The 288358-nt window shown below is 41.9% G+C and overlaps 1 protein-coding gene and 1 non-coding gene across 2 annotated transcripts; both read right to left on the bottom strand.

The window, feature by feature from the left end:
• Window positions 1–66822: 66822 nt before the first annotated feature.
• Window positions 66823–268633, bottom strand: LOC126252256 (uncharacterized). The gene is made up of 4 exons (XM_049953129.1): window positions 268536–268633; window positions 268107–268350; window positions 141388–141481; window positions 66823–67414 (listed from the first exon to the last, which is right to left on the bottom strand). The coding sequence occupies exons 1-4, from the start codon at window positions 268631–268633 to the stop codon at window positions 67377–67379; spliced, it is 474 nt and encodes a 157-aa protein (XP_049809086.1). The 3' UTR covers window positions 66823–67376.
• Trnat-ugu (transfer RNA threonine (anticodon UGU)) lies at window positions 201494–201568 on the bottom strand. Its single transcript has one exon. It is a non-coding gene; the product is annotated as a tRNA-Thr (tRNA).
• Window positions 268634–288358: the final 19725 nt, after the last annotated feature.

The following is a 288358-nucleotide window of genomic DNA, read 5'->3' as shown; positions in this document are numbered from 1 at the left end:
TCAAGAAAGAAATCCGGATAAGGAAGTGAACTGACTAATTGTTGTAGCAGTTTGGCAACGGCGAACGGTTTGGGCTTGACGTTGAGCACTCTGATTGGAGGAAACAAGCTCCAACGTGTGAAGTGTCAACTGCCAAGTAATTTTAATCGGACAATAGTGATGTACTGAGTGGAATTTTTTGTTTCCTGATAATGAACGACACTCTCCGCAGCATATAAGAGTAGTTTAACGGTTCGTCCACCGTGACACCATCGAATTTTCAGCTGCTAAAACAGACTCAGTAAGGACATTCACAGGTGCCATGGAGTCTGTAGACGTACCGAAATCGATCTTGATAGATATATCAAATCAGTTCCTTATGCGCCGGCACCTCTAGTTTGCTATAATACTGTGGACAGTGCGCGAGTTTTCAAGCTAGCGCCGGCCGCTGTGGCCGAGCGGTTCTAGGCGCTTCATCCCGAAACCGCACTGCTGCTGCGGCGGCAGGTTCGAATCCTGCGTCGGGCATAGATGTGTGTGATGTCCTTAGGTTAGTTAGGTTTAAGTAGTTCTACGTCTGGGGGACAGATGACCTCAGATGTCATAGTCCCGTAGTGCTTAGAGCCATTTGAACCGTTTCTAATTGGCAATGTCATATAGCTGCCAATAATGCTGCAATAATAACTTCGTGCGGCTGAGTGGCCGAGTGCATCTCTTTCAACTTTCACCTCGGCAACCCAACAGTTCAAAAAATGGTTCAAATGGCTCTGAGCACTATGGGACTTAACATCTGAGGTCATCAGTCCCCTAGAACTTAGAACTGGCATCCAGGCTCAAGCATGGGCACACAGGAACTTACGTCTGCCCAGCCTACCCCAGTAGTCCAATGGGGAAAAGGAGGCCTGCAGTTTAATGTGGAAACCGAACCATGTGTCGTTCCTGGAGACATCTCAAGTCTTTGAGAGGTGAAGACTTGACTAACGGCAGCCTGAAAACTTCCGTGACAGGAACGGGATTCGATCCTGCGGCCTCTTGGTTTCCAGGCGCGTGACTTCCTACTAGATGGCCAGGCCCACTAACAACGCGGCGTCATCACAGCTAGCCTGCTCGTTAACGTGCGCTGGCAGTCGTTCAAAGTAGTTACAAAATATAAAAATATTCTTCTACGTAGCGCTAACTGGAACTAATTTTTGTATAGAGGACACCCACTGCCGTTAGGATAAACTGTAAGTCAAAATACGAAACGTGTCGCGTTTAGAGAATTATGCTCGATTTAAGTAGAAAGCGGTTATTGAGGTATTGACTAGCGTAGACAGTGGATTTGCAGAACCATATAAATAAATAGAATATAAGGATTTGCTGGGAAATGGAGGTAACTACTATTTTCGAAGTATTTGGTGCACCAAAAAAGAGTTTTTAAAATCCAGGTGTATAAGTTCTTCGAAAATTTTGTTTTTGGTGATGTGCCGCAGTGGGTTCTAAATGTTAGGACAATATTTTCACTCAAAATATATATCTTCCACACCTCTAGGTGCATGTTCTATTTGTTGAAGTTACCACTTTCTTGCCACAGAACAAATGTATCTACTTTTAGGAGGCAAATTTTTAAAATAATGCATTCTACAGTCAGAGTATTGTATTTAATGAAAGCTTCAAGTGAAATACAGCATACATAGTGTCTTTACAGAAAGAATTACATTTTTCAGTCTTCACATTCCCCTCCCACTCCCTCCCCCCCCTTTCCTTCCCAGCCCTCCACCCCCCACCTACCTCATGTGGTGGAATGTCTGCGCGTTGCCCATAATAAAATCCAGGGCTTTGTAGTTCATGAATCATCTAGTTGAAATGAACTATTCTATGAAAGGAATTGTTCGGCGCGTTCTTTCTTTTAATGAACTATTGGCATTTATCTTCTCGCTTCCTCTACCTATCGGAATTTGGAATGCATGTGAACAAATTTCCCCTCTCTTGATACTGAGTACACAACACTCGCAGTATCTAAGCGTATGTCGTTTGGAACTCCTAATGGGGAACAATGTGAACAGCTTCGGATCGGATGACCGAAAACGTTCCATTAGTTCACTTAGTTCAGCTCAGGATCCATTTCAGAACTGTGCGAACTGTATCGGATCGGAAGATTGAAAGCGTTCAATTAGTTCACTTTGTTCAGTTCAGTCTCTAGTATCTATATCGAAATACAGGGTGTTCGGGAATTACCGTAACAGACTTCTAGGACTTGCAGAGGAGAGTGAGTAGATAATATTTGAACCATGTTCTGAAATTTACCGTTTCCGTGCAACAACCACTTGCAAACATGTTGATAATGGGACCATTTCTTCGAGTAATTGATTGTGCGTGACTCAGTACATCACTTCTTTTGCAGTTCCACCCATTGGCAGCCAAATAAATTGCTCTTGTACTCGCTGATGGGTTCTCTTCAATGTGATCTAGTACGGCCTTTCCAATTTGGGAGGATCGCGTCTCCTTGGAGCACCGTAGTCACGCCTGCTGACGGTGAAGGTACCCGTTCTCAAAGTCGTTGCGTAATTCTGGCGAAAAGGATATGCGATGGATATTGGGGACAACGATCTTGATAAAGGCGACGAGCAGCTCTTACTTTACGGTGAGCTTCACCATTTGGAAGGATCATGTCGGTGTACGAGTATTCTGCAACCTTATATTCAACCTCTTTGCTCTAACACTCACAGACACATGGATGAGGCTCGATACAGGTCAGAGGGGGAAGGTAGATGTCAAATGACACCAGCCAATCCTACATAACCACCCTGCTCCCTGACTACCCTGTTGCATACCTACACTATGTGATCAAAAGCATCCTGACACCCCTAAATACACACGATTTTCATATTAGGTGCATTGTGCTGCCACCTACTGCCAGGTACTCCATATCAGCGACCTTAGTAGTCATTAGACATCGTGAGAGAGCAAAATGGGGAGCTCAGTGGAATTCACGGACTTCGAACGTTGTCAGGTGATTGTGTGTCACTTGTGTCATACATCTGCACGCAAGATTTCCACACTCCTAAACATCCCTAGGTCCACTGTTTCCGTTCTGATAGTGAAGTGGAAACTCATACAGGCCGACCTCGTCTGTTGACTGACAGAGACCGCCGACACTTGAAAAGGGTCGTAATATGTTATAGACAGACCATTCCACAGGAATTCCAAACTGCATCAGCATACACTGCAAGTACTATGACAGTTAGGTGGGAGGAGAGAAAACTTGGATTTCATGGTCGAGCGGCTGCTCATGAGCCACACATCACAGCGGTAAATTCCAAACGACGCCTCATTTGGTGTAAGGAGCGAAAACAATGGACGATTAAACAGTGGAAAAACGTTGCGTGCAGTGACGAATCATGGTACGCAATATGGCGATCCGATTGCAGGGTGTAGGTATGGCGAATGCCCAGTGAACGTCATCTGCCAGCGTGTGTGGTGCCAACAGTAAAATTCAGAGGAGGTGGTGTTATGGTGTGTCGTGTTTTCCATTGAGGGGCTGCACCCCTTATTATTTTGCGTGGCATTATCACTACATTGATGTTTTATGCACCTTCCTGCTTCCCACTGTTGAAGAGCAATTCGGGGATGGTGATTGCATCTTTCAACACAATAGATCACCTGTTCATAATTCACGGCCTGTGGCGGAGTGATTACACGACAATAACATCCCTGTAATGGAGTGGCCTGCACAGAGTCGTGACCTGAATCCTACAGAACACCTTCGGGATGTTTTGAAGCGCCGACTTCGTGCCAGGCCTCACCGACCGACATCGATGCTTCTTATCAGTGCAGAACTCCGTGAAGAATGGGCTGCCATTCCCCAAGAAACCTTCCAGCACCTGATGCAACGTATACCAGCGATATTGGAAGCTGTCATCAAGGCGAAGGGTGGGCCAACTCCATTTTGAATTCCAGCATATCTGATGGAGTGCACCACGAACTTGTAAGTCATTTTCAGCTAGGTGTCCGGATACTTTTGATCACATAGTCTACCTAACAAACATGTTTTGAAACGGCTGTAGCACTGAAACGGTACAGTTCTGGACATGAGTTATTATTCAAAGTATGATGTACCCACTCCCCTCTATACGTCCTGGATGTTTGTAATGGGATTGTAACATCTTAAGAATTAATATTTGGGAGCTGCTAAATAGGAACAAGGTTTTCCTTTTTCCAGACCTTATTGTATAAGAAAAAAGAATTAGTAATCGGATTAACGATCTCGGTGAGAGTGAGAACACTTTAATCTCTAGTGTTTTCCAAATAAAGGCCTGGTTTAAAACAAAGCGCTCAGCACAATCTGACAAAAAGATTACATGTACAAAAAAAGTCTTAAAAATAGGCATATTGGTTTATTCCTAAAGGCCATTCAATTTTTGTTATCAATAAAGGTATAAATTTTGCATTCTAATTTATTAGTTAAATAATTTTTGTATGTGCACTTATTTATTTGTACTCTAATATTAAAAATGAACTGAATTAATTAAATAAGAAGAACTAGCTCAAAAGCAATAGTACCATAAAAAGAACTTTCCCCATCTGCAATGAAACCTGTAATCGTCTTACTTAAAGCGTCACTGGAATGCATGTGATTAACGTATCTTAAGAGTAATATATACTAATATGTACTAAAATGAAGACCAAGCTTCAAATTTTGTTATTCATATTTGGTCTAGTTCTTTGATGGATTACAAATTTGAAAATAATGTTGATAGAAAGTATAATTATCCTTCGCAAAAAAGTGTGAGATGTATTATTGAGCAACTTCTTCATCTTGAGCTTCCAAAATTTCTTAGTCAACAAACATTATATATTTGTAGCAGACTTCCAGCAAACTATGACCCATAACCAGTACAAGCACAAAATTACGTCAGTGCAATTATACTGTCCCAGTCATTCGCAATAACAACTGTTACGTTTATTAACATTTCTTTCGAAATAATTCTAGAACTTGACAACAGAAGGCATAAGCAATTAAGGGACAGGTTGGTAGACGTCTGTACATTGTTCTCATATGAAAATGGATTCAGTGTGTCTACACTCATCCTAAGTTACATACCATATCTTCTGTCCAATAAATGTAGCAATAGATGGTTCGCCCATCGAGAGGAACACTGCCCGACCAACGATCGTATACAGTCTTTTTAACATTAAGTTGTGGTTCGAGAATGCTCTCCGGGGAGCACCACCTAGACAAAGCACTGTCCGTGTGGGTAGAGTGGCTTGCGTATCCGCGGGAAGCTGAGGGCTATGCCGAAGGTAGAGGACCTACTGCCAGAAAGGCCTCAGTCGATGGGTCAGACTAAGAGTGTCCCACAACGCCCCATCTTCCCTATCCACTCCTAGTCCTACCCTATTCCCTGACCCAACCCAAGGTCTGATGCGATCCGTGCTGAGGGGTGCGTGGCACATGGGAAGATGTGTCGCAAATGGAGTCTCAGGGATACTGGGCAATTTCCCTGAGTAATTAGCCTTACACCACATGGGGTATTCGTGGTGTGGACCTTCTAGATCTCCAAATCTCGTGGGACCAATATGGACACGATTATAGAAAATAAAAAAGAACAAACTGAGGGGCAAATTGAGATCACAGATACCCAAACATTGGGGACAGAACCAATAGAAGACATTCCCAGTACTGAATCAGGATTTAGACCTGAGCCAGAAGTGGGAACTGTAACTGAGAAGCTAGACCAGATTAAGATCAAAGGCTTGCCTGGGGCCGAGAGGAGGAAGCTACTCAGGGAACAGAGGAAAAAGGAAGGGAAAGAAGGGGTTCCTAAAGTGGAGGGAATTAAAGGGACTGGAACCTAAGACCCTCAGGAAGAAACTGTCTAAGGTTGAAGGGGACTTTGCATACCCCCACAACGTCAAATGCAGGTAGTAAGCTGATAAGAGAGGAGTCAAAGACTCCCTCCTCCCTCGACAAGTGAGAAGAGAAAAGACCGAGGCAAGAAATAGGGAAACAGACCTATAGTACCGCAGTCTCGGTTTTTAGGATGGCAGTTATCCAGGAAGGTTATCCACTGGTGGCCATCACCACACAGCAGCAGGAACTGGTACAGATGGCCCTCTTTGAAAATTTGGGGGGGGGGGGGGGGGAGGGGACACTGGTCCAGAACCCAACTTCAGGAGGGTCTATCTAGATCGTGGTGCACTCATTTTTGTCTGTGAGGTGGTGCACACGATAGAATGGCTCAAGGACAAGGTGCCCATGATATCCCTGTGGAAAGATGCGGAGCTGCTGATTAAGACCGGCAGCGGAGCTTCTTAAAGCCGCAAAGATACCATTATGGGTACCTAAGATTCTTAATGAAGTCTCTCCCAAGACTCTGTTTGGAAAAATAGGGGCCCAGAACCCAACAGTCTCGACAGAAGACTGAGGACTGATTAACCAGAAGGTTGCTCCGGAAGGACGAACCCTGGTGGTGGAGGTCGGTGAGTAGTCCCTGAAGGCGATGCGGGAGGTGCTGCAGATTAATCTGCAGCACAGTAAAGGGGCCTCTGCTGCCCTGAGCCGCTGCTTGGGGAGACAGGAAGTGGGTGTGGCCCTGATACAAGAACAAAGGGGCGCTGTAGGTAAGCTTATCTATGCAAGGAATCTAAGAAACAGATAGGAGTGTTCCTTGGTTGATAACAAACTGGAAATGCAAAGAAAACAGGTACGGAGACTGTTTAATATTGCGAGACGTGAAGGACAATGGGCTAAATATCGTGAGGCCCCTGTCAATTACAATTTTGCAATGAGACAAGCAAAGGAGGCATCCTGGAAGGCACTCTGTGAGGAAGTGGAGGGCACAGCTGCACAAGCCAGACTTCACAAGATTCTAACTAGAGTACCAACCAATCCAGGAGGTACGTTGAGGAAGGAGGATGGGGAATATACAAAGATAGTACATGAATCGCTGGAATTGCTCCTCAAAACTCACTTTCCTTAATATGCTCTGCCGGACAACACAGACCAGTATGTGAGCCCAGAGAGACAACGGTTCTCAGTCACTCGAAGAGAGGACTGGGAATTGGCCAAGGAGTGTGTGAACTTCAACAAAATTCAGTGGTCGGTGGGAACATTCCAACTGTTCAAGCCGCCTGGTCCAGATGGAATTTTCATTCCAAAGCCAGGGTGAATTGATCGTACCAAGGCCAAGGATATGAGACCAATCAGTCTGTCCTTCTTCATTCTCAAAACACTGGAAAAACTGCTTAGTGTATATGTTGGGGAGAGGAGGCTAAGTAGGGTCCCTCTTCACCCGAACCAACACGCATACTAACCAGGTAAATCATGAGAGAGAACTCTCCACCAACTCGTTGGGAAGGTGGAAAAAGCACTTCACTTCCAAGAAATATCCCTCTCCATCTTCCCAGATATCGAGGGGGCCTTCAGTAACACGACCTTCGATTCTGTGGTAAGGGCAGCAGAGGTGCATGACCTGGGGACCATTATATGCAGGTGGACCAGGGCCATGCTTAGTGGAAGGAAGGTAGAGGCTACCATGATGAATGAAAAAATGGTAATTAAGACCACTAGAGGCTGCCCACAAGGAGGAGTTTCGTCTCCTCTATTGTGGAATCTAGTGGTGAACGAACTCATTGAGGAACTAAGCTCTAGATATGCTTCTACCAAGGATACGCAGATGAACTTGTCATAGTAATACTTAGCAAATTCACTGACACAGTCAGGAATATGGCACAAGGAGGATTGGACATTGTGTAAAAATGGTGCATTAAACAGGATCTGAGAGTTAATTCTAATAAGACTGTTGTGATGCCATTTATGAACATATTCAACACACAAGTTGGAATGTAAAGCTCTTTGATGAAAGAGGATAGTGAAATATTTTGGGGTAACCTTGGATAAGAAGCTAACCTGGACACCTCACATTGAGAGCATCTGCTCCAAGGCAAAAAGTACTCTATTGAGTACTAGGAGGACTTGTGGCAAAAACTGGGGCCTAAGCCCCAGGGGTATGCACTGGATATACACCACAGTGGTTAGACCTAGGATTTCCTATGGGGCCATAGTGTGCTGGAAGAAGGTAGAACACCAGGTTGCTGCTAAGGAGCTTGCTAAGGTGCAGAGTTGGCCTGCTTAGCCATAACGGGCGGAATTAGAAGCACACCAACCGCTGAAATGGAAACCACGCTTGACATGTCTCCACTTTACCTTTCGGTCAAGATGGAGGCGGCAGCTGGGGCACACAGACTTAAAACTGGCAAAAACTGGGTCTCATTCGGATATCCAGAATCACACACTAACATAGTGAGTGAGGTAAAGATAGGAATGGCTGGGGAAATGTCTGACGATTATATAATAACTCACAACTGCTTTGACAAGCCTTACAACATAATAATTGGAAGTAGGGAGCAGTGGTAAAAAACAGTTCGACACCATACGGGGGACATCCTTTGGTTCACCGATGGGTCGAAAATAGACCAAGGCGTTGGGGCAGTGGTGTACGGGGTTCAGCCAAGACTGGAGAGCATTATCACTCTAGGGAAACTGGCCTCTGTATTCCAAGCTGAAATTACTGCAATCAGGGAATGTGTGGAGGAGAATATGCGTAGGTGCTATAGTAACCGTAGCATCTACATCTATTTAGACAGCCAGGCACCCCTGAAATCATTGGCAGGTCTTGCAACAAGATCTAAGATTGTTGCAGATTGCCACAGGGCTCTGGTGGAGCTAGGGGGAAGCACTAGGGTAAACCTAGTGTGGGTCCCTGGCCACTCAGGGATCTGTGGCTTGAACAAGCCGATATATTGGCTAGGATGGGTGCAACAACTGCATTTATTGGACCGGAACCTGCCCTGACAATCACCAAGGCTATGATCAAATTAGAACTACGAAACTGGCTTAGGAAACAGCACGTAGGATATTGGACCAAGGTCCATAAACAAAAACGTAATAAGGCAATGATGCCTAAGCTATGTTTTAAAAGAAGCTCTGTAATCCTGGGATTGAACAAGAAAGAGATTAAACTCATGACTGGACTGATGACCGGCCATGGGAATTTCAAAAAACACCTACACACAATGGGTATAACGGAAGAGGACCCTAAATGTTGGACCTCTGATGAGGGTGAAGAAACTGCTTCGCACCTAATCTTCGAATGCATGGCATTGGAGAGTGAAAGATACAGAATCTTCGGGACAACTAGACTGAAGAAATTGTGTTTAACAAAAAACTGGTAGAGGGTTTCCTTGCATTATTTAAGGGCACTGGTTGGCTTTACTGGATAACGGGGAGCGAGACTACACAGTAAACCTAGTTTCGGTGAGGGAAGTAGCGGGTCTGACCTAAGCTGTTTTAGCTTCCATGTTAAAATTAATCAATCAATCAATCAATGCTCAGACTTGGTCAACAATGAGTTAATATAAGGGTGATATAAATATAGAAACAGTCATTTTTGGTAGTGGTCATAAATTATATTATCTAAAGTAAGTGGGCTAATACATGCGGTCATAATTTAGTGTTATAAGCTAATTGGGTTATGAATCATAGTAATTGTAATAATTCAGACAGTAAGATAAGCCCATCTGAACTTCCCACTAATGAGTAGGTGACAGATGGGGGAGGGGGAGGGGATGGGGGGGCTACAACTTGAAGTGGGACAGATGTCTGGGAGTTAAACAAACAAAAGGTAAGAGCACAAGTGTGTGGTTTGGTTATATTAGGGCAAGACTACGTGGTGTCATTATTTATGGTAGGGCCACAGCCGTGTCAGCGGACTATTTACATTACTGTCATAAATTACATTTGTTTAAGCATACCGGTGACGTCATTGTTTACATTAGGAAGAGCGCATTTGCATGTTTTGTTTATATAAGGGGCAAGACCAAGTGACATCATTTTTTACCTAAGGATGACAATGAACCCTTCGAGCCAGCTTGGCCACGAGCTCCATACCCTCACTAACTTAGAGCTGATGAAATTTTTGCGCTTGGGCAAACAGCGATTCACACTGTGCATAACTCTTTCTCACCACAGTGCCACACAAGATCTGTTTTAATGGTTTAAGTAAAGCAGTTGACTTATGAATGCTGAATAACAATATCGATATAAGAACAGTTTATCTAAATTCAACTTAAGTCATATGTTCTATATTGTGGTAAAGAAAAGTTATTTCGCTCTGTCCAAGACAATGTAGCTTCAGCCCTTAGTTCCCTTGATAAACAAGAGTTGGAACTGTGTGTGTAGTTAGTTTGTTTGCAAGGAAAAGATAGCTCCTGGAACTACCAGGGCCACTGCTTCATGTTATCTGATCGTGCGTTCTGAAACAATGTGACTAGAACATGGTTAGTAACTTGTAACGTACCCTCTCTCTGTGTTATTGTTTTTGTTTTTTTGTTATTGTTTTTTTGTTATTGTAGTTGTAGAGATATGAAATTATTGTAGCGGTTTGCTTAGTCAGCCGTACTTCGGAATTTTTTGACATTAAATGGAGCCTGAAACTTGCGTAATAAGTACTTCGCGTGAAGTGCGATTTGCGGCATAAACAAAAATTAACTGCGGGAAAGCCTTAGAACAATGCACACGACTGACTAGACACATTCAGAGGGTACGTACATTCGCGTACGAGTTGTTGCGATCTGATGAGAAAGATCTATCTTAATTTTTTTTTTGTGTAAAATAATTACGTCGTAACACACTCGGGGATTGCGAACGTACAATCAGGGTAGAGGCACGTGGCCTGGGTAAAAGAATTGCAATTATTTAAATTTAAGAATATTTCTTTTTCAATCGGACTCCTATTTTTTATACGAAAAGGAAGATTGCAGGTTCTGAATGTCTCGGCAAAAACACATCGAAATTAATCTTAGCGGCCACCAAAGGAAAATAGTGAGCACAATCACGTACCTCTATTGTTGAGCAGCGCCGTCTTAAAGATCGTCGCCTCCATCTAAAATACGCCTTCTCGAATTAACAGAATAATTTGTACTCCATTGGTATGGGATTTAGGCTTGATATTGACAGAAATTATAAAACACATTTTTCATCATTTAACACCTTCATTTAACACACACATAGACATGAAGCTATACAGTACGTCTTTACGCTAGCACATCAGAACAAAAAGGGTAGTTAATACTAGAAGTAATAAAAGAATCTCGAAATTAGTCCTTTGTCTCTCAATGACAAAAAAAGTTTTTTAGAGTATTCCTCTGGTACTACAGTCGAACAAATTTTCTTCTTGTATCTTTGAGATTAAATTACAACAGTTCTTAGTTCCTTTTCGAATTGTTGTTTATCTACCGACTTATTGCACTCTAGCATTATACGTAGAGATGACCAGTAAATTTTTTTTTGTAAGTGAAATTACTCGTGGCATGATTTTCAGATTCAGAAGGATGTAGGCTGCAGTAGGTACTGGGAGATTAAGAGGCTTGCACAGGATACAGTAGCATGGAGAGCTGTATCAAACCAGTCGCAGGACTGAAGACCACAACAACATGATTTTCAGTGCCACTGATGCATTAAAACTTTCTTCCCGAAAACTTCTTATGTAATTCACAGTGGTACCAAAAGGCAAAATTTTTCGAAACAAAATGTGGAGTTCTCATTTATAAAACTTGCCACATCAATGCAGAAAAATTTCTTTTGTAAAGTTTGATTACTCTGTGACAAAATATTCAACATCCAAAACATCATGTTACATGATTCCTAGGCCCGATATCCTTCGGAGTGGGCAGTCTCCAAAGCGATAATTATTATAATTTACAACCTAAAAACGATGTCATGGAGGCCCAACGGCCTTTTCTGCAGCGTATGACCACCTTCCATTTATATATTTACAGTTTTGGGGTGTCTGTTGCAATATGGTGGTTTTCTCTGGTACTTCAACATATGACCACCATCCATTTCAACATTGGTGCAGTTACTTACAGTTTTGTGGTAATTTGCTAAAGTATTTTGGCGATTTCTCCCCCTTCTGAGTTTTCAAGTATCCAATTTTGAAGATTGTCATCCAAACAGACACATAAATACAAGACTAAGCGATTTAACAATTGCCACTGTGCGCTATTTGAACAAAAACATTCCTGCTGCATATCAAGCCTACATTTCACTGGAAGGACCTAGCCCCTGAACTGTTAGTGTGTTAAAAAAACAATGTCCTGTCCACTATGACATCACTATCAGGCTGTCTTAGAGGAGTCGACACTAAGGGATTATAGTATATTTGCAAATAACATCTCTTTCTGTAGGTAGCTCATCCCGTACCACCTATTTTAACTTACCCTTAAAAACTGCATGCTATTATCATTAATAAGCCTCATTGCTTTGGATGAACCTGCCTAAGTCCTGTAAGGGTCTATATTGTTAGTTTCCATTACCCTTACATGAGAATCAGATAGACCAATCCATGTGTAATAATAGGTACACATTAATTGTTTCAGGCTGAACACTGTCTATAAAAATGTTATTATTCAGCGTCCTACTGGCTTGCTGCACAAATTGACAACTGAAAAAAGATTGAAAACCCAAATAATGATTCCAGTTCCTATCCGTTTCTCTGAAGAAATCTGCGCTGAAATCACCACAAACTACTACCTGTTTCTTCAAAGACAAAAGAAGTCGTTGCTCAGAATTTTAAACCGTCTGAGAAGCAAACTGCTAAGCTCAAGTGACTCCGAATGTACGTAGATGAGGTATCCAGCAGCTGCATCTCTCCAAAATGACTGCTGCCTTCTTCAGTAATAAAAGAAGGAGAGAAGTATTAGGATCTAGCATCCCTCGACGATGAGGTCATTAGAAATGGGGCACAAGTTCTGATGTCTTAGCACCTGTACTATGATCCTGTCCATTCGTCTTTTCAGTGTTTACCATATATTGCTTTTCTCTCCAATCTAGCGGATAACCTCCCAATTCCTTAACTTAATAGTCCACTTAATATTCAACATCTCCCTGTAATACATCTTCTGAAGTGCTCCGATTCTCTTCTCTCCCGCTTTTCCCATAGTCCATGTTTCAATACCGTACAATGCTGTGCTCCAAACGTCATTCTCTGACATTTCTCCTTCAAATTAAGGCCTATGTTTGATACTAGCAGACTTCTCTTGACCGGGAATGTCATATTTGCCGGGTGCTAGTCTGTTTTTTATATAAGATTTTTGAAATTTTTGAAAACATAGTCAGTGATCTTAAAAGTAGTTAAAATTAAAATTTAAAACAGTCTTGATGGCAATCTTGTTAAAATATTTTTTATTGAAGTGACCGGTTTCGACTCTATGAAAGAGTCATCTTCAGACTCCAGAGTGGTGGATGGACTCTGCTAGATGAGTTCCGTCGAAATGTTTTAACAAGATTGCGATCACGACTGTTTTAAATTTTAATTTTAACTGCTTTTTATATCCTCATTCTTCCGTCCATTATAGTAATGTCATCAGTGGATCTTATCATTGATATCCTTTCACCCTGAAATTTAATCCCACTCTTGAACATCTTTTTTACCTCCGTCATTGCTTCTTCGATATGTAGATTGAACAATAGGGGCGACAGAGTACATCCTTGTCTTAAACCCTTCTTAATCCATGCGCTTCGGTCTTGGTCTTCCGGTCTTATCGTTCCCTCTTGGTTCTTGTACAGTTTGCGTATTAATCGTCTTTTCCTATACCTCATCCCTATTTTGCTCAGAATTTCTAACACCTTGCACCATTTTCCATTGTCGAATGTGTCTTCCAGATCCACAAATCCAAAGCTTGATTTTTCTTCAGTCTGGCTTCCTTTATCAACCACAATATAAGAATTGTCTGTCCGGTGTTTTACATTTCCTAAAGTCAAACTGATCGTCATCTAACAAACCCTCAATTCACTTTTCCGTTCATCTGAACACCGAGGTGACAAAAGTCATGCAATAGCTAGATAGGCATATGCAGATGGCGGTAGTATCGCGAAAACAAGGTATAAAACGGCGCTGCAGTGGAGAAGCTATCATTTGTATTCAGGTGATTCTTGTGGAGACTTTTACGACGTAATTATAGCCGCACGGAGGGTCTTAACAGTCGTTGAAACCAGAATGGTAGTTGGAACTACACTATGTGATCAAAAGTATCCGGACACCTGGCTGAAAATGACTTACAAGATCGTGGCGCCCTGTCGGTAATGCTGGAATTCAATATGGTGTTGGCCCACCCTTAGCCTTGATGACAGCTTCCACTCTGGCAGACATACATTCAATCAAGTGCTGGAAGGTTTATTGGCAAATGGCAGCTCGTTGTTCACGGAGCGCTGCGCTGAGGAGAGGTATCGATGTCGGCCGCTGGGGCCTGGCACGAAGTCGGCGTTCCAAAACATCCCAAAGGTGTTCTATAGGATTGAGGTCGGGACTCTGTGCAGGTCAGTCCATTACAGGGATGTTGCTGTTGTGTAACCACTCTGCCACAGGCCGTGCATTATGAACAAGTGCTCGATCGTGTTGAAAGATGCATTCGCATCCCCGAATTCCTCTTCAACAGTGGCAAGCAACAAGGTGCTTAAAACATCAATGTAGGTCTGTGCTGTGATAGTGCCAATCAAAACAACAAGGGCTGCAAGCCCCCTCCATGAAAAACACGGCCACACCATAACAACACCGCCTCCGAAATTTATTGTTGGCACTACACATGCTGGCAGATGACGTTAACCGGGCATTCGCCACACCCACACGCTGCAATCGGATCGCCACATTGTGTACCGTGATTCGTCACTCCACACAACGTTTTTCCACTGTTCAATCGTCCAATATTTACGATTCTTACACTAAGCAAGGCGTCGTTTGGCATTTACCTGTGTGATGTGTGGCTCATGAGCAGCCGCTCGACCATGAAATCCAAGTTTTCCTCTTAACTGTCGTAGTGCTTACGTGGATGCAGTTTGGAATTCCTGTGTAATGGTATGGATAAATGGCTGCCTATTACACATTACGACCCTCTTCAACTGTCGGCGGTCTATGTCAGTCAACAGACGAGGTCGGCCTGTGTGCTTTAGTGCTGTACGTGTCCCTTCACGTTTCCACTTCACTATCACATCGGAAACAGACGACTTAGGGGTGTTTAGGAGTGTGGAAATCTCCCGTACAGACTTATGACACAAGTGGCACCCAATCACCTGACTACTTTCGAAGTCCGTGAGCTCTGCGGAGGGTCCCATTCTGCTCTCTCACGATGTCTAATGACTACTGAGGTCGCTGATATAGAGTACCTGGCAGCAGGTGGCAGTGCAATGCACCTAATATGAAAAACGTATGTTTTTGGGAGTGTCCGGATGCTTTTGATCACATAGTGTAGATGCTTGAGACATTCCAGTTTCGAAATCGTTAAGGAATTCTACACTCCTGGAAATTGAAATAAGAACACCGTGAATTCATTGTCCCAGGAAGGGGAAACTTTATTGACACATTCCTGGGGTCAGATACATCACATGATCACACTGACAGAACCACAGGCACATAGACACAGGCAACAGAGCATGCACAATGTCGGCACTAGTACAGTGTATATCCACCTTTCGCAGCAATGCAGGCTGCTATTCTCCCATGGAGACGATCGTACAGATGCTGGATGTAGTCCTGTGGAACGGCTTGCCATGCCATTTCCACCTGGCGCCTCAGTTGGACCAGCGTTCGTGCTGGACGTGCAGACCGCGTGAGACGACGCTTCATCCAGTCCCAAACATGCTCAATGGGGGACAGATCCGGAGATCTTGCTGGCCAGGGTAGTTGACTTACACCTTCTAGAGCACGTTGGGTGGCACGGGATACATGCGGACGTGCATTGTCCTGTTGCAACAGCAAGTTCCCTTGCCGGTCTAGGAATGGTAGAACGATGGGTTCGATGACGCTCTGGATGTACCGTGCACTATTCAGTGTCCCCTCGACGATCACCAGTGGTGTACGGCCAGTGTAGGAGATCGCTCCCCACACCATGATGGCGGGTGTTGGCCCTGTGTGCATCGGTCGTATGCAGTCCTGATTGTGGCGCTCACCTGCGCGCCAAACACGCATACGACCATCATTGGCACCAAGGCAGAAGCAACTCTCATCGCTGAAGACGACACGTCTCCATTCGTCCCTCCATTCACGCCTGTCGCGACACCACTGGAGGCGGGCTGCACGATGTTGGGGCGTGAGCGGAAGACGGCCTAACGGTGCGCGGGACCGTAGCCCAGCTTCATGGAGACGGTTGCGAATGGTCCTCGCCGATACCCCAGGAGCAACAGTGTCCCTAATTTGCTGGGAAGTGGCGGTGCGGTCCCCTACGGCACTGCGTAGGATCCTACGGTCTTGGCGTGCATCCGTGCGTCGCTGCGGTCCGGTCCCAGGTCGACGGGCACGTGCACCTTCCGCCGACCACTGGCGACAACATCGATGTACTGTGGAGACCTCACGCCCCACGTGTTGAGCAATTCGGCGGTATGTCCACCCGGCCTCCGCATGCCCACTATACGCCCTCGCTCAAAGTCCGTCAACTGCACATACGGTTCACGGCCACGCTGTCGCGGCATGCTACCAGTGTTAAAGACTGCGATGGAGCTCCGTATGCCACGGCAAACTGGCTGACACTGACGGCGGCGGTGCACAAATGCTGCGCAGCTAGCGCCATTCGACGGCCAACACCGCGGTTCCTGGTGTGTCCGCTGTGCCGTGCGTGTGATCATTGCTTGTACAGCCCTCTCGCAGTGTCCGGAGCAAGTATGGTGGGTCTGACACACCGGTGTCAATGTGTTCTTTTTTCCATTTCCAGGAGTGTATATCCCGAGATCCACAGTGTCAAGAGCGCGCCGAGAATAGCAAATCTCAGGTATTACCTCCCACTACTGAGAACACAGGGGCAACCTGCCGTTACCTGACGACCGAGAGCAGTGTCGTTTACGTAGAGTTTGTAACACCGTAAATACACATAAAATACGTTCTGCGCCATCCAAAATTTTTCGCCGTTTAATATCCGTTGATAACTTGTAATGTACTTCTGATTCTGAATATGTAAGCTTTATTAAACAAACAATACTATTTTATATACTGTTTAATAAGTAGTGGATGCAATAGTGTATTTACTTCAGACTGTATGTAATTGATTGTAATTATAATGTAAATGTCCGCCAGTGGTAGCTGACTGGTCAGCGCGACGGAATGTCATACCTAATGGGCCGGGTTCGATTCTCGGCTGGGTCGGTGATTTTCTCCGCTCATGGACTGGGAGTTGTGTTGTCCTTATCATCATCATTTCATCCCCATCGACACGCGAGTCGCCGAAGTGGCGTCAACTCGAAAGACTTGCGCCAGGCGAACGGTCTGCCCGACGGGAGGCCCTAGCCACATGGCATTTCCATAATGTAAATTGCTGGATTACAGCCAAGGGAACTTTATTTAAGTGTATCGATAGCAATGACGACATAGCAGGAGCTGTGCCTTTGTTTATCTTTGAGTAGGAGAGTCTCTGTTGCGCTGCGAGCAATGACGAGGCAGAGCAGCTTGAGCGATGAAAGAGTGCGGGAGTATTTGTTGGACTACTCCCGCAGACGCTGCGTGCAGCTACGATCGCCCCAGTGTACGCACAACAAATTCGTTAACCAGCGAGTACTAACGGCACGGTAGTACTGGACAGGTGGGGGAAGCTGCAATGATAACCATTGCCTGAGACTCTGAAGACGACTCGGCGTTCTCAACCAGCAGCAGCAGCAACAGTGGCAGCTTAGCACTGACCACGGCTACATTCTTCGTCACATGACTACGACATCGGAAGACCGTTAAGAGAAAAAAATATAATCTTGTAGAGGCAGTATTCAATGGGATTTCTTTCACAAAGTTGACTAACTTGAATAATAGCCTGCAATAGTTGAAACTTGTGGGGTACCTGTGTTGTGATTGTCCTCAGACATTATTACTTACCAGCGTCCCTTTCCTTTCCATGCAGCCAGCGAGTGTCGTAAAAACATGAAAATTGACCAACTATTTACGGCCAGTTTTGTTTGTTTGGTAATTACCAGTTTCAGACTAAATTTTCTGCCTCAGTAACTATCCATCCTTGTATTTCATAACAGAGGTTTAATTAATTTGCAATTTTGAGTATTAACTGCATTCACTTAAAGTAACTTAAAATTTCACTGGCAAAACTAATAACTATAGATGCAGAACAAATTAAGGATGCGCCATTTCATTTATTCTGTATTTAGCTTAGCGAATGACTTCTGTTGGCTTGGTATGTTTTTTATTGTTGTTATATTAAAAGTAAAATCAGTTGCTCATTTGCATTATGTAAATCCAATTCAGTCTTTCAATAATCAAACGCAAATTGCTTGCATTCTTCCCAATTTTGCTGAGGTTACTGAAAATCATTTTTTTACGAAACAAAGTTTAAGTAACGGCCTGCTTTTTATTTAACAAGTGACTTCATTTAACTTTACTTTCAAAATTAGTATTTCAGAACAAGTACTGCAAACTCTGTGCTTTCTGATTCAATTATTTTCTTGTGAACTTTTGCGTTGTGGAAAAACTTGCCAACCTACTGTTGCCACGCCAGTGATTATTTGCTTAATTTTCTTTACCATATTTATTGTCTTTGTAGGCTGGCGACGGTTTAATTGTCTTCTTTTTTGCAGATCAGCATTTCCTTTTTATTAAATATTACGTGATACCTGTTTCCCCCTGTGTGGTTCATGAGCTATTGGGACTGAGTTTCCACCCATTTCAAAATTGTGATCATAATTTAGATTAGGCTTAGAATAGATTCTCCCTTCATAAGGGTCTTTTGTACACTTTCCTCCTACTAACTGGTATTATTTTCCTTTGGTAACGATGGCCTTACTCACGGTAAAATTTCATTAGGCATTTGAGATCATTGTCGATTGTATCGCAGTCCAGTAGGCCCATTAGGAAGGGAGAGGTTACAAGTTGTCCGGCCATACAGACAATCAACACTGCGTGAAATAACCTCAGAAATCAATGTGGGACGGACGACGAATGTACTTGTTAGGACAATGAGGCGAAATTTGTCGTTAATGGGCTATTCAGCTGACGACCGCCTCGACATCGTCTGCAAGGCCTCTCTTGGGCTCGTGACGCCTGAAAACCGTTTCCTGGTCAGTTGAGTCCTGATTTCCGTTGGTCGAACCTAATGGTAGATTTATAGTGAGGACCTGGGTTGTCAACAAGGTACTGTGCAAGCTGGTAGTGGCTCCATAACGGTATGGGCTGTGTTTACATGGATTTGACTGTCCTCCTTTCCAGCTGATCCAATCATTGTCTGGAGACGGATATACAGAGTGAGTCACCTAACGTTAGCGCTGGATGTATTTCGTAAACCACATCAAATACTGACGAACCGATTCCACAGACCGAACGTGAGGAGAGGGGTTAGTGTAATTGTTTAATACAAACCATAAAAAATGCACGGAAGTATGTTTTTTTAACACAAACCTATGTTTTTTTAAATGGGACCACTTTAGTTTTGTTAGCACATCTGAACATATAAACAAATACGTAATCAGTGCCGTTTGTTGCATTGTAAAATGTTAATTACATCCGGAGATATTGTAACCTAAAGTTGACGCTTGAGTACCACTCCTCCGCTGTTCGTTGGTGTGTATCGGAGAGCACTGCAACATACATCGCGTTTCTACAGAATGATCTGCCAACGTTGCTCGAAAATGTCCCACTGGAAACGCGTCGACGTATGTGGTATCAGCATGATGGTGCACCTGCACATTCCGCAATTAACAGTAGGCTGACCCTAGGCAGGATGTTCGACGGGCGTTTCATAGGACGTGGAGGACGCATAAATTGGCCAGCCCGTTCTCCTGATCTTACACCTCTGGACTTCTTTCTGTGGGGTACGTTAAAGGAGAATGTGTACCGTGATGTGCCTACAACCCCAGAGGATATGAAACAACGTATTGTGGCAGCCTGCGGCGACATTACGCCAGATGTGCTGCGGCGTGTACGACATTCATTACGCCAGAGATTGCAATTGTGTGCAGCAAATGATGGCCACCACATTGAACATCTATTGGCCTGACATGTCGGGACACACTCTGTTCCACTCCGTAATTGAAAGCGGAAACCATGTGTGTACGTGTACCTCACCCCTCATGGTAATGTACATGTGCGTCAGTGAAAAAGACCAATAAAAAGGTGTTAGCATGTGGACGTTTTGTGCTGTTCCAGTCTCTTCTGTGCCTAACGTCCATCACCGTTCCCTTTGGATTCCTGCGTAATTCGGTGCTCTCCGATACACACGATCGAACAGCGGAGGAGTGGTACTCAAGCGTCAATTTTAGGTTACAATATCTCCGGATGTAATTAACATTTTACAATGCAACAAACGGCACTGATTACGTATTTGTTCATATGTTCAGATGTGCTAACAAAACTAACGGGGTTCCATTTAAAAAAACGTAGGTTTGTGTTAAAAAACATACTTCCGTGCATTTTTTTATGGTTTGTATTAACCAATTACACTAGCCCCTCTCCTCACGTACGGTCTGTGGAATCGGTTCGTCAGTATTTGATGTGGTTTACGAAATATATCCAGCGGTAACGTTAGGTGACTCACCCTGTATTCGGCTAGTTGGAGATCATTTGCAGCCAGTCATGGTCTTCTTGTTCCCAACAACGATGGAACTTTTATGGACGACAATACGCCATTAAGAACATTACCGACAATTCGGGCGAATGATTTGTCCACCCAGATCGCCTGACATTAATCCACACGAACATTTATGGTACATAATCAGAAGTCATTCCGTGCACAGAATCCTACATCGGCAACAGTTTCGCAGTTATAGACGGTTATAGAGGCAGTACAGCTCATTATTTCTGCAGGAGACCTCCAACGACTTGCTGAGTCCATGCCACATCGAGTTGATGCACTACGCCGAAGAAAAGGAGGTCCAACACGGTATTAGGAGGTATCCTATGACTTGTCAGCTCAGCGCACATTATTCTTGTCAGCAGCTTGGAAGAGAGGGATGGGGAATGGGTTTTGGATGTTCTCTTTCAAAGGAACCATCGCTGTATTCGGCTTAAACGATGTAGGGAAATCATGGAAAGCGAACATCTACTTGGTCAGACAGATATTTCAACAGCCATCCTCTCTAATACAAGCTCTGTGTCTTATCACTGCATCACGTCCTTAGGTTCTTCAATAAAGTCAGGAGGGCGGTCTACTCATAGTAAGGCGGAAAAGACATAATGTAGGAGGGTTATTCGGAAAGTAAGGAACGATCGGTTGCGAGATGAAAACGACAGTGAAAATCCGATGAAGTTTTGCACAGGTGTGTTCCGTAGTGTCTCTAGTATACACGTCGATCGCGTTACGTCGTTCTTTTCAGTTCTGACAATACAGGGCGCACATAAAGATACCTAGGACAATAGTGTCTCCCACCAAGTACGAGGGCCTGGTGAGAAATTTCGCCTGAAGCTATGCAGCCAACATTACACAACTGTCTTGCGTTTTCTTCTTCAAGACAATTCTCAGCCGCATTCTGCAGGGGCAGTGAAGATGTTCCTGCATCGTTTTCAATTGGAAATGTTTGATTACCCACAATACAGCCCGTAATTGTCTCCCTCTGAGTTTCATCTCTGCTCACATGAACCGCTCTCTATGTAGACAACATTTTGACACAGACAACGAGCTGTAGGCCAGCATAGAGAATTGGCGGAAAGCACTGGCGGCTGCCTTCTATAACGAGGGTATTGGAAAGTTGGTACAGTGCTACGACAAACGTCTAAGTCGGATCGGCGACTATGGAGATAAGTAGTTGGAAGTAGTAGCTAACTGTTGCAAATAAAACAGTTTTGATTTTCACTGTGGTTTCCATTTTGCGACCTATCGTTCCTTACTTTCCGAATAGCCGTCGTATATGTTCCGCAGTACGGTGTGTGATCCGTATGAGGAACAATTAAAGAGAAGCCAACTGTCACAAGGTAATCGAAAAAGAAATGAACGAATAAAGGGGCTTAACTTCTGGTCGATGGAGCCACAATAGACAAATGAATAAAAAGGACAAGAATGTGGGTGTTTGCTGAAATATCATGACATCCGAACAGAGATTGTCGCAGGTAAAAGCTATAAATTACGGCAGGAGCAAAGACAATCGTTCCCTGTTGTGACAGGAATTTCTAGGGTACTGCCTAATAAGCCAGCACTAAAGTGTTGTTTGTTGACTAACTGCAGGCAATGTCTGTCGCGCAATCTAACGCAGCTAATTCGTAGCGTGCGGTGTCCTGTCGATACAGCTCTAGATTTTATGACTGGAAGGGATTTCTCGCCTTTCTATTTTAGCACTTTACGAAGCTTCCAACAAGCGTGCTATCAATTCGTTCGGCAATTCGATTCAGCAAATTAGACGACGTTTCAACACCGCTATTTCACAGTCCATTAAAGCACTATTGCGCAGCTGGGTAGGGACTATTTATATTTACGAGTATGCAGTGGGTCAGTCTGCAGTGATCTCTGTCATCTCTGTACAACGCGCATTCGGCCACCGATAGCATCCTGCGTACAAGGCGTCCTTAGAGGCCGGTGCAGATTAGCTGAATTAACGCTACAAACATTTAGAAAACGTTTAATGTGAAATTCAGACTATCGTAAATAATGCTATTATTACGAAAGTTCCGTGTTCAGTAATGAGTGCTCAGATTATTATAAGAATTACTACAAAATTGTACTGGAGCAACAGCTGATTGGTAAAAAATAATCATAACATACCTACTACGAATAAATCTGACCATGTGTGTAGTGTAATGCATTATGTAAGGGTTGTTTAGTGCCTTCACAGAACACAAGCACCGAAATAAGCGTCTTTAAACAAGATATCTGTAACAGTACTGTATTGTATCAATGCAGTTTAACTGAAAAATAAGTGGCATCCAGTCGAAGAGCACAAATGCGGTTGCAAACCACTTTGTTATCGACGTATACATTACACTGCGTTTGCAAACTAGCATCGTGATCATACCTACGTTCTCCTTTAGGTAGACCACGATCATTTCTGGCCTACCATTCACCACTAAAACATACTTCAACAGAATTGAAACTACTGCTTGTATATAGAGAGAAATTAATCACCTGTATTTCTACTAATGTGATTTAAACTGAGATTTCTCACACTAATGTATACGTGCACATCATACACCGCTATCAACTACCAGAGCCGAACACACTTTTGCATGAAATTTACTTACTAACATTTCATTAGTACTTGTACGAAAAACAGTGACACTGGTATAACTCCGTTTTGTATCAGTGCTACTATGATGGAAACACAACTTACATGCGTAAATATGTTCAGTAAAACACAATGTATGAAATTAAAAAAAAACTGCATTATAATGTCTGAATAGTTTAAGAATAACGCTGTGTGTCTGGAATACAGGTTCCAAATTACGGCAATGCAATTACTATCCTTTCGGAGACTAAATTGATAAAAAAAGGTATTTAAGTGTTGATAGGTTGGAGCGACTTTGTGACAGTCTTTGAGGTCTTTTGATGATTTAGCAGCAATTGGCAAGACTAATATCAAGTATATATTTTTAGCTGACTTGTACGGTCTTCCTGTATCGGCGTATTAAGGGAATTATCGTTAAACGTTCAAATGTAAGCACTTTGAGAGGACTGTGACAGTATTTTTTTCCTGCAATATGTATTGTTTAAATAAGACTATATTGGACTAGAGCACAATCTCCTACTCCTTAGTGATAAACTTTCTTTATGAGGATGTTATAGGAAATCTTATCAAATGTTTTCCTTACATCCGACAGTGTCGCACAGATTATCTCTTTTTTTTCAGAACTATTTTACACCTCTGCTACCATGCCATCAACTGCTTTGATCGTAGAAACTTTGGACATGAATCCACATTCACAAGAACTAAGTGTATTATTCGATTCAAAATATTGGCTCGCATATTTGTGCTTGGAATTTTCTGCTAGTGATTGTGAAGTCTTTATATGGATCACCATCTTTAATCTACTCCAAATTGCTGCATCGTCAGATTTAAAGTGAAGTTGTTAATACTTGACTAGATCAATAATATGTTAGTAAGTTATCTGTCTTCTACATAGTTCTCTGAGCACCACTGTGTTAACTATCGGGCGCTTCAAAAGTTATGCGCCTTCGGGATAAAGTAATTCTACCATTCACTAAACATTTAACAATTAAATTGACATAATTTAGTAAATTCACTGAGCGTGTCTTTTTTTAAGTATTCACTGAAGTTCATGCAATGCTTTAAGATGATGATGAGCTGTAGGCTGCTGTCAGCCGGTGTTGGTATAGTCCATTAGTTCCACCACACAGGTCTCCCACACACATGTCTAGCTGACTCTAGATTCATGGTTCAATAATAAAACTCCCTTGTCCAACAAACAAAACACTACAGAAATATGGAGTAGAGGCTACTAAGGTGCGAGGCAACGTATTACGAGTTTACCTTCTATGTTCGCTCTCTGTGACTCTTCCTTTGTTATCTCGCTGTGTACATTCGTCGCAACATGTTTTAGCACCCCGAATCAACTGTGCTTTTGTTCCCAAGTATCAGAATTTTATTTGTGTTCCTGAATCACTTACATGTCGATATAAAACCAATTCTCTGAACATAACGACATGTAACATGTACAAATTAATTGTTGTTGTGTTCTTTAGCCCAGAGATTGGTTTGAAACAGGTCACCATGCTACTCTATCCTGTGCAAGCTTCTTCATCTCGGAGTAACTACTTCAAACTACATCCTTCTGAACCTACGTAGTGTATTCACAAATTAATTATGAATTAACAACTGTTCACAAACCGTAGGAAGTTTAAATAACGGTCTTACAATAAGAATAAATGTAAATAATCCTCCACAATTTTTAAAAAAATACAGAGCACTTGCCGTATTAAAAAAACAGGAAGTAGAAGAAGAAGAAAGTAGCACGTTTGCGTCCTGCGTTGGTAATGTTGTGCTTCAGTGCATACGGATGTGTCAACAAAACCTAAACGCTACCTTACTCGAAGAAGGAATTAGGAAAAAAATTGGTCGAAACCTTATAAAAGAAACTGTTCGCCTAGAGAGATTTACATAAGTCGAAAAAACACCTTAATAAGTACGTCTGCAGCCAAGGCTTGAACTTCACTATTTTTCAACACGAGCTCAGTGTTATATCTACTGATCCACCTCTCTTCGTTACTTCTGTGGCTTAAATATGTGAACATCTACTAACTGTGTGTTCGTCGAACCGAAAGCACACACAAAATTCCTTTTGGCAATGTGTAGAAACGGTGATTACTTTGAGTTATCTTTAAAATGTTCTTGGCATGTAAATTCGATTATCAGATTTGTCACTTGTGTAGAGTATTGTATTTTTTGTGCAAACTAATACAACATTTTAATAAAAAGTAACGATATCCACTAAGAAACTTTATTTGCACGTTCCTTACGAATATCGTACAACGCCAACATGTCAGGACATACGCGAGATCTGTTTGCTTATCTGATGTTATTGCTATATTCTCTTTTCTTTTACCGGAGTTATCTTAACTGGTACACGGCCTTGATTTCTTCCACTGTACAGTTTTGCTTCCATTTTTATTTTACCTTTGTGTTGTAAGTTTAAAATTTTCTCTGTTTGTTAAGAAGTTGAATATAGATGTATTATCGATAAATACATATTGATATTTTTCACTGCAAGAGAGATTCACGATACTATAGAGTATTTGTGTGTTAAATATACGTATTGCTGTAAAAAATGAAAAATGAGTTGCGTTGTGCACCTGTAACACTATTTTCACACATGGGTAACACTATTCACATCATCAGGTCTCAAGCGTTAACGGTGGCGAACTGTAGAACTGTCAGCATTATTCTCTTTTCCGTTGTAAAACTTATGTCTTTATGTTCACAAACTGTGTTACTAATTGTCCTTGTGCAGCAAAAACAGAGATACAGTCCGATATGATCTTCAGTGTGACAGGTGAAAAAAATCTTTTCGTTGCATTGTTAGATGTGCTCCCATTCAGCGTCCGTCTACCAACATAAATCTAAAATAATTTAGCAGGTTTATAACTAATCTAGTCCATATCAATGTAACATAACACAACCATTTTCTTATCAGAACAGTTACAAAATTGTGAAAATGTCTCTTTTTGTGTCCCTTCACCTTGTAAGTGATTTGTTGTTTTGAAATTTGATTTACTACTGTAAGTAAAACTCAACATACCCTGATTTGAAGAATCTATGCCCGATCATAGATAACGTTATGCTCTATGTATTTAATTAATGATGGTTATGCAACCAACGAAAATTAATGGAGTAGAACACACTTAAATCACGAACTGAAGAAAATCGTGGACACAATATCAATGAACTGAACATTACTGAATCTAAAAATCATGTCTAAGATTTCAGCATCAGTGAAATGTGTTTTAGCACATTGACGTGTAGTCAGTAGCCGTTATTTGGGAAATTTAAACCACGTTTGGTGATTATAAGAGTCAAATATGAAACAACGAAAATATGAACTTTTGCAGAATTATGTATATCGTCTTCACAACTCTCAGCAGCGACCGGACCTATCGTATATGCTGTAAAATGTATGCAGTAGAACTGGAGTATGTAATACTTAAAAGAGGGAATGGTATATGAAATGTTACACGAAATATGATACAATAAGCTAAACAAAGTGGAAGAGTGATTGAATTAACTCAGCTATTCTAAGGACTGAATAAATAAATTCAGATTCTGTAGCAAGACTCGTGACTACTGACATCCTAAGATAAGGTACTAGCAATGGCAGACCAAGCATAATTTCACGCAAGGTGTTCATATCAACTTCAACACGTACTAAAAATCATTGGAAATTTGACCATGAAATGTAAAATCCTTGCAAGTACTTACTAACTCGCTTTACAGAATGGCAATACTTGAAGGTAACCACAGTAACATAAGGACCTTACCAAACAGCTGAAACACCGATGTGCTCCATTGAGTTCAACACATGTCATCTGAAAAGCGAGAAACATACGACAGGCTTCATGTTCGTTGAAAATTTAACCCAGAGTTCATTGCTTGGCGGGTATCGCTTCGATTGGCCTGGTGAACCGGAATCGAACACAAGACAGCACGAGAGCTTCAAAGACTACACAAACTAACCAAACTGTTTGCAGTCGATTCTTGATGCAAAATAACATCTTTGCATCATTACTGCAGCAATAACTGGTTTGTGACATAAAGTAACAATATAGCTGAAAATTGAATGTGGCTATTTAACAGGCAACTTTGAAGTGCACCATAAACCAGGAGAAGGTAAATTACGTCTGCCTCTCTCTCTCCTTTTTCATTTATTTCAAGACAACTGAATACGAGACTTCAGCAAAGATCGAACTGTACACATGAGCGCCTAATAGATGATAAAAAGTACGTAATGAAAAAATAAGACAAAAACGTTACATAAAACCACGAAACTAAACGGAAAGATTTACGCCACAGCCAGGGGAGGTGTGATATACTACGAGAGAGAGGAGGGAGCGGAAGTTTAGACACTTACTGCCGTGACAAACATCTCTGTGTTTTAGTATGCTGTTTTCCTTTATTTAACAAAGATTGTCTTTTGCCTAAGGAAAAAAATTATTTTATAGACATCGTCAGTGGCGAGTGATTTTGTCCTTTTTCACAGTAGTGTTACCTTGAAGCAGTTTATTACTGTTTCTGTCTATGTTGCACCGTTGTACATACTACCAGCGCATCAGTCTCTCTAATTATCTGTGTCGCTCATAGGCCGATCTGTAACATGTAGCTGTGCAACGGACAGGTAATGGTAGATAAAACTTTGTTACCAACTACAGGAGAATCAACATGTTACATACAGCAGAGAACTGCAATTTAGACGAAAATATAAAAAATAAATTTTAAACGAACTATCCAGTTATTTGTTTACCAATTACCACCATCTCTGAGAGATATACCCATAGCAACTTTCTTCTCTATCTACAGGTTTATTTGTTTCAGGCACCCTTTTCCTGTGGCTTTTCCTTCTTTCCTATATTTTCTGAAAGTTCATCTACTGATATTGCTTGGAATGTTTTGTCTCATGTCTCATTACTTTTGTGTGATACAATAAAAACGTTGTTTACTTCAGTAACAAAATAGTTTTATTTCTCTGTAGTGTAAATCGTCATTAGCTGCAGAAAATAACTTTTTACTATCATTATGTAAGGAGAATAACGTTTTGCAGTGTTCTATCTGCGGCGCTGGTCATCATAATACCTTCAATTGGCAGTGGATTTAAATATTTTTTTCGTCTGTTTATTGCTCCGGAGAGATCAAAGTGTTAATTTATTTACAGGAAGTATTATACACAAATCAAAATCTTAGTCATTATAGAGTGACAGCACACTACACATTCTTAAATACTTCTAGTAATCACTTCTAAAGTCAGTCTTCAGAGTGCCTTGGAAAAGTTGGAAATTACACCTAGAGAGCCCCAGCGATGCCTACTAGTGTTTCTGTTCCAAGCACTTTCAAGTCAGTCACGTCGTCAGACCCCCGCGTTGCCACATATCGGATAATAACAAAAATGTTTGTGTAATTCAACGGGATTATACTATTTTACGTCTGTATATACTATTGAAATCTCATAACAATAATTTTACCTTTTTTCGTCATTTTTCACAAAATGTGAAAATCAAACTAAATTATTAGAATAATTTAGGTGTTGTAAGTAACGAAAGTAAGTCAAACAGAGAATAATATTAGTGAATATTTGCATAAGCTCCATTTCTATTTTCTTTACAGAAATTTTGTCATTAACTTTTTTATATAGAGTTCAAAAGAACCGACTGAGTTTACCAGGAGAGAAAAAGACAAAACAGGAACAACAACTTTAATGACACTTCTCTCGTTTTAAATATTCTATTTCTAGCAAGAGATGCAAAACTTAATGTACTGCAACGTATGGGTGGAATATCGGAAGTCTTCCTATAACATCGTAATGTCTTCTGGCCCACCGGTTCATCACTGGAGAGAATTGCAACAGTCCTGTGATATTGCTTGAGAAAGTAGTCCATTATTAACTTCAAAGACTCACACAGGTTGTGGAATGTCATGTAACAGACAAAAATCAAACAATAATTACTTATATATGTCAGTTGTTTTCTCAAGGTCTCTCTAGATGCGTGCTTTAGAGTCTTTAAAGAGTGCACCATAAATAAACGGATAAAAGCACATTAACAGTCAGTTCACAGCACCTCTATAAGAAACTGAAAAAGGCGTTTCACATAATTTAGAAATAAAGTCCCTGGTATGTTAAACTTGTTCGGCGGATCGGGAATCGAATTTGGGACCTCTGCATCGCAGGCGGTTGCTCTATGCTCTACCAGCCGAGCATTCTCCTTTTTTTTTTCTTTGGAAAACAGATGGGGGACTTCCAGCCTCCTCCTACAGCCCATTCTTCGCTCACCAAAATCTCCTACATCAGCATCATTTCTTCTGCCGTTCTAGACTCTTCATTGTTATTCCACATAGGTTATTGAAAAGCAGTACATCCGTCATCCACACGGATAGGTTTCCACCTCTGTCGACGGGAGTTGTTGTCGACGTCATGCGAGGTTGTTGAAATTAAAGGAATTTTCTCCTAACATGGAACAAAATATCACATATCTTAGTAAGTTGAATTCTCGAATATGCGTTGCACTCCACGTATCAAAAGCATTTTGAAACGGGACTCATCATAGCGCAGAACGCTAAAGTCATTAATCTTCTTTTGTAGTTTGTGGTAAGGGAGGTGGGGGATTGGTTTTGTATCCCGCCGGGAAAGCGGCGCGTGGGTCTGCTCCTGAAAACTGAAAGGTTGGCCGAATGAAGGAAGCGTGTAGGAGCAGATGAGGTAAAACACGTCGGTACTGCAAGTAGGTAAAAGTGGTTTACTGGTGCATCAATATATACAGAGGCATACATAACTTTGTACAGTTGAGCACGTAGGTGCGAAACCTTAGACCCGTCGTAAGTAGTGCAAAGTCTCTATATGATGCGAAACTGAAGCGAACTGTCCCGGCCGTCTGCTCTTGATCAAATGGGTAGAATCTGCAGAGGCACTCGTAGAGCTGAAAGCGCCTGCTAGAGGGTGCTGTGGTCGGTGTCGGTGTCGTAGTGCCATCCTATGAACTTGCACCTACGCCGTGGCATCGTAGCTATTGATACCACAATTGGGTATAGCGAAAGGGATGGAGATGTGTTTGGTAGTGGTTATGGTTTGGACATTATAATGCGTACGAGATTATGAAAGGTAGGTTTGTATTTCGTTCGCAGGCGCTCCATTAGATACCAGAGATGATATTCAAGATGTTCCCTGATGTTTACTAGATCTGTATAAGGAGTCTGTAGAACATAAGCGATCCAAGAGCAAGTCACAACCCGTCCTCACAGCTTTGCTTCCGCCATTACTTCTTCTCCTACCTTCCAAAGTTAACAGAAGTTCTCCTGTCTACTTCACTGAAACAGCAGAACTTCCGGAAGAAAGGATACTAAGGACACATGACATGGCCAAACTACGAAAATGTTTCCAGAATCAGTTTCCTTTCTGCAGTGGACCGGCGCACATCATTAATGTGCAAGGAAGATAGAAATGGTTCAAATGGCTCTGAGCACTATGGGATTTAACATCTGTGGTCATCAGTCCCCTAGAACTTAGAACTACTTAAACCTAACGAACCTAAGGACGTCACACACATCCATGCCCGAGGCAGGATTCGAACCTGCGACCGTAGCGGTCGCGCGGTTCCAGACCGAAGCGCCTAGAACAGCACGGCCACACCGGCCGGCGAAGATAGAAATAAGCGCATACTCCGCTGTAGAGCGAAAATTCATTTTCTACACTAGAAATAAGCTCATACTATCGCAGTCACATCTGTTACACTGGTTTTCCAAAGTAACAGTCACAATATGTTGTGATTCTTTCCAAGAAGACTCCAATCTTAGACGTAGCTGTATTATCACTTCATCCAACTACGTAGTATTTCATAAGTATCGGAGAAGAGCAGTTAACAGCTTACTGCTACGTGGAAAAAAGGTTATGGCTCTAGTAAATCTACGGTTGTTTTGATGAGCTAGATAATTTCATGCGACAGTGGAGCATCCATGTCTTCCTCCGACCAAATAACGTCTGCATCCGCGTTCTGAAAATCACTGTGAAATGCATGGCAGAGCGTCAGTCTCACTTTACCACGTATTACGCTTTCGTCCCGTTCCATTCACCTTCGGAGTGCGAGATGAATGACCCTTAAATGTCCCTGAACGCTCTTTAATTAGTCTGGTCTTCTCTTCGTCGTCGCAACAGAACTCATATGTGGGAGGTTATACTATTTAATAACTGCGGCATTTTTTTATATTCCTAGATTCACAAACAGCCCTTCTTATGAGGCAGCCTCAAAGATATAAGTCCATTTTGTAAAATGAAGAAACCGCAAAACAGTCTCTTAATCCACAACCGTTTATTATGCACTCGACCGGTTTCGTAATAGTTAAAGTTCCGTTACTTGGTGTAAACCGTAATACTGAAAATAAGGTTTTATCCGACAACGGGAGCGAATCCTCAAGTCTAAAGTGTCAGATAAGGAAGTATGCGACTAAAATTTCTAAAATTAATTAAAATACAGTGAAGAGCCAAAGAAACTGGTACATCTGCCCAATATCGTGTAAGGCTCCGGCGAGCACTCAGAAGTGCCGCAACACGGCGTGGCATGGACTCGACTAATCTCTGAAGTAGTGCTGGAGGGAATTGACACTGTGAATCCTGCACAGCTGTCCCATAAATTCATAAGAGTTCTAGGGGCTTCTTCTGAACAGCACGTTGCAACGTATCCCAGATATACTCAATGATGTTCATATGTGGGGAGTTTGGTGGCCAGCGCAAATATTTAAGCTCAGAGGAGTGTTTGTTGAGCCACCCTGTAGCAATTCTGGACGTGTGGGCTGTCGCATTGTCCTGCTGGAATTGCCCAAGTCTATCGGAATGCACAATGGACATGAATGGATGCAGGTGATCAGTCAGGAAGCTTAGGTACGTGTCACCAGTCAGAGTCGTATCTAGAGGCATCAGGGGTCCCATATCAATCCAACTGCACACGCCCCAGAGCATTGTAGAGCTTCCACCAGCTTGAACGGTACCCTGCTGACATGCAGGGTCCATGGATTCATGAGGTTGTCTCCATACCGGTACACGTCCATCCTCTCTATACGATTTGAAACGAGACTCGTCTGACCAGGCAACAGTTTACAGTCATCAACAGTCCAATGTCGGAATTGGTGGGCACAGGCGAGGCGTAAGGATTTGTTTTGTGCAGTCATCAAGAGTACACGAGTGGGCCTTCGGTTCCGAAAGCTCATATCGATGATGTTTCGTTGAATAGTTCGGATGCTGACTCAAGTCGATGGCCCAGCATTGAAATCTGCAGCAATTTGTGGAAGGGTTGCTCTTCTGTGACGCTCTTCAGTCGTCGTTGGTCACGTTTTTGTAGGATCTTTTTCAGGGCGTAGCGATGTCGGAGATTTGATGTTTTGACGGATTCCTGATATTCACAGTGCACACGTGAAATGGCCGTGCGGTAAAATCCCCACTTCATCGCTACCTCGGAGATGCTGTGTCCCATCGCTCGTGCGCCGACTACAACACCATGTTCAAACGCACTGAAATCTTGATAAGCTGGCATTGCAGCAGCACTAACCGTTCTAACAACCGCGACAGGCACTTGATGGGCGTTGACGACAGCAGTGCTGTATTCTGCCTGTTTACGTATTTCTGTATTTGAATCAGTAAGCCTATACCAGATTCTTTGGCGCTTCAGTGTAAACAGAGAGAAGAGGACGGTACTTACAAATAAAATAAGTTAATCATCTGAGGTCATGAAACTTCCAGGCAGATTAAAACTGTGTGCCGGATCGAGACTCGAGCTCGGGACTTTTGCCTTTCGCGGGCAAGTGCTCTACCAACTGAGCTACCCAAGCATGACTCACGCCCCCTCCTCACAGCTTTAATTCTGCCAATACCTCGTCTCCTACCTTCCAAACTTTACAGAAGCTCTCCTGCGAGACAAACAGTTTTAATCTGCCAGGAAGTTTCATATCAGCGCACACTCCGCTGTAGAGTGAAAATCTCATTCTGGAAACATCCCCAAGGCTGTGGCTAAGCCATGTCTCCGCAATATCCTTTCTTTCAGGAGTGCTAGTTCTGCCAGGTTCGCAGCAGAGCTTCTGTTAAGTTTGGAAGGTAGGAGACGAGGTACTGGCAGAAGTAAAGCTGTGAGGACGGGGCGTGAGTCGTGCTTGGGTAGCTCAGTTGGTAGAGCACTTGCCCGCGAAAGGCAAAGGTCCCGAGTTCGAGTCTCGGTCCGGCACACAGTTTTAATCTGCCAGGAAGTTTCATATCAGCGCACACTCCGCTGTAGAGTGAAAATCTCAATCTGAGGTCATACTCACCCCAATGTTTTCATGGAACCAAAGGCAATCAAAGGCAATCGATACCGGACACCAGAGGTCACCCGAGTCTAAAATATATGTAAAATGCAGTATAAAAGGGGGGGGGGAATAGGGGAAAGAAATCACATATTACGTCGAATTAACTACTGACCATTAAAACTGCTACACGACGAAGATGACGTACTACAGACGCGAAATTTAACCGACAGGAAGAAGATGCTGTGATATGCAAATGATTAGCTTTTCAGAGCATTCACCCAAGGTTGGCGCCGGTGGCGACACCTACAACGTGCTGACATGAGGAAAGTTTCCAACAGATTTCTCATACACAAACAGCAGTTGACCGGCGTTGCCTGGTGAAACGTTGTTGTGATGCCTCGTGTAAGGAGGAGAAATGCGTACCATCACGTTTCCGACTTTGACGAAGGTGTGATTGTAGCCTACCGCGATTGCAGTTTATCGTATCGCGACATTGCTGCTCGCGTTGGTCGAGATCCAATGAGTGTTAGCAGAATATGGAATCGGTGGGTTCAGGAGGGTAATACGGAACGCCGTGCTGGATCCCAACGGCCTCGTATCACTAGCAGTCGAGATGACAGGCATCTTATCCCCATGGCTGTAACGGATCGTGCAGCCACGTCTCGATCCCTGAGTCAACAGATGGGGACGTTTGCAAGACAACAACCATCTGCACGAACAGTTCAACGACGTTTGCAGCAGCATGGCCTATCAGCTCGGAGACCACGACCGCGGTTACTCTTGACGGTGCATCTCAGGCAGGAGCGCCTGCGATGGTGTACTCAACGACGAACCTGGGTGTACGAATGGCAAAACGTTATTTTTTCGGATGAATACAGGTTCTGTTTACAGCATCATGATGATCGCATCCGTGTTTGGCGACATCGCGGTGAACGCACATTGGAAGCGTGTATTCGTCATTGCCATACTGGCGTATCACCCGACGTCACAATACGCCAGTCACTACTCTTGATGAACTGTGGTATCGTGTTGAAGCTGCATGGGCAGCTGTACCTGTACACACCATTCAAGCTCTGTTTGACTCAATGCCCAGGCGTATCAAGGCCGTTATTACGGCCAGAGGTGGTTGTTCTGGGTACTGTTTTCTCAGGATCTATGGACCCAAATTGCGTGAAAATGTAATCACATGTCAGTTCTAGTATAATATATTTGTCCAATGAATACCCGTTTATCATCTGCATTTCTTCTTGGTGTAGCAATTTTAATGGCCAGTAGTGTACTTACATAATTCCGCAAAAACCGTTCGCCCGTGCTGTGCGACCGGTAACACAAACAGAAAAACAGTGTAGTAGTAAATACTAGCCGTGACTACTGAAGCCGCACACGTCCAGTTCTCTCTTTTAATTTAGTTTAATCCATTTATTCTAGCCGTAAGTTCCTTATCAGACTTTTCAGACCTGAGAATCCCCTCCCAGTGTCGTGTAGCACAATATTTTCACTATTACAGTTTAAATCAGGTGATGGAACTTTTAAGTGTTCCAAATCCAGTCATGTACAAATGGAGGGTTTTGTATTAAGCAACTGTTGTGCGGTTTCTTCATTTTACGAAATTCCTGGATTCCTCGGTAACATTCCTCGAGACTCTGTAATTAGGCTTTCGTGAGGTAGTTCGCCTTTGCCACTTCAACTTATTCAGCTTGTACGAGATACACTCCCATAGATCAAACAAACCTGTGACCATTGTTCAGTGTAAAATCCTCTGGTAGTCATTGTTGATATGTGTTCCATAACCTTGAGCAATGTTCTAGGATTGGCAGCACGACAGTTTTGTAAGCCATCTCCTTTGTACACTGATTGCACTGACCCAGTAACTAATTCTTTTTCTGATTCTAAAGTTCAAGCATTAAGCTTTTGCCTGTTACAAAACCCATATTTTCCTCGTTCTTTTCTGAGATCTTTACCTTGGAGTTTGTATCTCACGGTTTTTAGAGTTAATAGCTTGCTAATCATCCGGCTGCTATGCTGATTCCAATGTTTTGTGTTTTCATCAATTTTCCAGAATGAGATTTTCACTCTGCAACGGAGTGTGCGCTGATGTGAAACTTCCTGGCAGGTTAAAACTGTGTGCCCGACCGGGACTCGAACTCGGGACCTTTGCCTTTCGCGGGCAAGTGCTCTACCAGCAGGAGAGCTTCTGTAAAGTTTGGAAGGTAGGAGACGAGATACTGGCAGAAGTAAAGCTGTGAGTACCGGGCGTGAGTCGTGCTTCGGTAGCTCAGGTGGTAGAGCACTTGCCCGCGAAAGGCAAAGGTCCCGAGTTCGAGTCTCGGTTGGGCACACAGTTTTAATCTGCCAGGAAGTTTCTTCATCAATTTTATTTCTTAATCAATGGATGCTCAATGAATGACATTAAGCCGCGCTAGATGGATCAAATGGCTCTGAGCACTATGGGACTTAATTTCTGAGGTCATCACTCCCCTAGAACTTAGAACTACTTAAACCTAACTAACCTAAGTACAACACACACATCCATGGCCGAGGCAGGATTCGAACCTGCGACTGTAGCGGTGGCGCGGTTCCAGACTGTAGCGCCTAGAACCGCTCGGCCATCCCCCGGCGCCGTGCTAGGCTTTACCTATAACTGTCGTTCTAGAGTAACGTCTTTGGCTGGTTGCCCTGTAACTGCGACTCGGGCGTCAAGTTAGAGACAACGACGTAGTGCTTCGCGAGGATGAAAGCACGTGTATGTGCTACGACATGGAGCACTTCCCAAACGATGACCTGCTCAAGGCCACTGAGGCACCCACCCTTCTCGAGAAGTGCCGCCAGACTTCGCGTCTCTTCTACAGGAAGACAGTACAGCCCACAAACTCGCTCATGCCTGCACTTGGCACACGTACACAGCTGTTGCACAACACTTTTTGGCCACGTCTACTGCGCGACTGAGCTGCCGGTACTAGTAGACAACAAGACAAGCTGCAACCACCACCTACGACAGCTGGAATGTCAGGACAACCCATATACCACAGACTGTAGGCACAACTGTGAGAGTTTAAACCCCTCCGGCATTCGGAATATGAAGCAATCCCTTTGTGCAACACAGCAACGCCATAGTGGTTGCGTAAGCATCCAAAGCAGTAGTGCGACATCTGGGTGACGTTTTGCTGACTGCTCCGAGCAATGGCGAGGTACTGGCGTCGGCAGTTGGGTCCGCTTGGATTAACGAGGTGGCGGCAAGTCGAGGGTTGGAGTCCAAGTCCATGAATAGGCTGCCTTGCCTGCTGGATAGGGAGTTGTGAAGCTTTTTAATTTCACCCAGGAGCAAAGTGGAATCTATGGTGAGATTCTGGTTCAGAGCCATCGGTTGCCGGAGAGCAGAATTTTGGAAAATCCCTGTGTTCTGCCGTGAGGTTCCACCAGCCTGGTTCTTGGGACACATTGCACTTTAATATTGTGCAGCACGGAACCGTGTAGGCGCATTGGTTATGCTCTGTTCTTGTACTAAATAAGTGTGATACTTCATGTTAAATTATTATAAAGCGGTGCCTCACATTTGGCGGTGGATTGCCTTGTCAGTATACATCTAGTAGGCTGACGATAAGATATTATCCGTATCTGGTTTTGCATTGTACATAAAACTGCGTGAGGCCGGTGGCATTTGTCAGAAGTATTCCTCACGTTTATTACTACTTGGATATCGACTTGTTCTGTGGCACTTTGGCGTTAACTGGTATTTACTTTTTGATTCTTGTGGCCTCTCAGACTGGGGAAGTTCGGTGATGCCTCTCTGGTGTATTCTCTGGTTTTCTTTTTCTGTGTTTTGCTCTATTGTCTGAAATATAAATATTTGACCTGCTTCGTGTATTTTAAGTTAAAGTTTAATTCTGTCTGGTTATGGAAGTATATTAAAAGCTTAAAGACTTTTGATACTTTTCAGGCAGCCTCCTACAGTTAAGGGGCCTTGATGTAAGTAATTTAAAATCTTAAAAGACAGCCCTGTGGGCGGTCTTGTTTCCTAAACGTTTCTGTTCGATAGCTGTTTTCTAAGTTTTAGTAACTCATTTGAAGCGTACCTGAAGGGGAAATGTAAATCCAGATGTTCTCTGTCTTCGTATGTCAATGACTGAAATGGACGATTTGGGACGTCAGTTAGTATAATATATGTTAAAAAATGACGAAATTCCTCCAGCTGTATTAAGGTGTTGCTTTTATTGGCGACTAGTTTCGCTGTTGTTACAACATCATCTTCAGGCCCATACTTGTTGACAGCAACTGTATGTGTCTAACACTAGCAGTCAGTTGTGAGATAGGCGTGTTCCTCAAGTATGGGCCTGAAGATGATGTTGTAACAACATCGAAACTAGTCGCGAATAAAAGCAACACCTTAATACAGCTGGAGGAATTTCGTCATATTTTAACATAGATGTTCTCTGGGTTGGTAATTTAATCTGATAACTGTCACGGCTAATTCTACATCTACATCTACATCTACATCCATACTCCGCAAGCCACCTGACGGTGTGTGGTGGAGGGTACCTTGAGTACATCTATCGGTTCTCCCTTCTATTCCAGTCTCGTATTGTTCGTGCAAGGAAGGATTGTCGGTATGCCTCTGTGTGGGCTCCAATCTCTCTGATTTTATCCTCATGGTCTCTTCGCGAGATATACTTAGGAGGGAGCAATATACTGCTTGACTCCTCGGTGAAGGTATGTTCTCGAAATTTCAACAAAAGCCCGTACCGAGCTACTGAGCGTCTCTGTTGCAGAGTCTTCCACTGGAGTTTATCTGTCATCTCCGTAACGCTTTCGCGATTACTAAATGATCCTATAACGAAGCGCGCTGCTCTCCGTTGTATCTTCTCTATCTCTTCTATCAACCCTATCTGGTACGGATCCCACACTACTGAGCAGTATTCAAGCAGTGGGAGAACAAGCGTACTGTAACCTACTTCCTTTGTTTTCGGATTGCATTTCCTTAGGATTCTTCCAATGAATCTGTTTGGCATCTGCTTTACCGACGATCAACTTTATATGAGCATTCCATTTTAAATCACTCCTAATGCGTACTCCCAGATAATTTATGGAATTACCTGCTTCCAGTTGCTGACCTGCTATATTGTAGGTAAATGATAAGGGATCTTTCTTTCTATGTATTCGCAGCACATTACACTTGTCTACATTGAGATTCAATTGCCATTCGCTGCACCATGCATCAATTCGTTACAGATCCTCCTGCATTTCAGTACAATTTTCCATTGTTACAACCTCTCGATATACTACAGCATCATCCGCAAAAAGCCTAAGTGAATTTCCGATGTTATCCACAAGCTTATTTATATGTATTGTGAACAGCAGCGGTCCTACGACACTCCCCTGCGGCACACCTGAAGTCACTCTTACTTCGAAAGACTTCTCTTCATTGAGAATGACATGCTGCGTTCTGTTGTCTAGGAACTCTTCAATCCAATCACACAATTGCTCTGATAGTCCATATGCTCTTACTTTGTTCATTAAACGACTGTGGGGAACTGTATCGAACGCCTTGCGGAAGTCAAGAAACACGGCATCTACCTGGGAACCCGTGTCTATGGCCCTCTGAGTCTCGTGGACGAATATCGCGAGCTGGGTTTGACACGATCGTCTTTTTCGAAACCCATGCTGATTCCTACAGAGTAGATTTCTAGTCTACAAAAGAGTCATTATACTCGAACATAATACGAGTTCCACAATTCTACAACTGATCGACGTTAGAGATATAGGTCTATAGTTCTGCACATCTGTTCGACGTCCCTTCTTGAAAACGGGATGTCCTGTGCCCTTTTCCAATCCTTTGGAACGCTACACTCTTCTAGAGACCTACGATTTAATTTTGCTTATCTTAGGTTGCCGAATAAGGTGAGTTACTAATTTTCACTGTTTCTTTAAACACATTGGTGGTCGAGAATGCGCTTAGTTAATTACTGTGTCTCTTTATTTTATTGCCTTTTAGGCTGATAATAGCTGCGTTTGTTTTTATTATATTGGTGCTTGTGCTCTCGTTATTATGGGTGTTGGAGAGTCGGAAAGTTAATAGGATGTCAGTTGTTTTTCTAAGGTGTGCAGCTAGAACGTTACGAGAGCCAGAACCTCATGTTCATTTTTTTTAAGTCATCAGTATTCTTACTGGTTTCATTCGTCCAGCTACAAATTCCTGTCCTGTACCAACCTTTTCATATCAGAGAAGCAACTACAATCTGTGTCCTCAGTTATCTGCTTATCTACTTGACAGATCCTGCTCTCTGTCTTCCTCTACACATTTTACCCTCAACATCTCCCTCTAGTGCCACGAAAGCTATTCCGTGTTGTCTCAACAGATGTCCTACCATTCTGTTCTTTCTTCTTGTCAGTGTTTTCCATATATTCCATTTCACGCCGATTCTCCGGAGAATATCCTCATTCCTTATCAATCCAGCTAATTTTCGACATTCTTCTATAGCTTGAATAGTGACATATGAGGTAGTGGGGGCGACAAAATAATAGAAACTGATTAATAATTGATGCCCGAATAAATAAAAAATGATTGGAAGGAATAATTGAAAGAAATTGGAGGGTAGCTTATAAATCTGTACCCATATCCTGGGTGAATTTTAACTGGCATTAATATAAACAGACCTTCAATGTCAATACATTTAGGATCAATATTCAGATTTTGAGTCACGTACTGCTTCACATTAGTTCCATTGTGCGTAGTGTTGATTATGACTATGCAGATGCAGGATCTCCCATCCGCTGCTCGATCAAATTCCTCTTGTCTGTTTCGAACCTCCTGATGCAGGATTCTCGGCACGGGCGAAATGATGAAGAGACGGGTATCGTGGATGTAAATATATTAATAAAGTTGGCCTTCCTAATAAATTTTGTAGACTAACACTTTTTAATATACGGTTGGAATATAAATTTTTAAACAATAGTGGTACGAGGTAGTCATACGTCCGCCCGCTACAACTTATAGAAACAAACAGGTGAAGGTACTGGAATTAATCAGCTGAAGAGCGTATCTTTTCTCTTTTTGTATCAAAAAATATCTTTGCCACAAAATAACATGTTACTTTACCGTATAAAAAGAAAATAACGAAGAAAGAAAGAATAACGAAAACATGATTCATCATAAGCACCACATTTCAAATGCTTCGATTCTCTCCTACTCCGGTTTCCCACAGTTCGTGTCACATTACCATACAATGCTGTACTCCAAACGTACATTCTGACAAATTTCTTTCACAAATTAAGAGCTATGTTTGATACTAGCAGACATCACTTTGCCATGAGTGCCCTTTTTTTCCAGTTCTGGTCTGCATTTGATTTCCTCCTTGTTCCGTCCGTCATGGGTTATTTTGCTGCCTAGATAATAAAATGTCTTAACTTCATCCATATGTTAAGTTTCTCACTGCCGTAATTTCTGCTATTTCTCATTACTTTTGTCTTTCTTCGATTTACTTTCAACCCATATTCTATACTATCAGGTTGTTCATTCCATTTAGCAGATCCTGTAATTCTTCTTCACTTCCACTGAGGCTAGCAATGCCATCGGCGGATCTTATTTCCGATAATCTTTCACCTTTAATTTTAATTCCACTATTGAGTTTTTCTTTTATTTCTGTCATTGCGTCTTCGATGAATACGTTGAACAGTAGGGTTTAAAGACTACATTCCTTTCTTAAAACCTCTGTCTTCCGAGAACTTCGCTCTTGGTCTTCCACTCTTATTGTTACCTCATTGATCTCATACATATTGTGTGTTACCCCTCTTTCCCTATAGCTTACCCCTATTTTTCTCAGGACTTCGAACATTTTGCACTATTTTACATCGTCGAACGTTTTTTGCACCTCGACAAATCCAAAGAATATATCTCGATTTTTCTTCACCCTTGCTTCCATTATTAACTGGAACGTCAGGACTATTTCTCCGCTGCATCTCCGTTTCCTAAAGCCAAGCTGATCGTCATCTAACATCCTCATTTTTCTTTTCCATTCTTCTGTATATAATTCTTCTCAGAAACTTGGATGCATGAGCTGTTAGGCAGACTGTTCGATAATTCTTGCACTTGTCGGCTCTTGCTATCTTGGGAATTGCGTAGATGGCGTTTTTCTGAAGGTCTGGTGATGTATCGCCATTTTCAACATTCTACACAATGCCGTGAATAATTGTTTTGTTGCAACTTCTGCCAATGATTTTAGAAATTCCGATTGAATGTTATCTACCCCTTCTGCCTTATTTGATTTTAAGTCTTCCAGAGCTCTTTTAAATTCTGATTCTAATACTGGACCCCTTATCTCTCCCCTGCCGACTTCTGTTTCTTCTTCTATCACGTCATCAGAAAAGTCATCCCCCTCGTAGAGGCCTTCAGTATTCTCTCTCCACCTATTCACTCTCTCCTCTGCATTTAAAAGTGTAATTCGCATTGCAGTGTTACTGATACCGCCCTTGCTTTTAATTTCACCGTAGGTTGTTTTGACTTTACTATAGAGTGACTGAGTTCTTCCGAGTCATTTCTTTATCGATTTCTTCACATTTTTCATGCAGCCTTTTTGTCCTAGCTTCCCTGCATTTCTTATCTATTTTGTTCCTAAGTGACTTGTATTTCTGTATTCTTGAATTTCCCTGAACATTTTTGTACTTCCTTCTTTCGTCTTTTAGCTGAACTATTACTTCTGTTAATCATGGCTTCTTTATAATTGCCTTTCTTGCACATACGGTTTTTTTCTAATTTCTGTGAATGCCCTTTTCAGACTTGTTTATTCCCCTTCAACAAAACTGCCTACTGAGCTATTCGTTATCACAGTCTTTATAGCCTCAGAAAATTTCAAGCCTGTCTCTTCATTTCTTTGTATTTCCGTATCCCACTTCTTCTTGCATATTCTCTTAAACTTCAACCTGTTCTTCACCATTACTAAATTGTAATCTGAGTTTCGATACGTCTTAAAGTCTAATATCTGATTTCGGAATCTCTTCCTGACCTGGTGTAATCTAACTGAAATATTCCCGTATCTCCCGGCCTTTTCAAAGTATACCTCCTCCTCTTTTGATTCTTGAATAGAGTATTCGCTATTATTAATTGATATTTATTGCAGAACTCAGTCTTTCTCCACTCTCGTTCCTACTACTAGGTCCATACTCTTCCGTAACCCTTTCTTCCACTATCTTCCCTGAAATCGCATCCAGTCTCAACTGACTTTAATTTTCCTCTCCCTTTACGTACTGGATTACCCCCTTCAATATCCTCACATACTTTCCCTATCTCTTCATCCTCTGCTTACGATGTAGGCATGTATATTTCAATTATTGTTGTTGGTAATGGTTTGCTGTCGATCCTGATGAGAACACCCTCTCACTGAACTGTTCACACCAACTAAAGCTCTGCCCTACCTTTCTATTCCTACTTCCGTTCAGCATTTTCGGCAGCTTTTGAAATCGTATAGTCGCTTGATCAGAAATTCTTGTATTCTTTCCATTTCACTTAACTGACCACTGCTAGCCACTGTAATTCCATTTTCAGATTTTGTAGCATGCCTTCAAATTATTGACAATCCATGACCCAACTCGTAGATCGTTACCCCTTCGTTGGTTATTCAATCTTTTTATCACGATCTCCTCCGCCTTGGCAGCTCCCTCTCAGAGATCCGAAAGGGGGATTAGTCCGGAATATTTTACCAATGCATAGACCATCAAGAATTTTTTTTTCAATTACAGGCAACGCATCCTGTGGATACACATTACGTATCTTCAATGCAATGGTTTCCACTGCCTTCTGCATCCTCATTCCGTTGATCATTGGTGATTTCTCGCCTTTTAGAAGCACTTTCCACCCCATTGGCAAGAGAGTGGCCTGAACTTCCGTCCGGTCGTCCGCCCTCTTTGACAATGGCGTTAGCAGAACTAGGGTGACTTCTTATTCCTAAGTTCATCAGTCACCATCGTTGATAATTTTCATTCAAAAGTTAAGTACCAGCGAGGCTCGAACCCAAGACTGAGGACGTTTTCAATATTAATCAAAGACGCTCCCCCTTTGTTTTCCTTTTTCATTTTGTTCCTCATTTTTCTCGGCATTTGCCTGGGCGGATGTTACCTGACACCCGTTCATGGTAATTGCTGAATACTTCACTTAGATTTTTTATTACAGAGAGCTGTGAGTCCTTTGCCCGAACACACTGGGATTCCATGCAGGCTGTTCTTGGGCCATCGGTTCTCTCTATTACACAACTGATACTGTACAAATTTATTTGGTGCAGCACCTTACACTCCTTACCAACCTAGCTCCCTATCGTTGCACTTATAATTATTAATTCTGTCTAGCTTACATCATCCTGCTACCATTTGTGAAACTTCTGTACCTACTCTTGCACCTTAACTGTATTTATACGTACATAACCAGTCGAAAATCTACCAGATAACAATTCTTGAAAAGTATGTAAAGCACAATGTACATGTGTATGTCCGAGAACTCCTCCCGAACCCATGGATCGATTTCAACCAAATTTGGCTCATGAGCAGAAAACTTCATAATTATCAGCACTGTGGGATTTATACATTTCTAAATCGAATAGGAGAGGAAATAGGGAAACAACGTGTTTTTCAGCATGTGTTGTACAAGCTACCCTGCATGACCAGTGTATTTTGTGGTAGTTTAAATGAAAGGAGGGCTGGACATAGATATGGGTGCAGGATGGATTAAATAGCCTGTGGGTCACTGGGGAGGATGATTAGCGAGAGATGGGGAGGAGGAACTGGTTTGAGAGAGGGGGCCAGGAGAAGTGGTTTTGGGAGAGGTGGCGCAGGAAGAGATGGACAGAGAAATGGGGCAGGAGGATATGGACATGGAGATACGGAGCAGCAGGAGATGGGCAAAGACACAAAAGGAAAATGAGAAAATGGACAGAGAAAGGTAGAAGAGAGGATAGAGAGAGAAAGAGAGAGAGAGAGAGAGAGAGGAGGGGAGAGAGAAATATGGACAAGGGAGATGAGATATGTGCAATATCTGAGTCGAAAGTTCTGAGGAGAAGGCTAGTATGTCTATATAGAGCAGTATGTGTGTATGTATGTCCAGCACTTCCTCTTAAGTGCCTGGAAAGATCGCCCAAATTCGGCACAGAAACAGTGCACAAGCATTTGGTACACATGTCCCGAGTATCAGCACTGTGGGGATTAGACCCATCAGGAGGTTTTTTCCACACTTGTCATGTAGGCTGCCCTGCACAACAAGTGAGCTGTGTGGGAGTAATATCAGCCTGATTAATCGATCCACTATTTCAAGGACGTAAAACTATTTTCAAGCCCCCAACATGTAGACTGCCTTGCAAAACAAGTCACTGCCTTATCAATCTACTTTGGAGGGCAGACTGCATGGAATGGTATGGTGTGAAAGGTGTTCCACACCCTGATAGATAGGCTGCTCTGCATGAAAGGTGTGTTGTGATACTAGTATTGGCCTCCCTTATCAACCTGTTTTGCAGGAGCTACAGATGTAAATGGATACAGTTGGGAAACGTTAGAGCTAGAGAGAGTCAGAAATGAGAGGCAAGAGGGAATGGATTGAGAGAGATGATAGAGGGATTGATAGAGAGAAAAAGAGGGCTGGAGAGAGTGGATGGAGAGAGAAAGACAGATAGGGATGGACAGAAAGAAGGGGTAAGCAGGGGAGAGTGTGGGAGGAAGAGGTGGATAGAGAGAGGTTATAGGAAATGGATAGGAAGAGGGGGCAGGAGGAGATGGATTGGGAGAATGGGCAAGATGAGATGCATAGAGAGAGCTTTGGAGGAGGAGGTTGTTAGGGAGAAGGGAGAGGGGGTAGGAAAACATGGGAAGAGGAATGGGAGCAGGAAGAAATGGACAGTGAGGGAGTGGAAAGGAAGGGATAGACAGGGATGTGGTGAAGGTGCCAAAGAGGTGGAGATGGAGAGAGAGGAGTCAGAGAGAGATGGAGAGAATGAGGTGGACAGAGAGAGGGGACTGAGGAGAATGACAAAGGGAGGGCTGAGAAACAGACAGAGAGAGAGAGAGAGAGAGAGAGAGAGAGAGAGAGAGAGAGAGAGAGGGAGGGAGGAGGAGATGTTCAGAAATAGGGGGAGGAGGAGGTATTCAGAGAGAGGGGGAGGTAGGGATAGAGTGAGGGCTGGAGGAAGAATTCAAATGAAAGATCTGGAGGGCTCATGGACATGTGGAAACAGAAGAGAGAGGAGAAGAAGGTAAACTACAGGGGGAGGGGGTGCTGTACATAGACTGAGAGGGGGAGGAGAAGGAGGAGGAAGAGGAGAAGGAGACTGACAGACGTAGGAGGAGGAGAAGGTGGACAGAGAGGAGGGGTGGAATGGTGGACAGTGTGCAGGTAGGAGGAGCAGGAGATGGCAATAGACAGATGAATGGAGGAGATAAACAGAAGGGGAGATGAATATGGACAGACATGTGATAAACGTATTAAAGGTCAAATACGTAAGTGGGCGACGTCGCAATCCAAAAGGCACCTGGAAGGAAAGATTAACCACAGACTGGGTGATTGTTTCCACAACGAATTAGCGCTCTTCAGCGGACTATGTGGCGATTTGAAACTTCCTGGCAGATTAAAACTATGTGCTGGACCTGGTCGAACCTGAGAATGTTGTCCTTCACGGGTAAGCACTTTATAAAGATATCCAAGGACGACTCACGACCGAGCCTCATTGCTTACTTCTGCGAGTATCTCAGCTCATACCTTCCAAAGTTTAAAGAAGTTTTCCTGAATACCTTTAGAAAATAGTTCTCGTGGAAGAAACGTTATTGAGGAAACATGACTTAGTCAGAGCTTGGGGACTGTTTCCAGAAAGAGTTCTCATACAGCGGCATGGAGCACGAGATGAATGAATGCTTAAATGCCGCTGTATGCACTTTAATTAATACCATATGTGGAGATTTACGCTATCTATATTCACTTCCATACATGGCTACACTCCATACAAATACTTTCAGAAACGACTTCCTAACATTTAAATCTATACTCGATGTTAAGAAATTTCTCTTCTTCAGAAACGTTTTCCTTGCCATTGCCAGTCTACATTTTATATCCTCTCTACTTCGACCATCATCAGTTATTTTGCTCCCCAAACAGCAAAACTCCTTTACCACTTTAAGTGTCTCATTTCCTAATCTAATTCCCTCAGCATCACCCGACTTATAATTCGACTACATTCCATTATCCTTGTTTTGCTTTTGTTGATGTTCATCTTATACCCTCCTTTCAAGACACTGTCCATTGCATTCAACTGCTCTTCCAAGTCCTTTGCTGTCTCTGACAGAATTACAATGTCATCGACGAACCTCAACTTTTTATTTCTTCTCCATGGATTTTAATACCTACTCCGAATTTTTCTTTTGTTTCCTTCACTGCTTGCTCAATATACAGATTGAATAACATCGGGGACAGGCTACAACCCTGTCTCACTCCCTTCCCAACCACTGCTTCCCTTTCATGCCCCTCGACTCTTATAACAGTCACAGTATTATAAATTACACAATACACAGTACGAAAACAAAATTGCAAATACCTGCTGAAACACCAGAGAAAATGCGCCTGATGTCTTTTAAGAGCGACCCATAATTATATATATATATATATATATATATATATATATATATATATATATATTCTAACATGTGTAAGAGTGGTTGTGATCTGTCTTCCTACTACAGTTGCGCTAGGGCGCTCTGTGAGTGTTTGGCGAATTTGCTGTTGAACCTACGGCGTGCAAGGTAGGAAGATACCATTTCATGCATGCAGAGTTCAGCAGTACGGACAGTGATGTACTCAGACAATGATCTCAATGTAAGTCCCAGTACACTCCCTGTAAAGGAAACGTTATCTCTAACAGAAATTAGTGTACACGTTCAGGCATAACTATATGTTAGCAAAAATGAATATCTTAGATTTTCGTTATTAAGCTTTATTTTTACTCTAAGTATGACTTCATGACATAGCAACGTTAGCAACGTTACGTACAGGGTTGTAAAATATTGATACTGGTTGTTCATAACTGTGAAGCGAAATTCCTAACTATTATAAGATTCTTTAATGTTAAGATGGTTGATAACTATGTCTGGGGGTCGATAAAAATTGAAAAAAAAATAAACGCAATTGGGGCCAAGGATATCAATTACGCTAAAATGCACAATAAAAATACCAAAAATAGAATGGGAGTCGGTAAAGAGCAATAAAAAAGAAGTACACACTTAAAACAATTCCACAACTTAAGAGTATAAAGCATTCTATAGTGACTAATCAATTATTTTCATTAAATCAGATATCTCGCTTTTCTGCTACAATTAAGCCCAACAATCGTGAATATGAAATGATAATTAAATAGACACCCTACCTGCAAGCAGGCGTTGATACACTTCATTGGGGACATGTTGAAAATGTGTGCCCCGACCGGGACTCGAACCCGGGATCTCCTGCTTACATGGCAGACGCTCTATCCATCTGAGCCACCACGGGCACAGAGGATAGTGCGTCTGCAGCGACTTATCCCTTGCACGCTCCCCGTGAGATCCACATTCCCAACATGTCCACAACACTACATTCGTAGTGCGCCTAATACATGTTTGCCCATCATACTCATTACTCGTGGCAGATTAATCTACCAAGTCCCGTACGAGTTCGGGCATAGCGTGTGCGTTCGCACAAGAAGTTCAAAGGCCGCGAACGCACACGCTAATTCCCGAACTCGTACGGGACTTGGTAGATTAATCTGCCACGAGTAATGAGTATGATGGGCAAACATGTATTAGGCGCACTACGAATGTAGTGTTGTGGACATGTTGGGAATGTGGATCTCACGGGGAGCGTGCAAGGGATAAGTCCCTGCAGACGCACTATTCTCTGTGCCCGTGGTGGCTCAGATGGATAGAGCGTCTGCCATGTAAGCTGGAGATCCCGGGTTCGAGTCCCGGTCGGGGCACACATTTTCAACATGTCCCCAATGAAGTGTATCAACGCCTGCTTGCAGGTAGGGTGTCTATTTAATTATCATTTCATTTCTAGCAAAGCTGCATGGTCATCCACGGTAACCGTTCTTTCGGGAACAGATACTTCCGTCATATATAGTTAATCGTGAATATGTTTAACTGAAGGTCATAGTTGAATGTAAAAAAATGAGAAGAGACGGAGATGACCGCAGTTCTGAGTGTCAATCGAATATCACTTGTTGGCAAAGCGCAGACGCGAGTGTATACCTTCAGTCGGTGGCGGTAGTGGCTGTTGTCGGCGCGTGCTGTGAACCTGACAATCTGTTGTAAATCTCTCTCGACTGTTAAACACCAGTTTGATACATTTCCTATGTCTACAGTGAAGCCGAGACTTCTAGTTATTCCCTAGCTAGGTTAATTGGAGTGGTACAAGCTATTTGGCTGCAACAGTGCACATGTCTTTCTCCTCATATCGCTTGCAAGCGTTAACTGTCGGTGCTCGGTGCGATTCTCTGTACTAGGAGACCTTGGAGCTTAACTCCTTACGAGTTAAGATGCGTCCGTGAACAAGTTTTCACATAATGACTTTCGCAATCGTCTGAGCGCGGCACGAGTCGCCTTGCTCAAACACTCAACGATTTGCTGCAAGGGAAGAAGCGAATTACACTGTCTGCAATTTGCCTATATCAAAGCTGGTGGCCACGCTTTTTTTTTCTGGCCGATCACAGCATTCGTTATAACTCCACCCACTAGAGCTTTTGTGGCCTATCACAGGCCTCGTTTCTTTCACAGAGAGGAGTTTAACTTCTGCTATGTAATACTGAAATAAACAGCTTTTTCTTTCATGCAAGTTTTATCGCAGGTGGCTACAGTGAGTCACCAACGTTTTGTGTTGGGTTTCTCCGGACGTTTATATGGCGTCTCCCGCGGTGTTCCTGTAGAAGGGCCAACGTTAAAAGCAGGGGCAAGGGCTGCTTTTGCGGTGGCCTACTCAGTGGCTCTGGCATCTCATTGTGTGCGCTAGGTGTCCCATCCTGCTGTGAAAGTTTCACCTGAACGTGGAATGGGCATTCCGTTGTAAAAATTGTCCTTCCCTCGTAACCGTGTTTCGTATCTCGGCTCTGGGAAATTACTTACGTGCAATTACTAGTGTGAGTACTAGTGGTTTATATTCATGAAATGTCGGTTTGTTTATTCGCCTTGGCTATCACTAAAAGTCGTACATTTTCATGCAACTATGTTGTGTGACATTTCGAGTTAACTGGAATTGTTTCAGGAATTCAGTGTAAGGTGTGTTACTTGTCTGACACCTTACAATATATAGGCTATATTTCTACAGGCTTTGCGCCCATGGGGACCATCCCAACTACACCCGCTCTGCTCCTCTCTCCAATCCTGCCCCGTCTCTGAAGCTTTACCCATTTCTTGGAAACAGTGTTCAATCATAGAGTTTTTAAGCCAAAACACATATATTTAGATGGCCCCTAACATACTGAAGTATTTCACTATCTGAACATACTTTTCAAATCTTCTTTCATACATGCCTCCTTTCTTGGAAATAGGTGAAGTGGAGGGCTGCAGTAACATCATTCTCATCGTTCTCACCCAGTGAAGTCTGCAGTTACATAACGTTTCCATGGTGTCGGATATAGTGGCGCCATTGCCAGCGTTAGTTTCTGTACTGCAGGCTTCTAAAATGATGAGTGATTGTAGTATGAGCTGTTGTGAGAGGATATAATTGACTTACTTCGATAGAGTTTCTGTTTGTATTAGTTACTGTGAACTAAAAGTGTGTTGATTTTGGGTATTACAAATAACTGATAGCATAATTTTATTTTGTGTTTTTTAAATATTTTGAATTTAAAACCGTTTTCAGAACTGTTCTGGCTTAACCACAAGTGCTGGAATGAAGATGTGGTACGCAAGACCAGAGAAGGCGGCGAGGAAACGTCAGCCAAATGTGCATGGAATTGGACCGCATCGCACCAAGAAGCACCCCTGGAAAAAGTGAATATAAACGCCGCTCCTGCTAGTCTCAGCTGCTCAGAATGTCCAGTCTCCAACGGACATTCGTGCTACAGTATCAGATTTTCGTGATCCGTATCAAGTGCTTTCTTGCACTTCGTGTATAGCAAGAAATTTGTTTTCATGTTACCTCTCGCTAGCGACATTTGCTGTAATCAGAGTTAAATATTGTCAATTTGCTTTCTAGAAATAAAACTACTAATGTTATTTGTTTGAGTTATTGTATGGCATTCCGAGGATGCAACATCCTTTAAGCACCCTATGAGCAACGAGTGGGCAAGGTCCTACAACTGGCAACGAGGATGGGATTTCTTGTTGTCTCATACGAGTACAAGATTGTGTATCGTCCGACAACTCAACATGGTAATGCAGACGCGTTTTCACGTCTTCTGATTGGCCTTGATACAGACTTTGACGCTTCTGCTGTATCTTGTCGTCACATCGATGTTTAAGGTTCTGAATTCCTTCAGTCTTTTCCGCTGAACTATAAGAAAATTGTACAGGCCACGAAAGCTGATTCCGATTTGAACATTCTGCTTAATTATATTCGCAAATCTTGGCCTCATTCCTTCAATAGTGTAAAGGAGTCTGTAGTGCACGGATAATTTGCACATCGGCATAACCTCGCTGTACAGAAAGGTGTGGTTCTTGTTCAAAATGACAGTGGCCAGTCACGTGTGTCGACCCCTAAAGTTTTGCAAAAAGAAGTGTTGCAGTTAATTCAGCAATGGCAGTGGCGGATTGTTTGTACGTAACAGTAAGCGCGTCTACACTGTACTTGGCATGGTATTGATACCCACACAGAACAGGTGACATCACAGTGTCACACATGTGCGGAAAATCAGTCTGCTCCACCACAAAATTCTCTGCTTGGCCTAAGTCGTAATCGCCATGGCAACGTGTGTACATTGACTTTGCAGGACCTTTCATTGGTTAATGTGGTTGACTCATATAGCAAGTTTCCTTTTGCTGTGCCAGTGAACTCGACTACTCACGTAACACAGTTCAGCTGTTGTTATCGATCTTTTGCCTGAAAGGGTTACCTGAAATAATAGTGTCAGACAACGGCCGTCAGTTCACATGAATTTGAAACATTCTGTGAACGCAAAAGCATACAGCATCTAACTAGTGCACTATTCCATCCACAGTCAAACGACGGAGCGGAACGTTTTGTCTAAACATTCAAGCAGACGATGGCCAAACTTCGCTCCGCATGCACCAGGGTTTAAGCACTGCCTCGTATCGTTCGCATCCACGAGATGGACCATCGCCAGCGAAATTGCTTCAAGGCTGCCGCCATCGCACACTGCTCCATCTGCTCCACCCTCCTCAGCATCCGGCGCTGAAGGAAGGTCGCAAGTATCACTTCGCGCCGCATGGTATTGTCTTTTACAGGGTTTTTAGCGGCAGCACGAGGCGCGATCGTGCGTCGACTTGGCGCTTGCTCGTATCTTCTTTCAGGTCCAGATGGTTAGCAGCGCCGTCATCAAAATCAACTTCGCCTCTGTCACGTACACGATCAGAACGCAGCATCTCATTCTCACTGGAGAGAAGTCTTCCGAAGTAAGAGCGATTTCATGTGTGCCGCAGGGGAGTGTCGTAGGACCGTTGCTATTCACAGTATATACAAATGACCTTGTGGATATCATCGGAAGTTCATTGAGGCTACCGAGCGAGGTAGCGCAGTGGTTAGCACACTGGACTCGCATTCGGGAGGACGACGGTTCAATCCCGTCTCCAGCCATCCTGATTTAGGTTTTCCGTGATTTCCCTAAATCGCTTCAGGCAAATGCCGGGATGGTTCCTTTGAAAGGGCACGGCCGATTTCCTTCCCAATCCTTCCCTAACCCGAGCATGAGCTCCGTCTCTAATGACCTCGTTGTCGACGGGACGTTAAACACTAACCACCACCACCTCATTGAGGCTCTTTGCGGATGATGCTGTAGTACATCGAGAGGTTGTAGCAATGGAAAATTGTACTGAAATGCAGGAGGATCTGCAACAAATTGACGCATGGTGCAGGGAATGGCAATTGAACCTCAATGTAGACAAGTGTAATGTGCTGCGAATACATAGAAAGAGAGATCCTTTATGATTTAGCTACAATATAGCAGGTCAGGAACTAGAAGCAGTTAATTCCACAAATTATCTGGGCGTAGACATTAGGACTGATTTAAAATGGAATGACCATATAAAATTAATCGTCTGTAAAGCAGATGCCAGACGGAGATTCATTGGAAGAATCCTAAGGAAATGAAATCCGAAAACAAAGGAAGTAGGTTACAGTACACTTGTTTGCCCGCTGCTTGAATACTGCTCACCGGTGTGGGATCCGTACCTGATAGGGTTTATAGAAGAGATAGAGAAGATCCAACGGAGAGCAGCGCGCTTCGTTACAGGATCATTTAGTAATCGCGAGAGCGTTACGGAGATGACAGATAAACTCCAGTGGAAGACTCTGCAACAGAGACGCTCACTAGCTCGGTACGGGCTTTTGTTGAAGTTTCGAGAACATACTTTCACCCAGGAGTCAAGCAGTATATTGCTCCCTCCTACGTATATCTCGCGAAGAGACCATGAGGATAAAATCAGAGATTAGAGCCCACACAGAGGCATACCGACAATCTTTCTTTCCATGAACAATACGAGACTGGAATAGAAGGGAGGACCGATAGATACTCAAGGTACCATGCGCCACACACCTTCAGTGACTTGCGGAGTATGGATGTAGATGATCTTACAGTCTCTCTTCCCCCAGGTTCACGGGTCCAGAGGACAGAGCGGCCACAGCAGCTGCCAGAGGGTGTCATCACGACACCGTGAGTCGCCCCCATGGAGACGGAGCCTTCGTCTCCATCCACCTACTCTCGTCCTGCTAATGGAGCTGGACCCGCCCACACTACAGCAGTCGCCGCCTTCTTCATGTGGTGCATGGCAGCAGGAGGTGGACGCGTGCCTTTCTGGTCTTTTTCCGGGGGACGTTTCCGCCAGAGTGCAGGCAGCATGGTGGGGTACTGCCGGAAGCTTGACGTCCCCTCCAGCGACAGCTTCCAGCTCGTCGGGCGCCCACACTCCTGCACCCCCCCCCCCCCCCCCCCCTGTGTTGGCACTCCATACACGATGACGGTCCGTCGCTTTGGGAGGGGAGGAATGTTCTGGCCTAGACACAAGCGCCGGAACGAAGATGCGGAACGCAAGGCCAGAGAAGGCGGCGAGGAAACGTCGTCCAATGGTGCGCGGAATTGGACCGCGCCATGCCAAGAGAGACGCCTGGAAGAAGTGAATATGAGCGTCGCTTCTGCTAGCCTCAGCCGCTCAGATCAGCCAGTCTGCAACGGACATTCGTGCTACGCTAGCAGATTGTCGTGATCCGTATCAAGTGCTTACTTGGATTTTGTGTGTAGCAAGAACATTGTTGTTTTCATGTCGTCTCTCCGTAGCGACATTTGCTGTAATGAAAATTAGGTATTGTGAATTTGCTTTCTAGAAATAAAACTACTAATTTTATTTGTTTGAATTGTTGTATAGCATTCCGAGAACACAACATCCTTTAGGCACCCTATTAGTAACGAGTGGGCAAGATCCCACAAGACGGAAATCAATAACATGTTTTTGGTTGGCTACATTTGGCGGAAGTCAGTAACCTATTTTTGTCTGGCTACATTTGAAATTATCTAAGAGAAAAATTTATATAGGTTTGTTAATTTACCATACACTACAGTTTTGCGTTATTAAGTTGTTATACTTCAAATAAAACCCACTCCATTTTGGTGATAAAGTTGTCTGCATCTTCTGTTATTGCAAATAATGTTAAACCCTCTGTGGGAACAATAACTGAACTATCATTACTTGACATTTTTTTAGAAGTGAATGTTTCACTCCACTAGGTACTATTTTAGGGGGCTAGAAGAAACTCCATCATGTCCTACTCTACAAAAATATAGCTGACGTTATTGACTGGAAAGTAAAGATTTTTATTATTTTCGATCTCAGGCCTAGTTGAAGAAGAATAGCTGCATATGTTCACAATATTCACAATATTATTATTGGCTATCAAGCACTTCCATTGCAGACTTGCAACACTTACAAGAAGAGTTTCATCCTACTCTACAGGTCAAGAGAGAATTTGAAAATCAATAAAAAGTGTAATCAATGTTATTCCATCACAAATTATATTTATATAAAATTAAGTAGTGGTTCTCAAGCCACACACAAAGCTAATGTAGAAGCACAGAGATCTTGGTTGAATAACGAAAGGAACAGAAACAAAAAAATTCGTATTAAATACAATCACTTACTGTCTTGTTATTCACAACTCATGTAGGTAAGAAACAGGGCTGTCAACTTTCAAGTACTTTTCAGAAACCAATATTACTATGCATTCAGCTAATCACTTTCAACTACTTTTCAGTCAAAAGACATGTAAATTATTGTAAATAGGAGACTCTTTTACAATTTCTGATTGGAGTAGAAAATAAGAAAACAAATACATTCATATAAGCAAAACAATTCTTTCTTTATTTTTGGTTTTTGTTGTTTTAATAGAATCAATCTTAACTTGTAAATCAAATCTAAATCAAAATTATCTAATTCTTTCTCCAGCCAGTAACTCCACATAAACGAAGAAGTTACATTATGAAATACTATTACAAACCGTTAATGTATCCAATTTTTTCCTGTTAACTGTCTGCTCTCTCGTCTTATTAATTAGCTCCATCTCTACTTGCTGTTATTTATGCTGAGACCGTTCAGGGATTTATGGTAAATTTGCTTTTTATTTGCTGCATTGCGCTACTGCTAAAGCATTTTACAAACTTTTAGGAGTACATTGCTAAATCTTCTTCTCTAGCTTCTTGCAGGATTTGCACATAGAACTTTTCGTTTACCACTTTATCAAATGAATAGTCATTAAATCGTTATTAAATCAATTTCAAAATCTAAAGTTGGCTTCCCTATTCCTACATGTTCATTGTCAGTATCGACACAATCAGATACAAGGTAAACATGATTTTTTTAGCAGATCCAAATGGGAGTGTGGTTTAGAAACATATATCCTTTAATGTAGTAAATTTTCTCTGAAAGTACTCCAATGTAAGGCCACTTTCCATTGGTGTTTACATAAAAGCTGCTATCTTTTATTTGGCAGTGGTATCCAGATTCTTCCATATACTGTGTTTAAAGGAATTTCGAAGCATTTTTTGCACATCTGCATTGAATTTTTCAACTTTTCCTTTCTCGTAATTGTTTTAGTCAGATATTCCTTTTTGCAATTTTTGACTTAAACCTAATTCATTTCCAGTCTTCTTTTGCAGACACATAACACATTAAATGCACTTAAAGGAATAATTTCTCTTATGTGGAGTAGTTTAATTCTGATTGATACATTGTTTCTTTTTGTTAAGTTCAGTGGAATAATATGATTCATTACTACCAACCCTTATTAAGTAATGTCTATAATATTTATAATTGATTGTTGTGGACAACAGTGGTCTGGATAGAGAAAAATATGTTTCTCCATTTTTCATGTAACCCTTATGTCAAACACTTATGTCAGCTTTGTGGGAATATGTAACAAGTTCTTGGAGATATCTTGGTCGAAGACAAAGTTATTTATTGTGATGTCTTTCGATACACCATCTTCATAAAACAGTTGATCAAAAATGCTCACACTATCAAGCAATACAAGTAAAATAAAAACTCCTATGCGAGATGTACAAGTTCAGTGCAATTTCAAAAGCTGTTAACCATGTAAGTAGGCTGTTTATGTTTTCTTATTGGCAACATTACGTAGCGCTCTGTATGAAAATCACTGGCTGTTCTGTGTGCAGTCTGTGGCTAGTTTGCATTGTTGTCTGCCATTGTAGTGTTGGGCAGCTGGATGTGAACAGCGTGTAGCGTTGCGCAGTTGGAGGTGAGCCGCCAGCAGTGGTGGATGTGGGGAGAGAAATGGCGGAGTTTTGATATTTGTAGGAATGGATGTTATGAACTCTTACATATATTATGACTTTTGATGACTTAAGGTAAATACATTGTTTGTTCTCTATCAAAATCTTTCATTTGCTAACTATGCCTATCAGTAGTTAGTGCCTTCAGTAGTTTGAATCTTTTATTTAGCTGGCAGTAGTTGCGCTCGCTGTATTGCAGTAGTTCGAGTAACGAAGATTTTTGGTGAGGTAAGTGATCTGTGAAAGGTATAGGTTAATGTTAGTCAGGGCCATTCTTTTGTAGGGATTTTTGAAAGTCAGATTGCGTTGCGCTAAAAATAATGTGTGTCAGTTTAAGCACAGTCATGTATAATTGTTCAAAGGGGACGTTTCATATGGCGACCATGCCAGGATACCTCACTGGAATCTTCTGATTTTTTCTTGTAGTTTGTGAAATTAGTGTAGCTATTGTTTATTGCTAGTGCGTAATTATAGAAAGAATTTCCTTTGTAGTTGCAGTCTTTCATTGTTGTACAGTAAAACAGGTGTGGCACGCATGTAGATTTGCACCAAGTATTTCGCAGCTGCAATTAACTAGATATTATTTTCAGTGCTATGTTAATGTGTTCTCTTATTTTTGCTCTTCAAATTGTGCTTTTCTGTGTTGTCGTGTGAAATATTGTGACAATAATGGCGTGTGAAAAACGTAATACTAGGCTCCAAAGTTAACTGAGAAATGACAGTGAAGACGAAAGCAGTCTGTTAGTGCCACCATGTAATGAATTAACTAATATTCAAAGTAGTAATTTGGTAATTGTGCATAGGGAAATGGAGCGGGCGTCAAATAATGGTGTAGACAGTGAAACAGGTAGTGAACAGGGAAGCATTATCGATCGATCGGTCGGCAACAGCTCGCCTCAGGAATCGGGAATGACAGAACACAATATTGCAAATACTGTAGACTCAGGTTTTGGGTTCTCACCGTTTTCTCAAATGAGTCAAGACACATTTTCCGCTTGTCAAAATGTGAATGTTGCCGGTGCAAATTCACTGCCGAAAAGCACTGAGGAACATGTTTCAGACACCAGTGCATTGTTATTACAATTAATGCAACAAATGGGACAAAAGCTTCAAAAGTTAGACACAATGGAACAACACCAGAGACAAACACAGCAACAGTTAGACACAATGGAACAAAATCTTCAAAAGTTAGACACAATGGAACAAAATCTTCAAAAGTTAGACACAATGGAACAACACCAGAGACAAACACAGCAACAGTTAGACGCAATGGAACAAAATCTTCACACCACGCTTGAACAAACACGTGAATATTTAACTACTGAGTTACATAAAATCGAATCGAAATGTCAAAAAGTCTGTAACGACGTAAAAACACAAATTTGTGAGCATTTTCAACCTATTTTTTCGTGGCATGAAAATGCATTACAGAATCACGAAGCAGCCATAAAAGAACTGCAAATTATTGTTCATGAAAATCATGAGACCTTGCAAGCTAAAATTGACTCAGTTGCATCTACCGATTCGGTTACGCAACTTTCAAAAACTCAGGAAAACTTAAAGGACACAGTAGAAAGACACATGTAGGAAATTAGTTCATTATCAGAGAAAGTAGTTGAACTTTCGGATCAGCTAAATAATTTACCTACGAAGGTAGATGATAATCTGAATGACACAAAACCGGTAGTCTTTAATGACACAGGCGAGTGTGAACAAATTAGGAAATTCAAACAAAATCAGAATCAAATTAATACGCAACACCAAAGAGAAATCCGGGAAGTACAAGATCAGTTGACACAGGTAATACAGGAATTACATATTTTAGAGGACACTCGCGCTCCAATAGGGGAAGAGGGACATAGAAATACGGAACAGCCACAAAATAATAACACAGGGCACTTCGGAAATTATGAAAGAAATTGGCAAGGTACACCGAATTTTGAGATGGAACCGCCGAAACGACGTAACAATGACCGACATACGACTCGCCGACATGATGATTTTGACTATAAACCGTTCATTACTACACGTAAGTTCAAAACATTTAAGAATTCTGGCAACGACATTCATCCACAAGCGTGGCTTCATCAATTCTCTCATTGTTTTCCGCCCAACTGGTCATTAGAACTCAGATTAGAATTTATCTGTGGCTACTTAGAGAATGAACCAGCTGTAAGAATGCGATCGGTCATTCACGATTGCCACAGTGAAGGAGAATTTTTCCGTGCCTTCCTCTCAGCATATTGGTCTCAAGCTACACAAGACCGAGTAAAACATAGCATCATAATGATGAAACGTTTCGTACAATCTGAATTTTCCAGTCTTATGAAATATTTTGAAGACATGTTGCATAAGAATCAGTATCTTTCAAACCCATACAGCCCCTCAGAACTCATCCGCATTTGCTTAATCAAATTGCCTGAACATATAAGACATATTATTTTAGCAGGACGTTGCAAAGACGACATTGAAGCTTTTCAGGGACTGTTACAAGAACTGGAAATTGACACTGACAATCGCGGAACGCGAAAACAGGAGCACAACAATTACAGGTCACATCTGTCACAATTCCGCGATGACAGAAATAATACACGACAAGGCTATTCTTACAACGTAAATCGTGACCAAAGCAGACACCACCCGTATGACAACCACTGGCAGAGTAATAGTTACAGAGAAAGTTTGCATTTCCGTAGTAATGAATATGACAGAGACAATCATAGAAACAGACAATATGGTAACCAGAACTATTATTATCAAGGGAAACAGAATAATTTCAGACGTAACAGTTCAGCGCACAGTTACGATTCAGGGAGAAATTCTCCACCACGTGACCGACAAGAAAGAAACTGTGGAATCTACCGACATGACGACAGACGATATAATCATAACGACAGGCCTGAATTTTATCAGAACTGGCGGGATTCAAACAGAGCAGGGCACTCTCGACAAGCTGAATTTGTAGAAGTTAGGTCTCCTAATCCCAATAACGACGCATGCCAACAAAGAGACAGACAATGACTCGAACCGCAGGCAGCCACATGCGCCGGCTGCCTCAGAGAAAAATAACATAGACGCTAACCTTGAGAAAAATTCCAGCATTCTTTACCGACATATACAACATGATAATTACTTTGAAGTTGAAACTCTGCGTACTAGAAAGGGTAAAGGATTGCACCACATTTCACATGTAAAATCGTTTATTGAGAGATGATTTGCTTTTTAACTTAGTCTTTGCCATAAAATTTTTCACTTTACATTACTAGTATGCTTTGTTAGACTTAGAAACTGTTAACATGCAACAATGTTTGAAGTTAAATATCCAGTCAAGAACCAAGAGAACTTATTTAAACAGAAATTACGAATGCACTGTTATTGTGAACAGACGACACAGTGTTATTGTGTGTGTACATTCTTGCTTGTTAGTTGCACGATTACGTAACGACTATAAGGCTCACGTACTTAGAACATTTAGCAGTACTGCTAATGAGATTTTAATGCAACATTTTGGTTTACTTGAAAATACATTCTGGATTTAAAGTACTTTCTGTGAGATACCAGATGACACAGTGGTTAGTTTATGTGACAGCTACACGATTTTATCACGACGCTACTAATGTGTGACACAATTTACATTGTTGCTTTTGCGGTGTATCTGTTTTATATCTGCACAGTTTTTCTGAATTATTCTGGAAAGTAAAACATGTTTTAGTAGTAACTTTTGTGGTATAGCTACAATGAGACAGCCTTTTCCGTAGCACAACAATACGTTACAGTACAGTACTTTCTTCGTCACGGCAATAAACGTAATAAGTAAGGTATCTATACGCAAAGCATTTCACTTTTGTTTATCATGAGGTAAGTACATTGACTTCAGCAGAACTTTGCTTACAGAGGACGATAACTACGACAGTTCCACAGAATTATCTTACAGCAAGATGCACATTCAGTGCTACAGGAGACACATTTGATTGATTAATTTTGTACTTAAACCATTTATTTTTCAAGATTTTTGAATTACAATGAAAGTTTTCCGTGATACATTTCATTCCATTTCTGTAATCTGTAACACCTGAGAGTATAATTACATTAATCCTCAGGGGGGTACACACTTACTTAGTGTACCATGTGCTTGGCAAGCACAAGGAGCCCTAGCTAATATGGTATTTGCTTATACAACTTTACACATCGGTGCCATATTTCTATAACACACAAATTACACAGCTATCTGATCATTTAACTGAGAGATAAACATTTTTTTTACTACATCAGTGACATATGTTTACGCAATTACACAGTTGGGTAACTTCACATTTATCAAATTGTATTTTGTATGTACTTTGTGAACTCTTCATATTTTTTCAGAATCATTGTGATACTATGAGAGCTTTGAATGATGTATTTGGTATGGGACATGATATTTAAAGTATGTTTGAGCTGGATGACACTATTTAAATGAGCGGAGAATTTTTTTAGGTTTTGAAGTTATTGCAGAAAGCTACGACGTTTTTGAGATTTGACTGAGGTGTTTTGATGTTATTTTTACGACGACGATGTGTATTATGCTGCTGAGGTATGTTTATGGTCAATAAGCTGATGCTATATGAGGAATTTGATTATGCTATGTAGCTGTTATGATGAAATATTGAAGAAGTGTCGACGAATATTTATATGTGTAATAAGGTAAGGAGTAATGAATAGTGGGTAGGGACTCTGACTTGTGAAAAAGGATGTTGGAAACCAAGAATCGTACTTTAAGAGTTATGAAATGTGTGTAAATGCATGAATGTATCACAATGCCGGCGAAAATTTTTTGGACACTGTTATATTCATAAGATTTTGTATCTACACATTTGCAACGCAAATTCTCGACCTGTGAAATTTTTTATATGAGACTGCCACTGCAGTGGAAACTGCTGTCGTAAATATTTCCATAAGAAAGTTAAGTGACCACCTCCACATAATGCATCGTGGGCACCCAGCTGTGTCAGATGCCTGGAGAAAAAGCCATTGGTGTGTACCTTTTCAGAGGCACAGGTAGAAAAAAAAGGGAGGCCATTATCCTCGCTATTGACATTCCTTTGTAGAAAGCATCGAAAATACGACACGCTCAAACTTGAAAACATATGATTATACTGTGGAGCTCTTAATTTACGATATTTACTAAATTGCCTAATGAAACGATGAGAAACATTTCACGGATATTGTCTTTCTAGTTGAAAGTTTGCTCATTTTGTTTAATATCTAGTTTCTAGCTGCACTGCAGCATTGGTCAAAATAAAATTTTATTAATGTACTAATATAGATATTTTATGCCTACAGATCGAGTAAATAATAATTTTTTTCAAAAAAATGAGGGAGCACAAAAAGACATTTACCTTCATAGGAACTGCATTCATAATTTTCTTTTCAAGTACTTGGTAATTTATTTTGTAGAATAAGTTGTGGTGCACCACTTTAATGACATAGATATTAAGATGTGAATAGACATTTCCCTTATCTGCATTGTTGTCTTTACTGTAATATTTTTCGGCTTGAGCTTTGTCATGTTTAGATATAAGTTATTGCATTTGCTGCTGCTGTTTGCCAGGCATAATGTTACTGAATTTGACTTTGTATTACGCTGTTAAGCCAGTTTTACTACGGATTTATTTATCTTGTTTGCTGCACAGTGCCTTATATTAGTTGTAACATTGCAATTGCTTGGCCAATTTCCATTTTTTTTGTCATTGCTGTTTGTGTTAACTGTCTTGTGCTGCTGCATTGCCTCATCCCTTAGTTTAGCACCTTAGCTCAGTAGATTTAAGTTAGCTTAAGACGGAGTAGGCTATATAAGAGAACAAGTTGTGATGAATTGGAAGAAATGCATTGAGAAGCTATAAGAAAATGGTTTGGCCAAAAAAGTATTTTGAAAGAGGATATGAACCAAAAAAGTAGGGTTTAGGGACAACAGGTTTAGGTAGGATTTTCTTGGAAATAAATGATGAAGTAAGATAATGGAAAATAAATAATGAGGTAAGAAATATGTGAACATATATAACCCTGTCCTTTCCTTTTGTGTTATCCCACTATGTGTTTGTGTACCCTTGTGTATTTGTTTTCTTCCTGTCTCTGTGTAGTTTCATAGAATTTTTTCTTCTTCTAATACTAAGCTACATTCACTATGATGAGGAATACTGTTATCCTCAAATATAATTGGCATTAATAATATGTTATTTACCTTGTAAATATGCTTAGACATTATTTATTCTGTTTTGTTTTAATGCTTATGTGTAAAGTTGATGTTTCAAAAGTTATTCTGATCTTTTATGTATTTACTTATCTCATAATTCCTGTAACACTGATGTATATGTTTATTTCTATTATTTTGTAAAGCCTGTATTACTACAAATGTTATCTATATTATTATGTTTTTAATGATGTATTTTGTACCTTTGTTATTGTATTCTTATGTTATAAAATTGTAATTGACAGCAGTTCATCAAATTAAGTAACTTGTAAGTTCCATTTCACTGCACACGTTTCTGTTGGTCATACTATATGGACAATATGTGAGACGTAGGGACTGTTAGTGTTTGCACGTGTGTTAATAATACAGCAAGGGACTGGAGAACAGCATTGCTGGTTCTAAGGACAATTCCAAAAACTTTGTGAGTGCACAAGTGGTGGTTTATGGACTTGCTATATTGTCCGCAAGACTCTTTGATGGTGATTGTGCACCTGCACAGTTGCAACAGATGGCTGCTGGCCGTCTCTACAAGGACTACAGTGGGTCTGCACGTTTGATGGCCCACCAATAACGTAATCTCTACCAGGACTACAGTGGGTCTACTCTGTGATGACCTACCTACCAGTATTCTTCAAAACTTCGACTGACTCTGCGGTGGGTTTGCTCTGTTGTGACCCATTACCTGTCTGCATGTCAAGAGTCAGCACTGTCTATCTGTTGGAGGGACAACACTACTTCTTCAAGACTGCATGGAAATCCACTACTCCCGTGTGCATTTTCTTTTACTGCTCAGACTTTTAGAAAAACACTGCTATTTTACTGTGATGAATGAGCAGGACTGTCCTTAAGGACTGTGAGAAAATTGTAGCATTTGACCAACATTGTATCAATAAGTGTGTGCATTTGATATCTTTGTTATTGTAATTATGAAAAATTTTATCAAATCATTATTGACCACTGCCCAAAACAATTTGTAAAATTTTTGTGGGGAGAATGGGGGCTATGTAAGTAGGCTGTTTATGTTTTCTTATTGGCAACGTTACGTAGCGCTCTGTATGAAAATAACTGGCTGTTCTGTGTGCAGTCTGTGGCTAGTTTGCATTGTTGTCTGCCATTGTAGTGTTGGGCAGCTGGATGTGAACAGCGCGTAGCGTTGCGCAGTTGGAGGTGAGCCGCCAGCAGTGGTGGATGTGGGGAGAGAAATGGCGGAGTTTTGATATTTGTAAGAATGGATGTTATGAACTCTTACATATATTATGACTTTTGATGACTATTAAGGTAAATACATTGTTTGTTCTCTATCAAAATCTTTCATTTGCTAACTATGCCTATCAGTAGTTAGTGCCTTCAGTAGTTTGAATCTTTTATTTAGCTGGCAGTAGTGGCGCTCGCTGTATTGCAGTAGTTCGAGTAACGAAGATTTTTGGTGAGGTAAGTGATCTGTGAAAGGTATAGGTTAATGTTAGTCAGGGCCATTCTTTTGTAGGGATTTTTGAAAGTCAGATTGCGTTGCGCTAAAAATATTGTGTGTCAGTTTAAGCACAGTCATGTATAATTGTTCAAAGGGGACGTTTCAACCACGAGACGTTGAACAGCATGGATAATAGCAAGCGACGTCTCCTCGTTAGCAGCTTTTGATACTACAGAACAACTGCAGCTAACAAATGTTGTTATAGACACTAAGGATCCAAGATGGCGACACTCCCAGTCACATAACCATGACGTCACTTCTGGTCATACCTCCTAAATTTAGAAGGGTGGTATGTGCTCTGCCTGTCGAGTACGACTCCTAATCCCACATCGCATAATCTGAGGCACCACATGGCATAATCCGGATGCCATATGTACACTGGCCCAATAGGGCTTCCAGAGAAGTCAGGAATTCTGTTTTGCTTTCGTATGGGCTATACAAACGTGTTACGATCCTACTACCATGGCTCGGAGTTAATTCGATGTCTGCTATCATGATGACCTGAAATATGCCATCGACAACCGAAAGGCAACAATATTGACGCTACTGGACTTCAGCAAAACTTTTGACACTGTTAACTTTGACATATTGCTCAGAAAAATGCAACAGCTTAATTTCTCAGATAGAGCAATGAGATGGTTTGAAAGCTACTTAAAAGACAGACAGCAATGTGTTGTCTGCGTAAATGAAAAATCTTCCTGGAAACATGTTTCCTCGGGAGTGCCACAAGGATCAGTTTTAGGACCAATTTTGTTTTCTTTATATGTCAACGATATTTCGTCGATTCTGTCCTCCTGTAAACATCATTTCTATGCCGACGACCTCCAGCTCTACCTAATCGTCAGCCCTGAAGATATAAACACTGCAATCGCTCAGATGAATGATGATCTGTCTTCAGTAGCGACATGGGCGAAAAACCTGGGACTTAAACTAAATGCAAAAAAGACGCAAGTAATCTTAATAGCCCATCAGAAACTAAGAAGTTTAGATTTCCGCGAACGGCTACCTCCTATTCTGCTCTACGGTACTCCAATACCATATCAGAAAACAGTTAAGAACTTGGGTGTAACTTTGGATGAGCATCTCAACTGGGCGGAGAATACAGTACCAGTGTGCCGGAAGACGTCTGCTTGTCTCTATGCTCTCAAAAAGTTTCGGAACATATTTCCACAGGACTTGAAACGCCAGCTCGTGCAAGCACTCGTTCTGCCGAACCTCCACTATTGTGATGTGATTCAACAAGGCATGAGTAGTGAAAACAAAAGACGGCTAGAGCTAACCATGAATGCCTGTGTGCGTTACACCTGCAACATTCGCCGATATGATCATGTTAGTGCTTCATACTCCGAGCTAGGGTGGCTGCGGCCGGACAAATTGCGTGACTACCACACTCTATGTCTACTTCACCGACTCCTCGTCGCGCAAGCACCCCAGTACCTTGCTTCAGAGATTAAAAACCTGTCATGCCATCATAATCGAAACACGAGGTCACTCTTATTTGGTATCCTAACTGTTCCCACTCACAAAACAAAAACTTTTGCAAACTCCTTCTCAGTTGCCGATGTCCGCCTCTGGAACAAACTGCCTCTTACCTTGCGCAAAATTCAATCCCCTGCTGCTTTTAAGAAGAAGTTGAAGCATTTCCTACTATCGTTCTCATGTCGTTCTCCACAAAATTAATGTACAAGGCCAATCCTCTCATCTGTCAAATAGAAAAGCTAGCGTCTCCAATCTTGCTCCTGAGATGCCTTCCTCTTCATCTATCTGTATTAGCCATGCAATCTTCTTTTACTTTATATTTCCTTAATTATCTTTCATCATGTCTCTATTCTTCTCCTCCCTTCACCATCAGTCTCCCTCATACTCCCTGCTGCTAGCACTCCTATCAAACATCTATCTCTTCAATAATGTCTAATTATAACAGTACTTATGATCTACGAATATAAACTCTATATGTATGTATTTTTTCAAGGTGTGCCTTTGTAATCGTTTATTTCACTTTTTGTACTAGATGTAGTTTAAAATACCTACTAAAACATATGAATGTAAAATAATTAGAATGGCTGGTTAGATGTAAGAGAGGGCCTGATGACCTTAAACTTACCAAGTTAAATAAATAAATAACGACGCCAAAAACTGGGACAGTACTCTAGAATCGGTCACACTAGGATTTCACATGTGGTTTGCTTTACATATACGTGGCCAACTTCATTCCAGGCCGAAAGCGCCACGGGATTGTTGTGTACAGAAGGCAATGATAGTCGGTGCAGCTCAACCGTCTTTCTGTGAGCCGCCTAATAATGGTCCTCGTGGTCCCTGAAGCACCAGTTGCACGTCGGATCGATGATAATGGTGAATCCGGGGCTCTGAGCGCCTCTCTGACGATTACTGCGTCCTCTCATTCTGTTGTCTCTCTAGGTCGACCCCTTCCTTCTTTACGCTGTGTTCAATGATGGATCACCCATACCTGCCAACATTGTCGAATAGTGGCATCGCTCCTATTCAAATGTCGAGCGATTCGCCGAGTACTTCAATCGGCTTCTTTGAGCCCAACTACACGTTCTCTCTCAAATGCTGATGTAGCGTGCGTGATGTCTGGCGATTTTATAGGATAGGACGCGGAAGGACTGGACGAGTGGGGACTGAACATCATTAGTCAAGAGCTCGTAGACTGAACAGCATTTATTAAGAATGAAAACCAAGTTCAAAACAAATGCAAACAAGAAGCAACGCAGTTACTTTCTTTAAGTTTAGGGGAACAGCAAGTTCAACTGCAAACTGAATAGTGAATATTTAAATACCAAGTAACAAATTTCTTCCTTAAGAATGATCAGTTAAATTTTAAATAGAACAGATATTAGCTTTAAATTAATTGTGAAATACTAAATGGGAAAATTGCAGCACAATTTAAATTTCTAATAGGCTTTCAAACAGAAATGCAAGTAGTCGAATTTTAACAGAGTAGAAAGTACTTTAAGCATCCTGAATTAAAGAATAAACACCAAAAAACGTTAATAATGCATAACAGATTTCGCAAAATCAGCTACTAAAGCCTGAGGTTGACTGCGCAAAAAGTTGGTTCAAATGGCTCTGAGCACTATGGGACTTAACTTCTGAGGTCATCAGTCCCCTAGAACTTAGAACTACTTAAACCTAACTAATCTAAGGACATCACACACATCCATGCCCGAGGCAGGATTCGAACCTGCGACCGTAGCGGTCGCGCGGTTCCAGACTGAAGTGCCTAGAACCGCTCGGCCACTCCGGCAGGCGACTGCGCAACCAAGGAGAGTGAACAAGATTGGCGCTGACGTCACCGGAGACCGGAACACCTCACAGTAGTCTGGCCAAGACATCCAAATTAGCTCCTTCTAAAACAAAGAAAGTACAAATTTTAAATCAAAGAGCTGATACATATAATCATACTGCAGTAATATTCCGATCTCAGTGACCTACAGGCTAGGCTAAGTAATTTATTTTTCTTTCGACAGCTGAGAAGGAAAAACCAGTATGTATACTAAACACAATGTCCGCAGTTCAATCAACACTTTCACTCTTGAGCAAGAATTCAACAACCATGAGTGTATCCAAAATATACAACAGAAAGTGATGTTACTGGTCCATGAGCAACATAACGCCTCTCAAATAAGAAGCAAACAATAATCAATACACATATCCCACATGAGCGCTAAGAAGGAAGCAGTTAAATTTCAGCGCTAGCTGGTAAGATGTCCAATAACAAACATTAAACCTGTAAGGCAGCAAGATGTTATACACATACGTCAGGGGGAAAACAGTAAATGAATACTCAAGCGCACACTTACACAAACACAGTAGCGGAGACGAAAATGAGAATTCTGTAGCATGACAACCGCTCTAGGAAGTACTTCACTCGAGAAATGAAGGATCACTGGAAGACTGCTTCCGGCTGCAAGACGCTGGCCGCTATCATTCCTGGAACTGGAAGGCGACAGCAAAATTCGCCCCTCGGCTCGCAGCCGTCCGCCTGCTGCCAGCTGTCATCTCCTGGCTCCATACGATCTCGCTGTTCTAGTCCCCTAACTCGCAACTTTTCGCCTTCCGCCAAGACACGCCCTCCGTATCCGCCAGTCCAGCACAGCGACAAATTTAGGACTCCCGGAAAGGCCGGCACCACTCAGGTTACATTTGAGAGACCGGACACACCCGGCAGCTCGCTAACCACACTACTTCATTCCTGCTCGCCGGTTCATCTCCAAGAGAGAGAGGTGTGAGGTCGAATGATTTGAGCACGGGCGCAAGCTCGCAGTTCCCCGGTCGCTAGACGGTGCGCTTGGTACAGGCCAGCCCGTCGCTGGGGCGCCGTAAGGCACGGAATCTAGCACCAGGGAGTATCGCTTCTGGTTGGGCGTGCCCACGACAGGCCTCACATAGGGGACTGAGGCGCCACACATAGCCTTTCCTTCCCAAGTGGCTCTTTCCGCCTTACTGTGATGCCAGACGTTCAGCTCGCATTTCTCGGGCCCGCCCGGATGTTGACTTGTGTCAAAAGGGAGAGCTGAGACCCAACCCGAGGTGAAAGCTAAGGGTGAGTGGCACAGGGGGGGCAGTGTCCATGGACCGAAGATCTGTCCCTTGGAGGGTAGGGTTGGGCGAGGCTGCTAGGCTGCGGGGGGGGGGGGGGAGGGGGGAGGTGTTGCTCACTGTGTGTGTGACCCCTCTGTGCTGCTGCTCCTCTCCCCCTCTCAGAGTGGAGCACAGGCTAGCAAGTGCTCTGCATGCCGGCGACCTCGTTTGTCGGCGTGGGATCTCGGCGCGAGTTGGCAAGGGCGCTTCGCCAAGCCCGTGGGTAACCGGGGCATGTTCCGCCAAACCCAGGAGACGGTAACGTCGCTTGGGCCAGGTTAGCTGGGTCTAGACCGCTGAACGACTGAGTGACCGGCTCACCACCTGAGTAGGTTTGGGTCCTTGGTCGAGAGGTGGAAGCTCGGGCTAGTAGGCAGCGAAGGACGAGAGGTGCATCTGCTTCTCCGGAGTACAGGGTGTACTTGCCGAGGAGCGTCGACTGAGGTCATCAATGCTATCTGCCCCGATAGCTGAATGGTCAGCATGATGGACTGCAGTCCTAAGGGGCCCGGGTTCGATTCCCGGCTGGGTTGGGGATTTTCTCTGGTCAGGGACTGTGTGTTGTGTTGTCTTCATCATAATGTCATCCCCATCTGGTGTGCAGGTCGCTCAATATGGCGTCGAATGTAATAAGACCTGCACCAAGGCAGTCGGACCTGCCCCATAAGGGGCCTCCCAGCCAATGACTCCAAACGCTCATTTCCATAGCATTTTTTCATCGATGACGGGGCCACTGAGGAGGACCAGTACGTTGACGATGGCTTGCTGAACACGGCAGCTCAGGAGTGCCCTTGGCCTTGGGACAAGGTTGGTGGCTGGTGGGCGAGCTGCAGCAGCCCCCCCCCCCCCACCCCATTCCAGAGGAGTCAGTCTGGGGCAAAAGACAGGCTCCCATATTTTTCACTCGTCTACAATCATGGCTGAAAAAGAGGTGAGTGACTTGAGTGTGTTATTCAGGTGTTCGATGCTTACTCTTCCTAGCCCAGAAGAGGGCCTGGGACAGAACGTAGAAAATGTTACAGACTGGCACACTAAAATCAACCACTTACTAGATTCTAGAGTTAAGAATGGCAGGATAAGTAATAAAGCAGTCCTATCAATCAAAAAAGAGCTCGCTGCCAGGGCCATCTCTAGCGCGAAGCTCGAGGGGCGTTTGGAGGAATCAGAAAAGGAAAATTAGAGGCAACGAAAACAGCCAACCAAAACATGGGCTGATGTGTTCGCAAAGGGGCCACCAAATCAAAAACTACTAAGGAAATCTTCACAACAAATGTGAACCCTGCAAAAGATAAAATTAAAATGAATAAGGTCAAGGCGATTAAAAATGCCTCCACGGAGGAGAATATGTCGTACCTGTTGCAATAAATGAAAATGACATACATGAGACAATTAATCAACAAAACTTTGAGGAAAATGAATTTAGAAACCTTTAAAAATGAGTTTAAACTGTGTTTTAAAACAGGACTTCGGGAACGCGATGTCGTGCACCACGTTGCTGAAGTCTCGGGGAATATGTGGCGCAGGCTCACCGCTATGGGCAGAGTATAATGGGTTTCAATGCAATTAAGGTCAGGGACTATTTAGTAGTTCCCTGGTGCCACAACTGTGGCGACTTAGACCACGTACACAAACATTGTGAATGAAAGCCGGCTTGTTCCATGTGCAGAGCTGAAGACCATACAAGGGAAACCTGCGGCAAAACGGGGATATGTATCCCATGCACGCTGAGAGGTAAGAAAAGCTGCAACACCACAGGAAGAAACTGCCCTACCTACAGGATGCTAGAGCAAAGGTTCATTGCAAGACCTGACTGTGTCTGAAGCCACATCTGTACACAGGAAGCCTAAGAGAAAGTCCCCGAGCAAAAGGTGAGGTGAGCAGTACGAGTTCACCTACAGATCCATCTTTCCCGAAAGGTTTGGGAGTAGAACCCATAACGGCATACCAAAACCTAGAACATTCAATGCAATTAGCGCACCTGGAGGAGCTGGCTGTTCTCACTACATCTCTGAGACATGTGGTGCGTGTCGGTCATGAGTACGGTCGGGACGTCACCTTCTCGGCGATGCAGGCTGTGGACAGGATACAGCTCAAAACGATGAATCTCCCCACTGACTTCGGAGCCCTGCGACACTTAGTTAAAAAGATTTTCGAAAGACGGAATGCAAAATTTGATTTAGACGAGTTGTATAATCAACTGTCATCACAAATGGGAGACTAACGCATGACTGGAGCAAAAACTGGCCGGAATCCCACATCAGAACATATTTTCCACACGAACCTTTTAAACGTAGGACAGATCAACGTACATAATAGTAAACTAGTCATGCAGGAACTCCGAAGAGTGGTGGAGGAGAGAGGATTGGATGTGCTCTGTCTACAGGAGCCATACTCCCAAGCTGGACGAATCCCCTTCGCAGCAGCCAACTGGCAGGTAATCCACAGTGAAGTGGAACCAAGAGCTGCAGGTATGATCACCAACAGGGCGCTGAGAGCCACGGTTCTCGCACAGTTCTCTGATGGCCACTGCAACGTCATGGAAATACAATCACCTGTTGGAGTGTTGTACGTTATCAACATGTACTTCCAGTACAGTAGAGGAATCGAAGAATTCTTGGACAAATTAATTCAAGTGGCCACGGTGTTGCGGGGGCGTAGACTTGTCATTAGAGGAGATATAAATCCGAAGCCCCCCCTGTGGTTCAGCGGCACCCGAGACGACCGAGGAGAAAAAGCTGAAGAGTCCATAATGACACTATAACTAATGGTCACCAATAAGCAAGGGCACCCCCTACCTACACAGGTGGTGGGGGTGAAGGCACAAATATTGATGTTACCTTGGTGACGCCTAACCTCGTGACCAAGGTAACAGATTGGACAGTCTGGGATCAGATCAGGACCAGTGACCATAACCTAATTACATCATCACTTGGAGATAGAGTGTGCCGCTGAGACATGTGGTGGGAAATACAGTACAACTATAACAGTACTGATTGGGATTGCTTGGCGAGGGAGTGTGACATGCCGACATTGCCAGGAGGTGATGAAAATGTGGATGAATACGCCGAGGAGCTGGTGAAAGCAATCATCATGGCGGCAAAGTAGCTGTACCAACCAGGAGGAGAGCCGTTGCGACTTCCCCGTCACCATTGTCAGCCGAATTGGGACAGATGCGCCAGTCTGTAAGGAGGGTGAGGAGGTACTTCCAGCAAAGTGTCGTCTGGGAAGAAAAGCAAATATACAGGGAGGCAAAAGATCAATTTTAACAGGAGCTGAGGGCAGTCAGGCTGGGAAGCTGGGAAAAATATTTGCAAAGCAAATTGCCTACGGACCCACGGTGCATCCCGTACAAGTTAGTACGGCAAACGATACGATCACCTGTGGTGTTGTCTACCGTCAGGGACGGGGACCGGATGACGGAAACTTGGTAGGAGACTGCCGAGGTCCTTCTCCAGGTCCTGTTGCCTGACGATAGAGAGGAAGATGACTCAGAAGTACAACAACGAATTAGAAGGGAAGACCAACAGGACTACGAAAACAACAGTATAGTTTATCCCTTCTCTGAAGAGGAGGTGGGCGCCCAGATAAAGGCCCTTAAGAAGGGCAAAGGTCCTGGCCAAGACGGAATTACAGCGAAAGTGGTGCAATTCCTGGCCCCCCAGCTGCTGGAACCTCTCACTAAGTTATTCAATGACTGCCTACGCCTTAGAAAATTCCCCTCCATTTGGAAAAAGGCAAATGTAGTAATAATCAAGAATGGTTCAGATAAAGATCCAAAGGATGCCAAATCGTACAGTCCTGTCTGTTTACTGGACCTGCTGGAGAAACTTTTTGAGATGTTGCTGGCAGACAGACTGGCAGCACACCGCATGCTGTGTGGGATGAGTGACGGGCAGTTCGGTTTTCGGCGGGGGAGATCGGCGTCTGACGCCATCGCCCTGGCCGCGGAGGTCTGTGACTCAGCCCCACACAAATACATTGTTGGCATCATGGTGGACATCAATGGCGTCTTTGACGACCTGTGGTGGCCTGCACTCTTCTCCCACTTGAGGGAGAAGTAGTGTCCAGGGCCGCTATATGGCTGTCTTAGAAGCTATTGTGAGGAAAGGGAGGTCTGGCTATCGTCCCCTAGCTTGAGAATAAGTAAAAAGAGTACAAAGGGGTGTCCACAGGGCTCTGTCCTGGGGCCTCTCTTTTGGGACTAATATGGAACCTGTCTTGGATAACTTGCAGAACAGCGACGTTGTGCTAGAGGGCATAGCCTAACGTAGACGACCTCCTCCTGCTGGTTGGCGGTCGTAGCCTCGAGGATCTGGAACCGAAAATCGAAAGGGCAATATCCATCCTAACAACAAGGTGCCGTATAACCAAACTGACGATCTTACCTAGCAAGTGCACATACCTTCTACTGAAGGGGCAACTCTAAGGTATCCAACAGTGCGAATAGATGGCTCACCAGTTCTTCGGCGCAGTGAGGCCCGATATCCAGGTGTAGTCGTCGACGAGAGGTGGAACTATGCATCACACATTGACAATGTGACGCAAAGATCCCTAGAAACACTTAATAACCTAAATGGAGTTGGACATAAACGTTTCCACCTGCCACCAGATTTAATAAAACTTTACCATAATTGTATTCTGACATCAGTTGTAGGATACGGGTCAGGAGTCTGTGCTCATAGGCTCACTAGGGTCATGCCCGCTACGGCCGTAAGAAGAGGGCAGCGAAATATGCTCTTGCATCTGTAGGGGCATATAGGACAACTCCGGGGGGAGTATTATTTGTACTAATGGGACTCTGTCCTCTTGATATAAAAATCAGAGAACAGGTTGCATGGTACTGGGTAAAAAAGGAAAAGAGATAGTCGAACTAGTGGGGATTCACGTAGGGTATAAGTCTAAAATTAAACGAAGGGGGGAGGAACTTTGGCAGGAACAGTGGGATAACGACGAGACGGCTCGTAGAACACACGAACTGCTGCCCAAAATTATGGAGCGATTACAGCTCAAATACTTCAAACCATCGAAAGGACTGCTGCACTTCCTTTCTGGACATGGACGCTGCCCGGCATACCCATGCCGGTTTGGGAAGCGGGCAACACCAACATGCGACTGTGGGGCCATACAAGGCACCCCAGACCATGTGGTGTATGAGTGCCACCTTTTCGACAACTGCCAAATCACAACATGTGCCACCTGCACAGGCAAGAGGACCATTTTCAAACCCTAAACAAACTTGCCTATGAAATATCGAGCAAAGTTTTAAAAGATTTATTAAGGAACAATCAATAACGGGCTAAACCCGGTTTAGACTCCGTGCACCTGTCCTGTTCCGCCGCGGCGTGGACATGCTCAGCCGTTTCACGGCTGGGATCCGCCACGTCTGGAACTAGGGGTAGGGTGCACGTTTAAACTGATCAAGACACTCACCGGACATGGCAGTAGGAATAAGTAGGATAAGATAGAATAACCCCGTTAGCAGAGAACTGCAGCGATTCAAATATGTTGGGCCAGCACGATACCAGGGGCATGCCCACTGGGATTAACTCGGTGGGCACGGCCAAAACGTGGGTTTATAACACGCTGGCACACCTGTAACGCTGCAGGTAGAGTAGAGTAGTTACTAAATTAATAGATAAAGAATACTATCAACTCAAGAACGTAGCAATAAAAGAAATATGTCAAATAAGACACCAGTAGAACTTAGAAATGCCCATAGTGAAAATAGAAATAACAAATTTTCCTAGTTACTAATTAAGATGAGCTGTAGTATTGTAAATAAGAATATACAGGATGGTCCATTGATTGTGACCGGGCCAAATATCTTACGAAATGGTTCAAATGGCTCTGATTACTATGGGACTCAACTGCTGAGGTCATAAGTCCCCTAGAACTTAGAACTACTTAAACCTAACTAACCTAAGGACAACACACACATCCATGCCCGAGGCAGGATTCGAACCTGCGACCGTAGCGGTCGCGCGGTTCCAGACTGTAGCGCCAGAACCGCTCGGCCACCAGCGGCCGGCAAATATCTTACGAAATAAGCGTCAAACGAAAAAACTACAGAGAACGAAAGTTGTCTAGCTTGAAAAGGGAAACCAGATGGCACTATGGTTGGCCCGCTAGATGGCGCTGCCATAGGTCAAACGGATATCAACTGCGTTTTTTTAAACAGGAACTCCAATTTTTTATTACATATTCGTGTAGTAAGTAAAGAAATATGAATGTTTTAGTTGGACCACTTTTTTCGCTTTGTGAGAGGTGGCGCTGTAATAGTCGCAAACATATGGCTCACAATTTTAGGAGAACCGTTGGTAACAGGTAGGTTTTTTAAATTAAAATACAGAACGTAGGTACGTTTGAACATTTTATTTTGGTTGTTCCAATGTGACACATGTACTTTTGTGAACTTATCATTTCTGAGAACGCATGCTGTTACAGCGTGAATATATGTAAATACCACATTAATGCAATAAATGCTCAAAATGATGTCCGTCAACCTCAATGCATTTGACAATACGTGTAACGACATTCCTGTCAACAGCTAGTAGTTTGCATGTTCGCACATGCATTGACAATGCGCTGACGCATGTTGTCAGGCGTTGTCGGTGGATCACGAGGATCCTTCAACTTTCCCCACAGAAAGATATCCGGACACGTCAGATCCGGTGAACGTGCGGGCCATGGTATGGTGCTTCGACGACCAGTCCACCTGTCATGAAATATGCTATTCATTACCGCTTCTACCGCACGGGGGCTATGTGCCGGACGTCCATAACGTTGGAAGTACATCGTCGTTCTGTCATGCAGTGAAACATCTTGTAGTAACATCGATAGAACATTACGTATGAGATCAGCATACATTGCGCCATTTAGATTGCCATCACTAAAATTGGGGCCAATTATCCTTCCTCCCATAATGCCGCACCACACAGTAGACTAACCCGCCAAGGTCGCTGATGTTCCACTTGTCGCAGCCATCGTGGATTTTCCGTTGCCCAATAGTGAATATTATCATCATTTGTTGCAGGTCGTGGTTGACGTTTCACATGTGGCTGAACACTTCCAGTTTCCTTAAATAACGTAACTATCCGGTGAACGGTCCGGACACTTGGATGATGTCGTCCAGGATACCGAGCAGCATACACAGCACACGCCCGTTGGGCACTTTGATCACAATAGCCACACATCAACACGATATCAACATTTTTCGCAGTTGGTAAACGGTCCATTTTAACACGGGTAATGTATCACGAAGCAAATACCGTCGGCACTGGCGGAATGTTACGTGGTACCACGTACTTATACGTTTGTGACTATTACAGCGCCATCTATCACAAAGCGAAAAAAGTGGTCGAACTAAAACATTCATATTTCTTTACGTGCCACACGAATATGTAGTAAAAAACGCAGTTGATATCCGTTTGACCTATGGCAGCGCCAGCTAGCGGGCCAATCATAGAGCCATCTGGTTTCCCTCTGCAAGCTCGACAGGTTTCGTTCTTTGTAGTTTTTTCATTTGACGCTTAATTCGTGAGATATTTGGCCCGGTAACGATCAATGGACCACCCTGTATATTAGGACCCACTAATGTATTAGGTGGTGGGTTAACATGCATCACGTAGTTTGAAAAAGTACGATTTTTTTTAAAAAAAAAAAGAGAGAGCGAGAGAGGAAGAGAGAGAGAGAGAGAGGGGAGAGAGAGAGAGAGAGAGAGAGAGAGAGAGAGCGGCCGCCAGAGCGTCAGTCCCGTAGCCGCGCCCCTCTGGACAGACACCGTCCACCTGCAAGCCGGAAGCGACCTATTGATCGCGGCGCGGCTCAGCTGACATTTGACATTTCCGTATATTATTCACACACCTGTTTGCGAGGCGTAGTTACTGGCCAACTGAGTACACAGAATGAAATTCGCAAAGATTTTATGCCCTGGGATCGACATGTCCCCTGTTTACCATACTTGCCGGCTGTGCGATGAAATTACACTGCAGCGACACACATTCATTATTCGGCCGCGAAAGTTTACAACTTTGCATTTTCCGTCGATATCTGCGTGAATATCAGTTTGTGACCAATTTGCGTAGCTCCTTCGTGGTGCGTTTTTTATGCAGGGTGTACATAAAGTCTGGGAACACTTTCAATTACACTACTGGCCATTAAAATTGCTACACCACGAAGATGACGTGCTACAGACGCGAAATTTAACCGACAGGAAGAAGATGCTGTGGTATGCAAATGATTAGCTTTTCAGAGCATTCACACAACGTTGGCGCCGGTGGCGACACCTACAACGTGCTGTTTCCATCCGATTTCTCATACACAAACAGCAGTTAACCGGCGTTGCCTGGTGAAACGTTGTTGTGATGCCTCGTGTAAGGAGGAGAAATGCGTACCATCACGTTTCCGACTTTGATAAAGGTCGGATTGTAGCCTATCGCGATTGCGGTTTATCGTATCGCGACACTGCTGCTCGCGTTGGTCGAGATCCAATGACTGTTAGCAAAATATGGAATAGGTGGGTTCAGGAGGGTAATACGGAGCGCCGTGCTAGATCCCAACGGCCTCGTATCACTAGCAGTCGAGATGACAGGCATCTTATCCGCATGGCTGTAACGGATCGTGCAGCCACGTCTCGATCCCTGAGTCAACAGATGGGGACGTTTGCAAAACAACAACCATTGGCACGAACAGTTCGACGTTTGCAGCAGAATATACTATCAGCTAGGAGACCATGGCTGCAGTTACTCTTCACGATGCATCACAGACAGGAGCGCCTGCGATGGTGTAGTCAACGACGCACCTGGGTGCACGAATGGCAAAACGTCATTTTTTCGGATGAATCCAGGTTCTATTTACAGCATCATGATGATCGCATTGGTGTTTTGCGACATCACGGTGAACGCACATTGGAAGCGTGTATTCGTCATCTCCATACTGGCGTACCACCTGGCGTGACGGTATGGGATGCCATTGGTTACACGTCTCGGTCACCTCTTGTTGCATTGACGGCGCTTTGAACAGTGGACGTTACATTTAAGATGTGTTACGATCCGTGGCTCTACCCTTCATTCGATCCCTGCGGAACCCTATATTTCAGCAGGACAATGCACGACTCCTTGTTGCTGGTCCTGAACGGGCCTTTCTGGACACAGAAAAATGTTCGACTGCTGCCCTGGCCAGCACGTTCTCCAGATCTCTCACCAATTGAAAACGTCTGGTCAATGGTGGCCGAGCAACTGGCTTGTCACAATACGCCAGTCACTACTCTTGATGAACTTTGGTATCGTGTTGAAGCTGCATTGGCAGCTGTACCAGTACACGCCATCCAAGCTCTGTTTGACTTAATGCTCAGGCGTACCAAGGCCGTTATTATGGCCTGAGGTGGTTGTTCTGGATACTGATATCTCAGGATCTATGCACCCAAACTGCGTGAAAATGTAATCACATGTCAGTTCTAGTATAATATATTTGTCCAATGAATACCCGTTTATCATCTGCATTTCTTCTTGGTGCAGCAATTTTAATGGCCAGTAGTGCATTTATTGCACAAGAACTAAACATTGTACAGGTGTCATACATATTGTATTTTGAAGAGAAACTCTGAACGTTTTCTTTACAAACATTTGGTATGCGAACCATGAGTGACCCGGCAGACGTAAATACGGTAATCGAATTCTTGCTATAGCCGTCCCAGCATGGCATCGTCGACTGTGGCAGTCGCTTCCCCTATTCTCTTCCCGGAACTCTGCTACATCACTTGGTAGAGGCGGTACATACACTAGATCTTTAATGTCTCCCCACAGAAAAAAGTCACACGGAGTGAGATCGGGTGATGGGGGACGTCATTTCATGAAACAGTTGTCCCCTTCAGTAGCACGGCCGATCCATCGATGCGGCAGCTCGCTACGTTTGCGACTAGCGCTGACTATCGGCAAATTTCCAAACTACGTTGTGGCGGTACACGCGAAAAAAAAAAGCACGGTTTCTCTTCAAAATGACATATGTATGATATTTGTACAATGTTTGGTTCTTGTGCAATAAATTATTGAAAGTGTTCACGGACTTATTGTATTGTCTTAGGGTGTGCTTCGTACTGAAAACAGTCACGACTCAAAAGCGCACTTCCGCAGTTAACTCGTTCAGTGGAACTTTTTTGCTTCTATTATCGTGTACTTTCCTCCTGCTTAGATGAGTGGTAACGTGCTTACCTACCACGCAGCGAGCCCGGGTTCGATTCCCGACAGCTTTGGAGATTTTCTCCGCACGTGGACTAGGTGCTGTGCTGTCCTCATCATCATCATCAACGTGCAAGTTGCCCTATGTCGCGTCACACGAAATAAGAGTTGCAATACGGGAGCCAAACTTCCCCGGACAAGGCCTCCCGGTCAACAATGCCATACAATCATTTAATTTTTTTGTCGTATACTTTCACCCTTTTTAATTTTCGGTATTTATTATGGTACAAACTGTACAGATGTCTAGAAGGGAGCTATAGACACTCACTGAAGGTCTTTCATGTGTACTGAATGAGTAATGTTGACAGAATAAGCCTGATTCTTCTTTGTCTCTTGTGGTGTGCCACAAAGGTCTGACGTGTGTCCAGTTGTAATTGTAATCGTGGGAAAGTGGGGGAGGACGGGTGGTCTGGGTATCTACCTCTAGGTGTTCGGAAAGCTACAGAGAGCCCAGAGCTTTACATCTATTAACTATTTTTAAGACGTTTGAATGATAGAAAGGGGAGTTCAATGTACAGAAGCTTCACTTTATGACGAGATTAATATTATCTCCCCTCTTACAAGTGTGTGAGAGAGGGTAACACCATCTTTATTATGAATTACGGGTTTCCTTCATTTGTGATTAATTTCCTTTTCTGAGTATGTTTCTGTTGCATTGTAACAAGGGAAGGTGAGAAATGTCATTTTTTTCTGCATTGCGCACCTTATGTATTGCCGTCTTAAACATATTGTCGTGAAGTTGCCAATGAAACGTGTCCCTAGTGCTATAGCACATTAAAAAATGTAGTGTAGGATGTACATGTTCCATATCTTTCTAGTGTGTGCAAGAGCGCAACATGTTATGGACAAGGGAGGACAGCTTGCCCTCTCTCCTGCACCTTCTCCACCCTAAAAAGAAATGATTCATGCGAACCGAGCTCTCAGACTGCTGCGGCGCTCAGACAGAATTTATCAATTTATCATATATCCATAATATGCGTAACGGATATTGACCAGCTGCAAATGTACTCGAAGCCACTCGTAATGAATTCTCGAAACTATTTTGCCGTTCGCCACTATTTTCCTTGCAACTGAGAATGACAGACGGCACTCTGTTGTTGCAAATTGTTATTAGCGCAATACTCGCAATTTGCAAGATTTTTTGGTGTAACAAGTGTGAGTAAAAGCTAAAATCAATGAGATTATATAAAGTATTTGCACAAATGGCGATTTTTTCCATCATGTACAAACTCTAGGGATTGATCGATGAGAGGATACGGAACAAAAAAGGTCTATTGAACTTATGTCCGGAAACGCACGGTTTCCATGATAGAGACCCTTTATTCAGTCATACGTTGTTACAGAGACGGCGGTCTAATACGCGCTGTATCATGCACCCATAGTTACAAAAAAAAATGGTTCAAATGGCTCTGAGCACTATGGGACTCAACTGCTGAGGTCATTAGTCCCCTAGAACTTAGAACTAGTTAAACCTAACTAACCTAAGTACATCACAAACATCCATGCCCGAGGCAGGATTCGAACCTGCGACCGTAGCGGTCTTGCGGTTCCAGACTGCAGTGCCTTTAACCGCACGGCCACTTCGGCCGGCTACCACAGTTACAGTGTGCATGGTTTCCTAGAGGGTGGTACTGTTCTTCGTACATCATGCCCTAGCGCCCTCTGCTGCCAGAGTAATTGGCCATGTTCTCTTGCAGACTCACCTTGTAGTGGATGTTACACAGCGTTGTACATAATAGTTCAGTATTCGAATCGATATGGTGTTTATTTACGGAAAGGCAAATGGCAACGGGCGGCGGGCAGCGGGGTTGTATCAGGAGACCAATCGCCGCCGAGAACAATCGAGGCACTCAATGTTTGCAACAGTGTTTCGCCGTTTGTCTGATACAGAGTCGTTTCAGGAAGCAGGAAAAATGAAGAAGGGACCCAAATGTTCGGACACCAGATTTAGTGGAAAATGTGTTAACACTGTGCAAGTCGACCACCGTTTCAGTACCAGACAGTTGGCCCGCCAGTACAAGGTAAGCCAGACGACTGTGTGGAACATTCTCCATGGCAATTATTACTACCCTTATCGCTTAAAATGTGTGCAGGGCTTACTAGCGACAGACTATCCACATCGGGAGCAGTTTTGTCACTGGTTTTTCACCAGGCAACCACTATTTCGGGATTTGTCTCATCCATCCTACTCACAGATGAGGCCACCTTTACACAGAGTGGTATCCTCAACTTCCATAACAGTCATTTGTGGGATAGTATGCAGAACCCCCTTGATATGGTGACAGCGAATCATCAGCATAGGTGCATCCGGAATGTTTGGGCCGGGACAATTGGCGACTGTATTTTGGGACCAGTCTTCCTTCCACGTCGCCTAACAGGCCGGAACTATCGGCGTTTCTTGCGGGTGAATTCGCCTCACCTGCTGGAAGAAATGCCATTGATGATTCGAAGGGTTATGTGGCTGCTATATGATGGTGCAGCATCCCACTTCGCCGTTAGCGTCCGGACTCATCTCAATCGTGTCTTCCCAGGTCGATGGATCGACAGAGAGGTCTATCTAAATGTATCGTGTGTGCAGAGTCCATTCCAGATGTGGACACACGGGAGCAGCCTATTCATGCTGCCTTTGGCACTGTTCGGATGCAGCTTGACCGATGTGAACGTGTCAGACAGAACACACTACGGCGCGTATACGCATGGGTTGACGCCCGTGGAAATCATTTTCAACACATACTGGAACTATGGCTGCATGGTTCAGCGTGTATTAGACTCCAATCTCTGCAACAATGTATGATTGAATAAATGATCACTAGCACGGAAACCATGCATTTCCGGATATAAGTTCATTTGACGTTTATTGTTCCGTATCCCCTCATCGATCAGTCCCTAGAGTTTGTATACGGTGGAAAAAATCAAAATGTGCATCTGGACGTTACAGTACTGACACGAGCATAAAGTAGTAGCATCAGTATGTTTCGTTATTAATAATAACACAGTTTTTCAATAGTTTTCAATTTTATTTTGTACAAACTTTTCTTCGTTTATTGCACCACTTCCAGCAAACAGACATGAACTGCTCCTCATCCCCCCCCCCCACCTCCACTGCCTCGGATCATGGCTACATAGGTAGGAATGATCATCAAAATAAAATAAGAGAAATCAGAGCTCGAACAGAAAGGTTTAGGTGTTCGTATATACCGCGCGCTGTTCGGGAGTGGAATGGTAGAGAGATAGTATGATTGTGGTTCGATGAACCCTCTGCCAAGCACTTAAATGTGAGTTGTAGAGTAATCATGTAGATGTAGATGTAGAATGTGTGAGTTTCTTGCTGTATACATATCGACTATGTCGGTCGGACTCTACTACTTTCCCTTGTTCTTAGATCTTTTCAGGGCCACCGGACGTATATTTGAAGAGCAGAGTTGTGAATGTTCAAGCAAGCAGACCGCGGGAGTTATTTGCTGATGAAAGGTGTCGGTTGATCTAGATTCTCGTCTCGTTTCTTGTAATGGTTTCACTGAAGACTAATACAGTCGTCGTCTGCGTGTTACGTCTAGTTTGCGATGTTGCTGTCTTGGCGATTTACCTTCGCGTTGTATTTGTGTCGAAAAGTTGTCAATACTCAAACATCATCTTCTGTATATGAAAATGATTGTATCTTTGTTTATCCCGTAACAGTTCCTGTATCATTCATCGGACAGCGACGAAACTTGTGTGAGTTGGCGTACGTACACCTCTGAGGGTTTTTCAAGGTAACATAGAAGCATAACTCAAAGCCTGGACGCATTTCTACAAAATTTTGTATGTACGTTATTCATTTCACGTCCTACATGCATAATTAGTTGCAAAAAAAACTGCGGGCTGGTACATCTCTCCCACCCACATGGTTGGGAGTAGGGATTAGAAGCCCCGTGACCTGTAAAAATATACGATAACGACAGATATTAGTATCGGATGTATAGTTTTAAGGATTTCTAGGGTCATAGGCGACAGTCGCGATGACGTCCAAGCCCTTGAATCGTGGATGGTGGGGGCGGGGGCGGGGGCGGGGGGGGGCGGCGAGGGGGGGGGGTACAAAGATAGACGTACCAGCGTCCGTCTGTTAGGCGTGAGAAGAGCTTGGTATACGTTACACTTACGACATAGAAAAAATTACTACGACTGTAAGGTACCATTACGGCTTAGGGTGGACTGAAAAGGGATGAACACGTGAGCAATTTCAATTAAATTTTATATATACAAGATTTACTACTTGTATTAAAATGTTGTGGGGATAAGACAGCCTGGTAGACGCCGAGCTCGGGGAAGATCAGTTGGATTCCGTAGAAATGTTGGAACTCGTGAGGTAATACTGATCCTACGACTTATCTTAGAAAATACACTCCTGGAAATGGAAAAAAGAACACATTGACACCGGTGTGTCAGACCCACCATACTTGCTCCGGACACTGCGAGAGGGCTGTACAAGCAATGATCACACGCACGGCACAGCGGACACACCAGGACCCGCGGTGTTGGCCGTCGAATGGCGCTAGCTGCGCAGCATTTGTGCACCGCCGCCGTCAGTGTCAGCCAGTTTGCCGTGGCATACGGAGCTCCATCGCAGTCTTTAACACTGGTAGCATGCCGCGACAGCGTGGACGTGAACCGTATGTGCAGTTGACGGAATTTGAGCGAGGGCGTATAGTGGGCATGCGGGAGGCCGGGTGGACGTACCGCCGAATTGCTCAACACGTGGGGCGTGAGGTCTCCACAGTACATCGATGTTGTCGCCAGTGGTCGGCGGAAGGTGCACGTGCCCGTCGACCTGGGACCGGACCGCAGCGACGCACGGATGCACGCCAAGACCGTAGGATCCTACGCAGTGCCGTAGGGGACCGCACCGCCACTTCCCAGCAAATTAGGGACACTGTTGCTCCTGGGGTATCGGCGAGGACCATTCGCAACCGTCTCCATGAAGCTGGGCTACGGTCCCGCACACCGTTAGGCCGTCTTCCGCTCACGCCCCAACATCGTGCAGCCCGCCTCCAGTGGTGTCGCGACAGGCGTGAATGGAGGGACGAATGGAGACGTGTCGTCTTCAGCGATGAGAGTCGCTTCTGCCTTGGTGCCAATGATGGTCGTATGCGTGTTTGGCGCCGTGCAGGTGAGCGCCACAATCAGGACTGCATACGACCGAGGCACACAGCGCCAACACCCGGCATCATGGTGTGGGGAGCGATCTCCTACACTGGCCGTACACCACTGGTGATCGTCGAGGGGACACTGAATAGTGCACGGTACATCCAAACCGTCATCGAACCCATCGTTCTACCATTCCTAGACCGGCAAGGGAACTTGCTGTTCCAACAGGACAATGCACGTCCGCATGTATCCCGTGCCACCCAACGTGCTCTAGAAGGTGTAAGTCAACTACCCTGGCCAGCAAGATCTCCGGATCTGTCCCCCATTGAGCATGTTTGGGACTGGATGGAGCGTCGTCTCACGCGGTCTGCACGTCCAGCACGAACGCTGGTCCAACTGAGGCGCCAGGTGGAAATGACATGGCAAGCCGTTCCACAGGACTACACCCAGCATCTCTACGATCGTCTCCATGGGAGAATAGCAGCCTGCATTGCTGCGAAAGGTGGATATACACTGTACTAGTGCCGACATTGTGCATGCTCTGTTGCCTGTGTCTATGTGCCTGTGGTTCTGTCAGTGTGATCATGTGATGTATCTGACCCCAGGAATGTGTCAATAAAGTTTCCCCTTCCTGGGACAATGAATTCACGGTGTTCTTATTTCAATTTCCAGGAGTGTAGATTAAGGAAAGGCAAACCTACGTTTCTAGCATTTGTAGACTTAGAGAAAGCTTTTGACAACGTTGACTGGAATACTCTCTTTCAAATTCTGGTGGTGGCAGGGGTAAAATACAGAGAGCGAAAGGCTATTTACAATTTGTACAGAATCTAGATGGCAGTTATAAGAGTCGGAGGGCATGAAAGGGAAGCAGAGGTTGGGAAGGGAGTGGGACAGAGTTGTAGCCTATCCCCGATGTTATTCAATCTGTATATTGAGCAAGCAGTAAAGAAATCAAAAGAAAAATTCGGAGTAGGAATTAAAATCCATGGAGAAGAAATAAAAACTTTGAGGTTCACCGATGACATTGTAATTCTGCCAGAGACAGCAAAGGACCTGGAAGAACAGCTGAATGGATTGGACAGTGTCTTGAAAGGAGGATGTAAGATAAACATCAACAAAAGCAAAACGAGAATAATGGAATGTAGTCGAATTAAATCGGGTGACGCTGCGGGAATTAGATTAGGAAATGAGACGTTTAAAGTAGTAAATGAGTTTTGCTATTTTGGGAGAAAAATAACTAATGATGGTCGAAATAGGGAGGTTATAAAATGTAGACTGACAATGGCAAGGAAAGCGTTCTGAAGAAGAGAAATTTGTTAACATCGAGTATAGATTTAAGTGTCAAGAAGTCGTTTCTGAAAGTATTTGTATGGAGTGTAGCCATGTACGTAAGTGTAACGTGGACGATAGATAGTTTAGACAAGAAGAGAACAGGAGCTTTCGAAATGTGGCGCTACAGAAGAATGCTGAAAATTAGATAGGTAGATCACATAACTAATGAGGCGGTATTGAACAGAATTGGAGAGAAGAGATATTTGTGGCACAACTTGACTAGAAGAAGGGATCGGTTGGTAGGGAATATTCTGAGGCATCAAGGGATCACCAGTTTAGTATTGGAGGGCAGCGTGGAGGGTAAAAATCGTAGATGGAGACCAAGAGATGAATACACTAAAGAGATTCAGAAGGATGTATGTTGCAGTAGGTACTGGGAGATGAAGAAGCTTGCACAGGATAGAGTAGGACGGAGAGCTGCATCAAACCAGTCTCTGGACTGAAGACCACAACAACAACAAGACAGCATATTACCCTTAGGGATGCGGATGAGTAAGAGAAGGAGTGATACTTAAAAATGTTCGAAAAAGGCATATTGGTAGCTCAGTTCTGTATTTATTTGATTAGGAATATTTTTAAAGTGTGGAATGGGATCTGTTTTATTATTGCTGCGACGAGATCGCAGCGAGCCCAAAATTTTGCCAGCAGGATTCGGAGCCAAAGATAATCGGACACGACTGCATACCGAAGATACAATGAACGTCCTCTCTGCACTAACACCACAGTCTAACATAACAGTCGCGACACTTCGCCTCTATTTTGTTGCTACAGCGCCAGCAGCGCCCCAAGCGGCCGGTAAGTTGAACTGTGAATTCGGCGAGATCGTGAAAGCGAATAGTGATTGTTTATTTTGATTTATACAATGGTTTTTACCATCGGGAGCGTTTGTAGCGCAATAAATTGCAGCAACAACAGGAAGAAGACACCACAGCTGTCTTTTTTTAGGTTTCCTAAGGATCCTGGGAGGTATATACCATCATGTTACTAAACTGTATCGTCAGGATTCACTTGCAAACTATATGTGTATAAATGATGAATGTTTCGTTTTAGGAGCAGAAAATAGCTAGTTAATAGCAGACGAGAAGACCTTATGAAGAAAGACCCAGTTTACCTGTATAATAATATTAGCTTTTGTTCGCTACATTTCGAACAAAACCGGTTCATGAACGCAGACAATAACAAACTCGTTTGGAATGCAGTACCCACACTGTTTGACATTCCAAATAAACCCCTTCAACTGACGATGAAGAAGAAACTGCCACAAAGATTCGACAGTCAATCTAAAGCTGTAAAACAGTCCTGTGACACAGAAGCAGCCAATTCGACTTTCCATGTATCAGTGCCAGATTCGTGTGAATCATCAACACAGACCTGCTTTGACGATGAAGCGGTTAAATTAAGTGCAGCTGTTCGTGTCTTACAAAAGCGTGTGAAGTGTCATAATGTGCAGAAGCGAAACTATTACGGGAGAAGGAAAGTGCCTACAGACAGATTGTTTGAAAATTATTCAAATATTTGGTTCTTCGTGAAATGTAATGTAATCAGCTCATTATAGTGTTTTCAGCATATGTCTCCCACTATTTGGCAGTTGGTTGTCCCACTTAGAATAATATAAAGATGAAGGTCGTACTTGTGGCAACAGGCGACAATGACGAACACAGTAAGCCTGCAGAACGATAAATGAGCTGTCGTTCGCTTTTGCATGTAGAGGTATGTGTCTGTGCTTCTTACATGTGAATCTGTGTGTTTATATTCTTTTGATATCAACGTGGTAAGCTGCAATTCTGTCCAATGTCGCAAGTGTTTCTTCACGAATGTGTTGTAGCTTGCCACTTTATTCATGGTTTTTGTCCATACTTGCGCATTTTTTAGAATCATTTTTAGAAACGTATATGCCTTCTGATACTACACAAACTCTTGGAGGCAAGAAAATAACTCGAATAAATCGGAAATTACGTAGGAAATGGATGCAAACAAACATAATGCTTACGACTCGTCTGACGTTCACCTTACCCGCCGCTTGGAGCGCTAGTGTCGCTCCATCTGTCAAATGGCAACAACTTTTACAGCAGTGAGTGTCGCGACTGTTCTGTTAGACTGTGCTAACATCGTGTAAAACAACGGCGAATCACTTTCCTTGGGATTCACTGTAACTGCGGGGCGAAATTCGCTGTACATGCATATGAAATTTGTTGTAACATATCAAAAGTAATCGGGCAGCTATTAGTGGACATTAAAATGGATGTCTCCAACATTCTCCTTTATGTCGGCTTGAATTCTGCTGGAGATACGACGCGTCTGACTCTCTGGAGGAATGACAGCCAACTTTCTGAAGAAAAGAAACTTGAGAAGGTACTGATGCTGGACACTAGGATCTAGAGGAGAGTTGACGTTCTAACTCATTCCAAAGTTAGGTTATTTAATTGGGTTCAGATTAGGACTCTGAGCGGGCAATATTTCAGGAATGTTATTATCCCTATATTATTGCCTCAAAGATGCTGTTTTACTGCAGCATTTTATAGTTTGATGATATAATCGTCGCCTTCGGACCGTTCGTCTGTTGGACGCAGTACAAAATGCTGTAAAATCTGTTCATATTCTTCTTCATTTATCGTTTACTTAACCGCAATAAAGAAATCATACCGTAATCACGGAAGAAAAAATCCTTACCGTAACACCACCTCCTGCGTACTTCACTGTTGGCATAACACACGATGGCAGGTAACGCTCTCCAAGCATTCGCCAAACCCAAACCCTTCCATGGAACTGCTATAGTTTATAGCGTGATTCAGCGCTCCACATTAGTCATTTCCACCCGTCCACTGTCCAGCGGCTTTGCTCTTTACACCTCTTCCTGGTAGAAGCCGACCTCGGGGAAGATCAGTTTGGATTCCGTAGAAATGTTGGAACTCGTGAGGCAATATTGACCCTACGACTTATCTTAGAAAATAGATTAAGGAAAGGCAAACCCACGTTTCTAGCATTTGTAGACTTAGAGAAAGCTTTTGACAACGTTGACTGTTCGTCTGTTGGACGCAGTACATAATGCTGTAAAATCTGTTCACATTCTTCTTCATTTATCGATTACTCAAGCGCAATAAAGAAATCATACCCTAACCACGGAAGACTGCTGATAGCACTTTTGAACTCTCGAGTGCTTCCTTCAGCTGATTTCATGTGACTTCTTGCAACCGCCCTCCTCAATACTCGACGGTCTCTGGCTGTCAGTACATAAAATGGTTCAAATGGCTCTGAGCACTATGGGACTTAACAGCTGTTGTGGACTGACAAGAGCAGCCAGTCCACAATGAAGTAGCCGATAGGGCACGCGTCAACTCACGCCGTCTTGCGTTAAATCTGAAACAGGATATGTGGTAAAAGCTATAAGGAAAAGAACGGAGCTTCTCATATACTTATCTTTAATTTCTTCTTGTACATCTCTATGGTGAACACAAGTGAGACTCTCTCCAGATATGGATAACTGCGCCTTGCTAGGTCGTCCGTACTACTGGGGCCGAGTTCTAGTCAGTCTCTCGAGACCTGCCATGTGGTGGCGCTCGGCCTGCGATAACACAGTGGCGACACGCGGGTCCGACATGTACTAGAGGACCGCGGCCGATTTAAGCTACCACCTAGCAAGTGTGGTGTCTGACGGTGACACCACAACAGCTACGGTCATCAGTCCCCTAGAACTTAGAACTACTTAAACCTAACTAACCTAAGGAAATCACACAACACTCAGTCATCACGAGGCAGAGAAAATCCCTGACCCGCCGGAAATCGAACCCGGGAACCCGGGCGCGGGAAGCGAGAACGCTACCGCACCACCACGAGCTGCGGACTGTCAGTACATAAGATCTGCCTGGTATTAGCCTAGATGATGTTGTTCCTTCGAGTTTCCATTCCAAAACATCATCAACAGTCAACATGCGCAACTTTGTAAGGTTTGAAATGTCCCTGATGGATTTGTTACTCAGGTGACATCCAATGACCAGTCCACTTTCTAAGTCACTGAGCGTCCTTGACCGACCCATTCTGCTGTTATTGCTTTTTACTTACATGAAATACTCCCCATTTCCTTTTATATTGGAACATCAGCCTCTCGTGAGATCTAATGGTCGATTCCGCAACATGGAGGAGTGCCCGAGTACTTCTGATCAAATAATCTACGTATAGGGTGACTACAATTAAATTTTCAGTTTCAAAACGCTGTACAAAATTCGGTGCTCAGAATGATCTCAAATTTGAACGGTTAGAGAAGGGAAACGGTATGGCAAGAAGAAGAAATGGTTCAAATGGCTCTGAGCACTATGGGACTTAACATCTGTGATCATCAGTCCCCTAGAACTTAGAACTACTTAAACCTAACTAACCTAAGGACATCACACACATCCATGCCCGAGGCAGGATTCGAACCTGCGACCGTAGCAGTCACGCGTTTCCGGACTGAGCGCCTAGAACCGCTAGACCACCGCGGCCGGCAATAAGAAGAAATTAAACGAAAATGTTCAGTCTAGATGGCTCTGTAAACGTAATAGCGTGAATTGGTTCGGCTGCAAACGACAGACGAACAGGAATACTAATCTGTGGTGTAGACTGAAAATTAAACCAGGCGTACTGTGGAATGTGCATCACTGCACAAGTTCGTTTATCGACAGTTGTGCCACTGTCAGCTAGATAAGCGCACCCACACGTTTGGGCCATACGACATCGGATAGGAAAAATCGCTTTTAATTGTCCTGGAGTCGAAAACAGCATAAAAATCAAAATGACGACGGTTGACAATAGCCGTGAGACTGGCCCAAAGCATGTTCAATGTGCTGTCCACTGTTTTGTGCCACTAGCTATTCAAATGTTCAAATGGGTGTGAAATCTAATGGGACTTAATTGCTAAGGTCATCAGTCCCCAAGCTTACACACTACTTAACCTAAATTATCCTAAGGACAGACACACACACCCATGCCCGAGGGAGGACTCGAACCTCCGCCGGGACCAGCCACACAGTCCACGACTACAGCGCTTTGCCACAAACTGAAATCGAGAAACAGCATGCTCCGCAACAGATGGGAGTGTCTCGAGGTTGATGTTCAGAATGTGTTATGCAATGCGTGTTCTTAATTCAGCTATGATTGTAACTGGAGCACTGCACACAACATATTTCAACTAACCCCACAGCGGCAAGTCACGCGGTTTACGGTGAGCTGATCTGGACGGCCAGGCTGTTGAGAAATGACGGCTGATAATTGTAGCATTTCTGAAATACCTCTGCAACAGCTGCTTCACTGGTTGTGCAATTTGTGGAGGAGCAGCAGGTTGTAGAAAAATTATACTATCCTCACATCCATGCTGTTGAACAATTGGAATGACGTTGGTGCGCGTAAGACGGTATCGGTAACGAGACCCACAGGACCCGTCTCCTCGAAAACATCAGGCCGCATGATAAACGATGTCGTCAACTCGTACCAACCGGTCACGTTTGCGGAGCGAAATTGTGCCGGTTGATGAGTGTGCGGATTTTACGTTGCCCATATTCTGCAACTCTGTGTTTTTGGAGATGGAAATGGGCTACGTCAGTTCACAGAATGTTTCATAGGCGTTCATTGTCCACTTCCATACGAAGAAGAAATTCTAGAGCGAAAGTAGGCCTATATCTTTCTGGCAGGTCAGAATGAAGCTACTCATGAACATTAGTGATTTTGTATGGGCAGCAATGCAGGATGTTGCACAAAATTTTACGCACCGGGCTCAAACCCACGTCCAAAGTTCGAGCAATTCCCTTGCAATGGATGTTTGCGCACCACCGCTCGATCGCTCCAGGAATGCCGGGCCCCATCTTCTTTTAACGGCCGATTAATTATTTTCCTCCCTCTGCAGCATTGCACTTCATAAGAATATGTATTTTTGAATTACGGAATCATTTGTCCAGGCCATTAACAGACATGAGACGAATGTCTTTTTTCATACCCTTGAGTGTCTGGAACACCTGAAGAGTTTCACCAGCAGCACGCTATCCTGCATTGAGACAGTCATGCCCAGCGTCTCAGACGCAAAATCAGGAACAGCCGTGTACCCCGCTTTTTTAAATATATTTTGCATATTCTGCCGCTTACGAAATCGTCTACTGGTAAATTTTCGCTAATTTTTTTTATTAAAATAATTTTCCGTTCACACTTGACGTTCTGAGCAGTGGTACCCTTTTACAGGGTTTTGTAACTGGAACTTTAATTTTTAAATTGATGTATAAGTTCGTGGAATTTTTTTCCATATTGGTTCCGGTTGCCATGGGTTTATTTACCGAATGTTTCTTTCATTTGTAGTTCACTGTTAATATCTGAGTTTAGATATTGTCATTTTGTGATTTGGAGACAGAGTGCAGCTGTCGATGCTAGAAAATGGAGTGCCAAGTGGAGAAATCGAAACATTTCCGACATTTTCTGTTTGAGTTCAATAGAGGGGTAATAGCAGCGAAAGCAGCTTCAAACATTTGCACCATGTATGTGTATAAAGCCGTTCGCCACAACCCGGCAAAAAAAAAAAAAAAAATGGTTTTCTCGTTTTGGGGAGGATCGTTTTCACATTAGTGACTCTGCACATTCAGGAAGACCTTCGGGGTCTGATAAAGATCGTTTAAACGCATTAATCAACAATGATTCGCGTCAGTGTACTCAATAACTGACAATTGTGATGAACTTCGACCATTCCACCCCCGGGGTATGTGGATACCGTGGGTTCTAATGCAAAATCACAAAAATCTGCGGGTGGCTATATGTCCATCTCTGCTTGCTTTTCATGGGAGTGGTGTACTACAGATTGTTTCCCCGAGGTGTAACCCTCGCTGCTGACATTTATTCTCAGCAACTGAGACGTCTTAAAAACGCAGTCCAAGAACAGTGACCAGGAAGACTGGGTGAAGCTATGCAAGTCCACGATGACGCCCGCCCGTATTCTGCTAGACTGATAAAAAACACTGTACAGGGGTTGGGAAGTCATCACCTTTTCCGCTCTCTATCTAAGATCCTTCAAGGAACTTCCTTTCTGAATGAAAATACGCTCCGGACATGCCTCGACGAGCGCTTCACCTCAAAACCACGTGGTGTCTACAGTCACGGAATCGAAAAGTCACCTCAGCGTTGGCAGACTGTTGTAAGTAGTGAAGAAGAATACATTATTTATAACTAACGTGTCTGTTATGTGTATTTGTTGTGTTTATTAAACTTACAGGAAAACATATGAACCAACCTAAATTATTGAAATACAGGGTGATTCAAAAAGAATACCACAACTTTAGGAATTTAAAACTCTGCAACGACAAAAGGCAGAGCTAAGCACTATCTGTCGGCGAATTAAGGGAGTTATAAAGTTTCATTTAGTTGTACATTTGTTCGCTTGAGGCGCTGTTGACTAGGCGTCAGCGTCAGTTGATGCTAAGATGGCGACCGCTCAACAGAAAGCTTTTTGTGTTATTGAGTACGGCAGAAGTGAATCGACGACAGTTGTTCAGCGTGCATTTCGAACGAAGTATGGTGTTAAACCTCCTGATTGGTGGTGTATTAAACGTTGGTATAAACAGTTTACAGAGAATGGGTGTTTGTGCAAAGGGAAAAGTTCTGGATGGACGAGAACGAGTGATGAAAATGTAGCACGCATCCAGCAATCATTTGTTCGCAGCCCAGGAAAATCGACTCGCAGAGCTAGCAGAGAGCTGCAAATTCCACAATCAACTGTATGGAGAGTCCTACGAAAAGGGTTAGTTATGAAACCTGAACGTCAACTACCCGAGGCGATGGATCGGCCGCCAGGCAGCCTGTGACAGAGCACTTCATCACTGGCCTCCAAGAAGCCCTGATCTTACCCCCTGCGATTTTTTCTTATGGGGGTATGTTAAGGATATGGTGTTTCGGCTACCTCTCCCAGCCACCATTGATGATTTGAAACGAGAAATAACAGCAGCTATCCAAACTGTTACGCCTGATATGCTACAGAGAGTGTGGAACGTGTTGGAGTATCGGGTTGATATTGCTCGTGTGTCTGGAGGGGGCCATATTGAACATCTCTGAACTTGTTTTTGAGTGAAAAAAAACCTTTTTAAATACTCTTTGTAATGATGTATAACAGAAGGTTATATTATGTTTCTTTCATTAAATACACATTTTTAAAGTTGTGGTATTATTTTTGAATCACCCTGTATATACAAAAAAAGACGTAAATTAGTTACAAACTAAAGTGTGCACACACTTTATCAACATATAAACGTCATCACAGATATTCGAATTTAGGGTATGACATGTTCGATATGGCTGCCATCATTAGCGATGATGTGGCGAAGAGGATAGCGAAATTCTACATGACCCGCTGAAGTGTCGGGACATCGATACTGTCGATGGCGTCCTGAATGGCTGTTTTGGGGTAATTTCCGTACACCTTGTCTTTAACATAGCGTCTCAAAACGGAGTCGCTTCTGTTCAGATCCGAAGAATATGGCGGCCAATCAAGGCCCATGGCAGTGGCTTCTGGGTACTCCCCCCCACCCCCCCCCCCCCTCCGGAGCCAGAGTGTGGTCCCAAACGTGCTCCTCCAGGGCATCAAACACTCTCCTGCTTCGACGGGGTCGATCTCCGTCTTGCATGAACCACATCTCGTCGAAATCAGGGGCACTTTGGATAATGGGGATGAAATCATCTTCCGAAACTTTCACGTACCATTTGGCTGTCACCGTGCCATCAAGGAATATCGCACCGATTATTCTGTGACTGGACGTTGAACACCACGCATTCATTCGTTGAGGGTGAAGAGACTTCTTGATCGCGAAATGCCGGTTCTCAGTCCCTCAAATGCGCCAATTTTGCTTATTGACGAAATCATCCAAATGAAAATTGTCTTCGTCGCTAAACCAAACCATATTGACATCAAAATCCTGTTCATCAAGTCTGTGGACGATAGTGTTGGCGAAACACAACTACTGTTCCATGGCCCTGGGAGTTAATATCTGATGGATTTGAATTTTGTATGGGGAGAGATGGTGGTCTTCAACAACAGTCTGTCGGAGTGTCTCATGGTTGATTCCCACCTGTTGTGCAGCTCGTCTGATTGATTTCCTGGGGCTGGTTTGAAAGACAGCGCTTGTCTCCTCGATGTTTTCTGGCGTTTCCGCACTTTTTTGGATGTCCGACATTGTCAACACTACCGGTTCTTTCGAACTTGCAAATCAGGTTCTTCATTGTTAGCTCAGTTGGACCGGCTGTCTTCAGCTTGAACTCTGTTGCAAACTTCACTTGAGCCGCAGTTGGGCTGTTATTGCTCGCATAGTAGGCGTACAAAAACGCTATATGCTCAGTCACGCTGCCCCATGACATTTAACGTGCAATTGGCCAACAACAACAAGGCTCGAGCACATGCGCATACTAATTCCCATCATGCCCCGCGGCCAAGCATGCAGTTTCAACGTCCTAACGTAAACCGTCCAGAAGTTATGACTGTTTCATTTCATGTTGTTGTTGTTGTTGTTGTTGTTGTTGTTGTTGTTGTGGTCTTCAGTCCTGAGACTGGCTTGATGCAGCTCTCCATGCTACTCTATCCTGTGCAAGCTTCTTCATCTCCCAACTCCTACTACAGCCTACATCCTTCTGAATCTGCTTAGTGTATTCACCTCTTGGTCTCCCTCTACGATTTTTACCCTCCACGCTGCCCCCCAGTACTAAATTGGTGATCCCTTGATGCCTCAGAACATGTCCTACCAACCGGTCCCTTCTTCTAGTCAAGTTGTATCACAAACTCCTCTTCTCCCCAATTCTATTCAATACCTCCTCATTAGTTATGTGATCTACCCATCTAATCTTCAGCATTCTTCTGTAGCACCACATTTCGAAAGCTTCTGTTCTCTTCTTGTCTAAACTATTTATCGTCCATGTTTCATTTCTATACATGGCTACACTCCATACAAATACTTTCAGAAACGACTTCCAGACACTTAAATCAATACTTCATGTTAGCAAATTTCTCTTCTTCAGAAACGCTTTCCTTGCCATTGCCAGTGTACATTTTACATCCTCTCTACTTCAACCATCATCAGTTATTTTGCTCCCCAAATAGCAAAACTCCTTTACTACTTTAAGTGTCTCATTTCCTAATCTAATTCCCTCAGCATCACCCGACTCAATTCGACTACATTCCATTATCCTCGTTTTGCTTTTGTTGATGTTCATCCTATACCCTCCTTTCAAGACACTGTCCCTTCCGTTCAACTGCTCTTCCAAGTCCTTTGCTGTATCTGACAGAATTAGATTTCACATAGCCCGTGGTCTAGGGGTAGCGTCTTTGATTCATAATCAAAATGTCTTCGATCCGGGGTTCGATCCCCGCCACTGCCTAAATTTTGATAAATAATCAGCATTGGCGGCCGAAGACTTCCGGCATAAAAAGTCAGCCTCATTCTGCCAACGACCTTGTCAAAGAGGGCGGAGGAGCGGATAGAGGTTCAGGGCACTCTCTTGTCCTAGGGGTGGGAAATTGCCCCTAAAGGCGGAAGAATCAGCAATTATCAACGACATGAGGATGCAGAAGGCAATGGAAACCACTGCATTAAAGACACGTAACGTGTATCCACAGGACATGTGGCCTGTAATTGAAGAAGTGTCAAGATGATCTCTCGATTGGCAAAAGATTCCGGAATAGTCCCCCATTCGGATCTCCGGGAGGGGACTGCCAAGGGGGAGGTTACCATGAGAAAAAGATTGAATAATCAACGAAAGGATAACGTTCTACGAGTCGGGGCGCGGAATGTCAGAAGCTTGAACGTGGTAGGGAAACTAGAAAATCTGAAAAGGGAAATGCAAAGGCTCAATCTAGATATAGTAGGGGTCAGTGAAGTGAAGTGGAAGGAAGACAAGGATTTCTGGTCAGATGAGTATCGGGTAATATCAACAGCAGCAGAAAATGGTATAACAGGTGTAGGAAGGTAGGAAGGTAGGAAGGTAGGGCAGAGGGTGTGTTACTGTGAACAGTTCAGTGACCGGGTTGTTCTAATCACAATCGACAGCAGACCAACCCCGACAACGATAGTTCTGGTATACATGCCGACGTCGCAAGCTTAAGATGAACAGATAGAGAAAGTGTATGAGGATATTGAAAGGGTAATGCAGTATGTAAAGGGGGACGAAAATCTAATAGTCATGGGCGACTGGAATGCAGTTGTAGGGGAAGGAGTAGAAGAAAAGGTTACAGGAGAATATGGGCTTGGGACAAGGAATGAAAGAGGAGAAAGACTAATTGAGTTCTGTAACAAGTTCCAGCTAGTAATAGCGAATACCCTGTTCAAGAATCACAAGAGGAGGAGGTATACTTGGAAAAGGCCGGGAGATACGGGAAGATTTCAATTAGATTACATCATGGTCAGACAGAGATTCCGAAATCAGATACTGGACTGTAAGGCGTACCCAGGAGCAGATATAGATTCAGATCACAAAATAGTAGTGATGAAGAGTAGGCTGAAGTTCAAGACATTAGTCAGGAAGAATCAATACGCAAAGAAGTGGGATACGGAAGTACTAAGGAATGACGAGATTCGTTTGAAGTTCTCTAACGCTATAGATACAGCAATAAGGAATAGCGCAGTAGGCAGTACAGTTGAAGAGGAATGGACATCTCTAAAAAGGGCCATCACAGAAGTTGGGAAGGAAAACATAGGTACAAAGATGGTAGCTGCGAGGAAACCATGGGTAACAGAAGAAATACTTCAGTTGATTGATGAAAGGAGGAAGTACAAACATGTTCCGGGAAAATCAGGAATACAGAAATACAAGTCGCTGAGGAATGAAGTAAATAGGAAGTGCAGGGAAGCTAAGACGAAATGGCTGCAGGAAAAATGTGAAGACATCGAAAAAGATATGATTGTCGGAAGGACAGACTCAGCATACAGGAAAGTCAAAACAAGCTTTGGTGACATTAAAAGCAACGGTGGTAACATTAAGAGTGCAACGGGAATTCCACTGTTAAATGCAGAGGAGAGAGCAGATAGGTGGAAAGAATACATTGAAAGCCTCTATGAGGGTGAAGATTTGTCTGATGTGATAGAAGAAGAAAAAGGAGTCGATTTATAAGAGATAGGGGATCCAGTATTAGAATCGGAATTTAAAAGAGCTTTGGAGGACTTACGGTCAAATAAGGCAGAAGGGATAGATAACATTCCATCAGAATTTCTAAAATCATTGGGGGAAGTGACAACAAAACGACTATTCACGTTGGTGTGTAGAATATATGAGTCTGGCGAAATACCATCTGACTTTCGGAAAAGCATCATCCACACAATTCCAAAGACGGCAAGAGCTGACAAGTGCGAGAATTATCGCACAATCAGCTTAACAGCTCATGCATCGAAGCTGCTTACAAGAATAATATACAGAAGAATGGAATAGAAAATTGAGAATGCGCTAGGTGACGAACAGTTTGGCTTTAGGAAAAGTAAAGGGACGAGAGAGGCAATTCTGACGTTACGGCTAATAATGGAAGCAAGGCTACAGAAAAATCAGGACACTTTCATAGGATTTGTCGACCTGGAAAAAGCGTTCGATAATATAAAATGGTGCAAGCTGTTCGAGATTCTGAAAAAAAGTAGGGGTAAGCTATAGGGAGAGACGGGTCATATACAATATGTACAACAACCAAGAGGGAATAATAAGAGTGGACGATCAAGAACGAAGTGCTCGTATTAAGAAGGGTGTAAGACAGGGCTGTAGCCTTTCGCCCCTGCTCTTCAATCTGTACATCGAGGAAGCAATGATGGAAATAAAAGAAAGGTTCAGGAGTGGAATTAAAATACAAGGTGAAAGGATATCAATGATACGATTCGCTGATGACATTGCTATCCTGAGTGAATGTGAAGAAGAATTAAATGATCTGCTGAACGGAATGAACAGTCTAATGAGTACACAGTATGGTTTGAGAGTAAATCGGAGAAAGACGAAGGTAATGAGAAGTAGTAGAAATGAGAACAGCGAGAAACTTAACATCAGGATTGATGGTCACGAAGTCAATGAAGTTAAGGAATTCTGCTACCTACGCAGTAAAATAACCAATGACAGACGGAGCAAGGAGGACATCAAAAGCAGACTCGCTATGGCAAAAAAGGCATTTGTGGCCAAGAGAAGTCTACTAATATCAAATACCGGCCTTAATTTGAGGAAGAAATTTCTGAGGATGTACGTCTGGAGTACAGCATTGTATGGTAGTGAAACATGGACTGTGGGAAAACCGGAACAGAAGAGAATCGAAGCATTTGAGATGTGGTGCTATAGACGAATGTTGAAAATTAGGTGGACTGATAAGGTAAGGAATGAGGAGGTTCTACGCAGAATCGGAGAGGAAAGCAATATGTGGGAAACACTGATAAGGAGAAAGGACAGGATGATAGGACATCTGCTAAGACATCAGGGAATGACTTCCATGGTACTAGATGGTACTAGAGGGAGCTGTAGAGGGCAAAAACTGTAGAGGAAGACAGAGATTGGAATACGTCAAGCAAATAATTGAGCGCGTAGGTTGCAAGTGCTACTCTGAGATGAAGAGTTAACACAGAAAAGGAATTCGTGGCGGGCCGCATCAAACCAGTCAGTAGCCTGATGGCAAAAAAAAAAAAAAAAAAAAAAAAAAAAAAAATAGCTCATTGTCACCCTGTATGATGCACGTGAGGTACACGTAAGCGGGAGAAACCATCGGCAGAAAACTGGGTACGTAATAAATCAGAGCTTCTGTTGAGGAAATCGTTATTTCGTAGTTCACTTAAAAAATAACAAAAATTTCGAAAAAGCCACGGAGTCCTTCCTGCAGAGGGTCCGACGAGACCTATCGCAGAGCTTGTGCGTGGACCTGCCCCCAGTAAGGTGGGGTCGGAGATCGCCCTCTGCCGGTGCCGACAAGGAGTGCACTGCGCCTTCTGGGGAAGCAGCCAGCCGGCAGACGATGGAGGCGGAGGAGGCGGCGGTAATTTTAACCGTGATGCGGTTTGCGCCTAAGCCCGTCCGTCCCTCTCGCTCGCGCTGCTGCTGCAGCCTTGGTCGCTCTCCGCCCCCCCCCCCCCCCCCCCCCCGGCGATCCATGGGCACGGGCCCGCGCCGCACTCCGCGCTCCTCACGCGGCGCTATATTTGGCCGCCGGCTGCTCCCGTGACGTCACGGACGGGCGCACGCACTCGCGTCCGCCCACGCACTCGATACGGCTGCGGCCGCGGCTGGCCGGCTCGATCGCGGTCGGGGCGCCCCGGAACTGTGGCGCTGCCTGCTCCAGCGCTGACTCACTGGAGAGGACTTCCAGCATCAGCCTTGCCGCCGCTGCGCACGAGCGTGAATCACCGCATTCCAGGTCTCTGGGGGTCCTGTCCTTTCTGCGAACATAAATCGTCCGACGCTCCTCTTCTAGCTTTAACGCCCACAATGCGTCCGCAGTGAAAACATGAAATATTACGTCGTTTTATTACATTGTCTGTGGGAAACAAATAAGCGTCTAAGCACTTCTTCTTTGTAGTTTCATTTTTAATTCCAAGAGAGTTAAAACATTTAATAACTACAGACTCACTGTGATACAATCAGGGGCTGAACTTTTGATGCATTTCATCTGCTTCAAAAGCGATGAAGCTAATACCTTCATTGGTCTATCTTTTACGTCTTCGTTAGCATTGTTTTATTGCTTAATTTCTAACAGACGCGGAGCAGTATGTCGTCCTGAACGGGGTAACTTCAACAGAAACAAGATTAACTTCAAGTGTGCCCCAGGGCAGCGTAATAGGTCCTCTGCTTTTTACGATTTACATAAACGATCTGGTTGATGGTATTGACAGCGGCCTTAGACTGTTTGTCGCTGATGCTGTAGTCAACAGGAAAGTTGTATTGAAACGGTGCAATAGTTTACGCTCTATAAGCAGCAGGTTTCGCTGCTCGCTCGCACCGGCAAATAGAAACAAAGGCGGCTCCGCAGCCAATTTTATTACACGACGCGGGCGGCCGCGGGTGCAACTGAACCCATGTGGACGGGTGGAAAGAAATGTGTCAGGCTTCATAATACGTATTTATGTGTGTCGTGTATTATGCATTTCTTGTACGTGGATGTGAATCTGCACATGAACTTTCCTAATCCTCCTCACACCGTAAAGCGTGGCCAAATCTTTGATGGGAAGTAGTTCTGTAGTATAGTAGTGCCAACCTTACTCCTGGCTAGGGGATCAGAGAGACAGCACAGGCAGGTAAAAGTCAAAGGCTTTCCAGTGTCACAAGATTTAGGGTGGAGAGGTTGGTCACGGCCAAGTGGTTCGACCATCCCCTCCACCGGGGCCCAGTTAAGGCCTCCGGGTGCCCGCCATATTCTAGGAGTGTTACAGAAGACGGGTAAGTGAGCAGACGTGCCCTCAGTGCGTCTGTCTCAATGTTCACGCATGGAAGAGAGGTATTTGAATATTTATACTAATTCTTTCATTTGAAGCTTCGGATTGTGTAAGGTAATGAATATGCTCGTTTAATTACGGAAATTTGACCCCCTGTATTAAAGTATCTGGTCCCCAGTTTGCCCGTTATCTTCCTCACATAGTGAATGTCCTATGTAAAATATTGGGTGACTTTGGTGGTATAGATTTGGCCAAGGCAATTCCGTCTTACCCGTAGAAATGTGCGTGCAGATTAGTGTATAATACAACCGAGCTATAAGTTGTAAAATTGTAATATCTGTAAACTGAAACAATTGCTGCTATCGCTGTAAAGTCGAGTGCAAATGTTTAAAATAAATAGGAAATCAACTGTCATCAATATTTAGCATACCTTAAAAATCACATAGGAGTCCAGTTAAAGGAATTCATTTAAAAATAGAAGATATGGAATGCAGGGACCTACACATCAGCGTGTGAGCCCTCCAGCCCCTTGCCTAGTACACGCTCTCTAGGTAGCGCTCTCAAGCTCCCCTCCCCAGTTATCCGTTGCGCAATTTTGATTCAGGGCTTGACATCAACTTTCATCTGGCGTCCCTAGGCAAGGAGGTATGACGGTAAACTTTCAGTATCACACGAGAGTTGTGAACAAATCAATGAGGATTTGCAGAAAATAAATGCGTAGTGTAATGACTGGCGGTTATCTCTCAAAATTAGTAAGTGTAACCTACTGCGTTTAACAAGGCGAAAATCCCCATTAATGTATGAGTACAAAATAAATGATCGGTCTTTGGAAGCGGTAACATCAGTCAAGTATCTGGGTGTGACTATTGGAAATGATCTCACATGGAATGATCAGATTACACAAGTGACGGGTAAGGCGAACTATAGATTGCGGTTTATTGGTAGAATCCTGGAGCGATGCAAGCCTTCAACATAGGAAATAGCTTACAATATGTTATACGTTAGTTCGTTTCGTCCAATCTTAGAGTATTGTTCGTCTGTTTGGGCCCTTACCAGTTGGGTCTGATTCAAGAAATTGAGAAGGTCCAAAGAAGAGCGGCAAGATTCGTGACTGGTACATTTAACCATCGCGAGAGCGTTACAAATCTCATAGAAAGTTTGAAGTGGGACACACTTGCAGATAGACGGCGCGCTAAACAGAAGGGGCTGCTCACTAAATTCCAAAATCCAATCTTCACCGAGGATGTAGAGCATATATTTTTACCACCAACTTTGAGATCGCGTAATGATCATCATTCAAATATATGGGAAATAAGAGCTCGTACTGACAGACAGTCGTTTTTCCCTCGTGCGTTCTGCGAGTAGAACGGAGGGGGGCGGGATATGACTTTGGCGCGAATTGTGCCCTCCGCCACACACCGCTTGGTGGCTAGCGGAGTATAGATGTAGATGTAGAATGAATCTTGTATCTAGCTTATTGTTTATGAGTTCTTTCAACTGATAGTGTTTTTGTTGCGACCAGACGAAATTACTTTCGTCCAGCCACGTAGGTTCTTTGATTGTTCGCTGAGGCTGCATGTCAGACTAGAACACATGAAATATTAGTTCGCTTTATTAAATAAATGATAAAAAATTTACTTATTTTTGCCACAGTTCTTTGCCACAAGATTGCTTGACAATTTGTAAATGTTATTGAGTAGGAAAGCATCACGTGATGTGCAACGTAAAAAACTGTTCTCTTGAGGTACAATGTTGGACGTCTAAAAAGTACAAGTTCACATGAAGCTTTAACACCTCGTTGGCTGCTCCTAGACTATGATGCTGACTGCTGAAACTGAGTTCTGGAACTGGGATAGAGCTCTTGCATACTCGACACCGTACTGACCTTCAGTACGAGGCCACTGCTGCGCTGACAGGTGGACGCATACTCTACAGGTACACCTCTCATAAGTCATTGCAGATTCCAGCGAGACCTCGTTTACTAGGCCAGTAGTGTGAACCCAAAAAAGTAGACAAATCGGAAATGATTGCACAAAAGTTTTTGTTGTTTTAATGGTTTCATTTGTAGTCCGATGTGACTATCCTATGTTTTCCATCCCCTCCCCGATGGAGTTAAGATTAAGTGGAGGACGGTAAAAATGTAACCACAAAAGGGGTATTTTTGCGATTCTACAGTTACACTACTGGCCACTAAAATTGCTACACCACGAAGATGACGTGCCACAGACGCGAAATTTAACCGACAGGAAGAAGATGCTGTGATATGCAAATGATTAGCTTTTCTGAGCATCCACACAAGGTTGGCGCCGGTGGCGACACCTACAACGTGCTGACATGAGGAAAGTTTCCAACTGATTTCTCGTACACAAACAGCAGTTGACCGGCGTTGCCTGGTGAAACGTTGTTGTGATGCCTCGTGTAAGGAGGGGAAATGCATACCATCACCTTTCCGACTTTGGTAAAGGTCGGATTGTAGCCTATCGCGATTGCGGTTTATCGTATCGCGACACTGTTGCTCGCGTTGGTCGAGTTCCAATGACTGTTAGCAGAATATGGAATATGTGGGTCCAGGAGGGTAATACGGAACGCCGTGCTGGATCCCAACGGCCTCGTATCACTAGCAGTCGAGATGACAGGCATCTTATCCGCATGGCAGTAACGGATCGTGCAGCCACGTCTCGATCCCTGAGTCAACAGATGGGGACGTTTGCAAAACAACAACCACTGGCACGAACAGTTCGACGTTTGCAGCAGAATATACTATCAGCTAGGAGACCATGGCTGCAGTTACTCTTCACGATGCATCACAGACAGGAGCGCCTGCGATGGTGTACTCAACGACGAACCTGGGTGCACGAATGGCAGAACGTCATTTTTTCGGATGAATCCAGGTTCTTTTTGCAGCATCATGATGGTGGCATCCGTGTTTCGCAATATCGTGGTGAACGCACATTGGAAGCGTGTATTCGTTATCGCCATACTGGCGTATCACCCAGCGTGATGGTATGGGATGCCATTGGTTACACGTCTCGGTCACCTCTTGTTTGCATTGACGGCACTTTGAACAGTGGACGTTACATTTCAGATGTGTTTCGACCCGTGGCTCTAACCTTCATTCTATCCCTGTGGAACCCTACATTTCAGCAGGATAATGCACGACCGCGTGTTGCAGGTCCTGTACGGGCCTTTCTGGATACAGAAAATGCTCGACTGCTGCCCTGGCCAGCATATTCTCCAGATCTCTCACCAACTGAAAACGTCTGGTCAATGGTGGCCGAGCAACTGGCTCGTCACAATACGCCAGTCACTACCCTTGATGAACTGTGTTATCGTGTTGAAGCTGCATGAGCAGCTGTACCTGTACACGCCATCCAAGCTCTGTTTGACTCAATGCCCAGGCGTATCAAGGCCGTTATTAGAGCCAGAGGTGGTTGTTCTGGGTACTGATATGTCAGGATCTATGCACCCAAATTGCATGAAAATGTAATCAAAAATGGCTGTGAGCACTATGGGACTTAACATCTGATATCATCAGTCCCCTAGACTTAGAACTACTTAAACCTAACGAACCTAAGGACATAACACACATCCATGCCCGAGGCAGGATTCGAACATGCGATCGTAGCAGCAGCGCGGTTGCGGACTGAAGCGCCTAGAACCGCTCGGCCACCGCGGCCGGATGAAAATGTAATCACATGTCAGTTCCAGTATAATATATTTGTCCAATGAATACCCGTTTATCAACTGCATTTCTTCTAAGTGTAGCAATTTTAATGGCCAGTAGTGTATATTTCACAATATCGAAAGCATGATCGAATTAAAAGTTGTAGGGTATTAAGTGAATGGGATCAGATGCATATTTTTGGGTCACCCATTCGCATACTACATACATCAGAGTTTGACAAATTTTACAAATTTATGAAAAATTTTCGATTTAACTTCTGCTTTCTGATAATATAATCTAAAGTAGCCCATCTGTCAACAAAATGGTCCACACAATAATTATAGAGGAATTAACTCTGTGTTCGATGAGACCAAAAATGTGTTTTTCGAACCACACGTATCCGTATAGCTCCACCTTAAATTCTGACCGTTTCTCACGCTTCTTCAAGGTGCTGATCTCTCATTGTCACTCATTCTCGTGAAGATGACATGTGCGAGAGCCAAACTGCAAAGGATATGTACGTTGAGCCCTTGAATATGCACGACCAACCATTATCTTCTCTGTAAGCAAGGCAGAATAGCTCTTGCAACGCACTTCCACTCATAACGTAGCCTAAGGCTCCCAAAAATGACATGAGAAGATGAAACCGTCACATCCACGCTATGACCATGTCCAAATCGGAGTCTCGAGGGAAAGATGCCTCTATCTCACCTGCCTTAATATAGAGAGGCTGGTCAAATGGAACAAGAAAGACATTTTGTTTGATGCTTTTGCATTTGTTTGTTGGAGTGAGAAGTGAAATGTACGTAGTGGCTGGAAGGTGCACTGATGAACGGAAGGAACAGTGTCTTCGATGTCGAATACGGTTCAGAGCACGTTATTTGCTCCATGACATTTACCAAAATTCCAATTGAAATCAGTCAGTTTAACGTGCACTGTTGAACAATTTTCCGTCAAGTACTCAAACATGACGCTATTTAAAGGTATTCCAGTATGTTCAAATGTTGTTACTGTAATACACAGAATTCGTGCTGGATTTTAGAACAATATTCTTTCTAGGAATTACGTTACCACTTGAAGAGGCAGAAATTGCTGGCCTTACACGTTGGATATCAACCTTGGCATGGAAATTAAAAGGCCCATCAATTGTTTCAACATTGACATTTACATTGTCAACACCCTTAGAGAAAAATAATTTGGACCGTTAGAGTTCTGAGAATGGTTCATACGAGACACTTAAACATCCTGGCTTTGTCGTAGGAACAGCAGAAACCAAGTTGACTTGCTATTTGTTTAGCTCCCTTGAGCCATATTTCCTGTACAGGAGGGATCCAATCCCAACTAGGAGGGATGAACGAAAAGACCTAGCTCTGGTGGAAGATATTACTGCATAAGCAATAGAAATTGCTTTGGTTATGTCTTTCTGCCGTTGGCCTCGTTTGCCTCTCTGTATGATTGAATCAAGCAACGCCAGTAGGGATTGTGTAATATCCTCTTCACAGTTTTCCAGAAAGTGTTGGGGATATGGGTGCCTGTCAAGGCAATACACTTTCGAACGCTTATCTTCCCGAATCATGTCAACCGCTGCTCTAACAACTCTGATTCGTTCTTCCTCCTCATTTGCATGACTGGATTTAAACCACTGCTGAAACAAGATTTTTTAAGAGTATTGGGGAAGCAGAGTACTTACTGTCTTTCGGTGTTAACCAACTGATACGATGATGCCACTCCCATAATGGCCTTGCAACCTTTTATTCAGAGATTTATCACTTACTTTTGGGCCAAGGAAATCTTTTAGAACCTCTTTCAAACAAAACTAGCAGTCATCTTCCATGCCCTCAGTGTAATTGCGAACATACTATAAAGCAGTAGTGCTCTCTTCATCCTGGGGTCTACCTCTGGTATTTTTTGAATGTACAGGTAACAAAAATTTTGTCAAGCTTTTCTGATGACGTTTCCCCACGCCAGTAATCAAATCATTCCCCAATTGGGAGGAAACTTCTTCCACTCACTGCAGTTCCCAAACACTCTCTTCAAATTTTCTGCCGGCCTGGGTGGGCCTACTTTGCTTTCAAGGTTGGATTTTTATTTCACCCTGGATTGGTTATTCTTCAAAGGTCCCACTACTATCATATCTTGAGGAAAACCAGGGAAAACGCCAAAGGGAACCTTCAGCCTTGAGCTGTTGACTTTATACATTTGAACATTTCAATATCAGAACACATTTGAAAATAGAACACTTCCAGTGCTATGTTTTCAATATATTTTACAGAATGTTTTACTTAATTCGCATAACATAGAGATCATTGTTTGCTCCATATTATTTTTCGTATTAATATTGAATATGATTATACAGCTTTCTGCCATTCAGAAGAGTGGAGGAGGCGACTTTATTAATACAATGTTAACAATGGAAAATATTTTACTCTCCCTTGTAATGTTCTTTCTTTTACAATTTTATTATTTTGATTCTTCATGTGTGTGACATCAGAGTGATGTCTGCATGTGATGCTGGGTTTTCTTGTCTGTGGAGCTTTTCCAGTAAACATGCCTTGGCTGTGGTATTGGAATCAGCTAGGCTCCCCAGATGGATACAGCAAACTGGTCTTGAAATGCGCCATCCAGCTCAACCGATGTCAGGATTACATGCAACATTCGTACAACATCAAACAAAATCAAATAAAAACTTCCTGAAATTGAAACTACACTCCTGGAAATTGAAATAAGAACACCGTGAATTCATTGTCCCAGGAAGGGGAAACTTTATTGACACATTCCCGGGGTTAGATACATCACATGATCACACTGACAGAACCACAGGCACATAGACACAGGCAACAGAGCATGCACAATGTCGGCACTAGTACAGTGTACATCCACCTTTCGCAGCAATGCAGGCTGCTATTCTCCCATGGAGACGATCGTAGAGATGCTGGATGTAGTCCTGTGGAAAGGCTTGCCATGCCATTTCCACCTGGCGCCTCAGTTGGACCAGCGTTCGTGCTGGACGTGCAGACCGCGTGAGACGACGCTTCATCCAGTCCCAAACATGCTCAATGGGGGACAGATCCGGAGATCTTGCTGGCCAGGGTAGTTGACTTACACCTTCTAGAGCACGTTGGGTGGCACGGGATACATGCGGACGTGCATTGTCCTGTTGGAACAGCAAGTTCCCTTGCCGGTCTAGGAATGGTAGAACGATGGGTTCGATGACGGTTTGGATGTACCGTGCACTATTCAGTGTCCCCTCGACGATCACCAGTGGTGTACGGCCAGTGTAGGAGATCGCTCCCCACACCATGATGCCGGGTGTTGGCCCTGTGTGCCTCGGTTGTATGCAGTCCTGATTGTGGCGCTCACCTGCACGGCGCCAAACACGCATACGACCATCATTGGCACCAAGGCAGAAGCGACTCTCATCGCTGAAGACGACACGTCTCCATTCGTCCCTCCATTCGCGCCTGTCGCGACACCACTGGAGGCGGGCTGCACGATGTTGGGGCGTGAGCGGAAGACGGCCTAACGGTGTGCGGGACCGTAGCTCAGCTTCATGGAGACGGTTGCGAATGGTCCTCGCCGATACCCCAGGAGCAACAGTGTCCCTAATTTGCTGGGAAGTGGCGGTGCGGTCCCCTACGGCACTGCGTAGGATCCTACGGTCTTGGCGTGCATCCGTGCGTCGCTGCTGTCCGGTCCCAGGTCGCCGGGCACGTGCACCTTCCGCCGACCACTGGCGACAACATCGATGTACTGTGGAGACCTCACGCCCCACGTGTTGAGCAATTCGGCGGTACGTCCACCCGGCCTCCCGCATGCCCACTATACGCCCTCGCTCAAAGTCCGTCAACTGCACATACGGTTCACGTCCACGCTGTCGCGGCATGCTACCAGTGTTAAAGACTGCGATGGAGCTCCGTATGCCACGGCAAACTGGCTGACACTGACGGCGGCGGTGCACAAATGCTGCGCAGCTAGCGCCATTCGACGGCCAACACCGCGGTTCCTGGTGTGTCCGCTGTGCCGTGCGTGTGATCATTGCTTGTACAGCCCTCTCGCAGTGTCCGGAGCAAGTATGGTGGGTCTGACACACCGGTGTCAATGTGTTCTTTTTTCAATTTCCAGGAGTGTAGTTTAAAGCACATATTCATCCTAGCAAGCAGCAGAGATAAATATCCTTTACCGTCTTTTAAGTTAACTGCAGTTGCAATCGATAAAGTTTCGGGAGACAGCAGTCTCTGATACAAAAATTGTTATATTCTCTCTTACATCTATGATTCATTGTTTACAGCAGACGACAGTCTATCACAAATCAAGTCTCAGCGTCACAGTCCGGAAAAATTGTCTATACACCCACAAGCGCAGTCATTTAGCGCCTTTGTAGTGCACTCATTACAGCGTTTCATAGCACATGTTCCAATCAGTGTAAGGCACTTCCATAGCTACAGTACCAACAGTATTGTCTAGCAAGAAGCTATGATTGACGATTGACATTTTAATTGAGCACAGTGTCTAGCATATCCTTAGTGCATGTGCGTGGAACTTAATTTATGGTCCTTCATGACATTTCATTATTCAGCGTTCATGATTAACTGTCACACATGACACTGAAGATTCATGTGTTCATAACATCGTTCCAGAAGCACAAGTTAACAAAAAGAAAAACCTGAACTCCGCCTGAACAGGCAATGAAGGCCCAACGGTAACGTCCGGGTGTCGTGTCATCCCCAGCCCACAGGCGTCACTGGATGCGGATATGGATATAAATATGAGCAGCTGGATAGACTTACATCTTTTAATTGGTTCATTCAACTAACGGTTTGTCCACAACTGATTCACTTCACTACTGCACGAATGTAGCTAATATTCACGAATGAAAGTCAGCAAGCAGACTGTGCGGCTCATAGAAAATGAATATACCTAGCTCAATGTATCCTAGACAACCGCAGTCTTTCAAAATACAGACAACTTCTATTTGAGTTCTATACTATATGAGTGAGAATTTCTACATCTAATATTTAAATAACTACATACTGCTAATATTTTCAGTTTGCATACACACAAATAATATACTCAACTCATCTACAAATGCAGTTCATTGGCTCTTATGCAATATAAAAATTTCATATTACCACAAATAAAACCTACACCATTGTCTTTTAACCCTAACAATTTCTAACTAGATATTTAACCTACTGACGTACGTCACTTTTTAGAGTGAGTAAGATTGGTCAATTACTCATTCTATCCACACACTAAAAAAACAAACTTACTCATTTAGCCCACGAACACAACTGATAACTTACCAGACATCTTCACAAAAATGTTTCGATGTTCTCCTCTTTGAAGAAACATGTCATAAGTGGACATGTACTATTATTATCTTGATGCATTAAAGCAATACAACATACCCCAACTATCCATATTTTTGGGAATAGACGGCAGAACAAGGACATGCGTCTCATAGCATTTTCTTCCAGGTGCCACGTTGATGTTAGTATGTGCGTAATATGTAAATGTTGTAGAAAATTTGTAGAGCTGTAGCTAGTGAAGTTCGTGGCGTGTTGCCTGAGAGTAAAGTGAGTGGGTTTCCTACTTTTGTGGTACAGTCATCCACAAGTTTCCGGATTATAAGGGCACAAAAAGCATTTTTTATGGGATACTACTTAATAAATTTGACGAGAAAAAAATAATAGGCTACAACGTACCTTGAACACGAACATACTCTCAGAAGGGGGCCACAGATATCTAAAGTTATAGTTTGCAACGGTTTTACAGGCAAAATGGAGTGCAATTCACCTTTATGATACATGTTTGATGGTATGTCTTTTGCCACATAATACAGATTCTCAGAAACACATTCTCCAATACATATTCAGAAAGTGACAGGAAGTGTTAATATTCTTGGCACATTTTACGATATTAAAGTAGCTCCACACATAGTGTGTGTACCAAATTAATTCGTTTTCATAATTTGTGGGAATACAAAAGTACCACTGATCACATTGGGGGTCACTATTGTATAATAGTCCACAAGCTTCTGATTATAATTTTACTGCAGTTGTTGCCTACAATGATTCCACTCAGGATCTTCATTTTGCAGTCTAGCGTGATTCCTTCCCAAATTTAAATAATACTGCCTATGGACTTGACCTTTGACCATCAACCAAGATGGGCAAGTTATAGTTTGAAGATTAGTGGCTGGTGGTTGCAGTACACTTATATGTGTGTTCCAGCAATGTAATAGTGAAACTTACGGGAAATCCACATGACTGTGACTAACAATGTGGTTGAATAAGTGATGTCACATTTGGATTGGATCCTACTGACGAAAGCGATAGTAAAGAATGTAGGGATTCCACCTGTATTTCTGAATTGGCAGTGCCAAGCCCCCAAGCGTCAGTCATTGATCAGAAGACAGAGGATTAATCAAGATATTAAGGCATATTAGAATTAATAAAACAGAATGGAATAGAATAGAATTAAATTTATATGTCATCTATCATAAATTAGCATTTTCCTAAGGAAAAGTGAGCTTTGCACTCTTTTCCCTAAGGAATTCTATGCAGTCCACCACAAGACCAGCTACCACTAGGAACGCGTACCCTATCGTTACATTACTTAGCATTACATCGAGTTCGATCTTCACCTTAATATTTTTAGATCTGGTGTAAACAGCTCCAAGGATTCTACAGTCACTCACCGGTAAAGATGTAACTCTAATTTGTTCACAAATTCTTTTGTCTAATTGCACACTACATTCACAGCAGAGACTCTGTCTAATATTATCATGACAGGCAATTTTGCTATCCACTGACCTTTGTTCAAGCAAGATAGGTCACAGAGAAAAGTAAAATGTATTTTTTCTGAATTTTTTGAAGCTCCACCGATGAAGTTTACGACTGTGGCAATCCTCCTGTTATTGTTTTATGGTTTCGTCCTCCATAATATTTCCAATATGCGTAAAAGAAAAACATATACGTTGCACGTACAAGCTTACAATAATACAAAGGATACTTTTACAATGTAGAGCCGGCCTGGAGTGGCCGAGCGGTTCTAGGTACTACAGTCTGGAACCGCGCGACCGCTACGGTCGCAGGTTCGAATCCTGCCTCGGGCATGGATGTTTGTGATGTCCTTAGGTTAGTTAGGTTTAAGTAGTTCTAAGTTATAGGGGACTGATGACCACAGCAGTTAAGTCCCATAGTGCTCAGAGCCATATGAACCATTTGAACAATGTAGAATGGTCACAGACTGAACCATTTTATCCGCAGATTAATATTCTAATTCTTTTTTTGGGTTCTATTGTTTTAGACATATATTATATTCTTTTGTCTTTCCTTTGTGGTCGGCTATGTATCATGAGGTCTGAATCGCGTGTACAACTCTACCCAGCTGAAGTTTAGCGCTATTGTTTAATTTTTCCCGTAAATTGTATACCTCAGTAACTGTTCCGCAGCTTGCAGGCTCTATAATGTGCTTCACCATAAGTTTCCTAAACTACACTAGGACAAAAAAAAAGATAGAGAGAGAGAACGACGCACCACAAGGGACTTACGCAAACTGGTGACAAATTGATATTCATACTGGTATCGACGGAAAATGAAAAAAACTGTAAACTTTGGCGACTGATGATTGACACGGCAGCGCAATTTCATCATGCAGCTACCAAGGATAGTAAATAGGAGACACGTCGTTAGCAGTGCATAAAGTCTTTAGAATTTCATTCCATGTACTCAGTTGAACAGTAACCATACCTAACAGACAGGCGTGTGAACAATACACGCAGATATCAGCATTTGAAAGAGGACGTGTAGCTTGACTGAAACAAGACAGCTGGAGTAATCGGTGACTCATTCGACATTTGAATAGGAACGAAATGGTTCAAATGGCTCTGAGCACTATGGAACTCAACTGCTGAGGTCATAAGTCCCCTAAGAACTACTTAAACCTAACTAACCTAAGGACAACACACACATCCATGCCCGAGGCAGGATTCGAACCTGCGACCGTAGCGGTCGCGCGGTTCCAGACTGAAGCGCCAGAACCGCTCGGCCACCAGCGGCCGGCGAATAGGAACGATGCCAGTATTCGACCATGTTGGCAGGAATGGATGAACCTTGACTGAAACAGCTGAAGAAGCATGCGGTCGATCTAGAGAGATGAGAAAACGTGAGGACCGAGCAATCGTCAAAGAGGCACTCACAATCAGAGTACCGGATTCATCGTTATCATCCATCCAAAGTGCAATTGGTGCTTCAGTGACCACAAGGTGGCTCAGCCCATGGCGCCCCTTGCACCGACTACCATTGACTTTTGTACACTAACAGCTCTGTCTGCAATAATGTCGGGCACATTGGGCCTGGAATCTGTGACCAGTGAAGATGTGTCCAGAGATGCCCTGGACAGCGGTGGGTTACCAACCTGTCACACGCCATATGGTCGTACAACCGGGAATGATGGTCCGCGGTACCATTTCTTTTCATAGCAGTACCTCTTTGGTTTTCATCCATGGCACCCTTAAAGCACAGCGGAACGTGACGATATTCTACGCGCCGTTTTGTTGCCCTTTATTGCTGGGCTTACTTTTCAGCAAGATAATGCCCGCTCGCACACGGTGAGAGTTTCTACTGCTTATCTCCGTGCTATCCAAACGCTACCTTGGCCAGCAAGTTCGCCATATCTCTTCCCAATTGAGGACGTTTTGAGCATTATGGGGAGGGCCCTGCAACCAGCTCGGAATTTTAACGACCTAACGCACCAGCTGGACACGATTTGACACGATATCCCTCAGCAGGACATCCAACAACTCTTTTAGTCAATGCCAAGCCGAATAACTGCTTTCAGGAAAGCCAGAGATGTACGAACGCGTTATTGACTTGATCAATTTGTGAAGCTCTTTTGTAAGAGGTCCATGATTAAGGAATGTGTTGTTAGCGCATTCGAGCAGATGTAATTTCGTTATGTAAGAGGTCCATGATTAAGGAATTTCTTGTTAGCGCACTCGAGCAGATGTAATTTCGATGGATTGCTCACGCGCTGCCTGCGATATGTAACCTATAAGAGAATCTCAGACCAAAGAGCAGTGTTGACTGCAGTAGGAACTGTGTAACAGTAGGAGTAAGTTGCTAGCGAGCAGTCTGGTGTATCGTGTTGGCTGGGCCGGTCGTGGTGGAGCGATGGCGGAGCCTGAGCGTTGTAGTATAAGGTAAAAGCAGCGTCGCGCATATATAGTATTGTTATATCAAGTTGTAGGGAAGCAGCTTACTCACGCTGTAGTAAATTCACATCAGTCTTTCCATTGCGTGCCAGCCAGTCCGCTGTAACTAGCTCTGACGTCATAAATGTTGCACAATACTTTAAAAATCAAGCAAATAACCTAAAACTTTTCTAGCATGTCAGAAGTAATACTAAATTAATGTGTGTTAAATATCAGTTCGATAACTTTAGCCATTTTCGAAATTTGGACGTTTTTCTGCAAAAATCATTGGCGCAACAGAAAAGAGCTAGAGACTTCACAATTTATATTTAGATTCATCTTTTATAATGATTTAATAAAAACAGTACTTTGGATTTCACAAATTAAAATTTTAGTGAAAATTCATGATTTTCTGGTTTTCGTCTCTAAACTTAAGGAAGCAAGATAGATTAAGTAGGCTAATAAATAAGGCTAGGATGTTTAGATTTAAATAGGTTGGAGATCCGCTATAACTATGAAGATGTGAAAAGTTTCATTTGAATACCTATAAAATTATAGCGATAACGTATCTCCAAAGGGCCAGTTCACAGCTCGTCTACTGCGTACAGTGTAATTAAATTAATTCTCTCGCCCAAAATATTTAACTTAGCCACGTCAAAATTTTATTATCAATACTTACCTGCGTGCTGAATGCACATTTAAATTAAGAGTTTCATCGGCCATCAGCAAGAGAAGCTATGATTTATTCAATCACTTAAAGTGATGCATTACTAGCCCAGCGGCTATTGATTATAATTCCCGGACAATCTCCTAATTCCTCAGAGCTATAAGCTGCAGCTATAATTGTATTCTCAGATGAAGTGGGCACTAGGAATTCTAATTACAGGCTTCACGTTTTGTTAAATCACTTTCTGGTTGCTAAAGTGTAATTAGAGAGCCAGTGTTGAGAACGGCGAAAGACAGCATAAATAACATACTAAATAATAGGAACTGATTTTACATACATTCTTCAAACTTTTATACAGCAATCATTATTTTCTCAACATCCGCCGCCCCACATATGGTGCATCGGCCGGGAAATCCTGCTAAGTGAAAGTGATTTTTAACTATTCGGATTCGCGAGTGGAATGCGACACGCAGCTGAGTAATAGAACAGTGAAAGTGTTACGTGTGCATGTGGACGACGCAATTGGATTAACAATGCATCTGGATTGACGGAGCTGGCACTGAGTCTAGCGGTGCTGCCGGCATCGCGAGAAGCCAGTTTCGCCGCACTGCAGTCGTCCGCCGGAGCAGCCGGAACCGCGCCTGCAATTGCAGGCCACGCAAACACACAACAGCCGTCAGAGTGCCGTCTGCAGTTCAACGTGCCACGTCCCATCAGTAATCCTGGTACGCCGCGCCGGCAACGCCATACGTTGTGCAGAAGGAACTAAGTTAAGTGAAAAGCTGTTAAAAATTTTACTAACCTGCACTAAAAGACTGTCGGCGATGGAACCGCCAAAAGAAACTGAAGTTAAACTTAAATCAGAACCTGTGTCTGTTGAGGGAACTGTAAATCCAGACAACGGTTCAAGTGTAAACATGCTTGAAAGTAGTAATGTTAAAGTGAAATGTGAAGTATTGTCTCCTGACAGTAGTGTAAAAAGGGGCAATGATTCAGTAATAGAGACCCCTGTAGTAAAGCAGAAAGCAGAAATTGTTAATTTATTGGATGATAGTTTCTCTGTTGAATTAAAAATGAATCAGTCAACAGAGGTGGTAGAGTTTAAGAAGGAGAAGTTAGATATAACTGATCAATCTGAAGTTTTATTTAGTTTTGATGATTCTGGTATTGGAGCTAGTTTTTCGTCACCTGTGATAAAAAGCCAGCTAGTGAGCAACCCAAAGATGCTGGGGCTGTTTATTTAAATGTTATATTACAAGCAATAGCTGCCAGTAATGCAAAAATGTCAGCCAGTAATGCTAGAATGACAGCTGAATTAAAGTCTGAAATGGTGGCCAGTCAAACAAATTTTAATAAACGGTTTGAGGCAATGGGCAATAAATTAGAATCCAATAATGCTGAATTAAAATCTGAAATAACTGAGGTCAAAAGCAGTAATGCTGAATTAAAGTATGAGATTATGGCCAGCCAAACTAATTTTATTAACGATTGGAGGTAATGGACGATACCTTCAAGGCTGGTTGCAATAAGTTGAAAGAGGATCTAGACAGTTTGAATTATAAAATTGATTACAATCATGAGGATATTAAGAAAAAGGTTGCTCAACAGTTTTCTGAAATGTATAAAACAGTAAAATCCGAGGTTGCTGAGGTTCGCAAAGACTTCCAAATGGAAGATGCGAAGCTGGAGCACAAGTTAACAGAAAAGATCGAGGCGGAGTCTGAACTGTGCTCAGATAGGTTTAAAGATGTTAATATAAAAGTAAACATATGTCAAGCAGACGTAGATGCAATCAAAACTGATACTACTCATATTGTACAAAGAGTAGATAATGTTGAAATGAAAGTAGAAAATATCAGTTCTAACATTGCTAACATTGAGAGTAAAGTAGCTTCAGTAACTTCTGGTAATGGTAGTATACAACAAGTTGTAGCTGCAAACGCCGCTTTTATCGGGTGTCGGCAGTTCTTGCGGTTCGATCCAGATAAAAATATCCACCCGCTAGATTTCTGGAACGATTTTGAAGATGTGATTCCACCAACTTGGTCTGAACGAGAGAAAATCTCATTTATTAGAAGCCATTTAGCAGGTGACGCCATGCGTAGGTCAGCTGATGTTATGTTGAAATGTAAAACATTAGCAGAATTTAAAACAGCTTTCATTAATGAGTATTGGTCTAGTAATAAGCAAAATGAAGTGTTGAGAGAATTTTGGAGTGGAAAACGCTTCAATGCAGGCAAGGAATCAATTAAAGAGTTTGCTAGGTCATGGATCTCACGTTTATCACATTTGGCGGAAAAGGTAAAACCGGAAATGATTATACTAGGTCTTGAAGCCAAACTGCCATGGTATTGGCAAACTAGAATTATATCTGCCCCTAGAGACAATCTGGATCGTTTCATTGAGTATCTGGAACGTGTAGAACGTGTTGCTGCCAATGAGGAGCAAGCACGTAATAACAGAAATGCCAATAACAATAATAGTAATTTTAGGAAGGAGCAAAATGGCAATGTAAACATCAGAACAGTAGGTGTTTGCCATCCTAAGAGAGGTAGGAATTGGGGAAATAATTATCAGAACCAACAATGGCGTCCAAGGGATAATAATTTTGTTCCAAACAGAATTATGCAGGTAAACCACAGTACGGAAAGCAATGCTATGCCAGTTAACAATAATGAAAATAAAGGAAACAGTAGTAGGCCGAGGCAGGAAAACTAGTTCCCGTCTATGAGGACACTGGCGCTCACCAGGCGGTTACTTTTCCTAAGCCAGTAGTTAAGGGAATTGGTAAGACAGATCAGAATACTCAAACTGAACAGGTGGATGAAGAGTCGGTAGCATCTAAGGATACAACAGAAATATTAGATCACTCACAGTATTTGATAGATACCGTGTTAGAGACGCTTTCTAAGTGGGAAGAGAAAGAGAAGGCGCAGCAGTGTAACAGTAGGGAAGAGCTACAAAATACTGAATTGTCAGGTGAAGAAGCAGAAGAAATTAATGCTTATATTTACGATGAAGATGATGTGCTCTTATCTAAAGTGCCTGTGCAGGATGTTGATAATGTACTTATAGATTTAGGACAGGAGATAAGTGAGAATGTAGAGGGTAGGCTGTTGAGGGTCGATGAACCCAGTAGCTGTGACCAGTTGTCGCTTGAGAAGGAAACCGACGATAATGGTGAAAGTGGTTTAGCTGTAACTAGTGTTATGCCCGGTCTGGAGGCGCAGAATCGCCCATACTACAGTAATTTGGGTCATGTTTAGCAAACTAAAAGTAATGAAGTCGTGCGGTGTTTCGATTTAAAATTAATAGACCGACTGGAAAAGGCAGCTGAAAATGTAATTCAGGAAACCCCTACATACTGTGACCTAAATGTAATGAAGACAGATGTCGATCACTTTAGTTGGAGACAAATCCAAAAGGAACTATTAGATGAATTTGAGGAACCACCTGTACAACCTAGAATAAGCCACCCTATAATAATAGTGAATATGTTGGGTATCAATGTACGTTGTCTCTTAGACAGTGGAAGTGAGGTGAGTGCGATATCTCAGTCCTTCTTTGATGCATTACCTGGTAAAGACAAGCTTACAGTAATGAGGGTATCAGGACTAAGAATAATTGGTGCTACTGGCAGGGTGTCAAAAACGGTAAAGCAAGAAGCTTTGCTGCCCTTTAACATTAATGGTAATTTAATTGATCATCCATGTTTAATTGTAAACAATCTCAGTATCGAGGTTTTAATTGGCATAGATTTCTTGTCAAAATATCAGAGTGTTGTTGACTTTGAAAGAAGCCAGTTAAAAATGGTCTTGCCAATAACCGGAGGAATTATAGTACCTTTTAGTGATAAACATGTAGTAACTGATGATGAAACTTTGGAGCTGCCTATACGAGTTCTGAAAAATAGGAGGTATTGGGACGATGGTGTTAATCTTAGTAAGAATAAGCTGAACACAGAAGAAGAAGAAGCAATTATTTTGGACAAAATAGAAGCTAAATTGCAGGAAATCGATAAAATTTCAGCTAATCAGAAGGAAGAACTGAGACAAGTTTTAAAAAGGCATCATAAGGTATTTTCAGATCGACCTGGAGTGGTCAAAGGTTATGAATGTCAATTAAAGGTGAAACCTGGCCAAGTGTTTTTCAGGAAGCCATACCAAATACATGTAGCTAGGAAGGAGGCAGTTCGAAAGGAGATACAGAGAATGCTAGAGTGGGGTGTGATTGAAAAAGCGGTCAGTGAGTACAATAATCCTCTTGTTGTTGTACCAAAAAGAGACGGGAGTGTCAGACTGGTCTTGGACGCTCGTTGGTTGAATGAAATAGTGGTTAGGGAAAGTGATAGACCGCAGAACATGGACGAGTTATTGCAAAAGTTCCGGGGAGTAAAATTCTTAACTTCTATGGACATCACGTGTGGATATTGGAATTTGCCACTGGCCAAGGAAGTACACAGCTTTCTTGTACGAAGGAGTTTGTTACCAATACCGTGTGGTACCTTTCGGACTTAATATCTCTGTTTGTGCCTTCGTACGTGTGATGTGCCATGTTTTAGGACCAGCTTTAAGTAATAAAATAACAGTCTACGTAGATGATCTGTTAATAGCAACTCCTACCTGGGAAGAACACATAGCTTTATTAGAGGAAGTGTTAGAGGCTATTGAGAGAGGTGGCATGAAACTAAAGATTGAAAAGACAGAATGCGTTAAAGAGGAAATAGGTTTCTTGGGATGTAGGATAAGTGGAAAAGGTATTCTGCCTGACCCAGGCAAGCTAGCAGTCATTCAAAAATTTGAGGCTCCCAGAAACAAGAAGCAGTTGAGATCGATGTTCGGTCTGTTCGGCTTCTATAAACGTTTTGTTAGTGATCAGGCTTTTAATGCTCCCTGTCTTCACCTCCTGCTGAAAAAGAATACCCCTTGGGTTTGGACAGCAGAATGTCAACAGGCGTTTGAGGTGCTTAAACAATCTTTAATTAAAAGTCCAATTTTACATCATCCTGATTTTTAAAAACCATTCTGTATGTCTGTTGATGCTAGTGGCTATGGTATAGCTGTGGAGATATTCCAAGTAGAAATAGAGATCGAACAAGAAGTGCACAAGACTATAGCTTTCGCAAGTCGATCGTTACAGGCAGCAGAGAGAAATTATGGCATCTCAGAACTGGAAGCATTGGCAATTGTATTTGGGGTACAGAAGTTTGAGCAGTATCTATTAGGTCACAAGATAATTGTTTACAGTGACCATAAGGCATTGACCTTTTTAAAGACCTGTAAATTGAGGAATTCTCGTTTGGTAAGATGGTCATTGTATCTCCAGCAGTTTGACCTTGAGGTTAGATATATTCGAGGGAAAGACAATCTGGTAGCTGATGGGTTATCTAGAAGTGCGGAGCTCTGTGATGACGCGGGAATTACAGCAACAGACCTAAATGAAGTTCGAATGTTTGCATTGCACGAAGTAAAGCAAGAAAGTGCATTAAAGAGAGTGATTAAGAACTTGAGACGTGAGCAAAATGCAGATGACCATCTGAAATTAGTGAAGAGCTATTTAGGAAATGCGAACTATCCTAAGGTTTCGCAATACTATTGTCTGCATAAAGGTATTCTGTTTAGAAGGAAAAAGGTAGGTGTTTCTGAGTGGAAGCTGTGCTTTCCCTCACAACATGTAGAGTTACTAATCGACTACGTACACCTGAGGTATGGGCACTACGGTGCAAAGAAGTGCATCGCAAAATTAAAAGAGAGGGTTGTGTTTGACAACATGTACCGCCGTGTGGCCAAGCGTCTAGCATCTTGTGTAGTGTGCCAGAAAGTCCGTGCTGCTAACACCAGAATACAAGGAGATATGCATTCAGTAGAGCCAACTGAAACCCTAGAATTACTGGCTTGTGATTTGTTTGACCCTCTTCCTGTCTCGAGAGGTGGTTGCACCCATGTTTTTGTTATTGTGGATCGATTCAGTAAATATGTTAAGCTATACCCAATTAAAAGAGCAAATGCAAAAACATTGGTTGAAAAGTTGGAAAAAGATTTCTTCGTGAACGTTGGCGTTCCGAAGAATTTGCTGTCAGACAATGGGCCTCAATTTACTTCTGATAGATTTAAGGAATGTCTAGATAAGGCCGGCGTGAAACATCTGAAAATATCTGCGTATTTCCCCCAAGGAAATATGAGTGAACGTATTATGAGAGAATTGAATAGGCTTTGCAGAACTTATTGTGCTCGGAAACACTCAAGTTGGGCAGAGCACATTAAGTATTTTGAGAATGTAATTAACAACTTAAAACATGATGCAACTGGTTTTGCACCTTGCGAATTGATGTTTGGCCAAGAACCGCACAATGTGATTGCAGATATGGTAGAATTCCCTATTCTAACGCAAATATCCACAGACGAGAAGAAATTAAAGGCTAGGGCAAATATAAGAAAAAGAGCGTTGGAAAGGAAGAAGCGTCATGACGCAAAAGCTGTACCTACTAGTTTTGAAATAGGTCAGTTAGTCCTTGTCAAAACCAAGGAAAAATCAAAGAAAGTAAATGCAGAAACAAAGAAATTCATGTTCGTATACCAAGGACCTTTCAGGATCATAGGAAAACCACATACCAATGCATATAGGCTAGAGTACCCTAAAAGTAAGAAGCTATTAGGTCTCAGGAACGTGATCGACCTAAAGAAATTCATAGGTAGTGAATGAATGCTGTAGGGAGGAGGTTGTTCTATAACCTCTACACAGTGTGGCAGCTGTGCAGTCCCAGCTGTGTGAGATCTTCTTTCCTTTTCAGGTCTCACTCATTCTTCATCTTTCCTATCCACCAAAATTTCGGCGCTTACTCTCAAATACAAAAATTTTCCGTCATGGCTATCAAGCCATGAGTTCTGTAACTATTCTATCCACCGATTAGTGAAAGAAAAATACCTGATGTGACAAACCTAACAGTGACGTAAACAATAGAGAAGTATGACGTAATTAAGATACAAATGTATTTGAGTAACAATTATGTATAGTACCCTGGTAATATAGTAAGTACAAAGTATTGTTTTATTGGAAATGGTCCCACAACAGTAATTTAAAAGGATGTACAAATTCGTGTACAAACAGGATCTGAAGTGGCAGTGAAACCTATTGTATGCTGTAGAGCTAACTAATTAATAGTAAAAGAGATTGCTTAGTGTTATGAAAAATATGCAGACAAGTCGTAAGAATAAACTCATCTTGTGTAGCAAGGAATGGCAGTGTAATAGAATTGAAGAGTGTTTGTGGTTGAGACGTGAAGGACACGTCCCTGAAGTATTTATGAGGTTGGAGCTGGCCATTATTTGGTGTAGTGTGTGACAGGACACACCTACACGTATTGAGGTTATGAGTTGGAGGCGTGAATGCGACCATAGGTACCCTTATGTTAGATGAGACAGAGCAGCTCATGGTGTCCTATAGGTTTAAGGAATTTAGCATTACGCTCGTCCATAATTACTTGATGCATTGTAGTGGTAGGTCGAGAGAGACTACCTGTGGTTTCAGCGTCCAATCGAGTGGAAATGGATTGCCACGTGAGCAAACTGATCAGCTGCAATACACTATGGATATGAAATAAATTTGCTATCCTGTGCTTTAAATTTTAATAGAATGAGTATTACTTAAGTTCATACACTAGCAAAGTAAATAAGTAACATAATGACAGACGTGAAACATTATTTATAGCTCAGCATAAATACACTTCAATGAAGTAAGTACATAATTACAGATGTGGAACTGACACAACAGCAGAGGACCAATAAGTGGATTTAGTAGTCAACTAAACGTAGTGTGTTTTGAACACTCAGAACTGTACTATTACCAAAAGTTACTCACATGTACAAAGAAGCTGAGAAAACAACTACTAATCAAATATACTCATACTATCTCTAAGAATAAGGTAATCAAAGATGAGTCAGTTAAGTAAATAAAATACAGATTTGTCAGGAATGTACCAAGCATTGGTTCAGTATTCCGGCCCAGAAATGATAAATTGAAATTAAATAGGATTCATGATTGTATGCCTTGAGCATAAATTTTCTCTAGTACGTGACTAACGGCGTTTTGAGCCATTTATTTACCGATTTTATGACAATTAAGTAACCACGAGAGTAAAATTGAAAAAGTTCTGTTAACTTTGTTCCAGCAAAATATTGAAAGATAAAATGTATATATCCCCATTTCATTGTGTCCCACCCTTAGATGTTAAGTGAACAGAGTCTGAGGCACTCTTTTTGTTTGTTCTACAGGACAAACCAGATAATGGCAGCCTGGTAGCTGCGTGAAAGCGGGGAGTGACTTGGACACAACTCACAGTGACCCCTCCCCTTTCCCCATGTAATTTAGAGTGAACGTGAAGGACGCACACCATAGCAACTTCCCCTCCTCTACCCTTGTGAATGGAAATGTAGGACACCAGCCAAAGCGGCTACAACTACGTGTGTAAAAATTATTTGTGAAATTTTCTTTCAGGTTTTGAAAAGACTGCTAAGATTTAATCATGTGTTTATGTATTATGTTATTTTCTCTGAATTTGTGTATGTAAAAATGTATTTAATGGATTTAAGATTTTCATAATTTTACATATTTTTATGTGTTTGTTTGTCTAAGGCAATATGTATGCCAAAGTGTTTCACTGACTTTCCTTAAATTTTGAGTAATGATGTTGCTTAAAAGGCAGTGAACATGCCCACAATTTAAATAATTAATGTAGGTAATAAGTTTTCTTTTAATGTTTCTACATGTTTACATTTCAATTTTAAATTTTCATAGGAAGCTACGCTGTACTCTTGCTTCCCTTTTTGTAATTAAATTTTTTTTCATTCATTAACATTGAAAAACAAAAAATTTAAGTAGAGGGTGATGTAGGGAAGCAGCCTACTCACGCTGTAGTAAATTCACATCAGTCTTTCCATTGCGTGCCAGCCAGTCTGCTGTAACTAGCTCTGACGTCATAAATGTTGCACAATACTTTAAAAATCAAGCAAATAACCTAAAACTTTTCTAGCATGTCAGAAGTAATACTAAATTAATGTGTGTTAAATATCAGTTCGATAACTTTAGCCATTTTCGAAATTTGGACGTTTTTCTGCAAAAATCATTGGCGCAACACAAAAGAGCTAGAGACTTCACAATTTATATTTAGATTCATCTTTTATAATGATTTAATAAAAACAGTACTTTGGATTTCACAAATTAAAATTTTAGTGAAAATTCATGATTTTCTGGTTTTCGTCTCTAAACTTAAGGAAGCAAGATAGATTAAGTAGGCTAATAAATAAGGCTAGGATGTTTAGATTTAAATAGGTTGGAGATCCGCTATAACTATGAAGATGTGAAAAGTTTCATTTGAATACCTATAAAATTATAGCGATAACGTATCACCAAAGGGCCAGTTCAGAGCTCGTCTACTGCGTGCAGTGTAATTAAATTAATTCTCTCGCCCAAAATATTTAACTTAGCCACGTCAAAATTTTATTATCAATACTTACCTGCGTGCTGAATGCACATTTAAATTAAGAGTTTCATCGGCCATCAGCAAGAGAAGCTATGATTTATTCAATCACTTAAAGTGGTGCATTACTAGCCCAGCGGCTAGTCGGGAGAGCCGATTTGATCAGGCGTTCCCTTAGCCGTCCGCACCGCGGCTTTATATATAAGCGCGCTGCGCGAGGAAGGAAGGCCCCAGTTCTCTCCAGACGCTGAATAACACGCCATCTGTGTCGGGAGTCGCGTCGCGTCGGTATCACTGCTACAAACAGCCTCGGATGCCGTATTAAGTTACTCGTGTAACCAGGAAATCATTTTCAAGTGAAGTGTTAATTCTGGGATGATTTTCATTATCTAGCTTCAGTTTGCGCATTGTCGTATTTTCACGTGCCGTCGCGGGACAGACATTCTACCATTATTTAGCGTGGCGTTTGATGAAATATTTTCATCAAATTATGGCGAGCATTCATTTTAACATTTAATTCGGACATTTATAGTTGCATCAGCGCATTAGACTCTGAACTGCTCTGTTAGTTTGGTTGTATGGATACTTGTGTTTTTCATCAGTGACTTTCAGAATATACTCAACTATTTTGGAATATCGTTTTTGATTATAATTCCCGGACAATCTCCTAATTCCTCAGAGCTATAAGCTGCAGCTATAATTGTATTCTCAGATGAAGTGGGCACTAGGAATTCTAATTACAGGCTTCACGTTTTGTTAAATCACTTTCTGGTTGCTAAAGTGTAATTAGAGAGCCAGTGTTGAGAACAGCGAAAGACAGCATAAATAACATACTAAATAATAGGAACTGATTTTACATACATTCATCAAACTTTTATACAGCAATCATTATTTTCTCAACATCCGCCGCCCCACAAAGTCCCATGTAAATGTTTAAAAAAATCTGTTAATAATAATCTTTCTCATAAAAAGTAACTTTTGACATTCATCTCAATTTGAAGAATTCACTAATTTCTCCAATGCAAGGTCATCCCGATTATTGTAAAGAAAAATCAGTTGTTTCTTTTTATACATGACAAATCTATCGGCCAGCATTGCACTGGGCTGTGCCAGAAAAGTTTAGTTTCATATAGGAGCAAATATATATGCGTTATCCGGCGACTAGACTGAGGTAAGAATTTTCAATTTATTCAGTATGATCTTTTAGGGCCATGACGCAGCACTGCTGACGTCCAAAATTTACCAGGTTAAATTGACAGTCAGTTATTGAAAGGTTATAAGTGAGTCACATTTTTTATTATTGAGAGATTGGTCACATTTTATTTACGCAATTTTTCTGTTGGGAGTTTACACTAAATATGAATATTATTCATATTATTTTACTTTCTCTTCATTAAATTATCCATATTTTCTGGAACTGTAAGCATTTGTTTGTCTGTACATCACAGCTACCGATTTCCGCCCCATTCGCATAATTATTTCGAGTTTTTTTTGTCTTAGAGTGTATAACTATTTCACACGTATTAAATATTTCACAAGACATGCGTAATAAACTTCTGAGATGAAAAAGGTTTTATAACTATGTAAATGATATTATTTTTTTATGAACAATGACTGTAGTATGTTATTTTTATTGAATCTAATAAGGGTTTCATAAAATGGCGTATAAAACCCTGTACCCCTTTAGAAGAAGATCAAAGACAAGCTAACCCATGTGAGGCCAGCATCAAAATGGGTAATACTTATTACACCGCAAGGAACAGTGGAGCAATTGTACTTCGGCAGTGGTAAAATTACGCACTAACAGCTCTTATGACTGCTATCTACAGGCAATAAATGTCCTGAAAAATTTACTTGTAATGATTCACATTCCTTTGAGATACTATAGGGAGGAACTTAAGGCCCTAATCTGATCAGGAAAAAAATAAGCAATAAGTAGAAATGCTGGGGCTGTATCTTCAAAGAAGGGCAGATTTTAAGAAGTTACGACGTTAGAAGTGTGTTTCGTCCGCCGGCCAAAAATAAAGTCCTCCTTGGATCGGTTATAAATGATCACGGCCTTGCCGTTGTGAGAAAACGTATATTGACCAGACAATTCGCGCTGTTCACAACCGATGCGTTGAGCACCATCGCCACACATGATTGCTGCAACCTGAGAAATCTGCGGAAGCGTAGTATTGTCTAACCGATGAACGCAGAGTGATCTATGATAAGATACACATAGTTGCCTCTCGTCTCGCTGTTGGGACTGTGTGTTAAAGGAATCACCCGATACAGACTGGCAGATAATATTATAAATAGAGACAGGGGCTACCCATTAAATAAAGTGTAAAACCCTGTTTCATCTGACATTGAAAAATACGTCTTTGATTCTGGCCATAGAATACTCAGGTATGCAATAGCGGTTGATCGTTTTCGGTGGCTTTTATAATTTATGCGCCGCATTTTCACTTCGCAGTCGTTTCGGTCCAAGCGCTGTTGGTTTTCAGCGTTGTATAAAAGGGCCACCATTCACAATAGGAACCAAACAGCTGAGCCTTGGCTGGAGCGATGGCGTATTAAAGTAAACGTCGACAAGTGCGAAGCAGTTCTGTTCACACACAGACCGAAACTACTGCGCAAACACCAACACTGTAGACCGATAACACTACATACACGCCCAATACGTTTCCGAGAGAAAGTCAGATACCTTGGTGTCTGGCTGGACCGGAAACTTACATGGGGGGACCACATTGAATACGTTGCCAACCGAGCGCACGCGAGGCTCAAACACCTCTACCCAATGCTCAACAGGGAAAGCACACTGAATAGGAGGGTGTCGAGGTCCTTATACACGACACTGATTAGACCTCTGATGACGTACGCAGCTCCCGTCTGGGGATATGCAGCTCCCACACGACTGCGCCGCCTGCAGATCATACAGAACAAGGTGCTACGAATCATTAGCAATGCTCCACGCTACACACGCACCGTGGATCTTCACCGTGAATACCGCCTTGATACCCTCAAGGAAGTATTCAAGAAACACGCCACACGACTATACAGGAACTCGAGACACTCGAACAATCCGTTCATCCTCACTCTGGGAAACTACGATCACAACCACAGGTGGAAACACAAGCGGCCAAAGACACTGCTTGCTAGGGCATAACCACCTATGGTAAACTAACATACGCAAACAGCGACAAACGTCGGTAAGCCCCTGCATATCAGCAACACTGACTGGCAACTACCAGCTGCTATTAGAGCCGACCAACAGGCCACAGCAGGGACACCGACGAGCTCGCCCACAGACGCACGAACAATCTCCCAACACTCCCTCACACTGTGCCTCCGGTATATGACCATCGGACACAAGACCGATAACAATACTAACTGTTGCAGGTTGCAGGACGCTGAACGAGGACTCTGTACCAGCGCCAGCCGCCGAGCAGCACAAACGCACGACATCAAGGTATCGACATGCATGATACCCACTACTAACAAAGCCTATCCTTGTACAACCTATCGCAGGCAGCAAGACAACCGCTAATGCTCTTGCCGCCCGACCTAACTTTCGCAGAGGTTTTTTTCCCTTGGCTCTTGCCTTGGCACTTTTTTTCCTCTGCCCTTCAAACCGCTACCCTTCGTCAGATTTCGACCAATCTATCTCCAGATGAGCGCGTATTAATGGTTAATCCTAACCAGACGTACGCAAACATCGCAGTACCCACATCCTGCGACACCTCACTTTAGTGAATACTAACCCTTATGCAGAGATGGCAGTAGACCTTTTGTGTTGGCCATCATGCCGGTGTGGGCGTGGAGGGGCTCCACCTCTATTAAAAAAAAAAAATAGGAACCACTTCCAGCAACACTGCTAGTATTCTCACCTGAAGATGGCTGCCATATGGCCCGCTGAAATTTTGTTTCAAGAGATGACTGTTCTATCTGGCTGCAGACGTGGCCATATATAAGATGAACAGCAATGGTCCCAGTACACTGCCATGGAAGCGCCTTTAATTATTTCTATGTCCTTCTATAGCGACAAAATCGTCTTGAGAGATTCAGATAGTTCTCATTTATTGTTCCATTTCAGTTACACTGAGACCTGTATGCTGGACTGGGCAGTCATCTTATCAGCTAAGCAGTTTTCACGGTACAACTCAAAGCTTCCATAAACTAGAATTACTAATTTGTCTTCCATACATCGCAGTCAGTCTCCTTCATTCGTTGCCGGACTAATAACACTGGAAGAAAAATGCGATGGGGGCTGTCCGCAGAAATTTTTCGAAGGTGAAGCAAAGCACTCCGTCTTCAGGCCAAAAGTGGCCCATCGGGACCATCAGATCGCCGTGTCATCCTCAGTTAAGGATGCGGATAGGAGGGGCGTGTGGTCAGCAGACCGCTCTCCCGGTCGTTATGATGATTTTCTTTGACCGGAGCCGCTACTATTCGGTCGCGTAGCTCCTCAATTGGCATCACAAGGCTGAGTGCACCCCGAAAAATGGCAACAACGCATGGCAGCCCGGATGGTCTTCGAAGGTGAGGCGAGTTAAAAACTTGGCAAGTTTGATATATACATTGTGATCAACAGAATCCAGACATACGTTTTTCATATTACGTGCACTGTGCTGCCACCTACTGCCAGGTCCTCCACATCAGCGAACCTTCAGTTGAAGAAGGTCGTAATGTATAACAGGCAGACATCGATCCAGACCATCACACAGGAATTCCAAACTGCATCAGGATCCACTGCAAGTACTATGCGGGAGGTGAGAAAACTTGGTTTTTATGTTCGAGCAGCTTCTCATAAGCCACACATCACGCCGGTAACTGCCAAACGACGCCTCGCTTGGTGGAAGGAGCCAAAACATCGGACGATTGAACAGTGGAAAGACGTTGCCTGGAGTGACGAATCGCGGTACTCAATGTGGCGATCCGATGGCAGTGTGTGGGTATGGCAAATGCCCGGTGAACGTCATCTGCGAGCGTGTGTAGTGCCAATAGTAAAGTTCGGAGGCGGTGGTGTTAAGCTGTGGTCGTGTTTCTCATGGACGGGGCTTGTACCCCTTGTTGTTTTGCGTGATACTGTCACAGCACAGGCCTACAGTGATGTTTTAAGCATCTTCTTGCTTCCCACTGTTGAAGAGCAATTCAGGGATGGCGACTGCATCCTTCAACACGATCGAGCACCTGTTCATAATGCACGGCCTGTGGAAGAGTGGTTACACGACCATAACATCCCTGTAATGGACTGGCCTGCACAGAGTCCTGACCTGAAGGCTATAGAATACCTTTGGGATGCTTTGGAACGCCGACTTGGTGCCAGGCCTCACCGACCGACATCGATATCTGTCCTCAGTGCAACACTCCGTGAAGAATGGGTTTCCATTCCCCAAGAAACCTTCCAGCAACTGACTGAACGTACGCCTGCGAGAGTGGAAGCTGTCTTCAAGGCTAAGGGTGGTTCAAAAATGGCTCTGAGCACTATGGGACTTAACATCTATGGTCATCAGTCCCCTAGAACTTAGAACTACTTAAACCTAACTAACCTAAGGACAGCACACAACACCCAGTCATCACGAGCTAATGGTGGGCCAGCACCATATTGAATTCCACCAATTCCGATGGCGGGTGCCACGAACTTGTAAGTCATTTTCAGCAAGGCTTCCGGATACTTTTGATCACATAGTGTAAGTGTAAGTGGTGAAATCGTGTCGTACCCCAAGAATTAAATTTGACAAAAAGTGCGCAAATCCTATTGTATCTCAATAGATTAATAGTTATCTGCTTAGTACTATTGAGGGAGATTAATTTAATATCTAAATAGTAAAATTATTTCAATAGTACAGGCAAAGAACATTTATGTCTGTTATTATTATGAATGTGAATGCTAATGCTGATTAAACGATCTGAAATTACGGTCTCATGTGATCAAATTCAGTGTATCCAACGAGTTACGAAACAAAGCTAAAAAATTTCCATAAAAATAGCGTATTTATGCACCCATAACTTTACGCTTAAACGGAAAATTACATATCTGAAATAAGAAAAAAAGGTTAGAATTACTGAGAAAATCCTGCTAGACGTCAACAAAAAATGCAACGCAAATATGCCTCGAAGTGAAGAAACGGGGAGTGAAATTTTGAAAAATCTTATTCAAATCTAATGCCATCCATAACACTTTGTCTTCTTATAAAACTTCTCACCTCCTCACGTTAAGTTATTTATTGCATTACTTTCATGATTTATATATTTTAGAATCGATTGGAATAAACGAAGTTCAAAAAATGTGTTTTGAAAGCTGTATTTTTTTGGTTTGGTTAAGTAAGGTGTAGCCAGCGCCAGTATACTACTAGATGAATATGGGGAACCTCCAAAAACAATACTCGAGCTTGCAAATGAAGAACTTTTGGCAGCCTAGGACAGCCTCAGAGTAATTCGCGTCTCTCCAGTTTGTTACATGACTATGCAAAATGACAACTTGAATGCAGAATTCGTAGCATCGTGACTGCGTGTCCTGCAGTGTTGTATCAATGGAATTTGACAAGGTACCAGTTCTGGAGAGCACATCTTTTTCCAGCTTGAAATTTCATACTTTTTTCTTCCTCTTCTAGCGCAGAAGATGGCATTTTCCTTTTTCGACACATGTTTTAAGGATTAAGTATAGACGTAGACACCTACAATGTATGATGGCTATATTCTTTCGAAAACGCTACAATAACTCTGTCGTATAAAACCCAAAGCAGGATCAGCAAGCCAACACGGGTTTTATTTTTCCAGAGAAAAACGATAAACTACTACTGTGATTCCATTGTGCCTCAAGGGAAGGGGGCTTTCTTATGGGAATTGGAGAATCAGCTGTAACAGACGGCCACGAACAAACTATAATCGTGAAATGGTTTCTAACAAATCTGTGGCAATGAACTGTTGAAACTAACCCCTCTTCAAAGCATTAAGTAAATCATTAACAAAAGATGTTGCACTTGGTGTGCGTCATTCACCAAGTAATAAAGTAATGGACACAATTCTAAAAAAATCACTATATTCTCTACAGAAAATTCAAAATCCGATAAATTCATCGCTTTGTCCTTGTTGAATGATACATCCTTCTAGAAATTCCAGTGTCTGGCTTGCAAGGAATTACCTTGATTCACTCGTCCATGCCTGGAATCTGAAAAAGAATTGTTATTCATTGCAGAATTCTCATACATTTCGAGGAATGATTGTCGCTTGGTTAACCTGTTCTGATATTACGTTGTGGTTTTCTTTGACTAGGCAATGCTTTGGCATCCTGCTATAGTGTAGACGGATACGAACGTTTGTGGATCAGTGTCAAAGTAGAGGCCTTGTATAAATAAGGATGTCCTTGATAAATGAATATAGAGTGTGACCGAAATACTTTTTCGAACTGTTGGGTGTAGATTCTTCACACTAAAAGAAGAGAACAGACTATAATGATAGACTCACAAAAATCGTTTCTTTTTCAGATCAGAAAGTGATAGCAAATATCTAAAATATTCTCCTCTTGCATATAGACACACGTACACACGCATACACTAATCAGACCATGGACTGCCGCAAAATTTCAAACAATTCAGTATTGTGTCGAATGCCTCTAAAAGTTTTAATGACAGTTTTATGCAGTGTGCCAGCATTAGGGATGTCTGTTACACACACCATTTATGTAAGTGGCTCCAAAGAAAATAGTCCAAAGTACTGATGTCGGAGAACGTCAGAACCATGGAACTGGTCCTCTCCTACTTATTCTCACTCATCATCACAGATGTCCGCATCCCCAGCAGTGTGACTGAAATGTGCTCTTGCCTGGTCATGCATAAACCAGTTCCTTTTATTTTTGGGAGTTCATCCTGCAGCAAGTCTAGATTTATACTTTGACTACAGTACTACTAGACAGCACATGTTAAGCGTGGTAGGCGAATATATGGATCTACCAGACAATCACATACAATTCCAGTCCACTGCTGCTGTGTAGCCTGAATTATAACATGAGGATTATCATCCGTCCACGAATATCGTTTGTGAAAATTTGTTATTTCATATTTTCCAAATGGTATCTCACACGAAAACAGTTTGTGCAACAAACCAATAGCAAAAGTTCTCCGATGGTCAGGCGTAAGACCAAAAATGTCCTTTGTGAATATTTCATAACTTTTTTTTACATACTCGATTTAACCACATGAGAGTACTATTTCATATAAATAAGTTAGAAAAGTGACTTCAAAAATATTTTAATATAAAAAAATATGTTCTTAGAATATGTTAAAGACCCATGTGTACCATTTATGTACTGTAGTTTTCTACCTGCGAAAATACTCGATGGATAACTAAGAATCTAACAAATAATGTGTTATAATGAGTTTCGTGTATCTTCGGTTAAATTTAATTCTTTTGGGACATATAACGCCTTCACACCGTTTGACTCGTCTGCGTAGAAAGTGTCAGTCACAGAATCTTGCCCCCTTTTGATATATTTCTGTGAGTGCCATAACTATATGAAAGGTACTAAAATAACATCACGAGACATTACATCGTTTGCACAAAGCATTCTCACTCCAATAGTAGATGTTTACTTTGAGAACGTAAAAAAAATATTTTACTTAAATGAAACGAAGCTACATTCATTTCTGAAATTAATATTTTATAACATATAGTTTTTGTAAAAAGAAGAAAATAAAAACGAGCTTTTGCATTCTGTGTTGGTGCATAGGGTATAAAAAATCCATCTTTCGTATTTTACACTCTTATTTTGCAGCTTCATGATGAACTAATTATTATTTCAGTACCTCTTATACGGTACTTATTATTCATGGATCGAAATTAAATGACAAATTTAATAATTTTTACCCTTTAAAATGTGCTCGAAGGGCATTTTACTTTCGATGCACATTAGGTCGAACTACGCTGTTTATGAAATGTACTGAAGCTTGTGCTTGAAACTGATACATACCTCCTACTTTTTACAAGTAAACAGGTTTACTAACTGGTGATATTATTCTATGCTGTTTTAATTTAAGATGAATTTCATTTTTAAAGCAGCAAATCTTGCTGGACACCACATGCAGCCACACTCGACTCACGTAGTCTCGAAGAAATATTGTACGACTTCTGGCATTACTTTGATTGTTATAGAGGTGATTTGGATCTCATTTAGTAAACGAAGACATAAAAATCAAAAACGGATGTGGACCAGTCAGTAAACCTTTCTAGACACAATACTGAATCCAGAATGAGATTTTCACCCAGCAGCGGAGTGTGCGCTGATATGAAACTTCCTGACAGATTAAAACTGTGTGACGGACCAGACTCGAACTCGGGACCTTTGCCTTTCGCGGGCAATTGCTCTACCAACTGAGATACCCAAGCAAGACTCACGATCCGTCCCTCAGTTGGTGGAGCACTTGCCCGCGAAAGGCAAAGGTTCAGAGTTCGAGTCTTTGTCCGGCACACAGTTTTGATCTGTCAGGAAGTTTCACTATACTGATTGTCTCCCCACGCCTAAGCTAGTCTCACTCGTGCCGTATCCTTTGTTAATGTGGCCCTCCGTTTGCTGTTGATGAGATGCGACCCTGACTCTGGAAGGGGAATGACTGTAGTGCCATACCATTTTAGTTGCCGTAGTAGAAGCTCATGGCGAGATCATACAAAATGTTAACAACGTAATTTTTCTTGTTTAATTGTACCAGTACCGAGTTAGTGAGACCATATGACTTTCTCTGTAGGAAATGTTTTACGGAAACAAAACTGCGCTGTTGTTAAAAGTTTATTCTCAAAAAGGTGGTACAGTATTATGTTGTAAGTTATTTTCATTTGAGAACAAGAGAAAAGTATGGTGGGTACATAATTACAAATCAGTTGCTTATCACCAGTTCTAAAGATTGATGTAACTAGCACAAGCTTATCTTCAGTCTACCTTATTTACGATTTTATTCCGAGTTAAAAACATGGTACTAGTCGACCACAATCTTGTTGCACTTGAGAGTGAGGGCGATTCGATTGGCTTATCGTGAGTCAGCTCGCTATCGGGGTTGATGGTAAATGCGCAACTCACCTGAAAGCATTGATAGCGTGAAGCGGTTTCCACAGTCACCGCCGTGCATTTTATTGTAAATTCACTGTTTCCGATATCGACCAAGAGCAGTAATATCGGTATTGAGTAATGCATTAAAAATTCATTTTTATTTAAATAATAAGTTATACATATCTCTACTAAATTAAGCTCGTGATGGTTCACTGTTGCTTTTGAAAACCGTTGTCTGACGTTGCTGCTGGCTGTTTGTTTTGTCCTTAGCTACTGTTGTCATTTTCTCAGTAAAATTCCTATCAAATCAGTTGCCATCTGTATTAATACAATTACTGTAGTGTGGTAGATGTTCTGCCAAACTATAGGTTCAGTGACATACCAAGTGAATGCCTCATACACACATCAAAAAAAGTTTTGAGTCAGTTCGGTTCCCAGAATTCCGGAACCTGTACAGAAAATTGGAATACAGATCAACATAAACATCATTTCCGCCCTTTTTATTACTCATGAAAACCACGCATTTAATGTTGTACCACAATACAGCGGGACCCTCAGAGGTGGTGGTCCAGACTGCTGTACACACTGGTACCTCTAATACCCAGTAGCACGTCCTCTTGTATTGATGCATGCCTTTATTCGTCGTGGCATACTATCCACAAGTTCATCAAGGCACTGTTGGTCCAGATTGTCCCATTCCTCAACGGCGATTCGGCGCAGATCCCTCAGAGTGGTTGGTGGGGCTCGTCGTCCACAAACAGCCCTTTTCAATCTATCCCAGGCGTGTTCGATTGAGTTCATACCTGGAGAACATGCTGGCCACTCTATTCGAGCGGCGTCGTTATCCTGAAGGAAGTCATTCACAAGATGTGCACGATGGGGTCGCGAATTGTCGTCCATGAAGACGAGTGCCTCGCCAATATCGGTCTGAAGATGGCATTCACATATCGTACAGCCATTACGTCGCCTTCCATTACCACCAGTGGCGTATGTCGGCCCCACCTAATGCCATCCAAAAACAGCAGGGAACCTCCACCTTCCTGCACTCTCTGGACAGTGTGTCTAAGGCGTTCAGCTTGGCCGGGTTTACTCCAAACACGTCTCCGACAATTGTCTGGTTGAAGGAACATGCGAGACTCATCGGTGAAGAGAACGTGATGCCAATCCTGAGCGGTCCATTCGGCATGTTGTTGGGCCCATCTCTACCGCGCTGCATGGTGTAGTGGTTGCAAAGACGGACCTCGCCATGGACGTAGGGAAAGAAGCTGTGCAATATGCAGCCTATTGCTCACAGTTTGAGTCGTAGCACAACGTCCTGTGGCAGCACGAAAAGTAGTATTCAACATGGTGGCACTGCTGTCAGTGTTCCTCCGAGCCATGATCCGTAGGTAGCGGCCGTCCGCTGCAGTAGTAGCCCTTGGGCGGCCTGAACGAAGCATGTCATCGACAGTTCCTGTGTCTCTGTATCTCCTCCATGTCCAAACAACATCGCTTTGGTTCACTCCGAGACTCCTCGACGCTTCCCTTATTGAGAGCCCTTCCTGGCACCAAGTAATAATGCGGACGCGATCGAACCGTGGTATTGACTGCCTAGGCTTGGTTGAACTTCAGGCAACACGAGCCATGTACCTCCTTTCTGCTGGAACCACTGGAACTGATCGGCTGTCGGACCCCCTCCGTCTAATAGGCTCTGCTCATGCTTTGTTGTTTACATCTTTGGACGAGTTTAGTGATATATCTGACAAGAGAACCTCCCCATCGCACCCCCCTCAGATTTAGTTATACGTTGGCACAGTGGATAGGCCTTGAAAAACTGAACACAGATCAATCGAGAAAACAGGAAGAAGTTGTGTGGAACTATGAAAAAAAATTAGTAAAATATACAATCTGAGTAGTCCATGCGTAACATAGGCAACATCAAGGAGACTGTAAGCGCAGAAGCGCCGTGGGCCAGTGGTTAGAGTAAGTAACTGCGGGACCAGAGGACCTTGGTTCAAGTCTTTGCTCGACTGAAAATTTTACTTTCTTTATTTTCGCAAAGTTATGATCTGTCCGTTCGTTCATCGACGTCTCTGTTCACTGTAATAAATTTAGTGTCTGTGTTTTGCGACCGCACCGCAAAACCGTGCGATTAGTAGACGAAAGGACGTGCCTCTCCAATGGGAACCGAAAACATTTGATCGCATGGTCATAGGTCAACCGATTCCTCCACAGGAAAACACATCTGATATATTCTATACGACACTGGTGACGGCATGTGCGTCACATGACAGGAATATATTGTCGACCCAACTAACTTGTACACTTAGCGAATGGGTGAAAAGATTCTTCTACCCTGCCAGATTTAGGTTTTCTTGTGGATGTGATAAACACTCCCAAAAATGTGGTGAAAACATAAGAGTTTGTCACATAAACTGAAAATAAAAAATTAAAATTTTCAGTCGGAGGTAGACTTGAACCTAGGACCTCTCGTTCTGCAGCTGCTTTCGCTATCCACGGGACCACGCCGCTCCTAGACCCCCCTTGTCCTTGAAGTTGCCTGTCTTCGCATTGACTACTCAGTTTTAATATTTTACTAATTTTTTTCATAGTTCCACATAATTTCTTCCTGTTTTCTCGATTGATCTGTGTTCAGTTTTTCAAGGCCTATCCACTGTGCCAAATTATAACGAAATCTGAGGGGGGTGCGATGGGGAGGTTCCCTTGTGAGCAGTCAAAGGGATTATGTCTGTGGTACAATGTCCACGGTCAACGTCTATCTTCAGGAGTTCTGGGAACTGGGATGATTCAAAACTGTTTTTGATATGTGTATATTCTCGTTTCAGCGCTTGGGAAAGAGTTATTGGTGTTGGTGTCTGGGTGATCTGTAGGTGTTGAACAAACATAAAATTGGAGGAAATTTCTTTATTCATGCACATTGACATCTCTTCTTCTCGATGTATTAGTAATGCATTTGTGTATATGTTTTCAGTGTACAACTCTGAATCACATTAAAATTTATTTCAGCTGTTGTATTACTAGAGGCGAAGGAAGAACGAAAAACACGGAGCGAACACAGACTTTCCTTCCCCTTCAATATTTCAGTAACTGGATTCTTCAGTTTTCATGACCAAGAGTACCTCCCAATTTCCCTTCAGTTTCAATATGCGTAAGATATATGCTTCTCAAATCTAGTCACCATGTCTCTTGCGGATACGCCCAAGGTAGACCTTTCCCTGTGGATCCCTTTATCTTCTCTTCCTTTTAAAAAGGAAATTTAGTTTTGTATTTATACAAGGTGAGTTCAAGTATGGGAAACAACAGACCGATCCGAGCATTCACATACGCTCTTATAAAGAACTGGAGCAATTTAGTGAATGGATCCGTTAGGCATATTTTAAACGATTTTTCAAGTTGTGAAGCTCCCATGGGTAGATACGTAACTTTAACCCATTTTGTCGTCTAGAAGCCCCCACTTTATGGGCGTGAGACTTGGGGACACAGCTACAGTTTTAGGTCTTTGATCGCTGTTAGCAATAAAAAAGAACTCTAGCATTTCAGTTATGTATAATGATTACACACCTTTTTCCGTTATACGTTTGAAGCTTACCAATCTCGATAGTGTACCTAAACACAGTGTTCCCCCCATAAGCGTTGAATGTTTTCGCGTCTCCTGGTTGTGTGACATCGTTTAATGTAAAGTATTTTGTAACCTGTATCTGGACAGAAGACTGACATCTCCAGTATAATGATATATTTATTGTACGTTACTGCATCTGGCGTGCTCTTACTACAACAGATCTTAGATTCTTCCTCTTTCCAAGTTGTTCTATGTGTAGAAAGGCTGAATTCACAAAAAAACAAGCATTTCTATTTAACAACCGACAATCACAGCCTGTATGTCGATATGAAATGTCACGTTATCTTTCTTAATATTGAAAAAAACGTCGTTCAGTAAATTTTTTTTATGAACCTCGAATTTTTGTTTCTTATCAGATTTAAAATTAATTGCTTACTTATTTAATGTTGATTGATTTTCATGAAGTTGTCCAAAATGAAGCAAAATATCTGTTGCTATGCATGTGATGAAACAAATTAAAAACCTTGTTTCAGTTAAATGCCTACCAACCATACAACAGTAAGTCAGTGGCTATAGTAAATTTTTGTAATACATTACGGCTGAACTAAATGTACAGTGATATCAGGTGCATCGTTGGCCAAGCTGTCGAAAACCCTCATCAAGGCTTTTCGGTATCGCGGCACTCCAGGTACGGACCTCTTCATCTCTCCTCCACAGTCAAATCGACGGCCTTTTAATACGTATCTGAGAGGACCATACGAACAACAGTATTCCAACAGGGTGTAGGTGGAAAGATATGCATGCATGCTGTCATTTAAAAAAAGCATATAGCTGTACCGTATAAATCTACATATTTCTCTAGTTATGCGGGATGTTATCATTTCATGCTTTGGCATTTGATATATCGTTGAAGTCAAGAATCCATATTTCATCTCAAATAAGAAAAGTTTCAATAAGGGCTGACCGATACTCAATCCATTCTTCTTGTGTTCTACATTGCGTTGTTTTACATCTCATCTCGCACACACCATATTAAACTGAACATATTAAGTGTGATGCCATATCTAAAATAACGGATGATGTGCATATGGTTTGCCATTTTATCAATTGTTACTTTCCTATTATTTAGAATAAGGGAACGGAATTGGTCCAGGGTGAAATCAGTAGTGAATGTGTGTGAATGTGCTGCTATGTTTTCGTCCTCCACACTTGTTCTAACATAACTGGGAGTTGTGTGATGTCCTTAGGTTAGTTTGGTTTAAGTAGTTCTAAGTTCTAGGGAACTGATGATCATAGATGTTAAGTCCCATAGTGCTCAGAGCCATTTGAACCATTTGAACTTGTTCTAATGCTTGTTAAAACCGTTTTGAACTATTAATACCAGTGGTAAATATTACGTCATGACAAAATGCTGTTCTAGTATTGCAGTAAAAGTCTTGTTTAGATATCCACTAGTGGTACTCCTTCAGACCTTAAAAATGGGCTAATGAACACTGTTCTTGTCTGGTGTCGCAACCATATTTGCTTCCCGACAATGGAAACAATCTAATCTGATAAATGAGAAGTCTGCAACAAACGAAGAGAACAGAGCCTCTAGTGGCTGCGGAGTGCCCTATGTCATCACAACACTGGAGGTACATATTGTACCCAAAATTTTTGCCCCTGTTGAAGCTAGCGTTTGGAGGAGATATTATAAGATTGGACTTTTAACGACGGCATGACATCTACATACTCTGCAAATCACATTTAACTGCTTGGCAGAGGGTTCATCGAACCATCTTCACAATAGTTCTCTATTATTCCAATTTAGATAACATGCGGGAAAAGCGAACACTGCCCTGCTCCACCCTTTAGATACCTCTAACTCGTAGGAGATATACGGCACGGCAATACGTAGGTGAAAAGCAACGTCGGACAACGTAACTCGCTCTCGTAATACTACAGGAAGTTGTGCTGACAAGATCTTGCCTACAGTCAACGACGCAAATCGTGTGACTTGAAATAATCGTCTGTACTAACACGACGGTCCTTAAGATTTGATATTCAGCTTCTCGCGCTATATATCACACTACAGCTAGCTGCGATATCACTCTGTAGGAAAGGATGGACACAATAACACTTTTCGTGGCATAATGGGGTCAGTGGGAACATATCTGGATATTGATCGCATCCGACTGTCAGAGTTCACTACGTTCGAAAGATAAACTACTACCGAAGCTAGTATCAATCGCCGGAAAAATACTAAATGCGATATTCTACGGGGAGTAGGAATGATGTATTTACATTATCAATATAGTGAAGCTTACTCTGTGTACTCTGACAACACAACTAAACACTTTCTCAACAACGTAGGTACCAGAAGAGACAGCTTTCGTATATAACTGATGAATGTGTCTTATAGATCCGTTTCCTCTTGTAGTTTCTTCTCTTTTAAAGCTCCAACGAATAATAGTATATAAACTCAATCAGTGCGAACGTCATAAATTTTTACGTAAATTGGAGAATACGTTCACAAGGAAAGCATATAATTTAATATTGTTGATCTCTCGTTATCAATCAACGATAACGTCTATAAGTAGCGTCTTGCTACAACAATATCCTTGATTCTGGTGAAATTTTATCATAAACTATTTCGTTAGTCTCAGCCTTTCAGAATTATATGGAATAACTTTTCACTTATAATTAATCACTTTTCAATACAATGTAAACTTGCTTTTCCTATCTAAATAAAGATTAATTATCTTCCTTTAATTGCATGTTACTATCTGAAAAATACTGTATCTTCCTTCAATTTCTTTGAACTTTGCTTTTACCCGTATTTCAGTCATTTACTTCATTGGCCTTTGGATTTACTTTATTACGGAAAGATATATTCGAAATATTAGCCTGATTTGAAACAAGCCTTTGATTATTTTTTTGTAATAGTTTGAGGATAAAGGACAAGTCTGCTACTGACTTTTTCAGTTTAAAACCGTTAATTCTTTATTTGCTGCAATTAATTGTTAGCAGGTACAAGTCACCGTTTTACTTTACGAGTGCTGGTGCTCTATTCCAAACCACACTACGCGGAAATGTAATTAAAAAAATGAAACAATAAATCTAAATGTCACTTTTCAACTAGACGAATTTTAAATAATCACTCAATGCTCAGCCACTTCAGACGTTGACTTCCGCAACCCACTAATATGTAAAACCCAAAACCCAGCACTTGACGATCTCTTTTACGGAGAATTAGTGTGTTCTTTAATAGGTGCTTCTTGATTTGTCGTTTAGAGACAAGGGGAAAAGCTATCAGATTCTCAGTACACTTCCGAGTGTTTCTCGATAAATAAGTATTACGTAAGACGACCGTACTCTTTAACGTAGAATACACATTCAGTGCATTCAACAAGATTTCCGGAATTTACTATATTACGATGCTCACGCCGAAGTCACACAGTAAATCCTAATCAAATATCGCTAAGTCATTATTTCTCACTTCTTGCCTACATCTACAAAACCACAATTACACAATGCAACGCCACTATCCCTTAGTGCGTGCTTTAATCCTCAACCACAAAATTACACGACTTCGAATGAACACATCTCTTCACATATGCCATCCAACGGAAAATCTCTCAAAGAGATTGAAACACAGTTTGCCTTCAAACGCGTGGCTCTTAAGTAGCACAAAGCACCACTGATCGCACATAGGAGACACTAATCTCACCCCTCAACACATCGGAGCTTTTCCTATACCTGGCGAGTCTACACCCTACCAAAATCGGCAGAATAATCGTTTTCTACAAAAGCCGATTGTCCCCTTATAATTTCTTTCTAAACGACTTAGAACTGCTTTCAACACACTTGACTTCTATCCCCATTGCAGACTAATTCACGTATCGAACGTGTGAGCCAATCGCATCACACTCTTGAGATAACATCTCTCGAGGCTCATTACTAGAACAGCATTCGGACACTACTACAGAAATTCTGAAAGGACAAGCCAAGAACCATGCTCTGCAACAAACATATCACGCTAATTCTCTCCTTAACAATAAGTGTTTCTTCTTAGCAGCCGCCGGCTAACGTTCGTAGTGGCCAGCTGCATCGTACTTGTTATCTTTGCCGCACGCCGTGATTCAGCAGTCGGCTGGGCGTAGCAAACTTGTTGACTTGACAGGACACAGCTTTTCTCGACCATCAGGATCTAGAACATTTTAATACAAAAATAAAAGAAAACTATACAAACAACTTAACAAACTCTTCATTCTCGTAGCACATAAAATCGATGCTAAGTGGAGGCGATACAAACAAATGATACGCTTTTTTTTCGGGTTGAAGACGGTTTGGCGCATTACAGCGCCTCCTCCTGGCTTCAACTTATCATCCAACAATTAACAATAACTTTAGCATTAACATTAACATTATTTGAACTGGTATTTAAAGACATTCTCTTCTACTTGATCTGGACCGGGCCAAATATCTCACGAAATAAGCGTCAAACGAAAAAACTACAAAGAACGAAACTTGTCTAGCTTGTAGGGGGAAACCAAATGGCGCTATGGTTGGCTCACTAGATGGCGCTGCCATAGGTAAAGCGGATATCAACTGCGTTTTTTTAAAATAGGAACCCCCCTTTTTTATTACATACTAAAGAAATATGAATGTTTTATTTGGACCACGTTTTTCGCTTTGTGATAGATGACGCTGTAATAGTCACAAACATATAGCTCACAATTTTAGACGAACTGTTGCTAACAGGTAGGTTTTGAAATTAAAATACAGAACGTAATTACGTTTGACCATTTTATTTGGGTTGTTCCAATGTGATACATGTACCTTTATGAACTTATCATTTCTGAGAATGCATGCTGTTACAGCGTAATAACATGTAAATACCACATTAATGCAATAAATGCTCAAAATGATGTCCGTCAACCTCAATGCATTTGGCAATACTGTAACGACATTCCTCTCAACAGCTAGTAGTTCGCCTTCCGTAATGCTCGCACATGCATTGACAATACGCTGACGCATATTGTTAGGCTTTGTCGGTGGATCCTTCAAATTTCCTCACAGAAAAAAATTCGGGGACGTCAGATCAGGTGAACGTGCGGGGGCCATGGTATGGTGATTCGACGACCAATCCACCTGTCATGAAATATGCTATTCAATACCGCTTCAACAGCACGCGAGCTATGTGCCGGACATCCATCATGTTGGAAGTACATCGCCATTCTGTCATGCAGTGAAACATCTTGTAGTAAACATCGGTAGAACATTACGTAGGAAATCAGCATACATTGCACCATTCAGATTGCCATCGAAAAAATGAGGGCCAATTATCCTTCCTCCCATAATGCTGCACCATACATTTATCCGCCAAGGTTGCTGATGTTCCACTTGTCGCAGCCATCGTGGATTTTCCGTTGCCCAACAGTGCATATTATGCCGGTTTACGTTACCGCTGTTGGTGAATGACGCTTTGTCGCTAAATAGAACGTGTGCAAAAAATCTGTCATCGTCCCGTAATTTCTCTTGTGCCCAGTGGCAGAACTGTACACGGCGTTCAAAGTCGTCGCCATGTAATTCCTGGTGCATAGAAATATGGTACGGGTGCAATCGATGTTGATGTAGCATTCTCAACACCGACGTTTTTGAGTTTCCCGATTATCGCGCAATTTGTCTGCTACTGACTTGCGGATTAGCCGTGACAGCAGCTGAAACACCTACTTGGGCATCATCATTTGTTGCAGGTCGTGGTTGACGTTTCACATGTGGCTGAAAACTTCCAGTTTCCTTAAATAACGTAACTATCCGGCGAATGGTCCGGACAATTGGATGATGTCGTCCAGGATACCGGGCAGCATACATAGCACACGTCCGTTGGGCATTTTGGTCACAATAGCCATACATCAACACGGTATCGACCTTTTCCGCAATTGGTAAACGGTCCATTTTAACACGGGTGATGTATCACGAAACAAATACCGTCCGCACTGGCGGAATGTTACGTGATACCACGTACTTATACGTTTATGACTATTACAACGCCATCTATCACAAAGCGAAAAAAGTGGTCCAGCTAAAACATTCATATTTCTTTACGTACTACACGAATATGTAATAAAAATGGGGGTTCCAACTTAAAAAAAACGCAGTTGATTTCCGTTTGACCTACGGCAGCGCCATCTAGCGGGCCAACCATAGCGCCATCTGGTTTCCCCCTTCAAGCTAAACGAGTTTCGTCCTTTGTAGTTTTTTCGTTTGATGCTTATTTCGTGAGATATTTGGCCCGGTCACTATCTAATGGACCACTCTGTATATCTCTCTGGGATATTATGTGACTTTGGAATTATTCATTTTTCTATTTATAATGCTTGATATTTATTAGCTTAGTTCAGATGTTTAGTGCATTACGGAAGGCATCGATATGCTAACTTACTTATAAACATTGCTCCAAATTGAATCTATCCTTAGCATCGTATACTACACCAGTACTTCAACAACATTATTACTCAGCAGATTACTGGATTAAAATATTTGATGGTTCAACCATCTGCACAAACTTACTCAAAGTTTCATTCAATAGCCGTACAAATCAATGGTCTTCTGTGTATAACTGTGACAAATATTCAATCGATATGCCCACGGACAACTAATAATTCTAATTGAATTCTGAAACGAAATGTTCTTGAACGGAATAACATAATAACCTAACGCTAAACAATTAACTTAAATAACTCCTCATGTGTACAAAATTCATTACAGGGTGCCCTGTGGCATCGATACTAGTCTAACACGTATCAACCCACTCCCAGGCAACTCCTTCTGATGAGCTCGAGGCCTTCTTCTTTCAATTTCAAACTTTTTTGGTCGACGTTTTTCTATGTAGATTCATTGTGAACATCCTCTGTCTCCTCACGCTCCAAACACTCCTATACTTTCTATTCTTTCTTAGTCTTTCCTCTAGAATTCGTCAATTATTTTTTGGTAGAACTCACTTAAAGATATGGCGCTCTTCTTCGCTTATACTGTAGTTCCTTATCGACTATACAATCAGTTATTATGCTTTCAGATCTCTCTAGTGTACTATTGTAGATTTCCTTAACGCCTTTTGTTACATCATTCTTTCTTACAAGAGAAAAAAAACATCCTTTAAAGTTGTTTGATTTGATAAACCCCACATTTGAATCAAAAGCAAATCTTTCTGGCCTCAAGCCTGTTTAACTGAAATGCCTTACGTTTTACATAATATTTGGAATTAATTAGAACTAGTAAAGTCTGAGTCGGAAGGCGAGCGTCTGGGGAGAGAATGCGAGTCATTGGGCGAAAGGAAAAATTTAAGACTTTTGGGAGTTACCTATAAAGCTCGTCTTCCAGCAGTGAAATGTTACAAGAATTAGAGAGAGCCTTCCAATGGGATGAAATGGAGTTAAAAGTTTTTGTAATTTTTGTAGGGGTTCATTGTGGCTTAGGCAGTGCGTACATGATTTGAAGGTATTAGTAGCATTATTCGCTGGGTGGACTTTGTGTTTGATGGAACAGAAACTTGGAGTGTTTTTTATTTTGGTGTGACTCTGGAACTATATAGCTCTGAAATATTGAGAATATTACCCTAATAGGTATCATTTGAGTATTAATCGATTGTACAATAATGTCACATCTTTGCTCTCCAACTGTTACATGTGAGCGAGCTGCGATGGCAAACTTTTTTAAGATTGTTGTAAAAGTGTGACAATGCTGAGGATCCACCAGTAAATGATTGCTTGCTAATCAGCCTTGCACAACGCTTCTAGTGCTTGATTCCTGGCTGCGGACACATAATACTTGAGTATACCTAATGATTGTATTTGGAATACAAACGAGCCCTAATGAATATATTTCACAATAAAACTTAGTTATCAGTTCCTGAGAAACTGAGTAAAATCACCAACGAATATCCGTTACTGTAGCCCCAAATCCGCAACTTCCCAGATATACTTATCTTTCTCCAGACAGCTGCAGGTCTACGACATCTTGTAATATCTGAGGCTATATCACTATTTCGTTGTCAATAAAAATATGAATCAGAAAACTCATTGGTTCGAACTCCAAGATAGCTGACTTCGGTGTTGGCACTATAAAATTACGCTAGACAAAAACACTGCTCCAACTCGAGTGACACATCATGTGTGTTAATCACTCATTGACACTGTGGCACAGATTGTGTCCCTTCTCTGCTTCAGCTTAGACAACTCATTTTTAAATTATAGTTTGTGACGTCACTGCTATAGCTTCTTATCAACTCTCGTATTGACAACATGTGTTTGAGTAAAGTTTATATTTTAACCTAAATACAAGTTACCAATATGATAGAATCCCTTAGAGAGCACCAGTCCAGTTTACAGAAGAATAACTTTTATAGTAATATGTCAAATAAATCAGACTGATATGAGGATGGAAGGGCTTGTAACACTACCGTCTGCTACTACTATACCATAACCTCAAAGCTGAAGGCAGTTCGTATAATGAAATTATTCTTATTCAAGTAATTATAATATGAAGAAGCAGAGCAATGCTACCCTCTGAGAGGAATTTTGTTACGTTGACCGTGTTGTACCTAACGGAGGTGGCTTATCGGAAGTGAAAGTCAGAATTACGTAAATATTTAAACAGTAATAAACAATATTTTACCTATCTACACAGTTCAAGGAATAAAGAAAACGGTCGCCAGCCTGATTAGGCAAGAGAATGATTGACATTCTTGTTCAAGAAAATAAGTATGAGTAACTTCAACGGACAAACACAACCTATACTTTGCCACACGCGAGTGCAATGAACTCTGGTACCTGAATACAGTATGTTCACGTTAAGGTTGGAGCTGACAGAGTAGAACAAATTGTTTGCATAAATATAACAGATAACAATACACACTATTACTTTCAGGGCTTATTCAAACTGAATGGTCTTTATAACATTACTATTAATATACAGCGTAGAATCACAAATTGGACATAGGTTCAGTATTAATTTTCAAACATTTTCCTAGCTGACATAAAATTGTAAATGTAGTTCATTGAAAAATTTTGAACTGGTCACAGGTTAAGTCTGTCTCAGTTAAATACTTTTCTATTTAGAATGAAAGTTAAATGGAATTCACCAACAGGTTACTTCTCACTATCTTTTGAATAAAGAAATTATTGTTTTCATAGATAGTGATCTTATTATTAATCGTTATCGTTATCAACAGACTGTTGATCCTGTTACACCATTGATATGCACTTTTAATACACAAGAAGAGTCCAATATTGTACAGAAGTTTACTTGAATAGGAAGAGTAATTGAAACTTGCTATAATTAAGTAACTTTGTGCATTTGAACTACTTTCAGTGGAGAGGGGCCCTTAATCTTGACCACTGCAGCAGAGCATACTAAACACACTTTCAATACACTAAAGAAACAAGGTATTAGTTCTCAACTCTTACTACAGCAGAACACAACTTGACATATCTGTAAGAAACTGTCTCACCTTTTGCGATTTGCAACAAGCAGCAATGTGATCATTTACTAAGCAAAACTTTACCATCGTCAGTCTTAAAAACTTTTAATTTTGGAATTGGCAACAATATATTAATAAGCAGTTTTAATATAAAAATTATTTTCAGCAAGCACCATGTACTTTAGCTCACTCTCTTGCCACATTAACTTTCTTTCAATAAAGGACACTCGGTAAGCACTTTAGCGTGGGAGGGACCCTAAGTGGATATGTGACTGAGGATAAATCACGGTAGGTACAAACGTTCAGTTAAAAATTACCTTGTATTTGAGTACACTAAACATCCAATGACCTGATCCTTCACTGTACATTACTATAGTGTTCCATTACAGTGATTGCGCAATGTGGTGGCGATTGCATGTTGGTAGGTGGATTTGCAGGTAGAATTGCTGGACTCTGTCATTTCTTGGTGGCGATGATAGACATCAATTCCAGAATAATTCCAGCACTTCATCCATCCATCCGAGGGTTTGGAAAGCGTCAGGAAAAGCCTCTCTCGGAACCAGCACAATACACAACTTTTACGTGAGCAGTTGATAGTTTGGTAGGTCGTCCCCGACTGACTCTTGGTTCCACCTTTACTACGTAGGCCAACCACAATTTGCGCGCGCTACACAGTTCCGTTCCCGAGGGGAACCACAACACCTTTTACATATGAAATAACTAAGAACCCTAAGTGAAGGTCAGCAGTTTACATAACAGCAAACAAACATTTTAAATAAATCACAACATTTGCATATACTGGTAGTTCTACACAAAATTACTTAATTTTAAACATAACCAAAGAGATTATATGAGGGAGACAAAAGATCATTAGAGTATCGAATTAATCGTACGCTAATTACAGAAGCTCAACGATGGGTTGTTGAACAAAACAGAAAGCTAAATGAATCAACAAAAGGTATGTAATGTCTAAGCTATGGTGTTACAGGCTGAAAATTATAAACAACCAAAGTAAAAATTACAGAGAATGAATATTTACATTACATTAGAGCACTTGGTTTGGGGAGTACCTATCTCAGATAACTTTTTGTCAGAGCAATGAATTTTGAAACTTATTGTGTTACTCTTATCGATGTTTAATTATTCTAATAGGAATGTTGTACCGATTATTTTGACCAGTACCGACTGAGGTAGCTTGACACTTTCAGAAGGGGTTACACCAGGACAGGAAAACCCAATGAAACTTATTGTCTCACTGTCAATAAAAGGCAGTTCCTACTTCAAATAAACGTTATGAGAGGAAAGTTCAACAGATTTATGCTGAGCAGAAAGTCATATCTTGCCAGATGATTAAGTCAGGAAATGTCTCATTATTGATGTACATGTGTATATTTCACCAAATATATTAAATTCAAGAAAAGTTTGGTGTTGTATCAATTCACTGAACTACTCTTTAGTATAAATCTTCTATTCACACTACACTCAATAGAAGGGATTCAGATTTCTTATGGCGAATAATATTCTCCATTCCTTCCTGGAATGACAGAAAGGGAGAGTATGGCAGCTTGGAACACTTTTCAAACTTTCGTCTCTAGTCAGCTCTGTAACAAAAGTTTTATGTACATATTTTATTTTAAATGATCGCATTAACTTTTTGTGTGCTGCAATGTTTTTCTGAAATTATAAGAATAACTCTGCAAGAGTAATATTTTTCCAAATTAAAAAATTGTAACAAGGTACAACATGATCATTTACCTAGGAACATATATTCTATTGAAATTTAAAAGTGTCATATTCGAGAAAATCTTGACAGCACTGTACGGTCTACCTGTTACAGTATTACTCTGCTGCTCAACAATAATCAGTAAGTGCAGTCAAACTGGTATGTTATCAAACAACGGTTGCAAGTTAAAAACGTTTTGAAGTTGAGGCTATGGTAAACCTATAAACTTCCATATTCAAGACAGGTAATATTGTTAAGACAGTAAAGAGACTCAGTTATGTGCAAATATATATTATATTTGTCGATCCTACAGCTGTTGAAATATTTTTCGAAATATATTCGCTGGATTGCGAATTCCTTTATGACCAACTGTGTTGGCTGCAAATATCAAATGTTTCGCGGTAAAGAACAGCCCTCCGTTTCAATGTACAAGATGGTGCGTGACCGAAAAGGTATGGTTTAACCGTCGAAACGTTATATAACTACTTTTAGAAATTTAGAATTATTTCCAAAAGGGTAAAATGTTTTGTCAAATGAGTTGTCTAAATGTAATAAATAGAGTAACTTATACAAACATTTGACGCTCCTCACTTGCTGTACATGATCTTGAGTATAATTCAAAGCTTCCCCAAATATTTCTGTAATCTATTTCTGACCTTTTACACAAACCATTTCATAAAACATTTCGGTTGCTTACCATTTTTACCACGTTTTCACTAGGTCGCGTTCTTCTCTGTCTGACTGTTCAGTACAAATTTTGCAATTGATTTTAAACTAACTTCTTGATCAGCTACAGACTTGACATTTTAAACATATTTAAATTAAAAATAGTCTTGGTTGTAACTTATTCTTTTATTAAAACGCGTTTCGCCTTCGTGGGGCATCTTCAGATTGCCTAAAAGTTTTCTTTTTAGAACATTTTAAAAACCGTAAAATCTTGAAGCATGTGTCGAATTAGATGAAACCGAAAAGACACTTTCGTTTTACAACTTTTTAAAAACGTTTTATGGATGTCAAATATAGGCGACTATAGACAGAGTTAGTTAACTGCAATTTACGTAACTTTTCTCAATATGCTTTAGTATTTCCTCATTGCTCATTTATCTTATTGCAACCGCTTGTCTGAAGTACTTTTGTACTAAGAAAGAGTAATAATACATTTTCCTGACCTACGATCAGTGTAGGAAAATAGGTGAACAGACGACGAAAAAGTGTCAAAAGGATATTAGTCTGGTTCCTTATTTTTATGGGTTGCCGAGCAGCCAAACAATAGCTGGCCCTCGGCCTACCGAGTCATTAGCGCAGCTGGCAACCACAGATGCCGAGTGCACGCGGATCCAGCGGAGTTAGTGGACGTCCGTACCTTTCAGCAACAGGTGATAAATTAAACCCTGGCTCGAGTATAGAATCCGTTGTCTTCTGCCTCTAAATAATCTAGTACCGGAACTGGGACAAATAGCCAGTATTTGTAGCACATACGCTGTCTAACATCAACTTTCACAGCCATTTCTGTTGTTGTCTTCACTGATTTCAGCTGCTGCGATAGCCCACAGCGAGCAGCTGCACCAGGATGTGAATATCCGTGTTGATCTCGAAAGTGATTCATGGAATGAAGTGGTCATTGGTTAAGACACTGGACTCGTATATCGTAGAGCAGCTTTCTGATTCCTCCTTTTGCCATTCTTATTCAGGTCTTGCCTGTTTCGTCAAATGACTGCAAGGGAATTCTAAAGTTGGTTTCTCCATGAATCTACGACCGATTTGATCGATGCACCTTGTTCAGTACAGTCTGCTCTACGTCTCCAATGGCCTGCCCCAATCTGAGTGTTCGGGGATAAAACGCAAAAATTTTATTGGCACACTTTGTAATTTTCTTGTCATAACCTGGGTTTAAGGTCTTTTAATTAAGGGTGGGGCTGTCTAATGACATATTCTGTCATAAGACAACTCATCACAATGAATAAATTTTTATGCAAGATATCACTTCCTATAGCATGTAATGTAGTTCCTAGTGGTTTTAGTATTTCTACAGCGTAATATAATTTCATATCGATTTTTGAATAACCAAGTACGATTGAACTTGCACAGTGTTCCACGTTGTCTCATTGCAAAAAATCTGAATTATATGAAATAGGAAAACACTATCTAATGTTTTGTACAATTATATTTATTTGGTCACGAAGTGGCTTTCGGCTTCTCAGGCCATCTACAGGTTGAAAATTGAATTACGAAAACACAGATAAATATGATTTGAGACTGACACACAAATATTATTTGTATAGAAAATACAAAAATGAGAAAGTGTTTGCATAGTAAAATATTACAATAATTATACTAACTTAAAAGGGGGTAAGCAAAGGTTTTATGTGGAGATACACGAAATAAATGATGATAGATATAATAAGTTTACACTCTAAATCTAGTATTTGCAATGAAAACTTAATTTAACATGGGAGGAAATGGAAATTGAGTCTAATCATTTAATACTAGGTCGGCATTGTGTGGCATGTGTTTGTTGATTTCCATTATTTCCAGTAGGGTTATCTTCCTGATCTTTTTGACAGAATGTAAAAGTACACACATTCTACTTTATATGCTTTTCGCTTACTGCTTGCATGTGATTTTGTTTACGCCGCTCTGTGACAAGGGTTGCATTTTGTCTTTACTTCCGAATAAAAATTTTGATGTGTTATTGGGATTATAAAACGCAAGTCTGTAGTTTCAAGATTGTCTGAAATGTTGCCAAGACATGGAATTTTGCACCAGGCTTTGAAACTATAGAGTGACTACTGTTACCCAGCGTACAGAAGTGGTGTGATTTTATTCATTTCCTTTTTTCGTAGAATATCGTCAATCAAGGAAGAGCTGGAAGCTATTTGTTTGATGGTTTGTAGTCGTGGGTGAAAGGTTGATTTGGATAACGGAACAGATATGGGGCGATGCACCAGTGAATGGAAAGCAGCATATTTGTGGCTGTGTGAATGCTGGGAGCATGCAGGGATTACTGTAGCAGCAGTATGTTTTTTTCTGTAAATGATAATTACATAATTTCTATAGATGTGAGTTTAAATGCTGCAGTAACGTATCTCAGTGTGTAGTGGTATCGGTCCATAAACACAGCACGTCATCGACATATGTAACCACTCCTAGACGTTGGCTCGATAGTTTCAAAGCCTGGTGCAGAATTCCATACCTTGGCACATTTCAGACAGTCTTGCAAAAACGTTATTACAGTCTCGCAAGTACAGACCTGCATTTTATGACACCAATAACATATCAAAACCTTTATTCAATAGGAAAGACAAAATTCAGCCTTTGGCACAGAGTGATGTATATGACTTGCAAGCGGCGTGAAAAAGTGTATATTGATCAGTCAGACAGAGCTGTGGCAATTAGGCTAAGTGAACATGAGAGAAGCAGGCTATTAAAGGAGAAAGATTCGACGTTTACTGATCATCTTTTAGCAGAAACCATCCATATGATGTAGAATGTGAACGTTTTCATTCTGTCAAAAAAATCAGAAAGCTGACCCTACTGGAAATCATGGAAATATACAAACACGTGGCACAAATGATCAGACTTAATGTCAATTTTTCCCCTTGTTAAATTAATTTTTTAAGAAAAATTGTAGGATTTAGACTGTAAATTCGTTTTATTTCTCGTCATTTGTTGTATGTACCTTCACATGAGAACTTCGTTTAAGCAACATTTTTTAGTCAATATAATTACTGTAATATTTTCCTACTTAAAAACATCGTCACTTTTGTGTTTTCTGTACAGATAACATCTGTGTAAGTGGCACAATATCTTTATCTGTGTTTGCGACATTCACTTGCCAACTGAAGATGGCCTGAGAAGCCGAAGGCCGGCTCATGACCAAATAAATATAATTTGTTCAGAACATTGGGAAGTGTTTTCCTTTTAAGTATTATTATGTTCTGTCAAGCACCCACAGAAAATTCAGTGAATGTTAAATCACTCTGTTTCCGAACGATACGTTTAACATCAGTGTTTGACGATATCTGCAAACCTGGAACCTTGAACAAGACCTGAATAAAATGTACGAAAGAGAAAAATTATATTTGATCAATCATAGTTCTTGCCAAACATTGGCACTTGCTTGTTAACGCAGTCTTATTGAGAACAACAGCGACAGAAGTTGTTCACATATTACGTTCTTGCAATAGCTGATAGCATTCGAAATGAATAGCAGTATATATTTAGCATCATGAAGAAATTGATTGGAAGGTTTAGTTTTGACACTGGTCTGTTTCTTACTCGAGAATTCTATGTTGGTAATCCTAGAAAAGTTAAAATTTTCTGAATATGGTCAGTTTCCACGTTACACTTCGAAAAAGAATCGGCTCACGTTTATAGCTTTCGCTGTAATGTTGATACTTATTACGTAGTATCTATAACATGTAGTTAGTGCTTACATGATACGATCATTAGGTTTTACTTGATGTTCAATGGTTACAAGGAAGGTACAATCGATGGCAATATGTTTGAGACGTAAATCCATCTCCTAGCCCTAACAGGTTTAAAGTAGCCAACAATTTTTTCAGTCACTACTGGTGTTCATCGAGTGTGCATAAACGATATTCTTAAATAATTGCGATTTCATCACGATGGTGCACCAGCACATTTTTCAGTTCGTCTCAAAAGACCGTCCCTAATCTCAATCTTGTTTACAACTCTAGAGAGGTCAGGTCACTCCAGTGTACAAACCAGTCGTTCCAAACATGGGAGCAACTAACACCTTGAGGGGGGTGAGAGAGGAGAGAAATGTTTCGAGGTGTGAAAGCAAAATAAGGATTTCTTAAGATTCTAGAATTTGTGTTACTTAGGTAGTTTCGGGAGGATATCAGGAGGGTGAAGAACAGGAAATAGTCAATACACATACGGGTAGATGAGACAAAACAAAATGACCACTGACCACCTGGAGATTATGTGCCGCGTTGTGACTTTGCGGACACGTGACACAGTAAGAAAACTACGCAGGGTGCTCTGTAATTTCCCTTACAAACATCTAGGATTTGTAGAGGAAACTGAGTAGATAATATTTTGAATAGGAACCCATGTTCGAAAATGTACCGTGCGAGAAACACTTGAAAACATGACGGTAACACAACTTATATAACTGGTCCCGGCGGAGGTTCGAGTCCTCCCTTGGGCATGGGTGTGCGTGTTTGTCCGTAGGATAATTTAGGTTAAGTAGTGTGTAAGCTTAGGGACTGATGACCTTAGAAGTTAAGTCCCATAAGATTTCACACACATTTGAACATTTTTTATGTAACTGATTTGCTAGGCACGACCCAGTACATCACTTGTTTTAAAATTACACCCATCAGTAACAAAAGAAACATTCTTGTTTACATGTAAACCATTTTTGTTCTTCTCAAAGAAGGGTTAGCATTCCGATACACTACAAATAACGCTCGATTTGGCGACTACCAAGGTTGGTGCACACATTATACATGGTGCCTCTAGGGTCCTGCAGTGACCATAATCCGTGCCACCAGTTCTTCAGTCTTTACAGGAGTCTCATTAACCACTATCTTCATTCGACCTCAGTCGAGTGGAGCCAAATCCGGTGATAGTGGAGGCTGTGCGACTGGACCACGTCGGCCTATACATCTGTGTCCGAATGGTTCGTCCAGATGTTCCCGAAAATGACGTGAAAAGTGAGCTGACGCATCGTCATGCTAAAACCACATGCCTTGACTGACGTTCAATGGCACAGCAGCCAATAACATGCGGCGCAAAAACTGCGTACAGAACTCAACGCGTGGCTCAAAGTCGAATGGCGTTAGTGACTGTATCTTTGGAGGTGGTATAGATGTTGTTGGTCGTGCAGAACGTACCGCAAAGTGCTGGTAGCAATATCCATTGAACGCGCAATTGCTCGTGTATCTGTTGACGGGTTCTCTTCAGCGTGAAGCCGTTACGTAATGTGGCGAAAAGGAGTCGGACGCTGTGAATAATAATCTCGATAAGGGCCACGAGCAGTTCTTCCATTACCGCGAGCTCCGCCACGCAGATCATGACGGTGTGTTCTGCAAACGTGCATACAACCATGTTGCTCTAAAAAGCGCAGACACGTGAATAGGGCTCGAAGCAGGTCGGAGAGGTAGGTCAGAAATCAAATGACATCAACCGTTCCGACGTAAACACCTCGCACCATGACTACCCTGTTGCATACCTACTGTACACAGGTTCCAGTACAAAATACTCGGTCCCCTCTACAAGTTCTAGATATTTATTAGGGGCATTTTAGAGCACCCTGTACAAGCGATGCAGAAATGGATGACGAATCATCCTAGTGAAGATACGAGCCGCGAATCGAGTAATCTAATGACAAAATCCACTTCGTCAAAGGGCAGATTGTTGTGCCTTTGCGATTAACCTTGTTTGCTGCTGTCGTTAGAATCTATCGAAAGTGGTTTGAAGTAGGCATGAGTAGAAGACAAGGTGTTGGACGTCTACGCCTCTTCACAGAACAAGGATATCAGAGACATCTCGTGCAGTAAGGCAGGATAACTGGCGTTCTGTGGCAAATCTGACAGCAGCTTATAATACTGGCACACGCACAAATGTTTCGGCGCACGTTGTTGAACATAGGGCTCCGCAGCAGACTACTCTTCCGTATCTCTATGTTGACCCAAAGACCTCTTCAATTACGATTACAGTGGGCAAGAGATCATCGAGACTGAACCCTGGATAAATTGAAACCCGTCGCCTGGTCGTACGAATTATGCTTCTTCGATAACGCCCTCGTCCAGACGAACGGCTATCCGAAACATGCAAACATGCACCGCGCCACGGATCCAGGTCTGTGCCGGCAGTATTGTGCTGTGGGGAACAATCAGCTGGGCTTCCGTGGGACCTGTGTTAGTAATCGAAGGCCCTATAGCTGCTATGGACTACATGAACATTATTGAAAATCACCTGCTTCCATTCATGATTAATCTGTTCCCCCGGCGGCCATAGCGTCTTCCAGAACGATTGCAGTCCACGTCACGAGGCCAGAATCGTGCTGCAGTGCCTTGAGGAGCTTAATGATGATCTCAAGTTGACGAATTGGCCACCAAATCCGCCTGCTGCGAACCCGATGGTAGTCATCTGAGATGTATAAAAACTGCACCCAGTGAAATTTTCATCCAACCAGAAATCTGTGAAATTAGCAACCCATATACTGGAAACCACTTGCTAACTACGTCACAGCCTACTTGCAGACCAAGTCGTCGCTCATCCTCTTCGTACGTCCCCTGTGGGGTGCTGTGCGGCCCTTTTCGAGCCGCTTCGGTACCGCCTTACAAACGACCAAAGTAAACAAAATATCCTACAACCGGAAAAATCGAAAGAGTGTCATCAATTGTCGTCATAACTTTCTACTGTATTCCCCCGATGAACACTGCTTGTTTTATGGTTATTTCCTATTTTTCCTTCTTTTGCTATTCATATTTACATCTACACGGTAATTCTGCAACTCACACCTGAGTGCATGGTAGATGTTCAGCGAACCACTTTCACGCTATTTCTCTACCGCTCCAATCTCGAACAGCTCGTAGGAAAAATAAACACCTAAATTTTTCCGTGAGAACTATGATTTCTCTTATTTAACCATGGTGATCATTTCTCCGTATATACGTTGGGTTAACAAAACATTTTAGCGTGCGAGGGGGAAAGTTGGAGATTGAAATTTCGTAAAAGATCTCGCCGCAATGGCTTTGTTTTAAAGATTGCCTCCCCAACTCGCGTGTCATATCTGTGACACACTTTCCCTTAGTTATAATACAATATGGGCTACCCTTCTTTGAACCTGATCTCCGTCAGTGCTATCTGGTAATAACCCCATACTGCACAGAAATACTCTAACAGTGAATGGTTGAGCGCGATGTAGGCAGTCTCTTTAGTGAATCTGTTGCATCTCCTAAGTGTACTGCGAATACAACCCAGTCTTTGGTTCGCCTTCACCACGTCATTATACGTGGTCGTTTCAATTTAAATTGTTCGTATCTCTTATACCTATATATTTAGTTGAATTCGCAGCCTTCAGATTTGTATGATTTATCATGTAACCGAATTTAGTTGATTTATTTTAGTATTCATTTGGATGTCCTCATACTTTTCATTTTTTAAGATCATATTTACCGCTTTTCGCCCTATACAGACATCGTCGTCATCATTTTCTTCCTTTCAAGGATCAGGCTTTTGCCTGTTCTGAACATAAAAAAAAAAAAATCATTGCTATCTTTCTCGAGGTCTTCCGATATCTGTTTTCCCATTCCGCTTGTAGTTCAGGACCTTCTGAGAAATTCTCTGACCTGGCATTGTAATAAAGATTTGTCTCCAGTCTTCACAATACTTTTGAATTTTTTAATTCATTCTGTTCTAATATCTTATTTCTAAACATGTCTTTTCTTGTGCAGTCCTTCGTCTTCCTTAGGAACGGCACCTCTGCTGTTTGAATTTTTTATTTATATATTTGTGGCAACCCAACTTGCGCTTGTTTGCAGATGATGCTGTCATTTACTGTCTAGTAAATTCAATATAAGACCAAAACCAGTTTCAAAATGATTTAAACAAAATATCTGTGTGGTAAAGCTTTGTTACCATATAGATACACTGAAGAGCCAAAGAAAATGGTACACCTGGTTAAAGTCGTGTAGGGCTCCCGCGAGCATGCAGAGGTACCGCAACACGACGTGGCATGGACTCGACTAATGTCTGAGGTAGTGCTGGAGGAAACTGACACCATGAGGCGTACAGGGCTGCCCATAAAACCGTAAGAGTACGAAGGGGTGGAGATCTCTTGTGAACCGCAAGTCGCAAGGCATCCCAGATGTGCTCAATAATGTTCATGTCTGGAGAGTTGGTAGCAAGAAGGAGTGCTTAAACTCAGAAGAGTATTCCTGGCGCCATACTGCAGGTGTTATTGACGTATGGTGCGTCGCATTGTCCTGCTGGAATTGCTAAAGTCCGTCGGAGTGAACAGTGGACATGAATGGATGCAGGTGATCTGACAGGATGCTTACGGACGTGACACCTGTAAGAGTCGTATCTAGGCGTATCAGAGGTCCCGTATCACTCCAACTGCAAACGCCTCACACCATCACAGAGCCTCCACCAGCTTGAACAATCCTCCGCTGACATGCACGGACCATGTACTCATGAGGTTTTTCCATACCCGTACACGTCCATCGCTCGATACAATTTGAAACGAGATTCAGCCGACCAGACAACATGTTTCCAGTCATCAACAGTCCAATGTCGGTGTTGAGGGGCCCATTCCAGGCGTAAAGCTTTGTGTCGTGTAGTCATCGATGGTAATCGAGTGGGCCTTTGGCTCCGAAAGCCCACATCGATGATGTTTCATTGATGGCCGGGCATTGAAATCTGCAGAAATTTGCGTAAGGGTTGCACTTCTGTCACGTTGAACGATTCTCTTTGGTGGTCGTTGGTCCCGTTCTTGCAGGATCTTTTTCCAGCCGCAGCGCTGTCGGAGATATGATGTTTTACCGGATTCCTGACAATCACGGTACACTCGTGAAATGGTCGTACGGGAAAATCGCCACTTTATCGCTACCTCGGAGATGCTGTGTCCCCTGGCTCGTGCGGCGACTATAACTCCACGTTCAAACTCACTTAAACCTTTATAACCTGCCATTGTAGCAGCAGTAACCGATCTAACAACTGCGCTAGACACTTGTTGTCTTATATAGGCGTTGCCGACCGCAGCGCCGTCTTATGTCTTTTGACGTATTTCTGTATTTAATATGCGTGTCTATACCAGGTTCTTTGGCGCTTCAGTGTATTTTGTTTAAATCATTTTGCAACTAGTTTTGATGTTGAAATGGCCTTGGTACACGGTAAATGAAAGCATCATCTGAAAACAGTTTAGGATCGTTGCTCACCTTGTCTCCTAAATCCTTTGTATATATTAGGGATATCGGAGGGCCTACAACATTTCCTTGGGGGATGCGAGGTATCACTTTTGTTTTACTCGATAACTTTCCGCCAGTTACTACGAACTGTGACTTTCCTAATAGCAAATCACGCAAAGCTGAGACGATACTTCATAACACACAATTTGACTAACAGGCGCTTGTTAGGAACGGTATCAAAAGCCGTCTGAAAATATAGAAATATGGAAAGAATTTGAGAACCGCCGTCGATACCACTCATTACTTCACACGAATAAGGAGCTTGTTGTGTTTCACAAGAACGATTATTCTGCATGCATGGTTACTGCGAGTCAATAGATCGTCTTCATAGAGGCAATTCACAATGTTCGAACACAGTATGTATTCCAAAATCCTCCTGCAATCGACGTCAATGACATAGGTCTGCAGTTTAGTGGATTGTTGTTGTTGTTGTTGTGGTCTTCAGTCCAGAGACTGGTTTGTTGCAGCTCTCTAAGCTACTCTATCCTGTGCAAGCCTCTTCATCTCCCAGTACCTACTGCAGCCTACATCCTTCTGAATCTGCTTAGTGTATTCATCTCTTGGTCTCCCTCTACGATTTTTACCCTCCACGCTGACCTCCAGTATTAAATTGGTGATCCCTTGATGCCTCAGAACATGTCCTACCAACCGATCCCTTCTTCTAGTCAAGTTGTGCCACAAATATCTCTTCTCTCCAATTCTGTTCAATACCGCCTCATTAGTTATGTGATCTACCCATCTAATCTTCAGCATTCTTCTGTAGCACCACATTTCGAAACATTCTGTTCTCTTCTTGTCTAAACTATTTATCGTCCATGTTTCACTTCCATACATGGCTACATTCCATACAAATACTTTCAGAAACGACTTCCTGACACTTAAATCTATACTCGATGTTAACAAATTAGTAGTGGATTAGCTACTTCTATTTCCTTTCATGAGTAATGGTGTGACCCGTGCCAAATTCCAGTTATTAGGTATGGATTTTTCGTCGAGCGAGCGGTTACATATGATAGCTAGATATGGAGCTATTAAGTGAGCATACTCTGAAAGGAACCTAACCGGAATATGATCTGAACCCAAGGCTCACCTTTGTAATTCTGCTTTAGTGGCACTGTCATCGGTAAGATTACCATTATTATTATGTCCTAAAATTAAAAATCGTTAAGCTTTGTACCCTTAAAAAGTCATTTTTAAAAAGAAATAGTGAATTTACGCACGTTATGAAGAGTACGCTGTTCTTTTAAAGTGTATCGTACTTAATATACAATTTTAAAATGCTAATTTGTCTTCCATTTCGCAATAACGACAGTGACATGCTGAACTCTCCAGTAGTAATGCTCCTACCCAATTCTCGCACCACTGGAAGGAGAAGTAATGTAGAGATAACAGTGTCAGCGGTGTTCATGAATAGCTGAAATCGCTGAAATTCAACAAAGCTTCAGCACTCGATGGATTCCGTATCAAATTTTCGTCTGAATTAGCCCACCTTTTAACAATGATCTATCATAGATCCCTCGAACAGAAAACGGTGCATAGTGGATGGAAGAAGCACCTATGTGCAAGACACCTGTCAGAAGTGAACCACAGAAGTAACGTCCAAAATTTTTGTGATCCATTTGTCGTAAATCTTAGAACTAATTCTTTGTTGAAAATTAATACCAAACAGCATGGATTTCAAAAACATCGATCATGTGAAACTCAACTTGCGATTTTTTCACATGACATCCTGAAAGCCATGTGTCAAGGCAGTGACGTTGATGCAGTACTTCGCGATTTCCGAAAAGCATTTAACTCAGTGCCACATCTACGCTTACTATCAAAACTACCATCGTATAGGATATGAAGCGAAATTTGTGACTATATTGAGGAGTTTTTGGAAGAGAGGAAGTCATCTTGGATGCAGAGTGGAAATAACATCGAGTGTGCCCTGGGAAGTGCGTCGGGAGAGCTGTTGTTAATGTTGTACAGTAACGACCTTGCAGGTAATGTTTTAACAACCTGAACGTTTTCATAAACGACGTAATTGTGTATAATGAGTTACAGTCTGAAAAAATCTGCGCAAATATTCAGTTAGATCTGATAAATTTCAGAGTGGCCCAAAGATCGACAATTTGCTTTAAATGTTCAGAACTGTAAAACTGTGCACTTCACAAAACGAAAACAACGTGGTATCCTACGATCACAATGTCAACGAGTCACATCTGGAATCGGTAAACTCATACAGATACTTGGGAGTAACAAATTGTAGGGGTTGAGACAGAACGATAACATAGGCTCAGTCATAGGTAAAGCAGGGGCAAACTTCGGTTCGTTGGAAGGATACTAGAGAAATGAAATCACTGTACAAAAGTATGTAACAAAAGAGAACACCTGCAGCCGTCCTTACGACGTAATTTACTATATTGCTAGCAGTTTCAGTGCTTTAGTGCACCATGTTCAGGCCTTAGTTGACGCTGAGGGGGTTGATAGTTGGAAGGTGGTGAGACAACATCGCTGTTACACGTAGTCTCGGAAAACCAGTTATAGAGGTTGGCCAATGACTGATCGTGTATACGGATGGTGTTAACCCCTCCAGCGCCAGCTAAGGCCTCAAGATGGTGCACTAAAACACCGAAACTGCTAGCCGTATAGTAAATGACATCGTAAAGACTGCTGGATGTGTTTCTTTTTATTACGTAAGTGAACGGCCGAAGTCTCTCAGACCTCCAATCACAAGTATGTACATACAAAAGCATCGTGCGATCCTTCATAGAATATTGCTCAAGTGTGTGGAATCCGTGCCAGATAGGACGAAGAGGGGATATTCTACATAAAAGAGAAAGACAGCATTAATGGTCACAGGTTTGTTTGAACAGTGAGAGAGTGCCATGGAGATGCTGATGAAACTCAACTGGCAGTCGCTTGAAGAAATAAACTATTCCGAGGAAGCCTAGTTAGTAAGTTTCAAGAACCAGCTTTAAAATAATGATGAATCTAGGAATATACTACAACCCTCGCGACCGCTACGGTCGCAGTTTCGAATCCTGCCTCGGGCATGGATGTGTGTGATGTCCTTAGGTTAGTTAGGTTTAAGTAGTTCTAAGTTCTAGGGGACTGATGACCACAGCAGTTAAGGCCCATAGTGCTCAGAGCTATTTTAAACTACAACCCTCTCCGTATTGCTCCCGTACGGGTCGCGAGCGCAGGTTTAGACTAATTACAGCAACCACTGAGGCATTTACCGTAAGAAATAATTTTTCCCGCGTTCCATACGTGAATGGAATGTTAAGAACTATTAATAACTGGTACTATGCCACGCACTTCACAGTGATTCGCGCAGGATGTAGATTTAGAATTACTATTATAAAGAAAACTCTCTTCATGTTTATGATCCGTATATAGAGGACGTGCACACGAAGCGCTAGAACTGGGAGAAGAATATTCGTATAACTCTTGTCACCCATACATGATGAATCATTCTCCACAGAGCAAACGTCGGATGTTGCTCAGGGATGCTGTTTAAGTATTCTGGTATAAGGATCCGTGGTCTTCGGTGGCTCGCTACAAAGTAGTAATGTAATTATGACTAATTTGCCTTTGTGAGAAGAATTACCTTTGTTTCACAAAAGTACAAAAGCCTGTAATATCGAATCATAAAAAAGTAACAACATGAAAGGATACGGTTATTCGTGGGAGCCTATGAACAAACACAAAACTACTGTTTAGTGGCTGCCATCGCTACGGGTACAGTTGAGCATACTGTCGTTGTACTATTTTTCCATTGCATTCAGCGAACCGATAGACAAGATTCATATCGACCGTTTATTGGTCAGATGACCTATTCATACTGTTGTGTATTACGTACAACTAACGCTGTCGGAAAAACACAGCTGAGAATGGAACGAGCGGTGCTGAATGCGAAGCCGGCCGCGGTGGTCTCGCGGTTCTAGGCGCGCAGTCCGGAACCGTGCGACTGCTACGGTCGCAGGTTCGAATCCTGCCTCGGGCATGGATGTGTGTGATGTCCTTAGGTTAGTTAGGTTTAAGTAGTTCTAAGTTCTAGGGGACTGATGACCACAGCAGTTGAGTCCCATAGTGCTCAGAGCCATTTGAACCATTTTTTTTTTTCTTGCTGAATGCGAACTTGAGGACCCAGACGAATGTAAACCTTACTGTTCTCAACACCAAGTACTGTGAGTAACTGGATCAAGTTTGCTTCCAAACGAGACACACAGCGCACACTGTCATCATTTTAATTGTTGTGCAGATATTTTCACTGCAATACCGATGGAGAAAGGGTAGAAAATGAAACGAAATTCAATTACTCTGTGACGAACCAATGGAGACCACAGTTTCCTTAGACCAAAATATTCGAAAACTATCCACATACCACATCCCAAATTTTGTCGGTGGAGTTATGGTTCACCCTGTATACATGTATAACGGCCTTTTCGTTAGAAAGACAACGCACCTTATGTACATCACATGTACTACATGCTGATCCACGAGTGCAGACCATATGTTATTTTAAAGTATACTTCGTCGAGTAGGAGAGACACAACTTTCAAAATCCGTGTATGTAATTTAATATTTTATACTGTATTTCCTGCAGATCTGGTCGTAAGTAAAAAGCATTATTATTGGCTCTGACAGAAAAAAGAAAAAAATATAATTCGAGATAGGCATTACAGTCTTGTTCGAGCATATCCAGTCCTCAACAACAGCACAGCACGTAAGGGCAGTCTGGGACGAGCTCTCGCTTGTCTGAAACGTGCCAGGCACGTCGCGTGATTGGGAAGGGGAGCGGAGGCGAGATGGGATTAGTGAACCGTTCCTCGACCTTTTCTGGTTGCAACTTTCACTGGGTGAAAATTTCACTGGGTGCATTTTACAGCACACTGGGATGCCTCCCGGCGCCAGCTTCGCTCTCAAAAACCAGAGGCACGTAATTTACAGTGATTCTGTGGCCTGTGCTTAGACATCTGGTGCCACATACCTTCGGAAACCTACCAAGGATTTGTATAAACAATGTCATTCAGAATAGCTGCTGCATTGTGTTCCATTAATTGTGTGCTATTACTCTGTACAGTCTTGTCTTTCGTAGTTTTATTGGTTAATGTTCTCTGTATAGGGCTACAAACAATTTGAAACTCATTTAAGCTACTGGAGATGTCATTATCATATTCATGACTTACGCCACAACCTAATAGCTGAAAGTGAGATATCTGTTCAATCGATTTTCCATTTAGCATTATTTTGGAGCGTACTGGGTATTTTTGTTTAGAATCCATAATCTTGGTTTTATTTTTGATATTTCGAAGTTGTAGATTTTACTTATTGAGTCCTAGAAAACTGTAAATCATTCTCCGTCTTTGTAAATTTATTTGTTCATCAGCAAAAGTAGAGTATTTAATGTTAATTTTATTCCTAGGTTAACTTCTTGTTTCCATTATATATATATATATATATATATATATATATATATATATATATATATATATATATGTGTGTGTGTGTGTGTGTGTGTGTAATAAAAAGGATACTTTCTATTCACCAAACAGCGGAGATGCTGAGTTGTGGATAGGAACAGCAAAAAGATTGTCAAACAAAGATTTGAGCCAAACAGGCCTCCATCAGAATAGACAACATAAACACACTCAAGCAAACACAATTACACACGCATGACCACAGTCTCTGGGTGCCAAGGCCAAACTTGCCTTGGCAGCCGTATACTGTGGTTCAAATGGTTCAAATGGCTCTGAGCACTATGGGACTTAACATCTCAGGTCATCAGTCCCCTAGAACGTAGAACTACTTAAACCTAACTAACCTAAGGACATCACACACATCCATGCCCGAGGCAGGATTCGAACCTGCGACCGTAGCAGTCGCGCGGTTCCGGACTGAAGCGCCTAGAACCGCTCGGCCACCCAGGCCGGCCGTATACTCTGGTCATGTGTGTGTAGTTGTGTTTGCTTGAGCGTGTGTGTGTGTGTGCTGTCTATTCTGATGGAGGTCTGTTTGGCCGAAAGCTTTGTTTGACAGTATTTTTGTTCTGTCTGTCTATGACTCAGCATCTCTGCTATATGGTGAGTAGCAAGTATTGTTTTCATAATATTGTCGTTATTCCATCCTGGATTTTCTATTATATATAAGTCCTGCTTTCTCTTTGCCTGCATTAATGACAGTATGGTTATTTAAATAAAACCTTTTTATCACATATATTAAATTTTTAGGATAATCTTGTCTTTCCACTGCACTCCACAGAAAATACCTATTCACTCTATCGATGGTTTTTTCATAACCTACAAATGCAATATGAGTTTCCAGATAATGTTCTCATCTCTTTTCAATTATCTGCCGCACTGTTGTGATATTTTCGGTGCACGATCTTCCTTTTCTAAAACCATTTTGCCCCTCCAATAGGAAGGCGTCATCTGCTCTTCTCAGTCTCTTATTAGTTATTCGCGCATATAATTTATAGCCAGTGCTTAACAGATTAATTTCTCTATAGTCTGCACAAGCATTTCTAGTTCCCTCTTTATACAGTGAAATAACTTCCTCCACTCTCCCAAAAGTCAGGTGTCACCTTCCATTTTCAGAATTCATTTAATAAATACAATAGCCTCAGTTTTAACATTAAACGCCCTATTTAACGAGTTCTGCACTAATATATCGTGTCCTGCTCATTTTCTATTCTTAATCTGCTTTAATGTTTCTTGTAACTCTCCTAATGTCATGTTGTCTCCTTCACATATTTCATCATCTAGTTCTTTGTTGTGGTCTATTTTCATCAGTTCAACTTTATCAATGCTTTGTACCCATAAACCCCGACAGTGTTTTATCGAAGCTTCTTTGTCTATTACATGCAATCGTGAAGAATATATTTCCTGTTTGTTTAGTTCTTTCAGAAATTTATAAGCCATTTCTTGTGTATCATGCACATCATTTTCAATGTTTTATACCATTCTGCCCAGGATTCTTGATAAGCTTCTCTCACTATTTTATTAGCATAAATATGTTTTACTCACACTGCGCTTTCGCTGCTTCTGTGTTATTCTGTAGATGTATAACATGTAACCTATTCTTTCTCTGTAACAGAATTTACTATATTTTAATTCCATACATTGACATTGTTGCTCCACCTAAATTCCTTTTTCTTTCCTATGCCTCCGTCACCGCTTGGATCACGTATGATTTTTCGATTATGTATTTGCTGTAATGCATTTTATGTAAATTTATTTTTTAAGTAATGCATGAGTCGCTGCTGAAATAGACGTCTTACACTGTTTACTTGCGGTGGACAGGCTTTGAGAACATCGTCTTTGGGTTTACTCCTCGTAAAACATTTTTTCTTCTTTTTTCAAGTAATCAGGTTGACTTGGCAATCACCAGAAATGATCTGACTCTATGTCACTACCTCTATGTACTCTTACGTCTTGCACTAGTTCTCCGACATTCCTATTCTCTATGACATAGTCAACAATCGATCTAAAGCCCCTTGCAGTCAATGTGAATTTATGAATTTCCTTCTTTCTAACGAAACTATTGCTAATTCTCATTTCGTTATGTGTTATGAAGTGACGAAAATCGTGTCCATTGTCACTTATGACCTGCTCTCCAAATGTTCTGATTGTTCCAGATATCTGCAAATTTCCTACATGTACATTAACATATACAATTGCAATCAGATAACCTTTCTTGCTTGGTCTATTTGCTTTGAATGTCTTCATAGAATACTTCAATTCCTTCTCTTCTCCCTTGTTTAGGAACGTATACACCTATTATTGTGGGATAGTCTCTATTTTTAGCTTTACTGACACTATTCTTTCATTTATGAAGGTATAGCTCCGAATCTTGTTGGTCCATTTGCTGTCAATTAAGACGTACACTCCACAATTCGCTCTAGTTGTTGGAACCATTATATAATCACCCAGATCCTTTGTCTCTTTTAGTTTATTTTTCGTTTCAGGTATTGCTGTCATATTCATGTTTCTGGTCCTTAACTCCTTGTTTAGTTGTTCTTTTTGTTCCGGAGCTCATACATTCCAAGCTCCTATTTTTATCCTACCCGAGATTTCATACCATTTGTCCTTGTCATGGTTTGGTTGTTTCCTTTGAGATCCGTCCGGTTTTCTTTTGTGAAGATTGACGTTTGTTCTGTAACAGGATACTAGGCGTTGCTATGATCATCAGGTGGTGAGGCTGCCACCTTGAGGTCTCCTGTTCTGTTTTCTCTCGGGGTTTCCTCCAGCAGGCGAAGGTCATTGATTTCTAACCCTTATTATATATTCATAGTTGTCTTCATTATCGTCATTACCATCATCAGCAAGCATTTGACATTCACTATATTTTTCCATACGTTACAGCTTTCAGAGATACACATCCATGCTGTTCCTAGAGTATGTCCGTGTTCGACTTACCTTCAGTTAGGTTGTTGTTCGGTCGTTTCGAATTTATGAGGATCTACACACATCAAAAAAAGTTTTGCGTCACCCTCGTTCCCAGAACTCCTGAAGATAGACGTTGACTGTAGATATTGTATCACAGACACAGTCCCTTTGACTGTTCAGAGATGTCACTAAACCCGCCCAAAGATGTAAACAACCATGCATGAATGAGATTTTCACTCTGCAGCGGAGTGTGCGCTGATATGAAACTTCCTGGCAGATTAAAACTGTGTGCCCGAAGGTAGGAGACGAGATACTGGCAGAAGTAAAGCTGTGAGGGCCGGGCGTGAGTCGTGCTTCGGTAGCTCAGTTGGTAGAGCACTTGCCCGCGAAAGGCAAAAGGTCCTGAGTTCGAGTCTCGGTCGGGCACACAGTTTTAATCTGCCAGGAAGTTTCAACCATGCATGAGCAGCACCTATTAGACGGAGGGGTCCGACAGCAGATCAGTTCCAGTCACTCTACCAGGAAGGAGGTACACGGCTATTGTCCGTAGTTCACCATACCTCGATGGTCAACACCGTGGGTCTATTGCGTCCGTATAGTTACTTTGTGCCGGGAAGGGCTCTCATCAAGGGAAATATCCAGGCGTCTCTGAGTGAACCAAAGCGATGTTGTTCTGACGTAGAGGAGATACAGAGAGACTGGAACTGTCGATGACATACCTTGCTCAGGCCGCCCAAGGGCTACTACTATAGTGGATACCGCTACCTTTTGCTTATGGCTCGGAGGAACCCTGACAGCAATGCCACCATGTTGAATGATGCTTTTCGTGCAGCTACAGGACGTCGTGTTACGAAACAAACCGTGTGCAATAGGCTGCATCATGCGCAACTTCACCCCCGACGTCCATGGCGAGGTCCATCTTTGCAACCACGACAGCATGCAGCGCGGTACAGATGGACACAACAACATGCCGAATGGACCGCTAAGGATTAGCGTCACTTTCTCTTCATCGATGAGTGTCGCCTATGCCTTCAACCAGACAATCGTTGGAGATGTGTCTGGAGGCAACTCGGTCAGGCCGAACGCGTTAGACACACTCTCCAGCGACTGCGGCAAGGTGGGGGTTCCCCGCTGTTTTGGGGTGTCATTATGTTGGGCCGACGTAGGCAGCAGGTTGGTCATGGAAGACGCCGTAATGGCTGTACGATACGTGAATTCCATCCTCCGACAGATAGTGCAACTATAAAGGCAGCATATTGGCGAGGAATTCGTCTTGATGGACGACAGTTCGCGCCCACATCGTGCATATCTTGTGAGTGACTTCCTTCAGAACAACGACATCGCTGGACTAGAATGGCCAGCATGTTCTCCAGACATGAACCTTATAGAACATGCCTGGGATAGATTGAAAAGAGCTGTTTATGGACGAGACCCACCAACCACTCTGAGGGATCTACGCCGAATCGCCGTTGAGGAGTGGGACAATCTGGACCAGCAGTGCCTTGATGAACTCGTGGATAGTATGCCACGACGAATACATGCATACATCAGTGCAACAGGACGTGCTACTGGGTTTTAGAAGTAGTGGTGTCTACATCAATCTGGACCACCACCTCTGAAGATCTCGCTGTATGGTGGTACAAAATGCAAAGTGTGGTTTTCATGAGCAATAAAAAGGGCGGGGAAATGATGTTTATGTTGATCCCAATTCCAATTTTCGGTACAGGTTCCAGAACTCTCGGAACCGAGGTGCTGCAAAACTTTTTTAATGAGTGTAGTATAGCACTTTCTTTGCTCATGTACCATCAATTCGCCTAGCTATATGTCGTATGCATGTACGTCCACCTCCACTTCATTTTCACTGCAGCCATAAATAGGTCTACTCCAGCCGTTTGTAGTCGTGATGGAGCACTCTACTCTGGACCTTGTGATCATAAGTTCGGTGGCGGATAGGAGTGGAGACTTTTTCTTCGTTCCAGTCCCTGCAGGACTGCCCAAGATTCACACAACCTAATATTAAATGAGAGTCTTTGATCCTTCCTGGGGGTAAAAAAAATCGCGGCGATGTATCAGCCGCCCTGTCCCTCCTAGCGTCGAGGCGAAGAAAAGCTGCACTCCACCTGCAGCCAGGCCAACAGCCTGGTCACAGTTTTTCGCCACAGTCTTTACCTTTACCTTTAGCTCCACACGGTTTCTTACACAGATTTGTTTACCACAGACATTGCGGATCTTTCTTTGTTTTCCGTTGATTTACTTACCTATCCATCCAGTAACAGTAGTCACCACTAAAGATTAATAAATTCTACGAGCAGCTGTTCTCTTCAGTTGAAAAATTGCCAGCTAAATTCCTGTGTTCTAAGACTATTTTCTTGGACTTCGTGACTACAACACACTCAAAATAGAATTTTACAAAACAGAACTGGCAACATCTTGCCAAAAAAGTGGTTGCAAGGATCCATAACTCTCAGAAAAAACCCTATCAGCTCTATTATCAAGTGTGAACGAATATTTTCGGTTATAATGGCAACCATAACAAAAACAAGGAACGCAATGAAGTTGGAGCATCAATAACGACTACTGCATGCCAAGATCAAACCAAGTATAAAATCAGTATTAACATTCTTTCCAAGAGTTTTTTTTTATTTTTTTATTTGAGTCACCAATATTGCGATTGGTTTGAAGGGGCCTGCCACGAATTCCTCTCTTGTGCCAACCCCTTCATCTCAGAGCACCACTTGCAACATACGTCCTCAATTATGTTCAAGATATATTCCAATCTCTGTCTTCCACTACACTTTTTTCCTTCTACAGCACCCTCTACTAATATGGAAGTCATTCCCTGAGGTCTTAATAGTTGTGTTATCATTCTGTTCCTTCTCCTTACTAGGCGTTCCACATATTGCTTCCTTCGCCGATTCTCTAGATAACCTCCTTTTGCTTATCAGTCCACCTGATTTTTAACATTCATCTGTAGTATCATATCTGAATTGCTTCGATTCTCTTCTGTTCCAGTTGTCCCACAGTCCACGTCTCACAATCATACAACGCCGTGTTCCAAACGTACATTCTCAGAAAGTTATTCCTCAAATCAAGGCCTATGTTTGATACTAGTAGATGTCTCTTGGCAACGAATGCCCTTTTTGCCAGTGTTAGTCTGCTTTTGATATCTTCCTTGCTCCATCCGTCATTGGTTACTTTGCGTCCGAGGTGGCAGAATTCCTTAACTACTTCTGCTTCGTGACCAACAATCCTGATCTCGCTGTTCTCATTTATGCTACTTCTCATTACTACCGTCTTTTTTGGATTTCCTCACAATCCATATTCTGTACTCATTAGACTATTCAGTCCATTCAGTAGATCATGTAATTCGTCTTCACTTTCACTGAGGAAAGCAGTGCCATCAGCGAATCGTATCATTGCCTTTCAACCTTGAATTTTAATTACACTCCTGAACCTTTCTTTTATATAATTGCTTCTGCGATATACGGATTTAACAGCAGGGACGAAAGATTACATCCCTGTCTTAGATCATTTTTAGACCGTGCACTTAATTCTTCGTCTTCCAGCCTTATTATTCCTTCTTGGTTCTTGTACGTGTTGCGTATTAACCGTCTCTCCCTATAGCTTATCCCTATTTTCCTCAGAATTTCGAACATCTTGCACCATCTGACACTGTCGAGCACTTTTTTCAGGTCGATAATTCCTATCAACGTGTCTTGGTTTTTCTTTAGTCTTGCTTCCATTATCAACCGCAACATAAGAATTGCCTCGCTCGTAGCTTTACCTCTCCTAAAGCAAAACTGATCGTCATCTAAAACATCATTAATTATCTTTTAAAATATTCTGTATATTATTCTTGCCAGGAACTTGGATGCATGAGCTGTTAAGCTGATTGTGCGATAATTCTCGCACTTGTCGGCTATTGCTACCTTTGGAATTGTGTAGATTATGCTTCCCCGAAAGTCTATGGTATATCGTCAGTTTCATACATTCTGCACACCAACGTGAATAGTCGTTTTGATGACACTTCCGCCAATGATTTTTCAAATTTGGATGGAATGTTATCTACTCATCCTGCCTTATTTGATCATAAGTCTTCCAAAGCTCTTTTAAATTCTGATTCTATTACTGGATCCCCTATCTCTTCTAAATCGACTCCTGTTTCTTCTTTTATCACACGAGAAAAATCTTTTCCCTCATAGAGTCCACCAATGTACTCTGTCCACCTATCTCCTTTCTCCTCTGCATTTAACAGTGGAATTTCCACTGCCCTCTTAATGTTACCATCTTTGCCTTTAATTTCACCGAATGTTGTTTGGACATTTCTATAAGCTGAGACAGTCCTTCTGATAGTCATTTCTTTTTCGATTTCTTCACATTTTTCCTGCTGCCATTTCGTCTTAGCATCCCTGCAGTTCCTATTTATTTCATTCCTCAGTGACATGTATTTCTGTATTACCCTGAACATTTTTGGACTTCCTTCCCTCATCGATCAATCGAAATATTTCTTCTGTTACTCACAGTTTCCTTGCAGTTACCTTCTTTGCACCTCTGTTTTTTTTCCAAATTCTGCATCTTTTTGAAGATGTCTGTTCTTCTTCAACTGTACTGCCTACTGAGCTTTTTTTTATTGCAGTAGTTGCAATATATTGAAGGGTATCTCGTCATTCCTTGGTACTTCCATATCCGACTTCTTTGCGTACTGTTTGTTCGTCACTAATCTCTTAAACTCAGCTTATTCTTTATCACTGCTACATTATGATCTGAGTCTATATCTGCTCCTGGGTACGCCTTACAATGCAGTATTTGATTTCGGAATCTCTGTCTGACCATTATGTAATCTAACCGAAATCTTCTGTATCTTCCTGGCTTTTCACCTCCTCTTTTGATTCTTGAACAGAGTATTCGCTATTACTAGCTGAAGTTTATTGCAGAACAGTCTTTCCCTTCTCTCAGTATGATTACTATCGTTTAAAACTAAATATGTTTCAAGTAATCTTTTTAAGAATGACCAATATTTTGTCATCTGTTCTTTTTTGTCTGCCCATTGGCTCTTGCATAAGCTCTAGATGAATATAATATTAGTTTTCAATTACCTGCACGTCACTGTTTCGCATTTCATTGCGCACCGTCATCAAGTCAATTGCTGTATACAACAAGAAAGTTTATGTCAAATTAAATTCAAATTTGTGACAAGCAGTTAAATGAAAACTTATATTGTGTTCTGATCATAATAAATTTTAAACTCTGTTCCCGTTCTTGCAGAAAATAATGACATGAAGAGGATCTGCCTTCTTACAAGAACACAGTTTTTGTTTTGTTTGATTCCCAAATACGTTTCACCACACTTATAGCATCCTCAATGAGTTTTCTTCCTTCAATTGTTTATGATATAAATATTTACAACCAACAACAGCTGCTACAAAACGCACAACAGATCTAACCGTCCCACTGCACACAAGGCAGCCTCAAATACTCCTACATAGACTGAACAGAATTATATTCGCAAAAGATAGCTGCACACTGGAACTAAATATTATCGGACCGACAGCCTCAGAAAATGGTTACAAAGTAAACACTATAGACAAATTTAACCTAAAAAAAAAAACACAACTCACACGAAATGCACACAGCGTGTTAGAACACAAAACACAAGTGGAAGAAGGTGGGGTAAGTCTGTGCGATGGTAAGACTGCGCAACGCCTGTATGTCAGTTTAAATAATCCAGCAATTGTTATTCCGCGGGGCACGAAACACCTTCTGTGGCTGACACTTCGTTGCTGCAGTTTGGCTGTTGTCCTCGCGCTACACAACGTGGCAAGAACTGTTTTACGTAATTTTCATACAAAGTATTGTGCTGCAAAACTACGCTGTAACTCCAGCACTAACAAGGGAACCTCCCCATCGCACCCCCCTCAGATTTAGTTATAAGTTGGCACAGTGGATAGGCCTTGAAAAACTGAACACAGATCAATCGAGAAAACAGGAAGAAGTTGTGTGGAACTATGAAAAAAATTAGTAAAATATACAAACAGAGTAGTCCATGCGAAGATAGGCAACATCAAGGACAATGGGAATCAAGGAGCGCCGTGGTCACCTGGTTAGCGAGAGCAGCTACGGAACGAGAGGTCCTAGGTTCAAGTCTTCCCTCGAGTGAAAATTTTAATTTTTTATTTTCAGTTTATGTGACAAACTCTTATGTTTTCATCACTTTTTTGGGAGTTATTATCACATCCACAAGAAAACCTAAATCGGGCAAGGTAGAAGAATCTTTTTACCCATTCGCTAAGTGTACAAGTTAGGTGGGTCGACAACATATTCCTGTCATGTGACACACATGCCGTCACCCGTGTTGTATAGAATACATCAGACGTGTTTTGCTGTGGAGGAATCGGTTGACCTATGACCTTGTGATCAAATGTTTTCGGTTCCCATTGGAGAGGCACGTCCTTTCGTCCACTAATCGCACGGTTTTGCGGTTCAAATGGTTCAAATGGCTCTGAGCACTATGGGACTCAACTGCTGAGGTTATTAGTCCCATAGAACTTAGAACTAGTTAAACCTAACTAACCTAAGGACATCACAAACATCCATGCCCGAGGCAGGATTCGAACCTGCGACCGTAGCGGTCTTGCGGTTCCAGACTGCAGCGCCTTTAACCGCACGGCCACTTCGGCCGGCGCACAGTTTTGCGGTACGGTCGCAAAACACAGACAGTAAACTTATTACAGTGAACAGAGACGTCAATGAACGAACGGACAGATCATAACTTTGCGAAAATAAAGAAAGTAAAATTTTCAGTCGAGGGAAGACCTGAACCAAGCACCTCTCGTTCCGAAGCCACTCACGCTAACCACGGGACCACGGCGCTCCAGATTTCACATTCTCCTTGATGTTGCATATCTAGCGCATGGACTACTCAGTTTGTATATTTTACTAATTTTTTTCACAACTTCTTCCTGTTTTCTCGATTGATCTGTGTTCAGTTTTTCAAGCCCTATCCACTGTGCCAACTTATAACTAAATTTGAGGGGGGCGCGATGGGGAGGTTCCCTTGTAACAAGCTTATGAAGTTTAACTTTATACCATCGTGTACTACGATCTATTGTCAGTCGTAATATATTAACACATCGACATCCCTCCTTTTCCATGAGCAAATGAAAATTGCAGTCGCGTAATATGGGGCAAGTTTACACGTTTCTGACTATGTAAAACTGTGCACCTGGTAATCTTACCCCACGCGTTAAAATCATCCGCATTTTTTAAAATATGAAGCTAAAGATTTTTATGAACGTTACAGGTGGATACTACACGCTGATAACAGTATTCACAGATACCTTTTTTTCTATTTTATCAAATACAACAGGAAACTGAACGGAAGGCATGCACTCCAGATATGAAAGATGCTGTAAAAATGGGCCTGAAAGATGGAAAGTGTAAACGACAAGTAGCGAGGGAGTTTGGAATAAGTGAAGTTGACCTCAGAAATCGTCTTAAAGGGATAAGAGGCCATTCCAGGAGTACTTTCATGCATGTATAGGCCTATGTATAGCGGACTGTCGCCAGCGTAAAGACAAGGTTAAAATTGATACTTCTACCCCTACATTTTTCAGGCTTTGGGGATTGAACGAAATTGGAAGAGTCAGAAGAACTTCTAACTATGAGCAGAAACTCGTAGAACACTGTCGGTCTTTGGGCAGCTAATATTATGGTAAGATAACAAAAGATTTTAGAAGATTAGTTTGTGATTCCTCTAAGATGAATAAATAAAGACTAAATTTGACGAAAACACCAAGATGGCCAGAAAGGTTTGGGCTTATGAGTGCATGCAGAAACAAAAACCTCAGCCTTCTGATCCCGCAGAAAACTAGTCTTGAAAGAGGGATGGGATTCAGCAAACGAACATCGTCTTTGATAATCTTTCTATGACAGTGGAGAGCTATAAAGTTGAACCTTATCGCATATTTAACATAGGTGAGTCGGAGATTACAAGACTACCTAACAAAGTTTGGAAACTGATTGCAGCATGCGGCAAGGAACACACAGACAAGAATTACATCTGGAGAATGAAGTCAGTTGATGACGGTTGTATGTTATATGTAACTGGGAGAAATTTACGTTCCTGAAAAGGATAAAGGAGAGTTTGACAAATAGTGCCACTGCTGGGGTACTAATGACGTGTTCGAGCACTGGATACATCACGTCAGGTCTGCATCTCACTTGGTTACTTAATTTTAATAAACATACACAGCTAACACAAGAAAACCCAGTTTTATAAATATCGTGGCAATAATTTGAATTCCGTCATTTATTGTAGGAACCACAACGTTCATGAGCTTACCTTTCCTCCACAAAACAGCCACAAACTGCTGCCAGTGGATCGCTGCTTTTCACCCGTTGAAGAACTTTTCTCCACAAGAATACGACCAGTGGCTCATTAACCACCGTTGATATGTAATTACGCAAGATTTTTTTCCGAAGCATTAGGAACTGGTTATCAAAAGACGCCACAATGACATGGGCAACAAAGGCGTTCATGACAGGCATTTATCCAATCGATCGTCACATATTAACCGAGGAAGATTTACTGCCTTCGACTGTCACAGTTTAAGCTGGATCTCTCCAGAGCCATAATTCACAAGTATCTACAAATGGACCAAAACCAGGACCAAGTACCTACGTCTCGCCAAAAGAAATAATTCCTTTGTCAAGAAGAAAAGGTCGCCAAAATAGACAGAAAAAAGAGAAAAAGTGAGAAATGCTATCTGGGACCCTATTCAAGAAGCAACTGGAATCCCAACTAAGCGAAGAAGAAAGAAAGAAAACAAAGAGGGAACTGTTTGATTCCGATCAAGCAAGCAAAAAGACAGCAAAACAAAACTTAAATACGGCGATGGAAAAGCCGTAAACTTTCCACTGTACTGAAAAGTACAAAAGACTGGACGCAACTTCTGAAGTGCAAGGAGCTGTGGCATGAGTCCTGCTCTTGTTATCGAGGTTGTGGGCACACAATCTGTGATCTCTGTTAAACAGCATTTCCTTTGATTGAAATGTTTTCGCAAATTTTGATTCACGAGCTCTAGAATCATCCACTGAATCAAATCTTGTGTTAACAGTACCTATTAGGTGCTGAGATGCAAGGTACATTATGTATATGTATGCTGTAAATCAAATAAAGAAAATCAACTGAATGACACGTGTGTTGGTCTCATTTTAATACTAAACGCAGATTTACGCCACTACAAACGCTCTCCCACGCCGCAGTTGGGTAAGACTACTCATTTGCATTACTTTTTTTTTTTTATTAAGTCTGTATTACAGTTCAAACGTGAAATATTACTTTCGGACTCTGTTATATAATAGGGGAAAGACAGATGAAATTCAAATTGAAATATAATTACAATTTGTGAAGTAACTAGAGTAATTGTTCATTAAGTGCGCAATCTTGCCGCACCATACTTTAATGATCACACAGCAGAGAACACACAAAGGACACAAGTTGGAGAACCAGTAAACAACAGAAAATCACGGCACCCACTGACGATTGACAACAAAATAGCCCACAGAATAGGAAACATTGTGAGAAAACAGCGAACATACGTGGCATACAGAACAAACAATACACTGTAGAAAATGTTAAAAACTGCCAGCATCAAAGCAGGTGTATACCAGATAACCTGCCAAGATTTTTATTCAGTGTATGTTGGAGAGACAACTAGAAAATTCATAATAATTTGCCCTGAACATTCAAGAGCATTACAAAGCGACAGCACATACTCCGCATTTGCAGAACACCTCACTGAAAACAACCACAAACCTAGTGGCACAAAGGCAGACCCTCCAGTTATTAAAACACATTAATCGTCTGTACTACTTATTAACGATTGAAGAAAAGTACCACATCCTAAAAGCTATAACACGGGACTGAAATGCCATCAATGATTGAACACTACTCTGAAAAAAAACATCATTCAATACTTTGAATTAACTATCAAAGCCACACGCAGAAGAATGAAAACAAATCGGAACAAATCCAGGCTTTGCAGACGTCAATCGAAAACAAAACACAGGAACAAACGACTGTCAAAATCGTATCTGAAACGCAAACAGTGCAGTGAAAAGCGTTCTACACCACAGAATTATGATAATATTCGGAACGCACTAATGAATAGGAGAAAACGTAAATAAACACTGTTAAAAATACACGACGCAATCTATAAATAACAAACCACACCAAACAGTTTTCCAAGTCAAAGTTTTAAATATAAAAGTGACAACAAAAGTATATTTAGTAGGCAAACAAAAACCAAGTACAACTCAGCACAAATATAATACAGCAGCATAAGCGTCAGGAGGGGGCATATGTCACTATTTTACCCGAATGTAGACTTGAAAATTCGTATTCTAAACAAAAACTCAATTCAGAGTTGTCCTAACGTCCGTGTATTGTAAATGACTTGGTGTAATAATTTATACTTGTGACTAATTACTGTTGGCAGCCAGAAGGCACACATAATGAAAAAAAAAGTAAAGTAAATATACAATCTAAACAACAACAATATATGATGTCTACAGGCTCCTAAGAAACATAAAATTTTTGCGCGTATGTTTCAGAAAAGAAAAAGGAAAAAAAAAGTTACTGAGGATGCCACAACGCTCGTGAAACATGTTTGGGCATAAAACAAAACAAAGGTGTATTCTTGCAGGAAACCGGTTAGTTAGTACTTACAAAAGAGCAATTGGTGAAACAAGAAACCAATGATGTTGCCGAGTACGATAGGTGTCACAAGTTTAGTCGAAAAGAGTAAGAAACATTCAGTTGCGAAAGGAGGATAGCATTTATTTTTATCTGCATGATATAGATAATTGAAGTAACAACTGAGAAAGAATAGCTGCAAATACTAAAAATATAAAAAATATAATAAGAGATAAGACGTACCAAGAAGCCTCACTGACTCTTTATTACTTGATTTAACAAAAATAACTATAACAAAAATCGCGTGTTTTATTGTTTCACCATTAACTTAATTTTATCCTTCTTGTCTTAAAAAAGAGGAATATTATTGTTTGAATAATAATTTTAGTTCGGCTTTAAACTGCGTTGACTGACACGTGTTCCCTTTAAGCGGTAATGCCCAAGAAAGGTTGAGAGCCTTTGGGCTATACGCGTGCGTCTTAATCTTACAGGCACTCTTTCATCATGATAACTACATGCGGTCGAGCGTTATCAGCCAGAAGATGAGACCTTCGTTCTCCTGCACTACCAAAATGATTCACATACTGTGATCACAACCATCGCAGTACCACATGGAAACACATACAGTGAGTTGATTAATTCTGTTATATTGCCTTGTACGAGAATAGTGGGGTACGTGTGGTACTTGACACAGGATGAACCAATGCCCAGAACCAAGTTTCATGCTACTTCGGGACTCGTTGGGAGCAAGACATTTTCCGACTATTCCTGGGTCCCGTCACAGTTGGAAAGACACAATATTCGTCAAGCCGTTCGGTGCCTTTGTGTGAGAAGAATGTTTCTGGCAGGTCGCCCAGCATAGCGGAAAACCTCTCGAAGTCGATAATAAAAAGTGTTCTGGGAAATTTGTGACACGGTCGATGTCACGAGTTCTCCAGTCAGAGCAGGTACTGCAACAGTTCGGTACTTTCAGCCACTTCATACCGCTGCCAGTAGGTGGAGGCTCATGGTTACCTTCCCGTAAGGTCACTGAAAGGTTTCTCCTCCTTTAAATCTTCCCCATCAATGTGAAAGTGCGAGGCTCAATCTCGGGATGTTTTCACGCTGATTGTGGCTGGCTTCCAAACTGCCACTGATCTGGCTGTGCGTAACGTCATAGGAACGAGTTCGCTATGTCATATCTCTTCACTAAATCTAGGCATAACACTGGTGTGTAATAGAAGGGAAGACCGGAATTAGTTGGCATAGACTTTGGCTTTCGATTTTTCTATTGTTTTATGCAACGCTTTGAGAGATTCATTCATTAAATATGTGTTTAGGTTACCGCAAAAAAAAAAAAAAAACTTTTCCTAATAGCTTGTGACTATGTCAACTAACCCCAGTCGCTGTGTTAGTTGCACACTCCTAGGTGTGGGTTGGCATAAGCTAGTATGCAAAGGGATACTTAAGCAGAAGACAGCAATTTTCGTGGAAAATAAAATTATTGTATCAAAGCTACGGATAGCTTCCTTTTTGTAGCTTCCTTTTCGAAGAATAAATTGTTGAAAAAGTAAGTTCCTTGTGAAAAAATAATACCTGAACAAAAATAAGTCATCATTAAATGTATGAACACCACTATGACTTTATATGTGTGAACAAACAATGAATTTCCGGCTGCTGAGGCCGAGCGGTTCTAGTCGCTTCAGTCCGGAACCGCGCTGCTGTTACGGTCCCAGGTTCGAATCCTGCCTCGGGCATGGATGTGTGTGATGTCCTAAGGTCAGTTAGGTTTCAGTAGTTCGAAGTCTAGGGGACTGCTGACCTCAGATGTTAAGTCGCATAGTGCTCAGAGCCATTTGAACCAAACAATGAATTCTTCAAGAAAAATAAATTCTGCTTATTATTAAAGCTGCCTGTCATTCCTCAAATAGAATTAGCTCAATGGTTTAAATGTACCACAAATGTACTAGTTGGGCACTCGTTTATGAGAACAGGCGAGTTCAATTTCTCGTACAAATTTACTTTGGTCGTATCCAATTGAATCATCCTCGTCTCGGCAACTCTAGGTTTTCCTCTTTTTGACAACAGTGGGCACATACAAATCTCGTTGCCATCGGTTTTGACAATCTGCCCGGAGTACTGGCGGGCATGGAACTTCACCAAAACAGAGTCATTTGTTGCAACAACTACTCGAAAGTAACGTGCTCCTAAAATAGCGTGAACATCTCGAATTATTTTACAAGCATAACATGATGTCATAGGAGCAACAACGTATATACCATAATCTGCTGTTAAAAAAATACTTGAAACTGGCCAAAGGCCGAAATTGTACAATGCTGCAGAAATAAAGAGAATGGCAGCTGAAGGCTTTAAGAAATCTTTCAAAAAATTCATCGCAGCTGCGGACCCTATCGCATTTAAAATAATAAGATTAAATGAAGTTGCTGATCCGTTTCTCACAGCAATGTTGGAATTCCGCCTTCCCTTTCACCTTATTAGCGTTTATCAATTTTTGCGTTCTTATTTCGCAAAATGTTATCTTTAAAACTTCTTTAGCCTGTAATCGTTGTTGAATACTAGTAGATTTGTTAGCTAGGGGTTTTCTTCGCCCATGCTGTTTCTTTTGGTTCGCCCTTACTTGGATTTAGAGCAACTGAGGTTGCGCAGTCGTCAGCACACTGGAAGCGCATGCTGAAAGACGATGGTTCAAAGCCCGCCCCATCCAGATTTAGGTTTTCCGTGATTTCATAAATCGTTCTGCGCAGATGCTGGGATAGTTCCATTGAAAGAGCATAGCCAGTTTTCTTCCCCTTCCTTCACTAGTTCGAGTTTGTCCTTTGTCAGCAATGACCTCGTTGTCGATTGAATGTTAAAGGCTAATCTTCATTCCTTCACTTCTTTTACTTGCAATTTTGTGTTCTAAACTATATAATTCATTGCCACTACTCTCAGCTAAATGAATTACTACTCTTCTACTAGTCGTTTAATATATTAAATCATAAAAAAGGTTTGCCTTTGGTACAACTTGATCACTAACGGCGTAACAATCGGCTACTCATGCCAGGAATGTTTCTAGTTCGCTTTTTTTTTTTTTAAGCGTGTTGATTCTCCAGAAGTTAGATAAAATAGCTCCAGCGACTTTCCATCCTATTTATCATACGTAAGATGATTCTAGGTAAAACTGGTTAAAAAAAGTCTTTGCGACAGTGTCTGCTAGTATTTCACATTTAAAACATGCTATCCCTTGTTGGACAGCTTTCCTGTTGACACAAAGAGCAGGTTGTCGCAACCATCGGCGAGAGAGGAGAGAGATTATTTGTAGACATTATTTTTAAGTGAGTTATTTCGTGATGAAAATAAGGCGAGAGACGCGGTCCACGGTTACTAATAGTATTCATGAAACTTTTTTGTGCTCAAATATTAAGCTCAAAACGTCTGCCTTGTTCCGTATTATAAAGAAATGGTTTTCAATCATAATTCGCAGTTATACTATATTTATGTTAGATATTAACTAACCTGGAAGAATGGAACGTTTGATACCGTGAGATTTGTTCGATTGAGAGTTTTTTCCCTCAACCGCATGGAGAATGCCGCGATGAAGAAAAATTAAACAACGTCTTTCTCGCAACAACCAGTTTACATGCAATTAAAAATACTACAGGATTAAATTAGCACTCTACTATCCTAAACAAATGGTGTTACAACAAAACAAACTACAACTGCTGGCTGCAGAGGGCTGTGCTTTCCTAGGGCCTACCATCTCCTTAAAAGATGATAATAATAATAATAATAATAATAATAATAATAATAATAATAACAATAACCACATGGCAAGCACCCGTATCATCTAACACACCCACATATCGATCAAGGCGCATCCAACACATGGCTAAGAAAAGGCAGTATATACAGTGAGACGGAAGGATTCATTATTGCAATACAGGATCAAACAATAAACACCAGATATTACAGCAAGCATATTATTAAAGATTCCAATACGACAACAGATAAATGCAGACTTTGCAAACAACAAATAGAAACAGTTGATCACATCACAAGCGGATGTACAATACTAGCAAATACAGAATACACCAGAAGACATGACAATGTAGCAAAAATAATACATCGACAACTTGCCATACAACATAAACTAATAAAACAACACGTTCCCATATACAAGTATGCACCACATAATTTACTGGAGAATGAAGAATACAAATTATACTGGAACAGAACCATTATAACTGATAAAACAACACCACATAACAAACGTGACATCATACTCACCAATAAAAAGAAGAAATTAACACAACTAATCGAAATATCCATACCCAATACAACACATTTACAGAAGATAACAGGAGGAAAAATTGAAAAATACATCCAACTGGCTGAGGAAGTCAAGGACATGTGGCATCAGGATAAAGTTGACATTATACCAATTATACTATCAACTACAGGAGTCATATCACACAATATCCACCAGTACATCAACGCAATACAGCTACATCCAAACGTATATATACAACTACAGAAATCTGTAATTATTGATAAATGTTCAATTACCCGAAAGTTCCTAAATGCAATGTAACATATACCGTACAGTTAAAAGGAAGTCACGCTTGATCAAGGTCCATTTTTAACCAGACATAACGTCCAGAAAGAAAAGAAATAACAGTAATAATATCTGGGAGCTGACACTTTCAGTAAGACGTCAGGGTAAACAAATCTGGGGTTCAGTAAGCCAGAGGGTGAAATTAGATATGTATATCGGACATAATCTAGAGGTAAGTTACCTGCTACGAATTGATAATTCTTAATTCCATCTAATCAGTCATTAGATGAAATTGACTCAAAACTCATAAGATGCGATGAAACATTTCTATAATTCAGAATGCGCCGCCTCTATAACATCTGTTGGTGTACAGGTGAAATACAAGAAAATGAAGATGAGCTAAGGTTACTTTTCATTGCTTAAAAAGAATACGAAGTAAGACAACTAACTACAAAGGAATCAATCTCTTGAATTCTTCTTGTGAAACCTGCAGCAAAATAATGAATGAAAGCCTTCGAAACACTATTGATTCAATTTTATTAGAGCAGCTAGCAGCCTTCCGTAAAGGAATATCCTGTGCCGACGATGTATTCCTTCTGGAACAAATTCGATAGAAAATACGAAAATCCAATTTGAAAACGCACCTAGCATTTAACATCTATTAAAAAATCATTTGAAAATTTCCACGGAACAAAGCCATGGCCAGTAATGGAGAAAAGAGGTTTACCCAGAACCTTAAAAATATTCCAAGGTTTACAGAAAAACATCGCAATAAGAATAGATCACGGCAAAGAACTGACACCAGTAATTCAGGTAAACCAGGAGTAAGGAATGGCTGTAATACGTCACAAACACTGTTCATCATATACGTCGACGACCTGGTCCAAGAGTAGGTGACGGAAAGAATCCCTCTAGGTATAAGGATAGGCAAATTTCTTAATACGATGCTTTTGACGACGACCAGGTAATTACAAAAGGACAGTTAAGGCAAATTGCAAATAACAATGTACCGAGTAAACAATATAAGTCTAAATTATAACGTGAAAATATCAATAACAGAAACAAAAAGAAAGCAATCTTAAAGGAATACCTCGTAAAGTCTAAGATAATCATGGGTAACACAATAACAGGTGTCCCGTTTCCAGTGTCTAGAATGTGACATAATTTTTGAGGAATAGGAAGACTGAAATACGACAATTAACGCCTAACAACGTGTATGTTGCAAGATAAGAACAACATTAAAGGGTAAAGCGAGAAGAGTAAATAGTCGTGGCACTATCCACAGTACAGCATTGAGTACTAAGTTGGATTTTAAGATCAAAAGACCTAAGACAATTGAAAAATCAGAAATGAAGTTCCTTAGATCAATTAAGTGCAGCACAAGAGAAGACAAAACAAGAAATGCTGAAGAAAGGAAAGAACTGGGGGTGCATCCGTTAACTAAAACCAAAATGGGACTGGAAAGAGTGTGTATTGCCTATGTCATATGAGAGAATCCCACGACAAGCTGTGGAATATAATCCTGTTCGAAGTAGGAGTGTAGGAAGGCCAAAGAAGAAATGGTGAGGCCAGAACAGACCATAAGGCCTCATCTTGGGCTGGCACAAAAAGAAGAAGAAGTATCACAAATTTAATGTTAAAGGAGTAATACAATAATTAAGGGAAAAGGGAATACAGACATGTGTAAGTGACGTGGACAGAAAACGCAAAATTGCAAAATAGGAATGGCTACAGGAACGAAATTTTCAGACGTAAAAGTAACTCCATAAGTATCGCAATGTAAGTGTTACAGATTATTCACTGTTCTGGCGAATAAAGTAAAAAGTTCAGTGAGGTCATTCGGGAATTATGTTGTCGCATATATAGGGAAGTTGCAACACCGGAAGACCTGCTCAGGATTGACGTTTTGTGCAGCGATTGACAGTTGCCCCTCAACGTAAATAGATGTAACGTACTGTCTACAAATAAACGGAAAGACCCATTAGTGTCTCAGAACATGATTGACGAAGAACCACGGCAAACAGCAAAAACAGAAAAATATCTAACTGTTCCCATCCGGAGCGATTTAAAGAAAAACGAGGACATAAAACTCATTGTAGGAAAGGCAGATACCTAAAAGGTTGGATGAATTCTACCTAAATGTAATTCACCCAAGCCAGAATAGGTTATACTACTCTCGTTCTGCTAATTCTTGAGTATTTCTCTGAAGTCTGGTATCCGTGCGAGATAGCATGAATAAAGTAGGTTTGTGGCGTTCGTCAAGGGTTCGTTAGGAAAGCGTGGGGGTGTTACGAAGTTACTCATCAAACATACGCTGAGGTGACAAAAATCATGGGATACTTCTCTTGCCCGGTTTTGTGCAGCAACACGATGAGCCATGCTGCCTCTATAGCCGTCCATAATTGTGAGAATGTTGCCGATGCAGTATTTTGTGCACGAACTTCAAAAATGGTTCAAATGGCTCTGAGCACTATGGGACTTAACATCTGAGGTCATCAGTCCCCTAGAACTTAGAACTACTTAAACCTAACTAACCTAAGGACATCACACACATCCATGCCCGAGGCAGGATTTGAACCTGCGACCGTAGCAGTCGCGCGGTTCCGTACTGAAAGCACGATCTGAGCTCATAATTATGTCCCATCAATATTCGATGGGAGTCATGTCGGACTATTTGAGTGGCCAAATTATTTGCTCGAAATGTCCAGAATATTCTTCAAAGCAATTGCGACAATTGTGGCCCGGAGACAAGGTGAATTGTCGTCCATAAAATTTCCATCATTGTTTGAGAAATGAAGCCCACGAATGGCTGCAGATGGTCTCCAAGTAGCCGAACATAACGAATTGCAGTCAATGACCAGTTCAGTTGGACCACAGCGCCAAGCTCATTGCACGTAAACACACCCCACACCATTATGAAGCCACCGCCAGCATGCACAATGCCTTGATGACAACTCGTGTCCATGGCAACTTGTGTCATGGGCTCTGCGCCACACTCAGACCCTACCAGCAACTCAAACTGACTGAAATCGGGACTCATCTGACCATACCACGGTTTTCCAGTCGTCTTCTAGGGTAGAACAGATGTTGTCATGAGTCCAGGAGAGGCGCTGAAGGCGATGTCAGGTTGTTAGCAAAGGCACTCGTGTCTGTCGTCTGCTGCCACAGCCCTTTAACGCCAAATTTCGCCGCACCGTTCTGATGGATACGTTCGTCGTACGTCCCGCATTGATTTCTGTGATTATTCCACGCATTGTTGCTTGTCTGTTACCACTGATGATTCTACGCAAACGCCGCTGCTCTCGGTCGTTCAGTGAAGGCCATCGGCCACTGCGTTGTCTGTGGTGAGAGGTAATGCCTGAAATCTGGTATTCTTCACACGCTCTTGACATTGTTGACTTCGGAATATTGAATTTCTTAACATCCGAAATGAATGTCCCACGCGTCTAGCTCCAACTGCCATTCCGAGTTCAGAATCTGTTAATTCCCATCGTGTGACCATAATCACATGGAAAAACTTTTTACGTGAATCTCATGAGGACAACAGACTGCGCCCCCAATGAACTGCCCTTTTGTACCTTGTGCACGCGATGGTATCTCCATCTGTATATGTGTCACTGTCCTATGAGTTTCGTCGCCTCAGTGTTTGTCACAGAAACCTCAAAAGAGGCTGTGTGCAACAGATACAGGTTTACTATTGCAGTTCCGAGAGTGCATTCCAAGAAGATTCGGAAACATGTTACTTCCTCCAACACATATCTCGCAAAATCAGAGAAATATGATCGCAAACTGCGGTTTACTGAAGATCATTCATCCCACGCACCATTCACAGATAAAGAGATAGGGGGTGGCAACGTCAGTGGTGTCACAGATACCCTCTGTCACACAGCGTAACCTGACTTGTTGAGCGTAGACGTACACATGAATTAATGGAAAATTACTCCCGCGGTGGCAAACATATAGCAACAATATTGGAAGCACAGTGAGGTGGTGCTGTCTGATGCAATGATGTTGTGGCGCTGCTGGCTCTAAGGTGGCATGCAACGAACGTGAGGCTGGTGTAGAGTGTACTACAAGCATGGATGGAAATGAAGTTCCATGCTTTTTGACAGAGCATAGGGGAACGATGAGGGAGACCCGCACCGCTGTACTGGGCAAGGTCCTAATGGAGGTGGTTTGCCGCTGCCTTCCTTCGACCGTAATGGAGATGTATGATGATGATGAAGACGACACAACAACACCCAGTCATCGCGGGGCAGGTGAAAAACCCTGACCCCGCCCGGAATCGAACCTGGGACCCCGTGCTCGGGAAACGGGAACTCTACTGCGAGACCACGAAGTGCGGACACATGCATGGACAAGCAAAGAATTAACTCTTCACTGCAGTCACACGTCATCTAAAGTGACTTTCTATTCCAGAAATCGCATTTGAATGTTTGTTGTTTTTGAGAAGAGTGTTTTATGCCACATGTAACAAGGAGAAACCTCTACCAGCGCGTTCCGGAGTTCGAAAATGGAGCGATCATGGCGTACCGAAACATCAGCCTGTCGTTTAGCCCATGTTCGTCGCGTTCGTACGATTTTTATGCTAATACTGAATCAATGGATTCACGGGGTTCATGCCCAATGCCAAGCAGGACTAGCTCATGACTAGCACCCGAAAGGGCACACATTCTCATTTGTGCAGGATCCTACAGTAAAGCCACGTACTTTGAGTCAGGAAAGGGGTTGTTTGCAGTAAGACAAGAATGCACGCAAACAATGGGACGACTCTGGAGTTTCATCGACTGTCATAAAGTCAACCATCGTCGCGGCTTCTGTTGACACAACAGCGGATAGTGGCGCACCGGTATTGGTGTACTCATCGACAATACTGGATATAGTAATGGCACCACGATGTCTTTAAGACGAGTACCTGTTCGGCATCATAATGGATGTATGCATGTGAAGAAAGTGAACATTAAGAAGTAGATTGCATTCATAATCGTCATAGAGGCCCAGTATATGGCGTGATGGCAGGGGGCCGGCCACGGTGGCCGAGCGGTTCTAGGCGTTTCAGCCCGGAACCGCGTGACTGCTACGATCGCAGGTTCGAATACTGCCTCGGGCATGGATGATTGTGTTGTCCTTAGGTTAGTTAGCTTTAATTAGTTCCAAGTTCTAGGGGACTAATGCCCCAGACGTTAAGTCCCATAGTGCTCAGAGCCATTTGAACCATTTGATGGCAGGGGATGCCACTGGGTACACAAGACGATCATCTCTGGTTCTTGTGTCGGGACTTTGGACAGGAGGTGATAAATTTCAGGCGCTTTAAAGTCACTGCTTGTCTCCTAATTTTCGATGTTTCTGTGACGTTATCATTCTACATTGTTGCCACCGCTATCCTGGCCTACCTCGAAACAGGAAGTTTTCGACTATTTCCCGGACCAGAATGTTCTCCTCTTCAAAATAAATTGTCATGGGCTGCTGGGAGACTGATTCCTGCTCCCTAACCATGTACTTAGATCGACGATCTCTGGCAAAGAGTTGAAGCAGCACAGAATGAGGTACCTATAACCATCCAAGCTCACTTTACTGCCCAGCCTTTGACGCTGCCAGTGGTGTTAGCTCTGTAAGTGCCAAATATCACAACAACTGCATGTCCAAATTACCAACAAATTTCCTCATTTATTCTTCCAACAACACAGCATATATGCTATTTCAAAATTTCTTTATTCGTTAGTGATACAATTTCAATGGCCAGCGATATCCAACCACTTTAAATTCTTTTACATTAATGCCAATCACCACTTCAGTCTTACAGTTCTGCACTACATTTCTGGCAAATCGCCGAATAATTTTGATACGAATGACATATTGCCACATACTGTCTTCAGGAACTGGAACTGACTGTCGTCACTGCAGTTACGTTTTCATTTAAAGCGTAAACCCGCTTCTGATTGGGCATATAGAACATCATTTGGGTATTAAACTGGTCAGTCACATTAATGTGACCACCTGTCAATCACCTGTCGCTCAGGTGATCCTACAGTGGTGGATACAGGGCGGCGGTACGCTGTGTCGCTGGCCAGGCAACCGCTCAGTGTGGGGCAATCAGTCGTCAGAGCGTTGTTTACCCGAGCGGCGGGCCATTGTGCTCGCGTGTTCAGCAACGCTTGTGTTCCGTTGCCAACAGCAACACGTGACGCCGGCGTGCAGCTGTTCCGCTCAACTCCCTCTCAATTAAGCTGCCAGATTGTCCTGTCGCGGCTGCGACAGACGGCCCACGTCTGCATAGGGGACAGCGGTACTTCGTCGTTTGGCGCTGGTGACCCTGCCAGGAATACGGGCTATATGGTCCTAATGTGCGGTGCCTGGCCTCTGAACCTAGACATGAATCGGTGGACATTTCGTCTTAGCAAAAGTTTCCTCGTGTAGTCCTCTAGTACCGGTATCACGCGAGACGATTTTTACGAATAACAACATCATGTTTGATTGTATTGGAAAGAAAATGCAGATAAGTGCGGGTAGGACTCACGCTCGGAGGATTCTGTACAAACTTAATTATGCCTGCAGATAATAATAATTTCATGTGGGTCAGTGACCTGGTTCTAAGTTTTTTTATTGGAGGCCACTTCAGCGACTTTCATATCCCTTTCGCAGTGATCCAACTAAGGAAAAGGAGATTCTGTACAACATGTTGTTTCTGGCGACTCCACACATTGTTGAGAGTTGAAAACCAGGACGTTTAAACGAATACTGGAAAATCCGTAACTTGACCAGGATTCGATCCCTGACCTCACAGTTTCCCTGCTCGGACTTCAACGCTATACCAGGTACGACCTGTATACTGATACTATAGTTGACCTATAGCTTCTTTTGAGTGGGTTTGCGAGTATAAAAATATGTGACATGTATGGCCGTATCTTTTGACTGCATGCACGTAGGAACTTAAATTGCTTACACTGTCAAAGGACTGTAGACCTTGATATAAATTTCAATCTAATATTTATCTCTTCGTGAGAAAAAAGTGATCTTAACGGGCAGACAGGTAGCAAATGGGAAAAAATATAATTATAAATTAACAATTTTTAGATTTTTTTCCTTTACTTGTTCTGTTTACGTGTTTACGTGTTCCTAGGTCAACAGCAAGCAACTTACAGGTTTTCGTGAGTGAGTTTGCGAGTATCAAAATATTTGACTTATATGAGCGTATCTTTTCACTGCTCTGACGTAGAAGCTTAAATTATTCACACCACCAAGGGACAATAAAAGTTAGTGCATGACATAAATTGCATCTTGATACCTCTATCCGTTCCTGAGATAAAAGAGTTTTAACCGTCGGACAGATAGACAGACAGGCGGTCAACGAAATTCCAAACCTAATTCCAAACCTATAAAGGTACTGCTTTCACTGATTGGGGTACGGTATCCTGAAAAGGAGAGATGATTGTGCTTTTGGTTCGATGGATGGGAGTCTCTCCTAAGCCGTCTGCACACTGACATAGTACTAAGTACAGAGTTGCATGAGTTGTTTCGCAAACAAAGACACATTTCGAACTGATAATTACTTACTCTGAATCGTCATTCAAATACAAAGTTTTATGTTCTGATACAATTTTGCGATCCTTTACGAAATTCATATGGATTAAAAATGTTATCGCTGACGTTATACAAACCAAAATTGGCCAATATTACTTGAAACATAAAAAATGAAAATAAGGTTTAGCCAGTGAGGCTGGGAAGAGGAAACAAAAATATTGAAATAAACTTGAAGATACATTTTCCATATTTTCAGGCTATTTACAATTTGTACCGAAACCAGATGGCAGTTATAAGAGTCGACGGATATGAAAGGGACGCATTGGTTGGGAAGGGAGTGACATAGGGTTGTAGCCTCTCCCCGATGTTATTCAATCTGTATATTGAACAAGCAGTAAAGGGAACAAAAGAAAAATTCGGAGTAGGTATTAAAATCCATGGAAAAGAAATAAAAACTTTAAGGTTCGCCGATGACATTGTAATTCTGTCAGAGACAGCAAAGGACTTGGAAGAGCAATTGAACGGAATGGACAGTATCTTGAAAGGAGGATATACGAGTAAGATGAACATCAAGAAAAGCAAATCGAGGATAATGGAATGTAGTCGAATTAAGTCGGGTCATGCTAAGGGATTTAGATTAGGAAATGAGACACTTTAAGTGGTAAAGGAGTTTTGCTAGTTGGGGAGCAAAATAACTGATGATGGTCGAAGTAGAGAGGATATAAAATGTAGGCTGGCAATGGCAAGGAAAGCGTTTCTGAAGAAGAGAAATTTGTTAACATCGAGTATAGATTTAAGTGTCAGGAAGTCGTTTCTGTATGGAAGTGAAACATGGACGATAAATAGTTTGGATAAGAAGAGAGTAGGTGCTTTCGAAATGTGGTGCTACAGAAGAATGCTGAAGATAAGATGAGTAGATCACATAACTAATGAGCAGGTATTGAATAGAATTGGGAGGGAGTTTGTGGCACAGCTTGACTAGAAGAAGGGATCGGTTGGTAGGACATGTTCTGAGGCATCAAGGGATCAGCAATTTAGTATTGGAGGGCAGTGTGGAGGGTAAAAATCGTAGAGGGAGACCGAGAGATGAATACACTAAGCAGATTCAGAAGGATGTAGGTTGCAGTAGGTACTGGGAGATGAAGCAGCTTGCACAGGATAGAATAGCATGGAGAGCTGCATCAAACCAGCCTCAGGACTGAAGACCACAACAACAACAACATTTTCAGGAAATATGACATCTTCTGTAACACAAATTAATATTTTAGAACAGAGAGCCAGTAATAATAGCTTCAGAATTTACGCAAAAAATTAGCAAGTAATAAAAATTTCCAAAATTTCTGAAAGTAGATATCAGCCAAACAGAAATGTAAAAAATTTAAATATCTTTAGGAGATAATGCAAGAAAATTGTCAGATAATAGCTGCTACAGACGAAAGAATATAGAAAGTGGCAAAGGTATGTGGTATAAGTAAAGGTGTTTACGGTTAAAAAAAATGCCTGTCTACAAATAAAAGCGTTGCTGTAGAGGACTAAGTTCAGAATGTCTATATGCATGCGAAAATCTAGCATTAAACTACAATTCAGATAAATTACATATACTAGAAAGGCAAATCATTACGAAAATACACTAACAGAAAAAAATATAAGTACAGCTGGAAAGACGACGTCTATTTAGATCTGACGATGGCATATGCCACCCGAAGGATAGTGCATGTGCAGATAACACTTTCAATATTGTCCGCTAACAGATAGAGCAGTGGCGTAGCGAGCATAGAGCTATCTGTGTCTACCATTTAATAGCGAATGCTCGTAGCGAGAAGGTTCAGAGTGGTGTAAACGTGTGAAACAAGCAGGCAACCACGCCACAGAAATGCACTTGTGCTTCCTACAGTAAAATGCACATGTTTGAAACGAGTTAAATTGTAGCCTTCAGAGAGGTAAGATGGTCCTTTCGGATAACTGCCACACAAGTTGGAGATGCTGCGTCGGTTGTGGAACGATGATGGTATAAGCGGTTACGTAAACATCCTATGACCTGTAGATGAGGTTCCGGATGTCCACGTAGCACAGACGTGGTATTGTAACTGCAGCAGTGGCAGATCGTACAGCTACCACAGCACAGATAATAGGGCTTGTGAGCCCAGACGCTTCAACACGAACTGTTGCGTACCAGTTATTAGCAGTGGGACTGCAGGTACGCACGCCTCTAGCCTGTCTTCCACTAGCGCCACAGCAGCGACGTGCATGGCTCGACTGCTGCTGTCAGAGGATCACCTAGGAGATGGAACGGCGTCCTGTAGTCTTCAGCAATGAAAGCAGATTCTGCCTGTATGTAAGTAGTGATCGTTTGTGCGTACGACGTAGACCTGGTGAGCGCTGCCTCACAGAGTGCATTTGTCCAAGACACACTGCCCCCACCCCAGGTCTTACGGTCTGAGCTACGATAAGCTTCGAGTCTCATTCATCTTTGATGTTTCTGGAGGGTACGCTAACCAGCACTAGGTTCGTGCAGAATGTTGTTAGATCCGTCCTTTTTCCCATTCTTGCAACAGGAAGGTGTTGTGTTGTTCCAACAGGATAATGCTCGGCCACACACTGCCTGTGAAACTCAAAGTGCTCTGCAAGACGTACAGCAACTTCCCTCGCAAGCACTATCTGCTGACATTCGAGTACGTGTGAGATATGACGGGACGAGAAGTGACTCGTGCAACTCGTCAACCAACAAGTATTACAGAATTACGTGAACTGGTAGAGTAGGTGCGGTATAACATATCCCACGAGAGTATTCTCCATCTGTAGTATCTACTGGATGCCAGTCAGCCCTTGCGTTACCATCCGTGGAGACTACACCATGTACTAACATTGGTGTTTCTGCATGGGTCAATACCTGGTACCTCAGAATTGCTTGTGCCGTCGATCTGTAAATGTAAACATTTCATGTACTCCGCATACATTGTTGCAACCATGGATCTTGAATGAATTTTAAACGTCTAAAAGCGAGTACTAATTTTTTCTGCCGATGTGTTAAGCACACAGAAGGAAAGTTGTATGCTACAAAGTATTGGTAGAATTTATCGAGAGAAATAATTAGAAAAAGAAGTACTTTTTCGAAATTTATATATACTGCAAGACTGTAGGTTAACAATTTGGAAACAAGAAGTAAAAAATGACTTAGAAAAAGATTATATAAAAGCTGGAGAAACAACTGCTAGTGAAGTGTTACAGGGAAAAATTATTGGATATGGAAGAATTACAAGGTACGAAAATGAAGAAACGCTGGTCTCATATGGTCAGATAGGAAACACATAGCGTGTAAATGACAGAATAGTGTAAGGGAAAAAAAACGAATAATTATTTGAGGTGGCAACGAGGTCCGTAATTGGTCCACCCAAGGGGTAAAAAAGACATTGTTGTTGTTGTTGTTGTGGTCTTCAGTCCTGAGACTGGTTTGATGCAGCTCTCCATGCTACTCTATCCCGTGCAAGCTTCTTCATCTCCCAGTACTTACTGCAACCTACATCCTTCTGAATCTGCTTAGTGTATTCATCTCTTGGTCTCCCCCTACGATTTTTACCCTCCACGCTGCCCTCCAATACTAAATTGGTGATCCCTTGATGCCTCAGAACATGTCCTACCAACCGATCCCTTCTTCTGGTCAAGTTGTGCCACAAACTCCTCTTCTCCCCAATCCTATTCAGTACCTCCTCATTAGTTATGTGATCTACCCATCTAATCTTCAGCATTCTTCTGTAGCACCACATTTCGAAACCTTCTATTCTCTTCTTGTCCAAACTATTTACCGTCCATGTTTCACTTCCATACATGGCTACACTCCATACAAATACTTTCAGAAATGACTTCCTGACACTTAAATCTATATTCGATGTTAACAAATTTCTCTTCTTCAGGAACGCTTTCCTTGCCATTGCCAGTCTACATTTTATATCCTCTCTACTTCTACCATCATCAGTTATTTTGCTCCCCAAATAGCAAAACTCCTTTACTACTTTAAGTGTCTCATTTCCTAATCTAATACCCTCAACATCACCCGACTTAATTCGACTACATTCCATTATCCTCGTTTTGCTTTTGTTGATGTTCATCTTATATCCTCCCTTCAAGACACCATCCATTCCGTTCAACTGCTCTTACAAGTCCTTTGCTGTCTCTGACAGAATTACAATGTCATCGGCGAACCTCAAGCTTTTTATTTCTTCTCCCTGGATTTTAATACCTATTCCGAATTTTTCTTTTGTTTCCTTTACTGCTTGCTCAATATACAGATTGAATAACATCGGGGAGAGGCTACAACCCTGTCTTACTCCCTTCCCAACCACAGCTTCCCTTTCATGTCTCTCGACTCTTATAACTGCCATCTGGTTTCTGTACAAATTGTAAATAGCCTTTCGCTCCCTGTATTTTACCCCTGCCACCTTTAGAATTTGAAAGAGAGTATTCCAGTCAACATTGTCAAAAGCTTTCTCTAAATCTACAAATGCTAGAAACGTAGGTTTGCCTTTCCTTAATCTTTCTTCTAAGATAAGTCGTAAGGTCAGTATTGCCTCACGTGTTCCAGTATTTCTACGGAATCCAAACTGATCTTCCCCGAGGTCGGCTTCTACTAGTTTTTCCATTCGTCTGTAAAGAATTCGTGTTAGTATTTTGCAGCTGTGGCTTATTAAACTGATTGTTCGGTAATTCTCACATCTGTCAACACCTGCTTTCTTTGGGATTGGAATTATTATATTCTTTTTGAAGTCTGAGGGTATTTCGCCTGTTTCATACATCTTGCTTACCAGATGGTAGAGTTTTGTCAGGACTGGCTCTCCCAAGGCCATCAGTAGTTCCAATGGAATGTTGTCTACTCCGGGGGCCTTGTTTCGACTCAGGTCTTTCAGTGCTCTGTCAAACTCTTCACGCAGTATCGTATCTCCCATTTCATCTTCATCTACATCCTCTTCCATTTCCATAATATTGTCCTCAAGTGCATCGCCCTTGTATAGACCCTCTATATACTCCTTCCACCTTTCTGCTTTCCCTTCTTTGCTTAGAACTGGGTTTCCATCTGAGCTCTTGATGTTCATACAAGTGGTTCTCTTTTCTCCAAAGGACTCTTTAATTTTCCTGTAGGCAGTATCTATCTTACCCCTCGTGAGATAAGCCTCTACATCCTTACATTTGTCCTCTAGCCATCCCTGCTTAGCCATTTTGCACTTCCTGTCGATCTCATTTTTGAGACGTTTGTATTCCTTTTTGCCTGCTTCATTTACTGCATTTTTATATTTTCTCCTTTCATCAATTAAATTCAATATTTCTTCTGTTACCCAAGGATTTCTGCTAGCCCTCGTCTTTTTACCTACTTGATCCTCTGCTGCCTTCACTACTTCATCCCTCAAAGCTACCCATTCTTCTTCTGCTGTATTTCTTTCCCCATTCCTGTCAATTGTTCCGTTATGCTCTCCCTGAAACTCTGTACAACCTCTGGTTCTTTCAGTTTATCCAGGTCCCATCTCCTTAAATTCCCACCTTTTTGCAGTTTCTTCAGTTTTAATCTACAGGTCATAACCAATAGATTGTGGTCAGAGTCCACATCTGCCCCTGGAAATGTCTTACAATTTAAAACCTGGTTCCTAAATCTCTGTCTTACCATTATATAATCTATCTGATACCTTTTAGTATCTCCAGGGTTCTTCCATATTCACCTACTGCGTTTCCTTCTCTCCCTTTTCCTATACTCGAATTCCAGTCACCCATGACTATTAAATTTTCGTCTCCCTTCACTATCTGAATAATTTCTTTTATTTCATCATACATTTCTTCAATTTCTTCGTCATCTGCAGAGCTAGTTGGCATATAAACTTGTAGTACTGTAGTAGGCATGGGCTTCGTATCTATCTTGGCCACAATAATGCGTTCACTAAGCTGTTTGTAGTAGCTTACCCGCGTTCCTATTTTCCTATTCATTATTAAACCTACTCCTGCATTACCCCTATTTGACTTGGTGTTTATAACCCTGTAGTCACCTGACCAGAAGTCTTGTTCCTCCTGCCACCGAACTTCACTAATTCCCACTATATCTAACTTTAACCTATCCATTTCCCTTTTCAAATTTTCTAACCTACCTGCCCGATTAAGGGACCTGACATTCCACGCTCCGATCCGTAGAACGCCAGTTTTCTTTCTCCTGATAACGACATCCTCTTGAGTAGTCCCCGCCCGGAGATCCGGATGGGGGACTATTTTACCTCCGGAATATTTTACCCAAGAGGACGCCATCATCATTTAATCATACAGTAAAGCTGCATGCCCTCGGGAAAAATTACGGCCGTAGTTTCCCCTTGCTTTCAGCCGTTCGCAGTACCAGCACAGCAAGGCCGTTTTGGTTATTGTTACAAGGCCAGATCAGTCAATAATCCAGACCGTTGCCCTTGCAACTACTGAAAAGGCTGCTGCCCCTCTTCAGGAACCACACGTTTGTCTGGCCTCTCAACAGATACCCCTCCGTTGTGGTTGTACCTACGGTACGGCTATCTGTATCGCTGAGGCACGCAAGCCTCCCCACCAACGGCAAGGTCCATGGTTAATGGGGCGCACAATTATTAGTAGCTTACTGACAGCACCAACAAGGTATTTGATACATTGATTCTACATGAGATTACATTTTGTGCTGGATCGCGAGAACTAAAGAGCAGAGGTGGAAACCATTTCCATTATACTGACAACGAGCATTCGCATGGATTCTGCAATTAACATATTTCGTCAGTAACACGAGTGAAATAACCCATCACTAAAGCCAAGGACGGCGGCGGCAAACTGGACGGCAGCTTTTCGATTTGTCACGATTAAGAAATTTCATAACAATTATTTTACTGGCAAGAGAAAAATCAGGTGATAACATGAATTTTATGAAGTCCAGAACATGTTGAGTTAATTTACAAAGCTCTCTGCACCGCATTACAATGTGAGAATGTGTGGGGTTGAAGTACAGTTTTCTTTCATATCCGTAAACAATGTACGAAGATATATATCTAGGTGTTAGAATTTAGTACAAGAAATGGAAAATAAAATGTGCGTTCTATCAAAAAATCTTCATGCAAAGATAGATTATGGCATTTTTAAAAGTATGCTAAATAGTTGTTCCCATTTAACATATTTTGCGATGCAAACAGTTCATTATTAACTTAGGGAATTATTTCAGCTAGACCGAAATACGATATTTTTAAACCTCCTTCTAAAAGGATGAAAGAAGGGAGGAAGATAAATTATAACTTAGAATTGAGTCTCAAGTTCAGATAAGGAAAAAAAAAAGCGAGGAAGGAAATTGCCCATGTGCGTTTCAAAGGAATAATTCAAGTATTCATCTGGATCGATCTAGGAAAAAACTGAACACTTTAATCTGGGTGGCTAAATGAGGATTTGGACCCAACTTCTCCCAAATACAAGTACAGCGGGCTAGCCTTAGTACCAGTGTAATACTATCGACCTTTTGAGAGTTGAGAGACTTTGCACTAATGAAGCAAGGAATGTGATTTGTTCAGTATGTAGTGTATAAGAGTGTCTGCAGAAGATAATATTCTTTGACTATGTGAAGTTTAATGTTTATATGCAATTAACAAATGTTTATAATGTTATGTAAGTAACAATAATTATCTTTTATTTAACTATGTATAATTGTTTGTAAAGTGAAGTCAACACCAGCTTAGGGCTAAAGTTAAATATAGGTGAAAACCAATAGGGATCTACCGACGTTCTGGAAGGTCGGAAAAGGTGGATGTTTTTTGCTGCTAACACAAGCGTGTAGGAGAGAGGACAAACGGAGCGGGTGAGACAGGCGCAATACACTGTGGAGGTTGGTGACGAAAGCTAATGCGCGCTGTACTCCGCAGTATTGTTTAAACAGAAGCAAAAGTTTAACTGTTTAATAGAGGTGAGTGAAGAGGAAGTGCTAAGGTACATGTTTGCAACGCTTTAGAAGAGATATAAAATTACGTCTGCAACGACTGTTGGTTCCTGGATGGGAAAGGTCTAAGACATCCATTACTTAGACCGACGCAGTTCCCCAGGAAAGCCAAACTCATAATTGCACTGGTATAAGTCGCATAATTCGAAACCACGAAGACAAGTAATGCTCCCCGTCGCTACAAAACGGTACGTGCCTTCAAAGCACCTAAATCTCCAGCAACTGTGCTCACGACGACGATACTGAAATTAACCGTCCAAAGTTCTGTATACGAGCTGTGTTGACAAGTTTTTCTGCGTTTTATTCAATAATCATTTAATTGTTTCTTAAACGCAAAACGACTCATGTAACCTAAAGTGTTCCAAGTAGGGATCCTTTCCTATACTCAAGAGAAAGAAACCGAGAATCCATTGGTGTGAAACATTATTGCGCAACTGAGTGTTTTCTTTCAAAAAATGGCTCTGAGCACTACGGGACTTAACATCTGAGGTCATCAGTCCCCTAGAACGTAGAACTACTTAAACCTAACTAACCTAAGAACATCACACACATCCATGCCCGAGGAAGGATTCGAACCTGCGACCGTAGCGGTCGCGCGGTTCCACACTGAAGCGCCTAGAACTGCTCGGCCACAACGGAAAGCCTGTTTTCTTTCAAAGTAAATTTAAGTTATCAGTCAAGTGCAGCAATTAAAGTAAATGTTGAAAATTGTAGATTGCATAGGAAGTACGTAAAGTAAATAAAAATTCTACTTAGTGTGTGAACTTGGTTATTAGGACCTTCTGTCCCAGAAATTAAGTAAAGTAACTATTTCAATAAGACTGAGAAAAACCAAGTATAAAACCTTTTGGAATCATTCCGATACTTACAAAAGTATTGTAAAATATTTCTTGTGTATAAAAGAAGTTTTCAGAGGGAGTGTTGTTGATCTTACCTTCAGAAGCGTAAGTCGGTATTATTGTCGTTCCGGCGCTGTTTTCATGGACCAAAACTTTCTAAGTGTGTGCGTGTGACCTATTCTGAAAGCAGTCATTATTCAGCTGTCTACGTGCATTAGCCTGTTCCTTCAGTGATATAAATTATTAAAAGAGAAAATGTTTTAATAAGAACCAAAATATAGTAAACACCAAATATGGTGAATTTGTTGAATAACGTCAATCGATTCGTCGTTTTGGCTGGTGACCGTGTTTTTCAGTATTATTATCACTCGCAGGTAGTAGTTTGACGGAATAGAAAAGCCGCAATCGAGATAACTTCACATTGGATTGAGCTTTATCTATTACGCGGCATCTGAGGTCACTAGCGATTGTTAAGGAGGTAATTATGTTTAAGTGCTTCAGTTACCGAAGCTAGAATAACATCTGAAGTGCTGAACTTAATTGCAAGAGTAGAAACAGTGGGTGTTGTAAGCGGCCTTTAGAAGGTGACAGAACAGCACTTACATCGCCATACTACCGTTATACCAAGACATTAGATATAAAGCCCTTCACAAGAAAAGTAATGAGAATAACATCAGTAATTACTGACATACTCTTAGTCACTGCCTATACTGAGAAAGTGATGCGCTCTAGATTACTGTCCTAACTTAGCTATAATAACAGACTATAATAATAGACTTAGGATACAATAGTTATGTCAAGTACAAACTCACACATCAAATTTTACAAGCATTAAAATAATAAAGCAGCATCAGATGATACTTACATAAACTACTGAAGACATCCGAGTGTTTAGTGATAAAATTAGTTTTCCAATTAAAACTGTTGTTGAGAAAGGTGTCATGATGAAATTATTATTATTATTATTATTATTTTTTTTTTGGTGAGAGTCCAGTAAAGTTCAATGTTCAGTCTTAGGTTCACCAATTTTCATCTTGTGAATGAACCCTCATTTAATCGGTAACAACGAAATTTATTTTGTTGCTTATCACAACCATTATAATCAATCACAAAAAGACATACAAAACACAAGAAATTGTATTTAAAATCTTCAAGCGAATTAACGAATGGTTCTCACAAATAGTCCCTTTCAGTTTAAGATCACAAAAGCTATACCTTTAGTTCTAAATATGGAAGAGAGCAATAACAATGACAAATTTAGCACACATCATAGAGTTAATAACTTTGGAAACATCTTCAGTCAGTTTGTGTGCACTGTGGAGCTGAGGTTCTCCGTACACAATTCGTTTCAAGCAATTATTCATTCATTAGTAGCAGTATTGGAAAGAAAACCTGGTAGGTTGACAAATTTTGTTTCATTTAGTTTGTTACTTTATTGTTCAATGATATATTGTCTGGGCATTCTTGTTTAAGGGAGCATGCCTTAGTTGCACAGAACCACGCAGTAACAATAATACACATGTATTGTTTGTGGGTGAGACCTCTAACGACTTCATTTAACCCATGACTTCATGGCCTGAAGAGTCTGTCACGAAATCTGTTGTAAATAATCTGTTGAATTTCAACTGGAATAATAATGTCCATAATTATAAAACTAGAAAAAATCACTTTAATTACTTACATTTGCTTCAGATAAGGAAGCCGGACGAGGTGGCGTTGTGGTTAACAGTTTGACTCGTAGGAGTAGGGCTCTAAGTTTCCATGATTTCCCTAAATTGTTGAAGATGAAATGGGATGATTGCTTTGAAAATATTATGCCCGATTCGCATTCCATCCTTGCCATGTTCGTCTCTGAAGACCTCGTCGTCGACAGGGCGTTAAACCGCGATCTACCTTTGGTACGACTCTGTCAAAAACAACACGATATTGCGAATTACGATATAATTTCAGGGGGCCACATAAATGCAGCTCAGCGCTTATGTAAGCCCCTGAACTCTCTTACATCATGTCTCACCAAGCAACGCTACACGAACCTAATGTCTGCCATCCTACGTAACCCTGCATGCGACCTGTCAAGAAAATGCACTGTCGTTTAAGTCCAAAATTGTGTCAGAATGATTTAAGCAAAACATTATATACATGGCGCTGCTTGTGTGGTCAGTCGGGTACTCTGACCTCTATCATTGAGCTCATCTGGACGGCGTCAACGCTATGGGTAAGAATTGGCTCTCTATGCTTTCAGCGTCTCGTAGATCCCACACCATGATGCATCGCTGCCATCGGCAGGACTACATTTCATAGTCGATGTTTTACGTTTATTCATATGCACCTGATAATTTCTTCTCGAGACTAACTATTCCATTCAACTCACACAAGTTCCTTGTCGTCACTGACAGAATTACAGTTTCATCGGCGAACCTCAAAGGTTTATTTCTGCTTCCTGAACTTTTATTCCATTACCGAATTGCTCCTTGGTTCCCTCTTCTCAACTACTTATTCTCTTTCATGTCCTTCGACTTTAATAACTGCAGTCTGGTTCCTGTACAAATTATAGATAGCCTTTCGCTCGGTTAATTTTGTCCATGCTAACTTCTGAATTTCAAAGAGTGTATTCCAGTGAATATTGTCAGATGCTTTCTCTAAATCTACAAACGGTATAAACGTGGGTTTTTCCTCCTTCAGTCTACTTCTAAGGTAAGTCGTAAGGTCCGTGTTGCCTCGGGTGTTCCTACATTCCGCTGTCGCATCTGCCAGTGCTCCAATTCGTCTGTAAATTACTGGCTGCTGGACATCAACATCAGACTAAATGCAAAATTAAAAAAAAAAACAACTGATTTAGATCAAAACCTAAATCTAAACGCCATCGGCTACCACTTCAAAAACGCGTTTAAATGCAACGACCATTGAGAGAGGCTGTAGAAGGCTTGGCAGATGGCATGTGAGTTTTGTCTCAGCCCTCTACTGAGACTACAGGGTACGTGCCATTAAGCTTTCACACAGCATTGTGAGTGTTGTCTACGCCAACAGCAACAATATGGATTCCAATCGTATTCTTGTGATTAAATGAAATGATAATTAAATAGACACCCTAGCTGCAAACAGGCGTTGATATACTTCACTGGGGACATGTTGAAAATGTGTGCCCCGACCGGGACTCGAACCCGGGATCTCCTGCTTACATGGCAGACGCTCTAACCATCTGAGCCACCGAGGGCACAGAGGATAGTGCGTCTGCAGGGACTTTTCCCTTGCACGCTCCCGGTGAGATCCACATTCCCAACATGTCCACACCACTACATTCGTAGTGCGCCTAATAGATGTTTGCCCATCATACTCATTACTCGTGGCAGATTAATCTACCAAGTCCCGTACGAGTTCGGGCATAGCGTGTGATTAAACCTGTCAATTGTGCCTTCAGTTTATCGTTTTTAGTTTTATTTTTTGATAGTATATTGTAAGAAAAGTGTAACTAAACAGTACACGAGCAAAAAGAGAAAAAAGTACGATGAACCACTTCGGGATGGAAAGTTACATCGTAGAAGTGAGGGTTACAGCATAAAAATGTGTTGGCGGGAGGTCAGGTTGACCCTAAAAAAGAGATATGTACAAAATATCTATTTCTAATACACATTGTTGTTACTTATTATTGTATGATTTGATGGAATTTTCTTATAAAGTAATGATTTATAAATTGCTGACCTAATCTGTATGATCACACTATCGAAGTCTTGCTTTGTTTCAGTTAAGTTGCAGGAGTGAACTACTGTGTGTTTGCTTCCCGTCTGAAGAAAGTCTTCCATGTCCTCTAAGACAATGTGTGGCAAAACCCCTTTTTGATATTTTGGAAGCTCACTATCGCTGTAAAACGAAAGTTCCGTGATCAGTATCATGATGCAAAGGACAGCAGACGATAATCTACCCTTTAATATTCATTGCCATGTGAAAAGTGTGGCGTTGTACAGGTCTGTAGGAACACTTCCACGCTTGTCTTTGTAATAACCAAAAGCAGAACCGGAATCATTCGCGACAGCCAAAAAAGAACGTGGAGATAGTGTTCACTGAAAAGTGGAGTAATAAGGACCAAAATAGTAATGGGTTACGTCTAATATCATTAAGAATTTGGTTGCACCGTAACAACTATGTAAAATAGGAATTATTCCATTATTATTGAAATGTGAGAGAATTTTCCGTGTCTAACATGTCTTGCAGTCAGTGGAATAGTTCTGTAGTGGTATGTTCTATCAAACGTCTAAATTATTGTGAGCGAATTCGTCAACTACAGGTACATTGTTTAGAGTTAGGTCTTTAAGTGTTTTGTTTTTGTGGGAGTGTCATATCTCCTTTCTCATTTTTATCCATTTTCTTTTCTCTTTCCATACAATTGTCTATACTATGGGCAATATAATACAACTTGATAATATACATAGATTGTAGTCAGTATCTCATAGATGAAATTAACTGAAAGAGATGGATGGTATTCGTTTGGTAGATAATGAAGAGTCCTAAACTCTAAGCAGAGTTGCTACAAGAGAGAAGCAAAAATAATCCGTCCTACTACAATCTGCCGAACTATAAAATAATAGCATGACATATTTCAGTTCCGACATTGTTTGGTCTTTGATGACGTCAGAGCACTACTGCTCTGTAGGAGTACGATATTCACAAAATCACTGCAGTCCACCTTAGTTTCGCTGAATGAATGATTTGTTCCTCTGTAACTGGTTTTTGGTGTAAACCTCTTACCAGATGGCCGCATACAGTTCCCTTGAACATTTGAAATGATTTTTGCGAGGAAAATACGAAATTTATTTAAGATCATATAGAAACGTCTCTTCATAAAAACGTTTAAAATATGCCGCCGTATGACGGTGTCCTTTGATCCTAAGCTAGTGCGGAGAAATAAATCATACACGCAACAAATCTGTAGCTGCGTTTTCACGTTTCCTAAAAGCATTCTAGCATGTTATGACTAGTGAGAAAGATAACGGGTAAAACAGGTGCATTACCACTCACAAATTACTCGTTTGTATTGTTGTCACGACAAATTTTACCCTGAAAACTATGGATTCGGCACTAACGTCGGTTATTTTCTATTATTTTTACACATCGTCATCAAAGCTCCTTTGTGAAATATATCTGGGGTAGTCAAATTTCCTTTTCTGTGATAGTCGCTACAAATGATCAGTAAAGTATTCGATACGAACTAACATTTGAATTACGCGCTACAGGTGATCACATGAAAGTAGTTATCTTGTTCACTATGATTTATAACCAATAGAAGCATTTCTTTCGGATTATAGTCGAGTACAATACGTATGTCGAATAGATAGCAACAAAGGTTCGTCGTCTCATCAGTTATTTTGGAACTGAGACGATAACTAAGAACAAAAGGAAGGGGCTACCTATTCAGTGTACACTTTATTTTCCGGTTACGCAGTGCGTTGAATACGTAATGTGTGATCTTCAACTTCCAGAAATGGTTAACATATTATTCAAGGTGTTTCGCATTGAAGTTTATTATTCGGTTTTTATTTATGTCTCCAGAGGGTAAAAATATTGCACGTCTTGTTAACAATATTTTATGTAAAGGAAAATTACGATCCGTACATAACATTTTTACACACAGAAAAGTTAATTGTATTACAATCGACATAGCTCATCTGAAATGTCGTCTTTTAAATTGGAAAATCCCTTCCCAAAATAATTGTTTAGTTGACTAAAGAAAATTTCGAATTCAAGAGCATTTTCTTGAAAATTTGAGAACGATTTTCATAACCAGTGTTATGTTCCCGAAAATCTAAATTTCTAGTTTCCCTAAGTTTACAATTCTGTCGCAATTAACGTCGTAATTGCAAAATTATAAAAGCGGGAAAAGCAACGCAATAAATATGGATGATGCACTACATTGTGCGCTCTGTGATTCTGAGCCTGTCTTTTGTCCTTAACGTGTAAACATGAGCACGGTGTGATTTTGACTTGTAAAAACGTGTATCATAAGTCTGATTAAAATTTCTCCAGATGTTCCAGATATAATCAGGAACACAAACATTCACACGAAATCATATTTCGTATTATCAAGATATCCTAAGAGAATGAGTATATTTGAAAAATAAATTTTTGTACTTCTACTGTCTAACAACCCTACCACAAAAAAGGTCAAAAATTAATTATGATTGTAGTTTGCTCACGCTGCTAAATATTGCATTTTCGGGCAACAACAAAGTTATATTATGTGGCAGGTGTCATTAGAGCACAGTTAATACAGTCATTTCTTGAAATAATGGCTAAACTAGGCACTCATCTTTTCGTGTTTCCCACGCTGGTCTCGTTGTGAACTCATGGCTCAATTGTCGAAAATCTGGGTGGTGATGATTCCAAGCTCGGATGCAAAGAGGCCTAGGTGTTATTCTGCGATATTCAAAAGTTTTGTAGATGTGTTTCATAAACCATTCTTGAAGATTAAACTTTTGCAAGTTAGGACAATGGTGATGTAAAAAAGTAATCAGCGCTCCGAATTTAAGTTACACTGCTTTTTTATTACTTTTGTTGCAATATCACGTAACTCGTTCCAAAACATCACTTCACAATGTAAAACATACTTGAAAATATCTTCCTCACTGTAAAAGTTCACATTTCATAAACTGACTACAATTTGCGTCTTTTTAACATGAAGACCAAAGCTTGACTCTCTAATAACCGCTTACGCACCCAAAAATCAGAGTTACAAGTACGTAAAAGATCATAGTGAAAAGAAAGAATACACATAAAAATAATATCATTGCAAGATATATATATCGATGTATCGAAGTACCTCTACATTAATGAAATCAAATCTGAATGTTGTCACAGTAATATGATAACTATTTTACAGAAACACAGTAGAATATTGCTGGTATCGAGAGGTTGAAGTGAGGTGCCGTAATGGTTACGTAATTCAAGTACCGTTACAACTGGAAATAATTACTAAGAACATAAACATGTTGTACAAGCACATATGGCCGAATGTTACCGATGGTCACTGTACACGCAGAGCTTCAAAGTTGAAAGCTAGTAGTCCTCTCCAACAGGCTTCCTATGACGTCGTAGCTCTCAGATTTCTCTAATCGTTGTAGAAAGCAGTCGGCGCAGCTGAAGAAAATTACGGAAGGCACTCAGAAATACGAGGGGCCGTCTGCGAGCTGTATTGTCTCTGAAGTAAGCATAACGAGATCAAACGGGAGGAGACGCGGGCCGTCAACACGTCGACGTGATTAACGAGGGCGGGAAAGTCTCGCACGTGCCGCCCGCTTTGCTAATAATACAAACGTCACCGATTTCTCACTGTGCCAGTAATCTTCGGTTTCTCCGTGTTTATATCCCCGCAACATGAGCCCTACTCTGGATCCTATACACTGTAGCGTTTTAAGTTAACTAGAGAAAAAACTCAGAGCAAAAAAATGAAGATCTATTCTGGACTCATCTGGACACAGTTAGTTGGCACCAGCTTCCCAAGCGCTGCCAAGAAGTCAGTTGGGTTGCGACTGAAATTATGCATCCTGCGAGATGAATAAAGCTAGTGCGAGATGAGGAGGAGGCCTTCTAGGTACGTAAATAGACGACTGAGCACGTGCGCTGAAGTGTAGGGCTGCTCTCATAAGCAACACAGTCTCTGACGAGCACGTCAGCCTCGAGATGTGATGCCCTAACCTTTCTGACCTTCCTTTCTATTTACAGGCGTTAAAGCGAACAGTTTCTCCGGTTAAATTCATGGATTAGACATCCTGGCTGCCGTTATTCTACACATGTAGTACTTTCAACAGTCCACATTCGTAAATTAAACCACCACGAGAAACGTTGCCAAGGTATATCTGTCTAGCAAAATACTTGCTATGATTCATTTAGATTTAAGACTGGAATCAATAATTAGCAGAGAAATTAAAGGTGGAGTTTTCTCCACTGAAAGTTCATTTTTAGTGTTTCGTACCTCAATCGGAATCTTTACAGCACCATTTTCTTGTCTGGCTGTCTATCTGTCTGTCCTAGTGTTAAAAACCCAATTTCTCAAGTACGAATTGATGTATCAAGTTAAAACATATGTCACATACTAAGATCTACTGTTCCTTGGTGGTATAAAACATTTAGGCTTCTAAGTCAATGCAGTCAAAAGATACGGCCGTGTATGTTACATATTTTCAAACGTGCAAACTCACTCGTTAGAATCTACAGGGTACTTCTCGTTGGCCTAGAATCATGAAATTTGGTAAGAAAAAAAGTTTCGCAGTGCAAGTCAAGGAAAAAATCAAAATTTTGTTAATTTGCAATTAAATAATTCGGAAAAGTATTCTTTTGTTATTTGTTATTGGCGGCCGCTGTGTCTGAGCGGTTCTAGGCGCTTCAATCCGGAACCGCGCTGCTGCTACAGTCGCAGGTTTCAATCCTGCCTCGGGCATGGATGTGTGTGATGTCCTAAGGTTAGTTAAGTTTAAGTAGTTCTAAGTCTAGGAGACTGATGACCTCAGATGTTAAGTCCCATAGTGCTAAGAACCATTTTCTTATTTGTTATCCGACTTCATACTTGAAATTAAAACCATCTTGAAAGTCTAAGAATCCATAGGACCTTTATCTTGCAAGTATCACTGTGATTCTTGATTACCGAAATGGATTAACTGTCTATATAAATAATTAATTTTTCATAATAGTTATGCCCACTGAAATATATAGAGCGATCCAAAGGCAACAGAAAAACTGAAAATCAATAGAAAATTTTGCAATACCATGATGATTTTTTCGTAACGTAGGCACAAATATAACAAAAAAAATGCTGGAGAAGTTAGAATTTTCATCGATAGCTGGTACTATACCCAGCAATTCGCTCGGTCTTGTATCATAATATCTACTCGTGTACACGTGCACTCACATTAAGCGAAGTTAGTTCACAGGACATTCTACATGCAGGTCAATATTATTTTGCAGTTTTAGAAACCATAAAGTTAGTTTAAATAATGACGAGCTGTAAGTCCAGAATTCTTGCACAGGTAATTGTCAGTACAAAATGTAAGTTTCAGGCAATGATCTTTTTCGCATTAAAAATATACTGTCCTCTACATACTCCTCCACAGGCAATTCGTTTTTGTTTCAATGGTTTTCAGTCTTTTTATTACATCTGAATCATTCAGCACGTCAATATTTCTGTTTTTCAGTATAAAGAATCGAACGATAAAATACGGCGCTGTCGCATATCTCACCTGTTAGGGAGTATAGCATTTTGTACGAGAACCTTGCTCCGGTGTTTGAGACATGGGAATCGCGTTCCGTAGTAAAAGGATTAAATTATGCTTCCTGAGGTCCGATTTACGTTTTCTGTAGTTATCCTACATTATTTTGACCAGTTCTCGAGACTGTCCCCTGCACAATTCATCGATCGACTATGTTTCTGACCCCGTCCTACTGAACTACAGCGCACCTATGTTGTTGTTGTTGTTGTTGTGGTCTTCAGTCCTCAGACTGGTTTGATGCAGCTCTCCATGCTACTCTATCCTGTGCAAGCTTCTTCATCTCCCAGTACCTACTGCAACCTACGTCCTTCTGAATCTACTTAGTGTATTCATCTCTTGGTCTCCCTCTACGATTTTTACCCTTCACGCTGCCCTCTAATACTAAATTGGTGATCCCTTGATGCCTCAGAACATGTCCTACCAACCGATCCCTTCTTCTTGTCAAGTTGTGCCACAAACTTCTCTTCTCCACAATCCTATTCAATACCTCCTCATTAGGTATGTGATCTACCCATCTAATCTTCAGCATTCTTCTGTAGCACCACATTTCGAAAGCTTCTATTCTCTTCTTGTCCAAACTATTTATCGTCCATGTTTCACTTCCATACATGGCTACATTCCATACAAATACTTTCAGAAATGACTTCCTGACACTTAAATCTATATTCGATGTTAACAAATTTCTCTTCTTCAAAAACGTTTTCCTTGCCATTGCCAGTCTACATTTTATATCCTCTCTACTTCGACCATCATCAGTTATTTTGCTCCCCAAATAGCAAAACTCTTTACTACTTTAAGTGTCTCATTTCCTAATCTAATTCCCTCAGCATCACCCGACTTAATTCGACTACATTCCATTATCCTCGTTTTGCCTTTGTTGATGTTCATCTTATATCCTCCTTTCAAGACACTGTCCATTCCATTCAACTGCTCTTCCAAGTCCTTTGCTGTCTCTGACAGAATTACAATGTCATCGGCGAACCTCAAAGTTTTTATTTCTTCTCTATGGATTTTAATACCTACTCCGAATTTTTCTTTTGTTTCCTTTACTGCTTGCTCAATATACAGATTGAATAACATCGGGGAGAGGCTACAACCATGTATCACTCCCTTCCCAACCACTGCTTCCCTTTCATGTCCCTCGACTCTTATAACTGCCATCTGGTTTCTGAACAAATTGTAAATAGCCTTTCGCTCTCTGTATTTTACCCCTGCCACCTTTAGAATTTGAAACAGAGTATTCCAGTCAACATTGTCAAAAGCTTTCTCTAATTCTACAAATGCTAGAAACGTAGGTTTGCCTTTCCTTAATCTTTCTTCTAAGATAAGTCGTAAGGTCAGTATTGCCTCACGTGTTCCAACATTTCTACGGAATCCAAACTGATCTTCCCCGAGGTCCGATTCTACTAGTTTTTCCATTCGTCTGTAAAGAATTCGTGTTAGTATTTTGCAGCTGTGGCTTATTAAACTGATTGTTCGGTAATTTTCACATCTGTCAACACCTGATTTCTTTGGGATTGGAATTATTATATTCTTCTTGAAGTCTGAGGGTATTTCGCCTGTTTCATACATCTTGCTCACCAGATGGTAGAGTTTTGTCAGGACTGGCTCTCCCAAGGCCGTCAGTAGTTCCAATGGTATGTTGTCTACTCCGGGGGCTTGTTTCGACTCTGGTCTTTCAGTGCTCTGTCAAACTCTTCACGCAGTATCGCATCTCCCATTTCATCTTCATCTACATCCTCTTCCATTTCCATAATATTGTCCTCAAGTACATCGCCCTTGTATAGACCTTCTATATACTCCTTCCACCTTTCTGCCTTCCCTTCTTTGCTTAGAATTGGGTTTCCATCTGAGCTCTTGATGTTCATACAAGTGGTTCTCTTATCTCCAAAGGTCTCTCTAATTTTCCTGTAGGCAGTATCTATCTTACCCCTAGTGAGATAAGCCTCTACATCCTTACATTTGTCCTCTAGCAATCCCTGCTTAGCCATTTTGCGCTTCCTGTCGATCTCATTTTTGAGACGTTTGTATTCCTTTTTGCCTGCTTCATTTACTGCATTTTTATATTTTCTCCTTTCATCAATTAAATTCAATATTTCTTCTGTTACCCATGGATTTCTACTAGCCCTCGTCTTTTTCCCTACTTGATCCTCTGTGCCTTCACTACTGCATCTCTCAAAGCTACCCATTCTTCTTCTACTGTATTTCTTTCCCCCATTCCTGTCAATTGTTCCCTAATGCTCTCCCTGAAACTCTGTACAACCTCTGGTTCTTTCAGTTTATCCAGGTCCCATCTCCTTAAATTCCCACCTTTTGCAGTTTCTTCAGTTTTAATCTACAGGTCATAACCAATAGATTGTGGTCAGAGTCCACATCTGCCTCTGGAAATGTCTTACAATTTACAACCTGGTTCCTAAATCTCTGTCTTACCATTATATAATCTATCTGATACCTTTTTAGTATCTCCAGGGTTCTTCCATGTATACAACCTTCTTTCATGATTCTTAAACCAAGTGTTAGCTATGATTATGTTGTCCTCTGTGCAAAATTCTACCAGGCGGCTTCCTCTTTCATTTCTTAGCCCCAATCCATATTCACCTACTACGTTTCCTTCTCTCCCTTTTTCTACACTCGAATTCCAGTCACCCATGACTATTAAATTTTCGTCTCCCTTCACTATCTGAATAATTTCTTTTATTTCATCAAACATTTCATCAATTTCTTCGTCATCTGCGGAGGTAGTTGGCATATAAACTTGTACTACTGTAGTAGGTGTGGGCTTCGTATCTATCTTGGCCACAATAATGCGTTCACTATGTTGTTTGTATTAGCTTACCCGCATTTCTATTTTCCTATTCATTATTAAACCTACTCCTGCATTACCCCTATTTGATTTTGTATTTATAACCCTGTAGTCACCTGACCAGAAGTCTTGTTCCTCCTGCCACCGAACTTCACTAATTCCCACTATATCTAACTTTAACCTATCAATTTCCCTTTCTAAATTTTCTAACCTACCTGCCCGATTAAGGGATCTGACATTCCACGCTCCGATCCGTAGAACGCCAGTTTTCTTTCTCCTGATAACGACATCCTCTTGAGTAGTCCCCGCCCGGAGATCCGAATGGGGGACTATTTTACCTCCGGAATATTTTACCCAAGAGGACGCCATCATCATTTAATCATACAGTAAAGCTGCATGCCCTCGGGAAAAATTACGGCTATAGTTTCCCCTTGCTTTCAGCCGTTTGCAGTACCAGCACAGCAATGCCGTTTTGGTTATTGTTACATGGCCACATCAGTCAATCATCCAGACGTTTGTCTGGCCTCTCAACAGATACCCCTCCGTTGTGGTTGCACCAACGGTACGGCTCTCTGTATCGCTGAGGCACGCAAGCCTCCCCACCAACGGCAAGGTCCGTGGTTCATGTGCGGGGGGGGGGGGGGGGGGGGGGGGGGGGGGAGCGCACCTAACAACGCTGATATTAACGAGACATTAATTTGTAACCTTTTTCCATGTTTTCTGAGGTGGGTTGTAAGGATACCACCTAAGGAATGAGTGTGTAAAATTAATTAATAATCCCTTGCCAGACTCTTAATGTAATGAATTTGTATGCTAAGATCCAAAGGCCGTGTGGCTAATAGTCCAGTCAACGAAGACCAAAAAGGTCGAATAGGGGAAAAATTCGTGTAGTCGCTAATTTTTGAACACTGGTAGGAGGGATTGCCATGAACAACGTACTAAAAATCATGACCAGTGTGGAGGTTTCTGGGCGTGAGGGTGCGAAGTTGTTTAAAAATCACTTCTCATGTTTTTCTTGAATAACTCGAAACCGCAACTTCTAGCGCAAATGTTTCCTGTACAAAGTAGAAAGGCATTATATTTCTTACAAAAAACGTCCCATTCATTTCTATCTTTGACTAATACTTTCCGTGTTGTAGGGATGTTGAAATCGGAGATTGTTTAGAATAGTGTTTCAATGATATAAAATTAATGTTTACTGTTAACTAAGTGGGTTAAGACCAACTATTACTTGTGTATGCCACATTAAGTGATACATTTTGATTTTTGAGTGTAACAGTGTGGTGGTGAAGGGCTGTAGACAGGTTGGGATGGGGGGGGAGGGGCCGTGAGGAAGGTGCCAGATTGTAGTATTATGTGCTCGACTGGAGACAGATCTGTTAATGGAGCAGGCAAAGGCAGCATGTCCACATTCTGTAGAGCGTGTTGGGTTACAACATCAGTATGTGAACGAGCGTAATCCTGCTGGAAAGACCTTCTGGAATGGTGTTCACGAATAACAACAAAACAGGTCGAATAACCAGACTGACGTACAAATTTGCAGTCAGGGTGCGTGGAGTAACATCCAGAGTGCTCTTGCTGTCATAGCAAATAGCACGCCAGATCAGAACTCCAGCTGTAGGTCCAGTGTGTGTAGCAGGTAGGCAGGTCAGTTTCAGGCCATCACCTGGCCGTCTTTTAACCAACACATGGCCATCACAGGTACCGAGGCAGAACCAGTTTTCATCATGAAACACAACAGACCTCCGGACTTATTTGTACTTGAATGTGGCCTAAGGCCGAAATGTGGATAAAATAAAAATTATTACAGTCAAATGATGGCAGCCTCATTCAAAAATTCAAAAATTTACCATGAATATTGTTCCAGCCAAAACAAAAATTATCTGTCTTACTGCTGCTGTATGACAGTATATTAAGGAAGGTTTCATCAACGAACTGGAGATGGCGTCCAGGTAAATTGCGCGAATTGATTAATTCCTTTTGCACAGGATTTTAATTGACCTGAAATGCTCAGCTAATGGTACAATCTGTATGTGGACCGTTCGGATTTTACACCCATAAACAGTCACCCCCGTTCGGATTTTACGTGCAAAAAAAGTTTTTTGTGAGGGTTTTTTATGCGCATCACTCCTATATTTCAAACTTGCCTGAAAAGTGTTAAAATTTTGTAAGAAGGTAGACAAATACATGTAATTGGTGGTGGTCGTGTCCCTATGTGAAAGCTTTAGCGGTTGCCACGATATAAACAACATGGTTCGAAAGAGAGTAAAGAAACTTATACCAGGTCAGTGTTGCCCGGGTCAACAAAAATCTGCAGCGGTTGCAAAGCTATGTTGGTCTAATGTCAAAATTACAATAGAATAACAACTGAGAATAAGAATGAAACATGCTCTTATCATAGCATAAGAAAAGGCGAATATCTCCTAGGCAGAGTTCAGGACGTAAAAGGAGGGAACTAACTTTTCGACTTATGTAGCAGATTCAAAGTAGTTTTAATCGAAGTGTCTTTACATATCCTCGCTTCTTTACGAGTTTACACCACTTCCCTAGCGTAGTGAGCTCTTATTTGCAATTTATATAATACAGCCCCTGATTCTGCTTCCAAAATGCAGAAGATTCGCCAGCCATATTAAACAATAAACAGGATGAAGCGAAATTGGCGCACTCGGGCTTCGCAGCGCGACTCGTTGCATGCCAGCGATAAAAAAGATGTCTCTCACAAAATTTCGTCCGGCGAGTACATTCGGCAGAATAGGGACGTTAAAGAGTGTCAATCTGGCAACAATGTAACAACATGAATGGTAACTACCTCTGAGTGCACGTACTAAACTTGTTGTGCAGTTGGTGCAGTCTATAGAGAATTTGGGTTAGCATGCTGGAGTCAAACATATGTTTTTTTATTTTATAAATGTAGTCCAGGTGGTATGGTATCTGGCATCTTAATCGTCAACGACGATTGCAGCGGGTCCTCTGCATAACATTTGCACTTACATACGACAGTCGTAGAAATTGAAGAGTGGTCAGCTTTGAAAGAAGCCTTTTCCACGCCGTGGGCTCCAATTTATCCGCACCACTTCATTTACTAGATGCGAAACCTGTTTTCTTTGTACCCTCCTCTAATTGTCACATAGATTAGTACCAACTATTATTCTTGCCTCATTCAGATCCATTACATTTCGTTATGGCCTTTCGTTACCAGTAGGACTAGCAACGTGCTTTGCGAATAATATCCAAACTCGGTTACTATTTGAATGTATTATCACCATGGTCCCATTAATTGTTTCAACAGTCTATTTCTTATTTATCTAACCACGTATTTCTTGTGTTCAGCATTACAAAATGTTGTAAATTTAGGATACATGTGACATAAGAAACAATGACATTAGCAAATAAAAAAAAGAAAAAATGCGCCCCATCCCTGGATTGAACACTCGACCTCCTGCAGGCTAACTCAGAACTCTATCCACTGCACAAACTGTACAGCACGAACATGTGGTGTCACATGTAGTTACGGTACGTATTGTTACAGTGTTGCCAGATTGCCAGTCTTGAACGTCCATTTTCCGCCGGATGTACTCGCCAGACGAAATTTTGTGAGAGACATTTTTTTATCGCTGGCATGTGACGAGTCGCGCTGCGTTGTCCGAGTGCGCGAATTTCGCTTCACCCCGTATAATATCATACAGCTGAAGAGCATACATGTAATAGCTACAAACATTTTGCTTGGGGGGATAAGATAATTGAGCATCGGTTTGTTCCTGGGGTGGTGGTGGGGGGGGGGATGCTAAAACAAATTTTTGTTTAAATGTATGATGCGAGGTGTAAGAACAGATAGACACAAACGTATGTGCTTCTAGAGAGTGGGATGCATCCACAACTATCTGAGAGTGGGGGTGCATTTATAATAAGAGTATCGCAGAGTCTGTATGGATGCATCCCAAGCATTAATGACTTGTGTCACATCCCACCATATGACAAATGGCATATTCGACGATATGATGGCACGTGTCATGTTATATGATGTGACATCATGTATCATATTACTTTAATTGACACAGTGCATTATGTTGTATGACATAATACTAAAAAGTGAAAATGTGTGAATATGTCAAGATGTTTTGATTTAAATGCCTTTAAAGCTGAAGTCGAAAAGCTAGTTCTGTCCAGTACACATTCGTCGTTTTTGTGTTATGATGGAGCATTTTTCTTTCTGGTATATGCTCAATTTTTTTGGTTACAGAGGTGCAGCTGGTTTCAGAGATAAGTTGTTGTACTGCCATACTGTTCGTTTTTTTACCAATTTTAACCCTTGTTTTGAAGTTAATTTTGCCAAGTTGTGCTTGAGGCTAGATAATATCAGGTTTCAACTGTGATTATGATTATCATTTGTTGGCCTTTTCTACTGTATCGCTTAAGCATGCTGCACGTCCATGGTGACCATTACAAAACTAGATGAAGTAAAATTGGCATAATTTCTGAACGGTTTGCGTTAGGACGTTCACACTGTACTGTTGGCCGCGGGGCTTGATGAGAACTAGTATTCGTAAGCGCACGCACCTTGTCGTTATCGGCCATTTGCACGTGAAATTGTCACGGTACAGCGTGCCTGAGCGTTTAGGGCTCTTGAATGCCTACCATGCAAGCAATAACAGCTCAACTGCGGCTCAGAGGAAGTTTGAGACTGAGTTCAAGCTGAAGACAACCGGTCCAAGTGTGCTAACAATCAAGAATTTTATTCGCGAGTTTGAGAGAACAGGTAGTGTTCGTGATGGCGGTGTTGGCAGTGATGGTTGTCCAAAAAGGGTGAAAACGCCTGGAAACATCGAGAAGACACGCGCTGTCTTTCAAACCAGTCCCAAGAAGTCGACCAGACGTACTGTACAAGAGGTAGGAATCGACCGGGAGACAATGCGGCAAATTGTTGTTGAAGACCTGCACCTCTTCCCATACAAAATTCAAACCCATCAGCCATTAAGTACCAGGGGCAAGGAACAGCAGTTGTGTTTCGCCAACACTATTGATGAACAAGACAATTGATGTGAATATGATTTGGTTTAGCGACGAAGCCCACTTTCATTGGAATAGGTTCGTCAATAAGAAAAACTGGGCATTTGGGGGACTGAGAATCCGTATTTCGTGATCGGGAATTCTCTTCACCCTCAACGGATGAATGTGTGGTGTGCAATGACCATTCACGGAATAATCGGTGCGATATTTCATGACGGCACGGTGACTACCGAACGGTACGTAGAAAGCGACTTCATCCCCATTATCAAAAGTGACCCTGATTTCGACAAGATGTGGTTCATGCAAGACGATCAAAATGTGTGTGAAATCTTATGGGACTTAACTGCTAAGGTCATCAGTCCCTAAGCTTACACACTACTTAACAAAAATTATCCAAAGGACAAACACACACACACCCATACCCGGGATCAGCCGCACAGTCCATGACTGCAGCGCATTAGACCGCTCGACTAATCATGCAAGACGGAGCTCGCGCTCGTCGAAGCAGGAGTGTGTTTAATGTCCTGGAGGAGCACTTTGGGGACCGCATTCTGGCTCTGGGGTACCCAGAGGCCACTGGCATGGGCCTTGATTGGTCGCCACATTCTCCGGACCTGAACAGATGAGACTCCTTTTTGTGAGGCTGTGTTAAAGACAAGGTGTACGGCAGTGACATCAAAACCATTGATGAGCTAAAAACAGACACTGAGGAGGTCATCGACAACGGTTCATGCAGAATTTCGCTATTCGTCTCTGCCACATCATCGCCAATGATGGCAGCCATATCGAACATGTCATAACCTAAATTCGAATATCTGTAGTGACGTTTACATGTTGAATAAAGTGTGTGCACCCCCATAGTGTGTAACTAATTTACGTTTTTTTGTCATATAGTTCAACAATAATCAAGAGTGAGATTTTCACTCTGCAGCGGAGTGTGCGCTGAAATGAAACTTCCTGGCATATTAAAACTGTGTGCCCGACCGAGACTCGAACTCGGGACCTTTGCCTTTCGCGGGAAGTTTCATTTCAGCGCACACTCCGCTGCAGAGCGAAAATCTCATTCTGGAAACATCCCCCAGGCTCTGGCTAAGCCATGTCTGCGCTGTATCCTTTCTTTCAGGAGTGCTAGTTCTGCAAGGTTCGCAGGAGAGCTTCTGTAAAGTTTGGAAGGTAGGAGACGAGATACTGGCAGAAGTAAAGCTGTGAGTACCGGGCGTGAGTCGTGCTTCGGTAGCTCAGTTGGTAGAGCACTTGCCCGCGAAAGGCAAAGGTTCCGAGTTCGAGTCTCGGTCGGGCACACAGTTTTAATCTGCCAGGAAGTTTCAATAATCAAGAGTGTTCATGCGAGTCTTCAGTTAACTGATACTGGTTCAGTGCCCAGCGGTCATACTTCATCTGAACTTGAAAATGAAAAGAGATGTGAATGAAGTAGAGGACAGTACTCAGTTAGTAGACCGCAGCACATACAACATACACATACAACATACAAGAATACAGTGGACATTTAGTATGCATGACCTATCATTATTCTTTACAGCGGATTCAATACCTTCTAGAAGAATATGAAAGTAGACGACTGGAGTTTTGTTTCTGGCTAAGTGCACATCGCTGAGTGGTTCCGTTCATTCTGCTTACTTCAGTTTCGTACGTGGCGATGTCAGTAACACTCCAAACTCACATGGGTGGTGCGAGGAAAATCCGTGCGTATTTGTACACACACAAGTTCAAGAAAGATTCTCTGTAAGAATCAGTCTTATAATCGTCTCGCAGAACTCTGTTACGCAGACTTCCTTAACAACGAGCTATCTTTATTCGAGTAGGTTCCATCGGCTATTATTCCAGCATGACGGGCATCTTGTACGATCTAGTCGTCGGGTAACATATTGTGTAAACTTAAGGTGGATAAGCAGGAATAGTCAAGTTTCTTGGTCACCAAGATCCCGAAACCTTACCCCTTTAGATTTTTGCCTGTGGGGTTGGTTGAAAAGTGAAGTTTACAAACAAAAACAAAGGAGACTATTTGACGGTTCGGATTATGAATTATGCTGCTCTCATAAAAGAAAGTTAAAATGACCTCAGAAAAGCTACATATGGTGTTGTCAAGAAAATTATAAAGTGCGTTGGAGTTAGAGGTGAAATTTATGAAAACAATCTTTGAATTTGCTAATTTGCCTTTACAAAATGTGTAAAAGTGATAGAGCATGTCCTGAGGGAGAACATTTGTTAGAGACCAAATGTTCGATGATGCTCCCCGAGGACGCTACGTGTCAATCTGTACTGTTTATGCTCGTGGGAGGTGGCAGCACGTAGCCACACTGTGGCGTGGATACGCATTGTGTATTGCAGATCCGTAAAAAACGGGGTTGGATAAGCAAAATGAAATGTCCTAATTCATTTCCAAAACATCTTTCTTCACTTAGAGACACTCATTCTTAAAGTTTTCTTGTTGAAAATCACTGTATCAGTTTACTGGGGCCGAGAGTATGCGCCGCAACTAGTCAGGAGACTCTAGTAGTTTGGTGAAACCTCTTCCTCCCAGGGCGGGCAAATGTTGACGACTAGCGTCTCTGACAAAAGTTGTTCCCCATGATGTGATCTGCCACCCAGAGACGGCATGCTTTATTCCCGCCTACCTCTGTTAGTTCCCGACGTGCCCGCTAGGTGACATGTGCTAATGAGTTATTCCAACAGTCAATATGGAGTCGTATAACGATGCAGAGTGTGTGCAGTACTGTACATGGATTCATGAAACCAAATCTGCTACTAGCTCAAAGCCAATTCAAGACTAAATATCGCTGATCACCGCCTCAAAGACAAACTTATTAATTGGTACAATAGTGTCATTGAAACCTGCTGTGTATCACATAAGACGCTGGGTCCTGGTCGGAAGCAGTATCTAAAGCACCAGTTGACAAGTTTGGCAGTCCTACATTTGTGGTCTGGGTAAATCAACAAAAGTGCCAGTTTAGAATTGAATATGTCAAGTGTTACAGTTTGTAGGGTATTACGAAAGCGCTTGTCATTCAAAAGCTGCAAAATGGAACTGTTGCGGGCTTTAAGAGAAAGCGAAGAAGATAAACGAGCCAAGCTTTGTAAATAAATGTTTAACAAAATGGAGACGGAATATGTTTTTATTAATAATGTGTGTTCAGTGGCGACAGAGGCGAAGACACCGTCCATACCTACGGTAAAGTGAATCGCCATGATGCTCGGATATGGGGTGGACAGAAATCACGTCACGTAATCGAACATATACAGGGCTTGCCTAAGGTAAACGTTTCTCGTACACTAGGCTGTAAGAGGATTTAGGTCCATTCTTTTTTACCGAGTCAACTGCAACTGCCATATCGTACCTCCACATACCTTATCACTAATGTCTCAGTTACAATAGGATATGGGCACCGAATTTATTTTCCAGCTAGATGGCGTGCCACCACATTATCATCAAGGTGTCGTGTATATCTGTAGGGAAGGGCCGACGGGGACTGGACGTGGTGGAACAATATCCTGGCTACCACCTTCCCCTTATTTAACGCCAATGGATTTCTCTCTCTCTGTGTGTGTGTGTGTGTGTGTGTGTGTGTGTGTGTGTGTGTGTGTGCTTACATTAAAGACAGAGTGTTTGTTCCTCCGTTGACAGAAAACGTCGACGAGCTGTGACAACGGATAACACAAGCAGTTGCCATCACACAGCGAGACTTTCTTCATAGAACTTGTAAAGAAACTGATTACCGGTGGAATGTTTCGCATGTTACAAAGGTACTCCCACTGAACGTTTATAGATAAAACTTGAAGATATGCTGCACTCGGTGCTGTCTCAGACATCTGTGTAAGTTATTTACATTTTCCACAATTAGTTTAGTTTTCTGTAACAAATTTATAAACACAGCTGTGGTTTCTTTGTAACAGTCGATGCAGATAGAGTACGTGGTAAAGACTATTTTGGTAGACAACTGATAACAGAATTCGACGTATCTCAATATTGACTTATAGAGAAAAAGTAATAAGAGCCATATAGCGCCTATTTTAAGACTAATCAACCTTACTTGTTTGATGATGTTAGGAATAAGCTCATGTGGGTTTTTGGTTCAAAAAATGGTTCAAATGTCTGTGAGCACTATGGAACTTAACATCTGAGGTCATCAGTCTCATAGAACTTAGAACTACTTAAACCTAATTAACCTAAGGACATCACACACATCCATGCCCGAGGCAGGATTCGAACCTGCGACCGTAGCAGTCGCGCGGTTCCGGACTGAAGCGCCTAGAACCGCTCGGTCACCACGGCCGGTGGGTTTTTGGTGCTATAACAGGAACATCCGTTGTACAGACATGCTTATAGTAGGAAAACATGTTTTATGTATATATGACAAACTTTGATTGTCTTCTGTTTACCAATTGCAAGGAAACTTCATTATGGTTTACTGATAATTTTTACTTCTGTACCGTCTAACTACAACTGCATGAAGTAATTCATTCAGTTGTAGTTAGACGGTCCAAATCAAAAATGTTCAAATGTGTCTGAAATCTTATGGGACTTAACTGCTAAGGTCATGAGTCCCTAAGCTTACACACTACTTAACCTAAATTATCCTAAGGACAAACACACACACACACACACCCAATCCCGAGGGAGGACTCGAACCTCCGCCGGGACCAGCCGCACAGTCCATGATTGAAGCCCCTTAGACCGCTTGGCTAATCCCGCGCGGCTTAGGCGGTCCGAAAGTAAAAATTATCAGTATACAGCAATATTACACACAGCTGAGGAAGATAGGACAACAAAAGTTGAAAAAGTTGAAAAAGTTCATTGTCTTTCAGTGCTCGACTAGGGCGTATTTCCATACAGTTTTATCATTAATGCACCGAAAACATATGAGGCAACAAATCCTTCGCAAAATATTTCGTAGTTTGTCATTATTGTTTCATTCACACCTACAATTCAAATAACGACTGTTCCAGAAATCTACGATATATCCGCACTGCATAATGTTCTTCGGTGCACACAGTTATTGGGATTTCCACGTGCCGCCGTCGGCTCTAGTCGTCGCTCCTCCGCAGACACACTTGCCCGTGAATCGGCCTCTTCCACTTTGCTGGCGTTCTGGAGATACACACGCGGCAGCAAAGCGGAAAAAGACACACCCACAGGAAGAACAGCCGCCGCCCCCGCCGTCGCTGTCGCCGCAACTGCTGCCACGCCTCGAAGACTTATGCGGCTCTTGCACTCCAGAAGGAAGGCACGCACGGCGAGAACAAACTTTGGTTTGAAGGTTACGCTCATACAAGGTTCCACGGTGAGAATTGTGCCGTCAGGAGAGCGAATGGACTGGAGCACTGGTGCCTGGACCCAGCTGCGCCCGCTATGCTTACGTTATGGCGGAAACATATCTGGGTTCGCGACCACAGCACAACAGATCTTACTAAACGAGAACATAATCGATACAGAGCTCACTGAAGCTTACAGATAGGTATGGACACTCCAATTCCAACATGCGGTCATTTTTCAATTAAACTACACCACTCAGTCCTGCATTTTGTTTCTATAAGTTCAATAAATTTACCATAGTTACTTTTCAAACTTTTTAAATCATTCAAGACCTCACAGCGAAGTTACGTATGTTGATATCACCATCTAAATTAGCACAGTGTTCTTGTCAGTCGGCTAGGAAATTCCGGGACTTATTTTGACTTCATTTATTCTATCCATTTATGAAAGTAAAATGAGATCGATGACTGCATTTTAAATGCTGGAAAACACTGTTAAGTTCTACCTCAGTCGTTTTTCATTCTTCTGTTACAGGCTGTAAACTTTTTCCATTTACTTGCTGCTGCAGGCCAATTTCGATTATAAAGTCATTATCAAGCACCTAAAGGAAACATACCAACCACATAAGAGTAAAATATGTAAATTGTATGACAAATCCAAAACCTTTTAAAACACGATAATTGGCAGATTCGTGGACGTGATATACAGTACCGGCTACCATTTACTATTATCTTTATGCAACATTTCATTGGGGACCTGGCATGTAAATTAATCTATCAGTCCACATGTGGAACCACATATCAACATTAATATGACCTGTGTAGAATATGTGCATAAAAATTGTAAAACATGTGGCAGAACCACGTACAATGAAGCTTTAAGGACGAAATTGCCATACATTCACTGAAGAAACTCAATTTATTCTCTCATAACACCTATATACAGACTCAAGTCTAATCAGCTGTTCTGACATATACCAAAGATACAATCCAAGATATTACATATGTATTTCGATTCTGTGTACCTACGCAAGACACATAGTTCACTAGTGTACAATAGGGTGATAATGTTACATATCCAAAATATAGTACAATATATGTAAATTTAGTTACAACATCAAAGAACTTAAACCTATGGACAGGAATGTGAATTACATCCATGTATAGTGAGTAGACTACAGTGTACATATAAATCTCTTTACCATCATCGATATTGAAGAATACATGAATAGCATATGTATTCAGCGCAGATCACTGACACAAACTATTTGTTCACATTACTTTAGGGAGGAGATGGAAAAGAAGAAAGCACTGGATATTTTCAAAGCTACATATTTAAATTATAACACACTTAATATTGTTTAGAAAATCGGATCACAGTAGTCTTAATAACACGAACATCAGCTGTGTCTTAAATACAACAAGGAAATAATAAGCTCTAAAGGTAATTTTTCATAGTCAGAGAAGTAGATGAGTATGAGTTACACATACAACTGAAGGTAGTGTTACGTTCATCCCAGTGTTACAATCCCAGAATCTACTGATTCAGCTCGGAACGGAGAATTTAGGAGCAAGAAATGAGTGAACGTTGTCACAGATGCATTCTCGAGTTATGTGCATGTCAAAGTGGTTTTAAACTTTTAACTAAATTAGCTAATAACATGAATGACAGTTGTGTGTTACATAAAGGCTATGAAATCCACATGTAAACTTCATTTTCAACATCAATGTTTTACAAGATGAAAGTACTCTGTCTGGCTGAGGAAGGAATTAAGAAGTAGAAAAACGAGCGACTGTTACTACAAATAAAACAAGAGACTTACGCTCATCTCAGTGCATATAAGTGGGGTTTATGTATAATATGAAATGAACATACAACAAGAGAAGAGTGAACATGATCAGAGATGCATTCTCTAATTACAGTACATGTAACACTGGTTGTAAGCATAATGCAGCTAAAATATAATTAATAACAAATTATTATGTACTAACCCTGGCCTATGTTGTGAACAAAACAAAAGAATCGACTTATCACTGGAGTTTTATAGGAGACAGAGGAGAGAAGGTAAAGATGTGATTACTCACATACATAAAATGCTTAATCATATATCCAAAACATATCAGACCAGATCCAATATAATAAAAAGATGCTATGGCCCTTCTTTTATCTTGTTATGAGTCATTTAGTTCACAATTATAACAATTTTTAGTGAAAATATAACAACAATTAAAACCATTTACATGACTCGTTTTTCTGTCAATTTTAATCTATATCTAAACTAAATATCTGTATCTATTTAGATATATCCATTGAGTTAAAGACATCAAACAAAACAGTTTTTCAGCTTGTATTTAAAACTGTTGTCACTTTTACCATCTGTCAATAACATTCTTTAACAATTCAAACAGTTAAATACATTTATTGCTGAATACTTTGTTACTTTCAGCCAAAAAGGTTACATTGTGTAAGCTAATTTCCTTGCATTAAATTTAAGAATGTTACATCTGCATTCAAATTTTTATTGGTCCTAAAAAGAAATATAGTAAGTGAGTAAATACATAGTGCATCTGCTGTTAATAAGCTCATGGCGTTAAATGCTTAATTATATGTAGTTTGAGAATGAAGATAAGATATTATCATTACACCACAATGAAGATATCACCTCTAAGTATGGAATCCCTCTGTAAATGAAAATATATTAATCAATGTAAATATGTCTAGTAAGCTAACTGTCTGAAATTTTAGTCAAAATCAGCATCACATGCACAACAAATGTTAGTATATGAGAAAATTTGTGATATGGGATTTCCAGTTAAATTTGTTACCAGTATGCACATACAGTGAGTCGGAATATTTAGTTATGTATGTTTGTATTATGAAGTCCTGTGTTGTTACTGGGTATTTTTAAATGGGACTACCAACAAAAATAACTTTTTTGGATTTGTTAAATCGTGTTGGGGGATCATTTATATATAGAAATTGTCGCAAAATTGTGTTTTAGGGGACACAGTCACTCATATGGGCCTAGTCAGAAGACAGTAAGACTGAAAACTACCTGCTCTAAGCATGATGTTCTCTGCTTCTTGTTAGTTAGACATAAAGCCAACCAAATATTGAAAGAAGTATGAGTGTGTTATGAAGGTGACTTTTGTGTAATTAGTTGCCTCAGACAGGTAGAAAAATTCGCAGTAGGTGAAGTTATTATTTCAAATATCTTAGAATATGATCGTTCAGTTGATAAATGGAATACTCAGTGGAAATATCTTTATAGAAAGTACACTTTGATTGATTCAGATATCAGTATTTTTGGATGTACTTAACCAAATACATTGCCTGTCAAAAACGTTTTATAAGGACATTGCTAATAAAATAAATCAAGAGTCATTAATATCCTTTCTAACATCATTTACAAAAAGTTATCTAACAATGACAGTTTTTCTTAAAGGATGTATTACAGGTATAACTACTAGTTAAGTTGTCAAAAGATTGATTGAACATTGTAGTACATGCTTTACAAGATGTGGCCCTATTCGAGGTGATATGCCCTTGCTCTCCTCTGTATTTCAGATTGACATACGCACTCAGTTGCAGAGGAACTTACAGTGTAGTGTGGACTCTGAACCATTTGGATGCTTATTTCGTTTTTTATGTAAACAGATTACTGTCAGAGGTGAAAGAAGCAATATGCAACAGAAGAAATCAATACATCAACTGGGGCTAGGACCCTGGACCACTAATGCAGTAATGTAGTATAGAGCTGCCAAGTATGACAGATATATAAGGAAAATTTACTATTTCACGAATCCAAAACGAATTTTTTCATTCAAGATAAAAATTACTTTCTTGATTTACCAAAAAATCGGAGTTGCATGATAGTAATTGAATGAGAGATTGTATTGGGTTTCTCTGTTTTGTATAGGACATAATTATTAAAGAGGCTTATTGCTGAATCTCTCATGAACAATTCTTTCATTTATCTTGGAGTTTGATAGATGTACAGTTTTCCTTCTGACTGGTATACTTCTGTTTTGATGTTACTTTGAACAGTAGCAATTTCCTATAACATGAAAGCATTCTGATGTTTTGATAACTTCCTCAGTGAAGAACAACACCTGCTATAATGTGAAAACAGTTCCACATCTGTTCTTGTCCATTTTAATTTCTTGCTGTAAGACAGTTTAATGATTTTTGCTACCCATTCTTTCTACATAACATTTGCATTGCCATTTCACAATTTTCGTAGGGAAACAAGTGTTGCATGTGAAAAGAACTTCATTTAGAAATTAGCTGAATTAGAGTTTACAGCCCCAGTTTTTCTAATATTGCCTAGGTTTCTTGTTAAGCTATCTGTGATAACATGGTCACAGTACACATCTGAAACTGATATTTGATTGTTTTGGTCTGACGTTTGGCACAAGTGTTTAAACTTTTTGTAACAGCTTCTGTAAATTTCTTTATGGGACCTTTGATGTATTGTAATTGTGTGTGCAATTAGGCAGTAACTCTTCACATCCACATGCTTGCATGTATTGAGATATACACCAACTACGTTTTTGATCTTTCAGTTATTTTTCATATACACATACTTCATTAACTATGTTGTTTTTTGCTATAGAAAGCTGCAAATTTATAGCTCTTAACACTTAACATTTCTACTCCTTTAATTAAATGCTTTTAGACGGTCATAGCATATCGACAAGATTTTAATTTTCAAATCATTTAAGCAAGCTATAAGATTACTAAATTTTTAAAGTTCCTAAAATTTTAGATAATGGTATTAAATCCAATCTCCAACTAGTTTTTATTTATATCATTCAGGGCCTCTACTATAATTTCTCTCAGTGCTCCCACACTAATAACCACAAACTTTTCCCTGTGTATGTCTGGGAAACACATACTTTTCTCAGTTGACCAATCTGCCAAACCATCTGCACCAAATGGCATGTGTTTTCTCTGAATTAAGTTGTAGATCATTCCATAGCTAGTTATCTCACTGCACAGTTTAAACTGAGACTGGTGTTGCCGAACCAAGAGATGGTGTTTGTGAGTACTGTTTTAGTTTCTCGACATGTACGCAACGTCAGACTCGATATTATACTGAAAAGAATAGCTACTGATTTAGACCATAAACTTTTTTATTCACATTTTGTATTCGATACGAACATCAGAAAGTTAATCTTGAAGTAAACTACCGCAATCACTTTCCTTAACGTCAGCAAGTCCCTTATGTACCAAAGTTTTGATTGATGTAACACTTAAAACTATGTGATCGTGTGTGATGTTGCGTTACCAATGATGTAATAGTCAGATGCAAGAACTGTATGGTAAATTTTCTCTAGGCATTCTGAAGGGGAATAGAAACCGGTGTAAAAATGTAAAGGCGAGGATATATTGAAAAGATTTTCTCACATGATTACGTATGGCCTCAATACTTTACCTCAAGTTTAGAAATTAAAATGAGTGGTCTCTTTGAACAAATAATTCTAACATCTGTAGACTACAGTGCTACATACATATTTACTAAATAGGGTGGTGTAAAACTGTAGGTGGTTTATTCCGCACTAATGACGATCATAAGTTTATCCAGAAGTTTCAAATCTCGAAAAAGGTAGGTGATTGCTCTAAGCCAAACATTTAAAGAGCCTTAAAAGTCGATAATATGCTAACAAGGAAACAGTGTCTCAACCCAGAGTATACAGTGATATACTACATACCACAGCTTGCAATAATGTGCTACTTGAAATGCTGAATCTGTTATATAAGGTTGTATTATCTGACGTGTTACTTCTCATTGATGGATAAATATTACACTTCAAATGCTAGGATTTTTTACAGTTTTAATGCCGTTCACTACGCTTACCTGAAAATACTAACAGAATGACTTACGACTCAGAGTAAGGTATCCCAAATCTTGTCCTTTAGCGGAACTGCATTATAGCATACTTCCAATGGGACGTTCGGAATGATACCCTATCATAATACAGGGTCGGCTGAACCAGGCCAGTGCTGTACTGGCCTCCACGATCATCTTATTGAATACCCAGCGATTGTGCCTTACGTTAAGAACACACAGTGATTGTTGACCCTTTGCAATAGCCAGAAGATTTTAAAAGTCACATTAGGCTCGGATTATCGAAATAGTTTGGAACGCATTCAGGGGAAAGTTGATTTTAGTCCAGATACAGTGTCCAGTCACATTAATGTGACCACCTGTCAAAAGCCTGAGTAATCACCTTTTGCAGCGCAGACGTGCAAGAAGAGAATCTATGAGTTTCTGGAATATACCGACAGGGGTGTTGAGGCATGTCGACTCAAGTACCGTGGTCAGCTGCACTAGGTTTCTCAATTGAGAATTCATGTTGCAAACAACCCAATCGAGGTGGTCCAATATATTCGCGACTGGGATTAAATCCAGAGTGTTTCGTTTGTCAGTGGAGTGCGGAAAACTCGTCCTGGTGCTCTTCAAACCACGCGCGTACGCTGCGAGCTGTGACATATTGCGTTGTCCTGCTGGTAGATGCCATCGTGGCGAGGCAAAAACGGACCGCATGTACGGGCGGACATGGTTCCCAAGGTCAGATGCATGTTTGTGTTGATTCATTGTGCCTTTCACAATGACGAGATGACCCAGGGAATAATGCGAAACCATTTCCCAGATCAGGACGCACCCTCCTTCGGCCTGGACACTTCCGACGATCGTTGCAGGGTTGTACACGCCAACGACCATTTGTCTGATGGAGGATGCAACGTGATAGATCTGAAGAGACCACTTGTGGCCACTCAGTGGATGTCTAGTTGCGGTACTGGCGTGCAAATTCCAGCGTTTATCGCCGATAAACAACAGTCAGGATGGGTGCATGAACCAGGCGTCTATTATGGAGTCCCAAACGCAGAAAAGTTCGCCGAGAGTCGTTGAGGAGACACTGCTGGTAGCCCCTTGTTCATCTGGGCGGTCAGCTGCTCGACAGTTGCACGCCTATTCACCCGCACAAATCTCAGCAGTCGTCGTTCACCCCTGCCACCTACGGCCCATGGTGCACGGAAGTTTTGCCCACGCCGGTTTTGGATAGCGCCGTTTTGCCATGCACAGCATCCTTCAACTACGGTTGCACGCACTATGCGGCTGATGCCGGTGGAGGTTCGAGACCTCCCTCGGGCATGGGTGTGTGTATCTGTCCTTAGGATAATTTAGGTTAAGTAGTGTGTAAGCTTATAGACTGATGACCTTAGCAGTTAAGTCCCATAAGATTTCACACACGTTTTTTGAACGGTTGCACGCGAATAGTTTATAAAATTAGCCGTATTGGAAATGCTTTCACCCTTGGCACGTACAACATATCACCGACGGTGCTCCTATGTATCATTTGTAATATAAAAGAACAACAAGCTCTGTGGAAAGAAAGAACGTATGCTACCTACATAGTGCTGCAGTCATGGCGTGCGCGGCTGGTCCCAGCGGAGGTTCGAGTCATCCCTCGGGCATGGGTGTGTGTGTTTGTCCTTAGGATAATTTAGGTTAAGTAGTGTGTAAACTTAGGGACTGATGACTTTAGGAGTTAAGTCCCATAAGGTTTCACACACATTTGAACATTTGAATTGAATATTTTGCTATATATATATATATATATATATATATATATATATATATATATATATATATATATATATATACACTCCTGGAAATGGAAAAAAGAACACATTGACACCGGTGTGTCAGACCCACCATACTTGCTCCGGACACTGCGAGAGGGCTGTACAAGCAATGATCACACGCACGGCACAGCGGACACACCAGGAACCGCGGTGTTGGCCGTCGAATGGCGCTAGCTGCGCAGCATTTGTGCACCGCCGCCGTCAGTGTCAGCCAGTTTGCCGTGGCATACGGAGCTCCATCGCAGTCTTTAACACTGGTAGCATGCCGCGACAGCGTGGACGTGAACCGTATGTGCAGTTGACGGACTTTGAGCGGGGGCGTATAGTGGGCATGCGGGAGACCGGGTGGACGTACCGCCGAATTGCTCAACACGTGGGGCGTGAGGTCTCCACAGTACATCGATGTTGTCGCCAGTGGTCGGCGGAAGGTGCACGTGCCCGTCGACCTGGGACCGGACCGCAGCGACGCACGGATGCACGCCAAGACCGTAGGATCCTACGCAGTGCCGTAGGGGACCGCACCGCCACTTCCCAGCAAATTAGGGACACTGTTGCTCCTGGGGTATCGGCAAGGACCATTCGCAACCGTCTCCATGAAGCTGGGCTACGGTCCCGCACACCGTTAGGCCGTCTTCCGCTCACGCCCCAACATCGTGCAGCCCGCCTCCAGTGGTGTCGCGACAGGCGTGAATGGAGGGACGAATGGAGACGTGTCGTCTTCAGCGATGAGAGTCGCTTCTGCCTTGGTGCCAATGATGGTCGTATGCGTGTTTGGCGCCGTGCAGGTGAGCGCCACAGTCAGGACTGCATACGACCGAGGCACACAGGGCCAACACCCGGTATCATGGTGTGGGGAGCGATCTCCTACACTGGCCGTATACCACTGGTGATCGTCGAGGGGACACTGAATAGTGCACGGTACATCCAAACCGTCATAGAACCCATCGTTCTACCGTTCCTAGACCGGCAAGGGAACTTGCTGTTCCAACAGGACAATGCACGTCCGCATGTATCCCGTGCCACCCAACGTGCTCTAGAAGGTGTAAGTCAACTATCCTGGCCAGCAAGATCTCCGGATCTGTCCCCCATTGAGCATGTTTGGGACTGGATGAAGCGTCGTCTCACGCGGTCTGCACGTCCAGCACGAACGCTGGTCCAACTGAGGCGCCAGGTGGAAATGGCATGGCAAGCCGTTCCACAGGACTACATCCAGCATCTCTACGATCGTCTCCATGGGAGAATAGCAGCCTGCATTGCTGCGAAAGGTGGATATACACTGTACTAGTGGCGACATTGTGCATGCTCTGTTGCCTGTGTCTATGTGCCTGTGGTTCTGTCAGTGTGATCATGTGATGTATCTGACCCCAGGAATGTGTCAATAAAGTTTCCCCTTCCTGGGACAATGAATTCACGGTGTTCTTATTTCAATTTCCAGGAGTATATATATATATATATATATATATATAACTTACGGTCAAGAAACTTACGAATTTCGTCTGTCAATGCAGACCACTGTGGATACTGAATGCCGTCGCAATAGACAATACAATTAATGTTAAAATATACGTTCCACCACCCTTCATAATGCCAAAATCATTAAAATTGATCCTTTTCAAGAAACAAGTCATCATCAGATTTACTCTACTAAACTCTTATACAGGCGATCAAGATAAAAACATCAAGAAAAAAGTCAAACGTTTGTGGTCATTCCCCTTGTAGCCGTGCCTCCCCAAAACACGCATCATCATCAACAGTAGTCCTGCCGGTAAGATAAAGTAAAATGAATCAGCGCATACAATCCGTGAATATAGGTAGTGTCACATATGTAGCGCAACTGAGCACTTTGGTTGCATTATCAAGGAAACAGACACACTTTCAACAGTGATCAAAGACGATGTACACCGCTACGGAGATGACTGAAACACCTTAATTTTATTGATTTAGCTTTGAGTAAGGTATCTGAGCCTACATTTTAAGACAGATTTCAACAACCACGTCATCGTATTCTTCATGGACAACATCAAACAATAGAAAAGTTTCGCCTTTCCACTACCGTGTATATGCAGTCTATCGTGGGCGCATAGTAATCAGGAGAAGCTATACACTTAGGATGAGTTATGCAAGCGAAAGCGAAGGACTACATTAGGCAGATGTAGAAATGGCATCACTGAACACGTATAATTTTGCAAAGAAACGTCCAGCAACGTGTGGAACATTTTAGGATATTATTAAGAAAGTCTTTTCGCTAAGATGGTGGAGATATTCTCGTCTGATAGCAATTTAAATGCTCAACGAGAATTAAGACGAGATTCTTCGCTACATTTGTAAGGAGAAAACGGGGTGCCTTCAGATAATCTGGGAGGAAATGTTTCACAAAAATGTTCTAAACGGGCGTTTGGTGAGATGTGAGGATCACCCTGACTTCTTACCGTAACTGATGTCACAAACTTTATTCTTATAAATTTCCGTAACTGGGCTTAAGTAGCTCAACGTAATTCGCCAAGAAAGAAACATTTATATGCAGTAGAATAAGGGTTGTATGCCGTCATATGGTGGCATATATAAATACCAAAATATTGAGATAGCGCCCAAGCCTTTCAACACACTTCCCTTGTCTGAAACGACGAGACAGGATTGAGTACAGCTTCAAGAAGTATTGTAAACAGATTATGATAATGTTTGTATCAGTGCCGTCACTTTAATAATGTATCTCAATAAATATCCACAGAGCGCGCTCTACATCACAGTGAAGTAGCGCTGTGTAAGCGCGAGTCGACATTGAAGAACTGTAAGATGCGAAGATTCGAAGTGATTGTGCTTCGGTGGTCGAAGATTTATATTAACGCTGTGACGTCAGCAACTCCGTCCATATGACAGCGATGATCTCAAGCTGTCTGAAGAGGGAGATACACTATGTGATCAAAAGTACCCGGGGCGCATATAACTGGACGTTAATATGCGTTGTGTGCACCCATCGCTTTTATGTCGGCTTGAACATAAAGCATCAAGTTGGAAGCTGTATCAAGAAAAACCCATTTAGCCCAACTTGATCTGGAGGCTGTCTGCTACTAATCAAAGACAACAGCTGTATCATTGTGTTATCGACGAGGTTTGCTGTGTACAACCTAACTGTATGTAATATAGCTTCAAGAAAGGCTGGGTGCTACATATGGAGCTAAAGAACAGCCAACGTGAATCTGAAGAAATTGACACATCTTGTTTAATTTTCTAGAAACAAATGCAGATGGTAAAGACTGGAATTTATTTTCCAATAAATTTTGAGGACAAAATAAAAATGAAAACATACCTGTTGTATTCCTGTATGCTGTTGAGCATTTTGAGATCCTGTATTAAGCCATGTGTTCTTTGAGGCAGCTCATGACTTAATAGACAAAAATACAAAATTTGCATGATACATTTGACCCATCAGGATGGTTCACTGCATCGGAATGACAAAAATACCATGTTACTGAAGTTCAACAGAAGAATGTACTGGACTTCCCAGAACTGAGACATTACAAACTAAAGAGAAAATGGATACTGATGGAAATAATGAATTTCAACTGGCTCAACATATTATTGTTTCAGTAACGAAAAAAAGTAGAACACCTTTATTTTAAAAGCAGCAACAATATATCTGAAGAATTTAAGAGAATGGAAACATCCCCTGGAGCTCAAATGAGGTCGCTAGAGTATTTCACACTTCCGCCTTTGTGTTCTTCTCCAATTACTAGCACAGAAAGAAAATCTTAAGGATCTTCTAGATCTTTGAACACGGGGATTATACAAAAGGAGTATCATTAAGCGTGCAAATCATTAATGGCAGATACAACAACTGATGGAGAAACATATTCAGCTCTCAGTAAGTCTTTTTTTGCAGTTTTATTGATATCTTTACATATAAATACAATAACTATGTTGTGTTGCTCATATATTTTGTCATGTCCTCATCTCATGGTTATTATTGTTTATCTTGCTTAAAGTCATAACTTTAAAGTCATAACTTTAAAGTCATAACTTTAAAGTCATAACTTTAAAGTCATAACTTTAAAGTCATAACTTTAAAGTCATAACTTTAAAGTCATAACTTTAAAGTCATAACTTTAAAGTCATAACTTTAAAGTCATAACTTTAAAGTCATAACTTTAAAGTCATAACTTTAAAGTCATAACTTTAAAGTCATAACTTTAAAGTCAGAACTTTAAAGTCAGAACTTTAAAGTCAGAACTTTAAAGTCAGAACTTTAAAGTCAGAACTTTAAATCCAGAACTTTAAAGTCAGAACTTTAAATCCAGAACTTTAAATCCAGAACTTTAAAGTCAGAACTTTAAAGTCAGAACTTTAAAGTCAGAACTTTAAAGTCAGAACTTTAAAGTCAGAACTTTAAAGTCAGAACTTTAAAGTCAGAACTTTAAAGTCAGAATTTGAAAAATTGTTGAATGAGTGTAAACACACACTAAGAAAAATGAGGTATCGTGACTATCAGCGTCGTGAACTTAGGTGTTAACGACGATAGTGTTTCTACTGTTGTAGAACCTCTTCTGACTTTATTTACAGATACATACGTCGTTATGACTCTAAATTCCCTACTTTGCGATCACGCCACACAACGGTCGACTTGAGCAGCTTTAGAAAGTTGTTTTAGATTAGCTTAGATTAGATTTACTTTCATTCCAATTGATCCGTAGTGAGGAGGTCCTCCAGGATGTGGAACATGTCAGAAAAACAACAATACATGACAAATATTTACAATTAAAACAAATAAGTGTCCCTGATGGCTCTGTTACTCAAGTGACATCCAGTGACTAATCGACGGCTTCTCTGTTGACAACATAGATCTCCCCTTCTCCATTTACAGTGTCAGGTCCACCTCTCGTGACATCTAGTGACCAATTCCGCGTTATTTACTGGTGTGCTCATACTTTTGATCAGACAGTGTATAGCAGTTTCCCTCTGCGCATAAAGAAGTGCAGATGTTAGTAAGTTCAAAAATGGCTCTGAGCACTATGGGACTCAACTGCTGTGGTCATCAGTCACCTAGAACTTAGAACTACTTCAACCTAACTAACCTAAGGACATCACACACATCCATGCTCGAGGCAGGATTCGAACCTGCGACCGTAGCAGTCGCACGGTTCCGGGCTGCGCGCCTAGAACCGCGAGACCACCGCGGCCGGCTGTTAGTAAGTCCGACGGTGTCACGTACTGTTGGTATGACTCTCCATAGCGATCACTAATGCTTGCTTCTGCGATGGCACCCTATTTGGAGGTAAGCTGTTAGAATCCTTGTGGTGAAGTTAAATTCAACGTCAGTCTTTGGACGATAAGGACAGAAGAGATGGTGAAGTACAGTTACTAAACCCACACGCTGCCCCGAAGTCGAAACCTCTCTGTAGTGTCTTAGGGGGTGAGAAGTAGAGTACACTAACGGAAAAATTCGCAACACCAAGAAGGAGTAGTGCGACATAAACGAAAGCGTGTTTCTACACAAAGATGATGTTTTGTATATTCAGATTTCCCCGAGTCGCATAATAGTGGCGTTTGTAGTGGCACTATGGGGAAGCATGTTATGTTTGCTTTAAATATACGGTGTAACGGTCGTGAGATTGGACTGTGAGTTGATGACTGTTAAAAATGCCTTTAAGCCAACAAAAGCACTGACCTTATTGAGTTTGAACGAGGTCATGTAACAGGGCTATAAGAAGCTGCATGTTTCTTCTGCAATACTCCAGAAAGATTTGGCGTAGATGTACATGATTACTGGCAGCGGTGGTCACGAGAATGTGGGGTCGCAATAACAAAAGGCTCCGGACGGCCACGTGGCACTACTGAGAGAGAAGACCACAGTGGTCGGCGTGTGACTCTGCCGCATCGTACTGCGCCTGCAGCGGCAATCTGAGTATCAGTTGGCACCACAGTGACACAACTAACTGTTATAAACAGGTTACTTCAAGGACAGCTGCGAACCAGACGCCCTGTAGCGTGCTTTCCACTCATCCCAAGCCATTTGCGACTTCAGTGGTGTCAAGATAGAGCTCATCGTATGATGATACTTAAGGCCGGGGGGGGGGGGGGGGCAGAGCCCATTGTAGGTAGGCCAGTGACGGGCATGTGTTGGTTAGGAGGAGGCCATTTACTAGCCAGCAACCAGACTCTTAGCGTGCTTGAAACACTTGACCTAGACTGGAGTTCTAGTGTGGGGTGACAATTCGTACAACAGTAGGAGCACTCTCGTGGCTATTACACTCACCTTGACTGCAAATCTGTACGTCAGTCCACTGATTCGATCTGTTGTGCTGCCACACATTAATAGCGCCGTGAGCTTAGGTGTTAACGATGACAGTGTTTCCGCTGTTGTAGAACTACTTATGTCTTTATTTCAAAACACACATTTTGTAGATACGTCATATGTCTCTAAATCCTCGACTTTGCAGTCACATCAACAACAGTCGACTTGGGCAGCTTTAGAAAGTTGGAAATGTAAATGATGTGTTACTCACGTGACATCCATTGTCTTTTTCCAAGAGGTTAAAGCACGCCGACATGCCGCTGTTGTAATAGAACGTGCTCTACAGTGTATCGACATGTTTCTGGCTGCTCGCATACCAGATCTGTCTCCAATCGAGAAAATATGGGACATCACTGGACGGTAACTCCAGCGTAATCCACAAGCAGAATTAACTGTCGCTGTATTGACCGATCCGTTGCAGCTGGGATGGAACTCCATCCCACAAACTGACATCCGGCACCTGTACAACATAATACATGCAATTTTTCATCCAACATCCTTTCGGTGATGCTGAGTGGCTTAGATCAGGAAATGAGACACTTAAAGTAGTAAAGGAGTTTTGCTATTTAGGGAGTAAAATAACTGATGATGGTCGAAGTAGAGAGGATATAAAATGTAGACTGGCAATGGCAAGGAAATCGTTTCTGAAGAAGAGAAATTTGTTAACATCGAGTATAGATTTAAGTGTCAGGAAGTCGTTTCTGAAAGTATTTGTATGGAGTGTAGCCATGTATGGAAGTGAAACATGGACGATAACCAGTTTGGACAAGAAGAGAATAGAAGCTTTCGAAATGTGGTGCTACAGAAGAATGCTGAAGATAAGGTGGGTAGATCACGTAACTAATGAGGAGGTATTGAATAGGATTGGGGAGAAGAGAAGTTTGTGGCACAACTTGACTAGAAGAAGGGATCGGTTGGTAGGACATGTTTTGAGGCATCAAGGGATCACAAATTTAGCATTGGAGGGCAGCGTGGAGGGTAAAAATCGTAGAGGGAGACCAAGAGATCAATACACTAAGCAGATTCAGAAGAATGTAGGTTGCAGTAGGTACTGGGAGATGAAGAAGCTTGCACAGGATAGAGTAGCATGGAGAGCTGCATCAAACCAGTCTCAGGACTGAAGACCACAACAACATCCTTTCGGTTACACCGATTATTAATCACTTCATATTTCCATTAAGCTTTTGACAATGTTGACTGGAATACTCTCTTTCAAATTCTGAAGGTGGCAGGGGTAAAATACAGGGACCGAAAGGCTATTTACAATTTGTACAGAAACCAGATGGCAGTTATAAAGTGGAGGCTCTGAGCACTATGGGACTTAACATCTTAGGTCATCAGTCCCCTAGAACTTAGAACTAGTTAAACCTAACTAACCTAAGGACATCACACACATCCATGCCCGAGGCAGGATTCGAACCTGCGACCGTAGCAGTCCCGCGGTTCCGGACTGCATCTCCTAGAACCGCACGGACTAAGAGTCGAGGAACATGAAAGGGAGGCAATGGTTGGGAAGGGAGTGAGACAGGGTTGTAGCCTCTCCCCGATGTTATTCAATCTGTATATTGAGGAAGCAGTGAAGGAAACTAAAGAGAATTCGGAGTAGGTATTAAAATACATGCAGAAGAAATAAAAACTTTAAGGTTCGCCGATGACATTGTAATTCTGTCAGAGACAGCAAAGGACCTGAAGGAGCAGCTGAACGGAATGGATAGTGTCTTGAAAGGAGGATATAAGATGAACATCAAAAAACGCAAAACGAGGATAATGGAATGTAGTCGAATTAAGTCGGGTGACGCTGAGGGAATTAGATTAGGAAATGAGACACTTAAAGTAGTAAAGGAGTTTTGCTATTTGGGGAGCAAAGTAACTGATGATGGTCGAAGTAGAGAGGATATAAAATGTAGACTGGCAATGGCAAGGAAAGCGTTTCTGAAGAAGAGAAATTTGTTAACATCGAATATAGATTTAAGTGTCAGGAAGTCGTTTCTGAAAGTATTTGTATGGAGTGTAGCCATGAATGGAAGTGAAACATGGACGATAAATGGTTTGGACAAGAAGAGAATAGAAGGTTTTGAAATGTGGTGCTACAGAAGAATGCTGAAGATTAGATGGGTATATCACATAACTAATAAGGAGGTATTGAACAGAATTGAGGAGAAGAGGAGTTTGTGGCACAACTTGACAAGAAGAAGGGACCGGCTGGTAGGATATGTTCTGAGGCATCAGGGGAGCACAAATTTAGTATTGGAGGGCAGCGTGGAGGGTGAAAATCGTAGAGGGAGACCAAGAGATGAATACACTAAGCAGATTCAGAGGGATGTAGGTTGCAGTAGGTGTAGGGAGATGAAGAACCTTGCACAGTATAGAGTAGCATGGAGAGCTGCATCAAACCAGTCTCAGGACTGAAGACCACAACAACAACAGCATATTTCCATTAGCTTATGTCGCTCTTACATTAACCTGTGATCTTGCAATGTTAAGTACTTAAATATATTACCTGCACAAACGTATTCCTGAAATGTCATTATTATACATTGTATTGTATTGTATGTTATCCGGGGGCCTAGAAACGACGGAGAGGCTCCGTCCCCGCCGCAGCCGCAGCCGCAGCGGTCCACAACTCCACAACGACTACGACAGTCCACTTCACCCCTCCGCCTCCCCACACCGAACCACTCTTTCAGGATTAATGTGCGGTTCGGCCGCCGTGGAGCCCCCAGGAAACGTCTCACACCAGAGGAGTGTAACCCCTATGTTTGCGTTGTAGAGTAACAGTGGTGTACGCGTACATAGAGAACTTGTTTGCGCAGCAATCGCCGACATAGTGTAGCTCAGGAGGAATAAGGGGAACCAGCCCGCATTCGCCGAGGCAGATGGAAAACCGCTTAAAAACCACCCACAGATTGGCCGGCTCACCGGACCTCGTCAAAAGTCCGCCGGGCGGATTCGTGCCGGGACCAGGCGCTCCTTCCCACTCCGGAAAGACACTATCTCCCCTATTTCGCGATAATACAAAACGAGCTGCCCTTCTTTGTACTTTTTCGATGTCATCCGTCACTCCCACCTGATGCGGATCCCACACCGCACAGCAATACTCCAGAACAGGGCGGACAAACCTAGTGTAAGTAGTCTCTTTGGTAGACCTGTTGCACCTTCTAAGTGTCCTGCCAGTGAATCGCCGTCTTTGGTTTGCTCTACCCAAAGACGTGCGGTCTAACGCACGGCCAACCGGGCGGGCCTACCCTACATTAATTATTTTTTGGTGTTGCGATTTTTTATTTTGCCAATGTACGTGCTGACAATGGAGTTCACCCTCCCCTTCTATCAATGATGCCATCGTCACAACGACCGTTACATGAAATAACACCACACTATACGAGCAGTTATGACACAAGACGGTTACATGTAGGACACTAGACATGCAAGGTTCTCTAGGAAAATGCATGCACCAGGCCGTCGGCCAGGCGACTTCATCAGGGAGAGTCGCTTTAAAATGTCTCGTCGCTGGCGGGCCTTTGTGGAAGCTGCCAGCGCGTCGCTGTCACGTCGTTAGCGGCCATTCAGCGGGCCTGCGCTGTGGAGAGACGTGCGCGCGTCACATCACAGACTCCGCCTCAAACACGTACACTCCACGAACCTCAGTTCACTACACGGCGGAGTGTTCTTTGACTGGAGAATACACTCGTCCACTATCGCGCACAAACTATCTTACACGTCTCGCTTTTGTTTCAAAAATAGTCATCCGATTCCACAAGACTGTCCCTTCTACACGACTGAAAACAGACACACGTAGGATTACAAACATCGATTTGTAAAAGAACCATCCGATTACTTAGAGTTTGTCGTATTATGCAGACACATGTCATTTTGGGGTAGTTTTTACAGTTACGTTTAAGATTTCATTTACCTTTCACAAACGTTTAACGTGTCCTCCACTGGATGCATGACGGAGATTCCTGTCATGGATGGCTGCAAAGAATGAAAATTACAAACACCTGCAGCAATCATTTTTGCATTTAATTTATTTTCATAAACAGTTTCGGTGTTTGTCAACACCATCTTCAGGCTTCTTGATCAACGTAGATTGGGAGGAATTCAGTCTCGTGTGCAGTCATAACAGGAGCCAATATTGTATAACTGCTGTCCGTAGATCCCTTGTGTACACGACACTACACCTTCCTTCATCAACTGATGTCCGAGTCGTCGGTTGATGAACGAAGGAGTAGTGTCATGCACATTAGAGATCTGTGGACACCAGTTATGCCGGCCGCTGTGGCCGAGCGGTTCTAGGCGCCTCAGTCCGGAACCGCGCTGCTGCTACGGTAATCCTGCTTCGGGCATGGATGTGTGTGATGTCCTTAGGTTAGTTAGGTTTAAGTAGTTCTAAGTTCTAGGGGACTGATGACCTCAGATGTTAAGTCCCGTAGTGCTCAGAGCCATTTGAACCATTTGAACACCAGTCATACAAGCTGATTCGGCTGTCCCTACCGCTGTATTTTGCGCAGGCTGCAAAGCCTTCAAAATGCCTTGTACAAGATTTTCATATTCTCTCGCCCCCTACGTGCAAATTATTAGTGCTACAGAAGAAGTCAGCATAACCTTTTTGTAGGAATCTTAGTGCAGTTGAGTTTTGTACTGGGATACGTTTTCACTAGAGGTCATAGTTTTCGAATTATTCAAGAACACTCAAAAGTGACCTTCAAATGCGTTTCCTCGAATAACTCCAATACTGTGGCCTCCTTGGAAAACATATCTCTGTACAAAATTTAAATACATTAAATTTCGTACAAAAAGGTTCTGTTCATTTTTTCTATAGGACTAATAGTTTGCACATATCGAGAGAGAGAAGATGTAAATTTTTCATATGGTATTTGAAGGAATCGTGGGCTGCATAAAACCTACAGGTACAGGCAGCTGAAATGACTCTGTATAATATTGGCTCATGTTATGACGGCAGACGAGATTGGATTCCTCCCAGTTTACGCTGCTCAAGGGGTCTGAAGACGTTGTAATGGAAGACCGATACTGGTTGCATAAATAAATGCGAAAGTGACGGCTGCATGTGTTTAAATTTTCATTTGATAATCAAATTCGTCATAAGCTTTTGCGAACATGTCCAGATTTTCTGCACTCACTTGGCAGATCCCTAACGTGAACCAGCAGTTTCCAACCGGCGCCGTGTATACATTTTTAGTTTCGATGAGCAAAATACGCCCCGAGTTTCTGTCTTGTGTAGTCTTGTATATCGGATGAATCCTTTCAAAACACTGTATATTTGAGATCGTGAATGTTGCACAAATCTCTCTGAAATATTTAGTCTACAAATTTACCGAATAGTATGAATTCATGATTCTACAAAGGATTAAATAAGTTTCCTGGTAGATAGAAACAAACTGCAAGAACTGTGTTCGGACCCAGTCAGCAGCACGCTTACCTACCATCTGAACGGGTGTCACAACTTGGCTCAAAACTTTAACATCCCACTCCACCTGTTGGGTGTTCCATTTGGCAGAATCCAGAGGAAACCGTAATTTAGCACCAGAGTAAACTATCACTATAGCCGTCTCTCACATATACCAGTCTGCAGATCACTCTCTTCAATCCCCCCTCCCCTACAACTTTTCCTTCCTCCGTGTTGGCAGACTCTTTTATTTAAATTACGTTTTTTTTCCAAACAACCGCTGTCATTTTTATCTCTTCCGCTACTATAATACAAGACATATTCAAATGTTTTGTACTAACCTATATCATGCTTAATGCCTTTTAATATTATTATCGTTATTAGTATTAGTATCAGTTATTATTTTCATTATTATTATTATTGTCAATTATTAGTCTGTTATCATTATTAGTGTATATTATTATTATTGTAAATTTTTTTGTAATATCTTTGATATGTGTTGTTCCTGGTCAGATATAAGAAAGGATCTTAAGCATCTAATCAGCTCAGGTTAAATTAGCAATAAATAAATAAGTCAATAAAAATGTTTTCATTCAGAAGTGTTTCCTTTATCTTTGTTCCAGATACAGCATATCATATTGCAATAGAATGTAGGAGATTATAAAATAAAATGTACGTCTCCAAATCATTTGCTGCAGTCATGCCTAATAAGTTCACCAAAACGGTGGAATTATGATGTAATTATTACTTGCAACAGCATTATTGCATCAGATATTCTGTAACCTTTGGCTCGTGTACACAAGAATTCTATCAGACAGTAAGGTGGAAAGCTCAAAATTATGTGTTCGTGTTAGTTAATTACATTTTCCGTATACAATTTACAGGTTTTCTATCGAAATGATGTGGAGTGACAACTTGCATCTCATTAAAATACTTCTGGATGTAATGCAGCGTCAGTGTGTAAAATTCCGAAATAATCTGGCCTTCGGTCGTTTTGCAGCGGCGTTCCTCAGGACGTAGCCTAATTAGCTGGGGAGAGGGTGCTTTAATATATCACTTTCCTTGCGGTTTCACTAGGCCACCGACGTAACATTTATTAGATTTTATTGGCCCTAAAATAAGATTAATATGAATATTCGTAGTTGGCTACCAATTTCCAGCAAGACGTGTAGCCCAGAAATATTCTGACACATATCCCCTCCCTCTCCCCTAATAGCCACCAGTTTTATTTTAAGCCCAATAAAATCTAATAAACGTCACGTCGGCGGTATAGTGACACCATTAGAGAAGCGATATGTTGAACCACCCACTGCCCAGTAATTTGTCTCTGCTCTGCGGAATGTAGTTGCAACATGACTGAAAAATCGGTTATTTGGACATTTTCAAGTATTTTGCAACATGGCGTGGCGTACACCCAGAAGATTTTATTGAGACTGACACTTGCTTTGGAAGCGTACGTGCGCTATCTGATGAAAAGCAGCTGGATAGCTTAAAAAGTACTCGTCTGTATTATGGTGGAACTGAGTGCGGTGGTCGTTGTTTTTACAGAATGAAATAATTAATAACCTTCCGTCTAATCTGGCCAATGTGCACAAAGGACAACGCCGACACAGTAAAGAATAACTTGTTAGTATTCTAGGTTATATTTATATTTTAATGGGTTGCCCAACTAGCAAAGTTGAAGAAAAATTATGGATCTTGGAGTTAATGTCATGTCTAGCTTTAGTAGAATTTTACTTACCCTCATGTTTCTAAACGGTTAACCGAAAGTTATCTAAGTTAATGAATAATTCAGTTACGAATTACGTTAACAAAAAGTAACGTTAGAACTGTTGAAGTACGAAATGAAAGGATGACTGCCTGGAGAATGAAGTAACACGATATCCTGATCTGTGCAGCTCGTGGATACAAGATAAAGAAACAAATTAAATCAGACAACTCAGGTCGCGTACCCGAAACATCTGAGGAGCGAGCTGCTGAGACTACGGATTGCACTATTGCAGCTTGCGAAAACTTACATCTCCCTCAGATCAGCAAAGTCTGTCAGGCATTCCTAGACGACAGTCAGTTTCCAGTTCCTCTGACAGTCCATTTCCGAAAACCCAAAAAATTACTTTATCTTCCCCAACCTCCAACTTTCCCAAAACTCATCGGGGAGGAAACAACTCGAAGCTATTGCCAATATGACGGAGTAGAAATATAAGAAAATTTACGAAAACTTTGGGAAAGGACAGCAAACCTTTTGCATGCAAGACGTGCACCTTATCGTCAGGAGTTTGTCACTGGGCTAAGGTAGTGTTACACCGATTGGTCGGCCATGTGCACCATGCGTATGTAATATCACTGGAGAAATCATGATTGGTAAGCACGTGTGTGCCATGTGCTTAGTGGTTCGACGCAATCTCATTGGAAAAAAATCAAATATTTGGGGTGAAACGGAACTTACGTTCCCACGCTAGCCGAGTGGCACCCCAGCGTCTGAGCCTTTGAGTTATCGGAGAGAGAGAAAAAATGCTATGCTGAAATTGTACCTAGGGGATGACAAGGTGGGCACCGCATTCATTGTCCAGCACATCGGCAATCGTTGACTGTGTTCACACAAAAGCAGTGGAGCTGACTACCGCCTAGAGTTCGCGAATATTGCTCAAGATCACGGGGAGGTTTGCATTGAGATTCACAGACTGCTCTCTGCTGACAAACGAGATCTAAGACCGTTCCGGGGTCCACCTGAACCAGTAGCAGGGTGGGAAGCTTCCTCTCCAAGTATAGCGGCAAAATAGTGGCCGAAAAAGGAACTGATATCACTTAGCGATATGTGGCAGTACTGTCGCATTACCCTGAAAATGAACAAAAAACTTCCCATTCATCACATTGGTTTGGTATCTCAAAAATTAACCGAGTAGCGCAAGCACCGAAACCATAAAACGACTCCTAAAAGTCTTCCTTCAACATCAGTGGCACGGCAGAACGTAATACTGCCTGACTGATTCTTAATTAATAAACATAATATGAGGATGAACATGTACCTTAATACGTGTATGGATTTTGTGTGTTAGCAAAAATGATGACTTCATAGTAGGAATTTGTGTTCCACATAAATGACTCCAAAATTCACTTCTCTTTGTAATAAAACCTAGGTAAGTGCATGGTTCTTGCAATGAGCACGGTCTTAATGCGCCTCGACAGCTGCGCAGTCAGCGCGTGGGATTGCTAAGCGAAGTGGTCCAAGTTCGATTCCTGACTGGAATGGCGATTTTTTTACTACTTGGACTGGGTGGTGCGTTGTCCTTAAACTCGTAACGTTATAACTGGCATTCCACTATTGAGATGGCTGAATGGGCAAGTCCAGAAAGAAAAAAGACACACGGTCTTGATTAAATTAACTAAACAAAATCTTCTGTTTCATCAAACTAAATTTATGTGCACGGAAGAAGTACATTTACGAGAACTTGATACATCAACAGCCTACATTTGTTTATCAGACTAAAGAATATCTTTTCCAACAATACGGTTCTTAAGCACAGCAACAATTTTTCATTAAGCTAACAAAACGGGTTCGTTCATTAATCTGATTGAAAAGGACACGAAGTTAATTCAAATGGATTCTAGCAACTAGGATGTACTGAGTATTAAGTCACTGAAGATGGTTGTGATCAACTTATTAAACAAAATATCATGTTTCACTGAACGAAATATGCGTGCATGTTATGCAAAAAAATTGGACAAATATGAAAAGGATTTATTGAGAATTCCGTTCAGACTCAAGGATGTACGTACATACAGGGGAGTCCAGAAAAATGTAGAAACTCATTGATAGTCAACAGTAATGGAACAAAATGTCATACCGATACGATTCTTGCACGAGGGTAATGTCGAAGCCGCTGAACTGCAAACCTAAGTAGGCTGTCAGTGTTGCTGGCGTGATAGCCGCACAGGACGCCTCGATTGTTTTTCGTAGCTCGCTCCATATAGCTTGCTTCTGTTGATAAACTTCATTTTTCAAGGTCCCCCAGAGTTTGAAGTCAAGAGGCGTAAGGTCTGGAGACCCTGTTGGGTACTCAACACCTCCTCTCCGACCTATACGTCGTACAGGTAGGTTTCCATCCAAGTAGGCCCTGACATTTCTGTGACAGTGAGGCGAAGCGCCGTCTTGTTATAGATGCTTTGCAGATGATTCTGTCATTTACCGTCTTGTAAAGTCATCAGATGATCAAACCGACTTTCAAAATGATTTAGATAAGATATCTGTATGGTGCGAAAAGTGGCAATTGACCATGAGTAAAGAAAAATGTGAAGTTATTCACATGAGTACTAAAAGAAATCCGCTAAATTTCGATTACGCGATAAGTCACACAAATCTGAGGGCTGTAAATTCAACTAAATACTTAGGGATTACAATTACAAATAACATAAATTGGAACGATCACATAGATAATATTTTGGGTAGAGCAAACCAAAGACGGCGATTCACTGGCAGGACACTTAGAAGGTGCAACAGGTCTACCAAAGAGACTACTTACACTACGCTTGTCCGCCCTGTTCTGCCCACTTTTCTCCTCCGATTGCGAAAACATTCTGTTGGCACCCACCTAAATAGGGAGAAATAATATTCAGGATAAAATAAGAGAAATCAGGGCTCGCACAGAAAAATTTAAGTGCTCGTTTTTCCCGCGTGCCGTTCGAGAGTGGAACGGTAGAGAGACAGCATGAAGGTGGTTCAGTGAACTCTCTGCCAGGCACTTTATTGTGAATAGCAGAGTAATCACGTAGATCTAGAGGTAAAAATCTTTCATTTCCGAACACCTCTCGGACGGTAGGCAAGATCAATGGTTGTAGCATATGAAGTTCCACCTCACCAGTTATGGTACGTTCAAAGAATACGGGCCAATAAAACCACGCGATGACAGACCATACCACACATTAACATGTTTGTCGACGCGAATGTGAGGATTTTCGTTCATTTTGAATTGCGCCTCGTCAGATCAGATAACCATCCCTGCAAACCATCCATACTCGTGAAGCATGCGTTCAAACCACTCGCAGTACTCCATCCTTCGATCCGGGTCGTCCTCGTTCACAGCGCTCAGCGATCTTGGAATGCACACTTTCCTCTTTGGAGCCTTCAGAATTCGTCGTACGATTGATGGGTTTACTCCGCTTTCACGTGCAACCTGCTTAAAAGATTTTTTAGGTGTCCCAGTAAAACGTTGCAACATAGCAACGCTGGAAGCTGGACTTGTTGATGTTTCTGATCAGCCAGACCTTTCCTTATGCACATCCTGAACAGTACTGTCCACTTCAATACGGCCTTGTGTTGCTCAGATCACAATCTTAGTACATTCATTGCTGTTCCGTCATCTGCGAGAAAACGCGCTTCCAGGTCTGTTAAGAAAACAATGGATTACGCTGCCATGCAAAATTGTAACGATATGTCATTTTGTTCCAAAGATATTAACTATTAAAGAGTGTCTGCATTTTATAGACCCTTCAATACATACTTCAGCCATACCGGCAATCGAGAATCTTGACAATATTTTCCTGTTATCAACATCGATACTAGTAAAATATCGGTTCTGGGAATTACAAGCGCGTATCAAAATATCTACGGTAGTTACTGCGACTAGAACGAACATACAAAAAGAAGCGAGCAAGGGACTTCTGTTAATATCTGTAGAGAGATAAGATTTAATAAAATATTTTTATTTACTTACTAAAACATGACTGCAACTTACGTTTTCTGTTTCTCTCCAATAAGACTTTTTTTAATTATGTATTTATTGATGATCGATGCACTGTAAGATCTAACGGCAAAAAGATATTTTTATGTGATCTAATTACACTTAAACAATTTTGTAATTTTTCCTTTACTTACACTGTGAAACCTTGCTTCTTGCGAAATTTCATGCTGCTGTGTCGACGGCAAGTACCCTAAATGTTTTGATGAATGAGTTTGCAAGTATCAAAGTAAGTGACATGGTCATCGTATCTAATAATTACATTGATTTAGAAGCTTACATTTCTTACACCATGGAAGGACCGTAGACCTTAGTATGTGACATAAATTTCAACTTGATACATCTACCTGTTTTGGGGAAAAGGGGTCTTGAGAGACAGACAGGTATATAAAAAACAAAATCACAGTTTCTTTGCTTCTTGCTAAATTTCATGATTCTAGATCAACGGGAAGTACCCTACAGGTGTTGACGAGTGGGTTTGAACGTATCACACATGTGACGTAAATGGACGTAAGTTTTGACTACATTGACTCAGAAGATTAAATGTTTTTCACCGCCGAGGAACCGTAGACTTTAGTAAATGACATAAATTTGAGCTTGATACGTCTACTCGTTCCTGATAAAAAGCCCTCGTAACAGTCGCACAGGCAGGCAGAGAGACAGACAGACAAAGTTATCCGATACGGGTTCTGGTTTCACCGACGGGGGTACGGAACCCTAAAAACAACTACTTCTGCTTATGAGAACGAAAAATAATATTTTCCCACACCGTGATGTCTCGATTCAGTTACTTAAATAAAATAGTGTGTTTCATTACACACATTAGTGTTGAATACAATGAAAATACAAGAGAACTCTACCTAGCGACTACTTTTCTTTAACAATATGATAAATAATGTGTTCCCACATCTGGATGTCTTGGCAATATCAACAACTGTTTCTTAAACTAGCGAAGCTGTAATACCTTAATTTCGTCGCAAAAAAAAAAACCACCAAACTAAATTAATTTTTGAAAAATGTAATATAGTGACTACATAGTGGTGAGTCTCATGTTAGATGGTGGCGACTGTCACGAGTTTTTGTAAGCAAATCTAAGCTTATAATGTATTTTCAGGATTGCACTGTGTCCGTTGACAACGGGAGGTTTCTTTGTCTCCGAGGGATGACTCGGTAACATTTAGTTCTCGCATACAGCTATCCTTTATCGACGCGTTTCACACTAGAGTGGCGTAGCTTTGTCGATTGACCGCCGTGCCTGATGATACCTGCGAGGCGCCAGGCTATCCGATGGGTCCAGCTGGCTTGAGCAGCCGCCCCTGTGTTACTCAGCACGTCCACCGAAACCTGGGCCTCGCAGTCCTCAGTGAACTCCATAATAGACGGGGTAAACGCTAGGCCGAGGACGGAGAATGATGAGTAAAGAGCCATATCGAGAAGGAAAGAACTTTGTAGCACAACTAGACCAGATCTGTTCATAGCACACATCTTGAGCTATCAATTAATAGGCAGTTTGGTAATGAAAGAAAGTTTGGTGGATGAAAACTGTTCAAGAAGACCAAAGCTTGACAATAACAGTGGGTTCAGGTGAATGCAGATTGTAATAGCTATGCATAAATAACATAACTGCACGTGATAGATTATCGTGAACAGCGGCATCAAATTTCTCTTCGTATTACAGTGATGTTGCATGTGATAGATTACATTAACGGCCACATCAAACCTGTCTTCGGACAGAAGACCACAAGGCCAACAGTATTATTATTTTGTAAGTAGGCAAAACTAAGAAATATCTTTCACTATGGGATGAATGGGATGTTCTGGAAACGATATCTTTTGAGCTATATTTGGCTGGCAAAACTACTGTTTCTGTCTGGCCCACTGCCAAATTTCTGGTATATCACAGAACAATTGGTGTTATTGTGTAGTGCCTTCCAAGCTACAAACAGTAAACTTCAGTGAGATGGTCTGTTACTTCTCGTAGTTTACTTTTTGGCATAGCGTATATGCCCAATTTAAGAGTAATCTTTCGGCAATAACCCTACCTCTGCGATAATTTGCTCAGTCTGCTTTCCGACTTGTCAACATTTGCGCATTTTATCTTCCAGTTCGTCCAGTAATGTTCGGTTTAAATTTCGCTGTTTTATATTGTTGTGATCCATTGTATAGTTGTTACATTCTGTGCTACGGTTTTCACGTTGGCGAGTTGTAAACCCCCTTTGTCACAGCGGATGTGTAATATTGTGAACGGAACTGTAAGTATTTGTGACGACGTTCTACAAAAGGAATGCCAAAGTGTCGAAGATGAGAGTTGATATGAGCCACATCAACTGGTGGTTCTTTCCTTTGTGCTTCTTTAAACAGATATTCTTCAAACTTATCGGCAGTGTGTGGCGATGTTTCATATGGTTATAACTGTGTATTTTGCTTTCATGCCTGCTACTTCAATACCTCCATTGTCATAGATAATGTGTAGTACCTTTTGCACCACTATTTCGCCGCTGTGCACAAACTGCCTTTTCCCTCCTACATGCTGTGAGTGTTGAAAATGTAAACATACCATCGGAAAACAAATCGCAACACCAAGAAGTAGGTGTGCGACATAATAGAAAGTTGGTTGACGTATTTCTACATCTGAAAGATGATGTCTGTTCATGTTTCATCCAGTCGCATTAGAATAGTGCTCTATGAGAATACAAATCAAGTTCGCTTTAAATATACGCTGTAATGGTCGTGAGCGTTCGTTAACTTTGGGGTTGGACGAGGTGTCAACACCTTACTTTAGTTTGAACGAGGTCGTGTAACAGGGCTATGAAAGGCTGGATGTTCCTTCTGCGATACTGGAAAAAGACTTGGCAGGGATCTAGTACACGATTACTGCCAGCGGTGGTCTCGACAATGAACGGTCGTAAGAAGAACAAGTTGCGGATGGCCTTTGGCACTACTGAGAGCGAGGACTATAGTGCTCAACGGATCGTACTGTGTCTGTCGCAGCAATTTCAGCAGCAGTTGGCATCCCAGTGACACAAATAGCTGTTATACATCGGTTACTTGAAGGACAGCTTCGAACCGGGCGCCCTGTAGCGTACAATACACTGACACCAAGCCACCGCCATTTGTAACTTCAGTAGCGTCAAGCTAGAGCTCTTTAGAAGGCTGGGTGGAGGTCTGTTGTGTTTTCTGATGAAAGCTGGATCTGCCTCGGTGCCAGTGATGGCTGTGTGTTGGTCAGGAGGTCAGCTGAGGGCCTGCACCCAACCAGTCTGCCTGTTAGACAAACAGGACCTACACCTGGAGTTACGGTCTGGTGTGCAATTTCATACAACAGGAGCACTCTCACCGTAATTCTACGCACGTTGAGTGCAAATTTGAACGTCAGTCTGGTGATTCGACCTGAAGAGCTGCCATGCATGAGCAGCGTTACAGCTGGTGTTGTCCAGCAGGGTAAGGCTCGTCCACATACGGCTGTTGTAACCCAACATTGTCTACATAGTATCGACACGTTGCCTTGGCCTGCTCGATCACCAGCTCTGTCTCCAGTCGAGTACAAGTGGGACATCATCGGACGAAAACTCGAGCGTCATTCACAAGCAGCATTAACCGTCCCTATATTGATCAGCCAAGTGCAACAGGCATGGAACTCCATCCCACAAACTGACAGCCAACACCTGTACAACACAATGCACGTACATTTGTATGCTTGCATTCAAAATTCTGGCAGTTACGACGTTTACTAATGTACCAACATTTCGCATTTGCAATAGCTCATCTCACGCTTACATTGACCCACGATCTTGCAACATTAATCACTTAAATATGTTACCTAGATAAATGTCTTCCCGAAATTTCATTACTCTACATTAATTATTTTTTAGCGGTACGATTTTATCCGTCAGTGTATGTTCGGTAAATTCCACCTTCATTTTTTTCTGCTAACTTCTAAAATCGCTGAGTTATGTATGCGTTGAACTGTCTGAATGAACATGTTTGCAAACGCCCCCTCAGGAAAAATTTCTGTTCCCCATTTTACTCCTTCTACAGGTACTTTGTCAAATAATCGAGCAATTCAAAAGTACGAGAGGCTTTTGTCCAGTCTGGAACGATGCCAGTTTCTTAATTCAGTATGCTCATTTAATTTTAATTTCCCTTGGTTTATTTACGCACTGGATGTTTTGCAGCTGCCAGATCCTTTAAGACAAATGCAATGTTGGTATCTATCAAGTTAGCTCAGCGGTGAAGGCCCTGGATCTGTATTTGGGAGGAGCGGGTTTCAAAAACCAGTCAAGCTATGGAGATTTGGGTTTTCTGGGGTTTCTCTGAATTAATTAGTGCCTCACCTCTAATGGTTCCTTTCGAAAGAACGAAGCACATTTCCTTCCCCTCCCTTGTAGTATCGGACTCAACTCTAATGACTCTGTCGTCGACAGGGCTTTGAATCTTAGTTTCCTATTTTGATTCATTTCCATCAGAGGTTATACTGCTCCACTAATTAAATGGGTGGTTATTGCGTCACCATTGTGTCAATGCTAATACAAGAAATTGTTTATAGGAGCAAACTAGAGTCCGGAATACCATCCATCATTAATCAGTAGTTAACAGAAACTAAAGAATTTCCTGTGAAAACGAAGGAGGAATACGTGTTTAGGCAACATATCTGAACCACCTTCGATTTGCTGATGACATGCACTGTACTGTTTCCGTCTTGTGCGGATAAACTAGAACAACGAATAGAAGCGTTTAATAGATGAAATTTAGAAATATGAGTGAAAATTAATTACAACGAGTTTCACATACTGTACAATCAACAAATTAACAACGAAATTATAGAACGAGTTCGTGAATTTCTGTACTTAGGGTAACTGAAGGCAATGACCGAAGGAAATCAACACAAGAGTAAAAATTGTGTTGAGTGATCTAAACTAAATGGAATTTTCAAAACCAAGCTTCCAATATGGTTAAAATAATCATTTGAAATGAGTATCTATAGCTAGTTTTGATTTACGTCAGTGAGATATGTAGTTTTGATTTGAGAACAATTCAGTGACTAAAGGTTTCTCATCGAACAATGGCTATATGTAGGGAATTACTACGAAAACAAGCAATGTATCAGGGAACGCACTGAGATGAACGTAATTATGACTAATGAAAAAATTAGAAGTGTGTGGGAATAGTAACCAAGCTAATGTATGGAAGATGGGTCACAGAAGTTCTTTGTTCAGTTCCAGAACATAAGGAAAGATCGAGACGGTGACTCGTTATAGGTAGACAGATGAAACTAGCAAATATGGAGATGCTGGGTTGTTCCCCATAGCTGATAATCGTAACGCGTGGGACTCGCATTCTGGAAGACAATGTTTCAAATCCACATTTAGAATTTCCGTAATTTCACAAAATCGCTCCAGGCAAATTGCTGGATGGTTCCTTAACGAATGCGAGCTTGTGCTCCATCTCTAATGACCTCGTTGTTGACGGGACGTTAAATCCCAATCTTCCTACGTTCTTTTTCGAAACACACGGAAAAGTTTAGAGATATTTTTTTATCCAGCAGCGTGTCTTAAATGAGTGACATGGTGATGATGAAAATGATAATGTTCTGTGACTGCCATCTATGCCATTTGTACACCACTTCCGGTGAATACGAGTTATGTCCACAAAGTAAGTTTCGTTTGCTTATATAAAACAAACGTTTACGGATGCAGAAAAAATACTTATTGTACAAAAATCTACAACTGTTAAACTACTTTTCTACATAGTTTCCTAAATTTTGTAGGCAGAACTTGTCATAGCGAGGCACAACATTTTGTATGCCTTCTTCACAGAAGGTTGCCGCCTGTGTATTCAACCATGTGGTAACATGTTCCTTCTGTTCGTCACCATCGTTGAAGTGTTGACCACCAAGGACAGATTTTAGGTGTAAGAATAGATTAAAGTCGCTAGGAGTGAGGTCCGGTCTGTACGGAGTATGATCGAACGCATTCCAGTGAAATTCCAGTAAGAGTTGTTTGGTCACATTCACCGTGTGAGGTATGGCATTATCGTGGATAAAAACAACACCTTTTGACAGTAATCCTCGGCGCTTGTTCTGTATTGCGCGGTGCAATTTCTTAATGGTCTCGCAGTAACCATGTGGGTTGATTGTTTGGCCTCGTGGTAAGAAATCAATAAGCAAAATGCCTTTTCTGTCCCAAAAAACGGTGCACATTACTTTTCGAGGTGTCAAGATTTGCTTAGGCTGAACCTTCGTTGGGGATGAAATGGGCCTCCATTCCACTGACTGCCGTTTTGTTTGTTAAAAAAAGAATGGTTCAAATGGCTCTGAGCACTATGGGACTTAACAGCTATGGTCATCAGTCCCCTAGAACTTAGAACTACTTAAACCTAACTAACCTAAGGACATCACACAACACCCAGCCATCACGAGGCAGAGAAAATCCCTGACCCCGCCGGGAATCGAACCCGGGAACCCGGGCGTGGGAAGCCAGAACGCTACCGCACGACCACGAGATGCGGGCGTTTGTTCAAATGTGTGTAAAATCTTATGGGACTTAACTGCTAAGGTCATCAGTCCCTAAGCTTACACACTACTTAACCTGAATTATCCTAAGGACAAACACACACACTCATGCCCGAGGGAGGACTCGAACCTCCGCCAGGAACAGCAGCACAGTCCATGACTGCAGCGCCCGAGACCGCTCGGCTAATCCCGCGCGGCGCCGTTTCGTTTTAGGGGTGTCGTACGATACCCAAGATTCATCTCCCGTGGCTATCCGAGAAAGAAAACCATCGACTACTTCATTGTAGCGCGTCAAAAACTGAAGTGCAGTGCCCAGCCATTGTTTTTTGTGGTGTTCAGTAAGAATTTTGGGTACCCAACGTGAGCAAATTTTTCGAAGTATCAGTTTTTCAGTAAGAATTTCATGAACTTCCATAGCAAGTACACTAAGAGTAAACTTACAGTTGTGCTTAATCTTCTCTTCAATTGTGTGAAACAGTTCATCAGTAACCACAGACGGGCGTCTACTTCGTTCTTCATCGTGCAGTTGATTACGTCCTTCATTGAACAGTCTGACCAATCTTCTAGCCATTGAATCACTCATAGCATTTCCTCAGTAAACCTCGCAGATTTGCCGATGAATTTCGTTTGGTTTAACTTTCTTACCATTTAGAAAACCAATCACAGATCCGATTTCACACGCGGAGGCATTTTCAATTACGGCTGACATTATAAAGAAGCACTACAAAGCACACATCGGCAGCAGCGATCTGAAAATGGCGTACGTGTCTTCTCCTTCAGTCAGAGTAACTGCTGCGCATGCTCGGAACTGCGATCGTAGCGCTGCCGCGGATAAAAATAGAACTTACTTTGTGGACGACCCTCGTATATCTGCTACGCATATCAATATTTATACTAGTTTTAGTTACGAGGGATTTCAGTGATAACGGTGCGCATTAATTTTTACTCTCGACGGTGTACTATGAATCTGCATGTTCCACACTGCCATTGCTGAATCTGTATCGCGAGCATCACTGAAAGACGCATGTCGGAAACTATATTTCTAAAGGCAATAGCTTCCTTTTATGGCACTTACAAATCTACGAAGCATACTGTGCATCTGAAGGAACACTCTGTTCCAAAAACATGAATGTAACTGATACCATAAATAAAATCATCGGTAAGTTTTAGCTGCTCGAAAAACCATTCGCTTGCCTAGTTGGTGTGATAAAAAAAAATGGTTCAAATGGCTCTGAACACTATGGGACTTAACATCTTAGGTCATCAGTCCCCTAGAACTTAGAACTAGTTAAACCTAACCAACCTAAGGACATCACACACAACCATGCCCGAGGCAGGATTCGAACCTGCGACCGTAGCAGTCGCGCGGTTCCGGACTGCGCGCCTAGAACCGCGAGACCACCTCTGCCGGCTGGTGTGATAAATTGCACATTGCTCTCAATGTTGGAAAAATGTACGTTAAGGCAGATGAGTCTGAAAAACAATCTCACTTGACACAGAAACCTCGATTAAGTATGCAGGCGTAACGTTTCAGGGCGATATGAAATTGTACAGGCACGTAAAACTGACAGTAGTGAACGCGAATTGTTGACTTCGATTTATTGAGAGACTTTTATAAAAGCGAGCTCATCTACAAATAGGATCGCGATTAGAACACTAATGCAACCTATTCTTGAGTAGTGCTCGAGTGTTTGGGATCCCCATCAGGTCTGCTCAAAGGAAGACATCGAAGCAAATCGAAGTAATTCAGAGGCGAAGCGGTAGATTTGTTATCGGTAGTTTCGGTCAACACGCAAGCACCACGCAGATGCTTCGTGAACTCATATGGGAATCCCTGGAGGAAAGACACATTCCGTTCGCTAAATGCTACTGAAAAAATTTAGAGAGTGGGCATCTCAAGCTGAAGGCAGAGCGATTCAACTGCCGGCAACGTACATTTCGCCTAAGGGACACAAAGCTAAGATAATTTAGGGTTCGTACAGAAACATAGAGCACTGACTAGTAGTGGTACAAGGTAGCCTTCACCATGCACCATACGCTGGCTTGCGGAGAATGTATACAGATATAGATGTTACTGGAAAACGGTGGAAGCCTGACAGAATTTCTAAGAAAATTTAACGGTATATTCTCTTTTCAACTGTATATTAACAATTTTTATGACTTAAATTTTCCTTAAAAATCTACAGAACTTGTCACCGCATAATGTAATGCCTCCGATAGGTGAAGTTGTATTGTCATTTCCTCTACGTTCCAGTTCAAACGTGTTCTCGGCCCTCTTGCAACGTAACGGAAGTTTGAGCCAACCGAGAAATTCTGCATGGACTCCATTAGTGGCAAATTGCTCACGGGGAGAAGTGTCTTCGGGAAAATGTTTGTTATGGAGAGTTGGTATATCCACAGCTTCGGTGTTGCTGTGCAAATGGATTTATTTTATTCTTTCCGAAGTATACGGTGTGTTGGGTATGTGGAATAAGTTAAAAGTTAAATTTTGGTGTTAAGAGGTTCCTGATCGAACATAGTTTTAAAATCGTCACAAAAACAGAAAGTAATTTCGCTGATATATCAAAAATAATTGTTTCATACAGAAACGTATTGCGAATCATTGTCTCCAGTTATCATTCAATATTTTATCGGAAAACCATATAATGCGCAGTTTTTCTTCTTTTAGTAACTATTACAGCCGGCCAGTGTGGCCGTGCGGTTCTAGGCGCTACAGTCTGGAACCGCGCTACCGCTACGGTCGCAGGTTCGAATCCTGCCGCGGGCATGGATGTATGTGATGTCCTTAGGTTAGTTAGGTTTAAGTAGTTCTAAGTTCTAGGGGACTGATGACCTCAGATGTTAAGTCCCATAGTGCTCAAAACCATTTGAACCATTTGAAATATTACAAAATCATATCTCTGTAGAGATGATACGTTATACAATATTATCCACGATACAAAAGTGAGCACATACATCGAAGCAGCAATGTACGAGAAAGTTTCGGTCAGCCGTAACTTCCACAAAAACGATAGTTATGGAACAGCGTTACGATGTTAGGAGCAAAGTCTGAATGGTAATAGATGGAATACTGAGATGATCCAAAATCTCGGAAATATATCCTGGAAAAAGGGACCTTAATAATCGGATACGAAACTTCGTGTTTCACTGAGGTGGCGAAATTGGCATGGTAAATTAAGACGTATGTAGCAACACGCTTAATTTTGTCCCTCAGAGAGTTGGAACGAACCAGCTTCGAATAAAATAAAAGCATTTATAAGTACTGGCAGTTTTAGATGTACGGCATTAAAGACAAAATGATCCCAGATTTATAACACTGACGGTCAGTTTGGAACAGACGTTATGATTGTGTATACTGAATATCTGAAGAATAATATGTGAAGTTGTCTTGAAGATGCAAGCCGAACTGTTTGTGTAAGTAGGCAAGAAATTCTGTGTAGCAAGTCTTGTTAAAATACCCAATGTGATAAAAAGTATCCGGCCACTCCCAAAAACACGTTTTTCATATTAGGTCCATTGTGCTGCCACCTACTGTCGGGTACTCCATATTAGTAACCTCAGTAGCCCTTAGACATCATGAGAGAGCAGAATGGGGCGCTCTGCGGAACTCATGGACTTCGAACGTGTTCAGGTGACTGGATGTCACTTGTGTCATGCGTCTGTACGCGAGATTTCCACACCCCTACACATCCCTAGGTCCACTGTTTCCAATGTGACAGTGAACTGGAAACGTGAAACAACACGTACAGTACAAAAGCGTACAGGCCGACCTCGTCTGTTGACTTACAGAGACGGTCGACCGTTGGAGGGGGTCGTAATGTGTAATAGGCAGACATCTATCCAGACCATCACACAGGAACTCCAAATTGCACCAGGATGTCCTATGACAGGCAGGAGGTGAGAAAACTTGGATTCATGGTCGAGCGGCTGCTCATAAGCCACACATCACGCCGGTAAATGCCAAACGACGCCTCTCTTGGTGTAAGGAGCGTACAAATTGAACGACTGAACAGCGGAAAAACGTTGTGTGAAGTAACGAATCACGGTACACAATGTGGCGATCCGATGGCAGGGTGTAGGTATGGCGAATACCCGGTGAACATCATCTGTCAGCGTGTGTCGTGCCAACAGAAAAATTCGGAGGCGGTGGTGTTATGGTGTGGTCGTGTTTTTCATGGAGGGGGCATGCAACCCTTGTTGTTTTGCGTGGCACTATCACAGCACAGGCCTACACTGATTTTGTTTAAAGCATTTTCTTGCTTCCCACTGTTGAAGAGCAATTCGGGGATGGCAATTGCATCTCTCAACACGATCGAGCACCTGTTCATAATGCACGGCCTGTGGCGGAGTGGTTACACGACAATAACATCCCTGTGATGGACTCGCCTGCACAGAGTCCGCACCTGAATCCTACAGAACACCTTTGGGATGTTTTGGAACACCGGCTTCGTGCCAGGCCTCACCAACCGACACCGATACCTCTCCTCAGTGCAGTACTCTTTGAGGAATGGGCTGCCATTTCCCAAGCACCCGAGTGAACGTGTGCCTGCGAGAGCGGAAGCTGTCGTCAAGGGTAAGGGCTGGGCCAACACCGTATTGATTTCCAGCATAACCGATGGAGGGTGTCACGAACTTTTAAATCATTTTCAGCCAGGTGTCCGGATACTTTTGATCACATAGTGTATGAGTTTGTTGTTAGTAGGAAGCGTTGATGTACAGGACGCTTCGTCGTTTGGACGAAGATTGCTATTTACATAATGTTAAAAGCTGAAGAAATGAATTAAAATTTGTGCCGCAAGTGGGCATGGTCTACATTATTCGATCTCACACAGAAATTTCATCGCTATTTCCGATATATGTGTAGTAACGTAAATAAAAAATCAATTTGATATGTGAAACACACTTGCTTAGCCGATATCGGTAATGCACACCTTTGCGTTGGCGCTGGACATGCCACCAGTATTTGGCCGACAAGGGGTGGCGAGACTCAGACGTAAAGTTGCTGAACACCAGGATCTGCTCCAATAACTTATAATAAGTGTCAAACGTCTTCGCAGTGTTTCATGGAGTGACGACATGTGACACTGTCGATGGAGATTTCTCTCTCGGATCGGAGACGATAAGCTCGGCTGCGCACTGTGTGCTATTCGAGAAGAGTAGGAAATAAACCAGCACGGGGTTTCAGCCACCCACTCCCTTACCTCATCATCATAATACGCAGACATGACGCCACGTTAAACACACATTCACGACAGTCAGCTACACTCAACAGATACACTTACGACGCAGCTGTCACATACCAGCAGGAAAGGGAAAATGTGCGCAAATGGAGATAACCTTCATCGATTAGGCTGCTGGAGCGATTGGACCGTTTCGCATATAATTCATTTGCTACGAATCGTCGGTTTGCTTCTACGGACGAGACGCCAGGAACGAATTGGCAGTGCGTGAAAGCTGGTGGCATTTCATAAAGAAGGCGACTTTGTTAGCTGGAAAGGCTGGGTTGCAAAAGGATGCTTGTTATCGACTGACACAAAAAGACTAAAACAGTCACTAATAAACACTACGCAAGTCACCTGCTCAACTTATATAACAGGAACTTATAGGAAGAGGGATGGTTTTCAAAAGAAAAAGGTCACCTTCGCCAAGAAATGTGTTTTGACAACTTGAAAACGGAGAGAGGAAGTATGTTGGAACATGTACCTTTTTCAACTGCTTTTGAACCGTATCACTTCCAGCTATAAGCACATGTAAAGACATTTGTGGCTGGGGAAAATATGTCCAATAAAGATGTTATGGTATGCGAAGATAATTATTCAGACTCCACAGAACGTCATTTCTGTTCGTCTGATTGCATACTTCTTTCCAGTTACCTTCTGCACTATGCTGTAGCAGTTTTTTCTACGTATGGTCCAAGTTTCATCGAGCTATGTTACTTGGCAGTGACACGTCATGCGAAAGTTACTATCGTCCTAAGTTTGGCATGCCAGTGTATGAAAGATGTAACTGTGTACACCTTTTTTTGACATACAGATGAAACATAACATTCCACAGTAGCCAAGTATGCAAGTCCTTGAGCCGTAGGCATTCTACAAAAAAATACGTCGGGACGGATAGCGACACTCTGACAAAAATGGGTATTTGTGTTTCAGAATAGGACAGGGTGGTATCTTACGAAAGATACAACGGTTAAGGAACTGAACGCACTCGGGAGAAGTACTATAGTGTGAGTTTTATACGGACTCCGTATGTCACATCATGCGAGGTGCTGCAGTGGAAAGACACTAGACGCGTATTAGGGTGGACGACGGTCCAAATACAGCGACCTTCAACTTGATTTAGGTTTTCTGCTACTTTCCTAAATCCAATAACGCAAATGTCGGGATGGTTCTCTTAAAATGAACCCTGCCGATTTCCTTCCCTATCCTTTCCCTGGCCGAATTTGTGCTCTGTCACTACTGACCACGTCGTCAACGGGACGTGAAGCCCTAAATTTCCTTCCTTACGCACGTTATTTCAAGTAATTTCTAAGACGATTCTTCAAACAAAAAACAACGTATTTTGTTTTTGTTTTCGGCGAACTGGGCTTTATTCAACTAACAATAACCGGCAAGGGCAACAAACATAGAGAGGAGGCGACACAGAACGTTAGATCATCAGATTGCGCAGTAACGTTCTACAAGTAGCTGGGCTTCCAACGTCGGTGACGGGCATGTGGAAGTGGTAGGTTTAGATCGAAGGCAATTTTACACTAATTTTCGTCAGCGTGCGACTCTTGCCGCCCAAGTACCTCTTAAGAATACACTGATACACACAACCACCAACTCCTCCAATACACACAAACACCAACTCCTCCACCCGTCCACCAATACCAGTAACCTCTATGCATTACAGAAATATATAATTTACACATGTTGTTGCGGCGATATAATCTGTAATTTATAATTATAGAAGCCAAGATCGCTTGATGTCAAAAAGTTTATTTCATGACCAGTTTCGACAATAACTAGCTGTCATTCTGAAATTCCCAGATCTTCCATAAATACAGTTACACATCAGTCTCGTCGACATACTGAGGTCATGCTCCAGTTATAATAATACAGCTCCATACTGGTTTGTGAAACATATAAAACTTGAAATCATTTAACACGGGCTTTAAAGCGCATCGGTTAAGTCTTCCTGGGCTGTCATCGACTCATTATCTTTACTGATGTACCAAATGGTTCAAATGGCTCTGAGCACTATGGGACTCAACTGCTGTGGTCATAAGTCCCCTAGAACTTAGAACTACTTAAACCTAACTAACCTAAGGACAGCACACAACACCCAGCCATCACGAGGCAGAGAAAATCCCTGACCCCGCCGGGAATCGAACCCGGGAACCCGGGCGTGGACTGATGTACCAGTTTCTGCTTCTATGCTATGGAGATTTTATTTAGCAAGTTTTATACATTTGCCAAACTAGTGTGGAGTTGTGTTATTGTAACTGAAGTGTGTTCTCAGTGTGTCGACGAGACTGACACATAATTATATTTCTTGGAGGTATATAATTTTTATTATACAGATAACACGATTTCTTGTGTATAATTGTTGCAGATTACTACATTAACGTTATTTTATTTGTACATTGTAGATTTGAGACTATGAAGATGACAGCTAGTTACTGTCGAAACTGGTCATGAAATAAACACTATTTCACATCTAGCCATCTTGGCTTCTAATACTATAAATTTACTGAGAAAGTTGATCAAGTGGTTTAGGTATTGAACATGTATTTGACATGAGTGCAGTTCGAATTCCCCTCCATCAAATCTGTTTTCAGTTTCCTCTGGTTAGCTTAAAATACTCTTGATAGACGACCACGATTTCCTCCGGCATTATTCTTCAATTGAGTTGATGCTCCGTCTCAAACTAGCCTTGCTGAATGTATGTTACACTTCATCCTTAATTATTTATTCATACCTGATACAGCTTTACAAAATGCAACATGTCTCAAATAGGAAATAATGCGATGTTATACCTTCTTCTGGCAAACAATATTCAATTTTCAGTTAATTCGTTTCTATGGCACTCTGCAGCGTCTTATGGCTAGGGGAACCGAATATCTGGTAAACTTTATATATTTATAGACTCTAGTAATCAATGTGAGAATATCAGACTTCACGTCGTCCTTACTTTTGTTGTAAGTGACTGTGATAAAGATAATTGCTATACAAAGCTATAAAATTAATAAAAGATTTTTTTTTTCAGTCAGCTATATTTCAAGCGGTTAGAAGTAGCCCCAATTTTCTTTCTTTGTTTTTTGATACCTTAGTCTCTGCATGTATGCTGTAACCAAAAATATCCAATTTTCAGTGCTGCGTATGTTAAATGTTTTCAACTGGAATTTTCGCAGTAAATATGTTCGAAATTATTTTCATTGATACTGTATATTTACTTGTGTGATTCTTCAGTGGACAGTTAATTTGCTTCCATCTTTTACAGTTGAGTTTTAATTGAGTTTTTAGGCTATAGATTTTCGCCTTTGTCCGTGTTAGGCATCTCCAATGTTCTAACCACGCTATTGTTTTCTTTGTTAGACCGACGTGATGGATTCTTTGAGCACGTAAGTGAACCTTGTTCAGCTTTCACTACACCATACATTTTTAATCATTATTCAAATTTAACGGCTGGCTCCTGTGACCGAGCGGTTCTAGGCGCTTCAGTCCGGAACCACGTGGATGCTACGGCCGCAGGTTCGAATCCTGCCTCGGGAATAGATGTGTGTGATGTCCTTGGTTAGTAAGGTTTAAGTAGTTCTAAGTCTAGGGGACTGATGACATCAGATGTTAAGTCCCATAGAGCTTAGAGCCATTTGAACCATTTTTTTTTTCAAATTTAACATCCGTCAATTCATACATCTAATTTTTACCACTCTTCTGTAAAATAGTTAACCACGTGAGCTTAATTTGTTCTGTCCCGATTTATCTAATATCCACATTTAGCAAAACGTGATTTCGTACTAAGAGCTATAGAAGATTACTGATCCAAGAAGAACCAGTTAAATAACAAAAAAGAGAAAATAGAGATGGTTAGGACGCACACTAAATACTGTTAGGATGGCCGTGCCGAATTCGAGCATGAGAGCACAGAAGCCCAAGAAATACCTGGAAACGCCGCAATTAAGAGGACTTAGAGGAATTACGAAAGGAAATGATGTGGCTAACGACACTCACAATTGGAGGTTTTTTCGTGGCTGTTTGCGATAAATCAGAAGCTATGTGAATGAGAAGTTACAGTATGTGCGGTGTGGCCCACGACCTGGTGGAAAACTACAATCTACTTCCGTGCCTCGGATGTCAAACGGCTTCTAATTTGCCCTCCCAAGAATGAGTTAGCCTCATTACAGATATTGTAAATTTTTTTTAAAAATGGAAAATGGCTGTGACTTTCTGGTACTAGCTGTAAGTGTACGAGGAGTAAATGTAAATTCGTCCGCAACTCATGGGAGTGTGATAGGATCATTACTGTTTACAGAATATGTAACCGACCTATTCGATAACATCGTAAGCTACATGAGGCTGTCTGTGGATCAGGCAATTGTACTTGTGTACAATAAAGTCCAAACGCTAGGATGTGGCAGCAAAATGTAGAATGACCTGCAGAGGATGGACGTCTGGTGCAGAGATTGGCAGTTGACCCTCAACATAAGACATATGCTATATATTGCGCATAAGTTGTCAGAAAGACTCCTTACTTTATAATTACACGCCTGCCGAACAATCACTGAAGTAGTCGCAGCCATTAAATATCTGTGAGCGAGCGTACAGAGTGATTTAAAGTGAAATGAACACATTAAAAGAAGTGTAACGAAGGCAGATGCCATGCTGAAAATTCCTCAGAAGAACCCTCAGGAAGTGTGGCTAATAAACGAAGGAGATAGCTCACAAAGCCCTCGTTCGACCGATACTTGAAAATTATTCACCAGTCTGGAACCCTGATGAGATAGAACTGATTGAGGAAACAGAGAAGGTCAAAAGAAGAGCATCGCGCTTCGTCACAGGTTCGTTTAGTAAGCGCGAAAGCATCACGGAGATGTGCAGCCAACACGGACGCTGCGAGACAGATATTATAAGTACGGATTGGTGTTTTCCCGATATCATCCCGAGAGCGCACGTCAACCGATATATCGCTTACTCCTATGTAACAGGTGATCAAAAAGTCAGTATAAATTTGAAAACTTAATAAACCACGGAACAATGTAGATAGAGAGGTAAAAATTGACACGCATGCTTGGAATGACATGGGGTTTTATTAGAACAAAAAAAAAAGTTCACAAAATGTCAGACAGATCTCTTCTGCGCGTCGTTTGGTGATGATTGTGTGCTCAGCCGCCACTTCCGTCATGCTTGGCCTCCCGCGTCCCCAGACCTCAGTCCGTGCGATTATTGGCTTTGTGGTTACTTGAAGTCGCAAGTGTATCGTCATCGACCGACATTTCTAGGGATGCTGAAAGACAACATCCGACGCCAATGCCTCACCATAACTCCGAACATGCTTTACAGTGTTGTTAGCAACATTATTCCTCGATTACAGCTATTGTTGAGGAATGGTGGTGGACATATTGAGCATTTCCTGTAAAGAACATGATCTTTGCTTTGTCTTACTTTGTTATGCTAATTATTGCTATTCTGATCAGATGAAGCGCCATCTGTCGGACACATTTTTTGAACTTTTGTATTTTTTTGGTCATGTCATTCCAAGCATGTGTGTCAATTTGTACCTCACTATCTACATTATTCCGTGATTTATTCAGTTTTCAAATTTATACTGACTGTTTGATCACCCGGTATATCTCGCCAAAAGGCGAAGAAGAGGAAATGAGAGATTTGGACTCCCCGAGACTCCTACCAACAATACTTTTTCCGCTCAAAATTCGTGGCGGGAACAAGAAAACGGAGAAGTAATAGTAGTACAAAAGTACCTTTGGTCACACACAATAACGAACCTTACAGAGTGTAGATGTAGACGTAGATGTTCCCACATGGTCATGAAGATGCTAACGGTGACATCTGGTTATCACTCATTGCCTTCCTTTAAGGGTTCAAGTCTAAGAATTTCCTTCGTAATAATTCGTCCCTGACGTCAGCATATTTTCTACAGAAAGAATTACTGCAGTCTCATCTACTTCTAGGTAAACATATTCCGTAAACTACTGTACAGTGCATGGTGGTGGATATATCTGCCAATATTATGGATCTTATTTCCTGTTCCATTCTTGAAGTGAGCGAGAGAGACATGATTATCTAGACGTCTCTGTACCCACATAATCACTCTCATCGTATTTCCCCGATCCCTAAGTGAGATATACAATTGTGTCAGCATAATGGTAGCACAGTCTTCTTGGAATACAGGCTTTCTGTATTTACCCTACACGGTTGCGCGAACGTTGTGCTTATTCCAAGGATTCCTATGTACGTTTGCGAACATTTCTGTTACACTTCCGTATGCCATATATTTATCTTTTTACGATAGTACAGCGTTTCGCTGAATTCGTTCCTATGACTGCTCGACAAGAACTCAAAACGCTCGAACAATATTCTAGAATTGGTCGCACCAGTGTCTCGTATGTGATATCATTTGGCGACACATTACACCTACCCAGAACCCTTCTAACACAAACAGATCTAAATTTTCCATGCCACTTTTGTAATAATGATTTTACCTGATCGTTCATTTCAGATCAATTTTTGGTAATACATCCAGATACTCATCCCATGTGACGTACTCAAGAAATTCATCAATAACCTTGTATTTAGATACTATCAGAAGCTGAAATGTAGGCGAAACCACACTCAGTGCATAAGCACTAATTTAACAAGATTCGAAGACACATGCGTTCAAGATCAGAATCAACTTCAAACAAGAGACAGTACTTGAAAAACAATTACAGACTTTCATCCATGAAAATATTCACAGCAGTCGCACTATTCTGTAAAGGCAGGAATTTAATGGATGTTTCCCTTGCAATCATATCCTCTTCTTAAAACGTAGCACATCAGTATATGTACTTCATCAAAAATAAATCAGAATATGCTGAACGTAAACATTGGTTGCGACCCACGTTTAGAAATACGTGTGTGTCTTTCGTGGCGCATACATATATTTCTTTATATATTTTTATCTTTTATACCTTTGTAGAATAATGACACTACTGTGGAGTCTTTGAAAAGATAGTAGTTTGTAATTGCTACCCATGCAATGAAGATTCTTGTGTGTTGATATTAGTGGTGGTAAAAGCATGTACGTTGGAGACGCATTAAATTAGTGCTTTTGGCTTCCAAGCTGAGAATAGGCACGACCTCACGTCCAGTCGTGGATTAATTCACAGACAATATTGGATTTTCTGTCTACGTTACAGGCATTTGCTTACTGTTGCGCATATTTAAAGACGTTTCCCATTCATTACACCAAGTGGACATGTTATACAGTAAAAAACATAAACAATATTGACCGCAAGAAATCTTTATTTTTGTGGTTACCGGTTTCGGCCAGTTACTGACCATCTTCAGACTTCATACCATATTGGTAGCGGTGGCGGTGAACGGAAGAGGTGTTAAAAACTACATGAACGTCATCTGCTCTGTCACACTGCAGTTGACGTTCTTGGAGTTTTTAACGCCTCCTCCGTTCACCGCCACCGCTGCCAACAAGGTATGAAGTCTGAAGATTGTCAGTAACAGACCAAAACCAGTAACCACAAAAATAAAGGTTTGATGCGGTCGAGATTGTTTGCGTTCATTTTAAAGGAGTAAGGGAAACCGCTAGTTTCCACGAGAAACGTTCTAAAAAATTACTAATTTTATACAAATCTTTCTGCATTTCCTTACGATCGTCCGATAATGGTACTTCCCTATACATAAGAGCATCGTCAAAGAATAAACCGAATGAGGTGGCGCAGTGGTTAGTACACTTGACTCGCATTCGGGAGGACGACGTTTCAAACTCGCGTCCGGCCATCCTGATTTAGGATTTCCGTGGTTTCCCTAAATCGCTTCAGCAAAAGCCGGGATAGTTCGTTTGAAAGGGCACGGTCGATTTCTTTCCCCTTGCTTCCCTAATTCGAGTTTGTGTTCGTTTCCGATAACTTCGATGTCGGCGGGACGTTAAACAGTAATATCCTCGTCCACCTCCTCAAAGAACAATCTTACAGCGCTGCTGATCCTATCTCATAAATCGTTTGTCTTTACAGAGAACGTTCTAAGCCCAATTACGCAGCCCTGGGGGCACCCGAAGTTTCTGTCGTAATGTTAACTACCACACCGACATCATCTTCACGTATACATTCAAATTCACCATTCAATGTCATGCACTGGTTGTTATAGTTTAATATTCCTCTAGCCAGTCACACATCTGCAAAGACATTCCGTATGATCGTATCTTGGTTGATGCCGTGGGACAGTGTTAAACGCGTTTCGGAAAGGAGACTGGTCGGGGCTGCGTCCAAGTCATGCTCACACATTTACACCTTTAAAAACAGCGTCCGTGGAAATTTTGCCCAAGTCTTACAGCTCTACACAACAGCACCGTTAGCGAACAATCTGATAAGGCAAGGAAGTGTTATGGGAGCATTACTGGATAACGTCGGAAATTACACGAGGCTTTACACGGATGATTCAGTTGTATACAAGGAAGGCGCATCACTAGACAACTGTAGCGAAATACAGGAAGGCCGGCAGAGTATCGACGTTTGGTGCAGGGCCTGTAAGTTGACCCTCAACATATACAAATATAATATATGGTGCATAAATGGGCAGAAAGACCTGTTACTGTATGATCACAGAATTTCAAGATGACCACTGGAAACATTCACATCCATAAAATATCTAGGAGTATGCGTGTAGTATGATTTAAAGTGTGTGTTGTCCTTAGCGTACGTTAGTTTAAGATAGATTAAGTAGTTTATAAGTCTAGGGACCGATGACCTCAGCAGTTTGGTCCAATAGGAACTTACCACAAAACTGATTTAAAGTGGAACAAATGCAAAACTAATCGCAGTGAAGGTAGATACCAGACTGACATTCACTGAAAGAATTCTCAAGAAATGTAATCCACTCAGAAAGGAGGTAGCTTACGTTACCCTCGTTCGGCCAGTGTCTGTATATTTACTCGTCAGTCTGGGATCTGTACCACACAGGATTCATAGAGGAAGTAGAGAAGATACAAAGAAGAGCAGCGCGTTTAGTTACATTTAGTAGGCAGATGCACAGCCTGCTGCAGTGCAAGAGAGGCGTTCTACATCACGCTGTAATTTACTGTTGAAGTTTCTAGAGCGTTCGTTCCTAGATGAGTTAACCAATATATTGCTTCCTCCTATGTACCGGGTGATCAAAAAGTCAGTATAAATTTGAAAACTGAATAAACCACGGAATAACGTAGATAGAGAGGTACAAATTGACACACATGCTTGGAATGACATGGGGTTTTATTAGAACCAAAATAATACAAAAGTTCAAAAAATGTCCGACAGATGGCGCTTCATCTGATCAGAATAGCAATAATTAGTATAACAAAGTAAGACAAAGCAAAGATGAGGTTCTTTACAGGAAATGCTCAATATGTCCACCATAATTCCTCAACAATAGCTGTAGTCGATGAATAATGTTGTGAACAGCACTGTAAAGCATGTCCGGAGTCATGGTGAGGCATTGGCGTCGGATGTTGTCTTTCAGCATCCCTAGAAATGTCGGTCGATCACGATACACTTGCGACTTCAGGTAACCCCAAAGCCAATAATCGCACGGACTGAGGTCTGGGGACCTGGGAGGCCAAGCATGACGAAAGTGAGGCTGAGCACACGATCATCACCAAACGACGCGCGCAAGAGATCTTTCACGCGTCTAGCAATATGGGATGCTTCGAATAAAACCCCATGTCATTCCAAGCATGTGTGTCAATTTTTACCTCTCCATCTACATTATTCCGTGGTTTATTAGGTTTTCAAATTTATACTGACTTTTTGATCACCCGGTATATCTCGAGGGAAGGTCATGAAGGTAAAATTAGAGAGATACGAGCTCAGGCAGAGTCTTACCAACGATCGTTTTTCCCGTGATGCTATTGCGACTGGAACAGGGAAAGGGGGAAATGACAATGCCACAGAAAGTACGGTATGCCACACATCTAAAGGTGTCTTGCGAAGTATAGATAAAGAAGTAGATGTAGATACAATGTTACTGATCATATCTGATAAGTTGTTCAGTGTGTTGAGAAAATAAGACGACCTTTCACGCTTCCCTGAGGCGCGCCTACTATTGTTTCCGTTTCTGTAGAACAAACGGTTCAAAATGGTTCAAATGGCTCTGAGCACTATGGGAGTTATCTTCTGAGGCCATCAGTCCCCTAGAACTTAGAACTACTTAAACCTAACTAACCTAAGGACATCACACACATCCATGCTCGAGGCAGGATTCGAACCTGCGACAGTAGTGGTCGCGTGGTTCCAGACTGTAGCGCCTAGAACCACTCGGAGAACAAACGTCATCCAGTATAGTGTACCGGGATCTTTTAGGCAAATATTTCTCGAGCCAGTAACATATCTGCGAATATATTCCATACGATCGTCTCTTGATTGATACTCAACGCAGTGGAGGAATATCATAACGTTAACCACTGTACTTAAAATTCTTCACACGTGTTTTCACTCTCAATGCATCGGATGAAACAACAGCCACCTGAGGAAATCATACGTTCACTGCTGCCATTAAATCGAAACCTTACCCCTTTGAACGGTCACCTACCACGAAATAACCGAGAGTGAGGTGGTAATGTTTGAAGCATACGTACCGGTTGGCGGAGAGAGCCTTTATCACTTCGGTTGAAGCCTTCAGCAGAAGTCGCGCTGGGCTTCGCCCACTGCTGCGGGCGGCGTCGCCTCGGGCACTGTGAGCAGAGCGCGCGCCGAACGCGTACTGGGGGTTCGTCGCAGCGGCGGCAGCGGCCGCCTCCGTCACCGGTTGCCACGGCGACGGAAATCCGAGCCGCGGAATATCCACGGGCGTGCCTGCGCCTCCGCCGCCGCCGCCGCCGCCTCCCACGCGAACGCCGCCCTCTGCCGGCGCCATTTTAAGCACGACCGGCGTCGTGGCGGGGCGCACAGCCGCAGCGGCGAGGAAATGCGCGCCCGCCGTCGGCGTCGGCGTCTGCGGCGGCGCGCTCCCCGGTTTGATATACGCCGGCCACGTGTTTACGCGGCGCGAGTGCCGCTGTGTTTACATCTGCCAGCGCCGCCGGCCCGCCCGTTTATTGGGGTTGGCCGGTAAAAATACGCCGGAAGCATTCATCTCGGCAGGTGCCGGCTCGCGCCCCGCCATCGGCGAGCAGAGGCTGCCGCGCCCCGCACTCACATTCCACAATATGCTCCAGCCAGCGGAAGCTTCATGGACCTGACACTCAAGTGCAATAGTAGATTACCTTGAGGCTGCACTTGTGAACTTACACTGCCACTGAAAATATTGCTATAGTATGAAATATTGATTATTTCACGTAGGCTTACATCCACGTCTGTACCGTGTCTAACAACCCTACCACAACAAAGGTCAAAAATTAATTATGATTGTAGTGTTGCTCGCGCTGCTAAATATTGCATTTTCGGGCAACAACAGCACAGTTAATAAAGTCATTTCTTCAAATAATGGATAAACTAGGCACTCATCTATTCGTGTTTCCCACGCTGGTCTCGTTGTGAACTCATGGCTCAATTGTCGAAAATCTGGGTGGTGATGATTCCAAGCTCGGATGCAAAGAGGCCTAGGTGTTATTCTGCGATATTCAGAAGTCTTATAGATGTGTTTCATAAACCATTCTTGAAGATTAAACTTTTGGAAGTTAGGACAATGGTGATGTAAAAAAGTAATCAGCACTCCGAATTTAGGTTACACTGCTTTTTTATTACTTTTGTTGCAATATCACGTAACTCGTTCCAAAACATCACTTCACAATGTAAAACATACTTGAAAATATCTTCCTCACTGTAAAAGTTCACATTTCATAAACTGACTACAATTTGCGTCTTTTTAACATGACGACCAAAGCTCGACTCTCTAATATCTGCTTACGCCCCCAAAACTCAGAGTTACAAGTACGTCAAAGATCATAGTGACAAAAGAAAGAATACACATAAGAATAATATCATTGCAATATAAACTTTCTCTGCCTCGTGATGACTGGGTGTTATGTGATGTCCTTAGGTTAGTTAGGTTTAAATAGTTCTAAGTTCTAGGGGACTGATGACCATAGCTGTTAAGTCCCATAGTGCTCAGAGCCATTTGAACCATTTTTTTTTTTTTTTTGCAATATAAACATATCGATGTATCGAAGTTCCTCTACATTAATGAAATCAAATCTGAATGTTGTCACAGAAATATGTTAACTATTTTACAGAAACACAGTAGAATATTGCTGGTATCGAGAGGTTGAGGTCAGGTGCCGTAATGGTTACGTAATTCAAGTACCGTTACACCTGGAAGCCATCCTAGGGCTGTGTGGATGTGCGTACTTAGTGTACCCCCCCTCCCTTTTACCTGTTTAAGTCGCTTCAAGAGAACGACTGCTTGTAAGCCTGTAAGCCTCCAATTTTTTTGTCATGAGTCTTCTGACTCGTTCGATGCGGTTTGCTACAATTTTCATTCCTGTGCCAAATCTTTCATCTCAGAGTAGCACTTGCAGTCTACATCCTCAGTCATCTGCTGGATGTATTCCAATCTCTTTCTTCCTCTACAGTTTTTACCCTCTACGGCTCCCGCAAGTACCATGGAGGTTATTTCCTCATGTCTTAACAGATGTCCTCTCATCCTGTCCCTTCTTCTTGTCAGTGTTTTCCAAATATTTCTTTCCTCACCAATTCTGAAGTGAACCTCCTCATTCGTCCACTTACTAGTCGCCGACCGCGGTGGCCGTGCGGTTCTAGGCGCTGCAGTCCGGAACCGCGGGACTGCTACGGTCGCAGGTTCGAATCCTGCCTCGGGCATGGATGTGTGTGATGTCCTTAGGTTAGTTAGGTTTAAGTACTTCTAAGTTCTAGGGGACTGATGACCTCAGCTGTTAAGTCCCATAGTACTCAGAGCCATTTGAACTTACTAGTCCACTTAATTTTCAACATTCTTCTGCAACACCAGATCTCAAATGCTTCGATTCTCTTCTATTCCGTTTTTCCCACAGTCCACGTTTCACTGCCATACATTGTTACGCTTCAAATGTACGTTATCAGACACTTCTTCCTCAAACACAAGGGCTATGTTTGATACCAGTAAATTTCTCTTCGCCATAAATTCCCGTTTCGCCAGTGCTAGTGTAACTTTTACGTCCTCCTTGTTCCTTCCGTCATGGGTGAAATCTTATGGGACTTAACTGCTAAGGCCATCAGTCCCTAAGCTTACACACTACTTAACCTAAACTATCCTAAGGACAAACACACACACCCATGCCCAAGGGAGGACTCGAACCTCCGCCGAGACCAGCCGCACAGTCCATGACTGCAGCGCCCGAGACCGCTCGGCTAATCCCGCTCGGCGTCATGGGTTATTTTGCTGCCAAGGTAACATAATTCCTCAACTTCATCTAATTCGCGATCACCAACTTTGAAATTAACTTTCTCGCTGTTGTCATTTCTGCTTCTTCGGTTTACGCTCAATTCATGTTCTTTCGTTATTAGACTGTTCATTTCATTCAACAGATCCTCTAATTCTTCTACATTTCCGCAGAGGATGGCAATGTCATCAGCATATCTTGATATCTTTTCACCCTGAATTTAATCCCACTGTTGAACCTTCCTTTTATTTCCGTCACTACTTCTTCGATACATAGACTGAGTACTAAGGGCGAAAGACTACATCCCTTTCTTACACCGTTTTGGAGTACTTCGTTCTTAGTTTTCCAGTATTATTGTTCCCTCTTGGCTCTTGTACATATTGTATATAACCCGCCTATCCCTACTGCTTACTTCTATTTTTCTAAGAATTTCGAACATGTTCCATCATTTTACATTGTCGAACACTTTTTCCAGGACGACAAATCCTATGAGCGTGTCTTTTTTTCGTCAGTCTTCCTTCCATTATCGAACACAACATCAGGAGTGCCTTTACCTTTCCTAAAGCCAAACTGATATTCATCTAACAGATCCTCAATTTTCTTTTCTATACTTCTCGACGTTATTCTTGTCAGCAGTTTGTATGCTGATTGTGCGGTCCAGAAAGAGATTTTCACTCTGCAGTGGAGTGTACACTGATATGAAACTTCCTGGCAGATTAAAACTGTGTGCCGCGAGGTAGGAGACGAGGTACTGGCAGAAGTAAAGCTGTGAGGACGGGGCGTGAGTCGTGCTTGGGTAGCTCAGATGGTAGAGCACTTGTCCGCGAAAGGCAAAGGTCCCGAGTTCGAGTCTCGGTCCGGCACACAGTTTTAATCTGCCAGGAAGTTTGATTGTGCGGTAATTCTTGCACTTATCGGCTCGTACAATCTTCGGAATTCTGTGGATAATGTTTTTCCAAAATTATGATCGTGTATCGCCAGTCTCCATAAGAGCTCGAATGTCTCTAATTCTACCTTCACGGTTTTTTGCCGAGATATATGTAGGAGGAAGCAATATATTGGTTGACTCTTCTAGGAACGCACGTTCTCCGAACTTTAACAGTGAAACACACCGTGTGAAAGTTCCCCCATATGAATTTACGTTTGAAATTTAGCCAAAATTTCCCAGCAGGATCGCCGGACTTCTTCCCTGTGTAGAAAGTTTGGGGCATTAGGGGCAGGGCCTTATCTAACGATTTAAAGCGCCATTTACATAGAATTTGGCACGCTATTCCTTAGGAGGATATCCAACAATTCTTTCAATAACTGCTTTAGTAAGAGCCAGAAGTGGGCGAATGGGTTATTTACTTGCTCACTTTGTGAAGCCCATTCTCTTGAATAAATTATCCATTTTGTCTGAATCGCCGCCCGCGGTGGCCTAGCGGTTCTAGGCGCTTCAGTCCGGAACCGCGGGACTGCTACGGTCGCAGGTTCGAATCCTGCCTTGGACATGGATCTGTGTGATGTTCTTAGGTTAGTTAGGTTTAAGTAGTTCTAAGTTATAGGGGACTGATGACCTCAGATGTTAAGTCCCATAGTGTTCAGAGCCATTTTTTTCTGAATCTGTAATCTTTTGTTTGTCTGTTCATGTACATCATACGTACCGACTCTTTTTTCTTTCATTGAAGTTGGATGTAAAGGAATCGTCAATCGAAAAACTAATCTTTCAAATAAGACCAACTTCAGATTTACAAATTCATCCTCAGATCTATCCTCGTTACAAAACTTAGCATCTAAATATTCTCAATATGTAAAATGAATCAGTATTGATCATTGGTGTTTGTGAAATGTGGTTATTAATAATAGTACTGCAACAGTTTCTACTACACGTAGATAAATCTGGTGTCACATTTTCTTCGCAACTTGCGGTCGTTGTATTTCCGGTCGTGAGAAAGAAGGAAACTTCTCCTTCCTTATCTTTCGACTACCCAGGGGGCGAAAGCTACACGGTACGTTTCTGTCAGCAATTCCATGCTATTTATCCACAGTGCCGCCTCGGGTGAATCTATCCTTTGGAGGCAACTACTTGCAGGAAGTTTGTGTAAAGTGTCATAAAAGCTAAAACTTCAATTCTCAACAAGCCTTACATTAACTACTACAGTCACAATGATGTGGAATTAACTTAATTTGACAGAGGGACAACTAAGGAGCTATTGAAAAAGGAAACAAACCAGTGTGGTAAAGAAATTGTCTAAAGAGAACACACCATGTCTTTAGAAACTCTAAAACTTTATTCGAGAAATTCGTTAGTTACGTTAAATTTTCAGACCAAATCTCTCGAAATCACAAGAACCTCCCGGTGCAGAGAGAGGTAAGTCGATAGAAACATGTAGTAGAAAGCTAGAGAAATACGTCATGCTGTTCACAATTATGTTTAATATTTCTCATTGGGAACAGAGTTACCCATGCAGACAATGGAACTCGTAAGCCACTTATAAACACTGAGTCTACCTGTACGTCATGATACCCACACCTTTTTCGTAAGGTATATCAATTCCCTTGAACGGATCGTGCTACGACTCTGTTCAGCCAGTTGTTCGCTGTCGGTTTTCCTCGTGCAGCTACGTATGTCGCGGCGTCGAGTAGCTTCCCCTAGGCCGCGGGCCGTACTTGTGTTGCACGTCAGTGTACCACACAGGAGACGTAAGAGCATCAACGATTAGGTATTTTACAGTCAGTATAATACTGACAATGATGAAAGACTTACTATAGAGGAAGAAACTGGTCATATGCTTTCAAGAACATTCACTGTTGCCAAGCGCATTACTTGTCTGTGACGAGTAGGTCTTTAACTTTCAAAGTGCTCAGGGAACCGAAAGTAGGTCTAGGAAGTCAATATGTTATCATTAGAGGAACCTGAGAAAATCTGTCAGTGATAGTTGACTGAAGATGAAATACGTCTGTTTTTTGTACAGCGAAGTTAATCTTTATTCGCAAAACTGGGTTTTCGGCTCATATTAACCACAAAAAATGTAAAGATGGAGCTTTCAATGTTGTGCAGAAATTTTTAACAGATTTCAGAAGGCAAATGACAAATTCAGGAGGTTATCTTTCGGGAGACGGCGTGCGACAGGACAACTGTGTTATGTTTACAATGTGACTATAAGCTTACCAAATAATACATGAAGTAGAGTTATAGTAATGCAAACAGTACACAGTTTAGGAGACATTTTGGAACAATAAATTAGGAACTTTCTTGGGCTGTCCGGTAACGGAATCGTCTTAAAGGCGTCTCTCTATAATGTTTACACTCATCTACGAGTGAATTACACTTCGTTCGGAGATGACGAATACAAACGATACGAAACGTTGATAGAAGTATTACTCAGCTTATGAATCCAGAAAAATTCATGTATTAAACCTCTTGATGTATCTGCTGACAGCTCTTATAAGGACGCACTATTCACGTGTATTCCTACAATGTTAACAGTATAACGACAAATTCGTCCTTCTTTTCCTCATGCTATTTTATTTTGCTTGATCTGTGCCTAAAAAGTATAGAAAAATCGAACTCGACGAAGAGGTCGAGATGGTCACAAATTCTGTGTTGCGCTCCGCCGATGGGATCACTGGATATTAATATCTAAGGGGTTATGGTTAAAACACACCTCAACATTTCACCAGGCGGAGTGAAACCCATTTCAATCCTTCTCCTTGATATTGTCATGATACTAATGCTGGTTCTCTGTATGACAGTCAGACAGACTGACGGCACAGAGACGTAGAAAGGCCTAATGAACATTTGGTTACTGAAGATTTGGCACTTATTGCAATTTTTTTAATGATGACCTCTACAATTGTCTGATATTTCTGAAGTCTGTCATAAGCTAAAGCACGAAATACATTGTTTTATAATACCGCATTTTGTAGCGCTTTGTGAGTGGATTGCCATAATTTTGAATGAACATACTGTTTTAGCAGTTTTTATGTGTTCCATCTGAAAATAGGAAAAGGCCGAAACTGCATTCGTACAAGGTATAAATATATAATTTTAATAATTTAAGGTTATAATGACATCTAAAAAGTAGAAATTTTGTTAATTCTAATAAAGAGTCATTGCCTTCGTGCGACAGCTAGGCGTCAGAAGTCATTGGGTTACCGACGAATTACAAATGTAATGTCACTCTAATTTTAGATGTTTATTTCAGTCAAATTTTCCCATAGAAATTGTTTTCGATTTGCTCATCATGTTATATTCGACATGGAACGCTTATTAACCTAACGCTACATCGAAATATGGCGAGTATATTTCTCGGGTGTTAGAAATTGCTTACAAAGCACTTTTTACTGTATGGTCCACTTTAATAAGTGTTTCTTCTATCTTTGCGTATTCTACGGGGCGGTAAAAATTAAGAATGCAGCTACTCGCGGGAGTCCAGAGTAGGCTGAATTTATTGTATAGCAGCAAAACTTGGTAGATACGCTAATTCGTCAATGCGGAACCGATATGCACTGAAAAATAATTAGTTCCAATTTTGGCCATCAGGTGCTAATCCGGCTCTGTACAGCACCTCGTCGACGTCTCTGGTGCTCATAGTGAACAAACTGTGTAAGTGGCAGTTAATAATAGAACCAACATTATGCGTTTCTCACCTGTTTGACCCTTTCTGCCCACGTCCCGTTGCTAATCCATTACATAACGAAACATTTCTAGGAGTCTTTCTTGTTTCACGGCAGCGGCCTTTCCGCAGTGAATACACCGGTTCCCACCAGATCACCAAGTTTAAGCGCTGTAGGGTGTGGCCGGCACTTGGATGGGTGACAATCTGGGCTGCCATGCACTGTTGCCATTTTTCGGGGTGCACTCAGCCTAGTGATGCCAACTGAGGAGCTACTCGACCGAATAGTAGCGGCTTCGGTGAAAGAAAACCATCATAACGACTGGGAGAGCGGTGTGTAGACCACATGTCCCTGCTATCTGCATCCTCAGCTGAGGATGACACGGCGGTCGGATGGCTCAGATGGGCCACTCGTGGCCTGAAGACGGGAGTGCTTTTTCTTGCTTCACAGAATCAGATTTGCGTCTGGTGGCCAAAATTGGAACTAATTTTTTTCCACTGTAAATTGGTTCCGCATTAACGCGTTAGCACGTCTACCAGGTTTCACTGTCATACGATAATTACAGCCCACATTGAACCATTGCGAGTAGCTGCACTTTAATTATAATCACGCAGTATTTTTCCGACGAATTCAAGAGTCACTTCTACAGATTAGTTAGTGATGATGATTAGTGTTTTAGGGCGCACAACAGCGAGGTTATCAGCGCTCACTTCTACAGATTTCACACTTGGTAATTTTCTACTGCATGTCCATCTGCTGCCTGCACCGTTACCACGTATACTCCAGATCCTATTCCTCCATCCTTTTCTTGACACAGAACGAAGTGGCACAGTGGTTAGCACAGCAGAATCGAATTGGGGAGGACGACAGTTCAGATCCCCATCTGGCCATCCAGATTTAGGTTTTCCATGATTTCCCTAACTCGCTCCAAGCAGATACTGGGAGGTTATTTTGAAAGAGCACTGCCGATTTCTTTGGCAACCCTTCCCTAGTCCGAGCTTGAGCTCTACCTTTAGTGACCTCGTTGCCGACGGGACATTAAACTCTAATCTTCCTTCTTTTCTTGGCCAGCCAGCTGGCCTCCTTCCAGGTCGCACGAAATCCAGTAATTTCTAGTTCGTAACCATCCGGGGTCCGTTTGCCTCTCATTGGCGACTTCATGTACTGGGACAATTTTCCTTGAGATTTTCTGTTCAGATACGACTAGCTATTTCTAGTTTCCGAGCACTCTCTGTTACATGTCCACACTGAATTACTGTCCTACGGAATTGGAAATTGGACTGTCTAGAGAGACTGCGTGATTACAGCTGTTGGTTTCTATTAGTACCATACGGAAATGAGCAACATATTATCGTGCACAATCTATCATCTTTTCCAGCGCTAGAGTGATTTCCATAGCTGAACAAATCCACTGCTTTGAAAACGAAAATAATCGTCAAGGTAACTTTGGAAATACAATGATAAGTAAAATATAACGACGAAAGTAACTTTCGCAAGATGTGGCACTGCATTGTACTATACCTAGACGAAACTTGGACCATAAAAAAGAACTGCTACAGGACAGTAAAGAAATTAATTGAAGGAGTACGCAATGGGACGATAACAAATGATACTTTATTCGAAGGCAACAATTATACTAAGTCGCCGCGATTCGTGATGGTGCTCAGGACATTCCAGGCGGGTAGACATGGATTTTAATATGGTGTAGGATCACCACAGGAGATTGCGCATAATCTACAACGCTCTCCCGTGCTGGCCACAGGTATGGTAAAAAGTTCTCGATTTAGGGTGTGCCATTTCTCCACTAGCGCTGTTGACAGTTGCTGGATGGTAGTTGGTACATGTGGTGATGCTGAAAAACATCTGCTTAACGCATATAACACGTGCTCGATGGATCAAAGTCGGGGGAACGGCAGGCCAGTCCATTCGCCGAATACCCTCTCGCCCGAAGAGCTCCTCCTTCTTTGATGTTCGATGGCATCGCACATTCACATCTATAGAAATGAAGTCAAAACCAAAAGCACTCCTGAGAAGCTACGCATGGGGAAGGAGTGCATTGTCACAATAAAGCTGACCTTTGAGCGTACCGTGTTCACAGAAGTGGAGATCACTGCACGCATTCAACATTATTCCCTCTCACGTTATAACACATGGACCATCAAAATATATTATACACACATCAAAAGAAGTTTTGCATCACCTCGGTTCCAAGAGTTCCGGAACCTTTACAGAAACTGGAATAAAGATAAACAAAAACATTTTCGCTCATTTTATTGTTCGTGAAAACCACACATTGCATGTTGTACCACCATACAGGTGGTGGTCCAGATTGCTGTACACACCGGTACCTCTAGTACACAGTGACACGTCCTCTTGCACTGATGCATGCCTATATTCGTCGTGGCATACTATCCAGAAGTTCATCAAGGCACTGTTGGTCCAGATTGTCCCACTCCTTAACGGCGATTCGGCGTAGATCCCACATCGTCCATAAACAGCCCTTTTCAACCTATCCCAGGAATGTTCGATAGGGTTCATGTCTGGAGAACGTGGTGGCCACTCTCGTCGATTGATGTCGTTATCCTGAAGGAAGTCATTCACAAGATGTGCACGATGGGGGCGCGAATTGTCGTCCATGAAGACCAATGCCTTGCCAATATGCTGCCGATAGCCCGCATCTCGTGGTCGTGCGGTAGCGTTCTCGCTTCCCACGCCCGGGTTCCCGGGTTCGATTCCCGGCGGGGTCAGGGATTTTCTCTGCCTCGTGATGGCTGGGTGTTGTGTGATGTCCTTAGGTTAGTTAGTTTTAAGTAGTTCTAAGTTCTAGGGGACTGATGACCATAGATGTTAAGTCCCATAGTGCTCAGAGCCATTTGAACCATTTATGCTGCCGATATGGTTGCACTATCGGTCGGAGGATGGCATTCACATGCCTTACAGCCGTTACGGCGCTTTCCATGACCACCAGCGGCGTACGTAAGCCACACATCATGCCACCCAAAACAGCAGGTAACCACCACCTTGCTGCACTCGCCGGACAGTGTGTCTAAGGCGTTGAGCCTGACCAGGTTACCTCCAAACACGTCTCCGACGATTGTCTGGTTGAAGGCACATGCGACACTCATCGGTGAAGATAACGTGACGCCAATCCTGAGCGGTCATTTGGTATATTGTTGGGCCCACCTGTACCGCGCTGCTTGGTGTTGTGGTTGCAAAGATGGACCTCGCCATGGATTTCGGGAGTGAAGCTGCGCATCATGCAGCCTATTGCGCACAGTGGGTCGTAACACGACGTCCTGTGGCTGCACGAAAAGCATTATTCAACGTGGTGGCGTTGCTGTCAGGGTTCCTCGGAGCCATAATTCGTAGGTAGCAGTCATCCACTGCAGTAGTAGCCCTTGGGCGGCCTGAGCGAGGCATGTCATCGACAGTTCCTATGTATTTCCTCCATGTCCGAACAATATTACTTTGATTCACTCCAAGACCCCTGGACACTCCCCTTGTTGAGAGCCCTTCCCGGCAAGTAACAGTGCGGACACGATCGAACCGCGGTACTGACCGTCTAGGCATGGTTGAACTACAGACAAGCGAGGTACTCCTTCCTGCTGGAATAACTGTAAGTGATCCGCTGTCGGACCCCCTCCGTCTAATAGGCGCTGCTCATGCTTGGTTGTTTACATCTTTGGACGCGTTTAGTGACATCTCTGAACAGTCACAGGACTGTGTCTATGATACAAATTATCCCCAAGTACTTTTCATTGGATTTTGATAGCTACAATAATTTGCATGCCCTCCGTGAGCTTTTATCTCTAGGTGACACCTACGTGGGATGCTCCATCTAAGTCTACGGATGTTATCCTGTGGTATCCGTTCCATTCCTTCAATGAGAGCGTATTAGAGTTCTTGAAGAGTCGGTGGTGGAAGATTACGACCACGAACACGTCTGGAAACATGTCCCAGATATGCACAGTGAGGTTATGTCGGTGCTCACCGCCAAACTTACTGTTACTTCAGAGTCCAGGCATCGCAAGATACCCCTGCTCAGACTGCCACAATAGAAGAAATTCAGGGCTCCACCACCGTATGCAGTAGCCACAACACGGTCCACCAGGATCTGTTTTAGCTGGCTATAAGGTCACTATCGACAGCACCAGATTCGTTTGGCTCTCAAACTGAAGCCTCCCCATAGCATCACAGAACCTTGGAAATCTTTCAAATTGCTGGACAACATATGGTAGGTACCGCTCAACACGAGTCTCCGCACATGAGCACGGCCATCACCTTTCGTAAGACGACAACACGTTTCACCAGTGACGAAGTTACCAGTTGACAGGGCAACGGCAGAACTGAAGGTGAGCTGCAAGATGGTGTCGTGTCAAGTAGGGTACTCGAACAGAACGCCTGGGTCGTGATTATCTTTCTCTTAAGCCGTTAATTATAGCCTGATAGGACACAGCGGCTCCAGACGCCTTTCTGGGATCGTCTTGCAGTGCTCTGGCGGTAACCGAACGTCGCCGCGAAGAATAAATGGTCAGATATAGTTGGGGTTGTAATGCGTCAGCGACTTCGTCCAACTCGTCTTGTGTACTGGCCCGTCTCCCTGTATCGTGTCCCCAACCTATGGATGACACATGGAGAGGCATTGGCGTCTGCAGCAACACTGCCGAAAGCTCACCTTTTTGGATCAAATAGACCGCCCTTGTAACTTGCACTGCAATGAAATGTCGTATTGCATGAGCTTGGTTGAATACAAAGTCCAACCATACTAGAAAACATTAGGCCAACGGTACTCACTTACCTCTGAGTGGTCACCTCAAACTGTAATGAATAAGACAGCCAATAGGTGGCGAATGATTTTAGCTGTTTCCTAGATTGAAAGCGAAGATCTCAAGCCATGTAATAAAACCACAGGTACCGCCAGCATCAAAATAGATTTAACGCGTTTCTCTAACACTTTTGAACACTTTATATGGAAACACCAAAACCGCAACACATTGCCGTCCGTAATACGGTGTAGGAAGCCCGTTGACATTCAAAATATCTCCCATTTGTCGTAGCAGGATGGATAAATACTGGTCCTTTATGGTTTTCGAGGGAATATTATACCATTCTTCCTGTAACATAGTGGAAAGTTCAGGTAACAATGATGAAAGCGGATCGCGATGAAGCACTCTTATCTCCAAAGCAGTCCTCCAAGCTCAATAATATTGCGATCTGGTGACTGTGATGGCCAGAAAAGATGCGACAATTCATCATAGTGCGCACAAAACCTGTCCTGCACGATGTGATGTGTGTGACAAGGGCTCTTCGAGTCTTAGAACGCAGCAGCGCCATTGTGGATCAAACATTGTACCGTGCCATGGATCTGATCAGTCCAAATGATCATATTTTGGCAGTAATGCGACGTTGCACAGTGACTATTGGGTCCGCGGAATACCACGATATGGCTACCCAAATCATCACCGAACCCTTGCCATGTTTCACTCTTTGACCGTAAACTCGGCCAGAAGTTGGAAACAGTGCGAAGCAAGACTGATCCGACCAAATAACTTTCTTCCCTTGCTCCATAGTCCTGGGTTTATGGCTTCGGCATCACGTTTCCCGATACGGACATTTATATCACTGATGATTAGTTTTGAAATTTCAGCTCGTCCTGCAATGTCTGAGAGGCTCCTTTTGTGTGTGTATGTGCGTATGTGCGAGTGTGTTTGTGCGCGAGTGTGTGCGCGCGCGAGTGTGTGTGCGCGAGTGTGTGTGTGTGTGTGTGTGTGTGTGTGTGTGTGTGTGTGTGACTGCGACGATAAACATACACTTTCGTCCTCATTGTGACCTAGTGGATGACGTTTTTCCACTTTCCCTTTACACGGTCTGAATCTTCGATAGACTGCTCCGTTACGGGAGCATCTACGTTATGAATATTACCAATTTGCCAACGTTCGAATTCGCTTGGCTCCAACATAATGGACTCACAACTTCACACGACGCTGTTCTGCCCACGACTGGCACTTGCAACTTATTGAGCAAACTCCATTGATACAGCTCGCAGTCAAATACAACAGTGGAACCAGCAGGCTTGGCTAGCTTTTGCATTTATTGTCAAGACAACCATTTATTAGCTGACTTTCTCCGCATCGAACAGAAACAATGATTTCAGTCACAAGTTACAGTAGTACGAAGAATGATCTATGTAGGTCACGAGGTAACTGATGTTGAGGAACCTTTCCAGGGATTCTGTTTATTCCCATGAAGTAGTGAGTGCTGTCGACAAGGGATCTCAGATCGATTCCATATTCCTAAATTTCCAGAAGGCTTTTGATACCGTTCCTCAAAAACGACTATTAATCAAATTGCGTGCATATGGAATATCGTCTTAGTTCTGTGACTGGATTCATTATTTACTCTCAGAGAGGTCACAGTTCGTAGTGATAGACGGTAAATCACATTGTTTGCAGATGACGCTGTAATTTACCGTCTAGTGAAATCATCAGACGATAAATTCCAGTTACAAAATGAAACTGACCGAGAGAGAACTTCTGTATGGTGCGAAAATTGGCAATTGGCACTAAACTAAAGAAATAAACGTGCGAGGTCATTCACATGGGTACTAAAAGAAATCCGATCATTTATGGGTATACGATGTCGCACAAATCCAAGGGCTGTCAATTCGACTAAATACATAGGAATTACAATTACGAGCAACTTAAATTGGAAAGACCACATAGATAGAACTGTGGGGAAGGCGAAACAAACACTGCGCTTTGTTGGCAGAACACTTAGAAAATGCGATAAACCCACTAAAGAGATAGCCCACATTACACTTGTCCGTCCTCTGCTGGAATATGGCTGGGCGGTATGGGATCCTTACCAGGTAGGATTGACGGAGGACATCGAAAAAGTGCAAAAAAGGGCAGATCGTTTCGTGTTATCGCACAATAGGGGTGAGAGTGTCACTGATACGATACGCGAGTTGGGGTGGCAGTCACTGAAATACAGGCGGTTTTCTTTGTGGCGAGATAAATTTACGAAATTTCAATCACCAACTTTCTCTTCCGAATCCGAAAATATTTTGTTGACGCCCACCTATGTAGAGAGAAATGATCATCATAATAAAATAAGAGAAATCAGAGCTCAAACGGAAAGATTTAGGTGTTCCTTTTTTCCACGTGCCATTCAAGAGTGGAATGGTAGAGAAGTAGTATGAAAATGGTTCGATGAATCCTCTGCCAGGCACTTAAATGTGAATTGCAGAGTAGCCATGTAGATGTACATTGTTATCTGGTCTGACGAGGCGCAACTGGAACTGAACGGTACTGTGAACCGTCACAACTGCGGGTACTGGACTCCTGAAAATCCTCACGTTAGTTTGGATAAGCATGTTAATTTACCGTCTGTCAATGTGTAGAGTGGTCTTTCATCGTGAGCTTTGACTGGCCCATTCTTCTTTGAAGGCACCGTAACTGGTGAGGTGTATGTTCATATGCTGCAAACATCGATTTTTATCTGAAATCCGAAGCGTTTGGAAATGAAAGATTTTGCCTGCAACGAGTTGGCACTCCGCCTCACTACCACAGAGATTCAGAGCCTATTTGGATGAAAATCTGCCTGGACGAAGGACAGGTCGAAGAGGAGCTGTTGAATACCCACCATGGTCTCCACTCCTTGCACCTCTTAGACTTCTACGTATGGGGGACCTTGAAAAATGAAGTTTATCAACAGAAGCCAGCTACACTGAACGACCTACAAGAAAACATCGAGTTGTCCTCTGCGGCTATCACACCGGCAACACTGACAGCCGTACTTTGGTTAACAGGTCAGCGGCAACGACGTTGTTAGCCTGATAATGGGGGTCAGTTTGAACACACAAAATAACGTACCCCCCGTGCAAGATTTGTAACGGTGTGTCCTTTGTTCCATCAATATTACTATCAAAGACCGTGCACATTTTCCGAACCCCTCTGTAATTACTGATAAGTTAAGTTGAAGTTTTATCAATGAATATCTTTTGAGTACCAAGGAACGAAAACGTTTACTGTAATAAAGCTTGCGTTAACGAGTGTAATATCTTGTGTGCATATTCAATAGCTTTCCATTGAAGGAATCCTGTATCTTAGTCAACCTGCTCCATTGGTGAGAAATCTTAACGGAGAGCGGTTTCACCAATTACAAAATGATTTAAACAAGATATCTTGATGTTGCGAAAGGTGGCAATTGACTATACGTAATGAAACGTATGAAGTCATCCACATGAGTACTAAAAGGAATTCAGTAAATTTCGGTTACACGTTAAACCACACAAACGTAAAGACTGTAAATTCAGCGAAGTACTTTGGGACTACCATTGTGAATAGGTTAGAGTGGGACGATCACACAGGTAATGTTGTGAGGAAAGTAAACCAACGATTTCGATTAATTAGCAGAACCATGGGGGTAAAAAAAGAGGGAATGTAAAAAAACTTGAACGCGATGTCCGCCATCTTAACTAGCCCAAAACATTAGGCTCATCGCATTCATACCCCCATTGTTCACCGCGGTGACACTTCCTCGTGACGTCACTCTTGACTGCGGCGTATTACTAGAGCGAATACGCATTCAAGAACAGATAAACGTTAGAAATTGCCTCCCTGACACTATGTTGTTCATGTAAGCTCTATAATTTTTAGTATTTATAACAGTTGTTGCGCGTCCACAACGGAAATAACGAATAAGAAACACTCGTAAACAGCAGTCTGCTAATGTTTTGGGCTGCTAAAAATTACGGCCCCACCCACTCTGGCTTCAAAACAACATATAGCGTAAGTCTGCAGTGCCACCTCCTTTTTTTTTTACCTCCATGGGTGGAATAGTTAGAAAATGTAACAGACTGAAACTTTTCCCTGTGGAATTAACGTACAAGGCAAAATCCTCGGTATCACTATTATGAAAACTTCTTGCAGTGTTTCACGTCCAATAAAAATACTGATTATTCTGGAATTCCGTGACGGGCGAGAGAAACGTTCAAAGACGGCAAACCTGAGCAAAAAATATTGGTAACAAATTAACGATTATTTTCAAAACTTACATATTCACGTAATTATCTTTTTACTACCTATTAATATCAAGCCACTGACGCGACTGCCGACGTCATTGTTCGAAGGAAGTTAACCGACCAACTTAATATGATTCTTACGCAAACAGCATATGGAAAGAATGAAAGGAAATGATTGGTAGTTCGATCTCAGGGTGGTTCTGCTTAGCAATATTGAATAAGAAACGAGAGAACACATAATCTTATCGGTCGTTCTACACTCTAACGAGTCATCGGCAATCCTTGTGTTACTACTTCTGAAAAGAAAAATGTAAATATTCATAAAAAGATATGGTTATTGTCATGAGATGTGAACAAGTCTGGTGACATAATTAAATTTCAATTACACATTTTGGAACAGGTCTATTGGGAGTTTGCTGTTTGCATTTCTGGAATTTGTACATATTTTGGATGTCTCAAACGTTAAGCGACAATTTTGAATTGCTTATTATTCGTGCGCTGTCTTTGGTCAGGGTAGCTATGTCGCTGAGAGGTATGCTTGTTCTGGCATCGCTGATTGGCAGCGAGAAGTGCGGGAGTTCTATCGTTAAAGGAGTAGTGAGACAGACGACGAGCAGAGGATTCGTGGCAATGTAAACATAAACTTAAGTGCGTCTATGTTTAATTAAAATGATTTGTATTTGAATATCGTGAAACAGAGGAGAAAGTTTCGATTAGTGTTGTAGAAATAAAATGAGGTATAATGAGATTAGGAAAGCGTACGAAGAGGAATGAAGGTGATATTCTTTTTATTTAGCTGCACTGCAGTCTCGCGTAGTTTGGAACCACTGTAGAATGAGACATCCATATCAGGGAAATTTAGATTTTTCATTAAAGATTGAGTAATTTTCACTGTAAGGTATTCATATTTATTAACTATTCCTGTAACATTTGTGAGAGTAATTAATGTTGCCCTTTGTCAATGTTAATGAGTGTTGTGACATGAATTTCAGACAAGTAATAATATATCAGATAATTTAAAAACAGTTTGTTGAAAGAATATTTCATCTAAGAGGATGGTCCACATATTCGGTCCAAATCATTTTTATTTCAAGAGTGTCTCACTCAATAATGTGTATAAAACAGTTTACTTCTTGTCTGGGGCGTTGCACTAACACCCAAGCCTGCAGATGTTGGACACTCAAATTTTTACCAAACGTTGCATGCCGACAGAGTATCAACCAAATTCCGATCCGGTTGGTACTATGTGCTGTCGTCCAGCGGAACGGGCGAAAACGTTAATTAAAAGTAACACCAGACCCACCAGAGCACATGAAAAGCATACGTGTGAGTAATTGAGATGCAAAGTTCTCATGGGTGTGTTGGTAGAGCATCTGGTCGTCATGCAAAGTGTCCCTGGCTCAAATCCCGTTAATGTATTTTTTAAAATATTTTTTACTGTATTATGCGTGAAACTGTTATATGGGACAACATGTTTATAACCTGTAAAAGGGCTGTTTGGCGTTTACAGCAATGTCCTCTTGGTCATCTGGTTTCGCTTTATTTCTTTTAATGTGGTAAATCTATAGAGTACATTTGCTATTTCACGGAATAAACATGGGACAATTCAATGAAGAAAAACATGCATTACACGTGCAGAACTATTACTAGTAATAATAATAACATTAATAATAATAATAATAATAACAATAATTTATTACCGATGGCGGCGGTGGGTATATTAGATGTGGTTGTTGTGACTAGATTCTCGTGTTTGTGCACACATAGTGTTGTTTTGCGACAGGTATCCGTCGAACGTTATTGACATTCTCATCAAACTGTTGCATAGTGATTGTTGTGTACGTATAACAACGGAAATATCTGAAAGTGTGCAGCATTCGTACTGGATGTAATTGATCAATGGAATACGTCGAACATTACAGAAGATATTACATCGACGAGCGCACCCCAGGTGGAGTGGAATCGTCCTGTTAGCAAATATTTTTGAACGTTATTTACTTATTATTAATCTTATTATTTTGATTATAATTACTACTATTAGTATTATTATGTGTATTATTATTATTACTTCCGCGTATGTGATGCAATTGTTTCTTTATTCTGTTGTCCCATTCTTTATGTTTATTCTGAGAACTTGCAAATGTACTCTAAAGATTTACTACTTTAAAAGAAATAAAGCGAAAGCAGACGGGCAAGAGGATATTGCTGTAAACTCCAAACAGCCCTTTTACATGTTATAAACATGTTGTCCCATATAACACTTTCACGCATAATACAGTAAAAAAATGTAAAAAAATACGTTAACAGGATCTGAGTAAGGGACCGTTCGCGCGACGATCTAACACACTACCAACATACCCACGGGAACTCTGGGTATTGATTGCTCACATATACGCTTTTCCTGTGCTCTGGTAGTACTGGAGTTACTTTTATTTGGCGTTTACGCACGTTCCGCTGGACAACAGCACGTAGTACAAACCAGATCTGAGTTTTGGTTGATACTCTATCGACATGCAGCGTTTAGTACAAATCTGAGTGTCTGAAATCTGGAGGCTTTGGTATAAGCTCTCAGCAACTATGGTTATAAATTTGGAGCTAACACACAGAGAGCAGCAAGGGCTGCGTTTCTGAGCAACTACATTATGAGGCAAGACATTGTCATTTCAGGATCAGTTTGCTACGCAAATTATCAACGCACAGTGACCGTTTCATGAATAGTATTATCAGGCAGATCATTAACGCACAGGGACCACTTTGTTTGATTAAAGACATTAATATTAAAGTACAGCATTTAATCAGTTTGCACATTTTAGAAAGATTATAAAACTGGGCCAAATGCACGTTGTATTCTGGCAGGCAGATATGTTTGGTTTCTCTCGCAATTGGAATAGCACAAAGTCACCCAAAGCTACACAACAGCAAAAATATAACCAACCAGTCAAGCCAGTACGATTTCGAAATCAAACAAAAAAATTTTTAAAGGATATTTTCAATTCCCAAAAAAATGTTATATTTTATCTAAAGATGTGATACATTGAAACATGTGTGATTACTCTTCAATGGCCAGACTAACAGACGTTACAGAGTGGCGACAAGAAATGAAATGTCATATCATTTGTTTTACAACAAAAGATAAGATGTGTTTCTGTTTGGCGTCTTTAGCAAAAGTTCCTTACCAAACCTTTTTATTATGATTTTGATAGCAAAAACGTGTTTTACTTAAAAAAAAAAGAAATTCACCACATATCAAACTATTAATATGTTTCTATTGGTATATTCACATTTCACACTTTAGACGGTTATGAAGTTACATGGAAGAATTGCAAATACGTATTTCGTGGCTAGCATACATAACGTTATATAAATCACAAAAAATCTAAAGGCCGTAAATTCAACTAAATACTTAAGGATTACAATTACAACTAACTTAGATCTAAGTTGGAACGATCACGTAGATAATTGTGGGAAAGCAAAGCAAGTCTGCGACTTATAGGCAGAACAGTTAGAAAATGCAACAGGCCTACGTAGAGACCGCTTACACTAAGCTTGTACGTCCACTTCTGGAGTACTGCTGTGCGCTGTGGGCTCCGCAACAGGTAGGACTGCGGGAGGACATCGAAGAAGTTCAAAGAAGGGCATTTCGTTTCGTATTATCGCGAAATAAGTGAGAGTGTGCCACGTATGTCGTAAGTGAATTGTGGTGCCAATCGTTAAAACAAAGGCGTTTCTCGTTGGGGCAGAACGTTCTAATGAAATTTTAAACACCAACTTTCCCCTTAAAGCGAGAAAATATTATGTTGGTAGCCACTTACATAGGGAGCAATGATCATCATAACAAAATGAGAGAAATCAGAGTTCGCAGGGATGGTTTAAGATTTTTCCCCTC

The sequence above is a fragment of the Schistocerca nitens genome, chromosome 4, assembly GCF_023898315.1.
Source record: "Schistocerca nitens isolate TAMUIC-IGC-003100 chromosome 4, iqSchNite1.1, whole genome shotgun sequence".
NCBI classification, from domain to species: domain Eukaryota; kingdom Metazoa; phylum Arthropoda; class Insecta; order Orthoptera; family Acrididae; genus Schistocerca; species Schistocerca nitens.
Note: the sequence above shows the minus strand (reverse complement) of the source record. Positions and strands in the feature narration are given on the sequence as shown.

Excerpts from the sequence above, each read along its gene's own strand:
- LOC126252256 (XM_049953129.1), bottom strand. The coding sequence starts at position 268,633 with ATGGCGGGGCGCGAGCCGGCACCTGCCGAGATGAATGCTTCCGGCGTA. Across the intron at positions 268,351-268,535 it reads GGCCGGCGGCGCTGGCAGAT|GCGGCGGCGGCGGCGGCGGA; the intron begins GTAAACACAGCG and ends TTCGCGTGGGAG. Across the intron at positions 141,482-268,106 it reads AAGGCTCTCTCCGCCAACCG|ATCCTGATGGTCGAGAAAAG; the intron begins GTACGTATGCTT and ends AAAATGTTCTAG.